General features: G+C 44.2%; 1 protein-coding gene across 1 annotated transcript; it reads left to right on the top strand.

The window, feature by feature from the left end:
• The first annotated feature begins 56,977 nt into the window (after positions 1 to 56,977).
• LOC146805087 (nicotinamide N-methyltransferase-like) lies at positions 56,978 to 227,349 on the top strand. The gene is made up of 3 exons (XM_085622225.1): positions 56,978 to 57,167; positions 192,159 to 192,366; positions 225,979 to 227,349. The coding sequence occupies exons 1-3, from the start codon at positions 57,020 to 57,022 to the stop codon at positions 226,403 to 226,405; spliced, it is 783 nt and encodes a 260-aa protein (XP_085478351.1). The 5' UTR covers positions 56,978 to 57,019; the 3' UTR covers positions 226,406 to 227,349.
• Positions 227,350 to 288,358: the final 61,009 nt, after the last annotated feature.

Below are 288,358 nucleotides of genomic sequence, written 5' to 3'. Positions count from 1 at the left end.
CATCACCACAGCTGCTAAAGATGCATGATTCCTGTGTGCCCGCACAATCTAACAGAATGTAAGAAAAAGTGAAAGTAACTTTCCCTCTTCCTAGTATGCAGCCTGCTACACCCATTGTTTCATTTCCTGGGTGTATCCCACTCGTTTCCGACATTTGCGTCATGTTTTATGACGCATCGCTGCTCAAATGGCCATTGCGTGATGAATGTACTGTGCAGTGGTACTTCTGCTGTCAGTTCCATGCATTGGCATTGATGAGAGGGTTCTGACCCACACAACTGGGCTACTATCTACTGTATAGTACTGTGTAATGCTGGGTCACACACCTTGGGCCTACTTCCACTGGCCCAGGACTGGGGTGACACCACTTGGAAAGTCTGTGTGCCAGAGGGAAGTGTCCAGGTGGTAAATCTGGGTGATTGTAAGTCTTTCATGTACCTGTAATTCATGACAGGTGGGCTGGCAGATTGCCTGTGGAGTCAATCTGGGTTCAAGGAATACATGTGCATTCCTCACCATCCAGCCTGGGGGACAGCAGGCAGCATAGTAGAACAGCAAGGCATGAATGAAGAGCTGTATGATCACCAGTTGTCACAGCCGTGCCCAGGGTACACAGCTGGATGTCCCCCAAAGTCATATGTGCATGTCAAGATTGCTCCTGGGGCCTATGGCCCACTCTCTTCTATTCCCCATTCTGCCCAATCTCTCTATTCATGCAATGTGCCAGAAATCCTTCCTTGTGATGTGTCATGGATGCAACACACACTTAGGGAAGCACAGGGGCAGGCTGACTCCCCCATACTACACTATATGTCCCACCCAGCTTGCAGATTTAATGGACTTTCTAAATCCATCTGGTGTGATACCGATATTCTACATGTTTTTGTCAGGAAGCCATGTATTACACACAAAGCTAGGTAAGGCCCTCCATGTAATGTAGTGGTGAAGACACTTCTGCACTCAGGGGTGTATGTATGAAAAGAGTTGTGTGGTGCTTGCATAATGCAACAAGGTACATGTGCAATGCAAATTTATTATGATATTTGTAGAGCCACCCAAGGCCGCCTTGCTTAGCCCTGAGAAGGGTCATTACTCTTGAGTGACGCAATGTATCATAAATCACTGCATTGCCTTACTCTGCACCTGTGAGAGGTTCCATGACCATTGCGTGGGTGTACCCATGCAAATTCCATGGTTTTAGATGCATTCCCAGACTTACCAAATCAGGTAAACCAGGGATTGCATCAGAAATGCCCCCAGGAGTGCTGTAACAAGGAGTTATACCTATAATTTCCCTTGTTGCTTCATCTTTCAATGTGTGCTGTATTCTGCAGCACATTTAGATGATGGAATATGCCTAACAGGATATTTTACTTTGCAGGAAGACGCATCTTCATGCATAAATACATCCTAGCTTGCGACACAAGCACCCTTGCTCCATGGTGCAAGGGTGCATACGTTGGCCCTAGGCAGCCAAAATGGCACCGGTGCAGGAGAAAAGGCAGGAATAATTTGTATTCTATTAGATACAGCACATTCCTGTCCTTTTATTTTCACACATAGCAGTGCAGTAGGGTGACCTTCTGTGCTGCACTGCATGACCAGGCTTCTAATATGCCTAGCTGTTTACAGTCGCATGACATTCAGGGAGCAATACTGTGATCCACATGTATCGGGCTACCACCATCATCATGACATGCAGTGGGCACACTCAGTCACTGCACACTGTTCAGTTCTACACTCTCTTTGGACTGTACTAGAGTGTGTCAAAGTGAACACACACTAGCGCTACACATCCAATAACCATGTGCACAGTGTTCCACATTTGACCCTATGTGTTGGGTTTGTCTTGCACGGGCACATGCATTCTGCACATGGTTTTATCATGCACACATTTTATGATCAACATGATTTTGGGCAGGGGGGAGTGTAACACACAGAGACAGACATTTTGAAGAGGTGAGTTAGCCAGTAGGACTCACTGCAGTGAACCAGCATCACACTGTCATGGTCACTACTACTGCTCACTGCACAGCAAGCTCCTAACCCCCTTTAGCTCTGTCTTACTCCTGACAAATGCAGTAGCAGTACATCTATTATGAGGGCAGGTCTTTGTGTGGCCCTCCTGGTCCAAGAAGACTGCAATCCATGACACGGGACTATGTAATTGCACACGCTCATATTCCATTTTGCCCTTTGGGATGATACAAGATTTAGTAAGCTCAACAACTATGCAGTAGTACACTCAGGACAGGAGTACACTACTCTAACCACACAGAGTTAATGTCATACCCAACTCCTTCATTGCACCATTTTTAATGAGATTGTGTATGTACGCATACATTTGTGCTTAACTTTTGACATAGATGCTTCACACTTTTCCCATCGCTGTATTCCTGAGGTGATGTCATTGTTGGAAAACTACTCCATTGTCTTACTTCTCTGGGTAGTGCCACAAAATGCAAGGTCATCTGTTCATAGTGTTTTGTTGCAGGCCTTTGAGCCTTATCGCATTGCTGTGCAAAGCATGGAAAATGTGTATTTTATCAACTGTGTCCAGATGTGGTATGTATGACAATCTGCCCAGAAAATGAGTCACATGCATCAAACCAGGGTATAATGACAACTTAAAAACGGAACGCCGCAACCTTGGGGCAGTTGAACGTTCCTGAGATGTTAGGCGCCTCTACTACAAACAAATCAAGAGCGCTAAGGCTAACTACTTCAGACACCAACTGGATCAAGCAGCAAACCATCCCAAGAAACTTTTCAAATTAGTCAAACAGCAATCAGTTGTAGGTCCAAACCTCTCTGAACCTGGAGGCAGCCGACCCTCTTGCGACGAACTTGCTGCTTTCTTCATTGAGAAATCAAGACTCATCTCCATTGACTTCGCCTCTAAGAAGGCTCTACTGCCCTCCTCCAGGGCAGCATCACCCCTTGACCTCTTAGAAAAGCACAACTCTACCACCCGGAACACCACTACGTCACGGGTCACCTTTACACCATTTAGTGAAAAAGACATCAAAAAGATCCTTCAGAATATAAACCTATCCAACCACTTCAGTGACCCGTTACACCCGGCCATCTTCAAAGAAATCAAGAATGCACTCATCCCAACCTGGACAAGGATTGTAAACGCTTCCCTATCACAAGGCACGATCCCCGACTGCCTAAAAGCAGCTCAGGTATCACCTATACAAAACAAAACTAACGCTGACAAAGCTGATCTCAATAACTTCCGACTTATCTCCAACATACCCACCCTAGCGAAACTCCTAGAAAAACGCGTACAATCCCAACTCTGTGCTCACATAGAGAACTACCAACTCCTAGACCTTCATCAATCCGGCTTCCGGAAGGGACACAACACCGAATCGTCTCTCACTCATGTTATGGATGACATTTTAAAAATGCTCGATCAAAACAAATCATGCCTCCTGATCCTTCTTGACCTTTCCTCCGCATTCGACACGGTTAATCATGACAACCTCCTATCTATTCTGCAAAACAAAATGTTTTTTTCTGATCAGGTGCTACAATGCTTCTCGTCCTTCCTCCACCACAGATCTAAAAAAATCAGGGCAAATCATTCTCTCTCCCAGGCCTCTCCAGTACTCATGGGGGCCCCCCAAGGATCTGCCTTATCTCCTATACTCTTCAACCTTTTCTTGAAACCATTAGCTAACCCACAAAACTCCACGGGTACTCTTTTCCATATGTATGCCGACGACACTCAACTCTATTTGAAAATCGCATCCACCGAAAACGTCATCTCACTCAACACTACCCTAACGTCTACTCAAAACTGGTTAACTGAGAACCATCTCCTGCACAACACCTCTAAAACGGAATTCCTGCTCATCTTCCCTCTGAACCACATCCCCAGGCTAGACCTTTGGATGAGTCACCTCACTGCTTTCAACTGCACTCTTCTCATCATAGACTCAGCCAAATCTCTTGGAGTCACCATGGACAAGCACCTGAATATGAAAATTCATATCAGCAATATATGGAAGGGAGCAAACCACTTGATGAGGACACTCAGAAATATCAAACCTTTCCTTCCACTTAATGATTTCAAGCAGGTGGTCCAAGCGCTTGTCCTGCCGAGGCTAGATTACAGCAGCGCTACCCTCTGTGGCCTTCCCAAATATACCCTGGCTCTACTAAGGGTATCATTGAATTCTGCTGCTAGAGGTTACAGGCACCAAACGTAATGAGCACATATCCCCAGTCCTAAAATCTCCTAATTGGCTCCCATACGAAGCACAAATTCAGTTAAATATTGCCGTTATGACACACAAAGCCATCCACTTCAATACTCCCAGGTACCTTGCACTAAAACTTGAACTATCTTGTGGTGTAGGAGCTTCAAGAAGCGCCACTACTTTCCTCTTGAAACCACTCATCCTTAGCAAAAAGAGAACTTGTCACCGAGCTTTCTCTGGTGCTGCCCCAAAGATATGGAACTCTCTACCACCGGAAGTATGCAGAATCTCCTCAACGACGGTGTTCAAACTGGAAGTCAAAAGATTCCTTATGAATAAATTCCTACTGTAAGTGGGCTAAGCTCTCCTGCTCGATAACATTGTCCCCTACTACCATGGTACCATCATTTAATACTACTCTTCTTTACCACATACTGTGCCCCCCTTCGCTGCCTGTGTACAACTGTTTATTATAACCCTCCGTGTTACAATTGTCTTGTAATCTGTGATCATTTCTGTTTTTACTCTTACCTGATGTAGATTTTGCATTAATGTCCTTGCTTCCTTGCTAATGTAAACCGCTCTGATATCCTTCGGGATCTTGTTCTCGCTATATAAAATGTTATAAATAAATAAATAAAATGTGTCGTGTTTTGAGGATTCCCACACATGCATGAGTTGTAGCCTTCATTACAAAATACTGGAAGAAGTGGTTGCATATACCATTTGTGTTATGCTGTGTAAGTGTAAGCCCAATTCATGTGTAAAGGTCAAATCCTGGTACTTAGGTGATACCAATAGTGCAAAGACAAATTATACATATGACTCAGCCATTCGTACAGTCTAGGACCAAACATACACATAGGTATCAACCCACATTGACATATTTCAACAATGTGATAGATGACCATTATTGTGCCACAAGTTGGCAACAATTTCTGCAACCGAGTTCAACAATGTAACACTCACAAAGTCAACCAATATGCGCTTGTAGGAACCTGGGGTCACCAGGCCCTAAGGGCGGTAACGTGGCGCGAGCCGGTCGGTCAACCAGAGGGCTATGTGTTAAGCAACCACACACCACACGCTTCTCATGGACTAGAGTCACACACAATAAGGGACGCCACACCGTTTAAATTATGCAAATACTTCAAGTTTATCCAAGTATAGCTGGTCAGTTGCAGTTCAGGAAATAACAAGGTAATACATGAATCATAATACCATCGTTCAGTACATGCGACACTCTGGGTGATATCTATGCAGTGCCTAACCTCGTTCATGTACCCACGCCCGCTGGTTAAATGCAGGAGATTCTAGCGCGGTGCGCGCTTATGTAAAGTCTGTCCCTGAACAGGCCGTCTAACACAGCGTAATACTGGTAAGGGGGAACATTGGGTTCATCAACATGGCGCCTGTCGAACTGAGTGCTCCTCGTGACCACTGGCCCCTAGTACTGTGAAGCAAGGCATATAAAACACAGCGCTACGCGCAATCAGTTGCATGTGGAAACGTTTGCGTAGAACAGTTATCACAACGCATTACTCGTAATCAGTCGCATAACATTACTTTCGAGCAGAACACATAACACAATGCGCTACTCGCATTCCTAGGCATGTAACTACGGTCGAGCAGAGCATATAACACAGTGCGCTACTCGCATTCCTTGGCAGGTAATTACTTTCGAGCCAAGCATATAACACAGTGCGCTACTCGCAGTCCCGGTCTCTCTGGCTGGGAAAGCAGGGTCGGTGGCATGAAGCGCCACGCGAGGGTAATGTCAGTCAGTTCTTTGGGCGGCTTCCAGCGGGGAGGGTGACCGGACTTGAGGAGCGGGTCCCTATGCTCCGGTGCAGTTCACAGAGCACCGCGCTCAGTATTACAGAAGGGGGGACACGGACAGGATCCCTCGGCGGGGTCTCTCCGTCGCGCAGGCAGGGGCGGGGACTCCCACGGAGGGGACAACCCGGGCCAAGTGCGGTGTGGTTTCCAGACCAGCAGGGGGCGCACCAGGGGGGATCTCGGCCTCCAGGCTTACCTCCGTCTCGGCGTCAGCAGGCGTCCGTCCTCACGACGATGGGGGAACTCGGTCCCGATCTTGCGCACCTCCTCACACGGCTGCGATGGCAGCGACGGGGCCCCGGACTTCGCCTGGGCCTCGCGACACAGCAGGGCACTCCTCCAGGCCTCCAGGCCGCGGCGGTGAGCGCGCTGGCTTCGTCGTCGCAGGGGGGTGCTCAAATTAAGGATGGGGGTAAAGTGCTCAGCGGAGCACGCTGCCGGGGGTCCCAGACCAGGGCAGGGAGCGCGGGGGTCACAGCGCTAGTACCTGGTCGATCCCCGGTGACTTGGCAGTCGGCTTAGTATTTTGTTCAAGAGGGTAGCTTGAACACGCAGTCTCAGCTCTGGCATTCAAGGCTTACAGCTCGCTCTTGTCATGCAGTCTCAGTTCTTAAAGTTAGGTTTCAGTTCTCAGTTGACAGATGAAGTCTTTTGGCGCAGATGTATCTGGCGCCCTTGAGGGGTTCTGTTACAGGGGTAGGGATGGAGAGGGCGACTGGGTCCTTCCTAGTCAGGTTGGCAGAGAGTCTCTGGGTCCTCCTACTACTGGGCAAGATCAGTGGGATTCACAGGGCACCTCACTCACTTAAGAGGCAGTACCTAAATCCTGTCACTCTCAGAGGCATAAGTCCCTGGCTAGGCCCTACCGCCTACACTCCTGGTGGATTCTTCCAGCTCTGCTTCACCCCAATGGCCAACTCACCACAAAAGTTTCCCTCCCACTCTTAAGTAGCCCTAGGTCAGGTGACCTCTAGCCAAGGCGGCAAAAGTAAAACCCCACCTCCCTTCTAGAAGGTTCCAGCTTCTTCCAGGAGCTTCCCCACTCTAACTATGGGACAAAAAGGCGGGCTGGTGTCGCAACATTGTTGTGGGTCCCAGCCAGCTCCTGGCAGCTAGGGTGCTACTATGAAAAACGACCACCCTGCAGTAGCAGGGGTCTGTGGCAGCCATCTTGGGAGAAGGGAGCACCTGCACCTTAACACTGATTGGCAATGAAAAGGCGCCCGGAGACCTAGTCCAACATAAAAATGAGGGTGGAAAAAATGAGGCATGATACAAAAATAGAAGGGGAGACCACCCTAGGGCTGACAGGTCCAACATGCGTCCCCCCCAGCCGAAAGAGGGGAGAGCTACCCAACCTCTAGGGAGTTCTCTTCACTAAGGCGGAAAAACCTGGAGAGACCGTCAGCATTGGCGTGGTCAACTCCGGGCCGATGTTCCACCCGAAAGTCCATCCCCTGTAGGGAAATGGACCACCTCAACAACTTGGGGTTTTCGCCTCTCATCTGCATGAGCCAGCGAAGGGGGCGGTGGTCGGTCTGGATAAGGAAGTGAGTGCCAAAGAGGTATGGCCTCAGCTTCTTCAGAGCCCATACCACCGCGAAGGCTTCTCTCTCAATGGTGCTCCATCGCCGTTCCCGAGGGAGGAGTCTTCGAGATATGAAGGCCACAGGTTGGTCCTGGCCCTCGGTGTTGAGTTGCGAGAGCACCGCACCTATGCCGTGCTCTGAGGCGTCGGTCTGTACAATAAATTCCTTGCTGAAATCGGGTGTTGCTAGTACTGGAGCTGTACACATCGCATTTTTCAGCGTATCAAAGGCTTCTTGGCATGCAGCTGTCCATATGACCTTGCGAGGTTGTTTCTTTGAGGTCAACTCCGTCAAGGGGGTCACGATGGTACCATATCCCTTGACGAACCGGCGGTAATACCCAGTGAGGCCGAGGAAAGCTCGGACCTCTGTTTGGGTCTTGGGGGGCTCCCAAGCCAAGATGGTTTCAATTTTGGCCTGGAGGGGTTGCACCTTACCTCCGCCCACCAGGTGTCCCAGGTACACGACAGATCCCTGTCCAATCTGGCACTTGCTGGCTTTAATGGTTAAGCCAGCGCGTTGCAGCGCCTGCAATACCTCCTGGAGGTGTTGCAGATGGTCCTCCCAGCTGCTACTGAAGACAGCTATGTCATCCAAGTAGGCTGCTGAGAAGGACTCCAGGCCAGATAGTACCTGATTCACTAACCGCTGGAATGTGGCCGGAGCATTTTTGAGCCCAAAGGGCATCACTCGAAATTGGTAGTGGCCCTCTGGGGTGGAGAACGCTGTCTTCTCCCGTGCTCCGTCGGCCATGGCAATCTGCCAATATCCGGATGTCAGGTCAATGGTGCTGAGGTACCGGGCTGCTCCCAGCCGGTCCACCAGCTCATCTGCACGTGGGATGGGGTGAGCATCTGTCTTCGTGACAGAGTTCAACCCCCGGTAGTCCACACAGAACCGAAGTTCTGGCGTCGTACCCGGTGGGGCCGCTTTCGGCACCAACACCACTGGACTAGCCCACGGGCTGCTGGAAGGTTCTATCACCCCCAGCTCCAGCATCTTTGCTACCTCACGCTGGATGCTATCCTTCACTCGGTCAGAAAGCCGGTAAGACTTGTTCTTTACCGGGGGGCTATCCCCTGTGTCCACATCATGGGTACACCAATGAGTGATTCCAGGCGTGAGGGAGAACAACGAGGCGAACTGTCCCAGGACATGGCGACAGTCCCTCTGCTGCTCTGGGGTCAAGGATGGGGAGAGGACTACACCTTCCACCGAACTATCCTTCTCTTGTACCGCAAGAAGGTCAGGAAGAGCTTCACTCTCTTCCTCTTCGCTCCCATCCGTCACCATAAGGAGAGCAAGCTCCGATCGCTCATGGTGCGGCTTCAGGCGGTTGACGTGGAGCACCCTGAGGGGCTGACGGGGGGTTTTTACATCCACAACGTATGTGGTCTGGCCTCGCCGCTCCACAATGTCGAACGGGCCAGTCCACCGGTCCTGGAGGGCACACAGCTCCCCAGGTTCCATAACCCACACCTTCTGTCCAACGTCCAACTCGACCGTCCGAGCGTTGCGGTCATACCACTCCTTCATCACGGTCTGGCTAGCCTCCAGGTTCTCTGTGGCTGCCTTCCACAGCTTGGCCATCTAGCTGCGGAACGCCAGCATGTAGCTGACAATGTCACGGGGAAGCTTCTGCGAAGCCTTCTCCCACCCCTCTTTCACTAAACTGAGGGGACCCCTAACGGGATGGCCATAGAGCAATTCAAACGGGCTGAACCCGACTCCCTTCTGCGGTACCTCCCGATAGGAGAATAACAAGCAGGGGAGGAGGACGTCCCACTTACGCCTCAAGCCTTCGGGAAGGCTTCGGATCATCCCCTTCAATGTCTTATTGAAGCGCTCTACAAGTCCGTTAGTCTGGGGGTGGTAAGGAGTGGAGAACCGGTAGGTCACTCCACACTCCTTCCACATGGCCTGCATGTAGGCCGACATGAAATTGGTGCCTCTGTCCGACACCACGACCTTCGGGAATCCCACTCGGGTAAAAATTCCCAACAGTGCCCGCGCCACCACCGGTGCAGTTATGGTCCTCAGAGGAATAGCCTCTGGGTACCTTGTGGCGTGGTCCACCAAAACCAAGATAAACCGGTGTCCCGCTGCTGTCGGAGGGTCCAATGGCCCAACAATATCGATTCCAACCCTCTCAAAAGGGGTCCCGACCACGGGGAGCGGTTCCAACGGGACTTTCAACTTTGTCCCAGTCTTGCCACTAGCCTGACAAGACTTGCAGGTCTTGCAAAAGGTGTCTGAGGCAATCCTCATCCTGGGCCAATAAAAATGGGGGACTAACCGTGCAAAGGTTTTGTCCTGGCCCAGGTGTCCAGCTAAGGGGATCTCGTGCGCTAACTCCAGCAGGAAGGCCCGGTAACACTGGGGGACCACTATGGCCCTCGAAGATCCATGTACCGGCACCCTGGGCTCACTGTATAGGAGACCATCCTCCCAATACACATGATAACCTCCCAGTTCCTGACTAGCCACTTGAGCTTCGGCCTGCCGCCGCATACCCTCAAGAGTGGGGCACGTCCTTTGTGCTTGACAAAATTCCTCCCGGGTAGGCCCTCCTTCCACTTGCCAGTCAGCAAGGGTCGGCAAGTCCTCCACAGGAATGACATCTACCTCCGCGGACTCCGGGGGCACCTCTGCGGCCTCCCCATCCGACTCACGGGGCATGTCCTCTACCACCTTCTTCTTCCCACGTTTGGGTTTGGGTTGGGCCATGATTCCAGGCTCCAACTCCTGGTGAGTTCCATGCCGGGCAGCCATGGACCGCGTGCTCACGCAAGTCCACCCTGGTAATCCCAGCATCTCAGTGTGAGCGTGAAACTCGACGTCCTTCCATTTGGTGTGCTCCAGGTCGTTCCCTAGCAAACACCCCACAGGCAAGGCAGGGCTCACAGCAACTCGCAGTAGGCCTTTGACTCCTCCCCACTCGAATGGAACACGAGCCACTGGATAGTGACTCAAACTGCCGTCAGCCAATACGGCTGGATGGAACTCCTCGGGGACTACTTGGTCTGGGGACACCAGCCGCCGCACGACAGTGGTCATGCTGGCCCCTGTGTCCCTCAGAGCTTCCACCTCCTCCCCATTAATTCTCACCCTCTGCTGATATTTAGCAGTGTTCGGGGCCAGGGACACTACGGGGACCACCTCTCTATCCCCGAGTGAAACCAGTGTCAGGCCTGTCCACTCCCCTTCCCTATCTAAGGGCAGCTCCACCCCAAGCGCTATACTACTCACCCCGGGACTCTTCACGCCCGATGGGGCTGGTGGTCGCTTGCGACACTTGGGATCTCCTCTGTAGTGTCCAATCTCCCCACACTCGTAGCACCGCACAATCCTTGGCTGCTGACTCCTGTCAGGGTAAGTGGGTCTTGTGGAATTGGACGGGGGTGGGGTTCCTACTCCCTTCCCAAACTTATTTTGGGGACCTTTCGAGAACTCCACCTTTTTATCTCCCCCCTCTTTCTTCTGGGGGAAACCCTGTCCGCCTTTCGAGCCATCTCCCCCGGGGCCCTTGTGAGACACCCGGGTGCTCACCCAAATATCTGCCTCCTCCGCAAGCTCTCGAGGATCCTTCAGCTTGCGGTCCACCAGATGTTGGCGCAGCTCCGGAAAGCTCTTATCCAAGAGGTGCTCCCTTAAAAAAAGATCGTACAACCCTTGGTAGTCCTGTACCTCGCTGCCACGCACCCAACCATCTAGTGCCTTCCTCGCATAATCAAAAAAATCTACCCATGTCTGGGTGGACAGCTTATGGCTGCCACAAAACTTCTGCCTATACTTCTCGGGGTTCAGGCCAAACTTCTTTAACAAGACCTCTTTCATGGGGGCGTACTTAACCTGATCCACCTTGGCCAAATATAACAGGGTGTCCCTAACAGTGGGAGGTATATACCGGTAGAGACCACCTCCCCAGTTACTCTCGGGTACCCCATGGGCCGTTAAGGCTACCTCGTATGCCTCCAACCACTTCATGATGTCATCCCCTAATGTATAATTGGCTATGACTTCTTTGGGTAGGTAGAATTTTGGTTCTTGAGGTTCCCTGGGTATGCTGCCACCATTGTCTTTGTTAGACGCGTGCAATTGGAGGGCGCGTAGCTCCAGCTCTTTTAACTGAAGCTCGTGCGCCAGCTTCTTCTCCTCCATTGCCCATTTCTTATTCTCCCTTTCCCTTTCTCTTTCCTGTTCCAGTTTGGCTAGCTCCCACTTTAACTGCCTCTCTTCCCTTCTGTCCTCATACTCCTGTGGAGACGCGCTCCTACTAGACCCTGTCCTACTACTGGCCCCAGAACGTCTCCCTGGGGGCACATTTTCAGACTCCTCTATGTTTACGATGTCTAGGACTTCTTGGGCGCTCTCCTCCTGAGGTGCATCTGGCGCCCCCTGTCCCTCATCCCCTCTCCCTTCTGGGTGGGCTTCTACCCATGCCCTAATGGCGGTACGGAGTTCCGGCGCTTTGGCCCTCCGCATCCCAGGCACCCCCAACTCCTGCGCGAACTCCCTTAGTTGCTTCACTGTGTACCCCTCGAGGTCAGCTAACCGGGATTCCATTCTGGCAGGTGGGGACCTAGACACTAAGGAGAAAATTCCTAGGGTGTAGGCAACAGTTAGTGGCTAACCAGGTTTCTTGCACTCTTTACCTGGACAGTGGAACTAATGATCCAGCAACAATGGTTTCTGAGCTGTGGAACAAAAAAAATGTAGGATAGGCGTTTAATTGTGGCGCCCTTCGCCTCACGGAAGGGTGCTGTATGGTCACAAGTCCCAAGGATCCCACCGCTGGCCAACAAATGTAGGAACCTGGGGTCACCAGGCCCTAAGGGCGGTAACGTGGCGCGAGCCGGTCGGGCAACCAGAGGGCTATGTGTTAAGCAACCATACACCACACCCTTCTCATGGACTAGAGTCACACACAATAAGGGACGCCACACCGTTTAAATTATGCAAATACTTCAAGTTTATCCAAGTATAGCTGGTCAGTTGCAGTTCAGGAAATAACAAGGTAATACATGAATCATAATACCATCGTTCAGTACATGCGACACTCTGGGTGATATCTATGCAGTGCCTAACCTCGTTCATGTACCCACGCCCGCTGGTTAAATGCAGGAGATTCTAGCGCGGTGCGCGCTTATGTAAAGTCTGTCCCTGAACAGGCCGTCTAACACAGCGTAATACTGGTAAGGGGGAACATTGGGTTCATCAACATGGCGCCTGTCGAACTGAGCGCTCCTCGTGACCACTGGCCCCTAGTACTGTGAAGCAAGGCATATAAAACACAGCGCTACGCGCAATCAGTTGCATGTGGAAACGTTTGCGTAGAACAGTTATCACAACGCATTACTCGTAATCAGTCGCATAACATTACTTTCGAGCAGAGCACATAACACAATGCGCTACTCGCATTCCTAGGCATGTAACTACGGTCGAGCAGAGCATATAACACAGTGCGCTACTCGCATTCCTTGGCAGGTAATTACTTTCGAGCCGAGCATATAACACAGTGCGCTACTCGCAGTCCCGGTCTCTCCGGCTGGGAAAGCAGGGTCGGTGGCGTGAAGCGCCACGCGAGGGTAATGTCAGTCAGTTCTTTGGGCGGCTTCCAGCGGGGAGGGTGACCGGACTTGAGGAGCGGGTCCCTATGCTCCGGTGCAGTTCACAGAGCACCGCGCTCAGTATTACAGAAGGGGGGACACGGACAGGATCCCTCGGCGGGGTCTCTCCGTCGCGCAGGCAGGGGCGGGGACTCCCACGGAGGGGACAACCCGGGCCAAGTGCGGTGTGGTTTCCAGACCAGCAGGGGGCGCACCAGGGGGGATCTCGGCCTCCAGGCTTACCTCCGTCTCGGCGTCAGCAGGCGTCCGTCCTCACGACGATGGGGGAACTCGGTCCCGATCTTGCGCACCTCCTCACACGGCTGCGACGGCAGCGACGGGGCCCCGGACTTCGCCTGGGCCTCGCGACACAGCAGGGCACTCCTCCAGGCCTCCAGGCCGCGGCGGTGAGCGCGCTGGCTTCGTCGTCGCAGGGGGGGGGCTCAAATTAAGGATGGGGGTAAAGTGCTCAGCGGAGCACGCTGCCGGGGGTCCCAGACCAGGGCAGGGAGCGCGGGGGTCACAGCGCTAGTACCTGGTCGATCCCCGGTGACTTGACAGTCGGCTTAGTATTTTGTTCAAGAGGGTAGCTTGAACACGCAGTCTCAGCTCTGGCATTCAAGGCTTACAGCTCGCTCTTGTCATGCAGTCTCAGTTCTTAAAGTTAGGTTTCAGTTCTCAGTTGACAGATGAAGTCTTTTGGCGCAGATGTATCTGGCGCCCTTGAGGGGTTCTGTTACAGGGGTAGGGATGGAGAGGGCGACTAGGTCCTTCCTAGTCAGGTTGGCAGAGAGTCTCTGGGTCCTCCTACTACTGGGCAAGATCAGTGGGATTCACAGGGCACCTCACTCACTTAAGAGGCAGTACCTAAATCCTGTCACTCTCAGAGGCATAAGTCCCTGGCTAGGCCCTACCGCCTACACTCCTGGTGGATTCTTCCAGCTCTGCTTCACCCCAATGGCCAACTCACCACAAAGGTTTCCCTCCCACTCTTAAGTAGCCCTAGGTCAGGTGACCTCTAGCCAAGGCGGCAAAAGTAAAACCCCACCTCCCTTCTAGAAGGTTCCAGCTTCTTGCAGGAGCTTCCCCACTCTAACTATGGGACAAAAAGGCGGGCTGGTGTCGCAACATTGTTGTGGGTCCCAGCCAGCTCCTGGCAGCTAGGGTGCTACTATGAAAAACGACCACCCTGCAGTAGCAGGGGTCTGTGGCAGCCATCTTGGGAGAAGGGAGCCCCTGCACCTTAACACTGATTGGCAATGAAAAGGCGCCCGGAGACCTAGTCCAACATAAAAATGAGGGTGGAAAAAATGAGGCACGATACAAAAATAGAAGGGGAGACCACCCTAGGGCTGACAGGTCCAACAGCGCTCAAACATGTCCCACACCAGTAACGTACATAGGATAAATTGCAACCAGGTTAAGGTCTCAGAGTATACTCAGGATTCCAATATCAACACCCTCTTGCCACATCAATAATGTCATATTTAAGGCAAATAAGTACTAAGGGCTAGATGTAGCAAGCACAATTGCGATCGCAAACGCAGAAATTCACAGAATTTCAGCGTTTGCGATTGCAAAATCGCATTGTGCAATGTAGGGAAGGAAAAACCCATTTGCAAAATAGGAAATCCCTCAAATTGAGACCATCCATATTGCGATTCCTTATTTTGCCAATATGAACTTACCGAGTCCCAAATTGCGACTCTGTATTTGCGAATTCGCTATTAAGGATTCACAAACAAATGTATGAAAAATCGCAAATAGCGATTTCAATTTAAATCGCTATTTGCAACTCACAGATTACCACCAACTCAAAGCAGGTGGTAACCAGGTGCGCAGCATTTAAACAGGCCCAGAATGCCTCACTATTTTTCATAATGGCAGCCCTATATGTCATAGCGAGGAGGATGCGGATAAAAGCAGCAGCACAGAGAATGAGGAGGTGACAGGAACGCATATACAGAGTGGGCATTACCCTGTTCCAACTGACAGGAGAAGAACTACATGATAGGTACAGGTTTGACTCAGCAACCATCCTAGACCTGATACGTGTACGTGCATCCATTCCTGGAGCCACAGACATGCAGGACCCACGCAATTCCAACACATGTGCAGGTCCTGTGTTCACTGCACCTACTTGCATCAGGTACTTACCAGGGGGTGATAGCTGCAGCCGGAGGGGTCTCCCAAAGTTGCCTGTCCCGCTTCCTCAACACCTTCCTGGATGCCATGCTTCAAAGAACGCACAATTACATCCCGTTTCCCATCACGCAACAGGAACTGCAGAAGACTAAAATGTATTTCTACCAGATGGCTCAATTCCCACATCATTGGGTGCATTGATGGAACATATGTCGAAATCTGTCCCCCCTCAGCTACTGAGAATGTGTATCGAAACTGAAAATCCTATCATTCCATGAACGTCCAGGTCATTTGTAATGCCTCATACATCATCACTGATATCGTTGCCAAATTTCCAGGAAGTACGCGTGACTCTTACATCTTCAGGCATAGTGGAATCTATACACGTCTGACTGGGGGAGAATTTGAAGAAGGGTACCTGCTAGGTAAATGCATGTGACACACTCTGTTGTACACCTTGGATGTATTGGAAGTGGGCTGTGATTAATGTTTTTTCCTTTCTCATGTAGGTGACAGCGCATATGCAGTGCGTTCATTCATACTCACCCTATTTCTCAACCCAACTACCCCAAATGAGAGGAGATACAATGCTGCCCATAAGTCGACACGAAATGTGGTGGAGCAGACATTGGGCTACTGAAGAGCAGGTTCTGCTGCCTCCACAGAAGTGGAGGTGCACTGCAGTACCACCCCGAGATATGCTGCAAAATCATTGCTACCTGTGCCATGCTACATAACCTGGCTACAAAGAAGGGAATCCCAGTGGACATCACAGATTCGGATTCAGAGGATGAGGAAGGCCCACGGCCACATCTCAGAGCAGCAGGTGGTGTTGGTGCCTCAGATGGGAGACAAAGACTTGATGAGATCACACACAACTATTTCTAAGTAAGTATTGAGACAAAGCTGAAAATTACTTTTAAATAACTGTGTTTTATTGTCCTTGACATTAGGCAATATGTGTGCACACAGCCTCACAATCCGGCCCTCTATGTGCCTTGAGTTGCACATCATGCCATATTCACACTCCATGCACATTTACAACCCTTTTACTGTTCTCTCATGGGTTAGCTCACCCATTTGCTAGTGTCTGCCACAGCATGAACTTATTTTTTGCGCCCACATGCAGCACTGTTACGGCCATTGTTCACCCTGCCCTCCCTTGTGTGGTAAATAATTTAATTACCGGGACTTAATTTGATGCGGAAAATCTATAACAATAGCTCAGTAAAATAAGAGGCAGAATCCGTGGTATTAGAGGTTCGGAACGGGCTTTATTCCATAATCAATTTAAATTGATGAGCTCCAGATTCCATCACCACGAAGGTTCAGGAAGTGAAGACCATACTTTATTGATAGGTAATCATTTTTATACAATAGGCATTACAGTGAAACAAATGCAGGAGGCGTAACAATTGATAGTAAAGATAAAACATACATGCGTAGCAAAAGTGGGTGTAACTGGGCGTAACTAAAGAACGTCATCAGGTATGATGTCATAATAGGGTGGTTCCATGAAAGAATTTCGCAATGTCAGCAGAAATACTTGGCAGAAATGCGCGCGCAGCAGCATGACGTGTGATTGACGTGCAACTAGGGGGTGAAGGGGACTTGACATTTAGCTCTACATGTGGCGACAGAAGTCTGGAGGGTCAAGTCAACCTAATCCCAAATCATATCTAACATCCTATGTTTAAAGAACTATGTTATCCAAAAGAGAGGTCTCTTAGAGTAGAATCTTATTCTATACTGACTATACTGACTGTTAGTGCGTGTACAAGCGTCTAAGTGTCTACACTAGATGCGAGGGCAGGAATCTTCCATAGTAACAGTGCTATGAATTACTTGCATAATGACAGAGAAGCCGGGCCTTTTGCTCGGTAGCTGGAAGAATGTTTACTTAAACTACTAGACAGGAATGCATTGGGTAGGGAGCGGAGCAGATAATCACAAGGTGAAATACAGTTTTTGGCAGGCAACAGGCTGATGTCAGGCACCGTTAGCTGCGCAGAGAATGAGGACAAAGTTCATGGATACAGATGCGAGCTCAAACTGGAGCTTTCAGAGGCAGAAGGCAGGAAAAGCTTGATGGCAGAATCAGGGCCTACTTGCCTGGACTGTAAAATGGCATAAGTGAACCATATAAAGGCGGTGGCCTTTCATACTTAGGAATGGAGTATCCAGCCCATTCATGGCGGATCTGAAAGAGGACATGTTGGCGGTGGACGCACATGTGTTTGCGTCTTCATAACTGGAACTGGAGGGAACATACATGTACTTGTGATTTATACATGAAACCGTTGGGGTCCAAGATAGGGGACATAACTGACCAGAAAAATCCATATTTCCACATTCCCTCCTTGTCCCCTACTTGCCCGTCAAGAGATATCAATCTTCATTAATCCATCGATCTGTTCATATAGCATCATTTGTTCTTCTTTCTTCTTCCGTGATGAATGAAATCTTGATGGTGGAATACACGATGTGGCACACAGACCACAGATCGCTGGTCCACATTGTAGACATAGACAGCAACTGAATAATATGAGGAAGCCAATACCTAGGAAGGATAGGACCTTCCATCCAAAGGTAGATAATACACTCCAAAACCAACCGGACCAAGTCCAGGTGCCTGGATTCTGGTGTATCTGGCTTACAATCTTATGAAGGCGAGTTATGGCTTTATATACAGATGGCGAATTTTCTGGTATGAAAATGCAACAACTTGATCCGATGACCCTACAAGCTCCGCCCCTATCGGCCAGGATGACGTCAAGGACAAGACGATTTTGAAGCACAACAATCCGCATAGCAGACTGCTCTTCTGTTAAATTGCCTAAGGCGGAAATAGTTTCATTCACTACTGCTTCAAGGGTTCTGGTTAATCTACGTATCAGCTTACTATTGGTAACTGTACCTATATAGGGAAAGAGACCTTTATTAAAATCTGTGTATTTTTCCCATGCGGTCTCAGTGTAATCGACTATTGGGAGATCTCTCCTTTCTCTATTGTGTACTAAATGAGTATTTCTGTGATAATCAGGAGGAGCTAGGAAAACAGGTGGCAAAAGGAATCCGATGCAGCAGGTACCATCCCAATCTAGTGGCAAACGTATGTATGCCGTCTGACCACATATGAAGTAGGAATGGCGGGAAGCTCTAAATGTAGACTTGCCTTGATCACTAAATTCTATTACAGTGGTGCATCTACTATGGCCCATATGTATGGAACCATTCTTTCTTACACATAATTCACCTTTTACTGGAAATACTGACATGGCGGGCAAAATTGGAGTAGCTTCGGATTCGACATTTAAGATCATGAGATTAAGCGTAAAATTACCTAATCCATACACTTCATTTTCTAGATCAGTTCCTGTTCTTTTGGGAAGTCCCTCCTTGTTGGGGTGGCAGGCTTTGAGTAAAACTAAGTTCAGATTTCCCCATACCCAGTTATTCTGGTAAACTGCAGAATTCGAATCTAGGGAATTAATTAAACTAAACCATGCTCCACAGGAGCCATTGTGTGTGAACGGGTATGGAAAGAGAGGTAGAATTCCTTTATAGTTCTGATAGGGAGGGAGTCGGCCACATATCCAACAATTTGTAGCATTGCTAACCTGATGGGAATGATGTAACATACTAATAAAAGTGTTATTGCGCAGCGCAAATCTATAAGACAGTTCATGCGGAGGTAATTCACTAAAAGAATGTTCAGCAGTAACATTATAAACATGTCTAGAAATAGGATAATATGTGTGCAACAATATACTTGCAGTAATTACTAAAAGACTTAAGGAAAACAAAATTAATAACGTCACTGTGCAATGACTACGTAGTGATTTACAGTACGCATGTCGTTTCAGCTTTATCCTTTTGTTTCTTTCTCTATACAGGTCTAAGGGATACATGTCAGAGACAAATTCGACCGCTTCACCTTGGAGAGGACTTAAACAATCAAATTGCCTGACTTGTTAGACCTAAGTTTTAGTTTATATAGTTCATGGCTATTCAGTTCAACCAAAGGAAGTTTTGAGTCAATCGGGGAAGACACACAAGGTGTGTCGTTTACGTCTGATGGTAGTCCATGAAATTTCTTGATATGACTTGAATGTATCCAGCCTTTTCGACCTTCGATCTTTACGGCTGTCCTCGTCGTTAGCAGTACGAGCTGAGGCGACTTCCACCTAGGATCCAGTTGAGACTTCCGATCAAAGTTCCTCACTAAAACCAAATCCCCTGGAATTACGTCATGGGGTTTCAACTCGGTGTTGTCGGGAAAGGCTGCAGCTACCTGTGAACGACAAGATTGGAGTGCAGACATCAAGGAAGCCAAGTAATCTGTCAGCATATTACAGTCAATATCAGTTATTTTGCGTGGTATAGGCGTCCCCCACATATTTGGTGGTCTACCGAAGATCACTTCATAAGGGGATAGCCCTGTTCGAGAGTGTGCTACCATTCTCATGTAAAAGAGTGCAACGGGTAAGGCTACTACCCAGTCGACACCTTTCTCTCTGCATATTTTGGACAATCTAATTTTCAGGGTCTGGTTATGTCTTTCCACGAGACCTGCTGCCTCGGGGTGTCGGACACAGTGAAACTTCCACTGATAGCCTAACAAAAGTGAAACGTGTTTCATTAATTCGGATGAGAACGGCTGGCCGTTATCTGAGTAGACAACACGTGGTAAACCGTACCGTGGGAAGAATTCTCGAACTAACTGTTTGGCAGTAGTCGGGGCAGTGTAATCTGAAACCGGGTATGCCTCTGTCCAACGGGAAAGAGCACAGACAACTACGAGAACATATTTGTATCCTCGACATCGTTCCATCTGGATATAATCCATCTGGAGGACTTCAAAAGGGTGATCAGGAGGCTGAAATCCACCCTGCTCTACGGGAATGCTTTTACCTGGGTTAAACTGACAACAGATCATACAGGTACGGACTTTTTGTTTAGCTGCTGCTCGTAAATGTTTGTTGAACCAAATGTGTTGGATGCTATCTAGCATAGCTTTTTCTCCTAGATGTGCTGGACTATGTACAGTGTTAATAACGACTTGTACCATTGAATCAGGAAGGAACCACACAGATTTTTCCTTCGTCATCCATCCTTGATCCGTTTGGATCCCTCCTAATTCAGTCCATTTCTTTATTTCGTCTGGTGTAGCATGTGTCTGTATGTCGATTACGTCAAGAGCGGGATCCTTAACCATCATGCAATATGTTGATGTCGGGACTATTGTCTTTGTCATGTCGGATGTTTGAGTTTGAGCAGTCTGTTTAGCTGTTCTGTCAGCTAGATCATTGCCTTGAGAAATGATATCGGTAACTTTCGTATGAGCTTTACATTTCATAATTGATATTGCAGTGGGTAGATGTATTGCATCTAATAAGGCATGAATAAGGGGTCCGTGCTGAATGTGGGCACCGTGAGAAGTTAAATAACCTCTCTCTCGCCACAGCACGCCGAAGTCATGTACAACTCCGAATGCATAACGTGAATCAGTGTATATGTTGACTTTTTTATTTGTGGCTTGAATACAGGCTTGTGTCAGAGCGATGAGCTCTGCTGCTTGAGCGGACAAGGTATTTATGCAATTTGTTTCAATGATTTCAGTGTCTGTTGTGACTGCATAAGCTGCCACTAGCTCTCCTGTACCTGTTCTCATACATGAACCATCTACATACAACGTCAGGTCTGGGTCTGACAATGGGACGTCTGTCAAATCTTGTCTGGGTTTCGTCGTGATAGTGATAACTTCAATACAATCATGTGCAAGTGGGTCTGTTCCATTTATAGGTAACAGTGTGGCAGGATTCAATGTACTACAACGTCTGATTTCTATATGTGGCTGAAACAATGTTAATTCATAACCAGTAAGTCGTGCTATAGTCAAGTGTTGTGTTTGTGTGCGGTTCAAGAGAACCTCTACTGCATGTGGTACTTGTACTGTCAATGGATGTCCTAATACTATGGCATCGCTTTGTCTGATTGCTAAAGCTGTTGCTGCCACTGATTTCAGGCACGCAGGCAAAGCCTGAGCTACGGGATCTAATGTACTAGAAAAATAAGCACATGGTTTGTGTGATCCTGCTTGTTCCTGTGTGAGTACTGACAAGGCAGTACCTTCGCGTTCTGTAACGAAGAGTGTAAACTGTTTATTGTAACATGGTGTTGCTAAAACAGGTGCTTGGCATAAGGCTTTCTTTAGGCTTTCAAAAGCTTGTGTATGTTCCTGAGTCCAAGGGAGAACAGTCGATGTGGCTGCCTCCTGTGTTGTCAATTGAATGAGGGGTTTTGCTAGAAATGCATACTGAGGGATCCACTGCCTACAATATGAAGTGAGGCCTATGAAAGCCCGCACCTCCTTTTGTGTCTTGGGTATTGGCATATTTGCAATTAGCTGGATGCGATCTGGTGTAAGCTGCCTTCCCTCCTTGGACAGCGAGTGACCAAGGTAAACAACTCGCTGGACACAGAATTGCAGCTTAGAAGGGGACACCTTGTGCCCCTTTTCGGCCAAAAATTGTAATACCGTCAGTGAGGCTTTCTCACATTCAGGTTCGCTTCTAGCGGTGATCAGCAGATCATCGACATATTGAAGCAGGGCAGTGTTGACTGGCATGTGGATACTGTCGAGTTCTCGCTTCAGTGCTTGGCTATAAATACTGGGGCTTTCTGTAAATCCTTGAGGTGCGCGTGTGAATTTAAAGCTACGTCCATTTAAACTAAATCCGAACAAGTATTGGCTTTCCGGATCTATTGGGACGCTGAAAAAGGCATTCTTGAGATCAATTACAGTAAAGAATGTTGCTTCGGAATCAATGGCTGTCAGTAATGAAGAAATATCTGGGACTACGGGGTATTGTGGTACTATGCATTTATTTAATTCGCGCAGATCAATAACCAATCGATATACTGGCGGGGCTGTTGGATCAGTTCGTTTAAGAATCGGAATTACCGGGGAATTACATACATTGGAGTCAGTTTCCACAACCACTCCTTGGGTAATAAGCTTGTCAATGATTTGTAGTAAAGCCACTACAGCATCTGGAGGTAACTTGTATTGTCGCATTCGTGGAAGTACCACTCCTGCCTTTAGTGTGACTCGATATGGTGTAATGTTCATGCAACCAACATCTGTAGGGCCTTGTGCCCATAAATGTGTCGGTAAAGTCTGTAGTCGGTGATCCATGTCTCGGGACACGTAGTGCCCTTTGAAATCACGTAAAAATAATCTTACTCCTTCCGGAGAACAACATATAATAGCTCCTAGAGCTTTCAAAGTTTTTATGCCTAACAAGTTTTCTGGACATGATTTAGTAAGTAATAAATCTGTAGTTCGTGTCAAGGGACCAATCGTAAGTGGAAGAGGCTGTGTTACTTCGTTAATGATAGGTTTTCCTGAAAAGCCAAGGGAAATATTCTGTGCGCCTGAGAGGGGTGCCCCTGGAACTTCACTACGTTTTATTGTTGTTCGGCTTGCCCCTGTATCAAGTAAGAATTTTCTATCTTGACCTAACAGTTCACTGTGTACATAAGGTCCTTCTTGATCTACAGGGACCTCAATAAGGGGTAAGCCAACTTCCCTCTCTAGGCTGTTTCATGAGTATCGTTGGTAATCAGGATAGTCATACTGTGCGGTCTGATACATCTGTCGGGTCGTTGTTTGTGTGGCAGCAATAGGCTGCGATGGTGGAGCTGGCATAGACTGTTGCGGAGCTGGCATGGACTGTGCATGCTGCGGAGCTCCTTGTTGGTTCTGATCCTGTCTAGGTGGCCGTGGTCTTTCTTTTGCGTTACCTATGGCAATATTATGTTTTAAAACGGGACAATCGTGTACATAATGACCTGGCTGTTTACAATAGTTGCACGTCCCTTTAACAGGACCTGTTGAAACACCGGACTGTGTTATACCCTTCTTATGACCGTCAACTGGCACTGTCTGGGAAACTAGCATTTTCATTTTCGTGTCTTTCATGCGTCTATGTTCATGTTCTTGTTCTTCTCTAATTCTATTGTGATGGTACTGTAGCATTTGTAACATTTGTGACGGAGTGTTACCTTGCCAGGTACTCTCGAACTTCAATACTCTATTCTTAACTTGGGGCAAGGCATTTTCAACTAACTTTGTCACAAACAGATGTGGATACGACTCGCTACTTGCTTTTATTCCACTATTTATACCAAAACATTTCTCAAATCTGGAATAAAAATCACTAGTGTCTTCATCTGATTTTTGTTTACAGGCTGAGATTGCACCCCAGTCTTCCTTTTTCGTAGTTAATAAACGTGGCAGTACCTGTACTAGTAGACCTGGTAGTGCTTTGATCTTGTCCCCGAGCCCTGAACCTGGACCTCGAGCTTTTTCTTCGTTTTCTAATGCTGTCCAATCTATCTTCTGGTCTCCCACCTCCCAATCCTTTTCCTTGAGTTTTTCGTAAATGCCCGCAGGCATTAATACCTTCAATATTGTCATAATGTCGGGGTAGGTATATTCTCCCATGAGTAACATATCTTTAATTTCGCGGTGGAAACCCGCTGGGTCTTTGTCATGACTGGGTACCACCTTCTTCATTTCCAATAGTTCTATTTTAGATATGGGTGTGTATACAAACACACGTTTAAACTCATTGTCATCACCCTTTATCGGGTGCACTTCGCGTAAGGGATTCTGTCTATCCATGTAATACGTCGTTCTTTCCTTGATGGGCAGTGAGACATGTTCAGGACATACAAAAAGAATGTACTGCCTTCTGGATTCTAGTATTTCTCTAATTAACTTAGTACCGGAACCTCTCCATTTATTCGTGAGTAATTCAGTCAATATATCAGGTAAGGGACCAGGATCGGAGTGTTGGCTTTTATATAATATAAGGAGTTGTTGAATCATATAGATACCAGCTAAACGCTGTTCATCTGGGGCGAAGTTTAAAAACGTATGTACTAGTGTATCATCACCATATTTTCCAGGACTATCAACCCAGTGAACGGCTGACCTGGCTAATTCTTGTTCGTCCATAGAATCGAGTATATGATAACCCCTTCGTTCTCGGAGTAATTTGTCAGCGGCTTGGAATGAATGTTCGGGGGACCTTATATTTATTATAGGAGTTTGGAATTTTCTGTTATTATCTGGACGTATCGGACATATCGGATCAGTGAAGCATCTAGTATTATTGCAAGATCTTCCTCTACCTACATAGGCCATAGTTTCTAACTGTCCTGTGGGCAGTTCTAATTCTTCCTCGTCCTCGGTTTGTTCAGGTTCGTCTACTGCTAATCTTTCTTCGTGTATTCGTTCTATTTCTTTGCGGATCTTTTGGCTCATAGCTACTATGCATGATCGTTTATCGTGTCTCCCCTCTGATATATTCTGACTCCATGTGGTAAGAATTTGCATTTCTTCCGTATTTACCCCTGGTTGATCTTGATTTCTGATCACACAGTTTATGAGGAAACGTAACAGTTCCCCCTGTATTTCCACCTTTTGATACTCCATGGCTCTGTTAATACTCTCAGGGTCTCGCCCTGACTGAACAAAATGATATATATTTTCTAAATGTGTAGTCATTCCTGGTAGCTTCCCTAAATATATTGCAGCTCGTCGGATACGTAATGATGCCAGCATCATTTCGTCCCCTTTTCCGGGCACAGGGTCATATCTACAGTCTATTAGAAGTTCCTTGAGCGTGCTGGGAGTTACTAGTTTGGGCGTACGTTGGTGGGCTAATTCTTGAAAGGACAGTTTATTTGTTCTGGGTGGCGTAGAAAAAATGCTTGATGTACCTCCGGTAGCACCACCTGGGGTGCTGGATGTGAAAGGATTCGTTGAACGGGACATAGCAACCATAGGTGTGGATGCAGATGTAGAAACAGATGTGCTTGCCGGAACTTGTGTCGGGGTTTGCTGTTGCAGAGGAGGAGGGTCTTGGCGTTGAACCCCCTCGGCAGGCGGTCTATGTGGCGCAGCATTAGCATACTCGGGAGCTGCGTCGTCTAAATAAGAGGAAAGAAAAACATCTTCTGCGGTTCTGGGATGCCCTTTGGGATGTGCTTTTATCGGAAACAATGGGGGTGGCAAGTCTCTTGGTGTCTCCGGAGTAGCCTTAGGTAGTCCTTCGGCCAAAAGAGGATACATACCATTCACAAGGGCATTTCTTTGTCTGTCTGTTTGTTCTGACTTTACTCGAGTACCTTCTTCAATTAATACACTTTCTCGAACTTTATTTGAATTCTCCTTACTCTTCTCTTCCTGTCTACGTGCTTTTTCTGTACGTCTATATGATTCTTTACGCCATAATTCAATGGCGTCTTTCTGTGATTGTCTAGCTTTCCTTTTCCATAATTCTTCCTCTACTTTCACGATGCAATCTGCATCCCAGGTCCCAGCTGCGGGCCACCTCTGACTTTCTGGTAATTCCTTGGTGTAGTCTACCCATAGATCAAGAAACAATATGGCGTCTAGGCCATGTTTATGATACATGAAGTACCCTGGAGTGTCCCTAGGAGAAATGGGAACAGCTTCTTCGAGTACCCCTTTTCTGGTTGTGATTTGTCATAATTTCGAAAAGAGCGGCATTTTGAGAACTGATCTGATCTGATACCTAATTTTGAACACGTTTAATACCATAAAACACAATAATGAACAGTCATTCACACCACAATATACAGAACGTATTTAAAACATTTTAACATTTAACATTTAATGAATAAACAATGATGGTCATTTAGGGAACTAGTCACTAAGCATAATACTCGATACTAACTCGATACTAACTAGATAAATTCTGAATTATATACTAGACATACTCGATATACTGCTAAACAGTACAGATACACTGCTGAAACAGTGCAGACCGGATTTGTGTACCCAAACCCGTCTTGACCGGCACAACCTATGTGCACGTCAGAACGCCTCCCCGATAATGGTACTCACCGGGTAGCTCGGAACGGAAGGCCTCGGAACTGAACTGAACTTGAACCGGACTGGACTCGACTCGGAACTTCGGAAACTTCGGAAACTGGTGGGCCTCTGTATACCTCGGATCTTGCTCTCTCAGCTAGGCTCTGGTAGGGATACTTCGCACTTCTCACCGCCTCGTCTGGGTGTTGATCGCAGCCTCAGTTACCCCCGCTCGGCAGGAGGGAGATACAGGAAATCCTGTGGGTACGCGTTGTTGTCCGTCCAGCTGTGACAGGAGACCGGGCCTGCAACGCACCGCCGGCGCGTGAGATGAGAAAGTGTCCCTGTTCGGGCGCCATTCATGTGGTAAATAATTTAATTACCGGGACTTAATTTGATGCGGAAAATCTATAACAATAGCTCAGTAAAATAAGAGGCAGAATCCGTGGTATTAGAGGTTCGGAACGGGCTTTATTCCATAATCAATTTAAATTGATGAGCTCCAGATTCCATCACCACGAAGGTTCAGGAAGTGAAGACCATACTTTATTGATAGGTAATCATTTTTATACAATAGGCATTACAGTGAAACAAATGCAGGAGGCGTAACAATTGATAGTAAAGATAAAACATACATGCGTAGCAAAAGTGGGTGTAACTGGGCGTAACTAAAGAACGTCATCAGGTATGATGTCATAATAGGGTGGTTCCATGAAAGAATTTCGCAATGTCAGCAGAAATACTTGGCAGAAATGCGCGCGCAGCAGCATGACGTGTGATTGACGTGCAACTAGGGGGTGAAGGGGACTTGACATTTAGCTCTACATGTGGCGACAGAAGTCTGGAGGGTCAAGTCAACCTAATCCCAAATCATATCTAACATCCTATGTTTAAAGAACTATGTTATCCAAAAGAGAGGTCTCTTAGAGTAGAATCTTATTCTATACTGACTATACTGACTGTTAGTGCGTGTACAAGCGTCTAAGTGTCTACACTAGATGCGAGGGCAGGAATCTTCCATAGTAACAGTGCTATGAATTACTTGCATAATGACAGAGAAGCCGGGCCTTTTGCTCGGTAGCTGGAAGAATGTTTACTTAAACTACTAGACAGGAATGCATTGGGTAGGGAGCGGAGCAGATAATCACAAGGTGAAATACAGTTTTTGGCAGGCAACAGGCTGATGTCAGGCACCGTTAGCTGCGCAGAGAATGAGGACAAAGTTCATGGATACAGATGCGAGCTCAAACTGGAGCTTTCAGAGGCAGAAGGCAGGAAAAGCTTGATGGCAGAATCAGGGCCTACTTGCCTGGACTGTAAAATGGCATAAGTGAACCATATAAAGGCGGTGGCCTTTCATACTTAGGAATGGAGTATCCAGCCCATTCATGGCGGATCTGAAAGAGGACATGTTGGTGGTGGACGCACATGTGTTTGCGTCTTCATAACTGGAACTGGAGGGAACATACATGTACTTGTGATTTATACATGAAACCGTTGGGGTCCAAGATAGGGGGCATAACTGACCAGAAAAATCCATATTTCCACACTTGATGAGGGTTCCGCTGCTGTCCCTTGCCTTGAACTCCGCCATCTGGGCTCAGTGACAGGTGGAATGATGCTGCTGCGGCTTGAGACCTCCTCACTGTCCCCAACATCCACAGCTCTTGTGGCAGCTCGGTTGGCTGTCTGGAGCAGTTTGACAGCACTGGTGACCTGCACCAACCCCCTTGCAACATCCTGGCTGCAGTGGGCCATTTCCACCTGCATGGCAACTGTGCGTCTGCTCAGGACAGCTGTAGCATTGCAAAGGAAGTTGACCGCCTTCGTATACCCATCCATGCGGATGAGTGTGCGTTGTTTTTCACGGTGCCTTGAGCCATGTTCCCTCTGCATGGTGGTGCATAGCTGTTGTATTGTCACAGCCATGTCCTTCATGCTCTCTGTATTGGCCCTTTGACCCTCTGCAACTGTGGAGTTCAGATCAGAAATGCCCTCCTTGATATCCCTCATGTTCTTATTCAGGGACACCATGGTTCCCTCAATTCTCAAAAAGACAGTTGATTCCTCCCCCTGCTCAGCACCACATTGTGGCCAGGGTCTGTATCTGAGACCACTTGTGTGACTACGCTGCACAGGAGACTGTTGATTTGGAGGCTGTGCTAGCTCTTCGGGCATAGACTGTGGATGTTCCTGTGTCTCTTCCAATCCTCCCTCCATCTTCTGTAGTGTTTCCATGGTGTACCTGTTAGGTCTTGGTGCAGGTCTTGTTTCTGTGCCTATGTGAGACTTTTCCTCCCCTGCAAGTTGTTGCTCAGGTGCCGCACCTCTCTGGCTGTCTTCTGCCTGTGGCTCAGGTTTACCTTTGGATACAAGAGGACCATTTACTGTGTGTCCTTATTGCAATTTAATTTCATTAAATGTACATGATTTGGTATTCACACTAAAAGTGCTTAGCTTGGTTATTGACTGGTGTGAGTCTCCTGTGGATGTGTTCACCTGCGTCACTGCTTTGCTATTTAATGTTTGGGACTGCATCTCCCATGATGCATTGCTCGTTGTTAACGAAATGTGGACCGGGGTGGCAATCTAACTTGCTCATGTGTTATTTGGAATTGGGGAGTTGGGAGGGTGAGGGTTCAGGACAAAATGTGCATAAATCTTACCTTGCCTGGTGTTGTCTGTGGCTGAGCTGTCCACTTCTATGCCACTTATGCTCTCAGGCTGGAGGGTGGACTCCACCATGTCCTCCATGGGTGTTGTTGCTGGCTCCGTGGATGGTCCTTCACATGTTTTTTTTGCTTCCTTCAGCCTATTTGCAACCCTGTCTTTCGCCCTGGAGCACAAGTCGTACCAGTGCTTCTTTAGATCATCGATGGAGTGCTGTGTGGCCCCAATAGCATTCACTTTGGCTTTTATTTCCAGCCTCTTCTGCAATTCTGGGACATGCAGAGACTTTGATCTAGAGTCTTCACTACTTCCTCCATGAGGACCTCCAACTCCTTTTTGCTGAATGTGTGTTTTCTTTTCCTTGCTGCAGGCTCCTTTCCCTTCTCCTGTGTGTCCATTCTGTCAGTTTGTGCCTGTCTGAGCACTCCTGTTCAGCTCCTGGAGGTGTGCTCCTGCTCCCTGCCTCTCCCACAGCGTCAGTCTCTCTGGAACAGCATGGGTGGGGTCACTTCCTGCTTGTGATGACATCAGACTGCACCTGAATGGCAGATTCACAAAATTGCAATTCTTTGAAATTGCAAAATCGTAAATACCGATTCAGTAATTGCGATTCAGTATTCAGATTAGAGAATTTTAAGGAATCGCTAACTATTAGCGATTTTTCCCTTACATTGTGGTTTGCGATTCTCAAATAGCGAGTTGGTAAAAATCACTATTTGGAAATCGCAAATTTTGATTTTCATACATCTGGCCCTAAATCACCTAGAAGTCAAGCTCACATACATAAATGTGAAATCCTGAAGTCTGGTGTCCACATCTATCATAGGAAGGTACTTCTATCTACGACAGTTTGTCCCATATAAAAGACCACCTACATTGCCACATCTATGTGTCAATCTAAAATCACCATGACACCTTGCCCTCCAAAAAGCATTATCTGTTAGTTGACCACAGAATATCAATGTCATATTTTGAAATCTAACTAGATTTACTAACCAAATAGGCAAGCTAAATTAAGTGAAGAACCCAAGGCTGTGCTAATGTTATGTAGGCAAGCAACAACATTAACATCAGAGGTCTCAAAAGGACAATTGTATGTGGGAATGACAAACATGTTGGCACTGTTACAACCTACCTAGGGGTGAACATATGCCAGAGAAATTGATCATAAGTGTGAACAGATAGTTAGTGCAAAAAACATAGAGAGGTCAAGAAAAATTCAAAATACCTATCCTACCAATCTACTGCCTAAACTGGCGGTCGGAGAGTACTGGGTTTTGGCAGTCCGAGGTGAATTATTTTCCCCGGGACTTTAAATTGTTAACTGGTCTGCATTTTGGAGGTATTTACTAATTTCATTCTGGTGTGCCCGTGTAGTTTTGTTTACGTGTGGCATGGGAACGATGGGTTCCTGAGATAGTGGAGTTGTGTTGGTCGTGAATTGTCCGAACAGAGGACTGATTTTTGAATTGACATTTGGGAATATCATATGTTACATATAATAAACTACAAATGGAATTTGATGGTTGCTCTCAAATAATGTATCCCAAAGCAAGAGTAGTTCTGGCTAAAGACAGCTGCACAGGTGCTAGTTCCACAAGGTAATAATGGTCTGCACTCAACCTCTAATGATCAAATTACTCCAAAATCATAAATACATTAAACCAGAAAAAAACACAGAAAATGGAGTGAGTCAAGAATCTAACATTTGTATTGTAGAGTTTGTTCTCTGTGTTTCTTCTCTCCTCCTTTCATGAAGTACACATAGTTCATTGGTGTCAATATCAATGTACTCTTCTCCAATATCAAAAAAAAATGGGAGCCGTGGTACGAAGTCTCAAAACAATTCTCTTTATTATTCTTCAATACATCAAAGAAACAGACCGGCCAACACGTTTCATCCTCCTAGAGGACTTCATCAGTGTTAATGTCTTTCTTTACAGCAACGTCACATCAAAGTCTAAGTGTAAAATGGTTAATTCTCCACGATATTCTTGGAACACTAGTACTGCTCCTTTATCATTGTAGGGAAATTCTAGATGATCACATATATATATATATCACTGCTTAATATCCACACCCCATTGGGGTCTGTAAGCTTAGACTGGATAATACCACATTCCACTACTGTCACTGGCCTTCTTCAGTGGTGGTGGTGGCGTGTCATATTATCCGGTCTTCCAGTAATGTTCCATATACTTTAGTCAACATGCAAGGTTACTGGCATGTGGGACACATTTTCTTTAGAACACAAGGTTTATTCATAAACCATTATTTTAGTTTAACTTTATCTAATACTGTGACTAGGTACACCAATGAACATACACTCATCTCATACTTAGCTAATATGTACCCTTTGTACTTATATTGACTACTTGTGTATCACATGATATGCGTATTGATTAGTTGAATACTGCAGATTATATGGTTCTGTCCTTTCACACAGTGCGAGATGACACAATATTTCTCACAGTTGTTTTTTTTATACCAACATTGTATGATAAGTGAGGAAATGACACAATGGAACAACATTGTCTACATGTTGGAGTAAGTAATTCCCAGTATGTGCACATGACATGACCTCTGTAGACACACAAATAGATGGCCACTGTGTCATACATTACACCTTGTTAGATAGTATGATGTATATTTCTATTTTCCTTCACGATGAGTAGACCATTCCCCTACCTCCCATTCTGGAACAGCTATTTTATTATGCTGTGGTGGAATATGTAGGCATTATGTGCACTCTCTGGATATTTGGCCAGCACATGGATAATCATTTCCTGGTGATACATTATGGCCTGGACATTGATTAAATATGTGTGCTTCCAATTTCTGAATAAGTGGGATGTTGTAGCAGGAAGCACCAATTGCACATGTGTGCACTAAATTGCACCAAGGACAGGTGGGAATCCAGCAATGGTGTAACATCCTTGCTTGATGTCCAGATGTTGTTGCTGAGTTTTGGGAAAGAGGAGGAACTGGGGTGTGAGTTTGATGAGAGCATCCAAGAGAGAGGGGAGGAACATAGAAAATGATCCCTGTGAAATTTCTGCCAATCTGGCTGTTGAGATCTGAAAGCAACCAGATGCCAGCATGTGTAGCACAGCCATACATTTTGAATGTGAAGGAATGTTTTGGGGTCTTTCAGTTGATGGATTTAGACTTGGGCCAATCTTATGCCGCAATTGAATTATGGACTCCTTCCTGAGTCTGTAGAATTTTATGACATCATCCTCCATGAAGTCAATGAGGGTTATGCGCTGCCGAAACCTACTCTCCCCCTCATTCGCTGCCTTCGTTGTGGTGGTGGTGATGTTCAACAAGCGACTCTTAGTTGCAGAATGGCGATCTCCATGGCGTACTTGAGCTTCCCAAATTGTATTTTGGAGTTGCTCTTTTTAAGCTACTGTGCAATTTCTTACACCTGCATTGCTGATGAGCAGCAATTCTGGTGCATTTCAGAATTCGCGTTGCGCTTCCCAACGATGTGTGACACATTGGCAAACCCATAAATATGACTGCTCTACATTTATGTCAGATTTTACGGGGGAACGCCTACATTGCATATATTAAAATGTGCTTGGTGCAGCTGGTTTTGGCGCAGCTTTTGCCCCATGCAAGCCTTATAAAACAACGCATTTTGGCAAATTTGTCATTTTATAAATATGACTTACTCTTTGCGCTGCCGCTGCATCACAGTTTGTGGCGCAATGCTGGTGCAAGCCTCTCATAAATTTGGCCCAAAGTCAGCATTTAAGTGGAAATAGTGTACTCCTGTAATATACGTGCATAGTATGGAATAAAGACGTTTAGGTAAGTATGTGAAGGTATAGAAAAGTAGTTTTATTGCTTAATATATATATATATTTTAAATTCTGAAGTGCTGCGCTAGTACCTAGAAAGTGCCATGAAAGTTACAGAAACAAAAAATGAAATATAGTCCTCGAACAGTTGGAAGGTAAAAGGGAGGGACAAGGATGGTTCTGTAATGCAAAGAAGAATATCATCCATGTAAAGCAAATTATTCTCTTCCACTGCGGTCTCCCATGATCCTAAAGCCATGAAACACAGTATGATCATGAACCGCACCTTTCGTGATTCTATAGTGAGTGAATGACCAAACCCAAACTTAACCAGTGTGTGTTCAAACAAAATGGCCAGTGCACTGCCTTTTCTTCATTGATCGCTAGAAAGACGTGGGGTTCTGGCCAATCTCTTATCTCGTTCAGCCAATTATGCATGTGTCTGAGGTTGTATCGTGTTGACCTACCAGGAATAAAGCCTGACTGGTCCCTACGTATCAGGGGAGGGAAGACTTACAGTAGTGTGGTGGCCAATATCATGGCCAAGATTTTCATCTCAGTGTTGAGAAATGAAATCGAGCGTCATGAGTCGCAACGCTCTTTTGGTATTTCATCCTTATGGATTACTATGACTGCCCACCTGAGATCTGGTGGGAGAGTGCCCTGTTTGTCGGCTTCCAAGAACATGTTTAAGAGGAGGGGTCCTAACAGCCCTATGTAGCGTTTATAGAATTCTGCTTGAATCCCATTGAATTTAGCTTTGTTGTGGAGGCCTGAACTTCTGCCAATGTGATTTCCGCCTCTAGCACCACACAAACCTCTACATCTAATACAGGAGTAGTTACAGACCCCAGATAATGTTTGTTTTGGGGCAGTTCCTACAGTGGCCTAGCCCTCTAAAATTCTTCATAATAGCGGGAAAAGGCTCCAGCTATTGCTTTGTCAGAGTCTGCACTGTCTACCCCCCGGTCCAACCAGTAGATGCATCTTTAAGTTTCCTTACATATTTAAAAAAAAGAATTAATCAATCAATCAATCAATGACACTCAATTAAGCTCTTGCCTGCTTCAACAGAAATGCCCCGGCCCTCAAGCAGAACAATACAGGTCAGCTGGAGTAACTCAGAAGCTAATCAGTGTCAAATAACTTGCTTTTAAGTATCTTTTCGTAGGTTGCCAAAGACGCAACCCAATACATCTTGGGTGGAAGACTGTATCATCATTTAGAAGTGAGAACAGTAAAAAGAGCTGCCTCCACTGCAAGACTTCAAGAATTTAGCAATCAGTAGGCGGCGGCTGTTGTTAGATCTGATTACCCTCTCTTGGGTATATGGGAACAATCTGTTTGACAAGCAGTGTAGGGCCTCACCATGGAAAGCTCTGAAAGCCACAGTCAGAGCTTTACATTTAATGCACTGATCAACAGGGAGCCAATGCAGATGTCTCAGATGAGGGTAAATATGATGGTGACGTGGGATTCTCCTAACTAGTCTAGCTGTTGTGTTTTAGATTAACTAAAGTCTGCATATCAAATGTGAAGGAAGACCAAAGTAGAGGCTTCTGCTGAGCCCAGGTGGAAGGTGACTAATCCATGGACTACAATTGTTCTTGTGTCCTCAGGGACCAGATGAAGAAACTTTTTAAAGAATTTCAACTTGATGAAACAGACCGATGATACATACTTAATTTGAGTGGCAAAGGAGGGAGAGGAGTCAAAAATGATGCCCAGATTTCTAGCAGAAGAGGTTGGATTAGGAGGAGCATTTAGTTCATCAGGCCACCAAAGGGAGCGCAAATATGTCATGTTATGTTATTTATACTTATAGAGCGTGCGATTACCCATGGGTGTCCTGGCGCTAAGTACTGGTTACCTGGGAAACTGAGGCCTAATAGTGAGAAAAGAGCCATATCTTCAGGCCCTTACAGAAAGAAAGGAGATGTGGGGCATTTCTAAGGTGAAATGGAAGTTCATTCCATGCTCTCAAAGCACAGTGAACAAAGCTTCTACCGCCCCAGTTTGTTTTTTTAAAAGGGGCAGTTTGCACTTGTTTGGACCCAGTAGAATGTAGTATTCTGTCTGGAACATACCATGAGAGTTTACATTTAAGATACTCTGGTCCTGTTCCATTAACGGCCTTAAAGACAATACACAGTGCCTTAAAGCGTGTTCTTAATAGGCCTGGGCTAAAAATCCGTTCCGCTCGCGGAAATTGCGATAATTTTACATTTTCGCGTTCCGCGGAGAGCGCGAAAATGTCAAAATTTCCGCAATCCGCATTTTACCGCAAATTTTTTGCTTGCTCGCACTGTAAAATAATACATTCTCGCGTGCGCGCGATCGCCTTACCTGAATCCCCGCGTTCGCCGACAAGTTTTCCCGATCCGGTCGCGTTCTCCACGAGATGTTGGATTGTTGGTAGCCATTTGCTCTGTCTCGCAACAGTTTTTTTTTTTTTTTTTTAAAGCTTTATTTAGATTTGCAAAATCAAACGATACACAAATGTTAGCTGTGCAATCATCGATGACAAAGTATAGAGGTACATCAAAACATTTCCAGCTCCCTTGCAATATATGTAAATTATGAGTGGCATCCAACATCAGAACCCCCTTGCTCATTCCCCCATCCGTACTTGTCCAACCTGAAACAGAGGAGATTGACAGCGCCCATTCATGCCCATGGTCCCCATCCACCCCCTCCCTCCACGCACAGTCCACCACCCATGTGCATACCATGCCAACCACCCCCCCACAACAAACGCCCCATGGGACACACCATTCCAGTCCGACCCCGACTTCCCCAGCCTCCCAGCGCCCATGTCATCTCGCCTACCCTACTCCCGTTGGAACTATGCCGGAATGTGTGGGCGACGAGGGGGAGCCAGGGAGGCCTGCAATGTACGATTTGCAAGGGCCCCAGATATCCTTAGGACGCGCCGTCGCGGGGAGGAGACCGGAATAGAGTTCGCTATTTGTGCTGCAAAACGCCATGGCAGTGAGCCACGATTGGACCGTAGGGGCCCGTCTATCCCCCCAGCACCTGGCGATTTCTCGTTTAGCAAGAAGTAGACCCATAGCGGCCAACCTGCGAACATTTTTAGGGAAATTTGCTGTGTAGCCCAACAACGCCACCTCCGGAGTGGGAACAAGTGTAAGCTCTAACATGTCTTCCAAGACCTTGTAGACTTGTGTCCAGAATGTTTGCAGCCTCGGACAGGTCCAGGACAAGTGTGCGAAGTCTGCATGTGGTGCTGCGCACTTCCAACAGAGGTGAGGTCGTGCAGGGTCAATGGAATGGAGTCTGTCTGGGGTCACGTACCAACGGCGGAGGAATTTATAGTGAAGGAGTTTGTGACGACTGTTCAAAGACACCGTAGCAGTAACCTTACAGCAGGCCGTCCATTGCTCATCTGTGATAGGCCTACCCAGGTCCGTCTCCCACTCCGCCCGCGCCCGGTCCTCCGCACAAGGGAGCAAAGCCGCACACGCCTTGTACAGCCTCGAGACTATATGGGCCCCCGTCTCTCTGTCAATAATAATGGTAAGGGGTTCAAAGGAAGCAGGCTCAAGGGGGAAACCCTCAATTGCCTCCCTGGCCGCGCAATAGAGTCGGCGCAGAACGAATCTGTCCATGAATGTAGCCTCGCTAAAGCGCGCCTCTTCCAACGCCGAGAATATGTGCCCTTCCGGGTATAAATCTCCCATCCTGGTGAGGTTAAATTTACTCAACGTTCGCTGCACAATCGCCTCGTCCGTGCCCGGCAGTAGTCCCGGGTTGCGGATAGGAAGCGAAGAGGAATATAGGCGAGGGTGAGCTAAATAGCTCAAAAGTTTCTTCCAGGCCCAGCTAGTGGTGGACACTGTTTGGATGTCTACTGGGTTTCTGGGGATACCCTTGGGCAAAACGGCAGCCAACTGACCTGGGAGCACAAAGTCTGCCTCAGGGCGCAAAAACGGGATTCGAGCGTCCGGATGGTACCAGGCATACGCATGTGCGCACTGCGCGACCAGATAGTATAGGTACAGATCCGGTATGCCGAGGCCTCCCCTATCCTGCGGGAGTGTGAGATTCTTCCAACGAATCCGGGGGTGTTTCCCGCCCCAGACCAGACGGATCAGGAGGGACCTCAAGGTGGAGAAGAAAGACCGAGTGAGGGGAACAGGGATATTGTTAAAAAGATACAAAAATTTGGGGAGCACAATCATTTTTATGATGGCTATTCTGGCCGACATGGAGAGCGGGAGGCGCAGCCAACCCTCCACCTGCGTCTCCAACCGCGCCACCGCGCGTCCATAGTTGAGGCGGATGATTTCGTCTGTGCTCAAATGGATCTGAATGCCTAAGTAGCGTACTGAGTCCGAGCACCACTCCAATGGGAACTCACACTGCCACGGGGAGGTGCCACTAGTCAATGGGAATATAATAGATTTGTGCCAGTTGATGCCCAGTCCCGAGTGGCCACCAAAGCGCAGGATCTCACGAATCAGGGGGGCAAGATTGACCTGTGGTTCCCTTACATACAGGATAGTGTCGTCTGCGTAAAGGGAGGCCAGCAACGGGCCCGTCCTAAACTGGAGACCCCTGTGGAGGTGCCGCTCCTGGAAATGCCGTATCAGGGGGTCCATGGCTAAAATGAACAAGAGCGGGGAAAGCGGACAGCCCTGGCGTGTGCCACGTGTTAGGGAGAAAGGGCGGGATAACGTACCGTTGATACGTAGACGTGCCGTGGGGCGGCTATAGAGGAGACGAACCGTGGCCAGAAAATTCGCCGGCATGCCCATGCGTTCCATAACAGCAAGAAAGAATGGCCATTCTAAGGAATTAAACGCCTTCTCGGTGTCAAGTAGAATCGCAGCCGCAGGTGTGGCGGGGTTGATTCTGTGCAAAACCGTGAATAACGTCCGGAAATTCAGCGACGTCGAGCGACGGGGGACAAAGCCCGACTGCATGGGCGAGATAATGAACTCCATCAGTTGGGAGAGTCTGTTGGCCACTATTTTGGCTAAAATCTTATAGTCGGTGTTTAAGAGGGAGAGGGGCCTATACGACCCACACAGCAATGGGTCCTTGTTCGGCTTCAGGAGCAGGACCACGACCGCCTCTCGTAGAGTAGCCGGGAGCGAACCACGCTCCAACGCCTCCGCATAGACCTCTATGAGCCTAGGCGCTAACAGATCAGAGAAGGCCTTGTAAAAATCTCCGGAGAAGCCGTCAAGACCCGGAGCGGAAGAGCTCCGGAGCACTTTAATCGCTCCCCGTACCTCCGTCACTGTTATGGGCTCCGCCATAAATTCCTGCATGCCCCTATCCAGGAACACAAGCGCGATCTCAGACAGGTAGGCGTCCCGAGCGGCAGAGGATTCACCCAATTTGGAGGTATACAACTCAGTATAATAGGCCAGGAATTCATCCCGAATCTCAGCGGGCTGTGCGCGGAGCGCACCATCTACTCCCCGCACCTCGGTTATCAGGGACTTACTGTACGGTGGTCTCAAGACCTGTGCGAGCGTGCGCCCCGGCCGATCCCCCTCCCCATACCGCCGAGCCACATGATATTTCCCCAGATACAGGATCTCCTTATCCGCAGCCTCCCGAAAGTCTGACAGGAGGCTCAAGCGCTGAGCGAATATCTCGTCGGAGGGCGACCGTCGCGCCTCTACATCAACCGCATCCAGCTGCGCCTCTAAGCGCGTGATTGTCGAGCGTAGCGCCCTCAGGACCCCAGCCTGTTTAGCAATGCAAACCCCTCTGATATAGGCCTTGAACCCCTCCCACAGGACAGCCCATGAGTCCACTGAGCCAGTGTTTAGCGCAAAATAGTCTTCTTTGGCCTCAGTCACCTCATGGACAAAGAGATCATCCAGAAGCGCCTTGCCGGGAAAACGCCACTGCCGCTCAAACCCCTCCGGGCGAGGGACGTCCAAGCCCAGTACCACCGGCGAATGGTCAGAGTAGGTTCTAGGGAGGGTTCCTGATGTGCGATACCAGAGGGACAGGGCGGGGGATAGGAGCCAGTAGTCAATCCTTGTCCAGGTGTTGTGTTGCCCAGAGAAGTGTGTGTAGGCCGTGGTGCCTGGGTTGCGCCTGCGCCATACGTCAGTGAGGGAGAAACGAGTGCAAAGGTCCAGGAGCGCACGTCTAGCCCTAGGCTTGGAGTCAGCGGCCCCTGAGGTGCTATCTAGCCCCACATTCAGTATCAAGTTGAGGTCGCCGCCGAGCAGGATGGCAGCGGGTGCAAGGGAGGCCAACTGGGCAGCAAGCGCGTGGAAAAAATCTGGGGAATCCGTGTTAGGAGCATATACACATACCAGAGCGACCACATGCCCCATCAACATTCCTTTCACAATGCAATAGCGCCCGTCCCTGTCCCCAAGGAATGCCAGGCAGTGGAACGGGATTCTTTTATGAACTAAGATCGCTGTGCCTCTAGCATAGTTGCTGAAGTTGGAAAAATAGCGATGGGCGCCCCAGGAAGCTGCAAAACCGGTATTCCCCGATGCGTGTAAGTGTGTCTCTTGAAGAAAGGCGATGTCAACCCTGTGTCGATTCAAGTAATGTAGTATTTGTTTGCATTTACGCTGATTATTAAGGCCACGGACATTCCAAGACATGAGGGAGAGATGGGCGGGAGTTACATTTAGACCTATCTGAGCCATCGATGCCAAACTGTACATAAGAAGAGCAGGAGCGAAGCAACATCTCTGAGTACCAAAGAGAACAATGCGCACAAAGCCATATCATGAAAATCAAACTTAAACATCCCCCCCCCCTCCCCCCACCCAGCCAAACCACGCAAACGTGAGGCAATCCCCAACCTGGAAGCAAGAAACAGAGCTCTAAATAATAATACCCAATGTACATCACAAAAAAAAGGCAGAGCTTCATAACCCAGAAGTATACCCAACGGTTTCAACCAGAGGGGGGTGACGACGATCCGCATACAACCCAGAGCTGCATGGCAAAAAATATATATAAAGTGTACAAAATAGTCCTCCAATAACAAGAGTCAGCGTTAGCAAAGTTAGAGCCTGGGCGCCATCTCAACTGACACCGGAGGTCGCAAACAGATCCTGGCTGTGCGCGGAGCCACCGCGAGGGGAGGAACGTCCATCCTCATCGTCCCTCGGCGGGCTCCGACGCGGCTTGTAGTTGCGACAGAATTCCTGCACCGCCGTGGGGGTATCAAAGAGCCTAGTGCGGCCCTCGACGTCGACCCGTAGCCGAGCCGGGTAGAGCATTCCATACTTGAGGCCCAGATTTCGCAGCGCAGCCTTTGCACCCGCATATTTCCGCCTGGCCTCTTGGACAGTCGCCGTGAAATCGGGGTAGAAGGAAAGTCTCGAGCCTTGCCAATTGATCTCACCCTTGTCTCTGGCTAGGCGCAGGGCAGTGTCACGGTCCCGAAAGTTCATGATCCGGGCAATGAGCGGGCGCGGTGGTAACCCCGGGTTAGGCCGCGGTCCCAAGGAGCGATGAGCCCTCTCAATCACAAAGCCCGGGGTGAAAGCCTCTCGCCCAAAAATGTCAGCAAGCAACTGTTCCACAAAGACGTCAAGTCTGCCCGTGGCCGTGGATTCCGGAACCCCGGTTATCCGCACATTGTTGCGCCGACTGCGCGATTCCAAATCTTCGTTCTTGATGGCCACTTCTTTCAAGATACGCTCAAGCCTGTCCACCCGCTTAGACTCCTGCACAGCTCTGTCCTCTAGGGTAGAGACCCGGGCCTCCGCCTCTCCAGACGCTGGTCATGAGCCTGGATCTTAGCCCCCATGTTCTCCAACGTCTTGTCCAAGGCATCGAAGCGGCCATCCAAGGCCCTGAAGCCAGCTCGCATTTCCTGAAGCCAGTCCGGGGATGGGGCACCAGACAGAGGGCTGCCAGACGCCCCCTCGGCCGGGCCCGGCATGGCAGGGCGATCCTCCGCCGGCCGCTCCGAAAGTTTCTCGAATGGCAGTGTCTTCTGTTTAGGGTCTTTGCGACCCATGCCACCAGCTGTCCGAGGGCCACCAGCCCGCTGGCTGCAGAGTGAGGGCGGCTCAGCTATGTCGGAGCAGTAGGCCGGCAGGATCGCTCAGCCTGTTGTCAAGCCGCTCAGGCCACCCAGGCGTCGCAGTGTCCACCGAATGCAGCCGCCAACCCGACTACATCGCGCCGCCGGTCCGGGACATCACCAGGTGTAGCAGGCAGGGTCCAGAATGTATTGGGGGGGAGCCGTAGCAAGGCAGACCTCGGCTGAGCATCAGCGACGCCAGGTCTGGCGAGGTAGGACAGTTCGACCAGGCCGCAGCACCCAGGTCGCGTCCAGGGAGGGCCCGCGGAGAGAGGCGGAGACAGCCCGAGCGCCAAACCAGCGCAGCGTCCAACCCGCCCCCCCACGCCACCAGAGGGCCACTCCGCAGCCCCCCCCCGGTCCCCGGATCGCGCGACCAGGGGCCCCGGGGAGCAGAACGCGCGCAAGGAACCGCCCGGCGCGCCCGGCCAGGTCCGGGCGTCCGGCGCCCCCCAGCCCACAGCGGCGCAGGGCGGAGCGCAGACACCCGCCAGTCCGCTCCCCGGCGCTCAACGCCCCCCCCCACGCCCCGTCCCCGGGTACCTGACTCACTGGCAGCCTCCGGTCTCGCAATCCCGTTCGTGCAGCCTGCATCCGTCCGCCATCTTGGGACCCAGGGCGATACCTCCTCAGCCGGTCCCGAGCGTCCCAATCACCGTCACGGCGTGCTCCGGGGGCTCAGGGTCTGCAGCGGTGACGCCAGGGGCACCGCGCCCGCGGCAGGAGGGGAGGAAAGGAGCTTCAGCGCCGGGCTGGCAGCGGAGCTTCAGAGCCGCGCGGCCATCTTAGCTCGCGGCTTGGCCACGCCCCCTCTGTCTCGCGACAGTTCGCGCCCGCAGTAACGTCATTCGTCGCGCGATCACATCTTTCTTCTCGCGATCATGCACTGCGAGACAAGTGAAAACAAGATGGCCGCGCCCGCAAGCAACCGCATGGGTAAGTTGGCGAGCCGCGACCACGCAGAAAATACCGCGAACGGGTGGGAAAAAACTTCTGCATCTTCGCGATATATCCACGTGTTTGCGGAGATTTTTAACATTTTCGCGATAATTTGTCAATGTGAATTTCGCAAATTCCGCCCACCTCTAGTTCTTAACATTACTGGGAGCCAGTGCAATTTCTTAAGTTCTCCCTTGACCGAGACAAACTTAGGAGTACCGGTCAGCATTCTAGCCGCCGCGTTCTGGACCAATTGCAGCCTGTTCATGTGTTGTTTTTGAACATTGAGATATAAATAAGGGTGGGCGTAGTGGGCGTAGTGGGGCTACGTGAAGCAGCACGTAGTGTGCCCAAATCTACGCACACTACGCGCTTCGCGTAGCCCCACTACGTGCCACCCACCTCCCACCCGCCATTCTTTTAAATAATATAAGCAATGAAAAATAAAGTAAAGTACGTCGACTTACCCGTAAGCGCGGCGTCTCCGGGGCTCCCTCTTTCAGTTTCTAATTTCTTCTGGCAAATGCGCATGCGCGGACGCCCGCGCATGCGCATTTCTCGCGAGAAATGCGCATGCGCGGGTGTCCGCGCATGCGCATTTGCCAGAAGAAATTAGAAACAGAAAGAGGGAGCCCCGGAGACGCCGCGCTTACGGGTAAGTCGACTTACTTTACTTTATTTTTCATTGCTCATATTATTTAAAAGAAGGGCGGGCGGGAGGTGGGTGGCGGGTGGCAAGCAGCTACGCTTCGCCCTCGGCGTGTGCGTAGCGCTGCCCTGCTTCGCCTACTTCGGAAAGTGCGAAGCAGGCAGCGCTACGTACACTACGTGGGCGAAGCGTAGTGCTACGCCCGGGGTTAGATATAAACTGTTGCAATAGTACAGACGCGACATTATAAGTGCTGTCACCACTGTCCTAAGATTAATCTCAGTCAGGAAGAACTTAATTTTCTTGATTATTCTAAGGACCATAAAACAAGCTGAGGTCTCCATACTCACTTGGTCCCCCATAGTAAGTTTATTGTCCACCACAATTCCGAGATTCTTAGATTTTTTAAAGATCCACCGGCCACCACTCTGGTGTCCACACCTGAGGAGTGTTGCCAAATTTTAAAACCTCGGTCTTGGCAGAATTAAGTTTTAAGCAGTTGGCGGATATCCAGGCCGATATGGCACTCATGCAGTCATGGAAGCAATCCCCTGCCTCCTTTTCAGCTCCCTCCGTCAGCGACAACACAATTTGTGTGTCGTCAGCGTAAGAGGTGAGCTGAAAGCCAAATGACCTGATGACTCCAGCCAGAGGTGCCACATAAATGTTAAAGAGCGTTGGACTAAGAGCCGAACACTGTGGCACCCCACACGGAAGAGAGAAAGGTTCTGAGGTGTTACCGCCTAGGTCTACAGTTTGTGACCTATCCGACAGGAAAGATTGTAGCAATTTCCAAGCAGAACCTTTTACACCCATTTCAGATAGGCGGTTCATCAATACCTTGTGATGAACCATGTCAAAGGCCGCGGATAGGTCCAGTCGGATTAGTACAGCGTTACAGCAGTGTGGGTCCAATTTGGTCAAAAACCAAGACTTCCATTCAATCAGAATTTAAATTATGCTATTAGTCTCCATCCAAGCCGTGACTCCTCTGAGACATTCTTCAAATTTGTAGAAAGCTGCTTCGGTATTGTCTTGGAAGGAGAAGAGCAATTCAGTGTTATCAGCATATGACACTACCTTAAAATCCCAGGATTCAAAGTGATCCGCCAAGTGGGAGAGGTATACATTAAACAAAAGTGAGCTCAGGGCAAAATCCTGTGGCACACCATATACCAGGGGTTTGGTTGATGAAAAATGCTGGTGTAAATACTCCCATTGGGTTCTGCCCTCCAGAAAGGATTTGACCCACGCAAGAGTCTTCCCCTGAATGCCCACTTTACTAAGTCTGTTCAACAGGATGGAATGTGATACTGTGTAGAAAGCTGCCGACAAATCTAGAAGCAACACCTTAACACGTGTGCTCTTCCCACGATTCTCCCTGACAAACGCAGCCACATCCAGGAGAGCCGTCTCCGTGCTAAAACTTGCATGGAAGCCTGACTGAAAATCATTGGGAATGGAACTGGCTTCCACAAAAGTGGACAGTTGTTGATTAAACAATTTCTACAGACTTTTTGTAGGGGCTGGGAGAAGTGATATGGGTCTATAGTTGCTCAACACACTTGTTTTGGCATTAGGCTTTTTTAGAAGAGGCAGAAGTGATGCCTGTTTCCAACATGAGGGAAAAACTCCAGGTCTTAATGAAGCATTTCAAATGTTATTGAGTGTAGGATTGAAATATTGCTCCATAAGTCTGAAGATATGCTTGGGCAGACATCATCTGGGGCATCACACTTGCTTCATAATATCTTGTTCAAAGAGCATTGCTCTGAGATTGGGGAAAAATCACAAAAGAATGGCTTGAGACCAGAGGAAGCACAGGGGATGGTTTCAGTCTTCCCCATATCGGCTGAGTTAGTGACGAAAGCCTTCCTCGGAATCTCCAAGAAGGAAAGATATGATTTTTAATCTTCTCATCAAAGAAGACCAAACGTTTTTCCCAAAGTTCAGCAGAGGGGATGATAGTAGACTTTTTCCCTTGAAGGCAAACAAAAGAATTTACTATTTTAAACAACTCCTTGGAGGAATTAGCCATCAACTTAAAATGAAGTGCAAAATGTTCTTTCATGACATTGCATGTCTTTTGTGGAAGCTGCTAAGCGCCGCTTTGTAGAGGTTTTTTGGCATTGGAATCATATGATTTCCTCCAGTTACACTCACATTTTTGCATAGTCTTTTCCCTGTTCTTAATTCATGGGAAAAATAGGAATTAAGGAAACAGTCTTTATGACGCATGTTTTTTTAAGGGAGCAAGGTGGTCTAATGATTTAGGTCCCACTATCAAACAACAAAATGTCTGATTCAACTGCTCCTTGCAGAATTAGAGGAGAGTAACTAAGGGACTGATCCAAGGAATCCTCAGACAGATACTCCTACTTCCTTTTCATTTCCAGGGTATGAGTATTCCTAGTCAGTGAGGAGGGGCCCTGAAATGCAAAAGGAATGCTGTAGTGGTCAGATCACATCAATTGCACCGGGTCTTTGACCTGCATGATAGGGATATTAGTAAATATCAGGTCAAGTATATGGCCCGCCCGATGGGTAGGGAGGGGCCTGGACAAGTGGAATTTGGTTAAAACCAGCCAAAGTTTGAATGTACTGTGTGGCTAAGATGGAGGTGAGATCATCAGCATGGACTTTGAAATCTCCCAAAATGGTCCAATTGGCATATTGGAGAGAGTACTGTGCTATACTGTCAAATAAAGCAGGTAAACAGCTGCTAAGACAGTTTGGGTGTCTGTACACCAGCAGGCAAGAAAAATAAAAAGAAGGGGTGGTTTTAAAAATAAAGGCAGGACCCTCAATGTTTCTGCTTTGCGGAGATATGGATGCTTCAAATGAGTGTTTGAAAATGATTGCCACCCCACCCTCTACCCTAGTACCACCTCTGCTTTCTGCCAAGATACAGTAGCATGGTGGGATGGTAAGGCCTGGGTTAGAGCTGGCCTTCAAACATGTTTCTGTTAGAAAAATAAAGTCCCAGGAGTTATCAGCCAGAAGGAGGAAGATTTCAGATTAATGTTTGGGGAGAGACATGCAGTTGATAAGGCAGGCCATATAGCCCACTTTAGTTTTCACTGAGACAGGTTCTCTATTGGGTGGCAGTAAAAGCGCGGCCGCTTCACAAGTGATCCACCCTCTATCAGAAAGAGCATCATTATTTAAGACTAAACCACATGCCTTGCAGGAGTAAGCCTCATTACCCATTCCAGAGGGAAAAACCTTCTGTGGGCAGCAAGGATTGGAGTTCAAAGCCAGAAGTACCTCTGTGAGATAACTCCTGCACTTATCAATTACAATTTGAGGAGAATGACTGGCGCTGGCCATGGAGTGATCAAGGACGGGCGCAGATGGGCTTGCCTTAGGCACGCCTGTGGCTTGCCAGCGGTACACCTGCTGCCTGTCTGTGACATGGTCTCACTTATATAGGGGAGTGCGGAATCTAACAGACAGAGCAGCTAGAGCACTAACACCAAGATGGCAGCTCTGAAACGGCACAGAGAGAGAGGGGAAAAATTGCACTCTTCTCTCGGTCAATGAGTATTAACCAGCCACGCGATGATCTTTTCCCCCCAGTCTTCCCAAAAAGCCCCACAAGTATAAAAAATGTGCTGCTAGTGATAGAAAAACAGAGGCTCTCTCAAGCATTAAGCACTAAAAGTGCAAATCAGAGCAGTAATGTCAGAACAACTATGTAATAATTAAAAAAATACAGAATTAATCCATATACAGATAATCACACAATAAAGTATATCAAGTTCAAATATTGCAGAGTTTTAAAACTATAAAAGAAATTGCCCAGCGCCCTTACTATCAGCTTTTAAGAACCACAATACTTTCTAGGTAGTACTGTGGTACACCGTACATTCAATTTATAATATGTAAAGTAATAAAATGACTTTTCCTTACCTTTATAAACATAACTTAAGTCCCTAAATCCTTCCTATGGCCTGTACCTGTAGAATTCTTTGTTTCTACTTCTAACTGACAACGCAGATTAAGTGTGGGCTAAAGAACATGGCTGCTTTTACTTTTGTAAAGACAGTCTTTAGTAAATCATACCCTGCAGTGCCATTGTCATGTACAGTGGTAAACCGCCGTATACTGCGGTTCAATATATCACTAAGTTTTGTTCCTCATAACATAAAAACAGATTTTCATGAAATGACAAAAAGGATCCCTTCCAGCCCATTATCTATATTTCTGGCAAATTTCATGAAAATGCGTGCAGCCGTTTTGCCACTATGCCAGAGTGAAAAGTTTAAGGAAAATGCATTGGAAGAAAAATGCATTTTGGGATTCTCCTTCTCTTTGCACCTCTTTAACGAATCCCAGTAAACCTTTGCATTGTCCCCCAATGTCGAAAAAGCAATAGGTCTGCAAAATTTCGTGGAGATTTGTCAACAGGTGGCAAAGTTATTGGTGAGAAAAATACTTTAATATAAAGGAATATTTTTGTTGAAAATTGGGATACTGGTTGAAGGGGGGTGAAAACCTACTCAAGCAGAAACCACATTCTATTTCAGGATAACCTGTGCATAACACTCGGGTAGATTGTCAGAAAAGCAGTCGCGCCTAATTTAGAGAAAATGAGTACATAATGTATGCAGCACAACAAACACAAAAATACAACACAAGTAAAATATCACACTAATTTGGAACAATGAGCAAATTGTATTAAATTATTTGAGACCAAAAACAACAAAAATCCAATCAATAGAACCATAAATATGCAACTTTAAAGATTTAAGTGAAAATTGTTCCATAAAGCACAAAGTGCCAACTGTGGTTATCTGATCGTGTCAGACCGTGACAAAGTCACAAGCCCAGGCTGACTGCAATGAAGTGCGCGCCGGATACAGGCACCAAGTTAGGCCTGCTGAACAAGAGTATCTTAAACCCTGGTTGCTGAGCATTGCAAAGTCCCGCGTTGAGGATGCGTCATGCGGCCAAGGCAATGAGTGGTCCTAGAGTGTGGGTGCATCGCGCATTGTTGGCTCCAGGACACTAAAATGCTGCGATCCAAGGTCCTGCATTGTTGTCGAGGAAGCTGTCAACAAGGGGTTTGTGATGCGAAGTCCTGCATTGAAGATGTGTTTCACACCAATTGGTTCCTGAGAAGTTGCGGGGGTTGCGATGCGGAGTCCTGTGTCATCGTCAAGGATGCTGTCAATGAGGGACTTCTGATGCTCCGGCCTGCATCAAAGATGCATTGCACAGCGGCAGTTTCGATGAGTTTATGGGCTGCGATGTGAAGTCTTGCATCAGCTTAGTGTTGCGCAGTGGTTCCCATGCAGAGTTTTGGGAGCGCGATCCATTGCTCTGCATCAGTTCTGCTGAGACCACATCTGGGCAAGCAGGGCACCTTCAGGCCCACTTCCAAGGGCCCAGGACTGGAGTGGCACCACTTAGGCGGGCAGGACTCACAGCTGGTAGAGTGCTGGTGCTGGGTACAAAGTTGTTGAAGCCTTGTCTGTCCCTGATGCTCTGATCAAGAAGCCAGCCAATGAGCCTATGGTGTCACACTGGTGGGCCTGGTTCCAGATGCAGGTCCAGTCCTTCTTACCCAGGCAGGAGGACAGCAGGGTAGCACAGCAGGGAAGCAGGGCAGCATGGCAGCAGAGTCGCAGTCCTTCTTTCAGCAAGACAGCTCAGCAGTTCTACTTCTGAGTCTACCACAGTCCAGATGTGTGTTGAAGAGTTGAGTCTAAAGGTCTGATACTTATATCTGGTGTCCACTTTGAGCTAGGAGAAGATTCTGGAGAATTCCATCACCACAGAAGTCCGGAAGTTCCTGCCTCCCTGCCCTGGCCCTAGCTTGTCTGGGGTCACAAATGGCTAGTGTCAAACCCTTTGTGAGAGTGCTCAAGCAGAGCCTTTGTAATGTGCAAGTTTGGTATGTTCGAAACTCCACCCCCAAATCAATCAGAGTTGGCCCATCCTGCTACAACCTATTCCCTCTTGTCCTACTGTCTGGGAACAATACATAAAGACCAACTGCCAGCTATACGTAGTCCTGTGACCCAGTATACAGGCTGCAGGCACCGAATGGTTAGGACAAGAAAATTCCAACTTCCCAAAAGTGGCATTTTCAGAATTGTGACCTAAAATATGACTTTACCATTAAAGATGGTTCTAAATTACAATTCCATAGACAAAAAACTCAACATTCTTATCTGCTTCCAATTGAAAGTTACCACATATTAAATGTAATAAGGAAGCCCATTGTTTTCCTATGGGAGAGGTAGGCTTCACAGTGGTGAAAATTGAATGTGAGAATCTTTCACTACCAGGACATGTAAAACTTAAAAGAACATGTCCAACATTTCAAATATGCAGCACCCTGCCCTATGAGATGTTTAGGGCCTATCCTGGGGGGTGAAATATGTATTAGAAAGGGATGTTTGGGCCTGGCAAGAGGTATATCTTGCTAGGTCGAAATGGCAGTTTAAAACTGCACGCACAGGCTGTAATTGCAGGATTAAGACATGTTTAAAGGGTGGTGGCACAATCAGTGCTGCAGTCCCACTAGTAGCATTTAATTTACAGGCCCATGTAGTACCCATTTATTAGGGACTTACAAGTAACTTAAATATGGCATTGGGTGAAGCCTATGCTACTATTTTTAAAAGAGAAAGCACACGCAATTGAGCACTGGTTAGCAGTGGTAAAGTGTGCAGAGTCTTATGAAGACGGAAAAAGAAGTCAGCAAAAACAGGAGTCTGTAAGGAAACAATTTGGTAGGAAAACCATGCCAAGGATGTCATGTATACATATTTAAATTAGGGATTAGGAAAGGCTATAGGGTGGCAAGGGTATTTTTAGGGTTTAGGGGTGGGTATTTATTTATTTATTTTATAAGCTTATAAAGCGCGCAGCTACCCCCTACGGGGGTGCCCCAGCGCTGCGGACAATGGTCAGCGGCGAGTGTTTTGGCGTGGCTAAGGGTTGGAGAACGGCTAAGTTTTCAAATTACGCCGAAACAGGCATTCAGATTCAATCATACGAAGAGATAGCGGCAGGCTGTTCCATGCCTTATCAGTAATCACTGCAAAGGCTCTGCCACCCATTTTGTAGCGACGAAATCGGGGAGCGCGCAGGAGGCAAAGATGATTAGATCTAAGTGATCGATTGGACTGGGCAAGCTTGAGTCTGGCTCTGAGATATGCAGGCCCTTGACCTTTTATAGCTCTAAATGTCAGGACCAGGGATTTGAACTGTATGCGGCTAGTCACAGGCAACCAATGTAGCTTTTTTAGATGAGGAGAGATTGAGGGACGGTAGGGGATATTGCATATCAGTCTAGCCGCTGCATTCTGTATAATCTGCAGGCGTTTAATCAAATAGGCTGGTGCTCCCACATACAGACTGTTAGCATAGCCCAGATGTGATGTTATGAAAGCGTGAATGACGGTCCTACGTGAGTCCATGGGCAAAAAAAGGAGAATTTCACGAATCATGTGAAGCTTTCCAAAGCGCGCAGAGGTGACCTTATTTATTTGAGCCTTGCAAGACAATTTGTTGTCAAACTGAAAACCCAGATTCCTAGCTGAGTTCACCGCAACCGGGGGAGGGTTCAACTCAGGAGGCCACCAACGGTAGAGGTGGGTCTTTTTGATTAAAAAACAACACCTCGGTTTTATCTGAATTGAGCCTGAGAGTGTTGAGTGCCATCCAAGATGAGATGTTGCTCAAGCAACGTCTAAAGTTGGAGAAACTAGCGTCAGAATGGTCTCTAAAGGAAAACACAAGTTGAGTGTCGTCGGCGTAAGATATCACTCTGACCCCACATGATTCAACCACCCTAGCCAGCGGAGATAGATAAACATTGAAAAACAGTGGGCTCAGGGCAGAGCCCTGGGGAACACCGCAACATACTGTTTTTTTTTTCTGAGACAAAAGGTTGGAGGTGAACCTGTTGAGTACGACCACTTAGAAAGGATCTAATCCAGGCCAGAGGGGTACCCTGAATCCCGATATTATATAGTCTTTCGATCAATATGGCATGGGACACCGTATCGAAAGCAGCGGACAGGTCGAGGAGCACAAGCATAGCCGCCTCGCCCCCATCCACGCGCTCATGAATAGTCTCTGTCACTTCCAGGAGTGCAGTCTCGGTACTATAACCGGACCTAAATCCGGATTGCGAATCATGTAGCAGTTGTCCAGACTCAAGGTAGCCAGCAAGTTGTTCTTGCACTACTTTCTCTAATATTTTGGTTGGTTTAGGTAAGAGAGAGATGGGCCGGTAGTTGCTGAACACTGAAGGATCTGCTTCAGGTTTTTTCAAAATAGAGATCAGCATAGCCTGTTTCCATGGCGTGGGGAATCGACCAGTTTGTAGTGAGGTGTTCCAGATTAAAATCAATGGGGGAATGATGAGAGGGGCAAGAGAGCTGAATAGTTGAGCAGGACACAGATCCAAAGGGGATCCAGATTTACACAACAGCATTTTTTTCAAGAATGTTTTGGTCGAGATAGTGTTGAAAGACATAAAAGCCTCCTGCATGGGAGTCAGGGGCTGGAATTGACAGAGGTTCATTGAATGCAGCACAAATGTCTAAGATTTTTTCGTGAAAGAAATTAGATAGACCGTCACAAAGGTTTTGGCTAGGGCAGGTCGGACTGGATAGTGCAATAGGTTTAGAAAACACTTTCACTATTTTGAACAGGGTAGAGACATATGGTAGCAGGTAGTTTCTAGGGCATAGGGGTGGGCAACGTTATAGAGTGTAAAGTGTAAGAGTATTTTTAGGATATTGTGTTTGGTAGGGTCCTAGGGTGATAAGGTGATAAGGGTATTTTTAGGGTTTAGAGGTGGGTAACAGCATAGAATGATAAAGGTGTGTTTAAGGTTTAGGGGTGGGTAGGCGCATAGGGTGGTAAGACTTTTTGGGGTTATGGAGTGGGCAATGGCATAGGAAGGTAAAGGAATATTTAGAGTTTGGGGTGGGTGTGTTATAGGGTGGTGAGTGTAATTAAAGGGGGGTTTGGGGGATTTCCCCCTGAATAATATATATTATAATGATTTATGAAAAATAAAGTAGGGGCTTATGGGGGGTTCCCACCAAAAAATAATTAGAAAAGCACAGACCAGACACACACACATATATGTTATGTTATGTTAAGTTATGTTAGGCTGATTTGAACAGTGCACTAATCACCAAAAGGGTATGCATGTGTGTGGACCCTGAGGTGCTTATACAAAGAGCCAGGTCTTCAGCTTCTAGAAGAACTCAAGAAGTGTGGAGGAGACTCTGATGTCTTGGGTGCAATGTAGGAGAATGAGTGTCCTTCAGTTTTGCTTTTGCAGATTCTGGGAATGTTTGCAAAGTTAGAGTGAGGCAGACCGTAGGTGTCTGATGGGTTGGTGAACGTGTTTGCGGCTGTTCAGTTACACTGGTCCTGTGTTGTGTAGGCATTTGTATGTGTGTGTGAGAAGTTTGAATTGGCTGCATTAGTGAATGTGGAGCTAGTGAAGTTTCCTGAAGTGCGGTGTAATGCAGGTGCGATGTGAGAGGTCATGTATGAGTCTTACTGTGGTGTTCTTGATGGGCTGGAGATTGTGTGGGAGTTGGTTGGAGATTCTGGCATAGAGCGTGTTGCCTTAATCCAAACTGCTGGTGATGAGTGTTTGTGTGACAGTCTGTGTGGTGTTCTCAGGCAACCATTTGAAGATTATAATGCAGCATGCATAGGATGTGAAAGCAGGAGCAGCACACTGCGTTGACTTGTTGTCTAGGATGATCCCTAGATTTCCTACATCGTTTGTCGCTGTGGTTGTTGGCCCTAGCTCTGATGGCTACCAGTTGGAGTCATATAGGGAGGTCTTGTTGCCAAAGACCAGTTCTTCAGCTTTGTCAGAGTTGAGCTTCAAGCAGTGGATCCGCATCCAGTCTACTACCATAGTCATGCAGTTAGTGAAGTCAGTTCTGGTGGTGGTTGTCTTGTCAGTCAGGGAAAGGATGAGTCAGGTGTCATCGGAGTAGGAAATGACGGTGATGTCTTGTAATTGGATGATGTTGGCGAATGGTGTAATGTATATGTTGAAAAGGGTGGGGCTGAGGGCCGACCCCATTATATATTTATACAACAAGTCCCATGGTGCCTCCGTCACCAAAGATTGTGATGCGTGTGGGATGTAATATATCCAATCCAAAACTTCGACGATATCAAACTTAAAAATTCGCACTACAGAGTAAGTATTTTCACTAAATTAAAAATGCTGGCAAGCATAATATGCTCACCAGCATATTAAATTTACTGGAAATACTTTCTCTGAAGTGCACATGTTTAACTTTGATATCGGGGAAGCTTGGATTTGATATATATATTTGTGTGTGTGTGTGTGTGTATAACAATGGTTAAAGTAATGTTATAGTTAGATGAAATGTTATTTTTCAAACTCTAAAAACCACTGACATTTTCTCGTTATAGTTATCTGAAGCAACTATAACTTGTGCCTTAAGGTAACTAAAACTCACACTTGGATGGAGTCCCTGAGGGTTGTGTGACCCCCCTTCTTTACATATCTGGCCATGCCCTGAGGGAAGGGGTCCCTGTTGCCGAAATTGGCCCAGGGAGGTGGACCCTATGCCCAGGCCCCTTTCCATATTCTACTGGGCCCTGGGGGATGGGGTCCCCGGGCCAAAAATGGCCTGGGGAGGGGTACACAGCCGTCCCCCAATCTATAAATATGTTTCCCCTAGGACACAGCACTTATTTTATTTTATGGTGCCATGGATTAGGTGTTCCTCTGCGCATTTGCAGCAAAACTTTTTTAACATGAAATGCTGTTTGCCCCAGGCCGGGTCCCTTTGGGACCCCACCACCAGGCCTAGTTGGTCAGGGTATTCCTACCCTGCCCTTTGTTTCTTTTTTGGGGGCTCGGGCCAAGCCCCATGTCCTTAGATGGCTGCCACCACTTCCTGGTTGAGGTGGTGGAGGTCAATCAGCTCTCACTTTGAGATCTGTTGGGATCCATGAAGCCTGACTGTTCCTGTATATACAATGTTTATTTTTCAGTTATTGCTCAAACACTCTGAACAGGTTTACACCCAAACACAAAAAAGTACTCTTTCTGAAGTTCAGCGGTTTAGGCTGTAGCTGTGTCTGATGTTCCTTTTGGAAAATGAATGGGCAAATGTGTTTTGTGACCCCCCTTCCCCTTTTTCTCGGCCCGCTTAACGGATCACCCCAAACTTTCCATGCACAAACTAGGCAAAAAAAGAGCCCTTTTTTGGGAAAGTTTCATGGAGATTTGTCAAACTGCACCAAAGTAAAGGCATGCTTGGTAAAGTCTTTGTGTCATAAAGACTGAGTGGTAAACGATGAGTGGTGGTAAGGACATGCGTTGAAAATACATGTTTCAACATCATAAAACCTTTAAGATAATTTTCACTCCACAGCACGATTATTTTCCTTCTAGTCAAACTAGCCAAGATGAAAATGTGTGCAGAATGTTTCTATTATATTTTCCAGGCTGAGTCAGCAGCGAGAGAGACAGTGCAGCATCTTAGTGGATATGCCACTCTTTTGCTCTCTCACTTTCACCCAACACACTGCAGAAAATGTAGTTGCTGAGCTGCATTGCATGAACTTTTAGTAAATCTGGGCTATTTTCCATCCTGACACACCAGGTTATCTTACCTCCTTGGTATCCAAGAGATGCTACATACAAACTCAGAGACACTGTCCTCTTTATTTCCATTGTAGTTGTAGTGTCACTTTGTGTGCGTTCCTTTGTGTTTAGACAGTCACAAATGTTTAATATCACAACCCTCAATCAAAACTATACAGATAACAAAGAAAACCATGTTGTATAGAGGATTGCAACCAATCATTTTGCTACAGTGTCAGGTTAAAGCTTTGCTAGCATCAGCGGTTCGAGTTCGTGAAACTTGTGTTTTCATAATTGTACTGCACTTTACTGGTTCTTTTTTCTTTCCATTGCACGTGCTTTGCAAACGTTCTTTCAAAATATTTGAGCATTGTGAATATTAGAGCTTCAGAACCATTAAGTAAAATGGTTATCTAGGGGTTTACGTTTCATTGTAAGTGTGTTTAGCATTCGGTATTTTTGTATCATGTTTGTGTTGAATATGAGTACTGTGTTTTGTCTGCTTTCAAATTTCTTTCTGATTACTGTTTATACTAGAAATATGTTTCCAATAAATGAGAAAATATTAAACCTGTTGTTTTGCGTAACACACAGCTGTGGCTTGACAGCCATTCTCTGAGGCAACCTTGAAAATGCTTTATTCTGCACCTAGAGTAGCCCTATGTTCTTCTTTTGGGTTAAGCTAGATTGCTTTCCAATGCCTATCAAGGGAGCCCAAGAGGCTAAGGTGAGGTCCACTTTTTGTTGTTAAATTCGTTTTTGGAGCACTGGTTGCACAGGACTTTCATTTTTTTCCCTTTGAGAGAGCTCAGTCGGCTATGTGTCTGCATTCCTCGGAGAGGCCAACCTGACACGTAGGGCCCGATTATGAGTTTAGCGGTTTTGAAGCAGGCTGCAATGCCACCGCCCGCTTCCATGCCACCAGGCAGGGCCGCCACCTGCCTGCCAGATTATGAGTATTATCGTGTTCTGGTGGGTGGGCGGCTTGGTGCTCCTGCACCCGTGCAGTTTAAAGGCTCATATATGAGCCTTAAACTGCACTGCTGTGGGACCACAAGTGCATGTTCCTTCACGGCATGGACTGTTCAGTCCATGTCATGAAGGAATGGAGTACATGCACACAGGAAGGCACAACATGAGCCCCCCTTCATGCACCCCTGTGCACAGGGCCAAGAGGAGACCCACGGGCCACCTCTCTTTCCTCACCTCCAGCAGCTTCATGGAGTAAGTGTCTCCATGAGAACGCTGGTGGTGATGAAAGTCGTAATATTCTTGGCAGTGCCGCAGGGCACCACTAATTATATTGCGGCCCTCAGACTGCTGCACCACTGCCAGGGACATCTTATCCCTGGCGGTTGCAGCGGTGCCATGGCAGTCCGACCACCCAAGTTGTAATCCGGCAGTCAGATTGCCGGTGCAGTGGAGGCTGGACCGGTCCAGCCACCACTGCATCACCATGAGTTTGGCAGTCCTCGGACCACCAAACCCATAATTAGGCTCTGGTGATAATTCATGGCATACTGTGGGCATCTAAATTATGGTGGTGTCCATTCCTGGTATAAAGAAGACCATGGAAGAATAGTGGCAATTATTGCCATAGGATGGTCCCCACGGTAGGTGATGGAAAGCAGCAGAATCTATTCATATGTGGCAGTAGAATTTGTGAGCCCTTGTTGACAAATTGATGTTTAAGCTTCGCTTCCCTAAAGTAAAAAGCTTGCTTTTAAAGACAGAAACTAGTATTTTATTTTTTTGTTTTGGGGAAGTGAAATTAATTTGTCCCAAAAAAAAAGGTTCATTTAATAGGATGAACTGGAAAGATGCTATTTTGGTAAAAAAATGTGTTATCTCTAACTGTACAGCTAAGGATTATTTGTACGGATCGTAACAACTATACGTCTAAGGCTTATATCTGAGTTACAATAACAACTGATATACATGAATCTAGCCATTAAGAAGGTGAAGTAGCAGCAGCCTGTCCATATGGGCTGAGGGGTCACGCTCCTCACCTTTTTCCCAGCAAAAAGAATGTTTGTCGGGCTTAGCAAAGGTTAGCCTGACAGACACTCCTCTTGTTCAGATCAGGCAGCCTGGAGATAGACATGCGGTAAATGTGCTTGCCCCTGGCTTGCTGAGCTGAACTTTGCCAGGCTGAGGATTTCATAGCCCTGTGGGCGTGAACTGCTCAGTCTGGCAAAAGTTCCTTGAGGCCCTCTCCTTCGCGACTAGGTGGACTGATTACTTAGGACCTGGGCCCTTCTGGTTTAAGCCCCGAAGTTCCCAGGGCCGAGTGTCAGTCAGTGACACCTCCTCACAGAATGGGGTGGGGGTCAGCAGTTTCACTAACCCATCACACTCCGTGACAAGTGGGCAACAGTCCCCACCCTGCTGAGACCTCGGAGGCTTCCCACTCTACAGTGAAGGTAGGTTTTATTGCTTTTTGCATGTTTCAAGCGTGCATGCATTTATGTATGAATGTATCTGTATTTTTTAATGAGTGTTGTTAATGGGTGTGTGCATGCATGTGTGAATGCATGGGTATGATGGAGTGTGTATATGTGTGTGTGGCCCCCTCTTCAAGCCTGGCTGAAGCCCCAGGAGTGATTCCAGGGTGAGAAATGCAAGTAGTAACTACAATTTCGGCACTTCATTAAACTTTAAAGCCCTTAAACCACCCTTACGCAGTCTGTTCACAAAGCACGGGTGAAGAAAGGAAAGACAGTTAACACAATAAACAACAGTGCTTGAAAATTGTATTTGCTGTTGGCATCGAATGAATGTTTTTTTCTGCAGAACTTTTCTCTGTTTATGTGTTTTTTTAAAAAGCGGCAAGCACTGCGGACGCGCGCTAGCGTGCTGCAGCACGCGCCCACTAAGAGTTAATGCTGAGCTGTACCAAGTACAGGGTCGAATTCCCCTCCTGCTGGAAGTCAGAGCGAGCAGTGAGACCACACGGAGGCGTCGAAGAAGCAGCAAAATGGCTGACTGTACAGGGGGAGAATTTTATGCGAAGAATTTTGAACCCAGCGCCTATCTGGAAGACTATTTTAAGTTTGGGAAGAGCGCCGTTGGGGACGAATATCTGAAACTAACTCTTCCGCGTTTCTGCGATGCTTTTGCTTCAGGTACGTGGAGTTCCCGCCCCCGGCGAGTTGCTGTGTCCTCACTAACCTGCTTGGTTGGCCGCGTGCCAAGCGTCAGATACATTGAAACAACGTAACGCTTTTATTAAAAAAAAAAAAATAGCCATGCTGTTCAAGAATCAAGACATGATAGTCTTTAAGCAGATGTCGTTTAATATACAAATGCATAGCGGCTGCCAAGTGTTTAGACTGCTTATGTGTGACATTTCCATGGTTCCAGTGAGGCGTTGCGCCCATTGGGCTGAAAAGGCTTTTGCTTTCCGCCCCGATCGTGTTTCGTAGCCCGGGCTGAACTTGAATGGGTGTGTCTCCCAGGGAAAGGAAGCCTGGGCAAAGTGCAGCTGGAGAAGAGAGCGTCTGAATAAACATTTTCTTTTCTCATAGACACTTTCAGCTTATCCATATTTGCCTTCCTTTTCGGGCAGACAAGTGGGAAAATAAAAAAGATATATATTCAGGAGATTTTGTATTTCCCCCTGCCATATTGAGGGCAATCTGCCTGAATCAGGACTGTTGGTCTGCACGGTGACAGACATTCAACATTTCTTTCTTGGAGACCTGCCACCTGCTTTAAGTCTTCCCCTTCAAGAATTTTGGACAAAGCCTTAACCTTTGCTGGCAGAGGTAATTCTCGGAGGGGGAGATTGGTGCATGCTTGACTGGCAACATCATTTTATTTTTGGCAGTTTTGCAAAACTCCGAATGAGGTTTCTGCGTGCAGGAATCGGGAGGCAGGAGACTAGCCTTGACATAGGTAGTCTCCAGACTGAATCTTGCTTGAGTGTTGGTATGTTTGGCCGATCTAGCTGCTGCAGTGTCCTCAAAGGTGGTGATGGGGGTCACAGGTGATTCACAACCTCTGGGGCAAACCCCCTAAAATGAAGGTTCTAATTGTGCAGGCAAGTAACTGATCACCATTATTTTAGAGGGAGACAATGCTGGCACGTTATTACTAAGAAGGCATCTGCACTTTAAAGACAATCTCTGCCATTTTTCTCTGCTTCCAAGGAAACAAGACAGAAATCACAAATTGTCTTGATATTGCAATGTAGTGCTGACTACTCATGTGAGAGTTACTAAGCGCTAAATAAATGCTAAAAAGCAAAAAAGACTTTTTTTGATTTTATATGCGTGACCATTGTCAGTCCGGACTTTTCTGCCAATGGCATCTTTCATGGGGTTGGGGGTGAAGTAGTGGGGGGTAGGGGTTCTGGTTTTGGTTCTAAAAATGCCAAGTACTGACTAAAACACGAGAACATGCAAAATTACGTTGGAAAAATAGGGGTGGAGGAGGTGGATAGCAAAGATAGTCAGTGTGTAGCAGTTCCAATCCTCTGGTCAAAATGTTCCTGGCTGCCTGTCGTTTTTTTTGTCTGTGCTGTTTTAAATAGAGCAAACCAGGCCCAAAGGCATCAGGATGCCTTACGTGAACACCAGACAACATTACAAAAAATCTGGATTTTCTTTAGGCATGAGGAGATTAGGTGATTTGCCAAGGATCAAAGGATACTGAGTTGACGCTGGGATTCAAACCTTAATGCCCAGTTCCAAAGCTGGCAGCTCAGGCTGTTGGGTCACATCTCTTTAGTTATTATTGACATCTGTGGCAGCTGGCAATCTTTCAAAGTGGTGGGGCTTAATTACGCCCAGGAGTTCATCCCATTTTTTTTAAATTTGCCTCACTCATTCTCATTTCATCTCCCATTTAGACCCATATTAAAATTTTGTGGTGGGTTTGCGTGACAAAAGTGCCTCAAATCTGCACCATTTTTTCCAAAATTTACTTTTCAGTGACTGGAAAGTTGCCTGAAAGTAACACAAAACAGTGCAAAGCACTCTTTTGTGTTACTCTGCCTCAAAGGGGCGTTCCATGGGTAGTACATGGGTGTTCCCATACAATGACCCATGGTACTTGATGCAAACCCTATTTACTAACAATAGTAGACAGTGTTTTGTTCCAAAAAGTAAATGCCACATGAAAGCAAGCATTAAAAAGGAGAAATGCTAATTTCCCCCTTAATATTCCGCAGTCCTGGTTTACTATCCTGACGACACTTGTGAGATGGCTCCGTTGGGCCAATTGACCCCCCATGTTTCCTTTGGCAAATGCGTCGGAGTAACCTGTGATGGAGGACTCTCCATGGTGGACATCACTCTATATTACTGGATATCACACATCCTGATAGTAAATGATTGGCTATAAGGGGCTGGGCGGATCCGGCATACCACGGCGAAATAGCACTAATTGGTCTAGAGAACATAACACATATTTTACACGGGGCACTAGTCCCTGAGCTTCTCCCGGAGCCAACCAGGGAGGTATTTCTGGCCTGGAGAGCAATGTTGTGTTGGACAGGTGGGACCGCAAACTTGCACAGGAGACTCCCCTGTGTGCGGGCCAATGGCTGGTATGAGGGGAGAGCTTCGAAGGGTGCCGTGGGTGGGCCCAGGTTTGCATTTTGCACCTAGGAGATGTAGGGAACAAAGATCATATTCTCTCCTTTGAAAAATTACAGACTGAGTTCTGCATACATAAATACCAGTTCTTCTACAACTCTGGCATGCCTTCTCCACATATCGTGATGCCCTTGAGAATGTCCCCGAGTATAGCCCGCTCGAGGTATGGATTCTGATGAATCCTTCAGGGAGAGGAGGGATATCACAAATATATAAGACCTTGACTGCACACTGCCCTGTTCAGGTGGACACCCTAAGAGCACGGTGGTAGGAGTGGGTGGGTTCCCTCTGTAAGGTGGACTGGCGGGGCACCAGTATGGCTCCCGCAGTTTGGCAATTTCTGAACGGCTCAGGCTCATTCAGTTTAAATATCTCCACTAGGCACATCTCATACCTTATCGCCTCTGGAGGGCCAGGGGTCGCACAGGGAGGGGGTCACACAGGGGGTGTCTTTTACTTTTAAATAATAAAAAAAAGTTAACTTACCTGCGCTGGCCCGGTCCCGCGTCGTCTCTGCTTCTCTGCTCCACACAGGAAGCAGGCAGCCTCCCTCTCCTCCCCTAAGCCAATCACAACCCTGCAATAGCAGCATTGTGATTGGTTGGGACGACGACCACACAGGCGTCTATGGGAGGCCATTTTCTCCATGTAGGTTGCATTCTGCCTACATGGAGAAAAGGGAGAGTGTGTTTGACTGGTGTGGTTGGTCCTTGTGTCGACCAAACAGTCACAGCTCTCAGAGTGGGCAACCCACTACTCCCTGCCATAGAGAAGGACCGCCCACGCCCCCCCCACCCCAACCAAACCATACTTCTTTCTCGCAGTGCAAGAAGCAGAAACATAAAATGGTATTTATAATATTATTTTATGTTTCTGCTTCTCGCACTGCAAGAGAGCAGTGGGGCAACACTCCTCCGGCCACATGGAGGAGCTGCCCCTGGTTAGCATGCCTTCCTTGCTAGTTGCACTGAGGGGATTTCTCGCAGTGCAAGAAGCAGAAACATAAATTGGTATTTATAATACCATTTTATGTTTCTTCTTCTCGCACTGTGAGAGAGCAGTGGGGCGACACACCTCCAGCCACATGGAGGAGCCGCCCCTGGTCAGCATGCCTTCATTGCCAATTGCACTGAGGGGATTTCTTTCACACGGTATTAGCTTGCCCTGTCATACAACAATACCAGTCCTGTATACTCTCCATACTGTCTAGGGTGGTAGGACTGCAAATTGAGGCAAACCCAAGGCTTGAACTATTGGACATTGGGGGCCATGGGAACTGGACACTGGTGGGGATGTATACATTACTGGCCAAGAGTGATATAGTTATACACTGGAGGTCCCCTAGTGCTCCCCTATGGCGGCTTTGCGGAAGGGTATGGAATGGTGTGTGAAGCTGAAAGTTTGACAGAGTCTGAAGCAAATGGTGGGATTTATGTGGTCTGGAGGAAAATGGCTGCGAGGGGTGGAGGTAATAACTCCATATCTTACACCTGGGGGATTACTTGAAAGGGGGTATCTGAGTGAAGTTTTGTATCTGATGTGTTTGTCTTGTGAAAGCGCAAGAAACGAGCGAGAGCAAGGATTAAGAACGGGGTACGTCCGTTTTCCCTAATTGATACTCAAAAACAACGTGGACGGACCCACAGGTGAATTATTGAACAAGGACGATTCTACTGTAAATCTAGGGGTGCCAGGAACCACTAGGGTTTTGAAGAAGAACCCTCGCCCAACAACCTAGTTGGCGGCATGCTTCATCATCTGGGATCTATGAAAGCTACTACGAACCCAGTAGCTTGTGTAAATATGGTTTCAGTTAAATTCGGCGTGAGTGTGGATATACTCTCTCGCCAATACCACACTTTGGCCGCCATTCATTTAGAGGATATACTAATAGTCCGCCACGCCAGGCAACTGAATTCACGCATTAATAATTACGCCACAATCACATAGATATGTGACTATTCAAGCTATTCTAGCCCCAACAATACAAGACATACATGCCTGCACCAAATCACCATGCATGTTTTTCATACACTAGATGTATGTTGCATGCCTTCTGTATCATTGATGGTACATACAAATGAATGTCTCTTGGAGTGCTAATGATAAGACAAATGCACCACAAGCAAAAGTATTATGAACAAAAAAGGAGCAATTTTATCCATCTCTATATATGTTGTGTGCATCCTTTATGTTGTGTTCTTTGTCTTACAGGTTATAAACCAGACGGTGGGTCCGTAAGTACGGTTACACTGGATCACTGACAGAATATCGACAGTCAGAATACCGAGGTACAAAAATATCGACACAAAAATATCGATGTCCAAAATATTGAAGTCCTATCTACATAATGGTAAGTACAAAAATATTGAGAGAAAAAAAATCGTTATCAAAAATATCGTTGTTAAAAAAATCATTTTTTTAATGTTTAAAAAATAATGTAAAATAAAGTAAATAGTACATATAATTAAAAGAAACATAGTTAAAAAACCATTTAAAAATGTTCAGGATTATAACTAATACATAAAGGGGCCAATTCCGATCCGGGTCGGAAGGGCACCGAATGCGATCCGGCCGGAAAAACTACGAGCCGTACATGTGGTTTCCGGCCGACTCGTAGAGCTGTACAAGCGAGCAAGTACGATGCGAGCTACGTGAGATTCACCGACCGAGTCGTTTCCGGGTCCGAACCGCTCCGTACGTCGCGGTCGGAAGCTAACCCTGGCGTGCAATGGATGCATTTACAACCGAGCCAGTACGATGCACGCGTCGGACAGCCTGTGCGAGCCGGAGTGTCCAGCTCACAAAAGCTCCCGGAGTCGGACTTCGGGGGTCCCCCTGACACCCGCAGCCCTACTACTCGGACACAGGGGGAGACCTATGGGTCTCCCCAACACAGGCATGTACGATGCGGATGGCACCAACGCATACCCACTGTAGGGGGCGCACTTGTTCGAGACGTACCCATTCAGTCAATGGGAGCGCATGTATGCGTCGTACAACTGGCTCCCATTGACTTCTATGGGAGTCCGACCGAACCGAGTCCAACAGCATACGTGTGCATCGTACTCTCTTGGTCGGACTGTAGGGGTCCGGCTCGGTCAGGAAACACCCCGGATCCGGCTCGGTCGGAGTGCTTTCTGACCCAGACCGGAATCGGCCCCATAATGTAAAAATAAATTAAACATATTACTGCATAACATATATACTTACTTAATAATATTTATAAATAATTATTTTAATAACTTATAAATTGTTAAACATATTAAAAATTATAAATACATAAGCCGTAAAGGTGAAACGCGTCGTTTTGCACTTGGATATTAAAGAATCTGCATGCAACTTCGGAGTCCGAGTTTATTTTCGTCACGGCGAGAGTAGGTGCTTCTCATATATATATATATATATATATATATATATATATATATATATATATATATATATACATATACCAATAAAAATACAAAATATATATATAACAAATAAAAAAATGAATATTTTTAAACTTTTTAAAATACATTATTAACTAAAACAATAGAGAAAATATTGGATAGCGGAGGGGATAAAATTACTATTCCTACTCCAGAGAGTGCAACAGTAGGGAAAGTGTTGGATAGTGTAGGGGTAAAAATGACTATTCCCGCTCCAGTGAGTGCAACAGTAGGGAAAGTGTTGGAGAGCGTAGGGGTAAAAATTACTATTCCCACTCCAGAGAGTGCAACAGTAAGGAAAGTGTTGGATAGCGTAGGGGTAAAAATTACTATTCCCACTCCAGTGAGAGCAACAGTAGGGAAAGTGTTGGATAGCGTAGGGGTCAAAATTGCTATTCCCACTCCAGAGAGTGCAACAGTAGGGAAAGTGTTGGGTAGCAAAGGGGTAAAAATTACTATTCCCACTCCAGTGAGTGCAACAGTAGGGAAAGTGTTGGAGAGCGTAGGGGTAAAAATTACTATTCCCACTCCAGTGAGTGCAACAGTAGGGAAAGTGCTGGAGAGCGTAGGGGTAAAAATTACTATCCCCACTCCAGTGAATGCAACAGTAGGGAAAGTGTTGGATAGCGTAGGGGTCAAAATTACTATTCCCACTCCAGAGAGTGCAACAGTAGGGAAAGTGAGGGATAGCGAAGGGGTAAAAATTACTATTCCCACTCCAGTGAGTGAAACAGTCGGGAAAGTGTTGGATAGCGATGGGGTGAACATTACAATTCCCACTCCAGAGAGTGCAACAGTAGGGAAAGTGAGGGATAGCGAAGGGGTAAAAATTACTATTCCCACTCCAGTGAGTGCAACAGTAGGGAAAGTGTTGGATAGTGTAGGGGTAAAAATGACTATTCCCACTCCAGTGAGTGCAACAGTAGGGAAAGTGTTGGAGAGCGTAGGGGTAAAAATTACTATTCCCACTCCAGAGAGTGCAACAGTAAGGAAAGTGTTGGATAGCGTAGGGGTAAAAATTACTATTCCCACTCCAGTGAGAGCAACAGTAGGGAAAGTGTTGGATAGCGTAGGGGTCAAAATTGCTATTCCCACTCCAGAGAGTGCAACAGTAGGGAAAGTGTTGGGTAGCAAAGGGGTAAAAATTACTATTCCCACTCCAGTGAGTGCAACAGTAGGGAAAGTGTTGGAGAGCGTAGGGGTAAAAATTACTATTCCCACTCCAGTGAGTGCAACAGTAGGGAAAGTGCTGGAGAGCGTAGGGGTAAAAATTACTATCCCCACTCCAGTGAATGCAACAGTAGGGAAAGTGTTGGATAGCGTAGGGGTCAAAATTACTATTCCCACTCCAGAGAGTGCAACAGTAGGGAAAGTGAGGGATAGCGAAGGGGTAAAAATTACTATTCCCACTCCAGTGAGTGAAACAGTCGGGAAAGTGTTGGATAGCGAAGGGGTGAACATTACAATTCCCACTCCAGAGAGTGCAACAGTAGGGAAAGTGTTGTATAGCGTAGGGGTAAGAATGACTATTCCCACTCCAGAGAGTGCAACAGAAGGGAAAGTGTTGGGTAGCAAAGGGGTAAAAATTACTATTCCCGCTCCAGTGAGTGCAACAGTAGGGAAAGTGTTGGAGAGCGTAGGGGTAAAAATTACTATTCCCACTCCAGTGAGTGCAACAGTAGGGAAAGTGCTGGAGAGCGTAGGGGTAAAAATTACTATTCCCACTCCAGTGAGTGCAACAGTAGGGAAAGTGTTGGATAGCGTAGGGGTCAAAATTACTATTCCCACTCCAGAGAGTGCAACAGTAGGGAAAGTGAGGGATAGCGAAGGGGTAAAAATTACTATTCCCACTCCAGTGAGTGAAACAGTAGGGAAAGTGTTGGATAGCGAAGGGGTGAACATTACAATTCCCACTCCAGAGAGTGCAACAGTAGGGAAAGTGTTGGATAGTGTAGGGGTAAAAATGACTATTCCCGCTCCAGTGAGTGCAACAGTAGGGAAAGGGTTGGATAGCGTAGGGGTCAAAATTGCTATTCCCACTCCAGAGAGTGCAACAGTAGGGAAAGTGTTGGGTAGCAAAGGGGTAAAAATTACTATTCCCACTCCAGTGAGTGCAACAGTAGGGAAAGTGTTGGAGAGCGTAGGGGTAAAAATTACTATTCCCACTCCAGTGAGTGCAACAGTAGGGAAAGTGCTGGAGAGCGTAGGGGTAAAAATTACTATCCCCACTCCAGTGAATGCAACAGTAGGGAAAGTGTTGGATAGCGTAGGGGTCAAAATTACTATTCCCACTCCAGAGAGTGCAACAGTAGGGAAAGTGAGGGATAGCGAAGGGGTAAAAATTACTATTCCCACTCCAGTGAGTGAAACAGTCGGGAAAGTGTTGGATAGCGATGGGGTGAACATTACAATTCCCACTCCAGAGAGTGCAACAGTAGGGAAAGTGAGGGATAGCGAAGGGGTAAAAATTACTATTCCCACTCCAGTGAGTGCAACAGTAGGGAAAGTGTTGGATAGTGTAGGGGTAAAAATGACTATTCCCACTCCAGTGAGTGCAACAGTAGGGAAAGTGTTGGAGAGCGTAGGGGTAAAAATTACTATTCCCACTCCAGAGAGTGCAACAGTAAGGAAAGTGTTGGATAGCGTAGGGGTAAAAATTACTATTCCCACTCCAGTGAGAGCAACAGTAGGGAAAGTGTTGGATAGCGTAGGGGTCAAAATTGCTATTCCCACTCCAGAGAGTGCAACAGTAGGGAAAGTGTTGGGTAGCAAAGGGGTAAAAATTACTATTCCCACTCCAGTGAGTGCAACAGTAGGGAAAGTGTTGGAGAGCGTAGGGGTAAAAATTACTATTCCCACTCCAGTGAGTGCAACAGTAGGGAAAGTGCTGGAGAGCGTAGGGGTAAAAATTACTATCCCCACTCCAGTGAATGCAACAGTAGGGAAAGTGTTGGATAGCGTAGGGGTCAAAATTACTATTCCCACTCCAGAGAGTGCAACAGTAGGGAAAGTGAGGGATAGCGAAGGGGTAAAAATTACTATTCCCACTCCAGTGAGTGAAACAGTCGGGAAAGTGTTGGATAGCGAAGGGGTGAACATTACAATTCCCACTCCAGAGAGTGCAACAGTAGGGAAAGTGTTGTATAGCGTAGGGGTAAGAATGACTATTCCCACTCCAGAGAGTGCAACAGAAGGGAAAGTGTTGGGTAGCAAAGGGGTAAAAATTACTATTCCCGCTCCAGTGAGTGCAACAGTAGGGAAAGTGTTGGAGAGCGTAGGGGTAAAAATTACTATTCCCACTCCAGTGAGTGCAACAGTAGGGAAAGTGCTGGAGAGCGTAGGGGTAAAAATTACTATTCCCACTCCAGTGAGTGCAACAGTAGGGAAAGTGTTGGATAGCGTAGGGGTCAAAATTACTATTCCCACTCCAGAGAGTGCAACAGTAGGGAAAGTGAGGGATAGCGAAGGGGTAAAAATTACTATTCCCACTCCAGTGAGTGAAACAGTAGGGAAAGTGTTGGATAGCGAAGGGGTGAACATTACAATTCCCACTCCAGAGAGTGCAACAGTAGGGAAAGTGTTGGATAGTGTAGGGGTAAAAATGACTATTCCCGCTCCAGTGAGTGCAACAGTAGGGAAAGGGTTGGATAGCGTAGGGGTAAAATTTACTATTCCCACTCTGGAGAGTGCAACAGTAGGGAAAGTGTTGGATAGTGTAGGGATAAAAATTACTGTTCCCACTCCAGAGAGTGCAACAGTAGGGAAAGTGTTGGATAGTGAAGGGGTTAAAATTACTATTCTCACTCTGGAGAGTGCAACAGTAGGGAAAGTGTTGGATAGCGTAGGGGTAAAAATTACTATTCCCACTCCAGAGAGTGCAACAGTAGGGAAAGTGTTGGATAGTGAAGGGGTTAAAATTACTATTCCCACTCCAGAGAGTGCAACTTTAGGGAAAGTGTTGGATGCTGTAAGGGTAAAAATTACTATTCCCTCTCCAGAGAGTATAACTGTAGGGAAAGTGTTGGATAGCAGAGGGTTAAAATCAACATACTTATGCATTAAATATTTTTTTAATTAAATAACGAATTAATAATTAATTAATAATACATTCTTTATAAATAATAACAAATAAAAACTAATAATTACTTCATTATAATTAAATTACTTCCTACTCTATTCCCCTATAAACCCACAACCCACTCCTAAAGACACATAACATAATTAATATAATAATCAATTAATAAATTAATCAAACTAATTACCAATTAATTAACAATACGTTAATTATCAATCACAATAAATGCAACTTTATAATTACTTTGTTAAAATTAAATTACTTCCTACCCTATTCCCCTATAAACCCACAACCCACTCCTAAAAGAAATTAACACAATTAATATAATTATCAATTAATCAATTAATAAAAATGAATTACCAATTCATAATTAACAATAATTTCATTTTCAATACTAATAAATAAAAATTAATAAATACTTTATTATAATTCAATCACTTCCCACCCTATTCCCCTATAAACCCACAACCCGCTACGGTATAAAAACACAAAATGTAATTACAAAAAATTAATAATTTCTAAAAAGTATTATTATATTTACTATAATTAAATTACTTCCCACCCAATTCCCCTATAATCCCACAACAGGGTACAGAACTAAAACGCAAAATTTAATTAAAAATAATGAATCATTTCTTAAAATTATTCTTAAATATACTATAATTAAATTACTTCCCACCCTATTCCCCTATAAACCCACAACCCGCTATGGAACTAAAATGCAAATTTTACTTAAAAATAAAAACAAATAATGATTTCTAAAAATGTAATACATATATTTAAAAAAAATACAATACTTAACAAAAAATATATAACACATACATTTAAAATACATACTAAAATACATACCACTAATATAAACATCGATATTATTAACAACGATATTTTTACAAACGATATTACTGACTTCGATATTAACGAACACACTATTTCTTACCTTCATGTTGATATTCTGGTCACCGCTATTCTTGATGTTGATATTCAGTCCCTTCGATATTTCCAACTTGATATGTTGTTTACTACGAAAATAAAAGCTCGATATTCTGTCTGTGTACCAGTTACACCACTGTATGCACAGCACACCTTAGCGTGTGTGCTGAAAAAAACACACACGTGGCTTAGTTTTGCCACAGCACTTTTTTTCACATTTTATGGTCCTGAAGAAAGCCTTCAAACTATTTTTTGATGCTGAAACATGTCGACCAGCACCTGATGGATAACGAAGACCAAGTGCTGGTCTTCACTTTATCCCCCTGTTTTCTTTTAAACATGTCCTGGCTGCTAAGAATAAAAAATTATCAGCAAGGAGTCCCAGAGGCATTTTTAACTTCACCACTTGTGAGCACCAGTCACACTAAAACAAAACACGCTCCACTGTAATTCAGGCTTCAAAGTACAGCTGGGCTGCATTCGGCTGCCCAGCTGGGAACCCAATGATGACGCATGCCATCAACTAGGTTGGTGGGTGAGGGTTCTTCTTCAAAACGCTAGTAGTTCCTCGCACCCCTAGGTTTATAGTAGAATCGTCCTTGTTCAATGATTCACCTGTGGGTCCGTCCACATTGTTTTTGAGTGTCTTGTGAGAGCAACATCTTTTGAAAATCAAAAAAGGAGAACTGCTTTTATTTCCCCTGTTTTTTCCCATTATGCATGTGTACTGCACTGTACAGCACACATCGGAACCAGGAAAAGTTTTAAGATAGTCACAGCATAGTATTTTGTGCTTGAAGGGCATTCTTCCAGTACACAACCTGTGCTATATGCATGCAGGCACCATTGCACTATGGTTCAAAGGTGTGTGCGTGGCACTCTGCTCTTTAATTGTACACCAGTACTAGAGAGATAGCAGCATAGTACCATATCTTAGTAGATATTATACGTTCCTGCTCTCTCCCTCTCATGCGACGCTGTGTAGTCTGAAAGTTTTGATAATCTCTGCCTTAGTCTTTTCCCCTCACTCACTCTAACTCATATTCTCTCATATGCTCATTGTTAGAAATGGGACGCTCTAGTTGGCAGAGATAGGTACCTTTGTACAAATAGGGACCCTTGTTTCTAGTCAGGGTAATGGGGATACACACTTTAGATAACCTCTGCTCACCCCCTGGGTAGCCTGGCACGAGCAGACAGACTTATCCTAAAGGCAATGTGTAAAGTATTTGTACTCAAAACACACAGTAATACAATGATAATACCACAAATGGACACCACACCAGTTTAGAAAAATAAAGTATTTTATCTAACCTCAGCAAGACCAAAACGACAAACAATCCTACATACAAGTGATGACATACGACTTTAAAACTGTTATTGCAAAAATAAGGCCTGTAAAAAACCATTAGCTCCACCTGGAGCTATTACGACGTCGACCGCTAGGAGCGCGGCGTCAGTCATGGAGTCACACAGACCCCCAAACAAACAGTATCTTTTAAACAAAGTCTATGATGAGGCACGGTGTCATGGAGGTGAGGCGTCGGTGCCAAGGTCGAGGCCGGCTTCCTGGCTGCTACGGGGGTGGCGAGGCGTCATATCCGCAAAGAGGCAAGGTATCGAGTCCAGGACAAGGGAAGACAGTTGCGTCGGCGGTGAGGCGTCGGTTCTGGTGACAATGTGAAATCGGCGTGTTTGTTGAGTCACTCAGCGGTTAACAGCACTGGCGATGATGGAGTCGGTGTGAGCGCTGGCATCGGGTATTTCCGATAACTGCAGGCCTCGACAGGCGTTGTAGGGTGTTGGAGTTGCTATGCAGGCCGGCCAGTGCGCCGTTCACTTCACAAGTGGTGCTCCGGGCCTCGGTGCAGATCACAGAGTCACAGCGGCATCACTGATGGCGTTGGAGACAGGTTTTCTAGCTTTTCTTTGGTTTCTTCCAGCTCCCAACAGCAGGAACAACCTCACGAGGCCTAAAACTGGAATAGGTACCTCCTGGCGGTCAGAAATCTCAGCAAGAGGGTTCAGGGGAGCTGGAGGTGAAGTCTTTGTGTCCCTGAGACTTCAGAACAGGAGGCCAGCACACTTCAGGCCCTTGGAGATCTTCTTCAAGCAGGTTCAAAGCAGCGTTCCAGTCTTGTTCCTCTTGTTGGCAGAAACAGCAAATGCAGGCCAACCCCCCACAGCGCACAGCAAAGGACAGTACTCCTCCTCACAGATCTTCAGCTTTTATATTTGGCAAATGTTCCTCGTGAGTCCAGAAGTAATCTAAAGTTATGGGGTTTTAGGTCTAAAACCTGTACCTTACGGGTGTAGTATGACCACAGGGGGTGGAGACAGCATTGTGCATGGGAGACAGGCCCTATTCAGGTGCAAGTAAATCTCCTACCACTACTCTAAATTCAGCCAAGGTCTATTGAGCTTAGCTCTGAGTCACCCAGGAAGGGCCAGGCACACTTCCCCCTAGTGGCTGTCTGCAGTGAATGCACATCCCCAGACTCTATCACTCCAAAATCAGACAGTCAATACACAAACAGGCAGGGGTCCAGAGAATGGTTAATCAAGAAAATGCCTACTTTCTAAAAGTGGTATTTTCCAACACACAATTTAAAAACCATCTTCTCTAAAAGACGTGTTTTTAAATTCTTAGTTCAGAGCCTAAACTTTATTTCTCCATCTTGTCCCCATGGGAAGTTATACTTGTAAAATGTTACAAAGTATTTACCATTCTATCCTGTGGGACAGATAGCCTTTCTAAAGTGAAAGATGAAATTGGCAGTATTTCACTATCAGGACATGTCACACCCACCCGTGCATGTCCTACCTTTCACATACACTGCACCCTGCCAAGGGGGACCTTGGGCCTACTATAGGGGTGCCTCACATGTATGAAAAGGGAAGGTTAGGGCCTTGGCAAGTGGGCACTCTTGCCTGGTCGACATGGCAGTTAACAAACTGCACACAGATACTGCAGTGGCAAGTCAGATATACCTTTTCAAGGCTACTCATGTGGGTGGCGCAATCAGTGCTGCAGGCCCACTAGTAGCATTTGATTTGCAGGCCCTGGCTCACTCAAGGCACTTTACTAGGGGCTTAGTAGTAAATCAAATAAGCCAATCATGGATAACCAATCATGTTTACAATTTACACAGGGAGCACTTGCACTTTGACACTGATCAGCATCGGCAAAGTGCCCAAAGCATCTAAGCCAGCAAAACCAAAATCCAGCACAGCATAAAAAATACAGAAGGTAGAGGTAAAAAGTCAGGGGAAACCACGCTGAAGATGCCAAGCCTAACACATGTCCCCTCCTGCTGAAAGGTGGGAAGAACTTCCCACCCTATTGAAAGTTCTCATCACTAAGGCAGAAGAATCTGGACAGACCATCAGTATTGGTGTGTTCTGTACCAGACCGGTGTTCCACCGTAAAGTCCATTCCCACCCACCTCTGCATCAATCATCTGAGGGGCCTGTGGTCTGTCTGAACCTGGAAGTGAGTCCTAAACAAGTAGGGTCTTAGCTTCTTCAGTGCCCAGACCACAGCAAAAGCTTCTCTTTCAACTGCACTCCACCTCTGTTTCCTGGGAAGTAGCCTCCTACTAATGAAAGGTCAAGCCCTCATCATTCAATTGTGAGAGTACTGCTCCCACACCATGCTCTGAAGCATCTGTCTGCACAACAAATTTGTGGGAGAAGTTGGGTACCTTGAGCACGGGTGCCGTACACATGGCAGATTTCAGGGAATCAAAAGCGGACTGACAGGCATCGGTCTAGATCACTTTCCTTGTCTGATTCAATGAAGTCAGCTCTGTCAAGGGGGCAACAATGGTGCCATATCCCTTGACAAACCGACTGTAGTACCCGGTAAGTCCTAAAAAGGTTCTCACCTCTGTCTGGGTCTTGAGGGGCTCCCACAGCAGATTGGTGTTGATCTTAGGCTGTAGGGGCGCAATCTGGCCACTTTCTACCTGCTGCCCTAAGTACACCACAGAACCCTGCCCTCTCTGGCACTTACTGGCCTTGATAGTAAGGCCTGCCTTCAGCAGAGCCTTCAAACAATTCACAGAGGTGTTGCAATATTACTCCCAGCTGGAGCTGAACACAGCAATGTCATCTAGGTAGGTGGCACTGAATTCCTCCAGCCCGGACAGTACCTAGTTGACCAGTCTCTGGAATGTGGTAGGGGTGTTCTTCAACCCAAAGGGCTTGACATGAAACAGGTAGTGCCCCTCTGGCATTGAAAACGCAGACCTCTCTCTTGCCCCATCAGTCAAGGTAATCTGCCAGTACCCAGACATTAGATCAAATGTCCTACAGTACCGGGCATCACCTAGCCGATCAATGAGTTCTTCAGCTCTGGGTATGGGGTGCACGTCAGTCCTGGAGACGGCATTGAGCCCACGGTAGTCCACACAGAACTGGGATTCAGCAGCTTTTGGAAGCAAGATCACTGGGCTAGCCCAGTGGCTGCTGTAGGGCTCAATCACTCCTAATGCTTGGAAACCTCTTCCTTGCTGCTGGCCCTGACATTGTCAGTCACTCTGTACATTTTATGTTTTACATATAAACTGTCCCCAGTGTCCACATCATGGACACACCAATTGGTGATTCTTTAAGTCAGGGAGAACAGGGAGGCAAAGTGTCCCAGCACCTGGAGACAGTCCCTCTGCTGCTCTGGCGTCAGGGTGGGAGAGAGGTTCACTCCATCCACTGACCCATCATGCTCCTTGGCTGACAGGAGGTCAGCAAGAGGCTCACTCTGCTCTTCCATTCCATCATCTGTAGCCAGGAGCATTGTTACTTCAGACCTCTCAAAGTGAGGTTTGAGATGGTTCACGTGTAGGGTCCGCAAAGGGTTCCTGGGAGTCTGCAAGTTGACCAAGTAGGTCACATAACTCATGCGCTCCACTACCTCACATGGACCAGTCCACTTGTCCTGGAGTGCAAAAGGCTCCACTGGTGCTATCACACAGACTTTTTGGCCAGGCTGAAACTCAACCTGAGTGTATTCTGGTTGTACCAATGCTTCATCTCCTCCTGGCTGGCTTCCAGGCTCGCCTGAGCGATTTTCCTGAAGGCCAGCATGTAGCTGAACACATCTTGGGGGGGTCTTGCCAAGAGTTTTCTCCCAGCCCATCTTCACCAGACTCAGAGGTCCTCTCACATTGTGCCCATACAGCAATTCAAAGGGACTGAACCCTAAGGATTGCTGTGGTGCCTTCCTGTAGCAAACAACAGACATGGAAGGAAGATGTCCCACTTTTGTCTCATGGGTTCTGCAAGACCTTTTATCATGTCTTTCAGGGTTTGGTTGAATCTCTCAACCAACCCATTCCCTTAGGGATGGTAAAGAGTGGTGAATTTGTACATTACACCACACTCCTCCCACAGTGACTTCATATACCTGGAAATGAAGTTTGTACCATGGTTAGAGACCACCTCTCTGGGGAACCCCACACAGGAAAAGATCCTCAGCGATGCATGGCTCATGACAGGGCCCGACACTGTCCTGAGTGGGACAGCTTCAGGGTACTGGGTGGCATGGTCCACCAAGATCAAGATAAACTTGTTGCCCAAGGCTGTCTTGGGCTCCAGTGGCCCCACAATGTCGATGGCCACCCGCTTGAAAGGGGTGCTTACCACAGGAAAGGGTTGAAGAGGAGCCTTACACTTCCCTCCAGTCTTGCCACTTGCCTGGCAAGTCTGACAAGAGCTACAATGTGTGCCAATGTGCTTCTGCATTTGGGGCCAGTAAAAGTGGGTGACAAGCCTGTGATAAGTCTGTTCACTAACCAAATGTCATGCCAAAGGTGGATCATGAGACACACCCAGTAAGAAGATCCTGTAGCATGCAGGTACCACCAGTACATGGGCTGCGCCAGGCTCACAACCTTAGGCTCACTGTAAAGGAGACCATTCTCTCAATAAATCAAATGTGATCAGGATGGACCACCTGCTGCCTGGTCTGTAGCCTGCTGCCGCAAACCACCAAGAGTAGAGCATACCATCTGCGCCTTGTAGAACTCCTCCCTGGAGGCACCTGCTTTCTTCTGCCAATGAGCCATCACAGGCAGGTCTCCCAGTTCAGCCACTTGGTCCCCTGTAGGTTTCAAGGCATCCCCCTCAGGTTCTTCCTCCTCCTGGACCGTTGGAACTTCAGGGGCTGGTTTCCCACACCGCCTGCCTTTCCTCTTTCTGGCAGGCACCTGGGCCACTCTTTCAGGCTCCAGGTCCTCTTGTTCACCCCTTCCGGCTTCTATTGACCGAGTGATCATACAGGCCCACTCAGGAAGTCCCAACATCTTTAAATGAGCCTGGGGCTCCACCTCCTTCCAAGATGAGCTCTCCAGGTCATTGCCAAGCAGACAGTCAACAGGCATGGATGAACTTAGGACTACCTTGAAGGAACCTGAGACCCCCCAATCAAAGGGAACCTATGCCACTTCACACAGGCGCTCAGAGTTGTCTGCAACAACCACAGGGTGAAGTACACTGGGGATGACCTGCTCTTCAGACACCCATTGACACCTGACAGATGTCACACTGGCTCCTGTATCTTTGAGAGCCTCCACCCTACTCCGATTGATGGTGACCTACTGCAGGTACTTTTTAGTGTTATCCGGCAGGCAGATTTCCTGGACTATCTCTCTATTTTTTAATCAGATAAGGGTCATCACAGATGGCTCCCCAACATCACTAGAAACCAACTCCTCCCCCAGCACTACACTAACTAATCCGGTGACCGTGCACCAATGGGTGCTGGTGGTGCATTGGGGCACTTGGGATCATTCTGCATGTGACCCTCCTGACCACAGGCATAACACTTAAGTGGACCCCGGTTGTCTGGACTACCCTTAGGGGGTCATGGCTTCTTAGAACTGGGCGGCTGGGAAGCTTTACCCTGGGAACTATTTTAAGGCCCTTTAGAGAACTCCTTTTGTTACCCTTGTCCCTTCACTCCAAAGCTGAGGACACTGCCCACCTTTGGCTGGATTTCCCATTTACCCCTTGTGGACCCTGGAGCTCGTCCAGCGGTCCGCCTCCTGAGCAAGCTTCCTGGGGTCACTCAGCTTACTATCCATCAGATGCTGGTGCAGCTCTGGAACACAAAGACTACTCAAGTGCTCCCAACCAATCAAGTTGTAAAGCCCCTGGTAATCAGTCACCTTGCTACCCTTTATCCAAACATCTAGTGCTCTGCAATGAAGATTCACCGACTCAACCCATGTATTGGATTCAAGATTTTGAAGGACCTAAACTTTTCCAGATACTGCTCCGGTGTGAGCCCATACCTGAGGTATAAAGCCTCCTTCATATTGGGGTAGGTCAAAGCAGCAGCCTCCTCCAAAGTTGTCAGGGTGTTCCTTCCATTGGCCTCAAAGTGTCTCCACAGGCCCGCCCCCCAATTCTTCTCAGGACCTCATTCATACACAGTGCTGCCTCATAAGATGCAAACCATGCATAACTATCCTCCCCCTTCTGGAAATTCTGTACTAGGTCCATGGGAATGTAAACCATACCCTCTTGCACTGGCTGCCACCATTTGTACTGGACTCCACCTGTTTGACCTTGATATCCAGCTCTCTCATGCTCAACTCATGTGCCAAAAACAATTTCTTTTCCTCTTAAGGCACGAGCATTCTTGCTCTCCTCTGCCACCCTTTCCTTCTCTATGGCAGCTTTTAGGTTCTCCATTTCCAATTGCTTCATAACCTCCAATTTATGATCTCTGGCCTTTTGCCTGTCCCCAATTCCTCTGGAGAGGGATTTTTATAAGAATGACTGCTGGCAGCCCTAGAGGATGCTATCCCAACAGGCAAATCCTGGGATCTGTAACCACTGTCTGGTGCATCCCCATCTAAATCATCTGTCTGACCTGCTTGTCTGGCCTCCCACCAGGCACCTAAGGCCTTCTGTAGCTCCTCTTTCCTAGAGTTGCTCTTTATGGGACAACCAAATCGTCTGCAGAATAGCTTGAGTTGCTCTACTTTGTAACTACTTAACATTTCAATGTCAAATTCCAATTCTGCAGGCCCACATGCTGATTTACCATTCAGAGACATGGAGAATGGATGCTTCAAGGGTCAATCCAAAATAGAACCAAAAATAAAAGCACAGTATGTGGTTGCGTAGTGGTCTGCACTAAACTAGTGATGTACTCAAATCACTGTGGGTCAAGTACAAATACAAGTTCAAATCCTCACCGCTGACCACCAGTGTTAGAAATGGGGGTCACTAGTTGGCAGAGTACCATCGTCCAAATAGAGACACTTGTTTCTAGTCAGGATAAGTTGGATACACACTTTAGATAACCCCTGCTCACCCCCTGGGTAGCTTGGTACGAACAGACAGACTTATCCCAAAGGCAATCTGTAAAGTATTTGTATTCAAAACACATAGTAATACAGTGATAACTCCACAAATGGACACCACAGCCGTTTAGAAAAATAAAGTATCTTTATCTAAACTCAACAATACCAAAACAACAACAAAATGCAACATATAGGTAATGAAATACGACTTTAAAACATTTACTGCAAAAATAAGGCTTGTAGAAAACCAATAGCTCCACCTGGGGCTATTACGACACCAACCGCGAGGAGCGCGGCATCGGGCACGGAGTCACATGGACCCCCAAACAGTACCTTGGAAATGAAGTCTATGACGAGGCACGGCGTCGTGGAGGTGAGGCGTCGGTGTCGATGTCGAGGCCAGCTTCCTGGCTGCCACGGGGGAGGCGAGGTGTCGTGTCCGCGAGGAGGCGACATGTCGAGTCCAGGACAAGGGAAGATGCTTGCTTCGGTGGTGAGGCATCGGTTCTGGTGACGATGTGAAGTCAGCGAGTTTGTGGAGTCCCTCAGCAGTTATCAGCGCTGGCGATGACGGAGTCGGTGCAAGCGCTGGTGTTGGGCACGGCCAATAACAGCTGGCATCGGCGGGCATCGTAGGGCGTCGGAGCTCCGGTACAGGCCAGGCAGTGTGTCGTTCACTTCACAAGCAGTGCTCTGAGCCTCAGCGCAGGTCACAGTGTCACAGCAGCATCGCTGATGGCTTCAGAGACAGGAATTCTAGCTTCTCTTAGGTTTCTTCCAGCTCCCAACAGCAGGCACAACCTCCAGAGACCCAAAACTGGAATAGGCTCCTCCTGGCAGGTCAGAACTCTCTTAGCTAGAGGGTTCAGGGGAGCTGGGGGTGAAGTGTTTGTGTCACTGAGAATTCAGAACAGGAGGCCAGCACACTTCAGGCCCTTGGAGATCTTCTTCAAGCAGGTTCAAAGCAAAGTTCCAGTCCTTGTCCCCTTGTTGGCAGAAACAGCAAATGCGGACCAACCACACACAGCACACAGCAAAGGGGCAGTAGTCCTCCTCACAGCTCTTCAGCTTTTCTCCTTGCCAAAGGTTCCTCTTGAGTCCAGAAGTAATCTAAAGTTATGGGGTTTTAGTTCTAATACTTATACCCCAAAATATCTTTGTTCTCTTGGTGCAAGGGTCCCTGAGCCCAGTCCAAACCAGGTCTGTCTTCACTGGTGCAGTATGACCACAGGGGGTGGAGACAGCATTGTGCAAGGGAGACAGGCCTATTCAGGTGCAAGGTAATCTTCTCCCACTTCTCTGTATTCAGCCAAGGTATGTTCAGCTGAGTTCCGAGTCATCCAGGAAGGGCCAGGCACACCTCAAACCTCCCCCCAGTGGCTGTCTTCAGTGAATGCACATCCTCAGCCCCTGTCACCCCAAAATCAAACAGTCAATACACAAACAGGCAGAGGCACACAGAATGGTTAAACAAGAACATGCATACTTTCTAAAAGTGACATTTTCCAACTCACAATTTAAAAAAACATCTTCACAAAAACATGTGTTATTATATTCTGATTTCGGAGATCCCAAACTTTATTTCTCTATCTTGTCCCCATGGGAAGTTATACTTGTAAGATGTTACAAAGTATTCCCCATTCTATCCTATGGGACAGATAGCCTTTCAATAGTGAGAAACAAAATTGGCAGTATTTCACTATCAGGACATGTCACACCCACCAGTACACGTCATACCTTTCACATACACTGCACCCTGCCTATTGGGGTATCTTGGGCCTACTATAGAAGTGCCTTACATGTAAGAAAAGGGAAGGTTAGGGCCTGGCAGGAGGGTGCACTTGCCAGGTCGACATGGCAGTTAAAAAACTGCGTACAGACACTGCAGTGGCAGGTCTGAGATACATTTTCAGGGCTACTCATATGGGTGGCACAATCATTGCTGCAGGCCCACCTGTAGCATTTGATTTACAGGCCCTGGCACACTCAGTACACTTTACTAGGGGCTTAGTAGTAAATCAAATAAGCCAATCGTGGATAACCAATCATGATACAAATTTCACCCAGGGTGCACTTGCATATTGACACTGATCAGCATTGGCAAAGTGCCCAAAGCATCTAATCCAGCAAAAATGAAATCCAGCACAGCATCACAAATACAGGAGGTAGAGGTAAAATGTCAGGGGAAAGCACTCCAAATATGCTAAATCTAATATTCAATCTCACGCATACTGTCTTCCACCCACTGTTACTCAATCAATCAACCAATCAATCTGCGTTGTATAATACAGCTAATCACCCGTGAGGGTATCCAGGTGCTGAGAGTACTTCTGCAGAAAGCTCAGTTACTCACACACAAACATTCTCATTGGTTTTCATTCTCATTACTAACGCAATGACACACACTTGCTAACTCTAGTTCCCGGTGCAACTGCACCTGCTGCACCACTGATAGCTACACCCACGAGTCACTTCCAGTCCCTCTCATAACCTACAATCAATCACTAATTCTCATACTCTTTCACTCACTCTCTAATACTCACTTTCACTTATTCATACACACTCATTAACTCTGATTCTCACTTGCACTCTTATTAACACTCTCAAACACACACAGACACAGACACACCTTCAGTGACTCGCAAACACCCTTCAAACATTTACACATACATAGAGAAATAAAGAAATAATATTTTTGTTTTACTTACCTTTCCTACTCAGCTGGCATCTCGGAGGCTCCATGGCAGCAGCAAAGCAGGAATCTGGGGTTTGACATTAGAACCAGCAAGCCATGATTCCCCACGAGGAGCCAGATGGAGCAGCAAGGGCAGGATTGAAAACGAGAAGACTCACCTCAAAACCTCTCCCAGCTTCTTGAGAGGACTGGAAGCACAGGCCTAAAAGAAACTGTGATAGTGCTGGGGATCCTGCCCCTGCTGCACTGTGTGACTTTTCATTGGCTTCAAGAATGCAGTAATTTGCACACTGACAGCCCCATTTTAGCCGACATACTATGCTACCTGAGGCATGCGAAATATGGCTACTAAATAAAATGAATTCTACCTGTGTGAAGAGATCGTAGTTCCAATACACCCTTCACATGCGCATTCCAAACATCCATGTACAGAGTGCTTTATTCTGAAACACCACTCTGTAGCTTGATCAACCCCTCTTCCTCCTTCTGTCATCAAGAGCCTAGACAGGAGGCAGAGAGGGCTGACCCGCGCGCTGGCGGTGTTCATGAAAACATGATGTCTTGTCTTCATGAGCACTGCTAAATTAAGAAAAGCCCAGGGGCCTCACAGGAGGTGAGGGGCTGAGCCCAGAAGCCCCCAATAAGGAGCCACTGCTCATTAGGATCAAGATTGTGGCTTCACAATGATGTCTTGTCACAGTTACTCTTACAGGCCATATGCGTGCAGTGGTGCTGTGCAGCACCTCATTGTGCTAATCTGCCTCAAACTTACTCTTTCCCTCTTTTAGTAGACCTGGACATGTGCTCCACAGAAGGGACATACAATGTCATGCATTTTCCTCACAGCTGAGGGTTGCTGGGTTTTGACCTCTCACAGTCCACCTCCCAGAAGGTCCTTGCGTGCCTCTTACCCTTTGTGTTTGATGAACAAACATATAATAGACTGAAAAGGCGTATCAGAATGACACTGTGGATACACAGCACCTGGCACACCTCCCACTAAAGCTTTCTGCCATACCAACGAGGTGTTCCCCAGTCTGCTTTGCTCTCTTGGGTTTTACCTCTTGATCATCCTTACCATGTCTGCAAGTAGCAGTTAGTGGTTAGAAAACATTAAGCCAAAGGGGGAACTGTGCCTGTTCCAAATCCAAAGCACATTCACATTTTAATGGATCCACACTGGTAAGGGTAGACCAGTGGGTTAACACATTTCAGAGACATGGTACTCCTGACTCCCCTCTATTCAAAGACCACCTGTTTTAAAGTTAAAACTTGATGCTCAGAGAAAAGAGTTAAAAAAATGTTTTTTGTTTAACTTGTCTCTTCTCAGGCCCACATTTTCCTTCTTATGTGCTACAGTACATTTTCACTTTTGTTTCATTGCCCATAGGTAGTCACCAGAACCTTAGCACTGTTCATCTTGCCCCATGTCCCTCTTGTGATCTTGTCACTCTCTCCACATCGCTGCTTTCTCTCCCTTTCCTTGTCATCCTCCCTATTCATTTTCTCAAACTGCCCCTTCCAAACCCATACTTTTTACCGTTGTATTGTTTCATATTCAATATTGTTTCCTTGGCTCAGCTTGATCTTCCATGCTCTTTCTAAATTTCCTCCCTACAAATGTAGACCAAAAGGATATACCAAAATGACATAAAAGCAATGAACATCAAGAAGACGTTCACAATAGAGTCGACTCTGGGAAGTAAGAGTGTGTACCATTGTGAGGGAATAAGAAGATTCGGTAAGCAGAGAACAGCAGTGCAAATGTGGAATAAAGCACCGTGTGTCCAAACTCTTGTAGCACAAAGTAACATTCTAAAGGGTGAAGTCTGCTTGATATCTAGAAGCTCATTTTGGTGCCTATTATATTAAGGATAGCAAGTTGGTTGTTCCTCTGGTGATAGGCTGAACACTTAGAAGGCATAAACAAGTTCTTGCACAGATAAAAGTAGGTTATTGTGTATACAGAGACAGAGGAGCTCTACCACAAACAGACATTATCCTCTTGTAGAGCTGCAGATAGAGGTGAGCTCCAGCCCAGATGCAGCCAAGTTCCTGCATACATATCATGGAACCAATGAACAGATAGAGCAGAGAATGTTTGCCCATAGGTAATTTCTTTCATTAAGCTGAATCTGAGTTCCTACATACATAGCGCCGTAGCCCTGGACAGACAGAGCTGAACTCTTCCAAGTATCTAGCTGAGCTCCAATACAGGCAGTGCTAAGCCCCTTCACAGGCATAGATCAAGATGAACCAGTTCATATACAGAGTTGAGCTCTCTCAGCTTTCATTCTTATAATGTAAAACCCCAGGTTCTGTGGGGACTAAGAAAACAGGGCCAGCTAATATTCTGTGGAAGTATCACAAGTCGCTCACCCCAGTTGATCTAATATATGGCCTGTTTCTGAATGGGAGTGAGGAGGAGAAGGTGGGAGGGAGAAAGGCAGTGAGAGAGAAGGGATTGAGAGAAGCAATTGAAGAGAGAGAGAGAGAGAGAGAGAGAGAGAGAGAGAGAGAGAGAGAGAGAGAGGGGTGAGGTAGATAGTAGGGAAAGAGAATTAAGCCTGTGTGAGAATATGGATAGAAAGGTGAGAAAGAGAGGAGAAAGAAATGAGAGTAGAGTCTGACTGAGATGGAAAGCAACAGAGACAGAGTGTGAAACTGGAGACACCAGAGTGGGAGGCATATGAACAACACTACAACAATGATGCTAAGGCAAACTGTATGTTATCTTAAGGATATTTGTGAAGTGGGCAGCTCACCTCAGAGAGTATCCCATTGCTGAGAAAGCAGGGGTTATGTTGGCTGCGATGGCCTTGTCCAGGTGACAAGCCATTTTTTCAGTTTCTTGCAGAGCTCAAGTACTAAGGAGGCAGCTTTAATGTGTAGGGGCAGGTCATTCCAGGCTCTGGACACAAGGTAGGAAAAAGCGCAACAGCAGACTCTGGTTCTTTTTTTTTCTGTGGGATGCGTGCGAGCAGGAGTCTGGCTGAGCAAAGGTGTCTGGTGGTTGTATTGATGTTGATGCTGCTATTGAGATAGGTGGAGTATAGGTTGTACAGGAATTTGTATCTGTGTGTGAGCAGTTTAAGTGTGTGGGTTAGTGAATGGGGAGCTACTGAAGGTCTTTGAGGGGTGGGGTGATGTGAACGCAGAGAAAAGCTTGAGTGTAAGTCTGACCACTGGGTTTTGTATGGTCTGAAGACTTCTAGCAGTTAGACACAAATTCCGACAGAGTGCGTTGCTGTAGTCCAGCTTGCTGCTGCTGAGGGCCTGGGTGACCATTCTGTATGTGCTGACTAAGAGCCATTTGACTATTTCATTGAGCATTTTGAGGGTGTGGAAGCAATAGGTGCTGACTACATTGACTAAAGCAAACTTTACAGCACATTTCACCCATTCTTGTTGCTCCCTTCATCAGAAGTATGCCTTTTGCTGTCACTGGGCAGTGCTTGTGCTGGATGTGGATGGTGCTGAAACCAATCTCCAAAAAAAAAAGATTTTGGTCATCAGCATACATTTTCTTTTAGCAAGTTAAGCGCTGGGTTGGAATGAAGGTGTTACACATGTGACAGATTCACTTGGCAGCTATGTTTTAAAATTGCAAAAGGTAGTCTAGGTTATTTCGTTATCATATTTCACATGGAACATCAAACGTAAACCCTTCAGATACTGAAGGAGTTTGCGTTTGATATATTCACTTACCTGACTTGGTTGAAGGAGGCAAACCCCAAAGTGAGTGAATGGAGGAGTAAAGCATACAACTTGTAAGGACAACTCAATGTCAAGGGTGCAATAGGAGCTATTTATTGCAGGAGACTCTGTTAGTGCATGTGGTCTAATTGTTAATGTATGGCTTGATGGCACCGCAAACAATGGGAAGGATTACAGTCATGGTGCCCTCAAATTATGCACCTCTCAGTGAACGAACGTTTTGCATACTCCCCTATAATGCTAGCTGCACCTTCTATCTTCCTGCGAGAGAGCACTAAGGGGGTCATTAGTATAGCAGGCGGATCGCCATCGCCCGTATGGCGGTGGCGATCCGCCCGCTTAAAACCATCGCCCGCTGCATATTTCCCCCCACCACATTACCATGGCGGGGGGACCCCGGCGGACGGGAAGACCGTCCGCCGGTTTTCCGCCGGTAGGCAATCCGCCCGATTGCCTACCAGGCGGAAAAGCAGTTAATATGGTGGCGGTGTCTGGTAGACACCGCCATCCATATTAGTATGCAGGCAGACGGTTTTTAGTAGCGGGACCCCAGGGATTCTGGGGAGTGGGGGGTGCACATGGGGGGTACCTATGGTACCCCCCTGAAGTTCCATGCACAACATGGCAGGCACCGCGCGGTGCCTGCCATGTTGTGCATGGACGTGCACGACATGCCTTCTGGGCATTGCGGCGGGCGGTGCTGAGAGCACCGCCCGCTGCAATGTCAGGAATGCAGGATGCGCCCGCCAGTGTGGCGGGCGCATCCTAATTTCACCAACGGGACCCCTGCACCAATGGCGGGCTGTCCCATTCCACGGCAGGATGGCGGGCGGACAAAGTCCTCCCGCCATCCTAATGACCCTCTATGAATCTGCTCATGTGAAGGAACATGAGTTCTGCACTAGCTGAAGGTTTCGGCATTGTGCACTGCCTGGAGCTACAGGAACCCCTTGTGAATTGTGCAGCAGGGTTATAGGTAAGCACACACTTTCCCACCTGCTTTGGCTACTCACAAGCGTCCTTCTTGCTGTCTCAGTACAATCCTGAAGAAGTGTCTCATGCTATTGATGCTCACCATAACATGAATAAATTTATTTTTTACATGGCTCCAGCTCCTTCACTAATATGGCTGCCAGCATTACTTCCTAAATTAATTTCTGGTGCAGCATGCACTCATTCAAATCTGTAAATCTTTGTCCAACCTTCTTTCATATGGAGAGAAAGAAACTGACTGAGTGCAAGTTTGGCTTAGGTGTAAGTGTATTTGTTTATAAAAATGAACCGAGAGCTAACAAAATGGGAACTGGCTGTATGGTTGTAATTTACAATATTGCCTCGTTTTTCACAGAGGAGTGCTTATTCATTTTAAGGAAGTATTGCAGGGCCATAAATCGAAAGAATATTCATCAACCATTTGAGCACTACTTTAGATAACAGAAAATACCACACTAAGAAATATATTTATCCCCACCACGATCGCTGCTCCACACAGATAGGTACAGTGGGGATTATTGAGAAGTCATGACTCCTGCTAGTAAACATATTGTGTTTGACATGTTTTGGTGCTTTTATTGCCCTAAAATCAGTGGTATAAAACCCATGTATCTTTAAGGTATAGTGTAGGTCCTATAGTACCCCTGCAGGACCTGCGCTTTTGGACAACATACACTGTGGGACTGGTGATAGACTGACTCTGTGCACCCCCACTGAGTATGTTAGCCTTGTTTGCATTAGCTAGCTCACAGTGCCACTAGAATATCCTTTTATCAGAGAGATTAGTTTTTTGCAACCTCAGAACACAACAAACCCTGATTCCTCAGACTCGTGGAAACAATGTACTACTTTTCACCAAGTCACTCGTGCTTGCTAATTTTGTCCCAGAGAGATACACAGAAGAAACAGTTGAGCGTGTTTACAATAAGAATTTATTGTACAATTGTTCTTCTAGTGTAAAATATATGCGCTGCACAGTAGCAGAGATATAGGATCAGCAGTACAGTGAATAAAAAGGAATAGTACAGTTCTACCATTTTGCAATAGTCATTAACATATACATGAATATAAAATGCATTTATAAAATAAAGCACATACTCCTACGATGCCTGTCTAGATGTACCTAAGTGTACCTACCATGTGAGTAGGTGTGAAATAGCTAATAAGTCTAGGAGCCAAGAATCCCGCTAGGATTTAGTCGAACCCCATTACCTGAATAATGAGAGTGTGGGACCTCGTCCTGGTCTCGAGTTGGACACCCCGCAAGGGATGTTTAGACCAATGTCAGCTGGAGCGACTGCATGCAGGAGTCTCAGCGTCTCTTGTCAATGTGTCGGCCTTAAAGTCTCGGGTCCCTCCAGCTACTGATAGCAAGAGGTGCTGTATTTATACAGAGTCCCTTTGTCCCTTGTGCATGTGTTAACCATTGTTTAGGATGAGAATGACGTATGGGATTAAACCTTGTGCATAGATAGGAGAGGTGAAGTATACCCCCTGGGTAGTGTCCTCATAAATTATTCATATGTGCTAAGGATGACGTCTTAGCATTATTGATTGGTAAAAACTCTCCCTCTGCATGGAACTAGGTGAAAGGTTTAGTCCATAAAAAGCGTCAATCCTTATAAGACGTTCTGTCCTTATTAGGAGTAGGGGTGGGCGGAATTTGCGGAATTGCGTTACGCAAATCTCCGCGAAACGGTAAAAAATCTCCGCGAACACGCAGAAATTCCGCGAACACGCGGAATTGCTTGTTCGCGATGCTTTTTTCCTGTTCACAATTGCTGTTTGCGTGCTCGGGGAGAAATATCTCGCGAACACGCATTTTGAGATCGCGAACAAGCAAAAATTTTGCGAAATCGCGGAAAGCAGACTTTTTAGCAATTTCGCGTTCTCCGCGGAACGTGAAATTACGCAAATTCCGCAAATTCCGCGAGCGGAACGGAATTTACCGCCCAGGCCTAATTAGGAGTTAGGTCCTTATAAGGCTCATTCATGTGAAATGTAGGGGAGATGATATAGGGAAAGGGTACGATGTTCCCTGGACCTATATTATAATAATAATCCACATTTGTAAAGCGCGAACATTCACCCGTAAGGGTCTCTAGGCACTGGGGGCTGTCGGGAAGATTAAGCAAGCTATTGCCCAGAGTCACATGGTGCTGGGCTAATCTGCCACCGGCAATCGAACCGTGATCCCCAAATTCCGGAGTCTATCGTCCTGGCCGCGGCGCCACACCTCTTCCCTATAGAGTACCTATATGAAACATAACACCCACTCCTCATACACAATTGAGATACACATTTTTATTATGTGTCAGTGCATAAAATTATCAATGAGTCATTTAAAATGTTTCTAAAAACTTTAAAAAATCATTAAAAAAAAAAAACGAGGAGAGAAAAATGTTCTCTTGAAATATGACTTTGTGTTAAAGTTCCGCAATTCACAGTCCTAAATGAGTTCGATCATACATGTTGAACTACTGCAAGCGTACTTAGAAGGCCATGCTTTGTTATGGAAAGTGTCAATTTGAGGAATTTTATTCAATGAAAGGGGAAAAAAATCCGAATTCGTTCCCAGCTCACGATGAGTCAGATTTAGATTAAATGTCCTGGCTGGGAGACGCAACATTATCTCTGCCTGCTGCGGCAGGAGACAAACATTGTAATACCTCGCATAGCATGTCAAGGGTGCATAGATGAAATACAGTGCTGCCAACAGCTGGTGGAGAGGCAGCCGGTGCTGTAGTCAATACCTCGGTGCTCACGGTGGAGCCGAAGTTCAACTCAGTTGTAAAAGGCACCTGCGGATCCTCGAGGAATGCATGTATCAAGATGGGAATACGCTGAGGACATAGTCGAGCATGAGACCGCAGTGGTTCCACCCTGGAGTCTAAGTCCGCTGGCGTCTCCATTAGAGGTGTCAGACAGATGTCCAACTCGCATTCTCCTCCGCAAAACAGGCATTGGAAAACAGGTACAAAGCAGTCTTCAAAGACTGGTCTGAATGATAGGAACCAAGAAGCACTTAGTTCCCGGAGGCGAGGTGCACCCAGATGTTGTACCATGTGCTCACTGTAATATCTCTCCAGGAGAGCTTTTGCCATCTCGCTGGTGATTGGTCCGTCCATTGCGTAGCAGGTAAACGACAATCAGGATTCCAGCTATTGCGAGCAGGTTCAGAGGTAGACCCCCGAAAATGCTTCCAAATACGGAGTGTATAAAGTTAGGAATAACTCTGAGGATTGTTTGAAAGGTGCTAAGGAATCCTGACCCTATGGTCTTAAATAGGTGTACAATACCACTCGTATCTGACATTTTAAAGATATGACCCACCATTTCTACAAAATGTAGGGGGCACTTTGTATGAATAAGCGGCTGTATCCAAGTCGAGGTCCTTGCGATTTGAAGTTCGAAGGTTTCTCGAGTGGACGTTAAGGGTACGGTCTGCTGTAAAAGCATGGCCTTTATTCTGCTAAAAGCATCAAACTGTATAAAAGAAACATTCAGTGAAGGCCATAGCGGCGCCACCCTGACTGCATTTGTCAGAGCAAACAATACTTGCATACAGCAAGTAACCCTGGTGTTCACGGTGACCAGATAGGCGATGCCCGGAAGCATGCCACAGCAACCTTGATCCTTCAGCATCAAGTAACTCCCATTCGAAAGTAACTCGAACACTGGCGTGATCACGACAGCTGAAGTTCCTTTCATGTGGCAAGACAGATTCGCTATTGAACCATTACACGCTCCGTGCAAAACAATATCCTGGCACATGAGAGAACCGCTTAAAGCAGTCTTGCAGTTTGTACCACCAAGAAACACTTCTTGATCCCCACTCTGGCAAAATCCCAGGATTTCTTAATGTATTCTTTACCCAATTTTTCATAGTTGCCTGCCTGCCTTTGCTCAATGCAATAGTGAAACTGAAACGTCGTGACCGGAAGAGTGATTTGGCCGTGAAGTAGCCATTCTGTTGATGGTAATTTCGCCACTGTGAATGGTAGCCTGTCCAGTTTTTGAATTTGCAGCATTGTATATTTAGCTCTCCTTTGTGCCATTACTATCTGTGTATCAGTTAGATTGTGTTCTGAAAACAGAGGTGTACTGTTTATAAAACGCCAAGGCACAAAGCCTGCACACAGAGATTGCAGCGTCCCACTTAATAACATTATAGAACGTAACTGAGATTGGCCGTGTTGTAATATGGCTAAATCCTGTTCCAGTATGTCAATAGTAGAAGATACAATGTTGCCCAATGAATATATTCTGGGGGTCAAAGTTTTTAACCCATTATCTACCACAGCTAAAGCTTTTTCTAAGTTTATATGGTCTATTTCCCGTATTCTCTCTGCGGCTTCCTGCTGGGAAATCTTTTAGTTTTCATTATAGGCAGCATAGATGCCTGCATATATGAAACGTTTTTGACGTTGTTTCCTGGGTCCTGATAAAAAGTCCCTAAGATCCATGTCATGTGAGAGTAAAGATAAGTGTTGTTTCACTTCTGCAAGTGTTGAGGTTTCTAGCCAATCGAGGCACAACTTCCCAACACTATAGGATGTCACTACCCCTGGATGTTCTCTCTGTACATAATGTGGGTCTGGCCTATTGATACTGAGTCCCTCAGTGATGTTCAGGAATCGCTTATGACATATGTTCGTGTCTAAGGGCCAAACCACCCACTCCTTCCAATTTGAGTCTATTGTACTTTAGGATGTCATCTACTGTTGATCCTTCTTTTGTAGTTGAATTCTGCCACCTCTGTGTTGGTGTTGGAAACCTAGGAGTGTTCAGGTCCTTGTTCTTGGCTAGTCCAAGACAAGATGTCTGTTGCACAGTATCATTTAAAAAAATTATCTGCTGTGGAATGAGGCATGCTCTAAATAGTGCCTCTGAACCCAGGACTTGCCAGTCCCTCGAACCCCAAATTGATTTTGAGTCATTTTCGTCTTTCCATAGGTTGAAACGCTGTTCAGAAAATTGGGCCAAAAAGGAAGCAGAGTAAATCTGTTTAGTGTTTTGTCAACATAATTTTCAGTGCTGATGTTGGTGCAACCTTATCGTAATATGAGGCTGGATCTGTGGTGTTAAACCCTGAAAAGTATGAACATTTCTGTGCAAAGGCTTGCAAACTACTTTTCGGTGGTGTTGGGCAATGTTCCCACTGATGGTATTCGAAAACATTCCTAGGTGAAATGGATTTATGCAGGAAGTGATGACCATAATGTTGATAACAGTACAATGTGTCATAATCTGAAGAACCCTCTAACATTTCATTATTAGAAAACGCAGCAGTTTTCTCTAAATCAGACAACATGTTATTGATTGTTTCAGTTTCCCAATCATCAGAAAATGTACTTGATGTAATGATATCACTTAATGAAATTTTAAATACATGATTATTTTTTTAAAGTTTGGTCGCGCCAAATATGTTAAAATCAACCTTGTCCCATACTATACCATCCGGTATAGGAATTGCTGTAATGTTCGCTGATGACAAGTCTCTTTGCTCACAATGTGATGATGGATGTGGCTTCAGTAGGATGTTGACTTTTTGGGCTGTGGAACTTTGTTGAAGATAGTGTCCACTAATAAGTATACTAAAAGATAGTACTAAGTCTAGCCAGAAAAGAAAAAAACACAACATCCCAGAAATTACCCAGAGTTCAATCCAAGGTGATACCAGGTATGTCTTTTGTAGAAAGTGAAAAAAGTTCTTTAATTGTTGCTTGAATGGTGGCTGCCGTGTTTTCCAGCTCGCTTGATCCATAGAAAACGTATCAAAGTTAATGAAATAGCCAGAAGCAGTTAGATCAATTGTAGGAATTGCATCGGGATAAGTTGAAATTGTATTTTCCTCTCAACGAGGCATGTTGATGTAGACTTCTGTTTTAGGTCTAATTGCAACTTGTGAATTATTCTGATTTTAATTTTGAATTTGAATGTCTGGTTCAAGTGGAAAAAGTGCCCTAGCATTGTTGCTTATTCCTTCATTCCTTACAGGTGTCTCTTCAAACATGATTAGTCTTTCTGTTTGAACTTCTTGGATTGTAGCTAGTGGAGGGCGTCTGCTACCGTGGAGTCCATGAGGCCTACTGTTTAGTATCGGCCACATAGTGTGGTTTGATTAAGTCAATTGAGACAAATCTTTTCTCCTTTTTTCAGGCAAAAGGCGGGAGCAGTACTGTTCTTGTTCCGTGTACTGCAAGGACTGGTACAGGTTTTGTGTATGAAGGTCCAAATTCCTTTTTTTCTGCAATTTGCTCTCTGACCAGACCCCCGACTTTTGGGATCCAGCCAGGTCTTGATGTGACTACCTTGACTTCCTCAGTGGTGGTCTGCTTTAGATGGACATTGCTTTGTTTTGTCCTGGATTCATTTAGATCCTGTAAAACAGCCAAACGATCATGGATATCAAATGGTTTTTCATCCGCCACTGCGCCTTCACAATCAAGATCAGGGACCCACATTTGTGTCCCAAAGAGGACTTCATATGAAGTGACACCCCCTAGAGAGTTTCTTGGCTGGTTATTTAACGCCCGCTGTACCCCATAAAGGTGTCTGACCCAACTACCGCCCTAGCCTAATACCCTAGCTGTTAAAGATTGCTTTAAGTTCCGTTTTTTCCTCTCTACAACCTAATTTCCCTCAGGATGGTACATAGAGGAGTACCGCAATGCTACGCCCATTCCTTCCATGGCCTTTTTGTAAGCCCGAGAGCTAAAAGCAGGGCCGCGGTCAGAATGTGCTGATAAAGACTCGCAAATCCTTGATAACAGTTCAAGCATCAGCTGAGCACTGAGGCCATACCCATAGGAATCTCAAGCATGAATCCACTGTAACCATGATATATTTGTAAGCCCCGTCCGTTTGTAAGGGGCCGCATGGTCCAAGTACACACATGCGAGAGGTTTGTCTGATTTTAATAATGGCGTCTGCGCTGGTTTTGCAACCTTGGAGCCTTTCATCTGCTGGCAGATGTCACAATTCAAGACATAGTCTTTAGTTTGCTTAGTTAACCCTGGCCACTAATATCGCTGTTTCAGTAAAGAAATAGTCGCTGTAACGCCTGTGTGCGCAGAGCCCAAATTCTCGTGTGCAGCTAGTATTAAACCTTGCCTACAATCCATATTTGACATTACTCTATCCCCCACTCCAGGAATCTGAGCATATGGAATGTTTTGTGCATCTAACTTGTAGGAGTATTTGAGTCGAAAATGTTTACGTACTGCTGTGCTGCCTTTGCGTGATGCGATGACAGCTACTATAATATCTCCGTCTGTTCTCGTTTTTGAACAAGTGAGTGCAACTATGGAAGCCGTGCGAACAGCCCCCTTTTCGGCTTCATCAGCCAATGAATTCCCTGCAACGTGAATGCCATCATGTTGATGACTCAGTGTATGGATCATGTGAGTCCTTGGTAGCTCGGTTTTCAAATCTGCTATCTGTTCCCATAGCATTTTATGCTTAATTGTGCCACCTTTTGCATCTTTGAACCCGTTTTGTTCCCAATGTTGTAAGTACTCATTGTACGATTGTACACAGTAAAAGGAATCACACATGATTAGTGTGGGGAGTTCGTGATCCGTATTTACAAGTGCCAGTATTAGTGCTTTTAATTCTGCCAACTGTGCCGTGCAGTCTCCTAGAGATTGATTTTTTGTGCAACTAGGATGGAACTTGCCATCACGCATGCAACCTTTAACGATAGCACACGCAGAACTGTATTGCTGCTTACTTCCTATGGCCGATTGCGCAGATCCGTCAGTATATATAATATATTCATACTGATCGAGAGGCAAGATTTCATTTGGTAGAGAATATTCTTGTTCGTATTGCAGGAATGCTTGTGTTTTTAAGCTTGGATCAAATCTGTATTCAACGTCTCTTGCAGTAAGAGAATTAGGCCATTGTATCCATCTAGCATGTAACGCTTTCGCATTTGGAATGCTGGCCTTTGTAACAGCTTCTAAAGCCGGTACCGGGGTTACAACAATAATGTGTTTCCCCTGAGCCAGTGCTCTTTCTATTGCTACGGCAGTCTGAACAGCCATCAGGATTTTTTCTGTTGAAGTGAAACGCATTTCTGCATTTGTGTACAAGTGTGATTTGTATGCGATTGGTACTGTTTCTCCTTCATTGAAGGTCAAGTAAGCATTGACCCGCAATTATATGGATCACCACGTGGTGTACGTTTACTCGAGTTTGGAAGTGTTTTGAAGGTATCATGTCCTCCTAGAGTGAACAAAGAATATTAGTATGTTCTTGTGTCCAATTGCTGGCTGAAAAGTCAGGTTTTATAAAGTCGTAGAAAGGTTTTAGCCTTTGTGCGTAATCTAAAATGTATGTTCTGCAGAAATTTAGGAATCCTGATATTGATTGTGATTTTGTTTATGATTTTGGAGGCTGGTGCAGCGTACACTTTTATAAAAAGTTTGCTACCAGACGTTTCCCTTCACTTAACAGCTCATATCCCAAAAACAGGACATTGAGGTGGGCTATTTCTGACTTTTTGACTTTTTAAAGTTAAATTTGTAGCCCTCCGTGGCAAATCTCATAATAATTGTGCTTACCCTGGTCAAGTGCCTTTCTAAGTCATCGTCCGTTAGATAAATATCATCCACATAGGACAACGCTTCTTCATCAAATTTTTGAAGTAACTCTGTTACTCTTGCTGAAAATACCCCGGGGCTATTCTTATACCCTTGGGCGAGTCGACAAAATTGTTGCTGGGACCCTAACGCACTGAATGCGGTCAGATACCTGCTTTCAGGCGCTATATATTTGGCAGAAAAATCAATTTGAGATATCAAGTGTTGATTTGTATTTTTTGTGCACAATGTTAATTATTAATGCGGCACTATGTGCATTTTGGACAGCAAATGTCTTTGTGCATGAGTTTAAATATCTGTAATCTAAAACTAGACGATATGTATTGTCGGGTTTAGAGACGGGGAACAAAGGATAGTTTATTGGAAAGGTACATTTTTCAATGACCCCCTGGTATTCCAGTTGATCCAAGATCCCCCTGACCTGTTTTTTAGCTTCTTGCTTTATTGGATATTGCCTCTGAGCAGTAGGTGAAACTTTTAACGAGATCAAGTGGTAGGTTGAGTCCTCATCCCACTCAACGTGATTTTTGTACAATGCTGGAGCTTGGGCTACTGCCCACGCCTGTGCATATGTATGTTTAAGGTGAATGGGAACGTGTTCGGAAAATGCAGGAAAAATGATACTTTCTCCCCTGGGGCACTCCATTACGAATGCTGGCGGACAATCTTGTTCTGCTAACAGGATGTCATAAACAGATGATAAATTCTTTCAAAAAAGACCTTTCACTTTACAGGGCTTGTCCCCCTCCATCCGGAGTGTTAATTCATATAACCTATGTGGTACGCTCACCCTGGTGTCTGGTGTTTCCACCGTGATGTAATCATTCAAATCCGCTGTCACCAGAAATTCCTTCAGGTTCTGGCGAGCTATTGTTACTTCTGCCACACTGTCTAGCATCGTCAGAGCCCATTCCCCGTTCAGAAGTTGTGTCCTCAGAATTCTGGGCATGTATGATTTTCTGACCAGCAACTTTCTTTTTCTTAAATTGAGGTTTTGAGTTATGCTTATTTTCTTTTTTAGAAGTAAAGTCTTGAGCGCGCTGCTTGTCTCTGGACTGTGTGCGTGCCTCTCTGTGTTCTGACCGTCCTTCTCTTTTGGAGCTTTTCTTTGAGTCCTGAAAGGAACGAGAGGAACGTGTATCATTATCTTGATACCTGTCAGGTTTCCTAATATCCCTACTTGTACTTTTTTTCAGAGGGCTCCTGTGGAGGAGATCTACCTCGGGACTGAGATCTCTTGTCTTTAGAGTTTTGTTTTTTATTATCCCACTTCTTTTTATAAGAAGTAGGTGTCTGCTTAGAAGTGTCCTTTTCGGGACTGCCCAGTAGTTGAGGTTTTAAAGCTTTTCCCCCCAAACTATCCCTGCATAATTCTGCATACGCAGTTTTGATTATTTTTTGTAGTTTATTCACCTGTTCTAATGGAGAAAATTCCCGTAGGCGTTGGCGGATTGGCACTGATGCTGCTTTCCCTTTAATGTTAGCTAGTATTATGGCTGATACCTGGTCGTAGTTATTTAATAACTTCATCCCTAAGTTTAGGGCAGGCTCTGCTCCGTACTCATTTTGTATTTGTCTTAATACATCTGGTATTACTGCTAATGAAGGAGTACCATCAGTTCTGGTATATATGGCAGCAAAGACTGTACCCCAAGAGGTACAATCCTCTAACTGTGGTGTAATCCCCATGGGCAAGCAGATTGTTAACATTCTGTATTTTTCCAATGGTGTTGTTTTTGGGAATACCGCTTCTAACTGGGTTATTTTCTGAGCTACCCAGAAAGATATATGTTCACGTTTTGTGGGTAATTTACCCATTACCGCGTGTAATGTTTGTGGAGTAACTTTAGTAGCTGTGCTCTGTGTAGGAGCTGCATTTGCTGTATTTACTGTAGGTTGAACCGCTAGTGTCCTCATGACGGATTGTGTCAAGTTTTCGTAAAGTTTTATCAACTCTTTGTGTTGAACAAGCAATTCATCACATGGCATTGTGTCAATGTCAGGATGTGGTGCATAGGTCGCTCATATCGGCCATGTTGCTTCTGGTCTTCCTAAAGAACCAAGTCTTGTTCTTGTTCTTGTGTGGCGTAGGATGCCATTAAACCAGAAAATATGTTCCTGGTAGGTAAGCAGAATTTCAATCTCCTCAAGCGGAGTGTAGACTGCTGGGATCTCTTCATGTGTGTAATAATAAAAAGTGTTTGTTACAGCATTTGCTGGTGGGAATTTAACCCAGGAATAGACTACCACTGTTTGGAAATCTTCGTGTGCCTCTATCACGAATATTAATACACTTCCTCTGGGTGGTAACCCATGTTTGAGGAGTTTAACTGTCAATTTCGTTCTTACATTGGGTGCAATCTGTTTTGTATTGGCATCTTCCTCCTCTTCTGAGCGATTAAGTGCCTGGTCTAAAGCTCCTGTTTCTGTAGTTATTGTGTTTAAGACACCGAATGACTGTCCAAGGAAATTAAGATAAGGTGTTTTGCACAATTTTGGGAAAAATGTCCTTCAAGCTTGATTAACCAACAGCCAATAAATAGGATATTTTGCCTACTCAGCTGTGGCGGAGTTTTTGCCCACTGACTCCAGACGTCTCTGGTTTTTGTGAGTAGGGGTCTCTGAGAATAAACATGACTGAGCTACTCAGATTCTACTCATAAATAAGTACCAAACCAAACGTTGGTGGCGCCATGTAGTGTAGTTCCTATAGTACCCCTGAAGGACCTGCGCTTTTGGACAACATACACTGTGGGTCTTGTGGTAGACTGACTCTGTGCACCCCCACTGAGTATGTTAGCCTTGTTTGCATTAGCTAGCTCACAGTGCCACTAGACTCTCCTTTTATGAGAGAGATTAGTTTTTGGCAACCTCAGAACACAACAAACCCTGATTCCTCAGACTCTTGAAAACAATATACTACTTTTCACCCAGTCACTCGTGCTTGCCCATTTTGTCTCAGAGAGATATATAGAAGAATTTATTCTACTGTTGTTCTTCTAGTGTAAAATATATGCGCTGCTACAACTGTTACACAGTAGCAGAGGTATAGGATCAGCAGTACAGTGAATAAAAAGGAAAAGTACAGTTCTACCATTTTGCAATAGTCATGAACATATATATGAATATAAAATACATTTATAAAATAAAGCACATACTCCTATGGTGACTGTCTAGATATACCTAAGTGTATCTAGCATGTGAGTAGGTGTGAAAGAGCTAATAAGTCTAGGAGCCAAGAATCCCACTAGGATTTAGTCGAACCCCATTACCTGAAAAATGCGAGTGTGGGACCTTGTCCTGGTCTCGAGTTGGACACCCTACAAGGGATGTTTAGACCACTGCCAGCAGGAGCGACTGCATGCAGGAGCCTCAGTGTCTCTGGTCAGTGTGTTGGCCTTGAAGTCTCGGTTCCCTCCAACTACTGATAGCAAGAGGTGCTTTATACAGAGTCCCTTTGCCCCTTGTGCGTGTGTTAGCCATTGTTTATATGAGGATGGCGTATGGGATTAAACCTTGTGCGTAGATAGCAGAGGAGAAGTATACCCCCTGGGTAGTGTCCTCATAAATTATTCATAAGTGCTAAGGATGACGTCTTAGCATTATTGATTGGGAAAAACCCTCCCTCTGCATGGAACTGGGTGAAAGGTTTAGTCCATAAAAGGCGTCAATCCTTATAAGGCGTTCTGTCCCTATAATGCGTTCTGTCCTTATTTGGAGTTATGTCCTTATAAGGATCGTTCATGGGAAATGTAGGGGAGATGATATAGGGAAAGGGTACAATGTTCCCTGGACCTATATTAGAGTACCTATATGAAATATAACAAAGGAACCATTAAAAATATTTCATGGTTACATTTAAAATACAGATATAGTTGACATAATGGTATTCCCCAAACTACTGTGCAGAGGGGGTTTAATATTTACATTGTCCAGGCTACTAGCATTATGCAGCTTGAAGGACCAAGGTTATCTTTATATTATGCAGCAAAAAAATGCTAATCATGTGGTGTTTTGATGGTGGTAATAGTTTCATCCGTTTCATGTAGAATTAACCATTTTGGTGAGGTCTGCATATTTTGGAAATTATGTGGAAAAATCAGTAAATCCATAATTATGTTCTAAAGTCAGAAGCCACAGATTCACATACATCCAGTGATCTCCCATTGCCTATTGTTTATATAAGAATTTATTTGTGACAGGTAAACAAAATATCAACATTTTAATTCCAGTCAATGCCTATTGTTAGCTGCACTTTGAATAAAACAGCTTGTAATATAAACAATAAGTAATGGTTACCTTGTCAGTGCCATCTTGGGCTTCTGGTGACATTTACAAACTACAGGGCCAAAGATATCACCAGAACCCTTCAATGATAATGTTGGACCTGTTTACACAGCTAATCTTTGTGCATGCTCTGTATGTACTTCACATTAAACCATTGTCTATGCAAATAGATAAACCTCAACCTTAAAAAAGAGACAACTCAATTAGGTGCTACCCATGTATAACCCATCCATACCAAAATAATTTGCATTCAGTCTACTCACTAGGCAGCATGAATAATGCGGCTATTTAACACATTAACAGAACATGATCATTAACAAAGAGTGCTGAAATCAAATGTTTGAAGCTTTCTTTTAAAGTTGTATTACATCAACTAAGGGAGGAGATGTGGACTCGTGGCCAAGTTCTGATCTGAGAAACTTGGTTTGAAACCAGCTAGGTATTGACTGAAAATTGTCCAGTTTGGAAAATCACTTAATTACAATGTGCCTAAAATGAAAATATGTGAGATACTAGTGTAAGTGCGTGTAACGTAAAGAGCACTTGATGAATACAGTCTTGCACCATTTTCCATCACCTCCCATAATGTGCAACGCTCTGTTGCTCTCGGGATTGGTCGATGCTATAGACATACCAACACATGCATGCTTGTACATTATGAACTGCTATCCAGCATAGTATTCTCTGTGGATACCCCTTCCTTTTGAGCTGTTGTTGAGCCCCCCTCATTTTGTCAACGTCAGATATGTGCTCCATGATTTTCTTTGTCCCGGTTTATTCTTTAAACCTCAAGTCTACTTCTCAATGTCTGTGGGCACACTTTCTTTGGCTCACTGGGAAATTCGTTCCACTAGCAACTTCTTGATCCCTGGGAGCATTTTACCATTATGCAGTTCATTCTACTTTTAATCAGAAAATAAACTTTTCCAGTAAGCCTTCAGTGTTTTCTTTTCTGTGCATCTGAAATGCATGGGTCGTGCTTGGTACCATTCATCTTGCAGACATATGAAGCTTGCAGATCTGGAGGACGTGGTCTGAGCTCCAGCAGTGTTGGTGTCTCAATGGAATGCATGGGAGAAGACAAAAGATGTGGCTTTAATGTGCTAAGGCATGGAAGAACAGGCAGGCATATATGCCTTTTCCATGCCTTAGCACTTAAACTCCAGACTTATTGGCCTTCCAATTGTGTATTCTAATACTGTCTCCGCCCTCAGTGTGAGAAATTGTAGCCCCACCACTACTGCTTAGTACTAGCCCCCCACCCGAAGTTCGGTGCTGGTTGCACCCCTAGTTCCAGTGTATGTATGAGTGGCATTCTTCTGCCTAATATGTAAAACTTCAAGTGACACATTCTCATGAGTAAAAGAAAGTAGTAAAGTCCATGTAAAGCGATAAATATCAGAAAATTCCACCTTGAACAGTGAGGTGCTCTGAAGCAGCATTCAAACTGCTGCAAACCGCATGATAAAGAATATAAATTGACAGTAAACTATCTGAAGGTCATTGCACTTGCTGGAGACATCTCTGTGCAGTCTAGTCACAGATCTGACACATCATATAGCATGGAATATTATTTATGCCTTCTGCAAAGCGCAATGGTAACACGCAGGTCACAGATTTGAATTTTGTGTAGACACCTCGGTTGGTTACTGATTATGCTTGAGAGATCTTTTTGTTACCCACAGGTCTCAATTTGTACTTCCTGAATTATAGTGCAGTGAGTTATGAACTGGCACCAAAAACATGCATGTAGACTGCAATGTAATGAAATGAAGACACTCCGTGAAACTTCGAGATAGGTTTAATGTACAACCACCAGATAATCCATGCCAGCAGCCGGACGCTACAGCTGACTCTCAACTACTGAGGTCAACGCGTTCCGATGCTGATATGGTTAGCATTCTTAACAAGAGAACATTTCTGTTAAAGGGCAAGTAACAACACATTTTTATAAAACAGAAGAAAAGAAGAAAAAGAACAGAAAAAAGGAAGATGTGAGAGCGGGTTGGAAGCAGAGGGAGCAGCATATAAAAAAGGAACCAAGCAGAAGGAGAACAAAAGAACAATAAAGCATCTGGCAACATTTCTATTGAAGAGCATAATTTTGAAGGTGTGTAGGCGGTCTTCTGGGTCTAGCAGAGCGTCCAGAGAGATCAGAATAAACACCCTGGAAATGTCTAGGACCACAATGAGGTTGTCTGACCTGGGTTTGAAAACCCACACCATCCCCACTATGAGGTTGTCTGACCTGGGTTTGAAAACCCATGCCATCATCCAAACTCCCACATTTAGAAAGGCGGGGCATACTCCAAATATCACCACCAGTGAGCATAACATCGTTTTTCATAACATTGATGATGCGTTTAGGACCAAAAAACTTGGATTCACCTTTGGGAGACCACACAGCCTTTTTTACAAAAAGTAGGTCACCCACCTTCCAGTCATACATGCGCACACCCATTTTGGCATCAAACCTTTGTTTGTAATCATCCTGATACTTCCTGACTCTCCAATCATCTACAGTCTTATTCCTGTCTTTGACACTCAACCATACAGGATTAAGTTTTGAACCAGCAACCCTGCCTCTAAGTTTCCCGAAGGGAGAGCAACCTGTGATATTGTTGGGAGTGTTCCTGTGTGCCAAATGTTTTCTCTAAGGACTCCCTTGAGAGGGAAACCAGTCTCGACAGCAGTCTGGGCACAGGCTCTCACAAGCCGGTTCCTGCTCTCTACTAAACCATTAGCCTGTGGCGAGTAGAGAGCTGTGCGATGGTGAGTGATGGAAAAATCTTTTAGGAAATCACTCATCTCTTGAGAAGTAAATTGCACACTATTGTCAGAAACCAGAACATCAGGTATCCCTTCAGAGACGAAAACATCCTTCAGACATTCAATAATGTTTTTGCTAACAACAGAACTCATAAAGCATGCAAAAATCCATTTAGAAGTGTAGTCAACCAAAATAACCACAATCATTACTGTGGAAGCCAACACCTCAAAAAAAGACCAACGATGTCGATGGCTAGTTTGGACCAGGGTCGTTCAGGAAGAGCCACAGGGGAAAGCGTTGAAGTGTTGACCTTCCTGGACTTGTCATTGGCAGCACAAATGGTGGAATCCCTGACAACGTCCTCAACCTGTTTATCAACTTCTGGCCACCAGTAGGACTCCCTGACTCTCGCAACATCCCAGATGACCCTCGTGTGCTAAGTTAATAATTTTTTCTCTGAGAGAGTGTGGAGGAAGTAATCTATCACCTCTGTAAAGCTCAGCATTGATAATGTTTATCTCCTCACGAACATTCCAATAAGGTTTGACAATACTGGGAACATCAGACAGAGTAGGCCAACCATTAACAACAAATTCCATTAGTGGCTCCCTGGCTTCATCGCAAGCAACACCAGACTCCCATTCTTGTTTATTGAGAGCACATTCCTGTACCCAAGACACAGCATGGTCAGGGGAGAAAAGTAGGTTTTTTCCAACCGACATTCTGGAAAGAAAATCTGATGGGACATTCCTAAGACCAGGCAAATATTCAATTGTAAAGTTATATTCTCAGAGTCCTTCAATCCACCTTTTAATTCTGGGAGTAGTGCTCTTGCTATTCCTGCACGCAAACATGTGAACTAAGGGCTTATGATCAGTGCGAACTAAGAAAGGTAAGCCCCATAAGTAAAACCTGAAATGGTTGATGGCCCAAGAACAAGCCAACGCCTCGCATTCAATCACTGAATAGCGTTCTTCTGCTCCCTTCAGTGAGCATGAGGCAAATCCAATGACCATCTCATTACCATCAACCAATTACCATCAACCATTTGGGACAGAACAGCACCCAAACCCCGTAAACTTGCATCGGTAGTGAGAATGGTTTTTCTTCGTACATCAAAGTGGCCCAGGGTAGGCATGCTAGCGATCTCACCTTTGACAATCTTGAAAGCAATTTCACATTCATTGGACCAATTAAAATCAGCCCCCCTTTTTAGTAATAAGCTCAGAGGTTGTACAACACATGCAAAATTGTAAACAAACTTTGAATAAAACTCGGCCAGGCCAAGAAAGGATTTGACTTGATCCTTGTTCGAAGGAGCTGGGGCCTGCAAAATCGCCTCAGCAAGGTCAATTTTGGGACTAATGCCCTCACCAGAAATAGAATGTCCCAGATACGATACAGAACTGACCCTGAATTTACATTTTTAGGTCTCGCCTGAGCCAGCGCTTTAGCGCTGCACTGGCGAGAGTTTTAGTAAGCGGGTTTTGGATGTGCTAACTAGTGGCTTTTTCCCGGCCTCCAGCTACAGTGCATGTGCGCCGGGCGCGCGCGCCACTTGTCAGCCTGCGTGATCACTTTCGCGGCTGCTTTGATGTTCTCAGTGAGACGTGCGGCCACTGAGAACATCAAAGCGGCCGCGAAAGTGCACACCATTTGCCAGCCTGCGTGCCTCTCTCCACCTTAGTGCGCACGACGTGCCCTACCCCCTCCCTTATCCCACTTCCTGCTTGTTTAACTTTCACTTTACCTCAACACTGAAGTGCACCGCCACCAATGGCGCCCCTACCCCCCTCCCTTATCCCACTTCCCGCTTGTTTAACTTTCACTTTACCTCAACACTGAAGCGCACCGCCAACAATGGCGCCCCTATGCCTCTCCCTTATCCCACTTCCTGCTTGTTTAACTTTCACTTTACCTCAGCACTGAAGCGCACCGCCACCAATGGTGCCCGCCGCCTGCTTTTACCTCAACACGGCGCATACAGTCACCAATGGTGCCCGCCGCCCACTTTTTACCTCAACACCAGCATGCAACGTCACCAATAGTGCCCGGCGCTCGCCACACACTTTTACCTTAATACGGGTACGCACCGTCACCAAAGGCACCTGCCGCCCGCTTTTATCTCAACACGGCTGTTCACCATCACCCTATGGCGCCCGCTGCCTGATGAGAAGAGAGACTTGGTGCAACTGTTAGCATAATTTTTTAATATATTTAAATTGCCTACAGACCTTTGCAAAATCACCCGCTTCTAGATTAACATGGCCGCACAGTTTCACCAATGGCGTCCGCCGCCCATTTTTACCTCAACACGGCGCACACAGTCACCAATGGTGCCCGCCGCCCACTTTTTACCTCAACACTGAAGCGCACCGCCACCAATGGTGCCCGCCGCCTGCTTTTACCTCGACACGGCGCACACAGTCACCAATGGTACCCGCCGCCCACTTTTTACCTCAACACCAGCATGCAACGTCACCAATAGTGCCCGGCGCCCGCCACACACTTTTACCTTAATACGGGTGCGCACCGTCACCAAAGGCACCCGCCGCCCGCTTTCAACACGGACACACACCATCACCCTATGGCGTACGCCGCCTGATGAGAAGAGATATTTGGAAAAGCACACACTTTCGCGAGGCAGATTAGGTAGGTGTAACGGAAGGACAGAGAAGAAAGCTCCAGAGAGATCGCAGCACACGCTGCACAATAGAGAGAGGCGAGGGGTGAAGATATAGGGCTTTAAGGTCGTGATACCCTGCATGTGAGTGCGACCAGCTCGTCAATTACTTTGTCCCTCATTTGCTCTCCTCAATTTACCGGTTGATAATGTTATAAACAAGCATTGGCATAGCCAATAGGTCTCGCCTTTGGGACCTTATAAGTGTTTAGCCATGCAGCAGTTGATGTTGCACCAAGGAAATTGTACAGCATAACTAAACACTTATAAGGTCCCAAAGGCGGGACCTATTGGCTATGCCAATGCTTGTTCTCTCTTGAGAGTGAGAACCTGTTCCTGTAACCTGGACAACACTTGAACAGTATTTCATCATGCTTGTCTCTATTCTGTCCAAAAACAAGAATGTCATCTTGGAAGAATTGAACTGAATCTATTCCTGAAAGGACATCCTTCATAATTCTTTGAAAGCATGCAGCAGCACTCTCTAACCCAAAAGGCATTCTAACAAACCTATAAGCACCCAACGGTGTCACAAATGAAGTTAGGGCCTTAGAGTCCTCATGCAGCATGACCTGATTGTAGGCCGACGAAAGTCCATTACGCGGAAAATGCGGGCACCACCTAACTTTGTCAGTGCTTCGTTGATGTTAGGTAAAGGTTGTCTGTCGACCCAGATGCAGTTATTAAGACTTCTCAAGTCCGCACACATGCAAATTTTAGTGCCTTTGTCCTTTTGGGCCAAAACAATGGAGGTCAACCACTCTGAGGATTCAATCTCCTCTATAACCCCAAACGGAGCAATCTATCCAGTTCCTCCTGTAGTGGCTTAACCATAAGTTTAGGGACCTTCCTGACTTTCTGTACAACAGGAGTTGCACTGTCTTTTAAGATTATCTTATGTTGGAAACCTCTAAGGAGTCCTAAATGTTCACTGAAAACTTCCAGGTATCTTTCTGTAATATCTTGATGATCATTGTGGGATGTTAACAACATTACTTGGTTGGGAGCATTGGGATTGAGAATGATCCCTAAATCTCGTTGGTGATGCCAGCCTAAAAGATTGTCACCACACTTAGCAATGTAGATCTTGCCGATAGTCTCTCTGTCTTTGAACAAGATGGTTTGAATTGAAAATCCTACGAGCTCAATACTCTGCCCTCCATAACCCACCGGGTTGATGTCGGGAGGTAAGAGCTTAATATCCTTGTAGGCAGGTGTGGCATTTCAAACATTGTCGCTAATTAAAGTGTAAGGCGAACCAGAATCTGCAAGTACAGGAACAAACACATTCCCAACAAGTATGTCGCATTTTGGCATGGAAAGACTGTCAGTGTCAACACCTTTAACATTGTGAATTGCTCCGTCAAAGCTGACAGTTCTTCATTATCAATCATGCTAACCTTTGTGTTCCTGCACATGCAGGCGTAATGACCTTTTTCCCCACAGTTTTTGCAGTTGGGTCCATGATTGAGACTTCCACATCTGGGGCATTTTGTCTTACCATCTCTGTACCAGGATGAAACAAATTTTTGTTTGTCAGTTTTGCTGGTTCCTTTTTCAATTTTCACTTTAGATTTGGACACTGTGGCAACTGCCGCCTCTAAATAGGGATTATCTGATTCACCTCTAATAGAGTTGGTGCTGGTATCTGTGGTCACATTACTGTTACGTTTTTCTTTAACCCAGTGGGAAGTATGTTCTATACTTTTCATGATGGTGATTGCCTCTTTAAGATTTGGATTCTTGGACAACAGCTTCTCCTGGATCTTCGGGCTGTTCGTGCATCGCATGAGTTGATCTTGGACGAGAGAGTCAGTTAACTGTTCAAATTCACAAGTCTGAGCAAGTGATTTTAGTGCAGCCACATAGTTGCCAAATCTTTCACCCTTAGCTTGGGTGCGCATTAAATGTTTGTGTCGTTCCATCACGGCATTGAGTCGTGGTCCAAAGTGTGTTTGTAGAAGTAAAACAACCATTTCATATTCATCATTGGGTTCCCCTGCTTCTCTACCTATCGGTATGGGGTCTAGTCTATCATAAATGTTTCTGCCTTCAATGCCAAGGTTGTGGATTAACACAGCTTGTTTCCTTGCTGCTGAGAATCTTTCACCATCAATGGCTATGAGGTAGGAGTCGAAAAGAGGTTTCCATTTTTTCTATGCAGGATTGGCTCGCCACGTTCAGATAAAAGCTGAGATGGCTAACTCACACCCCTTGAGGTTGACATCCTAAAAGAAAAACAACGTAACAAGCCAACAAAATAGACTAATATAACAACCTAAATTAAGAATTTAAAATAACAAAATAATAAGCTAGCTAAAATTCAGGTGCTTGCTTATTTCTTCTTAAAAATTAGACTGAAAAACAACATTGCCGCTGCTGGTAGGGAGTAAAATAATATTAGTAATGTGAAATCATGACATCTCACAGAACAGTCCACCAGTGGAACAGCATGGGGAAAACTGTCCAAATTTGGTGAAAAACAGTGTGGAGTACAGCTTGTTCAACCACACGCTGTTAAGAAAATACTCGTAATCCAAAGATAAAGTCAATACTCAGCGCTGGCGAGCAAATGTGGAAGCGATCGTTGTGCAATCGATGCTCTAGTCTATCTGTGATGCGGTGCAGCTGCGAGAACACGTCAGTGTGTCAACTCTGTTGAATCTGTTACGTCACAGAACTAGCACAAAGGAGCACGCTTGTGGTCGGCAGGAGGTAGTTATAGTTAGGACCTAGTTTCCATAGGAATAGTGTTTTATGTTTTGCCAATAACTTTAGTGCTGTTTGATGAAACTTCCCTAAATGTAAAATATGTGTATGACCTCAGTTCACCTGCTGAGTTTAAAGTTTTGGGATGATTTATCAAGAGGCTTCCGAAAAACATTTTCTCTATGCAATTTTTCATGGGGATTTTGAACATGCCTACAGTCCGAAGCGCCTGACGGAATTACCCCAGATTTGGCAAAAAGACAGCTCTTGGTCCAGAAAGCTTTCTTTTTGTAATTTGATGTAAATCAGTTCAGTATTTTTTGAGGTATTAACTGAAAAGCAAATGTGTACATCTAGGGACATAGATTCTCCGTGGATCCAGCACAGTGAATCAGCGGCTGCATGTGCCAAAGCAGGGTCCTGATTGGCTGGCTGCACCTTGACAGAAAAGTTGCACCTGCAATTTTATATCTCGGGAAACGGTCCCCAGGGCTTAAAATTTTTATGCAAAGTGAATAAAGCGGTCAGGGTAGAGGTACCCTCACCCCATGGGTGTGTTATAGGGGTCCCAGATGTACCCATAAAGGCCAATAAATTGCATTATAACTTTTTTCCCGAAGCACAGGAATCTACGGATCAGCATGATTCAGTGCAGGTCCTCTGTGGAAACCCGAATCCTGTTGCAGCTCATCAGAATCCCCGTCCCGTTTCTCAACCACTCAGCAAACACACCTCGTGGCATGCTACTTCTTTGGGGATAAAGTCCCCTTGGATGCTGAGGGTTGGTGTGGGGTAGGAACTTGTACCCTTTGTCCACCACGCTGCAAAAACACTCCTGGTGTACTACTCATTGAAGCCCCCTCCCTTTGTCCACCACACTGCAGATGAGCCTTCTTGTGCTCTACTCATTGGGGAATGAAGTCACCTTGGATGCTGAGGGTCCATGCAGGCTAAGGACCCCTCCTGTTACCATCAGTAAGTCCCACATAGCGGAATTGCTGAGAGCTCATCAGAGACTCCACCCTCTTTCTCAACCACTCTGCAAACGTGTCTCCTGGCACACTACTCGTTGGGTGATGCAGTCCCCTTAGAGGCTGAGGGTCATTGGGGTCCAATAACCCCATCTGTTACCACCAGTAAGTCCCACACAATGAGATTTCTGAGAGTTTGTCTGAGGCTCGCTCCCTTTATCCACCACACTGCAAACGTGCCTCCTGGTGCACTACTCGTTGGGCGAAGAAATCCTCTTGGATGTTGAGGTGCCTTGGGGGCCAATAAACCCTCCTGTTACCAATGTCATGTGTTCCATGCAGGCCCATGGTTGTTTTCCATATGTTAGCCTGAGCAAGTTGCAGGCTGCACTCTTCTTTGTGCATGTTACTATACAAACATATTTTTCTTGTGCCATGCTGTACTTTCACACAGAACCTGCCATTGTTTTTGCATTCTGTTCTTTCCTGGGATCTAGTCTGAACACCGTAGACAAGGTCAAACAGCAATGCCCCTTGTTATTCTGTTCTGACACACAAAAGCATCTGTTGTTTGGGAACAAGTACTCTTTGTCAAATAGGTATGCACAGAGGCGGTACAAGGAAGGAGCACGGATATTCTACGGCTCCAGACATCACCATTGGGCCCTTATCAAGGAGGCACTCTTTGTCCTCAGACCCGCCATTTGACACATGACTGCTACTACAGCGACATTGGGTACTTCCTAATAGGATTTTTCACCAAAACGAACTTTTTGGAGTCAATATTCATTATCACACATGCCCTGACGAAGTTCATTCTGCTGAACGAAACGCGTTGGCTGAGATTCTTTTCACAATTTTGTTGGAATATCACAATAAAGAAAAAAATTTCACTGAAGGAAATTGACTACTTGGTGTTACTTAAACAGAAGACCAGGGTAGTGCACCGCTCCATTCTATCTCAGGTATGTACAGACATGCAAAACACACACTTGGAGAGAGAAGAGAGGAGATCGCAGCTACACCTGAAATGTAGAACTTTCATCTGTGCATGATAAGGTTTGGGGGCCACTGCAAACACCCAGAGATCTTCTGATATATAATCACTTTGCTTCTGTAGAAGGGGAGGCTGGTTCGGCTACCTTGTCTAATATCATGACAGCTCCTTTTTTTGATTCATGGATTACTTACTATGCTGACCGTATTTGTGTTAGGCATCTTCTTACTTATTGTGGCACGTATACTGCATACCAGAGCACAATACTTAAAATAAACATTTTAAATTTTACTCGTGTCTCTGTCAGATCTTATTGTGGACGAGTATGAGTATGAATGCGAAAAGGTGTGTCCTGTCACCACGATTTCTGAGAGGGTCGGCAGTGTTGTGTTCAGGGTTTCTAATCACTTGTTCCACAGTGAGTGCGAAGAAGGGCAAGTGAGACACTATAGGTAGTCGGTCCCGGGCTCATGGGTACTAAGGTGGTAGGATGGCTCAGTCCCTGCCTACTAAGGTTCTATAGTAGCAAGCATAGTTCTGTGGCTCTGCAGAATCCCTGCAACACATACAGTAGGTCCCAAACAGCAAGATTGTTGAGAGCTCCTTGGAGGCCCTGCTCCTTTATTCCACGTACTCCATAGACCCATTCAGCCACTCACACACCCACTCACAAATCCATACAGCTGCTCAAACCCACTCAATCACCCACACACCTACTCACACACCCACTCACAGACCCATACGGCCACTCACACACCCACTCACAAACCCATACAGCCAGTCACAAACCCACTCACACACCAACACAGCTACTCAAGCACCCACTCACACACCCACATGACCACTAACACACCCAGTCACATACCCATATAGCCATTCACACACCCACTCACTGACCTATACAGCCACTCACATACCCATTCTGAAAGGTTACAGGTAATAATTAACTAAATATTTTTTTTTTTAACTTTTAAATTCACTAAAAAAACAAAGGTTACAGAGCCATTATAGTTAGAAAATAGATTTTTTTTATACTTAGAAATTTACTGAAGCAAACCAAAGGTTACAGGGATATTGTAGTTAGGCTCAGATTTCACTCGTACAAAACCATCTAAATTCAGTAGTTATAGTTGCCTGAGCTAACTAAAACTTACGCCCCTGCAATGCACTTCTTATGACCTCACATATTACATCACTCTTGACATGGTCAGTGACATCATTGATGACATCTCAAATGTGATGACATCAGATATCATCCACAGAACCACTCACACACCACTCACCCCTATACAATATGTCATACACCCACTCACCCATACAATCACTCACATACCCATTCACACATACATGTACTGATACACAGCCACTCGCTCACTCATACAGCTCCTCAAACAACCACTCACTCACCCATACAGCCACACACATAGCCACTCACCCACCCATACATCTACTAACAGAGCTACACAGTCACCCATACATCCACTCACACATACATTCACTTTTTCACAAATCCACTTGCACACCCATTTACACTTCAAAACAAGCAGTACCACGCCAAGTCAGTCACTTACACGGCCACCCGTAAAGACACTGACAATACAGCTACTCACACATCAGCTCACTTACCCATACACCCATTCAAACAGCCACTCACTCACCCATAGAGCTACTCACACAGCCACTCAGTCACTGATACAACCACTCACAGAACCATTCACCCACCTAAACAGCCACTTATTCACCAATACAGCCACTCACAGTCACTCACTCACCTATACAGCTACTCACACACCCACATATTCACCCATACAGCCCCTTACACACCCACTCACATACCTATACAGCCACTCACAAGCCACACTCACACTGATACAGTCACACAGCCACTCGGATGGCATTTGTTAGAAACGGTATCACTCATTAGTAGTACAAAAATAATGTATTTGATTTTATTTATTTGAAAGGTTTTATATAGTGCAAACATGACCCGTAATAGTATCAGAGCACTGTACATAGAAGCACAGAAGATAAGCAGGTAAAAGGGTAAATACTAAACATATAAGCAGTTAAACATACAAAATACGAAAATAGAGCAGCCAGCCACATAGTAGATATAAAGTAACACTAATTGCATAGTAGAATGGGAGACCAGTGCTGTAAACAAGAAATAAAAGTTAGTTTGGGTGACATTGGGTCTATTATTGCAGGTAGCTATTTAGGAGCAACCATCTTACTTATTTTTTAAATGAGGTTGAAGAGTTAGATATGATTTCGGGAGGAAGCGCATTCCATATTCTCGAAGCAAGACTGCAGAAGGCGTGGTTGTAAGTGCTCTTTTTGAATTTATGAGGTTTTTAGTAGAAGAGTGTTAGAGCTTCTTAGGGCTTGATTCATACCAAATCGTTATTTGGCAGGCAAATAGGAGTGTTATAATGAAGCACTTTGTGTGTCAAGCCAGCTATCTTGAAATGAATCTTTGCTTCAAGAGAGAGACAATTGAGTTGAATTCGATCTGGCGTGATGTGATCATGTTTTCTTGATCCCGTGATGAGTCTGGTAGCAGATTTCAGAGAAGCCCCTAAAGCATCTGTCTTGCTTTGGGTAGCCCTGCCAGGGTCACAATTCCGTATTCTAAATGAGAGATACCTAGGGATTTGACTGCTTACTGCATGTCATCAGGAGGCAGCAACAGTTTGATTTTCCTTAATGTTTGTATTGTAGAGTTTGTTCTCTTTGTCTGTTTTCTCCTCTTTTCATGAAATACACATAGTTCAATGGTGTGAATATCAATGTACTCTTCTCCAATATCAAAATAACATAGAACCTGCAGTATGAAGTCTCAAAAAAATTATCTTTATTATCCTTCAATACATCAAAGAAACAGGTCAGTGACGGTGGTGGCGTGTCGTATTATCCGGTCTGAGATTACAGAACCCAATGGGGTGTGGATATAAAGCTTTGATATTTATATATGGTCATCTGGTATTTCACTACAACAATAAAGGAGCAGTGCTAGTGTTCCAAGAATTTATTGGAGAACTGATCCATTTTACACATACATTTTGATGTGACATTGCTGCAAAGAAATACATTAACTTTGATAAAGTCCTCTTGGAGGACGAAACGCGTTGGCCCAGCTGTTTCTTTGATGTATTGAAGAATAATAAAGAGGATTGTTTTGAGACTTCATGCCATGGCTTCCATGTTATTTTAATATTGGCGAAGAGTACATTGAGTACAGTGATATTGACACCATTGAATTATATGTATTTCCTGAATGAAGGAGAGAAGAAACAAAGAAAACAAACTCTACAATACAACTGTTGGTTTCTTGAGTCACTCCCTTTGTGTGTTTTTTCTGGTTTAATGTATTTATGGTTTTGGAGTAGTTTGACCATTAGAGGGTGAGTGCGGACCGCTATTACCTTGTGGAACTAGCACCTGTGAAGCTGTCTTTAGCCAGAACGACTCTTGCTTTGGGATTGTTTTCCTTTATGTGTTGAGTTGGAGATTGGCTCCTCTAGTTGTTGCACTGATGTGGTATTGTGTACTCAGGTATTTGTCAAGAGTTATGCCTAAAGATCTAGTGGAGTCAACAACATGTGGAGCACAGTTGTGAGCAGTTAGGTGTGTGAGCCAATCTTGAATGGGGGCAGAATTATTGTATGAATTTAACTTATGCAGTAGCTTAGTGCATTACTTTAAGTCTCCAAAACATTTTTAAAACACTTACACTCACTGGATGATGTCATCAGTAATGTCATCAGTAATGTCATCAGTGATGTCATTTGAGATTTCGTCAGTGATGTCATTAGTGATGTCACTGTCCATGTAATGTCATTTGTGAGGTTATAAGGAGAGCATTGCAGGGGTGTAAGTTATAGTTAGCTCAGGTAACTATAATTGCTAAATTTCAATAGTTTTGTATGAGTTAAATCTGAGCCTAACTATAACGTCCTTATACCCGTTGTCTTTTTTTCAGCGAATGCATATATCCTAGTCCAGGTAAAGTATCACGTATGCTCTCAGTAGACACAGGCAGAACAACCAAGTAAATGGGTCCAAGTGTTTATTTCACACAACGCGTTTCGGCGACAAGCCTTGATCATGTGTGAGTGTGCACGTAGAAGCAGACACTAAATAAAGTATTCAAACGTTTCCATGACAACAGCCACAATAGACATAGGACTAACTTCAAAGTGCCACAGCCCTATACAAAGCGGCCATCTTGGAATGGTATTAACAACAAATAAAGAACAAATGTTCAATAACATTAGTTAGTTGGCCGCTCATATTAGTATACATAGGTTAATAGCATATATACAAACTGATGGTTGCCAAAGAATGTAACGTGTCCAGTATGGGTAATACAAACAATATCATCGTGTGTGAAAGATATTTACACACTAAATGGTCTGTCATTATTGCTGATACCAACAGTTTGCAAGAAGTATGTTGCCGCCTGACATTCCAATGATTGTCAGTGTCAGTAGTCAAACAGATTCGAGATAAAACACTGACTCTATAGCTGGCAAGTGCGCACATTAAACGTGAAATACAGCTAAAGGAAACCCGTAATGAGCCTCTATGTGAGCTCCCCGTATAGAAGCAAGGTGCTGTATAAGAGTATAACCCTATGCTGCGCCTGAGGCAATGTGTCAACATGTCAGTGGTTATCGGCGGGAGTAATTAGCCATCACTATCGCCAAAACTAAAGTCCATTATGAGGCTACTAAACAATGTATGCGTAAAATATGCTTGATACTCAAATATAACACCCCTAATGTCAAACATCAAAATTAATGTACGGACACAGCATGGAAAACTTCCCGGGCAAGTGCACCGAAGCCTAATACAGTAATGTTATAACAAAAGGGCAGGTCATAGGAATTATACTCAAGGATCAAGATCTGATGTGTCCTATGTAGGGAATTAAGCGCACTAGCCAGTATTAAGTGTCATATGTGCTGACTGCTGGCAAACATATCTTATCTAAGACAATAAATAATAACAAATAACATGGCTGTAGTACTTAAGTAGGACTGCTGGTGAGAAGATGCTGAAGTGATGAACATGTGAAGAAGTGCAGAAAATAACAGAGAAAAAGGGTAGGATGCCCGTGCCAGTGAATACAAGTGAGGGGCTCCTTCCTTCTCTCCTGTAAAAAATCTAAAACATAAAAAGATAACATTAAAACCGTGAAATACTAAATCTAATTGTATATGCACAGATATTACAATGCTACTTCAAAGGACAAAAAGCAGAAAGTCCTACAACGGTTAAAATCTGCGAGTTAATGATACAGCCGTATCAGTAAACCCGTACAAAAATGCAGCAACAAAACAATACAGTAATACACTTCTAATCAACTTTTCAGCCTAGGATGCCACTTTCAGATGGATTGCCATTTCCTCATCCATGTTTAATCCTCCTGGGCTTTTTGTTTGGAAATCTATGATGTACCCAGACTCACGTTGTCTAAGAGTGAGTATCCTGTCCCCTCCTCTAGGATTTCTAGGGATATGTTCGAGAATCAGATAACTCATGTCAGAAACATTGGAGAAATGTCTTTCATAGAAATGACGAGTGACAGGATATTTCAGGTCGTTATTAGTTATGGCTCTCAGATGTTCCCACAATTGTACTCTGTGAGGGGTGTGACTACCGACCATAGTGTGTGGCTACAAGTCATGAGTAGCATGAGAGTGCTTCTGGTAGTTTGTGCATGCAACTCCGATGGATGTGAGAGTTCTGTCTGTAGTGCAAAGGAGGCAGTGTAAGAATGCTTCCGGTTGTGTGACTGCTTTTCCGTGATGTGTCTGAAAGTGATTTTAGTAGTGTGTGACAGATACATTGTGAGATGTTTTACTTTTCCTCCTTCAGGCTTTTAATAGTGCCCCTCGTGTGTTTGTTGAAACTATCACCAAAGACTCAATGTATATTTTTTTTAATAATGGTTGGTCTTACTCTTGAAACAGCATTGCAACAATCATCCCTAGTGCAAACTCATCATCCTCTGCCTATGAGGTACGATGTTCAGCTTTTCCCTATGAGTCTGCCTAAGACTGGGCGTGGTATTAAGGACCCATCCTATCCATTTAAATACTTTAGAGATGCCTTGCACAGTGGCTGCTGGCAGGCTGATCTCCCACCAAGACTCTAGCACAGATCACTGAACCCAACTTTACATGCACAACTGCTTACTGTTGTCATCAAGCTGAAATTACACCAGTGAATAGAGACTCAGCCCATGCACACTCTCAAGTGTTTTGCAGATACCTGCCCTCTGCTCTGTGCCTGTACATGTGGCCTCAGATGAACAGCTCCATAGCAATTTATAGAAAATGCTCCCCCTGTCTGACACCAGAACCAAGCACCATCCCTAAACCCACTCTAGCTCCGCGCCATGTGGACACATATAGCAAGCATGTTTATGTGTGGTACAGTGAACTTGACAGCAGCAGCTGGTTTGATATCATGCAGGATCACTTGACTGTGCGCGTTCTGAAGAGCATTCAGCACCAAACAAGTACACCACATAATCCGACCTAGCAAAGCATAGACCCCATCCACTGCTTTCATTGTCCGCAGGATGGAGGGTGACAGTTCTGTGAAAGGCATGACAATGGTCAAAACAATACATATCATTATGGCCATTGTGCGTTTGACACGAAACACATCAAAGCATCTCAACTGCCTGTTCGTTTACTGTACCCACAAGCCCACTTTGTCATCATGTTTGACAGCAGCAGATTTTCATTAGAGGAGGAAATCTACAGAGCATGATGTGTTGTTGCTGCTAAAGTATACAAACATTGATTGACAGAGTGGTTAAATTAATCGCAGCCACTGGTAATTACTCGGACCACATCCCAGCCCTTCGTTACTTTGCATACAATGCCACCTCAGTTTGGACCCAGCCATAAGGAAATCAGTCTTGACCCTGCTCCATTGTAAACAGTCAAGCCTGAACTGCCAGGCCACGTCCTCCCTGAACCGGAAGACAAGCAACCCAGGACCGGTTTCTCCCTAGTTGTAGCTCATCACCCAGGTACTTCAGAAGACTGCTTTGCTGCACCTGGGAGGACTGCTTTACTTCCTGAAGTCTGTCTTGAACCCTCAGGGGCCTTCCCTGCTCTATTGTTCAACCCAGGACTACCAAAGTGTAGTGAGGTGGAAATAATGGTCAGGTCCACGTAGGTTCTTGAAGAATAAGTATTTATTTAGTAGATGGTACAAGGTATCAGGATGTTAAATAGTATGGAATAAAAACCCCACCAGGAGCTGTCTCCTCACAGCTCAGCCCCAAGCTCCCAACTGAATTCACAGAGCTAGGAACCCAACATTCTAATGTGTCATCATGAGAACCAACATTCCACATGGTGACAGCAGAAGATGAGCTATAGAGGATGAGTAGCAATCACTACACATCTTCCCCTTTATACCTTTTATAAAAACAACTAAAAAGTACAACGTACACATAGCATCAGAAAGAGGATACACAGAGTACGATAGGGACATCACGAAAAAAGAGAAATTACAAGGCAGGAAGGAATATGGAAAAGGGAACACAAATATAATTAAAGAAAAGAAGATACTCTAAAATAATAGAAGAATAGAAGATAAGCGAAGAAGAAAGAACATGAAGAAGGAGATAAGAGATGGAACATATAGGAGATAGAAAGAGATAGAACACATCTTCTCCCTAAAAATGACACAAAAAGAAGAGGACATCACACAGTAAAAAGGATAAAAGATACCAAAATAAGAAAACGACGCAAAGTTGAGAGTTACATCCACAACACAACTGTTGGCCATACAGGAGTGGAGATGAAAACCAACGAACTTCAGAAACAACAGCAGAAAAAACAACTATAATAATGGAAGAAAAAGTACTCCTAACAGAAGAATAAATGAAGCTCAGGAATAACACTGGAGTACGAACTTAATTAGAATAAAATCTCAATTGCCAGGAAAATTCATGAAGTAAAACCTTTGCGCAAAGTAGAAAACTGGCATACGAATAGGATAAAATCATAGAGCTCTTAAAAATCAGAAAAGGTTTTGTGCACTAAAACTGAGAACTGACGTCAGCAATAAACCTTAAAAACATGTACGTACTGTCATTAGAAATACAGAAATATGAAGAATTTCATTATAACATGCACAGCAGAACTGCGAAATGAATCATAAACTTGAAATTAGAACCAAACATTAAAGCTTGAGATTACATTCTTAAAAATATGAACCTGTCATTCACAAAATAGGAATAGAAAGTGAAGGTTCGCTCAAACATTTTGAATGGATCAAAGAACTAACATCACCGGTACTCGACCTAGTACCCGAGTGTGCACTAGAATGTGAAAAACTTGTTAAGAAATGAACATAAGCAATTTCAATCAAAACGCAAAAGATGACACACTGTACTCAGATAAAAGAATAATGTTCACTAAGCCAAGAAAAAACATTCTTGTAAACAAAACGACAAAGCAGAATATTTAGGAACATGACCAAATTTCAATTAAATAGAAGTCGTGAAATCAATGCAGCAATTATAGGCTCAGAGATGAAATGACTTGCAGTTGTTGTGAAGAAAATGCCATGGAAAATGACACATTCGCAGAGTCACAAATCCTTCTTAGACATCCTGGGTGAGACGATAGTCCTGACGAACTCGCAGCGTGACAGAACGTGAATAATGTACCTTCGGTGCTCATAATGACGATGAAACTGCCTGACCTCCATTGAAAATAAAACACGGTTGGCAATTGAAGGAAATACCGGAAGAATTGTAATATGATGTGTCAGGTAATAAGTATGGTAGTAGGTGTCAACCACAAGATGGCGGCACGTACAGCACGCCGTGCAGGATGGCTTCAGGCAGTCAAATGCACCAAGCGTTGCTCCACTGACACGGAGGCAGCATCCAAAGCGGAGAAAAAGGTACGTCATTGAAGGAAGAATTGTTGCGGCTGAGTCTTGAGCTACGAAGGTAAGAGCGCGCGCTAAGCTTGGCGCATGCTGTTTTTCAAAAATAAAGAGGGCGGTTGAACTGCTTACAGAAAATGATTAAACCAAGGCCCATATTTAATATTATTAAAAATACCGAAAATGTTTCAAAAACTGCCGCACAATCAGATAAAGAGTCTAAGCGTGTACCCAAGGTCATGAAACAGGATCCCAACAAAAATAGTTCTTTTGAATGGCGCTTGTTAGAAGGATAGAAGGAAAATGTAATCACCATCACAGCCCCCACCTGCAGGCCTCTAATAAACTCACACTGCGCTCGCTGAATGAAGAGCCAAACCTGCTACCAAAGTCCAGAAAAAACACAGCAGGGTGATCAGGCCCACTGCATCTCTTTGAAAATTATATTTGGAGGTGTTGAATTTGGAATGGCAGGTAGAAAGTTGCTCAAGGCACACAGGTAAAATAGGGACGTCAGTGATGGAGAGATGTTAGGGAACTGGAAGTCAGGAACTTAGACTTGAACTAGCGTCTAAAATTAGCAGGAAGTTACAGCAGGACTGTGCAGCAGGGACTGGCTTGTTGGGATGAGGGCGACTGATTGAATGGTCACTGGTGGGGTTCTGTAGTTGGGTTGCCAGTATGCTAGGAAGTCACTTGAAGAAATTAAAACTTAAATGTTTACCTTGTTGAAGAAAGTCCAATTGTTGCTGCTTGAAATTTGAAGTAAGAATAAAGTTGAAATGCCCAGAACGTCGCCAAAATTGTAGTGAGGTGGAAATAATGGTCAGGTCCACGTAGGTTCTTGAAAAATAAGTATTTATTTAGTAGATGGTACAAGGTATCAGGATGTTAAATAGTATGGAATAAAAACCCCACCAGGAGCTGTCTCCTCACAGCTCAGCCCCAAGCTCCCAACTGAATTCACAGAGCTAGGAACCCAACATTCTAATGTGTCATCATGACAACCAACATTCCACATGGTGACAGCAGAAGATGAGCTATACAGGATGAGTAGCAATCACTACACAAAGTGACTCCAAGAGCTAGTTGGCTGGCCTCGAGATCAGAGCCTCGGGGAAAGAAAAGGCTCCAACCATCTTGATCCTGCATCTGGACCCAGCCTGTGTGATTTCTAACCCATCAAATTGGTACTGTTCGAGTCTTGGACCCTGGGTGACCCGACAGCCAAAACCTTTAACTTGGGACTTCGAAAATGTTTGGCAAAAAACTATTCTGAGAAGCGAGAGGAGACTGGAACCAGCCCGTTAGTCTGTTCGCCCAAGGTTCATCACTAGTCAGCCTGAGTTTGCAGCATCTCCCGCTACGTCATTCCTCTCAGTAGCAAATCTTGTTTAGCGGTCCTCGTCAAATGGGTATCCCTCCTGGTGGAACTCTCATTGGCTACAGCCTGCAGCCTCGTCCAGCTCAAGATTTTCAACTTCCAAAAAAGTGACTGGGTCCGAACATGGAAATCTTAAATGCAACTTCATCCTGCAGCTCCCCAGTGATGATGCTCCCTCCTTCGACATCGCCTGCATTCTTGCCCTGCTGAACTTTACCTTCTCAGAACATCTTTCTTCAAATTTCCAAAAGTAAGGGCCAACCGGGCCCAGTCCACTTCTTGTATCCCACACATGCTCCATCGTGGCCATCCCTATTTTTCGACCTTGACCCAGTCTCGCAATACTTGATGTCCGCGGTTTGTCCCTTGATCTTTTAGATACTAATTTGTACCTTCGAATTTAAATTCATAACTCTGGTTCTACCAATTGGATTTTTGTCGTTTTGCTGTAAAATAATTTATAAAAAATTACTCTATCTAAATTGATGTATGATTTTTCTTGTATTGTGTTATCAATTTATTACTGTTTGCATACTGCATGAATTGTTTACACATTGCCTCTAAGTTTAGCCTGGCTACTTTTATGACAAGCTACCAGATGGTTAAGCGCAGGTTAATTTAGTGACTTTGTGGTCCACTCAACTAACAACTCAATTTCTTACAGTTATGTTATATTATGTTATGTTATCTTATAATACACAGACCTGTAGAGCGCACTATCACCTGGGAGAGTATACTGGAATTGAACAAATGTTAGTCTATCTGAACCTAGGGCCTATTGAGACTACTGAAAAAGTCAGGTCTTCTTCTTGTGGAATTCAAGACGTGAGGAGGTGGCTCTTATGTGTAATGTCAGGTCGTTCCATGCTTTAGAAGTGATGCAGGAGAAAATTTGACCACCTGATCTGGTTTTCCATTTACGTGGGATGTACTCAAGTCAGAAACCGGACTCGAGGAGGTGTCTGAAAGGTTTGTGAAAGCAGATGTGATAGTTAAGGTATGCTGAGCCAGTGCTTTGTAGTGCCTTGAAACTGTCAATGAGGAGTTTGAATTGTGCTTGTTTGTGTATGGGGAGCCAGTGAAGCCTTTTCAGATGTTGTGTGATGTGAGTGTGGCATTGGAGGGTGAGAATGATTCCCCCCGGCTTCTAAGTGGTCGTCAGCCTCCTAGTGAGTTGCCGTTCATGACCTTCATGTTGTCAAGCGGCAACGGGTTTGGGGTTAACAAGGTAATCAACATTTTCTTGGTTCCAATTAGGAGAAATTGAATCTTTTATCTCTGATGTCCTGAGGCCGCTAACTATTCAACTCAAATTGAATGCCAAGAACACCCCTTGACTCGCAGGATAGTTAGTTTACCATACCAGGTTTTACCTTTTTTATCAGGATAACCTGCATGTGTTAATACAATTGCCTCCATTACAACAATTGTATGTCAAGACTTGTGACCGGAAACTTCCTGCCCTATACAGGGCACCTTATGAATCACCAAGCCAACAATGTATATTAACTAAATGCTCTGCCAGGCCTCAGACGTATGAATTTGATTTCCCACCAATAAACACTGTGAGTGTCCAACTAACATTCTTGTGACAGTTATTTAAAAAGAAATCTTCAGACTTATTATTGATCAATGTAAAGAATAAATGAAGAATCCACCTGCTGTTCAGGAACTCTAAACCAGTGACCACTGGCATCAGGGACAAAGGTTTGTTTCTGTACCTGCTAAACATTTGCCTCTGGGACAATGTATCAAGGCCCAAAGTTCTAAAATGGGCAACATATGTGACTGAAATGCAAGTGCTAAAGCATTATCACTGCCTCTCACATAGCATGTTAAGAAAGTAAAAATGATACTAGCATTACCTGCACTATGCAACTCTGTTCTGCTGTTACCATGCGCAATTAAGGACATGCCTTTCACCCAAATCTTGTTTTTTGTGACTGGCAAAGTAATTACTCATGGATTTCTGGTTCTACTAGGGAAAGTCCTACATCCACAGTGCTATAAAATTTAAATCAGATGCCTAGGCTCCATATGAATGACTTAAATGTCTGAGACCAAGAACAACAGTAGGACCGTGAAACATTTCTAGTGCTTTTGCTGAATCTACTGCGTAGACTTAGGGGCTTATTATAAGTCTGGTGATCCGCAGACCACCAGACATGTGTGAGCGCAGTGGTGGCAGTCTTCCAACCGCACTATGACCAAGGAGATCGGGCCATCCTGGGACTATCACAACTTCAGAGAACCCTGTTGGTGGCATGGTGGTCTTAAGGCTGCAATATCCTATCTCTTTTCAGTGATCCTACCTCCATTACTCCCACATGTAGACACCAGATTAAAAGAGAGCTACTGGATAAATTTGAAGCACAAAGAGCAAGCACTGACTCCTTAAAGAAATCAGTTATAGCACACCACCGAGTGAGTAATGGAGCAGGAATGGAGCTCTATTTATATCTAATGCATAATCACCAGGACAGATTTTTAATGTGCCATTTTAGGCTCAACCTGTTACACCACATTTTAGCTTATCCTCCAGGTTTCACAGTAACGGTTGAGCAGAAGGGTGCCTGCGGCTGCGACAATAGGTCTCCGCAGGACACCCTTCATTTTGTACTTCTGTGTTCTTTTTATCAAATCCCTCGTCGCAAATTTCTTGTTCATATCCTAAAGGAGGCTAAAATACGTGAAGCCAAGAGTGCCCTGAGTTTCTTACAAATGGCCGTGGACACCCGCACTTTGTGCTCGATTGTACATTTCTTGAGAGTGTTGGTAAGATTGAGGAATACCCGTGATTGATTAATGATGAATTAATAATGCAATGTGCCCTTTGTAAAGTGCCTTTTTAAAGTTTCGTTTTTAACCTGTTTTTAATGTCCGTCGGTTCAGATCTAATGTAAATATACTGTACACTGTATATTGTATTTGTATTTTGTACTTTTTATGTTGATTTTTAATCAGCGAAATAAAGATTTACTGGACTGAACAGAACAGTGGTGGCAGTCTTCCAACCGCACTATAATGACCAAGGAGATCGGGCCATCCTGGGACTATCACAACTTCAGAGAACCCTGTTGGTGGCATGGTGGTCTTAAGGCTGCAATATGCCTGGCTGGCCGCTGCGGCCACCAAGTATATTATGAGTTTCCTCACTCCACACTTTTCACAGCGGTGGGACCGCCATGAAAACTGTGGCGGTTTCTGCCTCAGGCCCATTGGGTGCATGCAGGGGGGCTCATGTTGTGCCCCCCTGTGTGCACGCACCTCAGAACCTGCAAAACATGGCGCGAAGCAGTCCATGCCATGCAGGTACTGAATTTGACATTCCCATGGCGGTCTCTATTTCATAGACACCACTGTTGAAATGCCAAAGAACTGCCCGCCAGACAGGAGAAATCTCATCTGGCAGGTGGTTTGAACACGGGTTTGGCAGTCCGGCAGGGGACAGGGGCACTCCGGCACCTGCACCGGCAAACTCATAACAAGGCCCTTAGGCATCCTAGAACGGGACATGCTGAAGCGCCCAACTCAGCTATGAATCACTGTTGTAGAAGGTGAAAATACTCATATTTAGTAGTGTCTACACCTAATATATAGATAATATAGATTGTGGTGTGGCATTAGAGTTAGATGATTTAATCGCTACTTAATAAGCCCTCCTGACCTTTATACTCTTATCCCAGCCATGCTCCTTCCCATTGATGTGTACAGGAATGGAACCTTGAAGAAAGAACTAGGAAGTGGGAAGGTATCTCTTCACTGGAGGAAGTAAATATATTTCCCCTCCAGATGACTGCAAAAGTGTTTGTTAGTTCGCGTTGGAGAGTGATACTTGGGATTACACTATTGGCATGTGCAGGAGCATAACTTCAGTTTAAGAGCCATTCGTCTTTGATGTGATTATTTTTCATATTAAATGTTTTATATTACATATGGCTAACATTTGGGAGACATCTTTTTTCATGTCATGTGTGTACTCATGTCTAGGAGAAGCTGAACTTTCAATTAACCAATGTAATGTCTTTTCTTACTCTCTCCTGAAATGTTTTAGTAATAACTGAAGAATGTTTTAGTGAGTAGCTGCAGTGCACCTGCAAAGTACAGGCCCTGCTAATCTTGTTTGTTACAGATTACTGTAAATTTGAAGGATGCCCAGAGAAGCTTCATTGTGTGCGACCTTGGGAAACTAATTAATTTGGATTTCATCTGTGTGCTTTAACCTGATTGGAGCATTTTAGGGGAAATAGGCATAGGTGTAATAAAAGTTACAAGTGAGTGATTTAATCTAGTGCAAGCAGAACTTTTTCAGAAAGTTTGTAGAGATATGCTTTTGTTTCATTTTGAGATAACGTAGAGCAGAGTAGGATGCTCTCTTTATGGGAGAACTGATTTACTGTACCATTTACTTTTAGACAGCTCTATATTAATGTATCCTTTTTCTTGTATGACTGTGATTGATTTGCACTTCATAATTACTAAATCCATTCAAGTAGTTCTTATTGATTGATACAAATTCGATGATTTTAAACCTGTAAACCTTGTTAACCTTTAATACACCTTTATGGCTTGAAAAGGTAATCACTCTCTCTACTTTGTGGAGCCTAAAGTCCTTCCCCTATTTAAAAGTATTGGTTTGATTACGAGTCTCTGTTGTTGATCTCGGTTAGTCAGATTGCACTTAATCGGCCCTGAATTTGCAAGAAGAAAAGCGCTAAACCAAAACTGGTAGCAGAAGATGGTTCCCACTGAGGCTGGGAGTATTTGAAATGTTCTCCTAAGAGTCACAATTGCCACGATTCAGTCTGGGTTTTCGAATTTCCGTGGTCCCATTCCAATTAGTAACAGCGCTCCAACATTCCTGAAAGCGGTCGCAGCAGTGATTATAAGTAAGGGTTACGCAATTATGTTTGTGAGTGGGTGAGAGTTGCGGTGTTTGAGGTTTTAGGTGATTTGCCACGTTTTGAGTTCAGGTGCCAAATTTGGGTCTGAGAGTGATCTGTGGCGAAGTTGTGAATTTAAGTCTTTTTTCTCATATATTGCTTGTGCTTGTGAAGATAAGACGCTTGCTGCAAAAGTCTGAAGTTTAGGCATCAGATTTGTTGTAATCCAAGATTCTGGGATAGATAAAGAGATATATTTGACTTGTCTTTTAAGGTTGAAGAATTGGAGTGTGAAGCGATATGTGGCACATCAAGATAGGGACTTATTAAATTTATGTTGGAGATTGTATAACTGAGGCGTGTGTTAGGTTGAAATTTTGCCCAAGGGGACAGGCCACACTAGTCTGTGTGAGTTCCGGCTGGTTGAGAACTTACTCCATGTGTTTCATAGTACCAGAGGTTATTAGTCCTAATTTTTGTAAAGAGATTGTCGGGTTTATCTTTTGTTTAGGTAAACAGACAAGAGTTATTGTTTTATCTTGTATATTTTTGCTTATGCAAGACTGATCAAAGTCAAGTGAGAGTTGCTGTGTGGTCCTGCTAGTTATGTCCTTAGGTGTTGCTTTGTGTTAAGGGCAATGATGACAATCTTTAGGAAATAAGATCTACGTTGCGAAATGATGTGCGAATACCTATTTGTGAGAGTGAGAAGGCTATTCCGGAGGGCATGCCCTCATACTATATTACTATCAGTGTCAGGTTACACACTTGTATTTGGCTTAACCAGTGGAATAAGATCACGTTGAACGAAGGGTGCTTGCAATGTCTCCCATATGGCACAATTAATGTGAGAAAAACTGAGAACCAAAGGCGAGTCTTGTATGAAATGAAGCCACCTCCAAGACCTTCCCAATATGAAGCTCTGGATATGTTGAATAAGATCACGGTGAACGAAGGGTGCTTGTAATGTCTCCCATATGGCACAATTAATTTGAGAAAAACTGAGAACCAAAGGCGAGTCTTGTATGAAATGAAGCCCCCTCCAAGACCTGCTCAATATGAAGCTGTGGATTTGTTAAAACATGCTTTACATGTAAAGGAGAAATATAAAAACCAAGCAAGAAATATGGTCTGTTGTTGGATGGAAACGAGTTGGAATGAGAAGCAGCAGGAATGGAGAGAGGATGTGATTGAGGACATATGGCTGTATCCTATTATTCTATGGCATGCTATGCGGTGTTCTAAAGTGCGTGGCTATCCAAGGACTTCCCAGCACTGAATGAATCAGGACGCATCATTTATGATTACATGGGTTAGGCATGACATGATTAGTGGGGGTAGAGCCAAGCTTTGATCTGTTTCCCAAACTTTGCCTCACTGTTTTGGTTTTTTAATTTTACAGGGCATTGTGTTCCTCAACTTAGGCACAAGATGGGAGAAGGATCTCCTGTCCAACGTAGTCCTTTGGATTTGAAGCACCTTCAGGAGTCAGGCATTGGAGGATCTTAATGTTCTATTGGGGGTATAAGGTGTCAAAAGCGCCCTAGTCAAGAAGAGACCTTTTGAGTTTAGCCCTCTGTATGCTATACAGAGTGTTATGAATTTTATTCTTTCCTCAATGGGAAGCCAGTGGAGTGAGGCCAAGGTATTTATGGACCTTAAGTAGCGTCCTTGCTGCTGCATTTTGGACTACCTGTAGTCTTCTGATAACGTATTTAGGTGAGCCCATGTATAGGGAGTTCTTGTAGTCCAGTCGGGAGATAACTAAAGATTGAACCACAATTTTTCTGGAAGGCGTGGGTAAACATTCTAGGATTTTGTGAAGAGTTTTGAGGATGCCAAAGCATGTGGCTGCAAGTTTTTTTGCTTAAGCATCCGTAGACAGGGAGCTGTCCAGCCACATCCTTAGACTTTTTATGGGGAGGGCAGGGGTTGGGGGATTGCCTAAATTCTCTGGCAACTCTAAATAGGATTAGGGATCTGATCCATTCCCCAGAATCATAAGTTCTGTATTTTCCCCATTCAATGCAAGACAGCAGTTTGCTATCCAGGTGGCAGCTTTTAATACAGACAGTGAGTACGTTGGTGGTATTTTGAGCCTTTCCCGAAGGAAAGGGAGACAACCAGTAGTTCTGTGCCATTGGCATATGAGGCGCTCAACAGCCTGTATTCCTCATCAATGTCAGCTAGCAGATGCACATATATGTTAAAAAGTCTGGGACTGAGGGCGTAGCCCTGCATTAACCCACACTTCAGGGGGAAGAGTCCGAGTAGAATGAATTTTATTCGCAGATCTGAAATTACCTACAATTTTAGAAAAGAAGTAAGCCAATTAAGAGCAACATTCTTCATTCCGACTTTACTCAGTATTTGTATGAGTATCTCATGTTTAACAGTATCAAACGCCACACTCAGGCCCAGGAGCATAATGGCAAGGGCTCCTCCCTGGTCCAGCAGCATTTTGAACGCCTCTGTAACTGTTAGGAGGGTGGTCTCTCTCTGTACTATGTCATGGGTGGAATCCTGTCCGTGTGGGATTGAGAAGAGAATTTTCTTTCTGAAATAGGGAAAGGCTTGAGCAACATGTTTTTCCAAAATCTACCCTATAGCTGAAGGTATGAATATTGGACTGTAGTTCCCGAGGCAAGAGGGCTCAAGATTACTTTTTTTTTAGCAAAGGTTTAACCATTGCATTTTTCCATGTTGTAGGGACCAGTTCCATCATAAGAGAAAGAGTAAGGAGTTCCAGTAGTGTAGGAGTATGAGGGGCGGCGCTGGGCCTAAATGGGAGCCTGATTTCACCTTGCTGAATAGTTCTGGGAGGGCTTCTCTTGAAACTGGGGGAAATTCAACAGGCAATTAGACAGCAAGTTAGGCACATGTTTCTCGAGCAGGGATTCATTGCTGCATTTTTAATCTGTTGTAGTGTTTCGTATATGGTGTTCAGTCAGAATATCAAGATGAAAATGTCAATTTACACTAATGTCGGGTTTAAATATTGTGACAAAGAAATATAGACAGCAAGAATATTTTAGTCAAGAATATTGACTTTAAGGTAAGAAATTTTGATTTTAAAAATATAGAAGTCATTAATATTTGCAAAAATATACTTGTTTAAAATATCGATTTTTTAATTAGTGATATGTATTTTAGTATATATTTTAAATGTATATGATGTATTTTTTTATAGAAGTATAGCTTATGTTTTAGGTCGAGCCTAGACAGCGCAGCTGTCAGGTGACCTATTTTGTGTACTTTGTGGGGTCTGACCCATCCCACCAGTTTGGATTGGCTTATGTCTATGTCCTTCCAAAGTCATAGTCTGCAATTGGCTAATGGTTGCTGCATGCTTCAGCTTCTCTTGAAAATTAACTCCCATGGAGTATTGGCTCGAAAACGAGCAGTGCCTTAATGTACTTTTGGTGCGCTGTCACCAATAAACTCCCTTCAGACGCACAGCGCCTGCACCCGCCCCATGGAGTATTAACACGGCGGCAAGCACAGACGCGCACGCTGCGTGTGTCTTTATCTTTTTGTCCTTGTGCTCAGGGTTTTAGCTGTCATGCATTAAACAGACGTGTGTGCCATTTTGACAGTGAGAAGGAAACCCAAGTCTGTTAGTACCGGGGTCTCTAGTTGGCAGGGGTATGCACCCTAGTCCAAGTAGAAACCACCGCTTCCGACAGGGTAGCTTGGTGCAGAGCAGGTCGGCTAGACTCAGGAGGCAATGTGTAAAGTACCTGTGCAACACAGACCACCAGTGACAAAGTAAAGACACTCACAAAAGGACGCTACACCAGTTTTATATAAAAATAAAGTTATCTTTATCTAAAAATTATGCAAGATCCAAAAACATGACCAGGATCTGTTGTAGGTCGTCCAAGGTCTCCAGTAAATAATGTCTGTGAGGAGATTGTTGCAAAGGTAACTTGGCAAAGTTAAAAACTTAACAGGAGTCCATTACACACGTAGAGGTTCTCAATAGATATGTCCTCGATTGGCAGCGGTTGAGCAATTACCAGGACATGTCCCTCTGATGCAGTCAGTGGTTCCCAGGGTTAGAGCAAGTCACTGGTAGGAGCCGTGTCTCCCTTTTATTAAAAATGGTGTTAATTAATAGCACCCTTCACGCGCTACCAATGCGCGGTGCTCCTCATGAAATGGCAGAATCCCTGATGCTGACTTCGCAGCCCGTGATGATAAAAATCTGCCCCCAATGCGTTCCAGCCCGTCAATAAAGCCCTGATGTCCCAGAGGGAAGTGAGCAAGTTCTATTGGACCGGCCCGGTCCCAAAGGGGAGGCTTTTCTCAGTCCCGTTGGCAGGCGCGCTATTGACATATAGTCACCCAGTTCCGTTGTAAGGAAAATAACTCAGTCCCCGTCAGCCTGTTCTCAGAGGAAATGCCCCCAAAACAAAGTAAGTTCTTACGGGCCTGCCCGGTCCCAGCGTATAGGCTTGCAGCCACCCGGCCGCCCCGCAACTCGCCCAGTCGCAGCAACTTGGTGGGAGCGGAGGTGTCACCTGCGGAAGCGGTTGTGGTCGCTGGTGCGAGGCTCCTCTCACTTGGTTTCAGCTGGTGCTGCATGGGTGAGGAGCGAGGCAGCCCCTCCCACCCTCAGACGCAGCTCTTCGGCTCAGAGGAGTCTTCTGTTGCCAGGCAGTGCCGGAGTGCACCTGGCTTCCTCATTACCACTTGGAACCAGCCGCAGGGAACGCACACAGCGCTCTCGGATCACTCACCATCGCAATCAGAGGCGATCCCGAGGAAGGCACCCCACGTAGATCCCGGGCTGGCGGCGGTGATTTCAAAGGCAGAAGCTGGCCTCGTTTGGCTCGGGTCTGCAGTGGTGACTCGGGGTCAGATTTCAATCTGTTTTTCATTGGAGTGCAAGCACCCACGCACAGTGCTGTGGGGGTGTTCTCAGTACGTGCTCAGCCCCGGCCAGCAGCGATAATGTTGGGAACAATTCTGGAAGCGCTTGAGCACGGCCAGCAGCGATGAACTCCGGGGCCAATTTGTAAAGTGTTTACATGCCCTCTGTGTTGCAGAGACAGTTCAATCAAGACAGACAATGTGGTGATCTTTATGAGTCCTTACGGTCCTTGTGAACCCCCAACAATCAAGGGGCCTGTGAGAAAGTGGTGGAGACACTCTGGAGGTGTTTCTTCAGGTCTCCCTAGCAGGGTAGAATCAGCAGGGCAGCTCAGCAGGGCGCGGCAGCAGTTCCTTAGAGCAATCAGCCTCCTCACAAGTGGCAATCCTACTGGCAGCAGTCCACACTCCAACAGAGATTCCTCCCAGTCCAGTAGTGTAACAAAGATGTGAGGCCCGAACCCTCCCTTATATACCCTGCAGTATAGTTAATAGAAGGGTGTAGAAGTCTCTGGAAGGGTCTAGGGGGCAGGGGTTTCTGGAAGAGTCCAGGGAGTTCTGGGATGTTCCCTGCCTTCCCTGACCTGGCTGTCATAGTGACAAAAGGCAGGACCGTTAAGGCTACAGTGGGCAGCCAGTCACAGCCCATTCAAGATGAGAAGGTGTGAATCACCCCTCCCACCTCACAGCCCAGGCAGGCTATCAGTATGCAGATGTGAGGGGGGAATATGCAGTGCCCAGACTAAGTGTAGGCAGAGAAATAGCTACTTTCTAAAAGGGAGAATTCTATAGTAGTAGTGCCTAAACCCCATATATCATTGGAAAGGGTTCCCCGCCCCGATTCTAACAAGACCAAACACGATAGACTTATTAGGTTCCAGTCAGAAATTATCCCAGAAGGGGGGTTCCCAATGGTAGCCTATGGAGGGTCAAGCCACACTGCAGTCGCAGGGGCTTGTGGCAGATATGCCAGTGTCACAATGTTTTACGGGAGAGCACCTGCACCTCAGCACTGTTTAGCAGTGGTGAGGCGCCCAGAGGCCTAAGTCCAACAAAACGGTATGGTAAAAAATGGAAGGCAACAGGGCAAAAATGTAGGGGGAGACCACCCTAAGGCTGACAGGTCCAACAAAGTCAAATTACAAACATTAACGTTGTTAGCGCATAATACAATTTGCAGGTCTTATATGAAAGATGCACTTATAAACCTCAAACCACTAGAATAAGGCAAAAAAGTACAAGAAAGATGTCAGCCCCCCAAAAATGCTAATTAAGCAATCTGCCCTACCTCTGCTCCTTCTCGGTTGAGTTTCTGGAGCTTCCGGCCCTGTCCCAGAATCTGCTGAGGTAACACTGTGATTCACGGTGAGTGCATACATAGCTTTCACAGCACAGGAGACATGGCCGTACCCGAGGCCCTCCAGCTGCCCACCTGCGTGAGTCTGAGTGCTCACCCCACACATAGCCTGAGCTGCCTCTCACTCCAGCTGTGTGAAAGTTTATCCCCGTGTGTGCTTATTTCTTCAAGTAAGATTGACAGCTGAAACACCATGCTTGAAAAGAAAGAAGCATATAGCATATCGAAAATTTAACTACATGCACGTATGTTTGAATCAAAGAAAAAACCCATACAATTCCAAAAACATACACTAGAATGCAAAAAAACTTAAACCAGTGTGGGTGCACTGTCTGGGCACTGTTATCATCACAGCCAAGGCAGCAGCTGACACCCACAGAACATGCTGTCTCACCCTACGATAGCAGTGTCTCCCTGGGTGGGATTATGCAGCAGGCAGTTCCTAGGTCACAACACCTGCTGTGGTAGGTTTATCCTGAACGTGCTTTTTAATATCATATGCAGAATTGTTTTAAGTTGATGTTTTTTGTGTTGCAATGGTTTTTATTAACTATGCAAATAAACTTACTTACTTACTGACTTACTTACCTGTATGGTGTGTGCTGCCATGCCCCGGCTGCAAGGGTGCTTAAATGCAGGCCGTGAACTCTGTAATGGGTGTGTTTGTGAGCAGGCGTCATCTGACATGGCCTAGCAACTGGGCGAGGCCAGAATGCAGATGGCCAACACCAGAGCCTGCTATCAGCGCAGTACATCACTGCGGGGGCACTTCACACTGCAACCCCTCTGCTTTCTTGGATATACTACTACACCTGCACTGAAAATATTAAATGATTCTTATTACCTCTGCTTGCACTTAATGAAGAAGTGTGAATTTTTCCTCTTTAACCAACAACCCAGAGGGTACTGCTTACACTTCTGCTGAATTATGCTAGGAGCAGGGTTTAACACGGGCGCTACATTACAAAACTCATCGGGTGATGCAATACCAGCCCTTCCAACCACCTGTAACATCAAAGCAGTCACTCTTCTCCAATGAATTCTAATTTAATTTACTAACTTACAGTGCGTCATCATGTAAAGTCTTTTTAAAAATTACATCGGGCAGTAGGTTAGGGCCCTTCCATTTCTGCCACTCTGCAGTAGTTTAATTTCTGATTTTTGTATGGTACGATCGTCTTCATTGCTTGATTTTGCTCGGGAGAAAGTGTTATTCACAGTCATTGAATTTCACTCATAATTACACATAAATTATGAAAATGTCACATATGGCAATCTTAAACCTTGGCAACTATGGGCAGGGCAAACCATGAAGAGTGACACTGACTTACTCAAGTGGTCATGTGAAGTCAGTGAATCAACCTGAATGCGGTGCTGTGGGAGGTGTTACATTGTAGCCCCTAAAGCCAGCCCAGAGCGAGCTGAACGAACCTCAAACCTGCTTCAAGCAGCGCAGACGCACGCTGCGAGTACAGTCAGTGGTGCAAATCAGTGGCGCTAATTAGCAACAAGCGCTCCAGCTTGACAGATGTGGAGGCGCTATAAATGTGTGACTTGGCATTTCAGTGAGATCTCACAGCGAACCAGAACCAGGCCCGAGCCTTGCATGGAGGCTTTTCTCCCTCTGTCAGCCAGAGAGGCTGAGCTGTCTGCTTTGCAGGAGAACATACCGGCACCCACAAGGGTGCTGAAGTGAGCTGGGGAAATCAGGACTGATTCAGAAAGGTACAGGCCCGGACTGGCCATAGTGGACACCGGGAGTTTCCCCGGTAGGCCGTCACGGGGGGGCCAGTTTTAGGCCCGGGGGGCCATTTCTGTTACTGGGGGCTGGCAGTATCGGCCCCCTGTAACAAAATCGGCTGAAATTGGCCGTTTCAAACAGCTCTGCCTCATCCCCCTCCTCACCCCGGGGGGGGGGGGGGTGTCCGGGCAGTTTGCCAGGGCACGTTTCCGTTCCCAGTCCGGCCCTGGGAAGGTACACCTACCCCATCACTGGCAAACGGCATTGTTCAGCAGAAAAGGAGACCTCACAAACCTAGCTTCCTGAAGTGAGGCTTCACAGCTCAGGATGCGCCCCCGTGGACTCCTGGACGGATTGTATGATCATAGCCCAAAGAATGTCCACACCGGCTTTCTAGCCACAGAGTCCTTTCTCTCACTTCAGAGCCTAGCGTGGGGTAACAATGGTACCTGAGATTCCTGGCAGCCTCCTACTCCCATCCTCCACAGACACAGTCTGTACATCTGTGCCCATAGGACTCCCCACCTTTGCCATACAGGATTCAGACAGCTTTGCAGAATCGGTGCTTTTTTATTTCAACCATATGTATCAAGTTTCCTAAGGATTCTAAGGAATCAAGCGAAAATTTACTTTGCCTTTTTTTTAACCCCTTCCATGCGCATGACGGAACCACGCCGTCGTGAGCACAGCTCGCCCGTGACTCATGATGGCGTGGTTCCGTCATGAGCATGGCGGCGCTGCGCTCACCCCGCACCCCCACAGCGCTGCGGCGGAATGAGCGCCTCGGCGAAGGAGTTAATTGAAGTATTTCGCACCATATTTCATTTTCAACATTTCAGCATCTGTGGATTTGTTGGCAGCATAAGATCTAAGGGCATATCAACAAGTGGCAGCGATAATTATCGTTGGCCGCCCTTAGCGTGAGGAATTTTATCGCTAGCTATCGCAGATAATTATCGCCATGTGTAATGGCTGGATTTTCTGTTTAGATGGGATCAGCCCCCAGGGGCCCCTGTGACCCAGCCAAAACGTACTCACCTTCCCTTCTTAGATCGTATTTACAATGGGTAGATATAAAGATGAATATACAGGTCGCACCTAAGAATGGGGAATGACAATATACATATATGGATTTTCTACAATATCTTATTCACATCAGTTGGCCTCGCGGTCGCCCTGACCCAGACCGTTCTACCCTAGGGCAGATCTGACACGCAATCCGGCGTGTCTACACACGGGCCTGCAGAACCCAATGCTCCCTTTTCCAAATCGTTCGCGATCCTGCGAAACTTACACGGCGGTATCCCTCCCGCCGCTCTCATTTACACACGGGCTGCAATCCGGCAGCCCTACACGCTGGTAATCCTCCCCAGCACTCTCATTAACGCCGCATATCAACGACGACCACATTCCTATGAAACATTATTAGGATGATATCTTAGCAATCTACTTAGGATAAAACTAAAATAATAACTTTGGATATGGATTCAGATTATATAGTGTACTCCGTGCTTACGACATCAAAGGTCCACTCACTCCCTCTTTATTTGATAACTATTCGTCTGATCGGGATTTCTCATCCGTTCGTCTAAACAGTGCTCAACTAGGAGCATCATTTACCAAGATTGGACACAAGAACCAGGTACACGATAATTCTATATGAATTAGGGCATTTATTAACCATAAACATAAATCACATTACTATGCAGCATTACATTTGCACAAGAAATAAAAGAGAAAGATTAGGGTGCACGCACTATAAGAATCGGTCGGACTTCACCTGGTTAATGGGAAATCGGGACTCGGCAGTCATCTAGGCTCCTGTCTCGTCTCTGGGTCCTGGCTCGCCTTGCAGTCACCCTCAGCCGTCACAAGTACACGTCTGCACTGATAGGCTCAAACTCGTCTGCTCTCCCTCAGGACCTCGGAACCTTGCTGTTAATTAGCTACCGTCTCTCTCTCTCTCTGGGTTAGTGCGCTCCGCGCCACTTCTCGTTCAGTCTATCTTCAGAGAGTTTCGGTCTTAAATCTTTCTCCGACTTCAAAGATGGCGACTTGTCCACCATGAAAATGAATAATGGCAGAGATGCTAACGGCTAGATGCCGCCTACGGACTGACTGACTGAAAGACTAACACCTTTGCTAATATCAAAAGCCCGTTCCTTCATGGAAATTCACGGCCAGTAACCTGCCGCCCACCAAATTCTTGTACCTCCCCGTACCAAGGACACTTTCCCAGCTGGCCAGCCTGAAGTTGTGTCTTCGGAGTGGAGAAAAATACATTCCTTCGATAAGGGTCAGCCTGAACCGGTTCTCTCCAAGCGAACAACAGCTTAAAACTAAAACATCACTTTTAACCTAGAAAGCCTTCTCGAGCTACCAGGCAGAAAGCAAAATGGAGTCTGTCTCGCTTAAGGCCTACGGAGCCCATAATATGCATAGCTCCATGAGAAACAGATCGGCATGTTAGCAAATGAGTAAATCATGACTAATACTTATATATCTAACCCCTCACTTAAATTCATAAGCCTTACTCTAAGAGAAATGGCACGAAAATGCCCTTATATCTGTAAGACAAGGTCCCTGTTTATCGGCCTAATCCCTATGCTATGGGGGTGATAGGCTGGAGTCACTCTCCATCATTCTCCTTCTCCAGAGAGCTGGCAAAAAGACAGCCATAACATTACACCCCTTGACTCCAGTCTATTAACCAATAACTAAATGGAGCTAACGTCAGTAGATGAATAATATGAAACAAAACTAACTGATCTACGACTCTTCGTAAGTTTAAAAAATTGTAGCAGGGAAGGGACACACTGAATAAAGCAGCAAATCGCTATAAGGATGCAGACAATAATAATAACCCCTCCCAAAATTTGTCGTAAAAAATGCATGTCAGGGAGCCAGTTAAAAAGCCAGTCAAAGAAACCCTGATCTATGTGTTCTCTAATTTCTGCAGTCAAGTCGTGGAGTTTATTAATATGGGACTGGATATCTTTAGAATGGTCAGACAAATTAAAACAGCATAGACCTTCAAATTCAGAGCATTCATGCCCGTATTTTAACAGCAAATAATCGATGGCCGCACGATTTTGCAAAATAGCTCTACGTTCACCTTGGGAATCTAACAATAAATCTGACAAAACAGTAGAAGTTTGGTTGATCGACTTGACCATCCAGCAGGCCATCTTGCCTATTGTTTTAGCATTATAAACGGCTAATGCAGGAACACCAATAATAGAAAAAGACAAACCAAGATATTCTGATCTGGAAAAAAGATGAACAGAGGAATCACAGTCGTCATGTAAGGACATTGAGTCACGAACAATACGGGAATGTGAAGGAGGATGTGAAGAAAACATTAGCAAACTTAATCTAGTGATGGCACACGGGCCACCAGAAATATTCGCAGGAATATAGGGCCAAGATGAATTCCCGCATGAAAAGAGCCATCCAGCTGGTAACAACATTGAACGATAATGGCTAGTGGCTACAACTAAACTGTTGCAAGTCATATTGTTCTTCACTGAAAAACATGAATTAGGAAGTCTTTTTGTACAAAGCAAACGTTGATGAAATGAAAAAGTAGTAGCGGCTTGGAGTTTCAACCGCAGACATTCAGAGATGGCCTTAGGATTGCAGGTCATCATAAAGCAAAGGTCACCAGGGGTAATATTAAAAGTAGTAATTCTGGAATTAATAAGGACATCCTGGTCTGGAAGAAGAGTACATGAGGGACAAAATTCATGGGCCAAGAAGTCGCCCAAAATGACATTAGGTCGGGCATAGGACACATTAAATACATGATGAAGGGTTTCAGTAGATGCAGGGACAGCAACCAAACAGGTCGATAAGATGTCAGTAACCGATTTCATGGGGGTAAGGCAAAAATGCGGAGAGTTCGTCACTCGCTTCGCGAGTGTGATCCAAAAATTGGAGGACTTCTGCCACGCGGATCGCGTGGCTCTTGTTATCCCATCACTCGGCGTCGGTAGATGCTCTCCTCTCCCGGCGTAGCAAGCCAAAAGGAGTCCAACGACGACACATCCTGCAGCAGCAGTCCAAAGAATGATCTAAAAGAATACAAACACAGGCCTTAATCATTCTCGTAAATAACATTTGTCAGCTGGGACAGCTTCCCAGCCATCTTTCCCTGGCTTCATCACCAGAACGGTGTTGTCATGACCGGTCGCAATAATATCAGCCTGTTCAGGAGGATTTTTAGGCGATTGCACCCATATTTTAGCTCCAGGAAGATCAGACGATCCGAAGCCTTTTTTTCCACGCACAGTTAGCAACGTTGGGGCAGAGCCTTTTTTGATCTCACCACTGAAGACAGGCATAATCAATAGTTGAGCAACACGGTCAGACTTCTTGATAAACAAATCCATCTCACTGCTATTAAGCAAGAGAACCTTAATCTCTCCCTGATAATCACTGTCGATCACACCACCAAGGACTTGAACACCTTTCAGGGCCAGGCCAGATCTAGGGGCAATTAATCCAAAACTACCGGCAGGTATAGAGACACCTATGCCAGTTTCAACAATTATTCGATCTTTTCCTGGGAAGTGTACATCATTTAAAGCATGCAGGTCGAGGCCTGCGGAACCTGAGGTTGCTCTACATGGAGCCAAAGCACCGGGGGTAATTTCCCAATATGTGACAGTGGTAGCAACAGAATTAGGTTTCGCATCAACATGTGGAGGAAACAAACGCATCAAAGGAGATTCAGCATGCAACAAAGGACGGTTATTCAGAATTAATAAAGCTTGAAGTAGGACATCTCTCCACTGGCTGTAACGGTCATCAGTCAACTTGCGCAACTGTTCTTTCAACAAGCCATTCATTCTCTCAATCAGTCCTGAAGCTTGTGGATAGTATGGAATGTGAAATACCCAGTCGATATTGTTTTCCATACAGAATTCCTGCACCAATCTTCCACGAAAGTGGGATGCATTGTCTGATTGAATTTGGAATGGGACACCATAATATAGAATAATCAGCTCCAGGGTTTTAATCGTATTCACTTGGGTAGCATTCTCGCAAGGAAAAGCGACCAAAAGGCCACTATAAGTATCAACTACTGTACAAATGTATTGACAATTTCTGCTCATGGGGAGCGGACCAATATAATCAATCTGCCAAATTTGGGCGGGCAATTTACCTCGATATAAGTGACCTCGAACAATTTGAGGCACCTCCTTCTTTCTAGAGTGTTGGCAAATGGGACAATGTAGAATGGCATCTTTAATTAAAGAAAAGGGAATATGAATTCCTCTATCAACAGCCCACCTGTTAGTGGCTTTCTCTCCAAAATGTCCTGCCTTCTGATGGGCCCATTTCGCCAATCCCGCCAAATCAGAATCTTGCATGTCAACCACTGCCTCAGAAATTTTAGACTGTCCATCTGCAATGTTATGGAAAAATTTGTCAAGGGAATCGATTGGAGTATGAGCATCCACGTGAAAGATTGTTACAGTACTGTGCGGAAGCAGTTCCCAAATTTCTTGCCACAATTCTTTACCCCATAATTCCTTGGAGTGCAATTCCCAATTGTGCGAGTGCCATGTAGGCAACCACACCGCTAGTCCATTTGCAGTGGACCAAGAATCAGTGAAAATATGACATGTACCTGGTAACTCCTGTTTCAAAACTTGGTAAACCGCATAGAGTTCAGCATATTGACTACTCTTACCGTCTCCAGTTGTGCTCAATAATTTCTGTGTAATCGGATTGTAGGACACTGCTTTCCAATGTCTCTTGTCACCAATGAATTTCGCAGAACCATCCGTAAACCACACATGTTTTCTATCCTCCACGGACAGATCATCAAATGATTTACCCCACTTCACGGGAGACTCCTGCACTACGGGAACCGAACACTCACTTTCAGCCTCATTGGAGGGCGCCTGCGCCACTCGCTCATGTAAAACCGCCACACCTTTCGGACCCACACGTGCCCTGTCCTGAATGTACCATTTCCATTTAATCACACTAGCCTCCTGAGCATGTCCAATTCGATGGGACTTCGGTGAACTCAAAACCCATTGCATGATGGGAATTTCAGGCCTCAAAATCACAGCATGGCCTAAAGTCAATTGCTCGGTATCCACCAGAGCCCAGTAACAAGCAAGCAACTGTTTTTCAAAAGGTGAGTAACGCTCACCAGCCTCTGGCAATTTTTTGGTCCAAAAACCTAATGGCACTTTTTGTCTGCCCTGCTTTTGCCATAAACTCCAATTGGCATACAGACCTTCCACGGACACATTCAAATCAACATCACCGTCACTCACAGGCCACAAATCCAAAGCATACTGAATAGCTTCTTTAGCCAAATTAAAAGCAGTCTGTTGAGGTTCACCCCACTCAAACGCATTCTTTTTACGAGTGACTCGGTACAGTGGAGCCAAGATTTGACTCAAATGGGGAATATGTTGGCGCCAGAATCCAAACAACCCAATGAAGGACTGCGCCTCTTTCCTATTTCTGGGAACAGCAAAATCAAGGATTTTACGTTTAACTTGTGGGATCACCTCTCTGTGACCCTCATGCCAATTGATTCCTAAAAATTTTACAGCTTGAGATGGAGTTTGTAATTTGTCAGGATTTATTTCCCAACCCTTTGCTCGCAAACAGTCAATAATCTGATCCAAATGAGACTGTACCTGGTCTTGCGTATCACCTTGAATCAAAATGTCGTCAATATAATGACAAATTTGAACTTGTGTATTCGTGGGCACTTCAGACAAATGTTCCGCCACCAGCCGGTGACAGATCGTAGGACTATGTACATAGCCTTGAGGAAGACTCCGGAACGTCATTTGACGTCCATTCCATGTAAAACTGAATTGTTCCTGGCATTCGGGGGCAATTGGAATCGAAAAGAATGCATTAGCAATATCGATAGAAGCATACCATGTACCTGGATGCTTTTGAATTCTCTCAATCAATGTAACAATGTCAGGCACTGCCACAGTCAATTTAGGAGTATGTTTGTTCAATTCTCGATAATCAACAGTCATGCGCCAAGAGTTGTCACTTTTGCGCACGGGCCAAACAGGATTATTCCAAGCAGATGTGACCGGAGTAATGACTCCTGCGTCAACCAAATCCTGAATCGTAGCTGTAATTTCTTCATGACCACCTGGGATGCGATATTGTTTTTGAGAAATCACTTTCGTCGCTAAAGGGATCTTAATAGGTGGCATGCGTAAACGGCCAACCCGTACGGGTCTGGTCGAAATGTACTGTCTAGTACCAAACTGATAGTAACCATCATCCAAATGCAAAGTCATACCTTTCAAAATGTCAATTCCAATAATATATTCCAAAAGTGGCACAACCAACACAGAGTATTCTCTACGAGGAATCCTACCAATTGTAATCTCAAGTGCAGTTTGAACTGCGGGTGTTTCTTTGCCACCCAGGCCGGTAATTGTGAAAGACTGTCCATGAAATTTCCTTGACTTACCATGAATTAAAGTGGCCTCCGCCCCAGTATCAACTAACGCTCGGGCCCTTTGGATATTACGATGTTTCCAAAAAATCTCAATATCTACATATGGTCTGTAATCTCTGTGGGCCCACCTGCGTACCGGAGCTTGACCTATTTCCTAGTCATTTTTCCTGCGTTCCGTCAACCAAGACAGATCAGGGTAGATGTTTTCAGTTTTCTTCGGTATCAGGATTTGTTGTTCATATCCGTCTCCAGTACGAAACGGATTAGTATCATGTTCAAAAAGTTGTAAATTACGGTCAGAGAGTCTATTACGATCCTCCCTCCTTCGTATATCAGGGGAATAACGCCTTGCATCTCTATGTCTGCTAGAACCACGATCATCCCTTCCCCTTCCACGATCATCCTCTCTCCCCCTCCCATCACTACGACGGGGGGAACCACCACGTTCTTGGCGCCGGTCATCACGGCGATCAGAATCCACACGTCGTCTCTCATCACCACTGTCATCCGAACCACGATCATAATCATTCTTTCGCACACGACGGGCACCTTCCTTCCGATCCAAACCACGCTTACGAAACATATCCCATAGGATATTATTAGGTTCACCATCGATCTCTTCCCTTTTGACACCATCAGCAATGAGAGCAAGAAACATGTCACGTCTAGAGAACTTATAGTCCCCTCCAGTACGACCCTCAGGTCGGGATTGTCTTTCAGGTTTAAACCATTCACCCAGCTCACCAAGCTGACGAACAGACTCAAGCACAGCAGACAAAGGATTGCCAGTTTGATTAATCAACAATGTCATCATGACCTGCTTGTAAGCAACAGGAGAAGTACGTATAATGCGGTTACGCACAGAAGATGTTAACAAACCATCCAATAACCTGTCAGCAGTACTAAGGAAGATACAAGTTTTCATGACTTCTTCCTTTAAACGTTGCGACGCATCGCGCAGAGTGTACCACGGCTTGTCGTCAGAGGGCCAATCAGACTCTATTGGATATTTATGATTACAGCCATCAGACGCAAGCTGGAGCAAAGAAGTTTGGACATTACCATTAAAATTCCGAAAATGGTCCTGAATAGTAGAATCAGAACTCAAAGAGCAAAATCGTAAGCAATCAACAGCATCGAGCAGAATACCGGAAGCGCCAAGCTCATAAAGACGCACCATCCAGGTAAGCAAGGCCTCACCAGGCCGTTGTTTAAATCGTTGCAGGATGTCACTAATCTCCTGCTGAGTAAAATCTTCAATACAGTCAAGAGGGATACCACCCGGATTACCAGGGGCTTGTTGTAATTTCCGTCGAAAGATCGGATGAGCAGAAACTGCGGGAAGAGCTTCCGAGGAAGCCCGCATCTTAGATTTAACAGAACAATCAGGGCAAGCTACGTCATCCGCACGGGAAGAACGAGCACGGTCAGAATCGGGAGTCAAATCAATGCATGAAGCAGATTTACAATCACGTCCGGAGCGAGAAGACTCGCGCTTGTCACCCTCCTCTGCCGAGGAGTCAGAAGTATGAGAATCCCAGATATTACCGTCCCACTCATCGGGGTTCCAATCCATTCCAGCTTTCGCTACAAGCATACGCACTTTGCGGGACGACACGCGCCCACGACGATGTTTGTATTTAGATCGTGCAATACGGACCGCAGCTCTTTCGGCAATGGTCTGATATGTTTCAAGTTTGTCGGCAAGCAGTTTATTTTGACAACGTAAAAGAGTATGCGCATTTTGCAACTCAACACACCGTCCTTCCGTATCTTTAAATTGTTTCTGTAGTTGAACAAACTTCTCATGCAAAATTCTGTATGCATTAGGAATAATCCATCCTCTGCGTCCTAAAATAGGAAGCTCATCGCCTTTCACTATTGGCGCTTTCTGTAGGCATGAAATCACATCGGCAGGCTCCGCCTGCTCCAAGCATGAAGACCAATTTTCACTCAAACCAGTAGAATCAGCCCACTCACGGGCTAAAGCCTCATAAGGCGTAGACTCCCAGCCGGGAATCTGAATCGGTAATTTGAAAACCGACGGAGATTTTTTCGGAAACATATTAACACGCAAAAAATTATATACACAATTATAAACAAAATTTTATACGTACAAGCCGAGCGCAAACCAACGAGATCAAAACAAAACAATGCACACAGGCTTCGTAAACAGTTCGTGACGCCAGATGTAATGGCTGGATTTTCTGTTTAGATGGGATCAGCCCCCAGGGGCCCCTGTGACCCAGCCAAAACGTACTCACCTTCCCTTCTTAGATCGTATTTACAATGGGTAGATATAAAGATGAATATACAGGTCGCACCTAAGAATGGGGAATGACAATATACATATATGGATTTTCTACAATATCTTATTCACATCAGTTGGCCTCGCGGTCGCCCTGACCCAGACCGTTCTACCCTAGGGCAGATCTGACACGCAATCCGGCGTGTCTACACACGGGCCTGCAGAACCCAATGCTCCCTTTTCCAAATCGTTCGCGATCCTGCGAAACTTACACGGCGGTATCCCTCCCGCCGCTCTCATTTACACACGGGCTGCAATCCGGCAGCCCTACACGCTGGTAATCCTCCCCAGCACTCTCATTAACGCCGCATATCAACGACGACCACATTCCTATGAAACATTATTAGGATGATATCTTAGCAATCTACTTAGGATAAAACTAAAATAATAACTTTGGATATGGATTCAGATTATATAGTGTACTCCGTGCTTACGACATCAAAGGTCCACTCACTCCCTCTTTATTTGATAACTATTCGTCTGATCGGGATTTCTCATCCGTTCGTCTAAACAGTGCTCAACTAGGAGCATCATTTACCAAGATTGGACACAAGAACCAGGTACACGATAATTCTATATGAATTAGGGCATTTATTAACCATAAACATAAATCACATTACTATGCAGCATTACATTTGCACAAGAAATAAAAGAGAAAGATTAGGGTGCACGCACTATAAGAATCGGTCGGACTTCACCTGGTTAATGGGAAATCGGGACTCGGCAGTCATCTAGGCTCCTGTCTCGTCTCTGGGTCCTGGCTCGCCTTGCAGTCACCCTCAGCCGTCACAAGTACACGTCTGCACTGATAGGCTCAAACTCGTCTGCTCTCCCTCAGGACCTCGGAACCTTGCTGTTAATTAGCTACCGTCTCTCTCTCTCTCTGGGTTAGTGCGCTCCGCGCCACTTCTCGTTCAGTCTATCTTCAGAGAGTTTCGGTCTTAAATCTTTCTCCGACTTCAAAGATGGCGACTTGTCCACCATGAAAATGAATAATGGCAGAGATGCTAACGGCTAGATGCCGCCTACGGACTGACTGACTGAAAGACTAACACCTTTGCTAATATCAAAAGCCCGTTCCTTCATGGAAATTCACGGCCAGTAACCTGCCGCCCACCAAATTCTTGTACCTCCCCGTACCAAGGACACTTTCCCAGCTGGCCAGCCTGAAGTTGTGTCTTCGGAGTGGAGAAAAATACATTCCTTCGATAAGGGTCAGCCTGAACCGGTTCTCTCCAAGCGAACAACAGCTTAAAACTAAAACATCACTTTTAACCTAGAAAGCCTTCTCGAGCTACCAGGCAGAAAGCAAAATGGAGTCTGTCTCGCTTAAGGCCTACGGAGCCCATAATATGCATAGCTCCATGAGAAACAGATCGGCATGTTAGCAAATGAGTAAATCATGACTAATACTTATATATCTAACCCCTCACTTAAATTCATAAGCCTTACTCTAAGAGAAATGGCACGAAAATGCCCTTATATCTGTAAGACAAGGTCCCTGTTTATCGGCCTAATCCCTATGCTATGGGGGTGATAGGCTGGAGTCACTCTCCATCATTCTCCTTCTCCAGAGAGCTGGCAAAAAGACAGCCATAACACCATGCTAGCACTGTATTACCAACGCATAGCGCAATGGCGATAATTATTCCTGTGATAGCGATGTTTTCCATGGAACATCGCTGGTTTTCCAGCGATGTTCCATGGAAAACGGCGATATGCTTGTTGATAGGGCTGGGTGGTCTCAGCCCTATAATCCACCACCCATTGACTAACATTGTTTAGTCAAAGGAAAAGCAGGCCTAAGGAAAGTAGCGATAACCAAGGTTAGCGCTACTTTTTTTATCGCTATGCTTGTTAGCATGCCCATTGATAATTGGAGAAATGTCAGTTAGCGACATTTCTCCAGTTATTTTGGGACGGAATGCCCACTTTGCATCTCATTAAAGATGCAAATGTGGGCGTTACGGGAAAGGGCGCTAAGGCAAGAATTCACACGATAGTGTGACTTTGCTGATAAAGCAATAACATTATCGCCGCTTTTCGTCCGAAAACAGACGAAAAAGCGGCGATAATTTTTTATCGCCACCTTGTTGATATGCCCCTAAGTGCCTCCGAGGCATGCACACCCATCTTCATATCATATGTGTATTTTTGGGATATGTGCCCCTGTTTTAAATGGTGAATAGATGCCTAGTGCTCAAAACCAAAAGCGAGCTCGGATTATACATGATCACAACTAAAGTCATCTTTGTCGAGTGGAAACCAGGAAGCTTTACATGCCTTCCTCAAGTGTATTTCACTGTTGAGTTATTTTTGGAGAGAAAAAGTAAATTATCTGGGTCCAGACCTCGGTTGCGATTTATACTGAAGGAACGCAAGAGCCGCGTGAAGATTTTTCCAACTCTTCTGCTTTCCAAAAATGAAGGCTTCCCTGAACACTTACACTCTTTCCCCATTGTTGGCTGTTTTTATTTTTTTTGTTAATGGATGCACTTGGACTTTTATGTTGCTGAATGATATACGGGTCAGTTAGTAGTGAATAACTTTATTCTGTTAAATACCATTAAAGTACACACAACAAATAAAAACAAACTCAAACAGACAATCGATTCACAGGAAAACAAACTGGGACCTATATACACCAATACAGCCTCACTACAATTATCAAAAAACATTTCAGTCAGTTCATTGAGATATTCATAATAACAATAATGTACATATTTCCAACATTTCCCTCCAGGCAGATTAAATACATTAAAAAAAACACAATAGAAACATCCCATAAAAAGTACAACAAACTAGGGGGCATATCACCAAGGGCTGGTGACATAATTATCGCCTCTTTTGCGGCCATTTTCGGCCGAAAATCGGCAATAATTATATATTGCATTATTTGCAAGGACACACTAGTGCGTGTTTCCTTGTTTCAGCTCCTGTTTTGTTCACGCCACGCTTTGCATCTCTAATGAGATGGAAAGGAGGCGTGCCTGACAAAACACCATGGGAAAATATCGCTACCCCAGCTTCGTGATATCATCAACAAGGAGTAGCGATATATTAAATCCCGTTAACTATGCCTTAGCGCAGGAATTTAACGTCTGTTAAATTCCTGACTAAGGCATAGCTAACATGGGAGGTGGAGTATGGTGATACGGCCACAGGGTCGTATCACCAAGACTATCTCCGTTTTGGGTGCAACATCGCTGGTTTTCCAGCGATGTTGGCCCATTTCCCTGGAATATTATTGCCCTGGAGTAACGCGTTGTTAATAACGCGTTACCAGGGCCATAAATTCCTGCGATAGACGGCGATAAATAAACAAGCGCTAAGCACAGTTTGCGTTTATTTATTGCCGTCCTAGTAAATATGTCCCTTAGGGGCATATTAACAACGGCCAGCGCTAATTATTGCTGGCCGTGCTTAGCGATAATTATATTATCGCAGGCTATCTCTGGTATTTATCGCCCTGGTAGCGCATTATTAACAACGCGTTACTCAAGGGCGATAAAATTTCCAGAGATAGCGAAGTTATCGCTGGTTTTCCAGCGATGTTCCCTGCAAAAGGGCGATAACCTTGGTGATACGACCCACAGGGTCGTATCAGCATAAGCTTAAGTTTGTCTTAAGTCTGTCTTAAGTCTGTCTTAAGTCTGTCTTAAGTTTGTCTTAAGACAAACTTAAGACAAAATCCTAACTTCTGTGAATACCAAAAGTAGTAAGTTTAGGATTTTTTCTTAAGTTAGTTCTGTGAATCGGCCCCTAAGTTAGCCTGAACACCCATGTTTATCAGGGCTTGCCAAAGGGCCGATCGTGGTATAAGATTAAACGCTGCTCTAAGATCAATAAATACCACATAAAGTTGTTGTTGCTGAAGTAAAACATATTTACAATATAAAACAGGACTGTGCAGAAGAGAGGAAGATAAATATTGGTTCTGTTATAAGAGCTATTTTGTTTCATCCACCAAGGTAAACAGAGGGAGCGAGGAATTCTAATTCATTATTTTAAACGCCAATTTGTAATCTTTTCTCCTGTAGTGTATTGTGAAATTAACTTAGTCAAGTGTTTCTAAACACACATTGTCAAGTCTGGTATTAAGGTTAGTTTTCATTTATTAAATTTGGCTCCTTGCTACAATTTCTCCAAGTGTACTGTACATAGCTATTTTCCTAGTGCATAGAAGTGCACCAAAGGTAACGTGTACTTTTGCAGAATTTATAGATGTATTCTCCCGTCAAATGTCAGAATGGTCTTGTGTGAATCTGCAATAAATTCAATTTGAAGATTCTGTGGCCAGCACGCCCATGTTCATTCCCTTTGGTTTTCCGCACCTCCAGGGAAATCCTGCCCTCTAGCTTCCCTATATGCATCTGTTAGAAAGGAAAGCTGATAGTGCAGCACCACCTCAGCATCAGTACAGCACCACCTCAGCACCAGCCTAGCACCACCTCAGCATCAGCACAGCACCACCTCAGGATCAGAGAAGCACAGCACCACCTTAGCATCAGTGCAGCACAGCACCACCTTAACATCAGCACTGCACCACCTTAGCATCAGCGCAGCACTACCTTAGCATTAGTGCAGCGCCACCTTAGCATTAGTGCATCACCACATCAGCACCAACACAGCACCATCTCAGCATCAGCAAAGCACCCCCTCCGCATCAGCACAGCACCTTCTCCGCATCAGTGCACCACCACAGCTAAGCCCCACCTCAGCACCAGCGCAGTCCTCCCTAGGCAGCAATTCAGCACCAACGCAGAACCACTTCCGCATCAGCCCAGCACATCACCACCTCAGAATCAATGCATCATTACCTCAGCACAGCACCAACTCAGCATCATTCAGCACCACCTGAGCACCAGCTTGGTACCACCTAAGCACCACTGCAGCACCACCTCCTCAGAATGACTCAGCACCACCTCAGGATCACTCAGCTCCACCTAAGCATCACCTCCACACCGGCACGCCACCACCTCAGTAACAGCGAAGCCCCACGTCAGTAACAGCGCAGCCCACCTCAGCACCAGCACAGCACCCCCTCAGCATCAGTGCAGCATCACCTCAGGACTGCACCAACTCAGGATCACTCAGCACCACCTGAGCATCAGTGCAGCACCACTACCTCAGCATCACCTCTGGACCAGCACTCCACCACCTCAGCATCAATCAGCGGCACCTCTGCACTAGCACACCACCATCTCATATCCACTCAGCACCACCTCAGTCTGCCCTCTGAATCTAGCATCTGTTGATTCTCCCCTAGTGTCCGTCTGCTGCTTGTGTTGTAATTCAGGTACTATTTCGCAACCTTCACTCTCTTGTTATCTTCTTAGTTATATATAAGGTAACAAAAATAACACTTTTTTATTATAACTTTTCAACATGCTGCACAGCAGCCACACTGTTCTACAACATAGCTTAAACACATTGGCAAAGCCAATAGCTCTGGCTAAACACTTATAAGGTCCCAAAGGTGAGACATATTGGCTATGGCAATACTTGCTTGATATATGTGTTGAATTTTTAGTAGTTAGTAATTTGATTTTATTTATATTCAGCGTTTTTTTAGTTCCATAGCGGGTTGTGAATTTATAGGGGAATAGAGTGGGAAGTAATTTAATTATGATAAATTAATGAATATTATTTATTTATTAATATTTAGTTAGTTCAAATTTTATAATGTTAATAGTGTTTTCAATTAATTTTTGGCAAATTTGAGGTGTGGGTTGTGGGGTTTATAGGGGTAATGGGGGGAATAATTTTTAATTAATTAATAATTAGTTGTTAATTAGTATTAATGAATTAATTGACAAATAAATAGGGTAATTGTTTAATTTTTTTGTTGTTTTTGGGTTTATAGGGGTGAATGGTGGGAAGTACATTATTTGACTTACTTTACAGTTAGTTGTTAAATACTATTAGTTATTAAATGTAATATTTTTTTTAATTGTTTCATTATTTATTTTTACATTTTAATTTGAGGTGTGGGTTGCCGGGATTATAAAGGTGGGAACTTAATTACATTACTGTGTTTTAATTTGTTTTTTAATTAATAATATTTGTTTAATTTATAATTAGTTATGTTCATTATGTAATACTTTTTTTCCCTACTGTTGCACTCATTGGAGTGGGAATAGTAATTTTTACCCCTCCGCTATCCAACACTTTCCCTAATGTTGCACTGACTGGAGTGGGAATAGTAAATTTTATCTGTTTGTTATCCAACACTTTCTCTACTGTTGCACTCACTGGAGTGGGAATAGTAATTTTTACCCCTCCACCATCCAAAACTTTCCCTACTGTTGCACTCACTGGAGTGGGAATAGTCATTTTTACCCCTCCACTATCCAAAACTTTCCCTAATGTTGCACTCAGTTCATTGGAGTGGGAATAGTAATGTGTACCCCTCCGCTATCCAACAATTCCCCAACTGTTGCACAGACTTGAGTGGGAAATTTAAGTTTATAGATTTTTAAAATAGTTTAATGTTTTAATTTATAGTAGAAGGTTTTCTTCAAAATAGATTTTATGTTATTGGTATATGTGTATATATATATATATTCACTGAAAAAACCATAGGTTTCACACGTTATAGTTAGCTGGACATTTCACTCGTAAAAAACCAATGAAATTCCCCCGTTATAGTTAGTTCAGCTAATGACATCTCATGACATGGTCAGTGGCATCACTGATGACATCACTGATGACATCTCAAATGACATCACTGATGACATCATCCATGTGATAATTTCATGCATCTTCTCACACCCTAATATAACTCCAGATACACCCATTCTAAATTACAGACTGCCATTCTCAAAACCAAAGACACTCCAACAGCAATAACTACATACCCACTCACTGATCTTAGGTCTACACACACATCCACTCACTCACCCGTACAATCACTCATACTTATGGTCACTCAGTACAGGACTATCATATGCACTCATACACCTATATAGACACTCACACACCACCACTCATCCATAGAGGTACTCACACACCTAGTCAGTCATGCAAATATGTATTCACACTCCCATTTACTCACCTATACAGTTATACACACACCAGCTCACTTACTCATGCAAATACTAGCACATTCTTACGTTATTATATAATCACTGATACAAGCAAACACTCATCCATGCAGCCAATCTCACAATCACACACTCTCACTTATAGTCATATATATACTCTTACACACATATATACTGCCTTTCACTCACTAAGGGGCATATTAACAAGGGCCAGCGATAATTAACACTGGCCCCACATAGCGGTAGAAATATTATCGCCGGCTATCGCTGAAAATTATCACCATGATAACGTTATATTAACAATACATAGCGCTATGGCGATAATATTTCAGTGATAGCGGTGTTTACCATGGAATATCGCTGGTTTTCCAATGGTGTTCCATGGAAAACAACGATAACATTGCTGATATGACCCTGTGGTCGTATCAGCATAATCCACCTACGATTATTAGTATGCCTTAGTCTGGAATTTAACAGACGTTAAATTCCAGCGTTAAGGCCGAGGTAGCGCGATTTTGTTATCGTTGAACCTCCTTGTTAATATTGCGAAGCTGCCTTTGCAATATTTTCATGTGTTGTTTTCACAGCCACGCCTCGTTTGCATCTCATTAGCGATGCGAGGCGAGGCTGTGAAAAGACGAGCTCAACATCAAAGAAACATCTTGATGATATTGCGATATAATTATCGCTGCTTATCGCCCAAAAACAGACGCTCAAGCGGCGATAATTATTTCGCCAGCCTTGCTAATATGCCCCCAACACACCCATACACACACTCACCCACCCATACATTCCATCACAGATGCACACTTCAAACTATGCACCCAGTGATTCATCCACTCACACATCTATGCACAGAGTCACACACACCCCACCCACACAAACACTCAGGCACCCATACAGATACTCAGACAACCAATCAATAACTCATATAGACACTTATGTAGTTATTCACAAACCCATGCAGTAGCTTACCCACCAACAGACAGACGGATATAGAGATTCACAGAGTTTAGTCACTAACCCATGCATTCAGTAAGATAAGTTAATTCACTCACTTATAGAGTCAGTCACGCACCTACTAAAACAGGGGTCTCCAACGAGTAGCTCGGGAGCTACTGGTAGCTCTCCAGCACCCTCAAAGTAGCTCTCAAAGGTTAAGCGAAGCCTAGTATCTCAATTAGAGTGTCTGTGCATATTAACAAAGGCAGAACTTCTCATCTCGCAACCCTTAGTGTTGCAACCAGCCAATTTAATGGCAGGGACTCATGGTACCACTCAATCACACATTGTTTCAGCCTACAATGACTGCAAATGACCATCTATCTCCACTCTCAATATAGTTGAGTCGCATGGAGGTTGGCCATGGTGTAGGCCCTGCCCTATCAGTCACACCATGTGTGTGTGTAGTGGGCCATGAAAGAAGAGATGCAGCAGTAGCCTGAGCAATAACCAGTGCTGCTGCTGCCACCCACAAAATATGAGACCGCAGAAGCCGGAGTGAAAATGTTCCAGTTGGGTGCATGATCAGCCTGAGAGCTGAGGAGACCAGAGTATGGGTTCAAAGCTGAATCAAGTAAGAGCCTCATGTGTATTCATCTGTGTGCGTGTATGCATTTGCGCATATTTATGTGTGTGACTGTGTGTGTAAGACATTGTATTCCTCTCTAATAAACAGTGTCACTCTCTGGAAACTATGCGTGGTGTGAAAGACCCCCCAAAAGGATATGCCAGCCCCCATCATATGGTGTTTATCTCTGACAAAATTGTGTCCATTCATTGCCTAGTGATAGCAATGGCAAATTAATGACCATTTTAGACATATTTTGGGCATTCTTGATATACTTGGTGCCATTGACATACTAAGAGCATGACTGGCCTACTTTCAGCCATCCCTGACATAATGATGGTTGCCACTTACATTACATTATAGTGGCAGTGAATGCTATATAGTGGACATGCTGGCCATGATGGTGTTCAACCTTGGTACAATTGTTCTCTGATATATCTGTGGGCATTATTCACATGCGACAAGCATCTTTGGTGTTATGGTAAGCATTCATGACCAATGATGGTAATACCTGGGCATTTGAAACTGAATAGGTCCAGGTCAGTCAAAACATGTTTTTTTCAGAAAAGGGCTTTCATCTTTAAAATGGAATTTGTTTGCTCAAGTGGAAATGGTATTTGATGAAAAAAATGTGTACTTTTAAAAACTGACATGCTGATGAAGATGAAAGGTTGCAGTTCAAAAATACATTTAATGTTGATAGTTGAGTGATAATTGAAGCTGAGTTCGCAAGACTTATTGCTGTAGTTATGTCCTTTGTGCCGGAGAGCAGGCAATGCTTTGCTGTTATTTCATTAGTCAAGTGGAGGCATTTAATATTTATAAGCTTTTCCCTGGCATTACAGCTTGGAACCTCACCTGAAATGTTTGGATGGCCGCTACTGATAATCCTGTTTAGTGTTGTCAGATTGTCAATTTATTATGTGGTCACTACTGTAGAGAGATAACATTTTCTAGTAGCTTGGTGGACTTTCCATGAGCAGAAGTAGATCTCACTACAGAAAAGGTTGAAGACAACTGTACTAAAACCTCCATTCAGACACTTACATACCCATTCATTCTTCAGTACGCCTTTCCCTATATATATTAAACATATTTAAACTTTACAGAAACATACAGTCACTGGATGATGTCATCAGTGATGTCATTTGAGATGTCATCAGTGATGTCATCAGTGATGTCACAGACCATGTAATGAGTGATGTAATATGTGACATCATCAGCAGTGCATTGCGGGGGCACGAGTTAGTGTTAGCTGAACTAACTATAACGGGGAAATTTCACTGGTTTTGTACGAGTGCAATGTCCAACTATCTATAACTTTCCCTAAAACCTATGGTTTTTTCAGTGAATTTCTAAGGTTTTTTAAATTCTAATTTCTAACTATAACGTGCCTGAAACCTATGGTTTTTTCAGTGAATTTCAAAGGTTTTTTAAATGCTAGTTTCTAACTATGCCTACAGAGATAGGACATGTGATGAAAGAAGAAACAACGCACAGAAAGAAAAAAAAGAAATGCATAAAGAAGCAACAGAAGTCCACAAAGACAGAGAAAAGATCAAGAAGAAGCAAGACATGTGCAGAAAGAACCAACAGAGGAGCAGAAAGACGCCTTGTTACAAAATAATCCTGTGCCCACAATTTTTTCAGACGGGTACTGGTGGTAACTGACTCTGACTAACCCGGCCTAGAGCCAGTGGTATGCCAAAAGACATTTAGAATATAGTGAAAACACCTACATACACTAGGGAACACTAGGCGTTGGGTTACCCCTGTGGTTATCATGACCTCCTCTGTAAGCCCCTAGTACATAATAGGGCAGGGAGATTAAAAATACCTCTTAAAACGCACCACGAGGCATGTTTGCACACTGGTGAAGGGAGGAGTGGGCCTGAGGTGACATGTGTGCAAACACGCCCTGTGGCATGTTTTAAATTGAGGGATTAAGTCCCCTCCAATTCTGAGGGTCCCTAGGGTCCAACTAGCCCACCAGGTACCTCCAGTAAGAGCCACAGAGCTGCATTGCAGAGAGGTGTAAAAAGGGGCTTTGCCTGGACCACCTCTCTGCAACGCAGGTCTGTGGCCCTTACTGGAGGTACCTGGTGGGCTAGTTGGCCCCAGGGGCCCTCAGGATTGAAGGGGAATTAATTCCCCAACTGAAAACGCGCCACAGGGTGTGTTTGCACACGTCACCTCAGGCCCCGACCCCTCCCTACACCACTGTGTAAACACACCCCATGGCACGTTTTAAGTTGGGGGATAAAGTTCCCTCGAATCCTGAGGGTCCCTGGGGTCCAACTAGCCCACCAGGGACCTCCAGTAAGTGCCACAGAGCTGCATTGCAGAGAGGTGTAAAAAGGGGCTTTGCCTGGACCACCTCTCTGCAACAAGATGGCTGTCAACACTTCCTGGTTTGGAGTGTTGACAGCAAATTAGTATGAAGCTCGTGGTCGGGAGGCTGCGCGGATCCACTGCGGCATAGATATCACTATCTTTATTTCTTAATTTCTCAAAAACTACTGAACGGATTTACACCACTTTTCAAAACGGACGCTTTCTGAGCCAAACAGTACCCTTTTGCCAAATTTGGTGTAATTCCGTTCAGCAGTTTTTGCTATAACTGTGTCTAAAGTTTCCTGTGGGAAATTGATTTTTTGACCTCTATTTTTTGATTTAGATTTTTTGATTTTCTCAGGAAGCACTGAATGGATTTACACCATTTAAAAAAAAGGTCTCTTTCTGAACCAAGGGCTACCTTTTGCAATATTTGGGGGCATATCAGCAAGGCGAAGCGATAAAATTATCGCCGCTTTATCGCCCTATCAGCATGGACACGCTAACGCGTGAATCCATGCCTTAGCGCCTGTTTACTGAACGCCCAGCTTTGCATCTCTAATGAGATGCAAAGTGGGCGTTCTTTCCCGAAATAACTGGAGAAATGTCGCTAACCGACATTTCTCAAATTATCAAGGGAATCGCTAAGAAGCATAGCGATAACAAAAGTAGCGCTAACCATGGTTATCGCTACTTTCCTTACACCTGCTTTAATTCTGATTTAGCCATGTAATCCAATGGGAGGTGGATTACGTGGCTAAGACCACCATGCCTTATCAGCAAGGTACCACCGGTCACAATGCCATTATCGCTGGATTTCCAGCGATAATCACACTGTTTTCCAGCTAACACTTGCATTCCTATCACTTTGGAGATAAGCATTGCTGATAGCACGGTATCTCCACGATAGAAAGCAGCAATAGCCAGCGATAATTATCCTAGCGCTAAGTGCGCTTAGCGATAATTATCGCCGGCCCTTGCTGATGTGCCCCTTGGTGTAACTCCGTTCAGCAGTTCACGCTGTAGCCTGTTCCAAAATTTCCTATGGGAAACAACATGGAGAAAACGTGTTTTGGGATCCTCCTTTTTTCTTGGCCCCCGCTTGACGAATCACTCCCAAACTTTCAGGATAGGAGCTGACTGGAGCGCCCAACCTGTTTTGAAAATTTCACGAAGATTCGTCAACAGGCGCCAAAGGTATTGGGAAAAGAATGTTATGATTTTCCTATGGTAACTAGGTCCTAAATATAACTAGCTACTGGCAACCGCCAGTAGGTAATATATATATATATATATATATATATATATATATATATTACCTACTGGCGGTCGCCAGTAGGTAGTTATAGTTAGGACCACGTTTCCATAGGAAATCCGCAACATTCTATTTTGAATAACTTTTGCGCCGGTCGACGAATCCTCGCGAATTTTTCAAAATAGGTGGGGCGCTATGCTCCGCTCCTTCCCTGAAAGTCTCGGGGGGATTCGTCAAGCGGGGGCTGAGATAAAAGGGGGGTCCCAAAACGCGTTTTTCCCATGCATTTTTCCATAGGACCTTTAGACAGGGCTACAGCCCGAACGGCTGAACAGAATTACTAGAAATTTGGCAGAGAGGTAGTCCTCAGGTCAAGGAAGTGCCTTTTGTAGGTTTGGTGTAAATCTGTTCAGTAGATTCTGAGAAAATAGCCTTTAAATCAATATATATATCTGAGGCAGCTTACGGTGCGCTTACGGTATGCTTACCGTACGCGTACGGTGGCGTGCGCGAGCGCGATTCTGATTGGCTCTTAGATCTTAGTAAACATTCGAATCGGTCGAAACCAGGAAGCGCCGGCCGCCATTTCGTGTGTTTCACTCAGAAAAAAAAGAGTGATAACAAGAAAACGGGGCAAGGAGGAGAGTTACAGACCCCCTAACATTTGTAAGGGGGTCAAAGAAGGACAGAAAAGTACAAAGAAAACATTTATTGATTTTAAAAAAAATCACGGGGTACGCGTACGGTAAGCTCAACGTACGCGTACGGTAGAAAAAAAAAGAAAAAAAGAAATGAAAATCAGATTTAAGTGTTTAGATATTAGGGGGCTCTAAAAAGAGCCGTTGTGTTTATGAAGTGATTTTTTTGTGGTACCTACAAGTAAGTACCGATGCAGAGTCTAAGGTTCAAGAGGAAGACTCTGTTCCCTTCATCATTGAAGTGTACACCATCTCCTCTATAAATGTCTTGCATGTCATAACGCAAGTTGTTGTGGTAAATGGAACCCATACCATAGTCACGGAGGAAAGCAGAAACAGATTTGTTGACGTGCTTTCTTGCTTTGTCAATCTGCGGACAGAAATGATTGGACCAGTTCCATTTTTGCCTTTGGCATATGTTAGAAAACACAAAGGCAGTTTTAGGGAAAAGTGAAAACAGTTGTGCAAAGGTCTCCTTCATAAGCATTTCCAGACCTACCCCAGTCAAAGTGCCTAGGTCATTGCCACCACAGTGCACTATTATGAGGTCAGGGTGTTGGATGTGCATGAAGGATTTCACCAATGGCATCAATTGGTGCCACTTTAACCCTCTCTGACCAATCCATTTAATGTCTACATTTGGCAAAGCAAGGTCTCTCACCATACCTGTTTTCTCTGCAAACTTTTCACTCCAGAAGACATAGCTGTGCCCTACAATCCACACTGTGAACATCTTCAAAGGAAAACTGGATGCACTCAGGAGGTGTCTTTCAGTAGAATGGCAATATGAAAAGAAAGACAGTTTGGAAATGGAGGCATACATATTTTTTTCAAAAAAAAAAGAACTGATTGGCTGTTTCATACCATTCTAGAATAAAAACTAGGCTGTATGTGTAAATTAATAGAAGCATGTTTTGTATTGGTACAGAAAAATGTGTTACCAAAGAACAGTACTATGGATTTGCTGTTAGGTTTGAAAAGTCAAGCACTCTTGCTCTGTGGAATTGAAACATTGTTTGGCGAACTTCTGACCTGACTCCACACAGCAGTGTTCCATGAGCTGTTGCTATGGTAGCAGGCAGAAGTCAAGTTGGGGGAAGGGTACTAGGCAGAAGTCAAGTTGGGGGAAGGGTAATTTTGGAAAAGGGTTGGTTTTCAACCAATAGAAATGTGTGATTACATTTGAAAAAAAGTGGCAAGCACTGAGATTTGAAACTAACATGTATATGTGTGGAAAAAGAGAGGGAAAGTTTGCCATTATCTGGTTCTGCTGAGAGGAGAGAGGTGTAGAGAACAGAGATCCTGGCTCTGATAATCTGCTGTTTGAGTGCCACATTTCTTTCACAACTAACTAATTTTAAAGGTGAGTTTAGAGTCTGAGAGGGGATGTATATGGTAAATTAAGAAATGAATAATAGAAATGCAATTCTTTTTGTTGAAGTTGTGTTTATTATTTTCTGTTTTGGGAGAAATTTAAATGTGAGGAACATGTAAAATAATATGGACTATGTTTTCACAATAAATTAAGGTGTACCGGTATAATAAAAGAATAGTTTAAGGGTTTGAGGTTGGACTCAGTAATGCAAATACATTCAGCATCACTAAGGCTGGTTGCCCTTGCTGGAGTGTAGGCAGACACCCAGGTTACAAATGATGCTGGTCTGAAAAAGCAGTTTGGACATGTGCTTTGTAAAAAATCTGAAAAGTGGATTCATAATGTGTCAGTCTGTAAAAGTGTTTATTACTTGCCAAAAAAAAGAGCAGTAAGTGTGCTTTCAAATTGGCAAAGAAATTTCGTTTTGTGACTAATGTGAAAACATGACTCTGTGTGCAAATAGGAATTACAGGCAGAGATTTATTGCGAATTGCTCTGGTGATTTCACAGTTGCATTAGATGGAAAGGGGGAGACATTTTTTGGTGCAGAAGCAGACTCTTAGCACACAGGTAGCTGCTTACCATGTGGAATCATGCACAGTATTCACAAGCGAGTGGGGTTTGAGGTTTCAGTCAGTAATGCAAATACATTCAGCATCACTAAGGCTGGTTGCCCTTGCTGGAGTGTAGGCAGACACCCAGGTTACAAATGATGCTGGTCTGAAAAAGCAGTTTGGACATGTGCTTTGTAAAAAATCTGAAAAGTGGATTCATAATGTGTCAGTCTGTAAAAGTGTTTATTACTTGCCAAAAAAAAGAGCAGTAAGTGTGCTTTCAAATTGGCAAAGAAATTTCGTTTTGTGACTAATGTGAAAACATGACTCTGTGTGCAAATAGGAATTACAGGCAGAGATTTATTGCGTATTGCTCTGGTGATTTCACAGTTGCATTAGAAGGAAAGGGGGAGCCTTTTTTTGGTGCAGAAGCTGACTCTTAGCACACAGGTAGCTGCTTACCATGTGGAATCATGCACAGTATTCACAAGCGAGTGGGGTTTGAGGTTTCAGTCAGTCATGCAAATACATTCAGCATCACTAAGGCTGGTTGCCCTTGCTGGAGTGTAGGCAGACACCCAGGTTACAAATGATGCAGGTCTGAAAAAGCAGTTTGGACATGTGCTTTGTAAAAAATCTGAAAAGTGGATTCATAATGTGTCAGTCTGTAAAAGTGTTTATCACTTGCCAAAAAAAAGAGTAGTAAGTGTGCTTTCAAATTGGCAAAGAAATTTCGTTTTGTGACTAATGTGAAAACATGACTCTGTGTGCAAATAGGAATTACAGGCAGAGATTTATTGCGTATTGCTCTGGAGATTTCACAGTTGCATTAGATGGAAAGGGGGAGACATTTTTTGGTGCAGAAGCAGACTCTTAGCACACAGGTAGCTGCTTACCATGTGGAATCATGCACAGTATTCACAAGCGAGTGGGGTTTGAGGTTTCAGTCAGTAATGCAAATACATTCAGCATCACTAAGGCTGGTTGCCCTTGCTGGAGTGTAGGCAGACACCCAGGTTACAAATGATGCTGGTCTGAAAAAGCAGTTTGGACATGTGCTTTGTAAAAAATCTGAAAAGTGGATTCATAATGTGTCAGTCTGTAACAGTGTTTATTACTTGCTAAAAAAAAGAGCAGTAAGTGTGCTTTCAAATTGGCAAAGAAATTTGGTTTTGCGACTAATGTGAAAACATGACTCTGTGTCCAAATAGGAATTACAGGCAGAGATTTATTGCGTATTGCTCTGGTGATTTCACAGTTGCATTAGATGGAAAGGGGGAGACATTTTTTGGTGCAGAAGCAGACTCTTAGCACACAGGTAGCTGCTTACCATGTGGAATCATGCACAGTATTCACAAGCGAGTGGGGTTTGAGGTTTCAGTCAGTAATGCAAATACATTCAGCATCACTAAGGCTGGTTGCCCTTGCTGGAGTGTAGGCAGACACCCAGGTTACAAATGATGCTGGTCTGAAAAAGCAGTTTGGACATGTGCTTTGTAAAAAATCTGAAAAGTGGATTCATAATGTGTCAGTCTGTAAAAGTGTTTATTACTTGCCAAAAAAAAGAGCAGTAAGTGTGCTTTCAAATTGGCAAAGAAATTTCGTTTTGTGACTAATGTGAAAACATGACTCTGTGTGCAAATAGGAATTACAGGCAGAGATTTATTGCGTATTGCTCTGGTGATTTCACAGTTGCATTAGAAGGAAAGGGGGAGCCTTTTTTTGGTGCAGAAGCTGACTCTTAGCACACAGGTTGCTGCTTACCATGTGGAATCATGCACAGTATTCACAAGCGAGTGGGGTTTGAGGTTTCAGTCAGTAATGCAAATACATTCAGCATCACTATGGCTGGTTGCCCTTGCTGGAGTGTAGGCAGACACCCAGGTTACAAATGATGCAGGTCTGAAAAAGCAGTTTGGACATGTGCTTTGTAAAAAATCTGAAAAGTGGATTCATAATGTGTCAGTCTGTAAAAGTGTTGATCACTTGCCAAAAAAAAGAGTAGTAAATGTGCTTTCAAATTGGCAAAGAAATTTCGTTTTGTGACTAATGTGAAAACATGACTCTGTGTCCAAATAGGAATTACAGGCAGAGATTTATTGCGTATTGCTCTGGTGATTTCACAGTTGCATTAGATGGAAAGGGGGAGCCATTTTTTGGTGCAGAAGCAGACTCTTAGCACACAGCCAGCTACTTACCATGTGGAATCATGCACAGTATTCACAAGCGAGTGGGGTTTGAGGTTTCAGTCAGTAATGCAAATACATTCAGCATCACTAAGGCTGGTTGCCCTTGCTGGAGTGTAGGCAGACACCCAGGTGACAAATGATGCTGGTCTGAAAAAGCAGTTTGGACATGTGCTTTGTAAAAAATCTGAAAAGTGGATTCATAATGTGTCAGTCTGTAAAAGTATTTATTACTTGCCAAAAAAAAGAGCAGTAAGTGTGCTTTCAAATTGGCAAAGAAATTTGGTTTTGTGACTAATGTGAAAACATGACTCTGTGTCCAAATAGGAATTACAGGCAGAGATTTATTGCGTATTGCTCTGGTGATTTCACAGTTGCATTAGATGGAAAGGGGGAGACATTTTTTGGTGCAGAAGCAGACTCTTAGCACACAGGTAGCTGCTTACCATGTGGAATCATGCACAGTATTCACAAGCGAGTGGGGTTTGAGGTTTCAGTCAGTAATGCAAACACATTCAGCATCACTAAGGCTGGTTGCCCTTGCTGGAGTGTAGGCAGACACCCAGGTTACAAATGATGCTGGTCTGAAAAAGCAGTTTGGACATGTGCTTTGTAAAAAATCTGAAAAGTGGATTCATAATGTGTCAGTCTGTAAAAGTGTTTATTACTTGCCAAAAAAAAGAGCAGTAAGTGTGCTTTCAAATTGGCAAAGAAATTTCGTTTTGTGACTAATGTGAAAACATGACTCTGTGTCCAAATAGGAATTACAGGCAGAGATTTATTGCGTATTGCTCTGGTGATTTCACAGTTGCATTAGATGGAAAGGGGGAGCCATTTTTTGGTGCAGAAGCAGACTCTTAGCACACAGCCAGCTACTTACCATGTGGAATCATGCACAGTATTCACAAGCGAGTGGGGTTTGAGGTTTCAGTCAGTAATGCAAATACATTCAGCATCACTAAGGCTGGTTGCCCTTGCTGGAGTGTAGGCAGACACCCAGGTTACAAATGATGCTGGTCTGAAAAAGCAGTTTGGACATGTGCTTTGTAAAAAATCTGAAAAGTGGATTCATAATGTGTCAGTCTGTAAAAGTGTTTATTACTTGCCAAAAAAAAGAGCAGTAAGTGTGCTTTCAAATTGGCAAAGAAATTTGGTTTTGTGACTAATGTGAAAACATGACTCTGTGTCCAAATAGGAATTACAGGCAGAGATTTATTGCGTATTGCTCTGGTGATTTCACAGTTGCATTAGATGGAAAGGGGGAACCATTTTTTGGTGCAGAAGCAGACTCTTAGCACACAGCCAGCTACTTACCATGTGGAATCATGCACAGTATTCACAAGCGAGTGGGGTTTGAGGTTTCAGTCAGTAATGCAAATACATTCAGCATCACTAAGGCTGGTTGCCCTTGCTGGAGTGTAGGCAGACACCCAGGTTACAAATGATGCTGGTCTGAAAAAGTAGTTTGGACATGTGCTTTTTAAAAAATCTGAAAAGTGGATTCATAATGTGTCAGTCTGTAAAAGTGTTTATCACTTGCCAAAAAAAAGAGTAGTAAGTGTGCTTTCAAATTGGCAAAGAAATTTCGTTTTGTGACTAATGTGAAAACAAATGTAGTAATATATTTAAATAAAATAAAGGATTTTTTTTTTAGTTTTTTTCAGGTATTGCTGAAGAGCAGTGAACAAAATTTAAGATGCCTACAAAATCCAGAGTAAAAAAAGAGCAGAAAAAAAACCTATATTTGAAGACAACTGGAGGACCTAAGTTAGTTGAAGATGCTCATGTTGGGAAGAAGAAAAAATCTTCTGGTAAGCAAACAAAAGATTTTCTAAGGAACATATTCAAAAAAAGGAAAAATGTACAAAATGTCTGTACTGGAAAGAATGATTTCAATCGAAAAGGACAGGAAAAAATTGAGAATTTAGTTAATGCAAATATACCTTCTGCAACTAAAAAGATAAACTTAAACAGAAAAACAGCGTTTAAAGAGATACGTAGAAAAATGTTTCAGAGGAGAGTTATGTCCAATTTGATAAAGGATGTGAAGAAATATAAGCAAAAGGCAAAGTTTTATAAGAGAAAAAAAGAAATTGAAGCCATTGCAGCAAAGGCATTAGAATTAAAAAGGAAACTATTCATTTTAATTTTGAATAGGATGCGTACATTAGACAAAATGGTTAATGTACTGAAAACACATAGCAAAAGGAAAAGAGTAGTGAACAGAACAAACTTTTGTAAAGTGTTTTTAGGAAAATGGATGCATAGTTCAAGTAGTGAACCTTTTTTTAATGAAGAGAGTTATTTTCAAAGTAATAGTTTGCTGCATGCAGTTGACACCAGAGGTCGTGCTTATGAAGTGAAAAATGGTTGCATAATGGAGAAGGAGATAATGGTTCCAAGAGATGAGGTACAAGTGATGGCGGATGAGGCTATGGGGAGACGTCCTAAAGCCCCAGTGTACACTTGGAATTGTAGTAGTATTTGCACTGTGCGTCAGGAATCTATTGATAAATTTCGTGAGTTTCTAAGAGAATATAGCAAAAAAAGTGTGAAACAGAAGATTAAGGTGCTTCAAAGTCTAGATCCATGCAGAGTGAGAGAGAATACTGGTTTGCAGGGTCATTCTCTGGCTTGTCTATCTAGAAAAGTGTGTAATAGTGTTTTCCATCATTTTAGGATGCTGGCTGTTCATCATACTGAAATGAGAAAGTTTGTGAGACGGTTGTATTTTGCTAAAAGTCCAGCAATAAAGTTAGATGAATTGAATAGGGCTCTGTTCCGTGGAACGGTATCAGATGTAGAGAAGGTTGTTGATGAAATTCAGTTTTGTTACTTTGGTCCTGAACAAAACAGTGCAGAGAAGGACACAGTAAATGAGGAAGAAGTGGAAGAAAATGTAGAACCCTCTGTAAGTAAGACATTTAATGATCACATAACAAAATTTGCAATAATCTCTAATGAAAGACCAAATATTACTTGTATTTGTTGCCGCAGAACTCATTATAGAAAACAAACCAGGTATGTTGATCTCTACAGAAAGAGTGAAAATGAAGATAATTATAAGTGGAAGGATTTTGCCACCTATATATTTCTTGAAAATTGTTTTGAATTGGGTGAAGTTCAGCGTATTTGTAAATACTGTTACAACAAGTTAGAGGAAAATAGAATGCCGACCAGAGCAGTACATAATAATTTAGAATTGGATGCTATTCCTGCAGAACTTTCTGAATTAAATACATATGAGTCTATACTCATTCAATGTGTTCATCCGTTCCAGACCATAGTACGTATGGAGCCCAAAACTGGTAAATTACCTCCTTTAGATTTACTGAGAGGTTTAAAAGGTAGAGTGGTGTATTTGCCCTTGGATTTGAAAAAAAATATGGAAACTATTGATGCGGATACTTTGGAAACTGAACCATTAATTATTCTGGTTAATGGTGTACCTACAAAGAATAAGAAGATTTGGCAGGAGCTGGTAGATGTACGGAAAGTACAAAGAGCAAATTTGTATTTGAAAAGGAATAACAAATGGTATGAATCAATTTATATAGAAGAAGAAGAAGAAGAAGATTTACAAGAAGACACAGAAACACCAACTGGACAAATTGAAAAAGTGGACAAGTCAAAGGAAGAAGAAATTTATGAACATTTTAGCATACATCCTCTTCATTCAAAAGAAGTTATGGGAGACAATATTGATCTATTTCAGATGAAGAAAGCAAAAGGAACTCCCGTGAGTGTATGGGAGGAGAGCTTGGAAGCTCGATGTTTTCCCCAGCTGTTTCCTAAAGGAAAAGGAGGACGATACGATGAACGTCCGGAACAGATTCCAGCTTCTGAGTATCGGACTACAAGACTATATGCTGAAGATCCCAGATTTCGACAAAGTATTCCTTATTTGTTCCATCTTTTATTTGAAAGCGACTTGTCTGCACTGTCTTATGCAGTAAATCACATTTTAAAAAGTGGAGTACATTTACAAAATGTGTCTGCTAAGGATTTTATGGAGAAAGTGCAGCACCGAGATGATCATTTGGAAACACAACTGATCAATCTGATGGCTTGTCAGCGTGGGACAAATGAATATTGGTACCGATGCCATGGTGAATTAAAATGCATGTTACGGAATTTAGGAACTCCAACATGGTTCCTTACCCTAAGCTGTGCCGAGTACGCTTGGGATGATTTACTGGATTTTCTACGAGAGGCAAATTCAAACATTAAAAACATCGAATACAAGACAGCAGGAGAACTGTGCTCATTGGATCCGGTTAATGTTTGCAGATATTTCAATCATAGATTTGAGGCTATGATGTCCTTCATCTGCAATAAAAAAAATCCACCTCTAGGAGAAGTAGTGGATTTCTTTTGGAGAAAAGAGTACCAGGCAAGAGGTGCTCCTCATATTCATATGCTGTTGTGGATCAAGGATGCCCCAAAGTTTGGAACAGATACTGATGAAGCAGTGTTATCTTACATTGAAGAATATGCAACATGTGCTATACCAAAAAGCAAAGAAGAGAAAAAGTTAAAGGAGCAAGTTTTACGTTTCCAAAGTCATCGGTGTGGAAAATACTGTCGACGGAAATACAAGAGCAAAGATAAATACTACACTAAATGTCGATTTGGATTTCCTAGACCTGTTCTTTCAAATGGAAGAGTTAACAGTTTTATGTCAGCTGTAAAACATACAATCAGAAGAAAATCACCTAAGAATACCTACAACCTTAAAAGAAAAGAAGAATCAAAAAATATAAATGACTACAACCCAGTGATTTTATCCATGTGGAACGCTAACATGGATATATAGTATGTAGCTGACAATTCCATTGCAGTTGCTCGATATGTAACGTCTTACATTACGAAATCAGAAAAAACGGAATTGAAGGAAATGTGGGAAGAGATTTCTCACGAGAAAACTGTCAGTAAGAAGCTGTACAGTTTCAGTTTGAAGATGTTATCGCATCGAGAAATTGGATCCTACGAATGTTCAGATAGGTTATCTTCTGCAAGTCTCTACTCGAAATCAAGAAGAATAATTTGGGCAAGTTTAGGCCTTGCAGCAATGAGAAATCGGGTACTGAAATCTGTTGGAGAAATTGAATATTTGGCCGAGAATGACCCAGAAAGTACATATATTTTGAAATCAAACATGTTGGATACATTTTACCCAAAGAGAAGTCATCATCTGGAGAACATGTGTCTCTATGAAGTGCTGCAGAACTACATTTATTCACGGAAAGCCGCAGAAGACATCAACAATGGAAAATATAAAGTCATTGGTGAGGAAGGATGTTTGGTGAAGCAAACAAAAGGAAGTTTGATAAATCACCGGAAGCTGAGTTGCGACACTACTGACAAAAAGGAATTTTACTACTTGGCTCTTTTACAGCTGTTTAAACCATGGCGTACAGAGGATGAACTACTGGGAGAATTTCAAAGCTATGAAGATTCATTTAATGCTTGCAAAGACAGCATGATGCAGAACATTCACAACTTATCTGCAAATGTTAAATGAAGAAATTGAACAGGAAACTACAATTGCAGCAGAAATAGCTAGAGACAGTTCTCAGGACAGCCAAAGTTCAGGAACACTCAGTCAAGATCCCCTAGGACAACCAATCGTTGAAAATGAAGCATCAATAGCCATGAATGAAGTGGAAACAGCTATGAATCAAGCTCAAGAAGAATTTATAGACTTACAAAATTTGGAAAGACAACTGAATCAAGAGCAGCAACAAATTTATGAAGAGATCAGAAACAAAATTGATCACGGATTTCTACATGAAAAAAAAGAGTGCTCATGCACATCATTTCATCCAATCAGGATGTATGTAAGCGGACAAGCTGGAACTGGAAAAAGTTTCCTAATAAAAGTAATCAGAAGCTACCTACAGCAAAAAACGGATTCTACTTTGTCTTGTGTGGTTACTGCTCCAACTGGGTTAGCAGCATATAACATAAAAGGAATCACTTTACATCGTTTGCTAATGTTACCAGTGGAGCATGAGAACAAAATACAATACAACAAGCTAACTGGAGAAGCATGCTTGGAAGTTTTAAGAGTATTGAAGAAGATGCAAGTTCTCATTATTGATGAGGTGAGCATGGTATCGAACTTAATGCTTGCCTTTGTGCATTTAAGAATGCAGCAAATTCTGAAGTCAGACTATGACGTGTTATTTGGAGGAAAACACGTCATAGTTTTTGGAGATCTTTTGCAACTTACTCCAGTTAAAGGACAACCAGTGTTTAATACTGTGACACATGAAGACACGAAGAAGTCATTGGGAAGCATAGGTAATACAAATATTTGGTCCTTCTTTGAGTACAAGGAACTTACAACTAATATGAGGCAAGCAAACGATGAAGAATATGGAAGTATTCTGAAAGATATCAGGATTGGACTACTCACAGAAGCTGGCAAAAAAGCATTACAGACTCGGCTGCTACATAATTTATTTCCAAAGGAAGAAATAGTTGCAGAGAAGATATACAAGAACATTGCAGAAAACAAAAGTGTCATCTGCTTAATGCCAACTCTACGTGAATGCTCAATATTCAATGAGGAGCTTTTGAAATTGGAAAAGGAAGATATCAGGAAATTGGAAGCAGTGGACAAAATTGAGGATGGAAGAATTACTGTCACATTAACAGGCACTCTGAAAAATAAATTGGATTCACTAGAGAAGAAGATTTCCAAAACAGCTGGATTAGAAAAAAATCTATATGTTTGCATGAACTGTAGAGTATTTTTAAGGAGAAATTTGGATGTTGAAAAAGGTTTAGTTAATGGAGCTATGGGAAGAGTTGTGGGTTTTATTAATTATCAGAAAAAAGATGGAATTGAATGTTTAAAAATAAAATTTGATCAGATAGAAGAAGTTAAAGATATTTGTCGTTGTACAGTTCGTTTCATGCTTGTGAAAGACTTATATGTACGTAGGAAGCAGTTTCCGTTTTCTCTAGCATATGCTGTAACTATTCACAAGTCTCAAGGATTGACTGTAGATTGTGCATTTGTGAACATTGGTTCAACTGTGTTCAAAGAAGGTATGGCATATGTTGCTTTGTCACGAGTGAAAACATTATCAGGTTTATTCATGATAGACTTTGATGATTCAAAAGTTAGTGCTGATACAAACTGTGTAAAGGAGTATAATAGATTAAGAAGAAGCTATGCTCCTCATTTAGGTCAGTATCCTGTGTTGGAGAAACGTGTAGTTTCTCGTAAAAGGAGAAATGAGAATATCTGTAATGAAGATGTAGAGAGGAGGAAAAAAAAGAGGAGTGATGTAATTGCAAGCAAAAAGAATAAGGAAAATGAAGAACAGGTTGTAGGATGTTATTTTGAAAATAGCTCTGGTGTCAACTGCTACGCTAATGTAGTGCTGAATGTTGCATTTTATCTGGAAAGTTTGCAAGAGCAGATAATAGTAAATCAGGGAAAAAGATTCTGTACTGTGCTGAGTCTCCTTTTTGAAAAGCTGAGTAATGATAAAACTCAAATAGAAAGTGCTACTGAAATTAGAAAAGTTTTAGATGTATGTTCAGGACGAACACAGTTTTCTCAAAATGTACAGCAAGACGCACAGGAATTCTTGATTTATTTTCTTCAGGTACTGGAAGAAGAAGGGGTTAATATTGAAAATGTATTTGGTCTCTCTTATAAATGGGAACATAGTTGTGAAAACTGTTATAATATATGTGGCTCTAATGTTGATTCTGAAAGGTTCATTTATTTAACATTGCCAGAGAGTAAAACAGTCACTTTTGCTAAATTAGTTAAAGATGCTAATCATAGCATGCAATGCAGTGAGTGTAAATCTGACATGTTTTCAACATTAATTTTAAAGGAATACAGACAGTATGTAATTTTAATGATGCAACGATGTAGGGCTGATGGTTCAAAATTGGATACTTTAATAAAGAAGTTTACAGGACAGCAATTATCAATTTCAGGAAAAACTTTTGTAACAGTTGCAATAATTTTCCATGATGGACCTACTGTAACTTCTGGTCATTACACAGTTTATCTTAAATGTGAAAAAGGCTGGACACTGTGTAATGATTCCCAATTGATTTTTAAGCAACGTTTGCCTTTTGATTTAGCAAATTCCTATCTAATCTTCCTGAAACCTAAATTTTAGAGAGATTTGACAACATCTGGAGAAAACAATTTTACCATTTTATTGGATTACCATTTGGAATTTACAAATAAAAAGATTTAACAAATTATCATTTGGCCTAATGGAAAGGTAACCAATTGTAATGTGGAATTTTTCCATTTTTTAAGGAAACTTTGGAAAACCAAAAATTTAGAAAAAATCGGTAACATCTGCACAATTTAAATTTTGGAATGTTATTGGATTGCCATTGGAAATTTTTTCAAAAAAGATTTTTAAAATTACTATTTGGCAATGCGGAAAAGTAAACAATTCTATTGTGGACTTATTTAATTATTAATTAATCTTTCGGAAACCAAAATGTTACAGAGAAACGGTGACATCTGTACAATTTAAACTTTTGTTTTTTATTGGATTACCATTGGAAATTAAACAAAAAAAGAATTTTAAAATTACTATTTGGCCTAAAGGAAATGGAACCAGATGTATTGTGGAGTTATTTGACATATATTATTGTGATTATACTTCTGAAACAAAAATATCAGACGGTATTTTAAAGAAATAAGTATAGATATTAGATGATATTTTTTTAGAATATTATGCATTTCTTTAAAGTTATGTTTATGAAAAAAGAGATTCTGGGCTTTTTTAAAAACAATCTTTGAGATTGTTAATTTTTTTTTGCCTGCTGTTAAATGATGAATGCAATTGCTTTCACAGTTTATAGTGAAATGCAATATTTTCTGAAAACAGCAAAAAAAAGGCAAAAATATTTTTTGAAAAATATGTAAATATGTGTACTGTATTATTAAATGTTTTATTAAATATTAATACTTTTTTCTTTTTTTTCAGATTGAGATAGAAAATTTTCGAAAACTATAACCATTTTAAAAGCAATTAAAAATAAATTAAATGAATAAATCTTTTTTTGAGTGGGTATGGTAAGTCAATAATGTCATGGTCCCTTTTTTCCACTTCTCTACAATCACATTTGCAGTTTTTAATTGTAGTCTCTCAAGGACCTTGTAATGTGATAATTGATTTTTAGTGTTTTTAAAAAAAAAAAAAAAAAAATTACGCGTACGGTAAAAAAAAAAAAAAAAAAGTTTTTAAAAAAATATATAAAAAATAGATGAAAGGTAAGGTTGGCTCTTAAAAGAGCCGTTGTGTTCATGCAGGGACAGAGGAAAGAAAGATTGGGAATATTAGACGGTACGACAAGTGTGCTGATCTATTTTACTGTTCACTAGGGAAACACTGGTCTCCCTATAAGTAATTAGATCGTGACAATGGGCGCACCGTACTTCAACCCTCGCAAACCGAGGGTTAATTTCCAGAGGACCAGAAAAAGGAGATGCTCCCCCCACAGATGAAGGGCTCACCTGACCTGCAGAAGAAGGAGTCGGCTCTGCAGATGATGGTCCAGGCTGAGCTGCTGTGGATGTGCTTGGTTGATTTACTGAAGGGTTACCTTCAGTAAGTCGAGCATGTGTCCTTCTGTGTACCTCCTTAAGGTGTCTCATCATGGTGTGATTCCCAAAGGAATACTTCCTGTCAGGATTACCTCTTGAAAGTACACGCTTACACAGCTTGCAAGTCACTAAGGGTGCATTTACCTTTTGCTGGCCTTCTGGAAAAGTAAAATAATCCCATATGTAAGAGGTCTTTTGTTTCCTCGCTCTCTGCCTCAAGGTAGTGCTGCTAGCCTCACTCTCAGAAGAGCTCTGCTGTTCTGCCATCGTATCACAAAGACAACCCAGCTCCTTCTCCTAAGGGATCACAAGCAGAAATGAGGGGAATGGGTGTGGTGTAGGAGAGTTCTAGAACTGAAAGTAGTTTCAACCAATCAAAAGTTGTGTTTCATGATCACATGACCTACTGTACGCTTACGGTACGCTTACGGTGCGCTTACGGCAAAAGTACGCATGCGCGTAAATAAGACACGCGCTTGCGCGCATGCGCATAACAGTCACTCCCCGACACTTCCGCGTAACGTGCGCGTGTAGCGTACACGCGTACGCGCCCCACGCGGAGTACGCGCGGCTACGCAAATTGCGTAACTATACGCAAACAGCGTAGATAAATTACGGACATTGCGTAAACCGTACGCTTACCGTAAGCTTACGGTACGCGTACTAAAAAAAAAAGGAAAAAATGTATTGCTAATAAATTTTACCTGTTTATTTTATAAAATATATTAAAAAAACATATTATAGAATTTTAAAAATTTAACCATAGTCTTTAAAAAAGGATAGAAAATTAAAATAAAAATATGTAAAAAAAAAGCATTTAAAAAACCTTGCAAATTCACTGAAAAAACCATGGGTTTCACACACGTTATAGTTAGGAATTAGCATTTAAAAAACCTTTGAAATTCACTGAAAAAACCATGGGTTTCACACACGTTATAGTTAGGAATTAGCATTTAAAAAACCTTGGAAATTCAATGAAAAAACCAAAGGTTTCACACATGTTATAGTTAGCTGGACATTTCACTCGTAAAAAACCAATGAAATTCCCCCGTTATAGTGAGTTCAGCTAACTATAACTCGCGCGCCCGCAATGCACTACTGATGACGTCACATATTACATCACTCATGACATGGTCAGTGACATCACTCATGACATTACCCTGAAAGTCTCGGGGGGATTCGTCAAGCGGGGGCCAAGAAAAAAGGGGGGTCCCAAAACGCATTTTCCCCATGCATTTTCCCATAGGACCTTTAGTCGAAGGTACAGCCCGAACGGCTGAACAGAATTACTTGAAATTTGGCAGAGAGGTAGTCCTCAGGTCAGGGATGTGCCTTTTGCATATATGGAGTCAATATGTTCAGTAGTTCCTGAGAAAATTGCAGTTAAAAGCACATACATATCTATAGCCGCTCACGGTGCGAGCACCCTAACGTGCGCGAGCGTAATTCTGATTGGTGGTTACAAGTTAGTCAACGTTCGAATCGGTCGAAATCAGGAAGTGTCGGACGCCATTTTGTTTGTTTTCAGTGCGAGAGTGAAAAAGGAAGGTGGCGAACGTGAAAAGGGGGCAGGGTAGAGAGTTCCTGACCCCCTAGCCTTTGTCAGGGGGTCCCTGAAGGACCCCGAAGGCAGAAAAAAAACATTTTTTTTTTTTTTTTTTAAATCGCCACCGTGCGCGCACGGTGAAAAACCAAAAAAAATAAAATAATTTTACTACGTAGTTTATTGTAAAATAAATATATAAAAAGATAATAATACATACATAACTTAGCATTTAAAAAACCGTACAAATTCACTGAAAAAACCATAGGTTTCACACACGTTATAGTTAGGAATTAGCATTTAAAAAACCTTGCAAATTCACTTAAAAAACCATAGGTTTCACACATGTTATAGTTAGGTGGATATTTCACTCGTAAAAAACCTATGAAATTCCCCCGTTATAGTTAGTTCAGATAACTATAACTCGCGCGACCGCCACTCTATCACAAGGATGATGTCATCGGTGATGTCATGAGTGATGTAATATGTGACGTCATGAGCAGTGGATTGCGGGCGCGCGAGTTATAGTTATCTGAACTAACTATAACGGGGGAATTTCATTGTTTTTTTACGAGTGAAATATCCACCTAACTATAACATGTGTGAAAACTATGGTTTTTTAAGTGAATATATATATATATCTCCAAAAATCCAAATTGCGGTAATGCTGGCGTGCTGCCAGATCACTGGTGGTGCTTTGAAAATAGCGCTACCGCTAGCGCCATGAATGTACAAGAAATAATCCCCAACCAAATCTGATTAAGGAGAAAGCACTCGTCTCATGGGGGTACCCAATCGCTGCGCAATGTAGTGCATCTTCTGTTTTAGTGAATATTTGTTTTAAATAGAAACACCAATATGGTGCATTTCAGGTTGAGAAAGGCAGCTTGTCTGCTGAAACGCGTTCCTGTTTGTCCTTAGCCCGATGTAACCTGCGCAATAAACGAGAAAACCCCCATGAGACGAGTGCTTTCTCCTTAATCAGATTTGGTTGGGGATTATTTCATATATATATATATATATATATATATATATATATATATATATAGAGTCCAAATCCCCACTTCTGAACAAAAGAAGGGTCTGACACAGCCAGGATGCATACGAGAGGATTTATTCCAAGGTGAGTTTACAGCGCAAAACTCGGTAACAAACGGCAGACGCGTTTCAGCAGTTCAGCTTTCATCAGTGCCTGTTACGATGTTTGGAGCCTCGCACCTGGTGGCCATTTAGGTGTTCTCTTGGCCACTCCTGAAATTTTGCTCGAGGCTCCTCCTCTGTCTTTAAAGAGATACTGCATTTCGTGCTGTAAATCCAGACCGCTGCATGCTGGTAATTGCAGTCTCTATGTAGATCTCCCTTAAGTAAGTGGAAAATCTAAACACCCAGTGGCGTCCCAACAATGTGGCCTGCGAACTGCACCCAACACACAGCTTCCTGCTGAGTTGAAAATCTTCACTGGAAACCCCTTGTTGCTCCCTGCAGTCAATGCTGCTCCTCTCTCCTCTCTGTATATATACATACATACATACATAGGATTTACCAAGACACACAACGTAACAGGACAAATAACAACAAAGTCATGAGTAAAATTAAAGAACGCCTGGATGTTGTAGTAAGATGATCAGACAAAGGGGGTAATGTGGTCCTGTGGCCCCTGGAGGACTACAATGTGGAGGCAATGAAACAACTTAGCGACAAAGATTGCTATTGCCGGATAGCTCCTACTGTCATTGTAGGTATAAAGGAGAAATATCACAAATCATTATATTAATGGAGAAGTGCTAATTTGATCACCAAATCAGAATTTGAATATTTAAAAACGGATTATCCAGTGACACCGCAGCTATATCTAATCCCAAAAATCCATAAAAATGCCAGAAATCCACCTGGGAGGCACATCATTGCATCTATTGGAAAATACATCATGTTTTATTGACTTCTTCCTACAGCCATTGGTCTGTGAACTTCCATCTCACATTAAGGATACTGGCGATTTTCTAACTAAGATTTATGATGTTAATTGGAATGATGATTATGTTTTGATGACCCTTGATGTCAACTCATTATATACGAGTATAAGACACAGGGATGGTCTCAATGCCCTAAAACACTACTTGAACAAGAGACCAATCAACTTGAAAGAACACTCTCAAATGTTGTTGTGTATGGCTAAATGGTGCCTTGAGAACAATGTGTTTATTTTTGACAAGTTGTTTTATAAACAGTTACAGGGCACAGCAATGGGTACTTGCTTCGCCCCCAGCTATGCGAATTTGCATATGGGCTGGTGGGAGGAGCAAGTACTCATGACGGGACAAAAAACGTCAATGACTGAAAATGTGGACATTTATGTCTGCTACATAGATGATATATTCATCTTATGGCATGGAACTTTTGAGAGTGCCGAAACATTTGCCGAAGAACTTAACAATAACAATCTCAATTTGTCATTCACTAGTCACACCAGTAAAACCAGTATTCAGTTTCTAGATATAGAAATGCATATTGAAAATAGTTGTGTACAGACCAGAACATACAGAAAAGACACAGCAGGAAACGCAATACTACACGCTTACAGTTTCCACCATAACAGTGTCAAGGAAGGCATTCCATACGCAGAGTGTCTCAGAATGAGACGCAATTGCAGTACAGAAGAAGGTCTCAAGAAATCTACTAAAGAGCTTTTTGGCAGACTACAGAGAAGAGGGTACAAAACAGAAACACTAGACAAAGCTAAAAACAGAAGCGAGTTGAAAACAAGGGAAGACCTATTGTTCAAGAACAAAGAACAAATCAAAAGTAATGTAGCTGGCACACCTAGATTGATTACAGGGCTTAATGTATACCACACTACGCTAAGAAAAATACTTTACAGGCATTGGAACACAGTTCGTAGTGACCCGGTTTTGGGACTCCCCTGCCCTAAAACCCCAGCTATTAGTTTCAGAAGAGCAAAATCAATGCGCCAGGAATTGGTATGCAACTCACCCTCAGTAGCTAAAAGCCAGAATTGGCTACAATCACCGAAAGGCTTTACCAAGTGCAGTAGATGTAAGGCCTGTAGACACGGTACTAACATGAAGTCTGTCATCATGCCCTTCAGACATACACCTTCAGACATACACCATACCTTATCCGTGGCAGTTTCAATTGCAAAACAGATTTTGCTGTATATGTGTTGCACTGTACATGCCCTAAGATCTACGTAGGCAGTACTATTCATCAGGTTCACGTTCGCATCCTACAACATCTCAGGACTATTGCGAATGATGACCCAACATACCCTGTGGCACGCCACATAAATTCGTGCCATGGTGGTAAGTCTCAGGACCTCTCCTACTTTGTCATTGACAATGTCCCTAAAAATCCTAGGGGAGGAAACCGACAACTGGCATTGCGGAGATAGTTCTCAAGGTTAGGTGGAAAGCAGCTCCTGTATAGAGCACTCTCAACACCAGCGACACTCTAGATCTGCTCACCTCAAATGTCTGCTTTTCTATCAGAGGGTCATATGATCAAGCACGCATGTTAAAATTATCGCCGCTTTAGCGGCAGAAAACTGCCGCTAAAGCCGCGATAAAGGGTTTGATAATATGCCCGTGAGAACTCCAATAGAAGCCCATGTTGACACCAGAACCTGGGCTTCTATTGGAATTCTCAAGGGCATATTATCAAGCCCATTATCATCGCTTTAGCGGCAGTTTTCTGCCGCCAAAGCGGTGATAATTTTAATGCTGTTTCTTGATAATATGCCCCTCTGATAGAAAAGCAGACATTTGAGGTGAGCAGATCTAGAGTGTCGCTGGTGTTGAGAGTGCTCTATACAGGAGCTGCTTTCCACCTAAACTTGAGAACTACCCAGAGTTCTCTGCTTCTTTTTCGCATAATTTATTCATCACTCTATGCCTGAAAGGGTTTTTTGTTATATATATACATATATTTATATATTACCTACTGTCACCAGTAGGTAGTTATAGTTAGAACCTAGTTTCCATAGGAAAAGCATTTTTGATTTGCTAATAACTTTGGCGTCGTTTGACCAATCTTCACAAACCCCCCCCCCCCCCCCCCCAAAAAAGTCTATTCAGGTCAGCTCCTATCCTGAAAGTTTGGGGGTGATTCGTCCAGTGTGTTAATTTCCATAGGAAATTTGGAGACAGGATACAGCCCGAACTGCTGAACGGAATTACCCCAAATTTGGCAAAAAGGTAGTGATTGGTTCAGTTAGTGACCTTTTCTTTTTAAATGGCGTAAATCCGTTCAGTAGTTGCTGAGAAATTCAAAAATTAAGAGTCAAAAAATCAATTTCCCATAGAAAACTTTAGGCAAGGCTACAGCCCGCACTGCTGAACGGAATTACCTCAAATTAGGCAAAAAGATAGTGCTTGATTCAGAAAGCGACCCTATATTTTAAATGGTGTAAATCCGTTCAGTAGTTGCTCAGAAATTCATAAAATAAAAGTTTCAATATCTATGTCCGAGGTGGATTTGCAAACCCACCCTACCACAAGCTTTATTCTAATTGGCTGTCAACACTACAAACCAGGAATTTTTGGCAGCCATCTTTTGACTCGGTAGAACCGAGTCACAAGAAAACAGTAACATAAATGTCTAAAACCAAGAAAAGGGGTCAGGGTAGAAACACCTTGACCCCCTAGGCCTGCTCAGGGGATCCCACAAGGACCCCCAGGGCCAAAAAAGCATTTTTTTTTATTTCAGCAAAATTCGCGCTGGGGTTGCAAATCCCGCTGCAATTTAAAAACAAAATGAAGTGTGGGCTCCCGCTCTTCATTTAATTAAGGCCCACGGTTGGGCCAGGTCCCGGGGGCATTGCCAAGAAATATATGCAGGGGCCCGTGGGGGCCCCTGCAGCCCCAGGGATCACCACACCCTGGGGCTTGATTAAAATTATGTGCGGGAGGGCACTCGACCCTCCCATAGCCCCGGGGACTGCCACCTCCCGAGGCTTCCTTTTTAATGTGTGGGGGGGCCTCCAAGGCCCTCCAAGCCCTGGGGACCGCCACCCCCGGGACTTTTATTAATTATTTGTGGGGGACACGGCCCCCCAACTGCCCTGAGGACTGCCACCCTGGGTCTTTTTTAATAAAATAAATAAACCTGTGGGGGGCTCGAGTCCCCCACACGCCCTGGGGCTGGAATTGGCCACGGGAGGGGGGCCCAGATTTTTTAAAAAAGGGGTCAGGCCCAGGGGGATAGGGTCCCCAGGGCCCATAAAAAGCAAAAAGAAGGGGGGCCACACAGCCCCCCTCCGAAAAAAAAAAAGAAATAAAAAAAAAAAGACCTGCATCGTGCCGGAGGCCCCGCCCCCTCCCAGCAACACTCTGCAAACACACCCTGTGGCGCGTTTTAAGTTGGGGAATTAATTCCCTTTCAATACTGGGGGTCCCTGGGGGCCAAGTAGCACTAGCCCACCAGGTACCTCCAGTATGCGCTGCAGGGCTGCCTTGCAGAGAGGTAGTCCGAGACCATGCCCCTTTTTACACCTCTCTGCAACGCAGCTCTGTGGCACTTACTGGAGGTTCCTGGTGGGCTAGTTGGACCCCAGAGACCCTCAGGACTCAAGGGGATTTAATCCCCCAATTTACAATGCACCAGGGGGCGCGTTTGCACAGTGGTGCTGGGAGGAGGCGTGACCTGAATTGCCAAGAGTGCAAACGCACCCTGTGGCGTGTTTTAAGTTGGAGGGTGAAATTCCCTTCAATCCTAAGGGTCCTTGGAGGCCAACTAGCCCCCAAGATACCTCCAATAAGTGCCAGGGAGCTGTGTTGCAGAGTGGTGGTCCAAGGCCACGCCCCCTTTTTACACCACTCTGCAACACAGCTCTGTGGCGCTTACTTGAGGTAGCTGGTGGGCTAGTTGGCCCTCAGGGACCATCAGGATTCAAGGAGACTTACTCACCCAACTTAAAACGCGCCACAGGGTGTGTTTGGACACTTATCTCATCAGGCCCCACCCCCCTCCCTGCACCATAGTGCAAACTTGCCCTGTGGCGCATTTTAAGCTGCGCGATTAATTTGTAAACGCCACAGGGGTGCGTTGCAGAGAGGTGCTCTGAGGCCACGCCTATTTTTACACCACTCTTCAAAGGCGGCTTCTGTTGCTCTGCTGGTAGGGTGATGAGGTCCTCTTGTGTCCTGAGGACCTCAAGGCACAAGTGGCCTTCATCCTCTGAGCAGCAGTGTGTCAGAAGACGTGTTTGAAGCGTGGTGTAAAAAGGGGCGTGGCCTCAGAACACCTCTCTGTGGCGCTTAATGAATGTACCTGGTGGGCTACTTGGCCACCAGGGACCTTCAAGATTCAAGGGGACTTAATTGGGATGTCCTAGTTAGAAATTAGCATTTAAAAAGCCATTAAAATTCACTAAAAAAACCATTGGTTTCAGGTACGTTATAATTAGAAATTAGCATTTAAAAAACCTTAGAAATTCAATGAAAAAAGCATAGGTTTCAGGGACGTTATAGTTAGCTGGACATTTCACTCTTACAAAACCATAGAAATTCCACTGTTATAGTTAATTCAGCTAACTATAACTTGCGCCCCCACAATGCACTGCTCATGACGTCACATATTACATCATTCATGACATGGTCAGTGACATCACTCAAATAAAACATCACTCAAATAAAACCCATGTAAAATAGTGAAGCTGCGTGCAAAGGAAATTTATATACATTGTGAAATCACGTCTGTACCAGACTCTAGTAATTCCCAGGTGCTATCTTTTAAACCATAGATATACAGTAGTATGTTATATGGCCTGAGTGCATTAACCGGGATTTGTTGGAGAAAACTCCATCATCATGGCAAGTGCCAGACTCAAAGCGAACCCCGGTGTCATAGGGACATATTAACAAGGGCCAGCGATAATTATCGCTGGCCCCATATAGCGGCAGAAATATTATCGCCGGCTATCGCTGAAAATTAGCGCCATGATAACCCTATATTAACAATACATAGCGCTATGACGATAATATTTCAGCGATAGCGGTGTTTAACATGGAACATCGCTGGTTTTCCAGCAATGTTCCATGGAAAACAGCGATAACATTGCTGATACGGCCCTGTGGTGGAAGTGTTGTTCAAAAAGCAGCATTTTTACTTGCAGCCTTCTGGTGCAGCACCTGTCTCATCTGTCTCATTATAGCAAAAGAAGGTACAGAAGGCAAGAGTCTGTGCATGCTTATTATGAGAGATTGGTGCAAGATTTCAGACAGCACCGTAGTGTTGAAAATCCCGAAAGGGAAAGTCTTAGTGGGTTCTTCTGTCAGTTTATTTGTGGGTTGCGTCCACAAATTAGTTCTCATGTACAGACGGATGTGACAACCGAAGTCTTTGGATTAGATTTTGTGTTATGCAAAATACTGTAGTGACAACTTGGAGGCAAAGCAGAGGAGGATTAAGGAGAAATGCATGTTGGCACGGACTAACTAGGCACAGAGAGGATGTCAGAATGGTCTGTATGTGGCAGATTTAGGTTATAACTGTTCTTGCTTTTGGTGGAGGAATGGGTGGAGTTGGTTTCTAAGGCAGAGGTCAGGTGGTATAGATAGAGTATATTGATCCGCAAGGCAGAGGCTGACGAATTGCTGGTAATCAGAATGCAGGATTGTACATAAACATATTGATGACATATTTGTAATAAGGTGAGCCAGTTGAAATGAAAATGTAGATTGAAGGCAAATAAAATGCAAACTCATGTTCAAATGCCAAACATCCAAACATGGGTGTGATGCTGATGCATAATATGCAAGTACAAACATCATTTAAGGCCAATATGGCCCAATCCATAATGATGCAGCAAAACATGGCTAACTGAAGGTACACGATTCCCAAGTCGAAGGTTCAATAGAACCCTTTTGGGGCATATTAGCAAGGGCTGGCGATATAATTATCGCTGCTTTAGCGTCCGTTTTCGGGTGATGAGCAGCGATAATTATATCGCTATATCATCAAGGACACGCTAGCGCGTGTTTCTTTGATGTAGAGCCTGTTTTTTCACAGCCTCGCATCGCTAAAGAGATGCAAAGAAGGTGTGGTTGTGAAAACAACACATGAAAATATCGCAAAGGCAGCTTCGCGATATTAACAAGGTGGTGCAGCGATAGAAAAAATCGCGCTACCTCGGCTTTAACACTGGAATTTAATGTCTGTTAAATTCCAGACTAAGGCATACTAATAATGGTAGGTGGATTATGCTGATACGACCACAGGGTCGTGTCAGCAATGTTATCGCTGTTTTCCATGGAACATCGCTGGAAAACCAGCGATGTTCCATGGTAAACACCGCTATCACTGAAATATTATCGCCATAGCGCTCTGTATTGTTAATATAGCGTTATCATGGTGATAATTTTCAGCGATAATATTTCTACTGCTATGTGGGGCCAGCAATAATTATCGCTGGCCCTTGTTAATATGCCCCTTCATGAGTAACGATAATCTCCAACAGTTCCTGTTTTTTGGCCAATCACAATAATACTGCTTGAGAGGGGAGAAGGGTTGTGTGCTTGAGCAAGAGATGGACAGAGTGGGCCATATGTAGACGGAGAGGTGAATGGCCACCTGCATCATTTTTTGATATTGGAGATACTCTCTCTACTGTTAGAATGGTAGAGGTCCCAAACCCAACCCTCTCAGAAAAACAAGTCCAAGTTGAAGGTTTTTCAAATCAGCAGAATAGCTAATGTCCCTGTGAAAATAGGGCACCTCGAAGAGGACCATCAATTTGTAATATGTGATTCAAATCCAGTCAAGTTGTTGGGCAGAGATTTACACTGAAAGTTAAACTGTGTGATCTATTATACACCTGATGTTGCAGAACTCCAAACAGACAATGAAGATATATTTTTTTAATTAAAATCACAATATGCAGCAGTTGTTTTTCTTTCAGCTCTGACAAGAGAAGACTTGCCCCTTAATATTAGACAATCGGCAAAAGAGGAAGTCTGGGATTTTACATCGGTCCTCTGCAGCTTGAATCCATCGTTGGGTTTGTCAATGGCGAACCCAACGTCACTAACAAACACATGTGATGTGGAATCTATTGTACACTTGATGGTGTGGTACTCCAGACACACAATGAAGTTTGGTTGTGCTCAATCCTCAGAAGACACATCTTGCCTCTTGATACATGAAATTTGGTGAAAGAAGAAGTCTGGGATTTTACAGGCATTCTCTGCAGCTTGAATCCAATATTGGTTTTGCCTGTGGCAGATAGACGAAGTTCAGCAGTCCTGTTTGGAACCTAGATTCTTGACGGGAGTTTGAGGCTCATAGAATATCTTTAGTTAGTTGTTAGGTAGCTTTGCACTTATGTCAAGATCCAGGGCTCTCCACCAGTCTGCTGGACTTCTGCTGTTGGCCGCCATCTAACCCAATACTGGATCCAAGATGCAAGACCCCACCAATAAGTCTGTTGATAAGAAAAAGAACTAGAAAGGTTTCTAAGTGCGAAGTTAAAGATTTGACTGGGATCATCCCGCCCCTGCATCTGATCTGCTCTCCTTTGCTGTCAGCCTAAAACTTTGACTGTGGCTCAGACCTTCACTATTGCGGATCATAGGCTACAAGTGAAATGAAGTGATTTACAAAACAATTTGGGTGAATTGCAGTAATTTATGAAACTCTTGCTAAAGTCTATTTAAAAGTCCTGATTCATATTGCGCAAGCACCACTTAGACAAAGGCAAGAGACAGCCAAGTGTACTCCAAACTGTCAAAGGCCTAGTAGCTTTATTATATGGGCATGCATGAATGCATGCTGTTCACGCTCTGTCATACTAGATCCTCCTTCCCATGTAGGCATCGAGATGTAGGCCTACATCCTTCTGTCCAAGTGTGTGGGAAGCAGACAGTTCTCAAAACATTGGGGTATATTAGCAAGACCGGCGATAAAATTATCCAAATTCCAAATTCCAATAAAAGCCCAGGTTAGATATCCTGTACATCTAACCTGGGCTTCTATTGGAATTCTATAACGCATATTAGCAAGCCCATTGTCGCCATTTTAGCGGCAGTTTCCTGCCCCTAAAACGGCGATAATTTTATCGCCGGTCTTGCTAATATGCCCCATTGACCTCCAATTCTCTGGTATTGGTAAGGGTAGGTTTTCCTTTATTCTACTCCTTAGCACTCTAGAGCCTTCCTTTCACTTGTAGTGGGGTCTACTAACGTAGGGGCATATTATCAAGAGACATATCGCCGCTTTTCCGGCACATAGCTCCAAAAAAGCGGCAATTTTTTTAACTCACTATTTACAAGGACTCGCTAACAAGCTTTAGCGCTAGTTTCCTTGAGTTAGCTGCCTTTTTCTTTCTACTTTGCATGTCAGCGATATTTATCGCTAATGACATGCAAAGTAGGCGTTCCTCACCTTATCCTCATGGAATCCGTCGCCAACACAACATCGCCCAATCATCAATGCGGGTCAAGCGATAAAAAAAGCCACGCTAACCGCGGTTATCGCCGGAATTTAACACCTGCTTCAAACTTGACTAAGCTATATTCACAATGGGAGGTGGATTGACATGTTAAGTCCACACTCCCCTATCAGCAAGGTTTTCAATAGCGCACTAACATTATCGCTGCTTTTCTCACTCAAATGTCGATTATCGCCGTCTATCGCTAAAGCGTACATCGCCATTGTGCAAAACGTTGCTAATACGCCGCTAACACGGCAATGTACTCCAGCGATAGACTGCGATAATGTGAATCGCGCTAAGCCCGATTTGCGATAATTATCGCATGTCCTTGGTAATATGCCCCGTACGTTCTACAGGCCTTTCTAAACTCCAAATACATTCTTCTGAAACATTGTAACGGTAGGAGTGTGTGAAATCTTGAATCTTTTTTTCCCATGCAACAGACAAGTAAATCTCACAAGAATTATGTGTAGTATGCAAAATTGCTCGTGTGAAAATCAGGGTCCTCCAATGCTTTTCATCATGAGATCCTGATTTCTCATAATGTTTGCATATATGTGTTTCTCATATGTCAATCACCTGCCCGTTCATTCTTGTGACAAATGTTTGAGAGGCAATCATGCGTGTACAGAAGTCTCCCAAGGTCGCCATTTCATTATGCAACACATGAGTCAGTTACTTTACAACTTGAGACTGGCACGGAATGTTTCCAGAATTCTTTCCTGCTCCTGTCTTACAGACGAGTCAAGCCTATTATTGCACTGTTTCAGACTTTTTTCCCCCCCATGATGACTTCTGCCTGCTGCTGACTTCTTTATTTTGTATTCCTTTTCTTATATTTTTGTCATTGTTTTATGTCTGGGTTTTTTCCCTCCCTTTGTTCAAGTTTTTATTTTTGAAAATGGCAGACGTACATTATCACTGCGTTGTTAAGTTGTGCAATATTTTTTTCAGAGAGGACATGGGTACACGTACTTTATATGTTCATGAATACCTCACTTGCATGTTGCTAGCAGATATCACGCTGGCAAGAGCTATCACTTGTAAGATAGGCATGACCTCTCTGGGCTTGTGTGGCACTGTGTGTTCTGTAGAAATGGCATGGCGATCTGCAAGCAACAGGACACTTCTGGGTGAATGTGATGGGCTGAGAGGAAAAGCTCTCGTTAAGGTGGAGGTGCTGACTGGTAAGCAATGTTTAATAACATTCATTTTTTGCTATCATTCGTTGATATAATTTTTACAGTGTGAATACTGGATTGAAAATCAAGTTATTAACTGCTTTTCCTTCACAGTGAAAAACAAAAAAGATATTGTTCACTATTGTGATGTTGGTATTATACCCCCGCCTTTCCCAGGTCTACAAAGACAAGTAACCATTGGTAGGATTACGGGGGCATGGCCAGGCGGCGATGTAGGACACGGAACGCGGAGCTCCCACCCCACGATCCCACGCTCACCGACATCCTTAGGCCCAGCACCCCCATAATGACTGTGGGTGTCATGGGGAAAGCCCTATGAACATTCAAGGGCTGTGGCAGGTACACAAACTGTGATGGAAGAGCCCTGCATGAAATAATCGGCATTGCGGAGGATCACCTAAGATGGTGGCCATTGCTGAGTCCAAGTGAAAAGACGGATGTGACAAAGGAAAGAGAAGTGATTCAAGGCCTGCGAAAATCAGGAGGGACGCAGGCCATGTCGCGTTGAGGTGATATCAAGGCGTCGACTGCCCTGGAGAACCCAGGAGGCTTGCTCCCACGAGAAATACATGGGGATTGACTAACTTGCTGCTGAGGTTGCCTACACAAAATCCCTAGACAACAGAGCCCTGCGGTGGCGCACACACGGCTGAAACAGCCTAATGAGTCCTGGTGAGAGACTCTCCCACCTGCTACTGATTGGCAGCGGCAGAGCCGTCCATGCCATGCTGTCCCAGTGGGGAGCCCTGTCTGAGCCTTCGACGCAGGTTCTTGGGAGAGCAAGGCCCACAGGAAGAGCAGAGCGCCCCTCACGCTGCAGGGCACTCACTGCGAAGCTCCACCACTCCTGTGGGAGTGTATCCTGGAAGCAACGGGTGGCCCCGCCACATATGGAAGGCGGTGCTCTGAGCCCCTAGGTGAGTGCACATACTGAGTAGAATGAATGTCCTGACTGGGAGGCTGAAAAATAGCTAAGGCAACCCAAAACCGGTTGCACTGGTGCCGTGACTCAGCCCTCACCAAGTGACTGAACCACCGCATCTTGCGAGGTACTGGAGGCAAAAATAGATGCCATAGCACTGATCTGAACTTACTAAAAGATTAACACCGCCACCTAGCAGAAAGGGTAACATCCACGGAACATACTTTGACAGACATATCCCCAGAGATTACAGCACTGCAGCAATCACTTTCCTTCATGGAACGCAAAGTTTGGACCCTGGAGATGTGTGCAGAGGACAGAGAAACAGGTCTTGCAGGAATACCATCCAAATCATTGGTATCCCTGAGCACGTGGAGGGAGATGATATGGTGGCCTATTTGGAGGCCTGGCTGCACAGAGAGGTGGCACGGGAGGGGCTCTCCTCATTCTATGCCCTGGAAAGAGCACATACAATCCCAGCTCGCTCACCCAAGCCTGGGGTCCCTCCATGCTCGATTGTGGCTAGACTCCTCCATTTAAGTGACTGGAATCACATACTGGCAGGTGCCCGACAACGAGGCGATCTTCAAATTGATAACAGTAGGGTCATGCTATTTTCGGACTTCACCAGTGAAGTGCAGAGACAACGGGCCAACTTCCTAATGGCCAAGAAACATCTTTGACAACTGAATGTGCCCTATGCATTGATATTCTCTGCCTGATTGTGGGTGATCACATCGAAGAGGGACCAGTTCTTCCAAACCCCGCAGGACTCTAAGGCCTGGATTGAATCTAACCTGGATGTCGCATCAAGAGGGGAATCGCTGAACTCCGCTCCACAAGGCAGGAAAGTAGACACAGACAAAAGAAGGGCACCTTCGGTGACAGAGGTCCAAGATGAACGTCATAAAGTAATGGCAGTGTAAGCAACACCAGCACAAGCCCGCGATCACTAGCTCTGCAGAGGACTCTGATGTCGACCTGCCTAAAGTTACCCCTAAATCAGCAGATGAGATCATATGAAAGTGGACACTGAGAGACATTGAACAAGGAGCATGAAGGACTGATGAATCATCTTGGACAGTATGTATGTATGCCACTCTCTCTCTGCTCTCCTCATATCTAAGGGGGGGACCTGGCACTTTTTACACCCTACACTAGATGGGGAGGTGCCCGTTTGGGATGCTCCACATGGTATATGACCGCTCTTCTCCAACCCTTTTTCTGTTTGAAAAGTTTCACGGGTACTCTTTCTAGCAGATACGGATGGGATCTGGACCTTTAACTGTCCTGTGGAGTGGGAATTTGGGTTTTCATTGCTTGTTGAATTTCCAGTTGTGGTCTGGGCATGCCTGGCGAGCAGAATTTCACCTAGTCATATTACTGGAAGCATATGGTCATAGACCAAGACGAGTTACTGAGAAACGGGGGTGGATGACATAATTGAACACATGGCGCCCAATGTAGAATTTAGGTGTCTCTCATGGAATGTTCGAGGGGCGAACTGTATGACCAAACGTCACAAGGTAAATGCCTATTTGGGTAGGAGGGGGGTGCACATTGCCCTGTTGCAGGAAACACATATAAATGACAAAGAGGGGGCCGCAGTACAGCGTAGATGGAGGGGACAGGCCTTTTACACATACTTTTCAGCCTTTGCCAGATGGATACTGGTGTTGATCAAAGCAGGGTTTCCCTATCGGTATAACAGCCATCTGGTGGACCCTGAAGGAGGGTTTGTGGTGGTAACTGGTAAGTTAGATGGCAGAGATGTGACAATTGGGAGTGTCTATGGTTCGAATGTTGACCAAATATAATGTTTAGCAACCATTTCCAGAGCATTAGCGCCAGACCTTGTGTGGTCAGTGATTCTGGGGGGAGATTATAATTGTGTGGCAGATGTGGTATTAGATCGCTCTCACCCCCCTGCAGGAATCCCCCAGTGTCAGAACTGCTGAGGCTTTGTGTGATTGGCAACACCGATGGGGTCTGATTGACTCATGGGAAATGCTCTACCCTGGAGAAAGGGACTACTAGTTTTTCTCACACTTACATGATTTACACATCCGGTTAGATGCTATCCTTTGCACACCTGATGTCCATGATCACATTATTACTAGTGAGTACTTAGCTGGGACAATCTCGGACCATAATCTTCTCCTGCTGGGATTCTGTTGGGCATGAGCTAGGCCATGTACCCCCACTCGGCGATTAAAGCTAGAATTTCTAGAAGATCCAGTGTTCCAGTTAGTAATATGAACAGCCATAGAGCAATACTTTGCAGAGAACAATGAGACAGCATCAAGCGCATCGATGGTATGAGATGCTTTCAAAGTGGTGATTATGGGTAGATGTATCTCCGAGGCAGAGGGCATCTGAGGGACCCTACTAAGGGAGACACTGACTGCGGAAGAAAAACTAAGAGAGATTGAGAAAGATAGACCAGAGCATCGCAAATTGCAAGAGAAATTACTGGGGGCTAAGGAAAAGGTGGCAGAGCAAGTGAAAAGATTGTGCTGCTTTGATTACAGAAATTATATGATCAGATCGCATGTAGAAAGAGACAATTCTGGAGCTCTTCTAGTGTGGCTAGCAAATCCCGCTAAGAGGGGGTCGGTAGTCCTGGAACTCAGAGAAGGACACATGCCAGCACTCTTCCGACAGCAGGATATTAACAAAACATTTTGCAATTATTTTGTCGATCTGTATCAGAGCAAGGTGTCAAGCAGGGAGGAAGATATTGAGTCCTTTCTGTAGCCCATGAGGCTACCAACCATAACTGAGGAAGAAGCAGAGCCCCTGGGAAGGGATATAAAGATTCAGGAAGTTAGGGCCGCTATTAAGACTATGGGCAGGCATAAAATGCCTGGCACCGATGGCCTACCAGTTGAATTCTTCACTACGTACGTTGAGGTGCTTGGGCCCCACCTGGTGGAGCTCTATAAATTAGTGACACAGTAGGAGTCTGCCTGTGTCCGTGAGGGAGGCCCTGATTATCCCGTTGTTAAAGCCTGGAAAGCCAGCCTTCAATAAAACTGCCTAGAGACCCCTATCAATGCTCAATCTGGATTATAAGATCCTAAGCAAAGTTCTAGACACACAAGTCCTCCCACATATGACGACCCTTGTTCGTCAGGACCAAGCAGGGTTTATACCAGCCCTTAATGTTCAGAGGCTGCTGCGAGTGTTGGCTGCTGATTCCTACTGTAAAGAATAGATCGCCGTATTTGCAGTAGATATATAAAAAGCCTTTGACAGCCTGAAATGACTGTATCTCTTTAGGGTGATGCAGCGGTTTGACTGGGGTCAGGCTTTGTGAGCTGGACGACTCTAATGTATACAGACTCCAGGGCAAGGGTGCGGATTGAGGAATGATCTCGAGCTGCTACCAAGTGGGCAGAGGAACTAGTCAGGGATGCCCTTTATCCCCTCTTCTATTAACCCTGGCTATGGAGCCTTTAGGTGCTCGGACTGGAACAGGGATCCCACACCAGGGCCTGGAGGTAATGGGTAGACATCACCATATTGCACTATATGCTGATGACCTCTTACTTTTCCTTCGGCTTGTAAGGGAGGACTTTGAAGAGGCAAAAGAGCTAACAGCACAGCTTTGATGGGTATTGGGCCTTGTAGTTAATTGGGGAAAAACGTGCCTATTCCCTACAAAGGCTGATAGAGAACCTGGACTCTGGTGTACCGGGCCTGAGCCTTCTGTCCTGCATCATGCTACGGTTGCCTGCCATGGGGTGGAAGACGGCATTGAATTGAGAGTGCTCCGCAAGTGTTGGGGTAGGAGTTTTCAAAAGCTGGAAATAAGACGCCCATGCGCCCAACATTCAACTGGAATTTCTTATGGAACTGCCACATGGGGGGACTCGTGAGGTTTGAGGGAATGGACAGCAGCCGGAGCGTCCACTATCGGTGCACTCTATGAAGAAGGCTCACTATTGCCCTCCGAAGATTTCTGAGAATGCTATGATTTACCACAGGGCTACTTCTTGTTACACAGAGCCCTCACTGCAGCAATACACAAGCGCTGGGGAAAAGGGCTCTCTGAACCATTATTGTCGGGTGGGGGCAAAAAAGTAGTGTAGTCCTCTGGGAAATACAAAGCAGTCACTTGCTTCTACCGCCAGCTTCAGAACGAGATATCAACCGCACTTAACAATTTGTGATTATGTTGGGAGGAGGATCTGGGGGTTCCTATCAAAGAGAAAATCTGGGATGATTTAGTGGAACGTTTCCCTAGAGTATCTAGGAATACCCGGTTCCAGTTGATAAACTTTTATGCACTTCACAGAGCATACCTCACACCTGCACAAATAAATAGATCATTCCTGATAGAAACCGCTAAATACCCGCATTGCGGGGAAATAGGCGCTACATTTTTGCATATATTTTGGATCTGCTGAGAACTGGGGAGCAGTAGCAGACACTATAGCCGAAGTGACTGAGAGTGAGGTTTATTGTACACTTTGGCACTGTTTGTTACATTGGTTCTCGCACACTTCCAAAACTTAAGTGGCCAGTACATTTCAGGACTTGGCACTACTTTTGGCCAAAAGAGAGATTGCCAGACAGTGGAAATCCCAGAGAGGGACCTCTGTCGAGGGATAGAAAAGAGAGGTTTACGATGGGCAGTTTATGAAGGGGCCTATGACTCGCCAGAGGGGGCAGGGGTTCCTTGGAAGCAGTCAGGGCTTGGGAGGCGCTGGTGACATCATTGAGGCACCCGGACTCCCCCTCCCAAGAGGAGGCTCTAAACACTACGTGATAGAGCATGACACACAGCTACTTCCTAGCTTGAACCATACTCTACACCCAAATAGTTGGAGAAAATTAGGTTAGAACAGAGCACAGAGGATTAGCAAATGTAAGTCAGCATGGGTCACCCCCCACACCATTAATATGTTGCAATTTACACAGACACACTAGCTAGGCTCAGCCAGGACATGCCCAGAGGGATGGTGGAGGTGAAGGGAGGGGGGTTAGTTGGACCATTGTTGATAGATTTACAAGGTGCGTCACATAAAATATTTACCTAGATCTGGCTAGAAAGATACTCACATTTGTAGGAATATGTTGTTGTAAAGAATATACATTAAATAATAGATTGACACCTTCTTATATCCAGCCTAACTTAAAGAAGGCAGCTTTGTCAATTGGAAGATTGAAGGTCCATGTATATTATCGATTGCTTATCTGCTGATGAATTTGTGACCTGCTTTTGCTATATAATCAATAAAATTTGTTTACAACAAAAACCATTGGTAGGATTACCATGAAAGATGAGACAGCTTTAGAATGGGTGGAGTTTGGTTTCTGATTTAGAAATAGCAAAATATTGCGACTATATCTTTACAAGTGTTTACTGCAGTCAGTCCAACTTTTTAATGCCTTCTTTCTTCCTTCCTTTTAGGATAACCATAGACTGCTCAGAAGAGAGAGCAATGAGTTTTAAGAGAACCAAAACAACATCCTAATGGTAGTTACCATTACCTACTCACTCCAGATTGTTATGGACACTATCTTCTGTCCTGCAAACTGTTCATTTTTGGTGTGTTGGTCTAATTAGTCCAGAGGAAGCAAAACATGACTACAATGCCCAGACTGCAATTGGCTAATACACAAAAGTTCAGAACTGGAAACAGTACAATGTTTATTCTTCGTTTTTAGAATCATTAATTGCCTGTCTGCTCCTTTTATAGCATGGTTCTCCTACTAAAGTTACATAGCCACACGCTTTTTATCTTTACACGATTTTTAAATATATGGCAGATTTGTACAGTTGCAGAGTTGGCATATTTAGAAAAGAATTTAAGGCACCAAAATAAATTACGCTACCAATTAGCGCGGTAAGACTGCTGCTCGGCAGCCGCAGTTCACAATTAACCAATGTGTGGTCTGGCCCAACGATGAGCAGCATACTTTCCCATTCACCTGCTGCCCGCGGAATTCAGGGAATAGGGCCTGCAATGGGCACGAATTGTGCTATTCATCATGCACAAACAAGACAATAGCACACCTTAGGTAAAGCCACAAAAAACAATCTCGTCTGTCCCCAATATCCTGCTGCTGGTCCTCCATCTGCAAGGAAATGGGTCAGACTTTGTGCTCTGAAATATAGCTGCGGGGGTAGTAGTCAAGAGAGTTATAGAAGTTCAATGTTAAGGCTCTGCAAAGTGTGTAATGTAATAAATCAATTGTATAATGGTGAATGGGAGGATTGGTATTCATAAGATAAGGATACAATTCTTCTTAAGTTAAGAAGCTTAGGGTGTAGGACAGGTACTCTTGGCTAAACTTTAGCATGTGTTTACTAATTTTGATACCAGTAATCTGTCCCTTTTTCTCTCAGAGCAACACAGAAACATATTACAGAGTTGGGGACGACTGGAAGAGGCTGCAGGGGCAAAATGTAAATAAATATGGATCAACCTTTAACCTCACCACTTCATACAGGTTCAGGTCCTGTTCCTGCGGATCTTTGCTGCCGTATATTGAATCAGGAGCTATTTCATCAAGACATGTCGAATCACATTAACAGATTTAAGTTCAGTCAATGATGAGAGTTTGAAACAGACCTGTGGTATTTGTACGCTATACAAGTGTTATTAACATTAACATTAAAAGCTTTATTTCTCATAAAGAGATTAGTACGATTCTTTTATTCTCTTAATTCAGATACTCAATAAATCAAGTAAGTTTACAGAAATATTTTCAAAATGAATGGTTAGAACAAATAATCAATTAGTGCATTTAGCACTTTCTATAAAGGACCAAAATCCCTATTCAAAAGGTCAGGATTAGAATTTAAAGTTAGTGGAACTCATGAAGAGTTTGAGTTCAAAGGAAAAGAGGGAGATATGAGAGCATAAAGCTCAAAATCCAATTAAGCATCAGAACTTCCTATGAAGAGTAGTTCATGACACTCAGCCGAGTCTCATCAATACGAGCAAACATTTGCATTGGCAATCTGTAAAACAATTAAGCATCAAAAGTAAAGTAAGAAGGGCTGGACAGCAGCAGCAGTAGTCACAGTTGTCAAAGGAATGGGTCTGAGATGTTGGAGAATCAGGGCTCAGAGTCAGAGGCATTTGGAGCATTGAAACTAACTGGGAACACATACTAGTATAAAAAGGCAAAATAATAAGGTGCAAATTGTGTAGCAGGCTTCTCCTTCCTCGTATCCAATCCAGTGATAGCCTTCGTCTGAGAGCAGGTTCATCCTTTCCCATGAAATGACATGCAGTTCGCAAAGGTTTATCACAAAGTTTGTTACAGACATCTAACATTTTAGTCTTCTTGATTCATACTTCTCCATTCCCATACGCTTCGAATACAGTTAACCCTCTACTTTTAAATGTTTTATTGTGTACACAATGAGCTACACTAAAGAAGAGTAATATCAACTTGCAAAATACTGTTTAGTAATATATTTCATTAACACAAACAGGAAGTACTGTGTTAAACTGTACAATATTCTATTCAAGCATTATGTGAAACATGGTGAAAAAATAGGAAGTTGTGTCATTAAAACTAATATATGTCTTACTGCAGTTATGATGAACATTTCTAAGCATGTCACATTTAGGTCAAGTTTCTAAATTGCATTGTGCATATTTCAGCAACATGGATTTTACTTCTAATCAAAAGTAAACTTGTATTTAAGCATTTCTTGAGGTCTATACTAATAACTATAGCTGCCTAGTGCAGCTTGCACGTTTAAAATGCATGTAATTTCTTTAAACTGCGTGCTAATCATTGCACATATGGCTGTTGATTTCTGAAACTTTTGCCTTAATTAATTATCTTTTTCAATAGTAAGTCATCATCCTTTCTACATTAAAATTATTAATCAATGTATAATTTAACTTTGCTGGTACATCGTCACCCTTTGTTTTTTATGGCACGCCTCTGACATTAAAATTAAAATGCACATTTTCAAACTGAGCAGATTAACACAGTTGTAGAAGTGTTGGTGAATTGAAAAATGTATTGTCATTGCAACCTAGGGCTGCTACTACACTACTTGTCAGTCACTGCAGAACTTCAGACTATATTTCTTATTGCCTATTTTCTTATTTAATATGTTCTTCAAGTGCTGTTCTAGACACAAGAGCAGTATAGTAAGTGAGTTGTAGGAGCTAGAAGGTGTGATCAGGATTAGGAAGTGAATGGACGGGCCAGGAGTGGCTTGGCTGGTTGTTTCTCTTCCCATGCATGTTTGTTCATCGAGTGAATTCTGCATCAACCGTGACAACTCTTGCCTCAACCCTGCCCCAAGTCTGCCCCAACCTTTTTTTCTCCTACACCTTGTTGTATCTCTGCCTTTTCTGGGTGGAGCATGTAACACATGTATTACTTCTCAATCAACCCTGCTTTCACACCTTCTCCCAAAGGTTCTTTCACCATCATTATCATCTTCCATTATTGTACCCCATCATTAAACACAACTAAACTCCAGGAACCCTACTCCAAACCTAAACATGTTCATCTACTTCTTTAACCCTAAACCCAATCCAACCCCCAACCCTAAAATATTTGTTGGACTATTTATAGACTAATAAATTCAGGGGAAGGGACAGAGGGTGGCTAGGGTAAGGATAACGAACAGTCAGCATTGTGTAGCTATATAAAGACGGGGCTTACTATAGTGACTAATACTAATCAAGCCTTTCATTCTTTCATCTTTTGGAGCACCAGAGTCATCTGCCATGGAGAGCAGGGATACCTCAGCTGTTGTACAGCAGCAGGACCAGAGCAAGATACCAGCACAGCTGGGGCTGAAAAAATAGAGTCCATTGCTACAGTCTAATGCCAGTTGATAGAGTTGGAAGAGAAAAGAAAAAGGCTACAGCTTTGGAATCTCCAGTCTGCATCATCAGTGACCTGCGCTCACCAATAGCTGGGAAGTGATCTAAGAAACAGCCACCACACCCATCGAAATATTGCTCAACAAACACCTCGGCAGATAGGATGGTGACCAACCTGGTAGACATTGAGAAGAGACTCAAAAAGTTGAATAGCATTTTTTTTTAAACTGCCAAGACTTTTTGAATTCGTTTTTTTTATTGTTGTGGGAACGATTATTGGAGGGGTGGGTATTTTGATATGGATGAGATATGCAGGTGTAGGCTTTTTAATGAGGAGTAAGTGTGTTATTCTAGGTGGCACTGGTTAAATATTTTATGTGTAGGGAATGGGTGTCTGTTTTTGTTGTTGGTGTGTATTGCTGGGTTTAGAGATTGGGGGTTATTGTATCTGGTGTGGGTTTCAAGCAATGGGTATGTGTCTTTTTTTGTTGTTTGTGTGCATTGTTGGTTTTACAGAATGGGTAGGTGTATTTATGTGGATGCTGGGGTGGGCTTTCCCTTTTCTCAGGTACTTTTTTTTGCAATAAATACATATACATATTAAGTGCTTTTCTCATCTATAATTTGTGTTGAATTAATGCTTTATTGGGTGATACTATTAAGTATTCAAGGTACACAAAAAAGCTCACCTAGATTTGATAAATGTACAAATGTAACTCAGTCAAAAAAGAAGTTTTATCATGCACTACAACAATATACATGAGCATTATTTCAAGCTGCCCCCAATCAGGACTTCTGCAGAATGAATGTGGGAGTGCCAAACAAATCCACATCCCATCATCGATTCTTGCACCTTGGACTTTCTGAAATCTGTGCTTGCCTTGATGATGCAAGGATCAGTAATTATGGTGCACTGGTAGAAATTGCCCCCACATACCCAAATGTAGACAAGATTGCCAAATGTTAAGTCCAAGATGATTTACAAAAGTACTAGCAGTAGCTAATATATGTATACTCAGTCTTTGGAAGACTACACGCAGCCTAGACTTAGAGACATGGATGCATGAAATGTATAAAACGGCATTTTACAAAATGGTAATCCATCAATTAAATTACCAGGTGGATAAGTTGGAAGGTTGGATTTCTACCATCCACCACCTCATCAGATTCTGCAGAATAGCCATAACCTGGCCCAGAAAGCCGAGGTGGGGTGTGTGGGATACACAAAATGCAAGGAGACAGAAACATGAGGGCTCTGTTAAGGCATGCTAGAAAACATATAGTGAGGCTAGTAGAGGAAGATATACAGGGCTCAAAAGACAGGAGGCAAGGAGATATGCTTGTTCTGTGGTTGGGATGGAGGAATTGATCTACAGTTAATGGGATAGAAAGTGGATGAAACACATAAACTTGGGGAAATGCGTTTGTACATTATAATAACAAGGGTTATGGCTCATATCATTGAGAAAAGGGGATTGATTATTTAAGAGTGATATCTGTTTCATGCTATTTTATGCAAAAATTAGGTAGGCCAAGACTAGACCTAGTTGTGATAGCTAATTAAATTAATACAATAGCTAGGAGGGAGTGAGGGAGAGGAAAGGTAAAATTAGAGAGTTGGGGATACCAGTAAACAGAGCTTAGTTTGCTATAGATATTTATCTTTGTATACAGTTAGAAGCAAAGTGGGAAAAGGTAAGATGTTAATAACGAATTGTTATAAGAAAAGTATTGCCAAATTTGCACACCCCGCACCCAACCTCACCTGTTCATCACACGAGTACGACAATACACTAATCCAATAGCCCTGGACTCCAAAAGCCCTGGTCAGTAGCTAATGATGCATGCTTTATACTGAGTCATAGTGCATCTGCTGCCTTGTTCTGAGCTTGATGGGAGTTTTGATGAGAACCATATGCAGCATAAAACAGGGGCAGGCAGCTTGGAGTTGCTCTCTTTTGTGGGTAGCCTCGGCTCGTGAGATATCAACCGAATAAGATGTGCTACAATAAGAGTTGCAGAATTATACCTAACAGGTTCACTGTTGAAGGACCACACAGGAGCTGGTAACCAACTGAGAACTCCTCTGTGGTAGGAGTGCTTCACTTCCTCCAGGTTATGACTGACTTGCAAATGAGGGGGAGACAGCAATACCCAAACTATCTTATAAATTGGTTGAAGATCAGCTTGCATGTTCATTTCGTAACTGCCACAAATGAACATCCAATTCTTTGGAGTTTACCACTCATCAGCTGGTCAACTGCATTGTTACTACTGGCTACATTTCCTGCAATCAGGAGTAGAGAGTCACAGAAAAGGTACTATGGGGACCACGCAGGAGAGAATATGATGTGAGCCTCAGATATGGTTTCTATTAATGCAGCCACAGTCAATAGTAGGCATTGTGAACTTCTGTTGTTATTGGACACTTTCTGCTAGCTCTCTAGCTCTATGTTGTATCTACAGCTTACTGTAGCTACAGGATTGAGACAAGTGATTCCTCATTCTAAAGCAGATGTACTTGGAGTGCCACAGTTCAACAAGCACTTGAGATGCACACTTAACACAGAGGCACAAAGATAGATTCTTACAATTTTATTTCCAATTCTTTGTGAACGCTTTTTCAATACTTCAAAGTTATCTGGGAATCCTCCGCCACAAACAAGCAATGCTTTGGTTGCAGGAGCATACTTGATAAATATTTAAGTTGTTTTAGGATCCTACATTTTCAAAACATTGCTAATATATGTATAAGCATTGGACTTCAAATGTGTGGATTCAATATGAATTACTTGGATGCAGTGGAAAGTCATTTATCTCTATCTTCTGATTTGTGTTTTTGTCTGCAAGGTGGAGTAAAAGGGGACACACTGATAGATATTGGCACTGGCCCAACTATTTATCAGCTGCTCTCAGCTTGTGAATCTTTTAAGGAGATCACTGCCACAGACTATGCTGAAAGTAACCGCAACGAGCTAAGTAAATGGCTAAAAAATGAGCCTGGGGCTTTCGACTGGAGTCCAGTTGTCAAGTTTGTTTGTGAGCTTGAGGGAAAAAGGTAAATTCTGATCTGATTTTTTTTCAATTAAAAACATTTCTTGTTAGCATGTGAACCATATTTCATAATTGCTAATTCATTCAAAAATAACATGTGCATGTATCAAGTAGTTGATTGTGCAGTCTCCTCCTATAACTATCTCTTCAAATTTCACTGATATTTCTAACAATGTTGTCATGCCATTTTGATGGCTATTCAGCTGAAATGTATACTTTTTAAATTGTTCATCTTTTCGAAAATTGGAGAGATGTCATGCACTGTTAGAGATGTTTTACTTTACCTTGGAGGCAGGTTTTGATTAAAATATGAATGGACATTTGCCAGTTAAAGAGCTCTTTTTCTTTCCAGTTTGATTTGTGCAATACAAATAATGATACATATATACACAAAACCCCTGGTCTTTGGATAGAGTTTGTAAGCCCATCAAGCTGACTACTGCACGCTGGTGCAGGGCATCTGCAGGATTATTAAGTTATCTTTTGGTATGCACGTAGTAGGTATTTTTGCTTGATGATGATATGAGTGACAATCTCTATTCCATTAATGACTGTTGTTTGTATATGCTTTATTATGTTATCGGCTATTTGTATAGCACTACTGTATGGAAAGAAATATTTTTGCAGGTTCCCTTTATATGTCTGAACGTTACAATGGGTTTTTTGACTCCAGCAGTTGCTCTGGCCTGCTAAAGAGTTTTTAGTAACACATGATCTGTTTAAACTTTTTTGATTTTTTTTAAATAATTGGGTTTCTGGTTGGCATAGGTATGCACCTTGTCCAAGCAGGAACCACAATCCTAGTCATGGCACGTGTAGTACACACTAAAAGTTTACTTGTGCTCAACCTCTGGTAGCTTGACACAGGGCGGTTAGACTAACTAAAGAGGTAATGTGTAAAGTTTTTGTGCACACATACACACAGTAACATAGTGAAAACACCACAAACGCAATCCACACCACTTTAGAACAATAGCCAATATTTACAAGACCAAAACGATAAATATCCAACATACACAAGTCAAAATATGAATTTTGCAAGATTAAATGAAAATGCAGTTCTTAGAAATCAATAGCTCCAACAGGGGCTATCTGGTCATGCTTGACCAGGGCAAATCTAAACATCAGTCTAACCATGATGGAGTGCTGGCCAGATGCAGGAGTCACGCAGAGCAGCTGACAGTACCTTGGATGCATCAAAGCTCAGGACAATGCGTTGAGCAAATGAGGTGATGCTTCGCAGTCAAAGGAGATGCCTCATTTCCGAAGTCAGGCAACGATGTTGATGCATCGAGGTCAAGAGAGCTGTGCGTTGGGCAGAGGCATCGATGTTGAACCACTGGGCTCTAGGCACTGCGTTGGCGGAAAGCCAAGGGAATGCATTGAAGTCAGGGACAGTGTGTCTCAGACATCAATCATGCGGTGTCTGAGTCTCAAGCAGCAGCGGTGATTCAGAGGCACTGCATTTGCAAAGTTGCGGCTGGTTTGTAATTTGAGGTCATTTCGTTGCGCGGTTGGTGAGTGGTGTACACAACTTCGGTGCAGACAGCAGCGATGCGTTGATATAGCAGAGTGATGCACTGCTTCCTATTGACGCTTCAGTGTTGATGCATTAGTTTCTTGGGTTGCAGCACCACACTCTCACTTCCAAGGGCCCAAGACTGGATATGGCACCACTTGGCAGAGAAGGACTAACAGCAGAGGAGCCCAGGTGCTAGTAGCACGATGCAGGTGAAACCTTTGATATTCTTGAGACTTCAGAAACGGTAGGCAAGCCCAACAAGCCATTGAAGAACCTTTAGAGATGCAGGATGTGAAGCGTCAAGTCCAGTCTTCTCACTCCCAGGCAAGGAGCAGCAGGCCAATGCAACAAAGCAAGCAGCAAAGTTGCTCTTCCTGGTAGTGGCAGTTGCTCTTCCTGGTAGAATGTCCTCAGTTCCAGAAGTGTTCTGAGTATATGGTGTCAGAGGTCCAGTACTTTTTCCCATTTTAGCCTTTGAAATAGGGTGACATCAAAGAAAGGTATTTTTAGTGCTCCAGGCACACTACAGTTAGGTATGCAGTTCCTTGTGTATGGACAGGCAAGTGTCAGCTCCTCCCTCTCACTCTAGCTCAGGAAGACCCATCAGCCTGGTGATAGGCCATCAGGATATGCAGGGCACACCTCAGCTCCCTTTGTGTGTGATTGTTTAGAGGAAATGCACAAAACCCAGTTGTCATCCAACCCAGACGTGCATGCCAGAGACAGGTAGAAGCACAGAATGGATAAAGTAAGAAAATGCCAGCTTTCTAAAAGTGGCTCTTTTAGATCTGCAATTTAAAAACCGACTTCACTAAAAGATGGTTTTTTAAATTGTGAGCCCAGAGGCACCAAACGTACCCTTCTTTTATTTTCCCAATTGGAAGATACACTTGTAAAGTGTTACAAGGCAGATCCAATGCTAACCAAGGGTAGAGATAGGCCTGGCTGTAGTGAAATACGAGTTTGAGGGTATTTCACTATCAGGACATGTAAAACTGAAAAGTACATGTCCTACCTTTTAGATACACTGCACCCTGCCCATGGGGCTACCTAGAGCCTGTCTTAGGGGTGACTTATATGTAGTAAAAGGGAAGGTTTGGGCCTGACAAGTAGGTGAACTTGCAGGGTCGAAATGGCAGTTCAAAACTGCACACACAGGCTCTGCAGTGGCAGGCCTGAGACATGCTTGAAGGGCTCCTCATGAGGGTGGCACAATCAGTGTTGCAAGCCCACTAGTAGCATTTCATTTACAGGCCCTGGACACATATAGTGTACTCTACTAGGGACTTATTAGTAAATCAAATATGCCAATCACTGAGAAACCAAATGGCATTACATTTTAGACACAGAGCACATGCACTTTAGCAGTAGTCAGCAGTAAAAAATGCAGAGTCCTAAAGCCAGCAAAAACGAAGTTCATAACACAGTGTCATGACCGTCACTCTGATAAACCAACTGCCTGTACTCAGTATCCATGCGTAATAGCTCTGAGTAGAGGAAAGGAATGTTAGAGAGAATTCAATACTTTTTCTACAAGATGTAAAATGATTTGATGGATGCGCGAAGCAACAGGACACGCTCTGCTGTTCATATCCAGGTTTTCATTCACTGCCCTGTGATCAGACGATTAAGCAATGCTGAAGGAATTAAGATGGATTAATCTTGCCACCGCTCCCTAATGCAAATTTTGCCCTTCGCAGTGTTGCTTCATTCCTTACACACTGCGCCGGCCCTGTCTGGAGCCAATTCAGTTTGCTCACCTATTGTATGTCCTGAAGATGATCTTGAGTAGTTGAGATCGAAACCCCGTCGACCCCCTACAACAGGAACTCCTTACATTCTGTGAACTCTTGAGGAGTTCCCATTATTGTTGTCAATGCAAAGTTTTTATTTTAATAGCACACTCACTTTTCACGTCACGCTTGTTGTCACTTACCTGTGTGAGCACCTGAATACTATTATCTTTTGAAAATAAATAACAGTCATAAGTTGACCTACATGTCCCTTTGTATATTACTTACCGCTCCTGTAAGTATTAATTATCGTTTCCAATCCTAGCATAGTGTCCCCCATGGGGTCACTTTCTTTTGGACCATTTGGCCACACCAGAACCATTGTTTTCCTAAAACATTACACCACCCCAGGTTCACATATCGGGGTACCCTTGTTTCCCTTACTAGATGTGCTAAGAAGGTCCTGAGACACTGGTAGCTGTGGTATGCCTAGGGGAGCACCAGTGGACTAATTACAGCTTGGCATTTCTTCATCTTGTGCATGTAGAGCTTTCCTTCTAAAACTGAATGGTGCAGATCATGAGAAAAGTGGAAGCTGTTGCCTTGCTAGAAGAATGTTCTTGTTGACCTGAAATCAGAGCTGTGGAAATCTTCTTGCAGCAAAGAAGAATGGACTGCTTTGAAATAAAAAAATGTTCTTCTTTTGCATTGAATACATTTTGACATTTTATTCTTACCTTACTTTATTACCCATAGTACAACGCCATGTGTGTGCATTTTTTCTCATTACATTTTTTGTCTTTTTAACTAACTTGGTTTTGACCTTCTAGGTTCTTTATTCTTTAACTGTATTTTGATGTTGGCTGGTTGTTGGACGTATACCACATAACGTTTCAAGGAGGAAGACCTTTCTGCTTGTACAAGGCTACCACGGATGAGCCAGCGATTCCTCACAGAAACCTATTTACCTGTGTGAGATGATTGTTTGAGCCTTGATGGAACTGAAATAGTGACAGTTTGTATGAGAGCAAAAGAAAACTTAGCAAAGCCCTACTGAGGGAGGGGCTTTGATCTTGCTCACAAGCTGATCGTCCACCCTACTGGATTTTTTTGTACAAATGTTGTGCGCTAATGCTGACAAAGAATGCTAACATAGCACACATTATGCTTGATCTGGTAGACCTGAGTTAATTATGACAGTAAGCCATTGATCAAGGATGCAGGTCTGATTGATTCATTAGGAAAGGTTGTGTCGATTGCCATAGGTCAGAATGGTTATTATGGAAAGTTATGACTAAGGGCAGTAGGCCTGAATTATTTATTGTTAAAAGCATGTGTTAAATTCCCTAGGTCTTCATGGAAATGCTTTCCCCCAAAAAATACAAATGGGCATTACATTGTGACCTCTCTGATGAATACAAAATGAAGGGGTGTCAAGCAAGGCGGCCAAGATGGTGGTTGCAGTGTGAGACTGCTCCCAACCTCCTCCACCATCTTTCAACATCCTGGCCAGCCCATACATGGTTGAGCAGACCCACTGTACTTCTTTGTCAGCCTGCATGGGTATTGCAACTTCTGGGGTCTCCAGGAACGCCGTGGCGGTCAGGAAATCGCGGCTCCATGACGCACAAGATGATGGCCCAGGACTCATCGCTGCTGGCGACGGACTGCTGAAGGCCCAAGGGTCTTGTCATGAGTGACAGTGCTGAATCACAGACAACCCTGCAGGAGAAGCAGACCCAGCCACCGGTCAAGATGGACCCACTGCAGCGCAGGGAGGCCTTGAAGATAGTCAATTGGAACTGGCTCACAAGTCACGACACCTCGCATGGGAGGCCCTAGAGGTTGGGACTGGATGATTTCTTCCCCCTGCCCACTCAACACCACACACTCACCCTACCCAGGTGGGCAGGCTGGTCCTAGACTGAGGGGCTCTGGGCTGTCGGGGCCAGATGGGTCGTGGCTAGATGGCGAGGAGGTGCCCCGGGTGAAAGACATACCTTTGCTGTCTCTTCTGAGAAGGTCAGTAGAAAAAACCTACACACCACCAGGGCCTGAACCAACAGTGGCAAAACAAGGGCGAAGCCAGGGCCAGAATCAGCAATAGAAACAGGGCCAAAACCCAGGTCTTCATCAGCAGAAAAATAGGACCAAAACCACATCCAAAGCCAGCAATACCCGGTTAGAACCAGGGGCCCGATTCACAAAAGCAATCTGAGACAAAATCCGAACTTTACGACTTTCAGTGTTCACAAAGGGCATTTAGGAGTAGTAAAATTAGGATTTTGTCTTAGTTAAACTTAAGTTTTGGTCTTAAGTTAAACTTAAGAACAAAACTTAAAGTTTAACTGAGACAAAATCCTAACTTTTTGACTTTCGGTATTCACAAAGGGCATTTAGGAGCAGTAAAGTTAGGATTTTGTCTTAGTTAAACTTACGTTTTGGTCTTAAGTTAAACTTAAGAACAAAACTTAAAGTTTAACTGAGACAAAATCCCTACTTTTTGACTTTCGGTATTCACAAAGGGCATTTAGGAGCAGTAAAGTTAGGATTTTGTCTTAGTTAAACTTAAGACCAAAACTTGAGTTTAACTGAGACAAAATCCTAACTTTACTACTCCTAAATGTTCTTTGTGAATACCCAAAGTCGTAAAGTTAGGATTTTGTCTCAGATTACTTTTGTGAATCGGGCCAAGGAGCCCATTCAGACCCAGATTCTGTGGCAGGCCTGACGTTCAATGGAAACAAGCTCAGACTCACCAACCAATAACTTATGAAAATTGAACAACCCTCAACACCAGGCCATTTTAAAAAGTCACTCCAGTTGTTTCTAGGTTTACCAGCCCATCAGCAGCAGATAAACATAGAGTGCGATGGCACTGTGGAAGAAGGGTGGCAGCTGGAGATGGCAGAGGAGGAGAAACCTATGGAAAGGGGCAGTTAGACAGGGGCAACCACAAAGACCCCCCCCCTTCCAAACTGGAGATCTCAGGAAAGACCCCTGACTCTGCCAGAGAGACACTGTGGAAATATTGCCTGGGGAGGGGGACTGCATTGTTGCTGCACTGGTGTTAGAGGGCGCCCGAATTTGGGCACTGGGGTGAGCTCCCTGCTTTTCACAGTAGCCATGGACCTGGACAGATCTTATGTATCTATAGACAATCTCTGCTTTCTCTTCATCCACTATATCTGGACCCTAAAGGCCCAGGCTTGAAGACCACAAGGGCTGGTATGAGGGAGACGCCGTCTGTTCCCCGGCTGCTAGTGCTTTCCAAGGGTAAGGAGGCTGGGGTCCTCCTCATTCCTTCCGACTCTCCTTCAAACTAGACCCATCCCCTCTCCCCTGGCTGACCCTGCTTATCTTGCCATGAACTCAGGGCCAGAGATTGGTGGCATGCCACGAGACCCGCTCTGCCAGGGAGACCTGGCTGCTTGTGCTGCCTGAGGGTAAGAGGGCCATGGCTCACATATATCCCCTTGACTCACCCACGGGTCTGGGTCTGCTGTGGTCGAGATGGGTAAGTATAAGCCAGCACCGCCTGCACAAGCCCAAACCAAAATAGACCAATACACAACAGTGGCCTTGAGCTCAGGAGGCCCCTCCTACTCCTGAACAGCACCACATCGGATGCATGAACAATCCGACCGTACTACCATTCTCCAAGCAATCCAGGACTCAAAGACTGCGCTGAAGACGAAAGTGGGCGAAGCGCAGGTTAAAGTATTGCTCCTCTGCCAAGACCTCAGGAACGTTGTTGCCTGCATCACTGAAGCCAAACGCTGGGTATTTTCAGTGGAGGATGATGTGGTTGATCTAGAGCGTAAGGTCTCCAATCTGCTTTCCTGCTTGACAGCCCTTGAAGAACGTGCTGAGGATGCAGCGAATTGATCATATACAAATACCCTTCAGTTTGTTAGGTTCCTGCAAGGTTCTGAAACCTCAGATACCGACAGATGTTGCGATCAGGGCTTCCTGAAGGTGCGCTCTCACCATGGTTTGTGATGGAGCAGGCCCAGAGATCACTGCACCCCCCCCACAGAGCATCGGTGCATATACTTAATTGCTCAAATACATAATTTACAGGACAGAAACACCATTCTCCGAGAGGCTTGTTAACACACTGAACTCCCATTATCGAAACTCTTGCATCATGAGTTTTCCTGATTGTACTAGAGCGGACGATCCTTTGATGAGGTCAAATAACACTGTATACTCTCAATCTTCCTTACATGCTTTTTTTCTCTGTGAATTTGAAGGTTTTTTTAACTCAAAAACCTACTTTTTTGAGACACCTAAGCAAGTTTGGGAGTGGGCGGGTGAGAGGAGAGAGCCGCAAGGTTCCAAGGAATGACTGTGATTTGGCCCCATCTGACCCAACTCGAAGCAGCCTAGGAAGAGGAGCACATGATCTTGTAAACACCAAACCTGTGTCTGTAGTCGCCCGGTTTCCTCAGACTTGTAGTCAGACCACGCCATCACTGGAGGCAACTTGGGAGACTATCAAAGTTCCTGCACTACAGATTTCATTGGCCCTGGGTTGAAATCCCTGCGAGCCACCTGGGATAAGCTGTCTAGATGCTGATTCTCTGACATGGAGGGGTCCGGGCCCGGTGTAGGAGCAGGGTTCGCCATATACGACACTGAGACACTATTAAACATCTAGCAAGGTATCATGCAATGGAGGAGGTCCCCATCTTATGCCTACATGTTTGTTTGTTTTTCCATGGTTTTTCTAGTGCTCTGTTTTTGGCAACACACGCTTTGGGGTTAGAAGTATGGGGTGGGGTGAGTTGTTTGTTGAAACAAGTTTTATTGCAATATGCCCTGACCACAGGTACTGTAATCAGATCCAGTGCTCACCACATACCCACTCCTTAACAGAGACCATCACCACCTCTAAACTCACTGGTCCCTACTTGCCGACATTGTTGCTCACTCACTGCCATACTCATGACCCACATGACAAACTTTAAGCTATTGTCCTGGAACATGAATGGCCTTCTAGATCACATTAAGCGTTCCGCCGACTTGCAATATGCCAAGAGCTCTCGTTTTGCAAGAGGCCCACTTCATTGGAGATCATTGTCCTTTTCTCAGAAGGTTCAGTTACAACAGAATATATCACTCCAGGCTCGTCCTGGGTCCTGAGGCGTGGCCAACCTGCTACACAGGAGCTTCCCTCTGAGAGTCACCAAAACACACACACACCCCGAAAGAGGGTACATTGGGATGGAGGGCTTCTTTGAACTTAGTATCAGTGTATATAACTAATAACACGCCCTTCTCCATGCTGACTTCCCTGACCACTATGCTTTCAGGCCTGCCACTGGGTACCATCAAAGCAGGGCTCTTCAATGGAGTGCCTAATCCATTCACGCCCTACCCGCTATGCCCAGAATACCTAGAGTCTGAACTCCACTCCTATTATGAGACCAACCAGGTTACAGGGAACTCAGCAGGAATTTTCTCGGCGGCCAGTAAACCAGTAATTAGAAGACTAGCAAAGAGATTTATTCGGGGAAGAGAAAAGGAGAAATTGGTGCAAGTTATTGCCGTTGAGGTCCAAATCAGCTTCCTGGATTGCCAAGCCCAAGCACTGCCCTCACCTGAATTTACCCATTGTTTAGAGTTGACCACAACCTCATTGCAACAAATCTTATTAGAGGAAGCCAGACAATGCTGAGAGGGAAACAATGAGGTTTATGAAAACAGAGATAAATCTAGGAAGCTCCTGTACTGGATGGCCACCAGGGAGGTTGCTTCCAGAATTGTATCTCAGATCTTGGATGTGGGAGGTCATCTACAGACGTGCACTCCCGACATATTGCAAGCATTCACTTAATTCTACCAAGAATGATATGCCAATAGATCATGACCCCCTACAAGAATTGGCACACCCACCATTGGCTGATAGTCTGCTGCCCTTGATTCCTTCCTCGCTGGCCTGTGTCCTCGACTAAGCAATTGCCGTGGACAAGATAGATGCAGCTTTGTCTAAAACGACAGCGGGTAAAGCGCCTGGACCTGACAGATTCCCTATGGAATAGTCCTTGAAATTCTGAGCTAAAATGACCACTTACTTGCTTGCTCTCTACACAGAAGCAGCCACTAATTGTACCTTCACCCCAGGGTTTGACGTGGCCTCAATAGTGTTCATCCCAAATCCTTACCCTCCTACAGATATGTGTGCCTTTTACAGGTCAGTCTTCCTAATTAAATCTGATATTTGCCGATATCCTAGCTAATCATTTAAATCACACCCTACCTGACTTGATCCATAGAGACCAATGCAGTTTTATGTCCAGCCTTTTCACCCGGCATTACATCCAGAGGGTCCAAATGATCTTTGTCAAACGTCCAAGCTCCGGAGCCCGGCTGCTCGACTCCTAATAGACTTTGAGAAAGCCTTTGATACAGTTTACTAGTCCTTCTTAAACAGCATCCTGGAGCTCACTGGGCTAGGTGCTTACCATTGTAAACGTATTAAGATCCTATACTGCCAGCCATCTTCGCAAGTCCAAATAAATGGGTTCTTTTCAGCCCCTTTCCCCATACATGAAGGCACTCATCAGGATTGTTGTCTCTCACCTCTGTTATTCACCCTTGTAATTGAACCCCTCGCCAGACTCATACGGTGTGATGCACCGCTTCATAGGTGGTCCTGGGGCACCGGGCTCGAGAGGAGAATCCCGCTATAGGCAGACGATGTTCTTCTTTTCCTTACTGACTCACAAACTTTGGGCCCTTGATGTCTGACCCTGCTCAACCTGTATGAGGAGGCTATAGAATCCGAATGAACAGATCTACATCATTGATGGTCCCAATAAGGGGCAACCTAAGTATTTACTCCTGGCAATCCAATATCCCAATATGCTGTCTATCATTCAAATACCTGGAGATCCATATTTATTTACTTCCAGAGCTCACAAAGTGCCTTAACTTGGTACACATAGTGACTGTTATGAAAAGGAACCTCCAGAAGTAGAAGTGTCTTCCGCTCCATGTTTTGGGACTCAAACCCCTTTTCAAGATGATGATACTGCCCCACTTCTTATACATGTTTCAAAACTTCCTATTCCCTATCTCTAAACAATGGTTCCAAAATCTCAATACCCCAATTCATTCTTTTCTCTAGTCGTGCCTGTATCAAATTTGCTGACTGTTGACAATCCCCATACAATGGAGGCCTGGGGGTGGTAGACCTTCACTGTGACTATAGGGCCTTAAGTTGATCATTATTAACCATAGGCTTTAGTGACAGGTAGGACAACCAAGCCTATTGTGGAGAACTAACCCTGTTGGGCCTAGATAACAAAATGGGTATGTACTGTGCACCAGTCCCATAATCTCTCTCAGAAATTACCTGGTTGGTCTTCCAGAAATGGAGATTTTTTTTTTGCAAACATTAAAGCTCGTATCTAAAAATAAAAGAAGGGATTTCACTGTATGAAATACATTGCTAATCAACGTAGGCAGTGTTTTTGCATTGTGAACCCTCTAACAAATAAAATAGGGAGGTGTTTTACCTTGTAAATGCTCTGACAGACGTAAAAGCGAGGAGTTTTACATTGTGAACTCTGTCAAATATAATAGAAAAGGGTTTTTCAATGTAGACACCATGACTAATGCTATCAGAAGGGGCTTTATATGTTGAAGTATGTGACAAATGTAATAGTAAGGAGGCTTACACTGTTAATTCTCTGACGAATACAACAGGAAAGGGATTAGTACAGAGGTCCCTTATTAGGTCTATCCACAGGAAATGTTTGGTATATTCAAAGGAATACTTTATGTTTATATCAATGTGCATTTGATGGGTCTTCAAACTCATAGTAATGTTTGTGTTCATGTTAAAGACAATTCCCTTATGCAAGTTTACTTAGGATTTTAAATGAGAATAAGACAATAGGCCTCTTGTTCTACATTGTGAATGACTTGACAAAGCCTTTAGGCCTAACTTTGCTGCTCGTGAAAATCTTTACATGGACCCCGCGGACTTTTCGCCAACTCCATCACGGACATCATCTCCCCGCATGCCATCGTGTCCACCAACTACACCCTACTGGGAGACCTCAACTTCCACCTCGACAACCAACTGGACCCCAGCACCACATCCCTCCTGGACATCCTCCACAACATTGGACTCCGCCAGATTGTGACTGAACCCACGCACTCAGCAGGTCACACCCTCGACCCCCTCTTCACAACAGGAAACTCAATCACCTTCAGCCACACCACCAAACTCTCATGGACTGACCATCGATGCGTCCACTTCATCTTCAGAACACCCACCATCCACAGACACCAGCACCTGCTCCCACGAAGAAACTGGACCAGAATCACCGATGACCAGCTAACCTTATCACTCAGCAACTCCACCCCAACCATCACGGAAAACGACGACACCAACACCTCAGCCCGAACCCTGCACAGATGGCTCTACGACAGCGCCAACACCATAGCCCCCCTCAAGAAAAACAACAACACCCACACCAAGAAAGCTAGATATTCACCACCGAACTTCGAGAGTCCAGACGCACTTGCCGCCGCCTCAAAAAGGCCTGGAGGAACACCAAATCCACAGAAGCCCACAACAACTTCAGAGCCGCCACCAACGCCCACCACCAACTCATCAGAAAAATGAGGAAAAAAGCGATTGAAGAAAGAATTTCCACTCATGCACACTACAGCAAAGAACTCTTCAACATCATCAAGGAGTTCGCCCAACCCACTAGCGAGTCCACCGACATCCCTCCCTCACAAGACCTCTGCGACAAACTCAGCACTTTTTTCCACCACAAAATCAAGAGCATCTACGACAACTTCGACGAAGACAACCAACACACTGAACCCTCACCAACCACCCCCGACACCCTGAAGCCAGCGATCGACAACTGGACAGCCCTCACCACCGAAGACACACTGAAGACGATTAAGTCAATCCACTCCGGGGCCCCCACGGACCCCTGCCCCCACCACATTTTCAACAGAGCCGCCGACACCATCGCACCCATGCTCTGCCACACCCTCAACCGCTCACTGGCAACCGCCTCGTTCCCTGACGACTGGAAACATGCTGAGATCAACCCCCTCCTGAAAAAACCCTCGGCGGACCACACCGACCACAAAAACTACAGACCCATCGCTCTGCTCCCATTCCCAGCGAAAGTAATCGAGAAAGCCATCAACAGCCAACTCACCACATTCATCGAAGAGCACAACATCCTCGACTCCTCCCAATCCGGCTTCAGAAAAAACCACAGTACGGAAACCGCCCTCCTCGCCAGAACAGACAACATCCTTACCTTACTGGACAAAGGAGAAACAGCAGCCCTCATCCTCCTCGACCTCTCAGCGGCATTCGACACAGTCTCTCAACGCACCATAATATGCAGACTCCACGACACAGGGATCCAAGACAAGGCCCTCGACTGGATCCGCTCCTTCCTCTCCGACAGAACGCTGCGGGCCAGACTCCCCCCTTTCCTCTCAGACCCTACACCTACCACCTGCGGAGTCCCCCAGGGGTCCTCCCTCAGCCCTACGCTCTTCAACATCTACATGGCTCCGCTCGCCCCCATCGTCAGAACCTACGGACTCAACATTGTGTCATACGAAGACGACACCCAACTCATCCTCTTCCTATCCAACGAACCCAACACCGCCAGACACAACTTTCGAGAAGGCATGGTAGCCGTCGCCAAATGGATGAAAAACAGCTGCCTACAACTAAACACCAACAAAACAGAAGTACTCATCATGGGCCCAAACCCAGACGCCTGGAAGGACAACTGGTGGCCCCCCGCCCTTGGAAGCCCGCCTACCCCCACGGACCACGCACGCAACCTTGGATTCATCCTGGACTCAGAGCTCAAACTGGACCGCCAGATCAACTCCGTCTCGTCCTCCTGCTTCCACACCCTCCGCCTCTTACGTAAGACCTTCAAATGGATCCCCCTTCGAACACAGAAAGACCACCACTCACGCCCTGGTCACCAGCAGGCTCGACTACGGCAATGCACTCTATGCCGGAATAAACAAAAACCTCACCCGCAAGCTACAGAACATCCAAAACGCCGCCGCAAGACTGGTCCTCAACCTGCCAAGACACTGCCGCATCTACCAGCACCTGCAAACACTCCACTGGCTCCACATCGAATCTAGAGTCACCTTCAAGATGCTAACCCACGCTTACAAGGCCCTTCACGACACCGGACCAGCATACCTGAACAGCCGACTCAAATTCCACGCACCCCAAAGGACCCTACGATCAGCCCAGCTCTCCTACGCAGTGGTGCCCCGCACCAGAAAGACCAAATCGGGAGGCCGCTCATTCTCCTTTCTCGCGGCCAGAGCCTAGAACGACCTTCCGCTCCACCTCAGACAGACAACATCGCTCCCCATCTTCGCAAGAAACCTCAAAACCTGGCTCTTTGACAGACCCCCTCCTTGATGGACTGGAACCTGCGAACCCCCCCCACACCCCCAGCGCCTTGAGACCCTTACGGGCGAGTAGTCGCGCTTAACAAACACCTGATTTGATTTGATTTGATTTGATTTGATTTACTTGTTGGTATTAGACCAATGTAGGGTTATTGCTGGTTTTTAGTGTTAGAACCTGTGTTGTGAAAATTATCACCTGGTAGCACACAGATAATAGGAAGAGAATAGATGTAGTGAATGGTTGTCCCCTCTGATAATTTTTTGCAGTTCATGATTTGCACCCTCCAATTCTGTGATGCCCCTTTAGGAGGGGTTCCAATTTGGTACTCCACTTAAGATAATTGCAAAAATGTTTGTGCATAGTATTTAGTTGACTGTTCATTACAGCACTTTTCCTTTTTTACGAAGCATGGGCTGGGCATTTATTTATTGTTTTACTGTTATTTTTGGGCATGCTGAGTTTAGATTTTCTATCCCTCCTCACCTCCCAGAGTAAGCCTGGGATTTCTTTGCCTCATTACCCTGATGTTCAAGTGTTTAAAGGGGCATGTGGTCCTCAGTTTGAGGGACTAAGGTACATAAGCTCCAGGGGCCCCATTATGTATAGGGCGCACTGTCCCTGTTTGCGCCCGGTGCACCTTAAAACAGGTGCACCGGGTGCAAACAGGGATTGTGAGCCGTATTATATAGAATGAGCTGCCCCTAGGGCAGCTGTGAACTCGTGCTGACCTGGGGGAAGCACATTCAAGGGAAAAAAGGAGCGGCTTTGAAGCAGCTGCTCCTTGTTTCCCAGTGCAGGCGGCAACATTTAAGGGGGATTAGAGATCCCCTTGTAGGTGGGTGCAGTGAGTGACTGTACCCACCAGTGCGCCCCTGACAGCTTCTTTGCTTCTGTGCCCGCGTCTGTAATATGGCATGGGTGCACAGGGATTTCCTAATTTGCATGGGGCCACAATCATTGCCAATGATTGTGATATAAAGCCAAATACACTCCTTTAGACAGTTCTGTGGTGTAAAAAAAAAATATTCTGTCTCTGTCAACTTTATTCTCAGTGTTTCAAATCCTTGCTTAGTTTGGGGACATCATTTGGACAGGGGAATTGATGGCAGAACATTACCAGGCAGTAATGTATGGGGACCCTGAAGCCAGCATGGTTCTGTAGAAGAAGAGTATAATTGTCTCTGTTTAGTAATGTCATCAGTGTAAGACACCTAATATTTAGCAGATAAATGTGGCATATGGGTATAAACCCATATAGCATTCAGTTTGATTGTAATTAGGGATTGCAATGTTGCTAATAATATAGCAGGGCACTTGACTTGCTAACTGACTGATGTGAGTCTAGGAAAGCTTGAGAAGCCAAATGGATTAGATTAAAGAGTTTCCAGAATGGTAACTCAATTACTATGTCAGCAAGAATCGATTATGCTGGGGCCTGGTGGGGCATGATTGTGTCTGTCCTCTGCTCATCAGAGGCCAGAAACTAGGAAACAAGGCACACCAAATTCTTCAAGGAGAAGGCACACAATGGTCCAGAAGATAACAACCTGAACTTTCCACTTTTATCTGGAAGTCTACAGTAGGGTCCTGTGTTCGACCTTATGGTCACAGGTACAAATCCCTGCAGGTCCACTCAGCCTTTCATCCTTCTGAGGTTGATAAAATGAGTACCATTGAGTTGGGTAACAATAAACATCTATTATTTAGCGCCAAGAGACCCTTCTGGGTGAATGTGCACTTTACAAATACACGTTAAGTTATGTTATGCAAGTCTAGACTCATATATTCAAAATATGCATCATGCTAATTCTTAAACCTTAAGCTAATAAATACATTTAAAATAGGTCTCTAGTTGAGTTCTCGCCAGGTGCAGCACCATACGATATTGTATTAAATAATGTGATGTGATTTCCATAATTAACTCATTTTTAAAGTGATTTTAAATTCTTCACCAGTCTGCCGTTTTTGGTTGAATAGGTGCACTTAAATAAAAAATGACCTACCAAATCAAACTGTGTTTGTTTTTGTGAATTGTTTTTATGGGTTTGTATTGTAAATTTTTAACTAAGCTAGTTTTAGAGACTGTCCACTTTGACTGTTCATTTTCCCGTGCGCTCTGCTGAGCCACCAATTGCACTTCTGTCAGAAAGCTTACCCACCCAAGTTGGCAGCAAAGATGAAAGTCATGACACTGCAGATGAATTCCAGGAAAGCCAAAAGAGAATTACATCCTTGTAATTGGCCAGAGTGAATGCAGCTTTGGACAAGGCAGAAAAGAGGATTCTTTGGAAAATAGGAAATCACTTTTGATGATGGAAGTAGATGGCTGAAACTGACCCGAGGAAATTCGGGGACAGTTCCAAATCTCAACAGACCTGGGATGAGGGGGTGGATGCTTCTTTGAAAGCATTTACATAGCTTGGAGTGAGGCAATATGGTGGTTTCTTATGATGGAGTTTGTAATCTTATCAAAGGGGAGCACATTCTGATCCACAATTTTGCAGACTTGTCCTGCTCCACCAGCCTCTAGTAGACTATAAGTTCACTGGCCCCAGAGTGCTTTGGAGCAGAGCTGACCTTTGGGTGAGGAGAGGGCTTCCTGAAGAATCCCATTAGAATTAATAAAAGGGGGTCATGCTTCCAAACGGCCATCCAAAACAGAGATGAAAAGAAAAGAAACAAGGTTCTTAAGGGTCCCCAAAGAGAGTCTCATTGCACTTCAGAGGATAAAGGGGTGGTTATTGAATGGAAGAATAATCTAGCCGCTCAAAATCAAAATTCACCTATCCACCAACTGATACACAACAAAATTCTATGTGAAGTTCCTTGACTCACCTTGGTAGCAGAGGCCGAGCTTGAGTCTTAACTCTACCAAAGGTACTAGAGGATGAAGGAGTTAACAAGAGCAATGTAATGCTGTTAAGAGATGAGCAAAATATTTAAGCAAAGGTTATCACAAACCATAAGAACACAGGATTCATCTTGGTTACCTGAAGTGCACATGTTTGGCAAGTGCCCTCTATAAGGTTGTTGTTATAATAAAGACCAATGCAGGTAAAACAGTACTCTTCTTTAATGGTCCTTACACCACCACAGGATCCAGCATAACCAGAGGAAGGGTGCAATGGAATGTTGGTGACAGGGAAAGGGAAGAACCAAGGGAGGAGGAAGTAGGGGGGGGGAAAAGGAACGTACCAAGTAGGCGATTACAACACACCTCCCTGCATAGGGCAAAGAGAGACATAGCAGTATCAACAAGCAGCGACGAGGTCACTGCAGAACAATGTAAGCAGTAGAACAGCAAAGCTAGAGACGGAACCACAAGGAACATTATACAATAATTCTCATTTAACACAGTAGTCTCTGGTCCAGACAGGTGAGCTCCTTGCTCTCATAGACCTTCTGTGACTGATAGTTTGCAACTCTGTCTCTGGGTCACTATTGTTGTCCAAGTCACCCCCTTGTCCATGAGGAATGATTCTGTCCATGCTCCATGTTTGGCCATTGTCGAGATGGACTACATTCCTACCCACACTAGTTATTTTGTAAGGATCCGAATATCTTGACGCTTCTTTCCTGCGTGCTTTAGGTAAATCCACCCGGACCCAATCACCTTCTTTGAACATTTGTGTTTTTACATGTTTGGTCTGGTCATAGCTGACTTTGTATTTAGCTTGGTGTTCCTCCACTTTTCTTGAGATTTCACCTCTGCTTACTACACCCGCGTCCTTTCTTGGCCCTACCGGTGGAGTTAATTTAGTCTTCGGGATCCTTCCTTTGAGAGAGGTGAACGGAGAAACCCCAGTAACACTGTTTGGAGAAGTGCAATAGGCCCATACTGTTTCCACTAGCGTTGAATTTGCTGGTGTCCCCATTACTTCTGCTCTCTGCAAACACTCTTTGAACAACCGGTTGATCCTTTCCACTAACCCATTTGCACGGGGACAGTACAAAGCAGATTTGAGGTGAGTGATGCCCCGGTGATACAGAAATTCTTTCATCTTGTCCGAAGTGAACTGTACTCCATTGTCTGTTATAAGGGTATCAGGTAACCCCTCCTCAAAGAACACATTTTCTAAGAATTGTATGAGGACTCTTGTGTCTATTTGCTGGACACATTTGTAGACCAACCACCTTGAGTGATAGTCCACTAGCACCAGGATGAAACGTTCCTTTAATGTTCTTAGGTTGAGGGGACCCATGATGTCCAAGGCTAGCTTTGACCATGGTCGATCAGGCACTTCGACAGGCGACAGGGGGGGCTTGCGGGTCTGGTGAGTTTTGTCACTCCGGCTACAGTCTACACAATTTCTCACCACCTGTTCCGTCATGGCGTCCATACCTGGCCACCAATATTCCAGTCTGATTTTATTCTTGGTTAGGCTTCGCCCTAAGTGTCCTACATGTGCAAGCCCCACAATCTTTTCTCTCAGGTTCTCCGGTGGAATCACTTTCTCCCCTCTGCAACCCACATTACCTTGTATATTGAGTTCTACTCTGACATCCCAGAATTTACTTAAACTGATGGGAATATCATTCTTGTTTTCCGGCCAACCATTCTTGATGAACTCTTTAATTGAACACATCTCTGCATCATTTTGCATACTGTCGTTCCATTCTTCCTTTTTTAGGCATGTAAGTTGCAAAATCACATCATCACATTCACAGCTAACAGGAGCACTTTCTCCCTCTGAGGGAGACCGTGACAGAAAGTCAGCAACCGTGTTTTGATGACCTGGCATATATCTCACACAAAAATTGTAACCTTCCAGTCCCAAAATCCATCTAGCGATTCTGGGGGTGGTTTTGTTAGCCCCTTTGGTGGTGAAAGCAAACATCAGTGGTTTGTGGTCCGTCTTTACAGTAAAAGGGATACCCCACAGAAAGAAGCGGAAGTGTTTGATCGCCCAGAAACAAGCTAGTGCTTCTTTCTCCACCACTGTGTAGTTGATTTCTGCCCCCTTAAGAGCTCGAGAAGCAAAGGCCACAATGTGTTCCTTGCCTTCCCCCATTTGGGTGAGGCTGGCCCCCAACCCTTTATTGCTTGCATCAGTGCAAAGGATAGTGGTTTTGTTCGGGTCGAACCTACCCAGGGATGGTGCAGAAGTTATGCTTTCTTTGACCAGATCAAAGGCCTTCTGACAGGCATCGGACCACACATACGAGGTCCTGGATTTGAGTAAGTTACGTAAAGGTTCCACTATTGAGGAATAGTTCCTCACAAATTTTGAATAATATTCGGAAAGGCCCAAAAATGATTTAAGGTCTTGAACACCTTTAGGGGCCTCAGTGTCCCTAATCGCCTTAACTAGGTCTATTTTGGGTTTGATCCCATCTTGAGAGATGGTGTGTCCTAGATACTCAACCGATCCCACCCCAATACGACATTTCTCCTTTTTTAGAGTGAGCCCGGATTTTTCCAAGTTGGACAAGACCATCCTGAGGGTGACGTTATGCTCGTTTAAGTCCTTCCCGTAGATTAATATGTCATCTTGAAAACAGAGTGTTCTGGGAAGGTCTTTCAAGACATGCTGCATGATCCTCTGGAAGGCAGCCGCAGCAGAAGCCAAGCCGAAAGGCATGCAACGGAATTGGAAGGCTCCCAGGGGTGTCACAAAGGAGGTGAGATGCCGTGAGTTGGGATGAAGCTCCACCTGGTGATAGGCGGAGAATAAGTCGAGAACGCTGAAACAACTCGCACCATTAATGAGGGTAAGCACCTCATGAATACGTGGAAGGGGGTGCCTGTCTACCCATATGTTCTGATTAAGGTCCCTGAGGTCCACACAGAGCCTGATGTCCTTACTGGTAGCCTTGGTGGTAAGAACAATGGGGGCCAACCATTGTGAACACTCTATGGGTTCGATCACCCCCAAAGACAGCAATCTGTCTAGCTCATTTTGAAGAGGCACGTGCATTAAATGTGGTATGGGTCTGGCTTTGTGTGCTACCGGTTTGGCATTGAATTTCAATTTGATGGAATGCTGATAATTCTTGAGTAAGCCTAGGTCATCAGAAAACACTTTGGGGAAATCATTACAAACATCCATCCCTCCCACCGAGGGATCCACTAAGAGGACTTGGTCGGGACTGTTGGGGTCTAACTTAATCCCGAGTTCCCTCTGGTGTTTCCATCCCAACAAGTTGGACCCCTTCTGGGTAATGTATATCTTGCCCACTGTGTTCCTTCCTTTGAACCCTATTTCCTTAGTGGTCATGCCTAATAGGGGTATGGGGTCCCCATTGTAGCCTCCTGGTTGTATGTCCGGAGGTTGTACCGTTTCTTTCCATGAAGGAAACAGTTGAGAAAATATGGTGGCATCAACCAGGGTGTAAGGGGAACATGAATCAGCAAAGACCGTTAGGGTTTTGTTATCCAGGGTAATGTTGCAAGATGGGAATTTGTCTGTTTGTTTTTGTCTTTAAGTTGAAAAATTAACTTGGGATCCGGAAATAATTGTGGCTCAATCTCCAACACCGCTTTAGAGCGCTGATCATGACAAACCCTGGCCAAATGTCCTTTTTTCCCACATTTGTGGCAGACAACAGAACGTGCTTGGCAAATCGGGTTATTGGCTAAGTGTGTTGGGCTCCCACACCTATAACACTTGAATTTATTTCCCTGAAGTGGGGTGTTAGCTATCTTACTTTTGTGATCTTTGCTTATGGCATTGACCTCCATGGTTTTGCCCCCTTCACCTTTCATTTCAACCATACAATCTGCCGTGTGCTCAATCCCTACCGCTATATCTATGGCTTCCTTGAGGGTAGGATTGGCCACAAGCAGCCTCTCCTGAATCTTATGATTGTTGGTGCACCTGACCAACTGGTCTCTAATCAGGGAATCCTGAAGGGACTCAAACTCACATGTGTTCGCTAGACCCTTTAAGGCTGCAATAAAAGGTTTAACCTTCTCATTTTTTCCCTGTGTTCTTGAGAAGAATTTATGTCTCTCTAACACTACGTTTATCCTCTTACTGAAATGCTTTTCTAGTTTATTTACTGCCACAATATACACATTTTCATCATCATCACTATCACTTCCCCCTTCTGCATTAGTCGAAATATCATCATAAACCTTGCGTCCCTCAACGCCCAAATTGTGTAGCAGGGTGTGTAACTTGCGTAAATGAGAAAACTTCTCCCCCCCAATAGCAATAAGATAGGACTCCAGTAACCCAAACCATTGTTTCCAAGGCAGAATAGGTTCTCCTGCCTCGTTAAGGAACGGTGGGGGCTGCGACATATTAGCAGCTGCCATACTTTGACAATAACTGGAAGGAAAGAGGTTGAAATACAGCAATCCAAGACAATGGAAACAAGGTATGAAAGAGGTGAGCAAAAACAATATCCTCACACTTGTTATACACCCCACCCAATGTCAAACCCCATGTACAATTCAATCTGGGATGTAGACATGCAGAAAATAGCAAAGATACCAGGCAGACAGAATTAAAAAATCACCCACAATGCACTTCAATGCTGTAGCGAAGGTAACCGCGCAAGAAAGAACCAAGAGCATGTGACTGCACAATGAAAGTCAATTGGAAGCTGTGCTTGTCAGCGTGAGTAGACAAGCGCGATAACAGTGATGATAACTGTGCCCATCAGTGACACAAACATGTGAAGCTGTGCCCATCAGCGAGAGGTGACAGGCAGAAAAAACTCCAATAGCTGTGCCTATCAGCGAAAAAGAAGGAACAGAATGATGACTGAGTTATCCAGAAGAACGGTGGCAAATTACACTGGAGCCCCAGAGGTGAAGAAATGGTTGAGTTCCATAAATCTCCTCACAATCGGGCTTAGAATGAAGCCACGCAGCCACCCGGTGGACTAAAACAGAAGCGCACTCCCTCGCCTCAGCTGAGAAGAGTAATTGACTGAAAGGCGCGCGGGAAGGAATGCCCGGCTCGTGACAGGAATCCAGTCAGAAAGTCTGAAGTGCCTCACTGAGGAACTCTCCAAAGATTGCCGCCACAGCTTCCCTAAGCGAGGAGGTAGGCAACGCTGAAAAGACAACGCCAGACACTGAGGACAACCCAACGCAAAGACAAACAGCTTATCATTCCCAGGCAGCTGACCCAGCCGTGGTGGAGACCGGAGCGGCAGCGCTGGGGGCCACAGCAGTGAAATTCACCATGAGGAGCGAAGAAGCTTGATGCGCCAGGATGCACCTCTCAACAGCAGTGAAAAGCAGAACGGCTGATTACTCCGGATTAATCGGAACAAAGGAGGATACCGGCTCCCCTCCTCCTCACAACGCAGCAGATGTAAGCGAGGCAAACCCAGTGCTACTTGACCTTTCAAAGGCAGCAGATCCCCACAGGTTAAGAACAGCGAGGGAAACCGCGGTAGAACACGGAATATCCCTTGGAATAGGCAACGCTGAGAGGCCACTTGGAGAGAAAAGTCAGTAGTCCATGGGAGCGCTAGAACTTGAAACGAAAAATGCTCCTCTCAACAGCCCAAAGCAAGCAGGGGCATATAAAAGCAACTGGCACAGTCTTACTTGAATTAGCGACAGGAGAGCCACCACAGGTACTGCACAGCGAAGTACTTCCAACCGCCAACACACCGGAGAACTGGATTTGAAGAAGAAAATGGGGGTGGTGGTGAGCCGTCCCCACACAGCGAATCGTCGCCAGTGTTATAATAAAGACCAATGCAGGTAAAACAGTAACTCTTCTTTAATGGTCCTTACACCACCACAGGATCCAGCATAACCAGAGGAAGGGTGCAATTGAATGTTGGTGACAGGGAAAGGGAAGAACCAAGGGAGGAGGAAGGAGGGGGGGGGAAAGGAACGTACCAAGTAGGCGATTACAACAGTTGTGTTGTTATTTTATTAAAAAACGTGAACATTTTTAAACAATTTTTCAACCTTGTCCTCTTTCTGGGCTTTTTTCCTTTTTTCTTTGTCTCTAATTGTGTTGTTATTTTTTATGTGTAACATTTTCGGGAACTAGAGCTTGCTCATAAATTAATTTGTGTTGTTACATGTGAGATGTAGTGTTCTGTCATTTATGTGATTGTTGATTTGTTTTTCATATATTTGTCAGATTTCATGTGGCTCATGTGAGATCGTTTTGAATTGTTCATTAGAATACTAACATGAACAGTTAAAGTTTCGATAACATTGAATTCTAAAAAATTAAAATGTATTTTTTCCAGTCACTATGAGTGTCATGTGTGATTGGGCAAAATAATTAGTCTAGCAAGTATCAGTATTGGCAGTTGTGTTGTTGTTTGAGTATTTAAACTTGGCCTAGCCTTACTAATTATGGGCCAGAACCCTCTATTGTTCTTACTGCTTACAGTTTTAGACACTTTATGTTAGAAGAAATATATTTCTTCATTTGGGCAAGCGTAGATTTTTTTGTATTTGGGCAAAATATAGGGACTCTCTCGCTGTAGAAATTGGGGAATTGAATCTTTAATGATATTTAAGAAAAGTCCTAAACTTTCCTATTTAATTAATAATTATGTTCTGTGAGGCGGATATAACTACATTTACAACACAGTTAGATTGAGTAATTAACATTCTCCAAACTATGCACCAGGACCAAGGTTTTGTAGTTCAGCAAAGTGGCTGAAACGAGGCCGGACATTTGGGTGGAAAGCCCAAAGGGTGAATCCTAGAACCCAAACACATATACGCAGCCCCTTCTGTTGGATGTTCCACAGGGCACATTTTTCTGCTCTTTGTAGAGAATGTCTTGAATAGGAAGAAATAAAGTTATGGTAGGAATATAAGTTCAAGCTGATTTGTTGAATTTGATGATTGCTGAGTTGAATCTGAACCTTTATAAATTTCACAAAATTTGACAGTTTATAATGGGAATGGAGCTGTATTTCCCCATGGGGTAGTTAGTGGCTACATAAACTGTTCTGCTAGAGCAACCTTTAAGTATTTGCATGCTAGACTAAACTTGTGGATGACTATTAATTGATTCAAATTCAGTACCTACTTCTATTGAGCAATGTGGCATTATGCTGCAGAGTTGCCTAATTCAGCAGATGCTTGATCACAAAAAATATGGCTCCAATATTGTATTGTTGGTGCATTAGTAGCTCTTGGAGCATGACTTTTGGATTACTCAATTCATAAAGTTGGACTCTGGAAGTCCAACCTCTTCAGTTGATGCATCATCAAGGGACTCCTGCAACAGGGTGAATCAAGACTTCTGCACAAAACATGGGACCCCAGGAGACATCCTTTTTTTATATTTATCTGTATCACTATTTTGAGGATAGATTTGTTGGCACAGATTGCAGCTGGGACTAACAACTAGGGGCCCGATTCACAAAGGTAAAGTTAGACAAAAGTCTAAGTTTACGACTTTCAGTATTCACAAAGGGCATTTATGACTTTCGGTATTCATAAAGGGCATTTACGAGTAGTAAATGCCCTTTGTGAATACCGAAAGTCGTAAAGTCAGACTTTCGTCTAACTTTACCTTTGTGAATCGGGCCCTAGGTGTCGGGATTGTTGGTTTTTTGAAGGGAATGCATATAGAATATTTCAGTGAAGCACTTTTTCAAGCTCACACTCATATGGGTACTGTCAATTACCACTGTTATGCCAGGGCACTGAAGTACCACTGAAATGCAACTAAATAACTTGCTTATTTCTGCTACATACTCAGCTTTCCAAGTGTAGTAAAGGCAAACAGCCAACCTTTTCAATACGGCACACCATGGCACAAGGATTGACTGATGCGTCAGAAATTCTAATGCATCTGTTGGCCCAAAAGCACGACGCAACTCCAGTAATGCATGTTGTGGCCTATACTAATTGTACTGCGTCACTCTTTACGCCTGATTCAAGCAGGTGTGAGGTTTTGATGAAGTGGTGTCCTCGAAGTGGCGCAGTGAAATCTTGTAGATTTCACTGCGTCACTTTTATGAGGCTTTCCTGCGTGGGAACGCCCACCCTCATACATTATACCTGATGCAGGTATAATGTGATGCAGGGCTTTACAACGTGAGGCAACTCCCTAGATGCTTCATGTTGTAAATTGGCTGCATTGTTTATGCCGCCAAAAAAGGGATGCAACGGCAGCGCAAAAGTGTTGCAAGGGGCTTGCCCCTAAGTACTTTGAATAAAAAGTACAAAATCATGATGGTACAACACCCTACACAATAATTGTTCTGTATTTACTGGACTAAAGGGAAGATGCTCAGGCTCTTTCTAAAATTGAAACAAGCTGATTTCACAATTAGTCTAATTTGTGGAGGAAAGGATAGACTCTTAATCAGCATGCAGACCAGAAGACTGAACTTTTTTACCGGCATAATGACATTACACAAAGAGAAGAAATGTGAAGGTCTTCTCATGGGCTGAGTTGAAAAGAAAATCTAATGCACTTGATTAGGGCATGGTTAGTCGTGGGGTACCTGTGCTTGTCCTCAAGTGATGCACTTTGTAAACCTCATTTCCCTGTTATTCTGTGGAAATCTCATGAGGTCTAAATATCAACAGAATACTTTGGGCAGAGAACTATGCACCTACAATTACCTAGTATAGGCAATTTGAATAAGTGAGCGAATATGTGTATGAAATATACACACTCTAATAATGCTAAATCTACTATCCCTTCCTCATGCCCTAATACATGTGAAGAACGTAGTCAGTTTTAATGGTCACATAACAGCCTTATTCACACCTTGGCTAAGTCAGTCATACGGGTCTCATGTTTTTGTAAAACCTGATTCTGTCTGCCCTAAAAGTTTAAAATGGTTGGCAGGGAGGTGTTACTTCCATCAAGCTATTGAAGCCTAAGAATTAAGGTACCTGGTCTCATCTCCCACTATCATTCTTGGCTATCTCACCTGCAATTTTATTATGACTATTGCTAGCCTAAATGCTTGTCAGTTTGACTTGGGGCTTTCCTCCCAGGCTGTGCTCTCTGCTTGATGTTCTCTTACACATCCTGAAGACATGCATCAGTGACCTTGAATAATAGCAGTGCTTCTTATCATTCATCAGCAAGGCCCTAGTACAGCTGCATTCTTTCCTTCAGGAACCGAGGCTTGTATCCTTAACTTCCTTCTCTGTGGGCACCTATTCTCCCTGGCCATAGATAGTCCACTGACCAAGAGTGGGCCAGTCTTCACCTTGGAAGATCATCAACCCTTTGTGATGTGATGGTTGTCTTCCACCTTATTCCTGGACATGCACACGTATCCCAGGTACTGAAGATGGGGTATGTTGGTGTTCAGTATCGAACTGAAATTGTTCAAAATGCAGCCACCATGTGTTCAACGGGTCTCTGCCCTGAGGGGCATATTATCAAGAACGGCGTTAAAAATTATCGCCGGTTTAGCGGCAGAAAACTGCCGCTAAAGCGGTGATAATGGGCTTGATAATATGCCCTTGAGAATTCCAATAGAAGTCCATGTTCTGGTGATAATTTTTAATGCCGTTCTTGATAATATGCCCCCAAGTTCCTTCTCGCACTGTGCTGTCTGCCCTTTAATTTATGAGCTCTGCTACTCCTGTGTGCACTTCTCTTCTTGCTACCTTCAAGGGGTCCAAGGCTGCATGTAGCCTTGCAAAATGTTTGTCTCACCCACTACCAGCTTGCATCATGGCAACTACAGCAGTGCCTGCTTTCTGTCCATTATCACTGTCTGATTAACCTGCAAAGCTGTCCCCAGATATCTACAGCAATCAGCATTCAAAACAAATGTTGCTGCTTGCTACCAACATTGATATAATTAAGATTTCTGGGCAGTCTGCATGCTACGCCACAGAGGAAGGGCCTTGTAATGCTTAAACAGTTTGCTGCAATGTAAAGCTGCTTCTACTTTCAAAATGGCTGCTCCAACAGTTCCCTTTACCATAAAAGACTAGACCTAATCTCTCACTGTGGGGCAGATTTACAAGAAAGTGATGCATCTGTACAGATGCGTCACTTTCCCTGCGCCACCCTTAGAAAACCTTGCGCCACCATAGATGTGCCGTATTTACAATACGGCGCACTATGGCGCAAGGATTGACAGATGCGTCAGAAATTCTGACGCATCTGTTGGCGTAAAAGTCACGCATTGCTGGAGTTGTGTCGCAAGCACGACGCAACTCCAGCAATGCGTGTTGAGGCCTATTCCCACTACACTGCGTCACTACTTACGCCTGCTTGAAGCAGGCGTAAGGTTTTGACGCAGTGGCGTCCTAAAAGTGGCGCAGTGAAATCTTGTAGATTTCACGGAGTCACTTTTACGAGGCCTTCCTGCGTAGGAACGCCCACCCTGTATACATTATACCTGACGCAGGTATAATGTGACGCAGGGCTTTACAACGTGACGCATCTCCCTAGATGCGTCACGTTGTAAATAGGCCGCATTGTTGCGCCGCTGTTGCGTCAAAAAAGTGACGCAACTGCAGCGCAAAAGTCACGCAAGGGGCTTGTAAATCTGCCCCTTAATGTCTCGCTCTCAAGCTTTGTCAGTGGCTATATAGGAATCATTCAATACTGGAATTGCCTGTTACAACTCAAATGGACCCTCTCTCTTCCAGGTATCCAAATATAATGTGGAAACCTGCTCTATTTATCTTTTTGGGAAGAAAATCAAGCTTTTAATCACATTCTTTCTAAATGTCTCTGATGGCCATTACACTAATTACACGATCCTTTTTAGCTAGTAACTCATCCATATTATGAGCACCACCCTTTCCACAGAAATATGAAACCACATGTTTAGTTTCTCAACTCTAAAGCCCTGCTACTTTCTCGCATCCAAATCAGGTCTCTTTCTACTTTCATTGTTGTGAGTATTTTAAGACTCTACAAAACTCTTTCACTGCAAAAATTGTCGTCCTGAAATTAGTGTGATCTGCACACTGACTGCACAGTCTAATGTAGCTTTCCCCTTCAATTAAACCTTAATTGTATTGAGCCATTTCCTATAAATGCTTGGAAGAACCTGAAAAGGAACAAGCCTGAAAAGGAAGATGAAACCTACTGGAAAGTTATATAGTATTGTATAGTTGGAACCTAACCTCTCTAAATTCATTAGAGTGGTTCTTTTTATTGTACTCAACTTGTTCAATATTTAGGACAGGTAAAACCTTCTGCAGCACCCGTGAACTCTAGCTGCTTTTAAACCCTTTTAAACACTATACTTACCTTCTACTCCCTGAACTTTTAAATAATCTGTAACTTCCTATCATAAATTATCCCAGTCTTGTCAATACTTTTATAGTTTCAAATGACTGTGCTAATATCTTCAAAATTCATTTTCAATATTGTCGAACCATCACTTATACGCTGGACCTCATCCCCTCAATTTGGTTCTTAGAATACACCTTCAAAATGTGTCTAAGTTCACTGGGTCCCCTTTTCCTATCCTCAGTTACACATCCCATTACAATCATAAACAAATAAAGCAATGGTAATATTTATACTGATAACCAAATCATTACCAACCTTCCACTATCTCTGAATAAATATGTGCCTATGAAATTCCGTACCTCTTTATCTGATATGACAACAATGATGTGCTTTTCATCATGGAGACTTGATTCACTCCGTCCTCCCGACCAGCATTTAATATTTTACTGCCAAACGATAACACCCTCCTCCTCAGGGGCTGACCACATTCAATATCAGAGTTCTAGCAATATTTGTACAAATCAGCTAGAACGGCAGCACTCAGGGCTGGCTCTAGGGCCGTGCGACTCTCCCCTCCCAGTAATCCGGGACGTTAAATTAGTGAGCCTCAATGTTCGAGGCCTTAATAACTCAACGAAGCCGTCCTCTCCCAGCTTGAAAATTCAAAAGGAGACATATGTCTATTGCAAGAAACACAACTGCTCCCCAGAGACTTACACACGATACAAACCAAGCGATTCTCCCAACAATATTGGTCATCTGGGGTTAGGAAAAAAGGTGGGGTGGCAATTATTTTCTCTAAACGCTTCTCATGTACAGTACTGGGCATGGTAGCGGAACTCAAGGGGCCCGATTCACAGAACTAACTTAAGACAAAATCCTAAACTTACTACTTTTGGTATTTACAGAAGGTATTTAGTAGTAGTAAAGTTAGGATTTTGTCTTAAGTTTGACTTAAGACAAACTTAAGACAGACTTAAGACAAACTTAAGACAGACTTAAGACAGACTTAAGACAGACTTAAGTTAGGATTTTGTCTTAAGATTGTCTTAAGTCTGTCTTAAGTCTGTCTTAAGTTTGTCTTAAGTCTGTCTTAAGTCTGTCTTAAGTCTGTCTTAAGTCTGTCTTAAGTCTGTCTTAAGTTTGTCTTAAGTCAAACTTAAGACAAAATCCTAACTTTACTACTACTAAATGCTTTCTGTGAATACCAAAAGTAGTAAGTTTAGGATTTTGCCTTAAGTTAGTTCTGTGAATCGCCCCAAGGACATCTCTTAGCTCTCCACCTGCAGATAAGACCATTTCACTTTATACTTGCATCAATATATGCTCCTGACAAATGCCAAGAACACTTCCTAACTAACTCCCTGGCCAGGGTGCTTCAGTCCCCAGATGCAGCTGTAATCATAGGGGTTGATTTTAATATTGTGATGAATGTAGAACTTGAACACTCGGCATAGATCTGGACAAACCGTGGCACTCTCACCTGGAGGCCTTGCATGGCTCACTGAGTGTGACCTCCATGATGTGTGGCACTCTCAACACCCTTCTTCTGCGGTCCACAAGTCATATGCCCAACTCAATCACTTCTTGGTGTCCCCCTTGGCATGGGATTGAGTGAAGACTACTACCATTGAGCCCCACACACTCTCTCACCATGCACCCATCACTCTTATCCCACACACACCCCCACTTCCTCATTGACTCTGCGCTAGAGTCTTCATGAAACTATGCTACACTCTCCGGCAACAGTCCATGCACTCCAGAAATCCCTTCAGGAATACTAGGCACTTAATGGCACGGGCTTGACTGTACTCTCGTCAGTTTGGAAAGCCCTGTCGCACCGGCTGCACAGCAAGCAATACGTGAATCCAGTAAAGGCCATCATGACGGATGATGGGATGCAGGTGAAAAAACCAAAAGCATTGCTGGAGTCTCTCAGGTGTACTATGAAAAGATTTTTTCAGCAGAAAACGGTGCTCCAGCTGACCATTGGAACTATCTTTAATAGCGCGGCGGTTACTCCTCTCCCGCCTACAGAAGCCCAGGGTTTAGACAAGCCCATCTTCATTGAGTAAATGATCTCTGTGATAGCCTGGCTGAAACAGCTAAAATCCCCCGGACCTGATGATTTCAACGCAGCATTTTATAAGACCTTCTGCCCTGAACTAGCCATCCTACTAACAGAAACTTTCATTCTTTTTCCGATATGGGCTCCCTATCGGAATCTGTGCTGGAGGCCTCCATCTCAGTCATACCTAAACAAGGAAAAGACCCAAAGCTATGCGGCTCCTACTGGCACATCTCGCTATTAAATATGGAGGCAACACTATTTGCAAGCATCTTGACCCATCGTCTCAATCCCCTTATGCCAGGGCTTATTGACCCTGACCAAGCCAGGATTACTCCCTCCCTCCCGCCAGTGCAGTGACAACACGAAAAGCATCTGCCATCTCCTCGACAAAGTGCACCTATCATGAACGGAAGCCTTGCTGTTATTTATTGATGCAGAAAAGGCATTCGACCGAGTGCACTGGACTTACCTGTTTGAGACCCTGCGACGGTTCGGCATTGGTGAGTGTTATGGGCAATGGATACAGAGCATTTGCAGTGCTCCCCGTGCATTGGTTAGAGTAAATGGCTTTCGTTCTAGTGGGTTTTCAATTCACTGGGACACACGTCAGGGCTGCCCACTCTTCCCACATCTTTTTGCACTCTACATGGAGCCTCTGGCACAGAGACTGTGGGACAACCCTAAGGGGATGGGCATTCTATTTGGTGCTGACCATCACTTGATGAGTTTATATGCAGATTATGTCATCCTTTCAGTAACTTAACACCTGGCCTCCCTCCCAGTTATCATTACAGAGTTGCAGGATTTGGGGGCGATCTCGGGTTTTAGTGTGAACGTGCAAAAATCCCACAATTTAAACCTCACCATGGCCCGATACTGAACGCGCATTGAAGATACCGTTTGACTTCCAATGGGTCACAGAGGGCCTCCCATATCTTGGCCTCGCCCTGGCATGGAGCCTCCCCAAAATCGCAGTTGCAGACTACTCATCGCTGATCCCCCAGACTCGCAAGGACTTGGCACACTGCCTCTCTACATATTTCAGACACTCCCCCTGTCCCCACCACCCGGGTTGATCTGCACACTTCAAAGAGACTTTGAACACTTCATTTGGGGAGTCAAGAAACCCAGACTACAGAGACAACTTCTGCATTGAACTAAACAGAACAAGGGCCTGGCGGTTCCCATACTTTTAAACTACTGCTAAGCGGTCCAACTTTAGTACCTCGTGGAGTGGAACCCCGCTCACTGAGAAACACTGAGTATTTATGGACCAGACAGTAGCGGGCTCTTATATATGGAGCACCTTGTGGCTCCCTCGCCGCCACAGGGCCTGAGACCTTTACTCCTGACTCCTGACATGCCCAACTCTTAAAGTATCAGATTCAGTAATGATTACTGTGGGCTTTACTATGTTCCCATCTCCCTTGACCCCTCTATTTTCTGGCCCAGACACCCCCCTGGCTTGACCTAAAGTACCGTTCGACACTGGGCAGAGGGTGGTTGTAAACACACGGGCTGTCTCTTTGATCAAGAAGGCCCGATCGCATCAAACTCTTACATTTCACCATCATTTTATGCACAGGAACAAATCATCACTTAATAGTCACCATTCCACAGCTAGACTTTCAGTCTATAATCAAAATTATATCTTCCACCCGTCTAGCCTCATGAGCCCAAAAACCTATGCCTATGCTCTAAACAATTGTGCAAATTATGTCACTTCAATAGCCATTGAAATCATAAACTCTTTATTAGTTGAAGGCATATTCTCTTCACCACTAAAGTCGGAACAAATCCCCTCATTCTTTCAAAGCAGACCCTGATTCTAAAAGGGCGAAGCTTACAGCATTTACCAAGCTCCCAATCGTAGGAAATTATAAAATAAACTGTCTCAATACAGCTCCCTTTGTTGAAGTAATGTGAATCTGGATTCCTTTCTAAATGTAGCACAACACAGTGAGTGTAACATTTTAAATCCTGCACACCACCCTAAGAGTTCTGGGTGATGTGTGAATACTAGTTCTACTTGATTTTGTTGTAGTGTTCGCGATCATTGACTTTCTCCACCAGGATGACGGTAGAAGGGATGATTCTGACTAACTACGAAAAAATCTCTTGCAAGAGTTCATTGACTAGACAAGTTAATTATTTCTAAAACAGAAACATATTAAAATAGCATTCTTACGCCTCTGATCTGACTACCCACTCTCAGTAGAACAATGGATCGATGTTCTATCCTCTCCAGGTATCCAGGTTTACTGTTGATCCAAGCCTCAATATGATGTATCACATCACCAAACTTACAAAGGCTGCACCTATCTACTCTAAATGCAGAGGAAGCTCAAGCCCTCCATTGGATCTTGTACTTCAGAATAGCAGTGCAAGCTTTACTGCTCCCTCATTCCATCAAAAGCAATGGACAACATGCTTGCGTGCAGGGAAAACACTGCAGCTGGCCCCAGGTAACCAAAATGCCTCCCAGGGGTCCAAAACTGGCTCCCACCCTGGCAGCCCACTGGGGAAACGCCCGGTGCCCGCTATGGCCAGTCCAGCCCTCGATGTTCCGAATTAAAGTACGGATATTTCACAATGCCCCTCTCAAAGCCCTACGGCATGCAGCCTAACATGACTTATCAGTTAGAACTTAAAGACCTAACTCTTAAGAATCCCCCTCCCAAGCTAACATGCTACTATCTTACTCTTGCCATTTCTTCTAAGTCAAATTTCTACAACTGATGTGCTTAGTTATTTGTAAACTTCGGGGCAGATTTATAACAAAGTAACGCAGCATGGTGCAGCAAGTCATTTTGCTGCGCCGTGCTGCGTTAGTTTGGAAAGCACAGAGATGCGACATATTTACAAGAATATGTCGCATCTCTGTGCTTCCCCTGCGCTGGCGCACAAACTGCAGCCATGCGCCGGCGCCGGCACCCTTGCACCATGGTGCAAGGATGCCTGCGTCGTGGGGAGATTGTTTTTGTGCAGGAAGGAACACCTTCCTGCACAAAAACAATCACAAGAGGCTTTTTCCTCTTTCAATGCATGCTGTAGAATGCAGCATGCAATGAAAGAGGAAAAAACGAGGAGAAAGGAAAACATTTCTCCTCGTTGCGCCTCGCTACGCCACCTCGAGAGTGGCGTAGCATTCACACGCATCTCCAGATTTACGATTCTCGTAAATCTGGAGATGTGTCTTGTTCCATGGGTGTTGCGTGGGAACACCCACAGCAACACCCATGGAACGCCCCTTCAACGCAAAGTGCTGCGTGTGAAGGGGCAGTATTTACGAGGAGAGGAAAAGTCACGCAGGGTGACTTTTCCTCTCCTTGTAAATATGGAGAGCCATGAAAAATGACGTAGTGGTGGCGCAGGGGGCTTGTAAATCTGCCCCTTCTTTGTTACCCATGTTACCCGGTTTCTGCTAGAACAATGCATAAATCATATTTTAAGAGTGCACTTATTTATGTACGCACATTTCAAAATGGAGATGGCTAGATAATACAATGTTTGTGCTCACTTGTTTTTTGGAATCATTGAAAATAGTTTTGCACATTCAGTATCCTAAATGGAAACACATAAATCTTTGTTGTTAAGAGAATGAACGGATGATAACCCCTTCCTCCGTGTTTTTTTTCATACTGAAAAGATTTGACAGCTGTAATAGAATACGAACTGCAGTGTTGCTGGCAATGTATTTCATATTATAATTTGATTTATAATTTATTCTAGAATGACCGTTCCAGAAAAGGAAACGAAATTGAGAAGAGCAGTCAAGCAAATTCTGCACTGTGATATCCTGAAAAGAAACCCATTGGAGCCTCTAGAGGGGCAACAATATGACTGTGTGCTCAGTTCTTTATGTTTAGAAGGAGCTTGCAAAACCAAGGATGAGGTTTGCTGTGCCTTGAAAAATATCAGTACCTTATCAAAGCCTGGGGGATACCTTGTGCTGTGTGGGGACATAAGCTGTAATTATTACCACGTTGGCAAAGTGAAGTTTGCCTCAATGAGTTTTGATGAGGAATTTCTGAGAGCAGCAGTTAGTGGTGCAGGGTATACTGTTGATAAACTTGAGATTTCTTCCATTGCTGGCAAGGAAGCAGATAAAGAAGTGTCAGACTATAGTGGGGTATATTTCCTTGTTGCCCACAAGTAACGGCGTTGCAGAAACTGAGAATCATAAAGGTAAATTAGAAACACCATCATTGAAATATTAACAATCAAAATGTATTATAGCCTTATAGCCCGCCGTAGCGGGCTATACCGGCTATTAAAGGCCCGCTGCAGCGTTAAAGGCCCGAGCCGAAGGCGAGGGACTTTAACAAAAGCAGCGGGACTTTAATAGCGGTATAGCCCTGCTACGAAGGGCTATAAGGCTATTAGAACATTCTGCCACTAGAGGGCAGAATGTTCTAACAAAACGAAGCCTTCAGGGAGCGCGAGGGGATTCAAATCCCCTCGAACTTCGAGAGGCTTTTGTAAAACATTGGAATGTTGCTCTGCGGGCCTTTACCGGCCCGTAGAAGCATGGAGCACTCCATTGTCTACAATGGAGTGCTCCACATTCCAATGTTCTAATAAGTGTTATTCTCTGCTTGAGCTACCTGTTAGCTATTTTTTCCCAAAAATAATTCACTTAGTGGTAGCTAGGGGTCTTACTTTAGGCATAGCAATATTTGGGGTGATACAGGATCTGCCTCCATCAGAGGAGCTGTGGTCTGGCTGCCAGGTTTAGACTTTACCACTGAACTGGTATTTCTTAAATCAAATCTGGTTTGGGTACCATGGTGGGACTCATTTGGGTGAAAGAAAACCGTGCCATTTGGACACTCATGCCATAGCAACATGGAAGTCCATTCAGCATTTTTTGTTTTGTTTTCTGAAACAAAATCCCCAAAGTGGGGGTATGTGTGAAAGGGCAATGTCCAATATATAATGTAAGTTGTCTCCCAGTGCAAAGGAGATAATTTACCATTCTTTCTGTCTGGAACCACCACACTGTACAATGGGCCAGATCAGTAATAAAATAGCTGGCATGGCTTAACTACTTCTGCCCTGTATTTTCGTTTAGTCATATCCAATAAATTGAAGTATTGACAGAAAAGGTGTCTCTTTATTAAACCTATGGCTTTAGGTAAACGCTTTCACTCCTGTACACAGAAAGGACATTGTTTAAATGATGCTGAAGGTTTCATTGGTGGATGTTTTTTGATTGCTGCTTACAAAGGAAGCAAAACGTTGTGCACATCATTCAGGAAATTGTTATTACATCTTTAGGATAGTGGTTCTGGATCTCCTTATTTCAGTGGTTGTTTAATTAATCTTGTTTCATGAAGAAGTCCATCCATTTAGAGAGACCTATCTCTCTTGCTGTCCACAGTCCATCCAGCATGCCCAAAACCAAGGGTTGGGGCCATGCTGTGGAGGAGTCTACGTCACTTCCTGATAATGCCATTTTGTAGGAGTCCTGACCTTTTATAATAGCATTTTGATAAGAGTTCATGTCCTGATCCTTTTTGTGGGACTGTGTTGTTGAAGGGAAAGAATATCACACCCTAACTTTCGAGGGGGCATATTATCAAGAAACAACGTTAAAATTATTGCCGCTTTAGCGGCAGAAAACTGCCGCTAAAGCCGCGAAAATGGGCTTGATAATATGCCCTTGAGAATTCCCATAGAAGCCCATGTTCTGGTGTCAACATGGGCTTCTATTGGAATTCTCTGCGGCATATTATCAAGCCCATTATTGCCGCTTTAGCGGCAGTTTTCAACCGCTAAAGCGGGGATAATTTTAGCACCGTGCTTGATAATATGCCCCGAGATTTGTTGTGCTGTAGATGCAATTGAGAAAAGAACTTGCAGGGCACCAACCCTTCTCAAACAAACCTGTAATTAGATAGAATAGGCAGACATATGTAGTCAAATGCCCAAAGGCCCAAGTCCGACAACCATGAAATTAGCTAGACATGGTATGGATGCAAGGGTTATTACTTGACTAGCTGGATAGCTCACAGTTCTGTCACCATTGTAAGGCTATGACTTAGTGCCGGAAGGGTGCTCTGTCTATTCTGCACCCCCCCCCCCCCAAGCCAACAATCCAGTGCCGTACAAGCAGTGTAATGGTACTAAAGGTGAGTGCTGTATTCCATAAAGGTAGCAGTGAACCGTAGTTCTTCATGCAGAAGGATTCCAGGAATTTGTCCAATTGTTATTTGAGTGAATAAATGGGAAATTTGTAGATCGCGCAGCCACACTGAGGAGTTCCCGAGCACTAACGGGCAAAGCCCATGGTGCATGTCAACCCCAAAACCTTACTGCTCCACACAAGAAAGACAGGTTTTAAGTTTTTTGCAAGATGAGCTCTCAGAAGGGATCAGGCACAGTTTGTATGGAGGCTAATTCCATGCCTTAGCAGCACAGAAAGAAATAGCTTTGCCACCACTTCAGACCCGCTTGAAGGCCATGATAGAAAGACGTGGAGCAGAAGGGAGGGGAGGAACTGACCAAATCTCTTCGCCAGATATCCAGAGCTAGAGAGATACATTGCCATCTGAACTAGGAGTAAGACCTTGAATAGAATCCATTTCTTGAACAAAAAATCAGTTTTTAGATCTGAAGAGCAACGTGTTGCAGGCTTTGAAGGCAAACAAAGAGAAGGTGTCCAACTCGTTATAAAGTTCTCATGTTAGAGCTCTGAAAAGACTGACATGAAGAGCCCACTGAATAAACATCCCTCTTTATGAGATGAGTTTTGACTTGTTTTCAAGCTGAAACGCCTGCTAATCATTAGCTCTTATCAGTGATGAGCTCTGCTTTGTCAAGAGAAGCCAAATGGCAGAAATTCTAAAGCCCAAACAGCATTGAGGCTTCAAGGGTGTGAAGGCTTACTGACTCATGCTTGCCCAGGTCTATACAAGCAAGCGTACGATTAGAGATTTCCAAAAACCTGTTTGGCAAATAGTACGGATTACGGATTGATCAAATTATCTCATTTTACGCTTGTCTGAAATATTTGGATACACAGGTTTACATACATGTCTACATCACGTAAAACATAGTCATATACAAAATACAATATGTAAGCCATAATGGGAGCTTGAATGTAGAAAACATTTGATCAAAATAAGCAGTTAACTCATGTAAACCAGAATAAAAATAAAGTGTTATTGCTCCTTGTAGGAAATTACTACACTTGGTATGACTTGACCTCAAATGTTGCCCTATTTGTTTTGCTATAACAAAAAATACACTGGTCACTTGTAGCAATACTTTTGATGCAAACAACCAAATGGTGAATAACATTTATTCAATGGAGTTCATGAAATACAATTTCAAGACAGATAGCGTTGCAGTGTATATTGGTGCAAAACAAACATGCTTGGTGCTCTCTTTAGAGGTGATACACTCAAGTGATAAATCGTGATCAACAAGTGTATCAACAAACACAAGAACAGCATAGCCCTTTAGAGCAAATTCTCAACAATCATCTAGGGTCTATATTTTTAAAGTCAACAGCATTTTGATCCCAATAGAAGTGGCAGGATCATCATCAGGTCGTGGAGATTCAACGAGCCGAAGAGAGAGCTGAAACAATAATAAAGAAAAGGGTGATAAGAGTGAGACTAAGAAAAAGAGAAACGAGCATGTACAAGACGTAGGCAATACTCATGAAGCCATACATACATTATGAAAGGTAATAGACTTGCTATAGTAGCGGGTCCCTGGTGACAAGCCTCAGGAACAGCGTGGCAGGGAAGGGCCTACATAATACGAAATGTTAAGAGGAGCTGCTTAAAACCCTCAAAAAGGGTTATACTGGTAAAAGAGAGAGTGTGCAGTAGTATGGGAGGCATTGCCCTCAGCTGATAATATGCTGGATACCTATAGGGGGCTCCAATCTGCTCGCAATGGAAGCATGTGTGGGGTCTGGGTCTCAAGAAGGTTGAGAGAAAAATTCCTTCACTGGGCTCGAATCAACCCAAAAATGGAGATGCGCCAGTAGCATGGGGTCTGAGAGGTCAGCATGCTGGTTAATGTAGGTGAGAGGAAGACAGGAAGGACCAGAAACTGAAATGAAGAAACTGAAGACTAACTAGGCCTAGGGACAGAAAAGGGAGGAGTAGAGGGCTCCATTTTGGAAAAGTTTAAAAGACATTGACAAACCTCAAAATAAAACAGCATAAGTACACTTGCACCAAAATAACCTTGATAGTACAATTAAAAATGCACAATGTAATGTAATATGTTCTTATATAGTGTTCTGTCACCCTACGGGTATCCTGGCGCTGAGAGAGTTACCTTGGTGTTAACTACATACTAGTCATGCAAGGATAGATACTAGGCAGGGGAAGACAAGATAGAACCTGCATGTTACTCCTCTTCCAGGAACAGCTAAATTTTCAGTTTTTTCCTTAAATGCGTGAGATTGTCAGACTGTCTGATATCCATCAGGAGGTTGTTCCATAACTGGGAGGACACCGTACTGAAGGCTCTCCCTCCTGTTCAAGATCTTTCTAATTTTGTGGTATTTACTAGATAGGCTGAGGAGGAAAGGAGATTTCTCGCGGGCAAGTACAACGAGTTTTTTCTCTGTAATGGTTTAGGGCCCAATTCATGAGCAGTTTTAAAAACAATGCAGAGAGACTTAAATTGTATTCTTTGCTGCATAGGCAGCCAATGTAAGTCTCTCAGTGCCAAAGATGTATAAGACCTGCGTTGTCGATTTAACGCCAGTTTGGCAGCTATGGTTTGGATTCTTTGCAACTTCCCTATCAAGGAGTTTGGAGCTTCGAGGTACATGGAGTTACAATAGTCCAACCTGCTCATGATGACACTCCTCACTATTTTTATTCTAGCCGAATTGGGAAGTAGTGGGAGGATCTTTCTTAGTGCTCTAATTACGGAGAAGCAGGTACACACGGTTTTATTCACCTGCAAGTCCAGCTTAAGATTGTTGTCCATCATTACCCCTAGGTTAAGTACAGATTTAGTTGGAATTAATAGTGTGCCTGTGGGGGTCAGCTGGAATTCTGTAGGGAGTGGGCAGGCTATCTTATTTGAGGTAGAATAGACAACCTCTGTCTTGTTTCCATTAAATTGAAGGTAGTTCTTCCTAAGCCAATTGGTAGTGTATTGCATGCACTTGTGGAATTTATCCATAGACTCTGATTGGTTCCCTTCCACTGAGAACACTAGCTGTGTGTCATCAGCATAGTTGATCACTTCCACTCCAAAGATCTAATAAGGGGAATAAGTGGTTTCAAATAGATATTAAATAGGATCGGGCTGATGGCAGACCCCTGCGGGACGCCATGTTGAACGGCTGTCTTTATAGATGAAAAAGGCCGGATGCTCACTGCCTGTGTCATATCTGTCAGATATGACTGAAGCCATTTGAGCGCCCGACCCTTAACTCCGATACTCCTAAGTCTTTCAAGCGGTATGCCATGGTGCACCGTGTCGAATGCTGCTGACATGTCCAGCAGTACTGAAATAACTGACTGGCCATTGTCAGACCGCATTCTCATATCATCCAGTACTGTTACCAGGGCCACCTCCGTACCGTGTTTGGGGCGGAAACCGAACTGCAGATCATCCATTAGATGATGTTCCTCCAAGTACTGGGATAGAGACTTGCTAACCACAACAGTGCAATAAAATCATTTGTACATTGTAAAACGAACCAAAATGGCAAGAGCAGCAATATTTGAGAGTCCATATAGTTTCTGTATGAGGAGAGGTACATTTAAATAAAAAATATCCAAAACTTCCTCACAAATTAGACCTGTGCATATAGTGTCCAAACTAAGAAACCAATGCTATTTCTCCTTGTTTAATAGGAATTCAATAACACCTCCTCTCTCAGGGTGGAAATAGTGCTGATCTTTTGCCACCGTAAGTTATCCTCGCAATGTCCAAACTCTAAGAAATGTGACACGAGACGGGCAGTGAGGACCTTGCATCTAATGTGACTCCTATGCTGGCATATGTGAATCCTTATTTTTTGTGTGGCCAATGTACAGTAGGCTACAGGGACATAGAATGGCATATGTTACATTGGCAGTGTTGCAATTTGAGAAACATCTCAAAGATATAATGAAATGCTGTTGTGCAAATCTCTTTGTCTGAATGCAAAAAGAACACACACCCCATTGCTGTCATTTGTAGTGCCCTTTAACGGGGGAAAGGCCCCAACACTCAGTAATGGTGGGAGGTGGTCTGGGAGATGGCGTAGCTGTGAGGACAAGATGGTCTTTTAAGTTCCTTACTTGCTTGCAAGCAGACATAGGTGTCTAAAACGCAAGGTCCCCAGATGCTTAAATATGCCAGTGTTTTCTAATGCTTTTTGAGTTGAAGTTCGAACTTAAGATAAAGTAGTGACATAGACAAGACTCTTGGATTCTCGTATTGTATGACGGGCTAGTAGAGTCTCACGTGGGCAGTACCATGCTCTCTTAGCAAAGCATCTAATCAAGCATTTGGGATAACCACATTAAAGTAACTTGTGAGTGAGGATCTACCTCTCTGAAGAAATCACTTTTGTGGTTGCAGTGATGTCTTAATCTTAAGAAATCACTATGTGCTAGTGAGTCCCTTTGTGAAAGCGGATATTGATAGTTGTGTGCAAGGAGTGTGTTCTTTTCCATGGGCTTCCTATAAAAGGTGGTGTAGAGATGCTCATTTTCAGCACAAAACAAAAAGGTCCAGGAAAGAGATTTCTGATTGATGGGATTACATAGTGAATCTAAGGGCATCACACTTTTGGTTTAACCATGCCTGATATAATGGCAGTGTCTGAGAGTCACTCTCTCAAATCATAAATACGTCATCTATACATTACTTCCAGAGAACAATATGTACTAGTGTCGGAGAGAATGACTCTCTTTTCCAGGTCATCCATGTAAAATACTGCAAAGTCAGGTGCAAAAACTGCCCCCATGGAAGTCCTTTTATCTGTAAATTGAAATTGTCAAATTTAAAAGAAATTACATGTGAGGGCCAGTTCCATTAATGATGTAATGAATTATGTTGAAAACTATTGTGACCTGGGTCTAAGGTTAGGGAAGTTATGTGTGACATTGATGCCTTCTAACTGAAGTATGTTCGTATTGAAGGATTCAATGTCCAGAGTAACGAATAAGGATCCTGGGGCCATATAATGTATAGGACACACTTGCCCTGTTTGCACCATGGCACACCTTCAAACATGAGTGCATCACACAAACAGGGAAAGTGTGCCCTATTAGGTTGAATGTGCCGCCATCAGTCCAGCTGGAAATTTGTGTTGTGCATTCAAGTGAAATTTGGAGCCGCTGATTCAAAGCGGCTCACTGTGCAGGCAGCGTCCACCTGCACTTTAAAAAAGGGGAGTGAGATCCCCTTGCCGGCGGTTGCAGTGAGTGACTGCCCACACCTGTAGGGGGATGTTTGGGGGGGTCCATGGGACACCTTGACCCCCTCCATTTGGCTGCCATAAGGGTCCATTCTAACAGTGCCACACCTTTTTGTGAGTCTCCTGACATCTTCTTTACATCTGCGCCCGCATCCATAAACTCCATGTTTCACTGTGCAGGCAGCATCTTCCTGCACTTTAAAAAGGGGAGAGACTTACTCTTGCAGGCAGGTGCAATGAGTGACTTCACACAATTGTAGGGGGATGCCTTGAGGGGGCATGGGACCCCTTGACCCCCTCCAGTTGGCTTCCATCAGGTGCCGCACTGACAGTCCCCCACCTTTTTGTGGCACGCTCAGTGCACCTCCTGACAGCTTCTTTACCTCTGCAACTGCATCCATAATATGCTCTGTGCACAAAGGTAAAGAGGTTCCCTCATTTGCAAGGAACCAAGCCCCCATGCAAATGAGGGAACACCTTCTTGAGATAGCGCTGGGGCAATATGTGCCCCAGCACTATCTGTATTACAGAAGGGGTCGCAAAAGCGTCTGCGGCCCCTTCTGTAATACCAAAGTGACCGAGGGGTGCACAAAGCAGGTGCAAACGCTTGTTGCGTCCCCGAGAACTTCTGTAACACAACCGGTGGTGTGGGTAGATGAAAGTCTTCAAATTCCATGCTTTCACATATATAGCATTCGGTGAGGGTCACAAAGGGCTTGATGAAGAACTCAATGTATTGACCAATCGGATCCTGGAATGAGTCATACTTTGAAACAATGTCAGGGGGGAAGGAACACAAGAAAGATTTTTGTGAACTTTTGGAAGAGTATAAATAACTGGAGTTTATGGGTTGTGCAAATTGAGGTATGATAAATCATGTTTGCTGAGAAAACCCATCTCTGTGCCTCCATTTGTAAGTCTGAGTAATTCAATTTGTATCTGACTTGTTGTATATTTACAAAATTTTGCATATTAGTCAGGGTTGTTTAGTTGGCGTAGGACCTTTGTCTGAAGGTTTCAAAATAATAATACTATTCATTTTTAGGTCTTGTGTAAATAGCTCTGTCTCTTCGAGACATTTTGTTTACTGTTACTGGGTTTGGAGCCCTCCCATTACTTACTATTGGTGGTCTTCAAAGCCACTCTCAATTGCTTGCTTCCGGCTGGTCAGTTCTGCAGTTGCAACTTCCCTCTTCTTTTATTTGACCCTCCCCTAGAGAATTGCCAAAGTACTTGCATTCTTACACTGCTCACACTTTTGGGACCTATTTTTTTTCTTTTTGTTGAGCCAATCTACAGAGTGCATATTTACTTGCTGGCACTGTTGTTTGCTTGTTATTTTAGGCTGTCCAGCTTGACTTCCTCTCTCCCGTGAGTACTTGCTATCTGTAAACAGGCCTTTAAATCTTGTTCTTTTCTTTTCTCATTTGCTGTGCATTCAAAGGCAGTGGCCAAATGTCAGGCTTTGTATTCCAAGGGTATTTGGTGTTTAATTTTCTTTCGCTGACTTCAAAGTGAGGGAATTTATGTGACAGTCCATCCTGCTGAGTACCCATGTAAGAGGACAGGCTATAGGATGTTATCTTTTCTAGCACACACCATAAATGAACTGTGCTGATATTTCAGAAAACATCAGAATGACAACACACGAATGTTTTTTAATTTTTATTCTGAAGTGTGGTGGAAACAAATATTTTAATACAATCAAAATAAATCAATACACTGGGTGATTACATTTCCACACATTATCATTTGTGCGCAGTAAAACGGTATGTCTGTGCAAATGTAATGGCCATTCTCAATTAGAAATGTGTTGTCTGTAATGGCAGTGCGCTATCACGCTATGCATACTTCACACTACACCACACCACATTACGCTTCTCCTCTCTACAACACACTACACCACATCACTCTACAATACTCTGCTCCACTCTATGCCATGCCACTCAACTCAGTGCCACTCCACTCCACTGTAAGACACTCTACGACACAGCTCGCCACTCCTCTCCACACTCCCTGTTCTACACCCCTCCACTTAATTCTACCCCACTCCACTCCAATCTACCCTAACCCAATCTACCTCACTCCACTCCAATTGACCCCACTCCACTTCACTACAATCTACCCCACTCCAATCTACCATACTCTAATCAAACGAATCTGCTCCACTCCAATGTACCCCACTCCACCCTAATCTTCCCCTACTTTACTCCTCTCCAATCTACCACACTCTACTCCACTCCAATCTACCCACTCTACTCTACTCCACTCCAATCTACCCTACTCCACTCTACCCTAATCTCCCCCACTCTACTCTACCATACTTCAATCAACCCAATCTACCCCACTGCACTCTACCCTTCTCCAGTCTAACCATTTTACTTCACTCCAATCTAGCCCACTCCACCCTAGCCCGATCTACTACGCTCCTCTCTATCCTAATCTACTCCACTACACTACACTCCAATGTATCCCACTCCAATCTACCATACTCCACTCCAATCCAACCCACTCCACTACAATCTACCCCACTCTGGTCTAGCCAAATCTACTCACTTCAATGTACTACACTCCACTGTACCCCACTACATTCCACCCCACTCTAACCTACCCTACTTCACTCCATGCCTATCTACCCCACTTCAATCTACCCCACACCTATCTACCCCACTCAATTCTAATCTACCCTACTCCAATCCACCCAATGAACCCAACTCCAAGTACCCCGCTCCACTCCAGTCTACACACTCCACTCCAACCTACCTAGCTCTAAACCAATCAATCTACCACACTGCAAGTACCTCACTCCACTCCAATCTGTCTCACTCCACCCCACCCCAATCTACCCCACCCCTCCACTCTTCCCTAATCTACCCCATCCCAATCTACCCCAATATACCTTACTCCACTCTAATCTACTATCCACCCCAAGCCACCCAAATCTGCCCCACTCCACTCTATTACAATATACCCTCCCCATTCCACTCTAATCTATCCCCACTCCATTATAATCTACCCCACTCTGCTGCAATCTATCCCACCCCACTCCAATCTATGCCACTGTACTCCAGTCTACCCCACTCTTTTCCATTCAGTCCACCCCACTCTACACCAGTACAATCTACCCCACTCCAGTCTACCTCATTCTACCCAATATACCCCACTTCAATCTTCCTCACTCTACCCCACTCCACTGTAAACCAATCTACCCCACTCCATACTGCCCCAATTGACCCCACTCCATGCTACTTTAAACCAACCTACATCATTCCACGCTACCCCAGTCTGCCACACTCCACGCTATTTCAATCTACCCAATTCCACTCTACACTAGTCTACCCCATTTCAATCTCCCCCACACCACACCACTAACGTTTAGCCAAGCTGAACAACAGCCACACTGGCGATAGACTCACAATTCTGTCCTCTACTGAACCATAATTGCCAGGGGTTCTATAAATGTACAAACGAAAGAAGCTATAGTGGGCACCTGCCTGGTGCCTCTGAATATGTTTAGCAACATTGATCTAGCACCATTAACGTCAAGAGTAGCAAAAGCTTCCAGTCCACCAGATGAAAAACGTTTTGTTCATCAAAAACAGCATGGCCATCAGAATATTATTGGTGTTACCTATGTCTAATGCCTCTTTAAAATAATTTGTATATGCTGCTAAAACTTTCTTTAGGGTAGTCCCGACTAGCTCACCTTAATACCCTTTCACGCTTTTTCTCAATATTTTAATCAGTAATTTATGAGCACTGTTTAGGAGTGAGCTTAGGTAATACTATAGACAGCCAAGAATGTCTTTCCCAGCCGTTAAAAATATTGTCAGATCCTGTTTTGAAGGAAGAGGGACCCTCTACCCCTCTGAGTAGAAAGGTAAATAGTTACATGAGGGATAAAACATTTCATGAATCTAACCCTTATGCTACTCTGCTGCTAGCCAGTCCTCCCAGGCACTTTCCCGGTATGTCTATTATGTGGATTTTGTATAACACATTTCACTTTGCTTTCTGTTATATCCTGTAAAGCATAAGCTTGTGTAGGAGACAGTTTTGGGGGTGGTAATTCCTCCAAAAATGTCATTCTTATCTCGCCTATGACATTCCCATATCTTTGTATACCTGATAAAATATACACAAGACATGTTCAATTTATATCTATTTAGTACTGCTTGTTGGGTATCTGGATGACGGATTTTATTGATCTCATTTAACCACACCATAATCATAATGTGTCAGCCATTTAGCAAATTATTATTATTTTCTCCACAGCATCTTTGTTTTTACAACTATTCTTTAATCTAGCTTCAAGCTTAGCAAATGTCTAGTCAGGATTCTGTTTCAATTTCTCACTTTCCTGGAGAAGCAAGGGGCATATCAACAAGGGCCTGCGATAATTATCGCTCAGCGCTTTTAGCGCGAGGATAATTATCGCAGGCTAACGCTAGATTCTATTACGGAGATAGCGTGCTATCAGCAACGCTTATCTCCCAAGCGATAGGAATCCATGCGTTAGCTGGAAAACAGTGTGATTATCGCTGGAAATCCAGTGATAATCGTACTGCGACCAGCGATACCTTGCTGATAGGGCAGGGTGGTCTTAGCCATGTAATCCACCTCCCATTGGATTACATGGCTAAATCAGATTACAAGCAGGTGTAAGGAAAGTAGCGATAACTGTGGTTAGCGCTACTTTTCTTATCGCTCTGCTTGTTTGCGTGCAGCTTGATAATAGGAGAAATGTCGGTTAGCGACATTTCTCCAGTTATTTTGGCATGGAACGCCCACTTTGCATCTCATTAGAAGCTGGGCATTGTTGTAAGGGGCGCTAAATCAGCAAAACACGCAATAGCGCGTCTTTGCTGATAAGGCGATGAAATTATCGCCGCTTTTCGCCCGAAAACGGACGCAAAAGCGGAAATAATTCCATAGCGCCGCCTTGCTGATATGCCCCCAAGTTAGTCTGTATGGAGTTTGGGTTTAAGCATAGCTGATCTATGCTCAGTTTCTTTCCTGTGTGTATGATCAATCAAGAGGTGGCTGTAAAAGCTTCTCAGAGTAATGCATTTACATGATTTATCTGGACCAAGGTTCTTGGGGCATATTATCAAGCACGCCGTTAAAATTATCCCCGCTTTAGCGGCAGAAAACTGCCGCTAAAGCGGCGATAATGGGCTTGATAATATGCCCGTGAGAATTCCAATAGAAGCCCATGTTGACACCAGAACGTGGGCTTCTATTGGAATTCTCAAGGACATATTATCAAGCCCATTATCGCCGGTTTAGCTCAGAATTTCGAATTTCAAGTGCCTGTAAACATTGTTTAGACTTCTACCAGCACTTCCTCAACCTTATTTTGCATGTAGGTTCCGTCTTTCTTAAGACCTGCACCATATTGTTCTCTATCTTTCTCCGGTGGAGCCGAATTAAATACACTCTCTATATATAAGGGCTCGGGAAACATAATAAAGCTAAGGCCAGATCTTGGGAAGGGCTGAAATCAGCGAAAAAAGGGGGCAACGAAAGTGGTTACCATAATTATTTCCCCGTTCAAAAGAATTAAACCCTAATGTCCAACATCCCTGCTTATCCCTTTCCTTTAATTTCCAGTATTGGTCGAATCAACATTTATTAATACAACCTTAGGTTTTTTAGTTTAGAATTCAGAATATGCTCCCACTAAGTGGCTCTTTATACCCAATACCCCTCTACTCCCTCAACCCGCATCAAACTCTGCACGGTTTACTGCTCGCAAATTAATTCCGTAAACCAATTTTACCACTGACGAATTAAAAAAAACTGCAAACAAACTATTTTATGTAATATGATCAACACTGCGGACAAATTCCAATAGTGCATACACAAAACTGTTTGCGCTCTGTGGGCCCTCACCCCAAATCCTGTCAAACTAGTCAGAGGCATCAGCCAAGAATGAAAGAATGTTTTCAACACAGTACTGTTTATTTTGGTGCTAAAGTCACTCTTAGAAATATTCAAGCATATTCAAGCATGCCGAGGATGAAGTCTACCGGTTTTTATTGCAGGAAGTTCCCCATTGCCAGGGAGATTATTGATCGGTGCCGGAGGGGGACTGCATTAATGCCAGATGTTTGAGCTATCCAAATGAGATAAAATGACATAAAATGAATCCAATTGGAACATAGTTACAAAGTAACTGATTATTTAGAAAATCTTGCAAGGATCCAAATGCCAAATCCATTTATGAGGTACCTGGGCCAAGAGTTATCAAGATGCACTGCAGTATCCCAGTAATTTAGGAAATAGGAAAGATATGGAAGTCTTATTTGAAGAGCCTTAAGTATGAAAACTGGCTCAGCAGTAGAGGTAGATAGTTCCATAGCTGTGGTTGTCTACACTAGATGGTTTCACGACCCAAAAACTTTCTTTTGTCCAAAAACCTCAATAACAAGGCATGCCAGGTATGAAATTATAAAATATCAGGCCTATCAGCTTTGTGAAAAAGCGATCAAAAGCTATTCATTATTTTCTAAGAGTGAAATATGGATCTTTCAATATATATACAAATTTCAGTGCCTAACCACGAGTATGTTTACATTTTCTTTTAACTACTAAATAGCCGGCTGTACTGGATTTTTCCCAAACAAATGTTTTCCTATAACTTACTCCATCAAGTGCCCATATTTTACACAAGATTGCCTAGCAATCACTCAGAACGCTAAACACAAAGGGGCAGATTTACAAGGACTGGCGCATCCCTGCATATCAGCAGGGATGCACCAGGTAAGATGCGTCACGCAAGTTTACCCTTGCGCCACCACAGATGCGCCACATTTACAATGCAGCGCAAGGATAAACAGATGCATGACGCATCCGATGGCTCAAGGGCGGCGCATTGCTGGAGCCGTGTCGCAAGCGCGACGCAACTCCAGCAATGCTCAGGGGCTGCCCATGCCTAACATGCTGCGTCACGCCTTACGCCTGCTTCAAGCAGGCGCAGGGTTTTGACGCAGCTGCGTCGGAAAAGTGACTCAGTGAAATCTTGTAGATTTCATTGCGTCACTTTTCCGAGGCTTTTTCCGATGGAACGCTCACCCTGCATACATTAAACCTGACGGAGGTTTAATGTGGCGCAGAGCTTTACAACGTGACGCATCTCCCTAGATGTGTCACGTTGTAAATAAGGCGCAACATGGCACATGGTTTACCCCGCCGCTGCGTCACAGAAGTGACGCAACGGCGGCGTAAATGTGTGGCAAGGGGCTTGTAAATCTGCCCCAAACGGTGCAACAACATTTCCAAAAACACAAAAGCTTAGCTTCACAACACTTTAAAAGGAACCCTGCCTATACCCGGGGGACACTAACGTTTTTGTATGGTAGTAATTTTGTTCCTGCTCAGGAGTCTTGAGAGGGGATGGTCACAACAGGGGTCACAACAGGTTCTGGGTAGCCGCCCAACGCATTTCAGAACTTTAGTGCTGCTGTTGCCCTTCTTGGTCACCACAACAAAAATATGCACATTTGAAAATCTACCCGTCAGCTTAGAGGGCACTCCTTCACTCTGAGGGCTTTTCTTTGGAAATCATTTGATGCAGGCTGTGAAATCTTGATATTTAAATGGCTGATCATAAACTTTGTTGCACCTGCCGGTGCACATGCTAATGAAGAACTGACTATGGTGCACCAACCCCATTGTGGGTCACACAAGAATATTGTTTCCTGGATCAAACAGTGGTCTCAAAGTCACACCGTCCTGCGGTTCTGCCCTTCCCCTTACACTGAATCAGACAAGCCCAGGCAGGATAGACCAACTTCCCCTTCCCATGTGCACACTTGAGGGTGGGGAAGGAAGCACAGTTTGACTAGTGAACCCCTTTCTTCACAGGACCTCCATGGTCAGGCCTGTGCAGTCCCCAAGTGGGTGAAATGATTAAGAATTCCTCACCTCTAACCACAGAAATATTTATGAAATAGATCAGCTGTTCTCCTGGTCTCCCAGAGGAGGAAGGCACAGCCTCATGGTCTCCCAAAGAACAACTATTGGGGCTGTTTCAAAATGATGTAATGTTACTTTATTCTCTCTACTTATGGTGGCACACTCTTGTGAGGCCTCCTGCCCCATAACTTATCCTATTGTCAGATAGTGCCTTTCTACAGTCTATGGTACTACTGCTTCCTTCCTATTAGCAGAAAGGCTGTGGAGGCCTCAACCTGCCCTCCCGTTGTTACCTGGTGGCCTTCTAACCTTGCATTTTCATGTCAGTGCACACCAAGATACACAGGTAGACCACTCTGTCTGCACATACTTATGCCTTCAGCATATTTCAGAATACATGTGTATTCAGCAGGACCCTTTGATACCCACTTTAAGGCCCCCACAATAATGGGTTCTTCACACTCCAAACAGAAGTCAATCAGCATTGCAAATTCTCCCCTTGATTCTCTTGCTCCCATTCTTTTTAGATCTTTTTTACTGCTCATAGTTTTATAAATGGAGGAGGAGAGGTATCAAATCTGGGAGTCCATATCCATTCCAATGACACCACACTACCTCTCCATACGTAACTGGGACTTCTAGGGATACACCCACCAGCTGTCCAACCTTTGTCCAGTATTCTGTGAAGAAACCAAGAAGGAGGCTGAGTGAACTTGCAGCATACCTCCCCTTTGAGCCAGAGTCATCTCCCTGTTTTCTTCCCTCCAAGACTTCAAAGAAACCCCCTGTGGTAGCTAGACACAGAGGTCTGTTTGTTCTTCCTTGTTCATTGTAAGATTATCCTGCAGTTATTAACAGGAAGATGCAGCCTCATATCTCTGCTAGGAGAAATATAATCTCTCAGGATGCGTCTGTTGCTCCAGAGAAGATTTTATCTGCACGCTGCGCAGCAGGATAATTACATTTCCAAGGGTGCCAGTCTAGACATTAATTTAATTAAGGCTGATATAGCAAGGACATGGATCTCTTGAGAATAAGTTATTTTTTGTGTCATGAAGTCAGCAAATCATCACCCACTTGAATACCTGTCAACAACATGGTTCATCCCTCACTCTATTCCATATTGTCGGCTTAAGATGTGAGTCTTGTCAGGGTAGGGTGAAATCAAGGGCCAGGCCTTCAGGGAGAAAGAAGAGAGGATTGCACACAAGGGGAAATAATCTAAAGAATTGTACAAAATGAGGCATACTACAACACATCTCCCACTATATTAACTTGAGTGGAAGCAAAAGTGTAAGTTGAAAAATGAACTACACTTACATGAAGGTAACTGTTACATCAGATAATGAGCTTATTTCCTAGGCACATCCCTTGTAATGTTTTATTACTTTTTGGATTGCACTGCACAGGTTCTATTGCACTGCTTGGGTGTGTAACAATGCAGGATGAACTTGCTCAGGTTTGGATGCCACCCCGTAATCCGATCTGGGTCTTCCTCTGTCTGATGTATTCGCAACAGGTTCTGGAAGCCACAATGTCACAACACACTGGAATACGTGGAAGTCAAGGACCCTTTAAAAGCTTTCCACCTTTAAAGAAGGAAAAAGCCAAAGGTGTAAAATAAATATCCTTGCTGGATGAAGACTTCGAAGGATTGGAGAAAATCAGGAATAATATTTCAAGAGTGAGGAGTCAGGATCAGCAAGTGGAGGGAGTGTGGAAAAAAGGTAAGAAGCACTGCTGTGTTGAGATGCACCCTTCAACCAGAATAAAGCCTTTATACATGAAAAGAAAGAGAGAAGGAATTACATCAAATGTCACATCATCACACGGCATGTTGGTCGAATCAACATTTATTAATACAACCTTAGGTTTTTTAGTTTAGAATTCAGAATATGCTCCCACTAAGTGGCTCTTTATACCCAATACCCCTCTACTCCCTCAACCCGCATCAAACTCTGCACGGTTTACTGCTCGCAAATTAATTCCGTAAACCAATTTTACCACTGACGAATTAAAAAAAACTGCAAACAAACTATTTTATGTAATATGATCAACACTGCGGACAAATTCCAATAGTGCATACACAAAACTGTTTGCGCTCTGTGGGCCCTCACCCCAAATCCTGTCAAACTAGTCAGAGGCATCAGCCAAGAATGAAAGAATGTTTTCAACACAGTACTGTTTATTTTGGTGCTAAAGTCACTCTTAGAAATATTCAAGCATATTCAAGCATGCCGAGGATGAAGTCTACCGGTTTTTATTGCAGGAAGTTCCCCATTGCCAGGGAGATTATTGATCGGTGCCGGAGGGGGACTGCATTAATGCCAGATGTTTGAGCTATCCAAATGAGATAAAATGACATAAAATGAATCCAATTGGAACATAGTTACAAAGTAACTGATTATTTAGAAAATCTTGCAAGGATCCAAATGCCAAATCCATTTATGAGGTACCTGGGCCAAGAGTTATCAAGATGCACTGCAGTATCCCAGTAATTTAGGAAATAGGAAAGATATGGAAGTCTTATTTGAAGAGCCTTAAGTATGAAAACTGGCTCAGCAGTAGAGGTAGATAGTTCCATAGCTGTGGTTGTCTACACTAGATGGTTTCACGACCCAAAAACTTTCTTTTGTCCAAAAACCTCAATAACAAGGCATGCCAGGTATGAAATTATAAAATATCAGGCCTATCAGCTTTGTGAAAAAGCGATCAAAAGCTATTCATTATTTTCTAAGAGTGAAATATGGATCTTTCAATATATATACAAATTTCAGTGCCTAACCACGAGTATGTTTACATTTTCTTTTAACTACTAAATAGCCGGCTGTACTGGATTTTTCCCAAACAAATGTTTTCCTATAACTTACTCCATCAAGTGCCCATATTTTACACAAGATTGCCTAGCAATCACTCAGAACGCTAAACACAAAGGGGCAGATTTACAAGGACTGGCGCATCCCTGCATATCAGCAGGGATGCACCAGGTAAGATGCGTCACGCAAGTTTACCCTTGCGCCACCACAGATGCGCCACATTTACAATGCAGCGCAAGGATAAACAGATGCATGACGCATCCGATGGCTCAAGGGCGGCGCATTGCTGGAGCCGTGTCGCAAGCGCGACGCAACTCCAGCAATGCTCAGGGGCTGCCCATGCCTAACATGCTGCGTCACGCCTTACGCCTGCTTCAAGCAGGCGCAGGGTTTTGACGCAGCTGCGTCGGAAAAGTGACTCAGTGAAATCTTGTAGATTTCATTGCGTCACTTTTCCGAGGCTTTTTCCGATGGAACGCTCACCCTGCATACATTAAACCTGACGGAGGTTTAATGTGGCGCAGAGCTTTACAACGTGACGCATCTCCCTAGATGTGTCACGTTGTAAATAAGGCGCAACATGGCACATGGTTTACCCCGCCGCTGCGTCACAGAAGTGACGCAACGGCGGCGTAAATGTGTGGCAAGGGGCTTGTAAATCTGCCCCAAACGGTGCAACAACATTTCCAAAAACACAAAAGCTTAGCTTCACAACACTTTAAAAGGAACCCTGCCTATACCCGGGGGACACTAACGTTTTTGTATGGTAGTAATTTTGTTCCTGCTCAGGAGTCTTGAGAGGGGATGGTCACAACAGGGGTCACAACAGGTTCTGGGTAGCCGCCCAACGCATTTCAGAACTTTAGTGCTGCTGTTGCCCTTCTTGGTCACCACAACAAAAATATGCACATTTGAAAATCTACCCGTCAGCTTAGAGGGCACTCCTTCACTCTGAGGGCTTTTCTTTGGAAATCATTTGATGCAGGCTGTGAAATCTTGATATTTAAATGGCTGATCATAAACTTTGTTGCACCTGCCGGTGCACATGCTAATGAAGAACTGACTATGGTGCACCAACCCCATTGTGGGTCACACAAGAATATTGTTTCCTGGATCAAACAGTGGTCTCAAAGTCACACCGTCCTGCGGTTCTGCCCTTCCCCTTACACTGAATCAGACAAGCCCAGGCAGGATAGACCAACTTCCCCTTCCCATGTGCACACTTGAGGGTGGGGAAGGAAGCACAGTTTGACTAGTGAACCCCTTTCTTCACAGGACCTCCATGGTCAGGCCTGTGCAGTCCCCAAGTGGGTGAAATGATTAAGAATTCCTCACCTCTAACCACAGAAATATTTATGAAATAGATCAGCTGTTCTCCTGGTCTCCCAGAGGAGGAAGGCACAGCCTCATGGTCTCCCAAAGAACAACTATTGGGGCTGTTTCAAAATGATGTAATGTTACTTTATTCTCTCTACTTATGGTGGCACACTCTTGTGAGGCCTCCTGCCCCATAACTTATCCTATTGTCAGATAGTGCCTTTCTACAGTCTATGGTACTACTGCTTCCTTCCTATTAGCAGAAAGGCTGTGGAGGCCTCAACCTGCCCTCCCGTTGTTACCTGGTGGCCTTCTAACCTTGCATTTTCATGTCAGTGCACACCAAGATACACAGGTAGACCACTCTGTCTGCACATACTTATGCCTTCAGCATATTTCAGAATACATGTGTATTCAGCAGGACCCTTTGATACCCACTTTAAGGCCCCCACAATAATGGGTTCTTCACACTCCAAACAGAAGTCAATCAGCATTGCAAATTCTCCCCTTGATTCTCTTGCTCCCATTCTTTTTAGATCTTTTTTACTGCTCATAGTTTTATAAATGGAGGAGGAGAGGTATCAAATCTGGGAGTCCATATCCATTCCAATGACACCACACTACCTCTCCATACGTAACTGGGACTTCTAGGGATACACCCACCAGCTGTCCAACCTTTGTCCAGTATTCTGTGAAGAAACCAAGAAGGAGGCTGAGTGAACTTGCAGCATACCTCCCCTTTGAGCCAGAGTCATCTCCCTGTTTTCTTCCCTCCAAGACTTCAAAGAAACCCCCTGTGGTAGCTAGACACAGAGGTCTGTTTGTTCTTCCTTGTTCATTGTAAGATTATCCTGCAGTTATTAACAGGAAGATGCAGCCTCATATCTCTGCTAGGAGAAATATAATCTCTCAGGATGCGTCTGTTGCTCCAGAGAAGATTTTATCTGCACGCTGCGCAGCAGGATAATTACATTTCCAAGGGTGCCAGTCTAGACATTAATTTAATTAAGGCTGATATAGCAAGGACATGGATCTCTTGAGAATAAGTTATTTTTTGTGTCATGAAGTCAGCAAATCATCACCCACTTGAATACCTGTCAACAACATGGTTCATCCCTCACTCTATTCCATATTGTCGGCTTAAGATGTGAGTCTTGTCAGGGTAGGGTGAAATCAAGGGCCAGGCCTTCAGGGAGAAAGAAGAGAGGATTGCACACAAGGGGAAATAATCTAAAGAATTGTACAAAATGAGGCATACTACAACACATCTCCCACTATATTAACTTGAGTGGAAGCAAAAGTGTAAGTTGAAAAATGAACTACACTTACATGAAGGTAACTGTTACATCAGATAATGAGCTTATTTCCTAGGCACATCCCTTGTAATGTTTTATTACTTTTTGGATTGCACTGCACAGGTTCTATTGCACTGCTTGGGTGTGTAACAATGCAGGATGAACTTGCTCAGGTTTGGATGCCACCCCGTAATCCGATCTGGGTCTTCCTCTGTCTGATGTATTCGCAACAGGTTCTGGAAGCCACAATGTCACAACACACTGGAATACGTGGAAGTCAAGGACCCTTTAAAAGCTTTCCACCTTTAAAGAAGGAAAAAGCCAAAGGTGTAAAATAAATATCCTTGCTGGATGAAGACTTCGAAGGATTGGAGAAAATCAGGAATAATATTTCAAGAGTGAGGAGTCAGGATCAGCAAGTGGAGGGAGTGTGGAAAAAAGGTAAGAAGCACTGCTGTGTTGAGATGCACCCTTCAACCAGAATAAAGCCTTTATACATGAAAAGAAAGAGAGAAGGAATTACATCAAATGTCACATCATCACACGGCAGGAAACACAAATGATTGGGAAAATCAGAAAGGAATCAAGGAAGAAACAACCATGATGGAAAAGGGAAAGAAACATGGACAAAAACCTGATCTGGCCTAGCTGTGGAGCACCTTTAAAAGGCAGCTACAGACCCTTAGGTAGATGATTGCTACTTTGGAGCTGGAGGAGCTAGGATAACATCTAGGAGCATGAGGGAAGGCAGCCCTAGGTGACTGAATCACATAGCTGCAGCTGCGGGCTTCATGTGGTATTTCCTGAGACCAGGGAACCCCAGAATCAAGCAAAGTACAGTGGTTCTGGGATGCCCAGGTGGTTGAGAAGATATAAATAAATTACGGTTGTGGTTTGGAATGAACTATGAATGTGATTTTTTTGAAAAATAAATGTGAACTTGATGGGATTAGGACCCTATGCACAAGAGTAAATAAATGCACTCTGGTATAATTACTTCTGATATCCGTTTCTCCCCCTCAGGCATAAAAGGCTTCATTTGGGAGACATGAAAAGTTGGGTGAATAATTGCAAAGGGTTAGGAAGATGGAGCTTAAAGGCAATGGAATTCATTTGCTTGGTTATTACAAAGGGACAAAAAATCGAGGACTAAACCGGACTGATGATTTTTGAGTAGGCAAGCACATGGAAGACATTCAAACCTTCTCTCTCACGTTTTGGTTTGTGACCAGTCTTCTTATTCTGTTGGTTTTAGCCTTCAAAGCAGTTTTTGAATCTTGAAAATTCCGGGCAACGCTTTTCTTTCAGAGCGAAGTCAGGAAATAATCTGTCAGTAGGGACAAGAGGAGTGGACAACGGTGAGGATTAAAAGGAACCTGGATGAAAACTTGTATTAATAGAATGGAGAAACCTTGGTAGCAAAGTGAGCAGAGTTGTTATACAAGAACTCTGCTAAGGTTAAAAATGCAGGAATAGGGACAGGCATAAAACTTTTGTAGCCTTGCAAATTGTAGGCCAAGAAGGATATTAGCATTAGTTCTAAGGCTGACTTAAACCCACGATGACTTGCTACGACATTGTTGTGACACATTTCAAGAACCTTAGTTTAACGACTTTACTAGGGATCAACAAGGCCTTCAGGAACAAATATAGATTCTAGAGGTAGGCCAAGGGTACTTGACTCAAAAGAGCATCAAGGCCTTCGGGGAGATTTCAGCAAGGACATCTCTCACATGCTGTAAAAAGGACATTGCCAGACAGACAACTTTGTCATGCAGCAAAAGGACAGGAGTCTTAGAATCCTCAACCGAAATGTCTTGTCTAGACAAGACATCAAAAAAAATGTTCGGTGCAACAGGTATGGGAGTAAAAGACAAATCCTATTGAGAAGAGAAGTTGGCCCAGCAAGCTTGTCTGCTGTTTCTACATTGCATGCTCTGCATAAACAGGATGTGTTAATGGTCTTTCTAACCTCAAAACATTTAACTGCCACCCTTAAAAGATGCTGCCTCTACATACAAACATGCTTGAGGGCCAAGAGCTCACATGCCAAAACTGAATTTTATTGCTCACATGATTCCAGGACATAAGAGAGAAAAAAAATGGGATGCTCCACACTGTCCTTCTCCTGGACCAGAAGTAGCACCTCTCCTACAGCAAAATTTGAAGCCTCAGTAACAACAATAAACTTTTTGGAGGGCGGAGTGTCTGAAAATAGAAGCCTAGGTAAATGCCTTTTTGAGATTGACAAAGGCCTATTTGGATTTAAAGTCAAAGAAAAACCATTAGTGAGGTTCGCCTTCTGTAAAGTGGTGGATATATCACTACAGCAAAGTTCTTTATGAACTATCCATGAAAGTTAGTCAGTCCTAAGAAACTCTGAGCCTCCTTGATGGACATAAGCATTGGCCAGTGCAAGATGGAAGAGATATTAGGAGGGTCCATAGATAATTCACTCTCACAGACAATACTTCAAATACTCCACTTATGTTCTTTCAAACTTGCATTTCCCCACTTTACAGGATAGATGGTTTTTACTTAGACATATAAGAGTGGAACAAACATAGATGTAATGTTAAGAAAGATATGAAGAGAAGATCAGGATTGTTGTCCACGTACACCACAAGAAACTGCTTCAGGACGTCAGAGAATGTGCTATTAATGAATGTCTGGAAAACTGTTGGACCATTGGCAGCCCAAAAGGCATGACCAGATATTCTGTCTTCCATTTATCACACATCTTTATCCAGATCAGATAGTAATCACCACAAAGGTTTAACTTTGTGAAATATTTAGCACCCTGAATGGATTGAATGATGTCCTTGATGATGAAGCTGCTAGCAGTCCTTAATGGTGACCTTATTCAATTCATGATAATCAGTGCAAGGTCTTAGCTTTTTGTACTTCTTTTGGACAAGGAAGAGAGGAGCATCAGAGGGTGAATGTTGACTGGGCAATCAGGCCATTCTGAAGGTTTTTCACCAAATATTGCATCACAACCTGCTTCTCCTGCTGGGAAAAAGAGTACATTTTTCTATATGGAATTATGGTTTTCAATACAATCAGGATGGCACAATTGAAATCCCTATATGGAGCGAGTGACACAGAAGTAGGAATCTGAAAGACATCAAGAAACTGTTGATGAGTCAGAGGAATGGACCAGGTCTGGGCTATATTAGAATGAGACTGGTCTTCAAAAAATGTTGTACTACTGGATCCCAATATGTCCTATCCAAATAATAAATGTCCCTACAAAACTGAGAAGAAAAATAGATGACCCTGGTCTCCCAATTGACATAGGAATTGCGTAGTTAAAGCCAGGGGATACCAAGCAAAATGGCATAATTTGAAGACATGATTAGATCAAAGGCAACTATCGCTATGATTACCTAAAGACACAGAGGACTGATTTATAAGGCAACTTACACTTTGGAGTAAATTCACACTTTTGAAAGTATACTACTTTTCGGTATTGACAAACTCTGAATGTAAGATGCTACCAAACCAAAAAAAACATGACTAAATCCAGCACTACACATGGCAACCACTGGTACTGCAAGACTCTCCAACATAAAAAAAATGGAGTTAGAGAATTTAAATAAAACTTCATAGGAAATGTTAAATTAAATTATTTCAAATAGAAATATAAATTAATATAAATTAATGTTATAAATAATTAAGAAAAATAGTACATGATTATTATTTAATTATAAAATAATTTAATAGCCTATTTTAAATTGAAAAAATAATGTAACAGAATTAAAAAAATAATTGACAAAACATTTTTTTCAAAGAAATTAATTTAAATAAATTCTATGCAACAGAACTTTACTCAGTCTGTTCATGCTCCACATTTGCCTATTTTCTAATTAAATTTCATGAAACGGGGTTCTATTCTGGTAAAACTCATGAGAGAGGGATCAATATACTAAAAAACAGAAGAGAAAGACACCCCAATTGCCATAAATCAATCATTAATTAATATAATGCACAAGGAAGCAAAGCAATGTGCTTTCATAAGTTACTTTGTGTTATTTCAGAAAACAATTAGCTATTAAGCATTCCAGGAACAATAAACATGAATATGCATAAATATATGACATACAAAATTAAGACTCAAAATGAATTACACAAATATCAAAGCCAGTACAAACATAGGATCATGACTTTCCATTAGTTAGCAGAGAGTGTTATTCGGTACTTATTAAGGTCTTCCTTCTTTTCAATTAATGACGTTCCAGAGAGGGGTGTTTGTAATCCAATGGGCACCAGGAGAGTTCATAAAAGTAATGTACCTTTGCTTTAAGTATTGGGGAAATTACCTGTATTAAGCACATACTCACCTAATCTCCATCTCTTACACCAACACTTTTGACCTCCTTCACATGGGACATAATCATTTTATTGAAATCATCTTCAGGACCTTACCCTTTGTAAATATGGACACCAGCACAGTTAAATGAGTGCGCCGCCATGTAACACTTATACAGTACTCTCATTACAGCAGTCACAATGAAGGAGTCATAGTGAGTCTCAGCTTTCCTGCTGGGCTTTACAGTTTAGCAGAATGCCATTCAGGTGATTCATCAGTTTCTCAATTTTTAATTAAACCACATTCCTTTTTAACTTTGCTGTTCTTGTGACTTTGGAGTATTTCCATGCCTTACTTGTGGAAGCACCATTTCTTTTTATAAACACCAAAGGACCAGTAAAATTTTGTTCTGGGTTTGTATCATAAAAGTGAGACAAACTAGTACAGAAGATAGAATTGGAATTTTCTTTCCAGTCCAATTTGTTTTGCTGAAGTGTAAACTTAAAGTAAAGCAGAGTAGCATTATGTACTGCTTTGTGCTACATTGTGCCGAAGGGGGATACCATGGGTGGTGCGTGGGCATTCCCACGCAACCATGTATGGTTTTTGGATGAAAGTCTTATCTACTAAATGTGTAGACAGGACTTTGCACCAGTTTTTAACTCTCTACTCACGTGTAAATGTGGGGGGAAGCTTTCCTTTCTCCAAACCTTTGATACTTTGCACCACTGTACTGTACAACACACACACAAAGTGGGGGAAGCTTCAAAATATTTCTAAGTATAGTATTTTGTACTAGAAGGCTACGCTTCCAGTAAAAAATACTCTGTTGGACATTATAAACACACCCTTGCACTATGTGGCAAGGATTTATGTGTGGTTAAAGGCAGCATTAAGTGTGCCTGTGCAGGGAGAGAGAGAAGCAGTGCCATATATTGTAGACATGGCACTGTTCTGTTCTCTATCTTTAACACAACACAATAAAACACACCAGCTTTCATTGCTGAGCTGAATTGCATCAACAATTAGTAAATCTGCCTCCAGTCTCCAATTTTCCAGTTAATTATTTTCACACACCTTATATTGAATTATTTAGTTTTATATTTCTTCTGGTGAACATCAATTCTATTTTTTAGTGCACTCCTATCTACATGTATTTGACATCCTAGACCAAAACTTGAAGGAACCAGTTTGGTTCCTGGACTTCTTTCATTGATTGGATTGAATGGTGAAACCCCTGAGTTTGGCATGCTAGGCCCACAGATTTCATGGAGTACTTTCTTCTTGGGTATCCTTTATATCTTTTACATGTTATGTTTTTTCTTTCATTAATCTGTTTATTCTTTCAGCTAGCCTATTGGCGCTAGGACAGCAAAGTGCAGTCTTGAGGTTGGTTATGAAGATTTCTCTGATAAAATTCTTCACTTTCTGTGAGGTAAACTGAACCCCATTGTTTGTCCGTAGGCTTTCTGTGATACTTTTATTGTAGAAGATCTCTCTTAAAAGGTCAAATAGGAATGAGGTAGTGCTGTTATATACTGATTTGGTTTCAACCCAAAGGGAAAGATGAAATACAAATACTATACAAATCTACCTTCTCTGTGAAAATCCTGAGCAGAATCAATAAGATTAAGGCTACCATTTTCCATGGAACAGGCGGAGCATGAACTGGGAGGGGTTTATTTATAACTCTGGATTTAACAGTGGCAGCGCACTGAGGCAGTTTTTAAAAAACATTTTCTTCAAATATGCTAGTAAATCCAGACCACCAATATTGCTGTTAGACTCTAGACATGGTTGAATATCTTCCTAAATGCCCTTTGTGCCTTCCTTTCAGGGTAAATGCTAAGACCATGTCTTCTGGGATTTCCTCTAGTTCTTTATGCTTGTCAATGGGGAAGAATTATAAGCAACCCACTGCTGTGTTACTGACACCAAGGGGCATATTATCAAGAACGGCGTTAAAAGTATCGCCGCTTTAGCGGCAGGAAACTTCCGCTAAAGCAGCGATAATGGGCTTGATAATAAGCCCTTGAGAATTCCAATAGAAGCCAAGGTTCACACCAGAACATGGGCTTCTATTGAAATTCCCAAGGGCATATTATCAAGCCCATTATCGCCGCTTTTGCGGCAGTTTCCTACTGCTAAAGCAGCGATAATTTAAACGCCGTTCTTGATAATATGCCCCCTAGAATATATTCTATTCGGAAGTTACAAACCTCCAGCCCAGGAAGCCATCTAGTGATACTTGGTGTTATTTTGTGACTGCCTTTGCTAGTTTAGGCAAAATTCAAACAAGGGGAGAACACAGTATTAGATTGAACGGGCTGCCCCCTGGGCAGCCACAAGCTCATGGTGCCCTGGAGGCTTTGAAGCAGTCGCTCCTTGTTTCACTGTGCAGGCCGCAACCAGACTGTACTTTTAAGAGGGGTAAGGGATCCCCTTGCAGGTGGGTGCAGTGAGTGACTGCACCTGCCTGCAAAGGGATGTCCATAGGACCCTCTTTCCCAATCCTGAAGGCTGCCATCAGAAGGCAAACTGACAGTGCAACACTTTTTAGGTGGCACACTCTCAGCGTGCCTACTGACATCTGCTTTGCCTCTGCACCTGCATCTATATTATGACAAGGGTGCAGAGGCAACTGGATTCCTCGTTTGTATGGGGCCACGCCCCCATGCAAATGAGGGAAGGCCATATAATAATAGCGCTAATGCTGTACATGTGCCTGGGCTATCTGTGTTAAAGAAGGGGCTTCTCAAGCATCTGTAGCCCCTTCTGTAATACCAAAATGCCACAGGGCCACGCAAAGCGGGTGCAAATGCCCGTTTCACCCCAGAGCACTTTGTATGATTCGGCCCCAGTTATGTGACTCTGTCAACCCCAATTTGGATTTCTTATTGTGTTCTATAGTTAACTCTTCCTCCTTTAAGCTTTTCAGCACTTCTTTCAGAGCTGCATCAGGGCAGAATATAAGGATATCAAAACAAGACATTGGGAAGGTTGTTCAAGATCTGGTGCATATGCGTTGCAATATCCATGAAGCCGAAGCTTACATAATCTAAAGCTCCTTCTAGAATTATAAAAGATGTGAGTGACCTGGATTCTAGTGTCGTAAATAAAGTATTACGCACTCATAATTTCTATATGTATCAATATGATCATGCATAAAGCAAGAGGCTGAGTCTGTGGTATCAGGTTCAAAAGGGCTTTATTCCAATAACTCGAGTTATAGGGAGAATAGTTCCATCACCACAAGGGATCAGGAAGGGTCTTCTACTCAAAATTCTCAATATATATTCTCAAACTTTATTCACAGAGTACAGTATATATACATTCAATATTATACGTAAGCAGGAGCGCTTCAGGCAGAGCAAGAGAAAATGAGATAAGAGCATGTGGGCGTGTAAGTAGGCGTGAAGGTGGGCGTCCATGTGGGCGTCCATGTGGGCGTACATGTGATGATCATTGGTGAATGTCATAGGTGGGTGGATACCTGGAGGGGGTTGCGTGATCAGCTGGAACTTTACTGGAACTTTGCCTTACTTGTGCTCAACTAGAGCATGACGTGTAATTGACGTGTGACTGGGGGAAGGCTGCTTGTGCAGTCGGGGAGTCTAGAAGAGAGGCCTTCAGTGTCAGGACGACCAGTACATCTTGTATTATCTGATATCTAAAGTCCAGAGCAGGGACAGGTCTGTGACATAGGTTGCCCATCACCAAGAGCCGATGTGGCGTCTATTTCTTCATTCACTGTGTGGGCCTTGCATGGGGGCTATGGGCTTTTCACTGACGTGAGCTTTGCAATCACACAAAAGGAGACAGAAATGCTAGGCTCTATCCTTTGCAGACGGGTTGTGTTTATTCCTCCTTTTCCATGCAGGAATGTGTTTCAGTAGGAGTAAGCAGATAACCGTGCTCAACACTGTCTCGGCACCTCGGACTGGGCCCCCTTGGCTGAGGCCCAAATGTGCGAGGCCAAGGATACGCAGCTGCAGCTCTCAGAGCGTCTGAGGCCGGAAACCTCTTTTCGGCTCTGGCTGAGCCACAAAAATGGGCTTTCATGAACATGACACGAGTGCAGGAAAACATGATGCAAAACGTGTAGGCCTCAATGCAGATTTGTCGTTTCTCTCATGGGAGACTTGATGATGGCAGGCCACGTTATAGCATAAGCATCATGGTAGACAGGCCATGGAGGGAAAATGCATGGCATAAATGCATGTAAACAAAAACGTTGGGGAACAAATAGGGGACACATAGGCCAACGCATAGGGGACACATAGGCCTTATAATTTTTATTTCCTCATTCCCTCCTTGTCCCCTAGTGGACCCTTCATGTCACATCTATTCTCATAAGACAGTCGATCTGTTCTTGCAGCATTATTTTTCCATTTTCAATACTTAGTATATGGGGATGTGGAACACATGCAGTAGCACACAGGCCGCAAATGGCCTGGCCACACTGCAGACATAGACAACAACTGAATATCATTAGTAGTATTAACCCACAGACGGTCAACACTTTCCATCCCTATACCGATATCACTCGCCAGAGCCAACTGGACCAAGTCCACGTGCCTGGGTCTTGGTGTATGCTTTGGGCAATCTTGTGGAGCCTTGTTATTGCTTTGTATACAGATGGTGCGTTATTAGGAATAAAAGAAATGATATGTAGCACGTCCCACCCCAGTCTAAGGGCAGCTGTACATAGGCTGTCTGGCCACAAATAAAGTAGGTGTGTCGTGATGCTCTGAAATAGGACTTTCCTTTGTCTTTAAACTCTATTATAGTATTACACTCGCTGTGCCCCAAATGTACTGAGCCTTCTTTTCTGACACACAAGTTCCCTTTTACTGGCAGGACTGTAATTGACGATGGACCTACATTGTGTATGGGCTTGACATTCAACATTATAAAGTCGAGGGTCGCATTTCCTTGCTGATACTCTTCATTTTCTAGATCTGTACCTTTTCTTTGGGGAAGACCTTCTTCGTCTGGGAAACATGCTTCATTCATGACTTTATTCAAGTTACCCCATACCCAGTCACCCCTACACTCCTTATCTTGACATTCTTTGGCATCACCGTTGATGGATGTCATTAAGGCAAACCATGCTCCGCAAAAACCATTATGGGAGAACAGAAAAGGGAAAAGAGGCAACACTCCCTTCACCTTCTGATACGGGGGAAGTCGGCCACAGACCCAGCAGTCTGTAGCATTGCTAGTCTGATGTGAATGGTGCAGCATCTGAATAAAGGTATTGTTGCGCAGGGCAAGTCGATAGGATAGCTCATAGGATGGCAGATCACTAAATGTGTGCTTTATGGTATCATTAGTGGAGGAGTGTAAGAGTGAGGCAATAGGAGGAAAAATAGCATGTAGTATTAAGCTGATACATATTATCGTGATGCACAGAAGAGATAGAAAAATCAAAGTCACTATACATCTACTACGTAATATTTTACAGTATTTGTTTTTCATCTTGCTCTTTTTATCATTATCATTGTCCAAGATCTTATGCAAGCCAGAATACATGTTCAACCGCTTCACCACCTAGTGGACTTAATTGATCAAACGGGTTCTGACTTTTTAGATCTAAGTTTAGCTTTGTACTCCTGCTGAGGAGTCTCCTCTAGTAAAGGGGGCTCAAAGTCTGAAAAGTTTGTGTCCTTTTTAAAAGAATCGTTATTCCCGAAGTAGCGTTTACAATGATGAAGATGAACCCATCCTTTCCGTCCTTCGACTTTAACGGCTGTCCTTGTGGTCAATAGCACTAACTTCGGCGCCTTCCACCTCGGCTCAAGAGGGCTCGTCCTGTCAAAGTTCCTTATTAAAATATAATCCCCAGGAGCGATGGAGTGTTCCTTGACCTGGGTGTTGTCAGGAAAGGCGGCGGCAACCTGCGAACGACAAGAGAGTAGTGCAGACATCAAGGAAGCCAGATAATCTGTCAGCATGTTACTATCAACATCAGTAATCTTTTTAGGCATCGGAGTGCCCCACATATTCGGTGGTCTACCGAAGACCACTTCGTAAGGAGATAAGCCTGTTCTAGAATGGGCTACCATTCGCATGTAAAAGAGGGCAACCGGCAGGGCTACCATCCAATCTACACCTTTTTCTGCACAAATCTTTGCTATTTTTGTCTTTAAGGTCTGATTGTGCCTTTCTACAAGGCCTGCTGCTTCAGGATGTCGCACACAATGGAACTTCCAGGTATACCCTAACAGAAGGGACACCTGCTTCATGAGTTCAGAGGAGAAAGGCTGACCGTTGTCGGAATATACGACACGCGGTAATCCATAGCGTGGGAAAAACTCTCGCACCAGTTGTCTGGCGGTAGTTACAGCAGTATAATCTGGGACTGGAAAAGCTTCTGTCCATCTTGTGAGTGAACATACTACTACCAGGATATATTTGTAACCTCTACATCTGTTCATTTGGATATAATCCATTTGGAGGACTTCAAAAGGATGGTCAGGTGGATGGAATCCACCTTGTTCCACCGGAATGCCTTTACCTGGATTGAATTGGCAACAGATCATACATGTTCTGACTTTTTGTTTCGCTGCTGCACGCAGGTGATTGTTGAACCAGATATTCTGTAAGCTGTCTATCATTGCTTTCTCTCCTAAGTGTGCAGGACTATGTGCGGTATTTATGATCACTTGTACCATCGAATCAGGAAGAAACCATGTTGCTTTGCCCTTAGTCATCCAACCCTGATCAGTCAGTACCCCTCCTTGTTCTGACCATTTCTTTAATTCATCTAGAGTAGCATGTGTCTGTATGTCTTGTACATCCCTGGAAGGATCCCTGATTGTCATGGCTTTGGGCGTTGATGATATCTGTGAGTTCGTCATGTCTAGTGGGGTCTGAGCTGTCTGTTTAGCAGTTGGGTCTGCCAGATCATTGCCTTGAGAAATGGTATCTGTGGCTTTAGTATGTGCTTTGCATTTCAGGATAGCTATGGCTGTCGGTAAATGTATTGCTTCCAGAAGGGCTTGTATAAGGGGGCCATGCTGTATCTTGGCCCCGTGAGAGGTCAAGAAACCTCTTTCTCTCCATAGTACTCCGAAATCGTGAACTACCCCAAATGCGTATTGTGAATCGGTGTAAATGTTTACTCTCAAGTGCTTAGCTCTTATGCATGCTTGTGTCAGAGCGATGAGCTCTGCTGCTTGTGCTGACAGTATGTCTATTCTTTTAGTCTCTATGATTTCAGTAGCAGTGGTCACTGCATATGCTGCCACTAATTCTTCCGCCCCCGTCCTCATGCATGAGCCGTCAACATAGAGTGTTAGGTCAGGGTCTGGGAGTGCAACATCTGTCAAGTCTTGTCTTGGTTTAGTCACGGTATGTATTACTTCAACACAGTCATGTGGTGGAACGTTTTCTGTACTGGAGGGCAAAAGAGTAGCAGGATTCAGTATGTTTCATCGTCTGATCTCTATGTGTGGTTGAAATAACGTCAGCTCGTAACCTGTCAGTCTCGCTACAGTCAGGTGTTGGGTTTGTGTCCGGTTCAAGAGAACCTCCACTGCGTGCGGTACTTGTACTGTCAGGGGGTGGCCCAGCACTATCGAGTCACTTTGTCTTATGGCTAAGGCCGTTGCTGCAACATATTTTAGGCACGCAGGCAAAGCCTGTGCTACTGGGTCCAATGTACTAGAAAAATAAGCACAGGGCTTGTGTTTTCCTGCATGATCTTGTGTGAGGACAGATAACGCTGTTCCATCCCGCTCTGTCACAAAAAGCATAAAAGATTTGTTGTAATCAGGGGTCGCTAAAACTGGTGCTTGACATAAAGCTCTTTTTAATTCTTCAAATGCCACAGTGTGTTCTAGTGTCCAAGGGAGGACATTAGTAGAAGCTGCCTCCTGTGTCGTCAACTGTATTAGGGGCTTGGCTATGTAAGCATACTGGGGAATCCACTGCCTGCAATATGAAGTGAGGCCAATGAATGCACGTACCTCCTTTTGTGTCTTGGGCTGTGAAAGGCCAGAAATCAATTGAATACGTTCCGGTGCCCACAACTAATTCCCCCGAAAGATCACAATAAAACATGAGAAAAGGGAAGAGCAACATACCTATTTCCTCGGCTTAATTTCTAAGGGGGCTAATTTCTAAGGGGCTAGCGGGAAGCGAACCTCCTCAGGGGCCAGCAGGAAGCCAATATTCTCCTCAGGAAGCCAATATTCTCCTCCTTCCCCCCTTTTTGACAGGAGGAAATCTGAAACAGATTTCACTGCTGTCAAACACTATCAAACCCTACGTCTTGTCAACACTATTAGCCCTGTGTGTAGCAACTGGGCGTAAGCAAAATTATAGGAGATGCACAGCGCATTTGAAATGGCGAGAAATCCTTCTAGCAAATGTACAAACCTCATTGTGTGAGCTCATAGGCTGGCCAAATGACATCTCATATGCAAATGTCCCTATTATGTGAACCTACACCAACCTGAAGTCAATATTAATGCTAGGAGGCCCTAATAGGAATGCTAAGCCTCCTAAATATTTGGAAAACCAAGTTTAAGAACATTTATTAATGTTGATAATTTCATAATTAATAATTTGTCTGCTAAAGAAATCAGTCATTTTGCAATAATTTCCACCTATACAATAAGCTGCATCCCTCGCCTTTCATATTCAAACGTCTCCCTTCAGAAGCCCAAACCCAATAGCCTAATTTAAAAACATGTCAACTTTTGGCGCCACCATTTACAAGAATGAGCTTACTAAAGCAAACTTGAAAAAGGAAATCCTGTCACATATTTTCTCATTACCCTAAATACTGAGCCTCATTTGTGGAAACCCGTTTACAACATTCTAAAAGGCAGAGTTGTCACTCTGGGGTGGCAGTCCTTATTTAAAACAGGCATTTCAAGAGTTAAGATGCGAGTGTACAGATCATAATGGTTCCTTAATGTCCAATCTGGAAACATATGACCGAGGCTGCCTGTCTATAAGAGAAGGGCAGTCATGTGATACATATTTCAGTCTTGCATAGCCATTTTTTTGTTTTTTTTTGTTTTATTCATCTCCAATACCAATTAGACATACACTGATAACGTGTTGTCTGCGATTTCCCCATGTGGGGGTCTTTACGCCTTTGGGATCTCGCCCAACTTTCCAATTGAATGTATTTAAAACTAGAAAGCCCAGGGCCAACCTGATCCTGTAACACCAAGTTATTAGTGATCCTTCTTTAAATAGCTGACCCCATCTTATAATACCAGCTTGTTGTATTATGAAAGACAGACTATCCCTCAGACATGGTGGAAGACCAGGTGAGTCCCAGATGGGAGAAAAATTGGAGTAGTAGGACAGCCCCAATCGTTTTCTAATACTAAGCCAAGTTGTAGTCCATGACTGCAAAATTTTTAGTTTAATTTTTTTGAAGAATTTCTGACTCCCAAATTTGGACATGAATCCATCCGCAGTTAAATTCGCCCCCATTAACATAGCTTTATACATTGATCCTGTAGGGAGATTAGATGGTATTTTTAAAAGCATCCTAGAGTGTGACAACAAGAATGCCCAAGCATAATATTATAAATCTGGCAGAGCAAGCCCACCCTTCTCCCTTCTTCTCCTTAACTTTTTCCAAGCTATTCTAGTAGATTTGTAATTCCATATGAAGGAGTTGATTTCTTGTTGACATTTTTCAATTATTTTATAATCAAGTGCCAAGGGGATTGCGTTAAAAATAAACGTAAACTTAGGCAGAATGGACATTTTTACCAAATTTACCCTACCCGTTATGGAGAGTGGCAGATGCGACCAAGATTTTAAAAGTTTTTTAGTCTCCATATATACTCTGTTCAAATTGGATTGTCCGATGCTGCCCACGTCTTGGGTAACTCTTATTCCTAGATAGCGCATGGATGTCGAAGTATTTACTCCCAGTTGTATATCAGGAAGGTTCCAAACCATTATCTCGGTCTTACTCGAATTGATATCGTAGCCCGAGATATGGCCAAACTCTTCTGCCCGTTTAATAACCGCAGGAAATGCTTTTGATGGGTCAGATGTAAAGATCACAATATCATCCGCATAAAGTGCGACCCGCCTTTCCCATTCTAGAAAGCTAAAAGGTGGAATGTTAGCATCCTCTCGCAATAGCTGGGCAAATGGTTCGATGTATAAGTTGAAAAGGAGAGGGGAAAGCGGGCAACCCTGCCTTGTGCCTCTGGTTATATTGAAGGCATCTGTCAGAACGCCGTCAGCTATCTGGCCACAAGGGCAGCATAAAGCTGTTTTATAGTTCTACAGAAACCATCCCCACAATTGAATTTTTTAAGTACATCACTCAGGTAGAGCCAATTGACCCTATCGAAAGCCTTAGTTGCATCTAAGGTAAGAGTGGCTAAGGGTATGGAAAAGGCTGTAGCGATGTCTTCATCATTAGCTGAAACATGCATTTACCTAAGTTCTCTTCTATATTTTCTACATGTGTACATTTACTGTTCTCCTTGCATACCTTAGGGATCTCTTATCCCACAGATTTTACATGTAGAACATTGCTGTACTGCATTGCGTGAAAGTAGAATACTGCCAGTTCTACTATAGTGCTGCTGCTTTCTCTCCTGCTCAGGCTCTTTCTAAGCTGCCTTGCATCAAGCACACACCCTTGCACCATAATGCACAGGTGTGCGTGATGTCCAACATAGGTTTTTTAATGGTTTTAATGGAAGGAAACCCTTCTAGTATAAAATACTATTTTTTGACGTAGTTTAGCATTTTTCTACTCTGTATGTGTGCTGTACAGTACAGCACACAGGCAAAACTGGAATCGTTTGGAGAAAAGAAAACTCTTCTGCAACTTCTCACCTGCCTCGAGGAGGCATAAATGTTTGGTGCAAAGCCCTGTCTACCATTTTTAGTAGCCAGGGCTTTGAATAAAAAACCATGGATGGTTCCAAGGGAAAGCCATGTACCCCCATGAGACAACCCCTTCACGCAAAGCGGCTCAAAGAAGGGCATAACTCAACCTTGCATTACTTTAAAGCTACTTTCCAGCATGATATAGAGCAAGGGTTTGTGCGTGCTGTCTAGCATAGGTTTTGTATGGGAAGGTTAGTCTTCCAATTATCAGTTTTTATACAGAATATTTGGGTCTGTTGCTGATGCTTTAGTAACCCTGCTTGAGTGTTTTGGAGACTACACCTTCTAGAATTGATTTTCAATGCCTTTCCTGAAGTTGAGGATGAAGGTTGTTAAGTATTAATTTATGTATGTTGTATTACAAGGTTGTTCAGTCAGTGTGGACATTTCGATCTTCAATTTCTTTACCACCTCCTTTGCAGTGGCTTTAAGGCTGCATGTGGCACTTGTAGGTTTCCTTGACAAATAGTTAGAGGATTGAATGGTGTTGACACTGGTAGATTATTTTTGTTTTTTTACCTTCAAAGCATAACATGAGGTGGTTGCATATCACACACATGCACACGTGGGGGCATATTTACAAGGGAAGTTGCTGAGTGAGGCGTTGGCCTTCCTGGCTTAACGCCTCACTCTGCCACTTCAGAAACTTAGGGCTGCATATTATTTACAAGAATATGGTGCAGCCCTGCATTTTCCCCTGCGCTGGCGCTACACTTAGCAGCCTTGCACCAATGCAGGCACCCTTCCACCATAGTGCAAGGGTGTCTGCGTGCAGGGGAAGATTGTTTATGTGCAGCTTTGGAAACTTTTTGAATGTGCAAGAGTTCTCTATTCTTTGTTTTGGTGAATCTAATAAATCCCTTAAAATTTGCTTTTTTTCAATTTTTATGCTTAGCAACATCCTCTTCTATGAATTCTGGAATATACTATTTCTTAACTACTTAGGACCAGATTATTAGTCTGACACTCCTCGGACCGCCAACTCGTGGAGACACGGCAGATGTAGCCACAACACCAACAACGGTTCGACCACCCGATTGCGGCTTGGGCAGTTGGACCAGCGGCTTTGTCCGGGAAACCACCATTCCTTGGCTTAGGAACGGCGGCAAGAGGCCACAATATGCTTGGCTGGACCGGTACAGTCCCCGCAAGCATATTACGAGTTTCCTCTCAGCCTGGCTTTTCATGGTGGTTCCACTGCCATGAAAGCCTGGTGGAGAGGAAACAAAGGGGGCTCTGCAGGGCCCCCTGTGCCTCAGACATATGTGGATGTGCACGGGGGGCATAACATGTGCCCCCCTGTGTCCATGTACATAGGTTCCTACACTGCATGGACTTACGAGTCCAACCCGTGTGGGAACCTTGTGAAGCGTTCCCATTGAGGTGCCTTTCCATAATGCACCACCACCTTTTAAAGGGCACCACAGGGGGGAACTGCTGCGTCGCCGCCAGACCACTAAAAAGTAGTAATCTGGCAGACGGATTTATGGTGGGTGAGCGGCGGCGACCTTTGGCAGAGTGGTGGCGTAGCAGTTTGCACCACCACGCCACCGCTCTGCTGCAAGTTTGTCAATTGGCCCTTAGGGTCTAATTCATAAAGGTAATATACATTTGCAGAATTACTTACAGGTAAATGTAGTCTTGAACTTTGGTGTAAGTCTACGCTTTTTTGCATTTCACTATTTCCAAGCGTAGATTTACATCAAAGGGCAGACTTCCATGTCTCCACCCCCTCAATTCAGGAGGCGGAGGCACCAAGACAGAATTTCCAAGTGCAAATTTACTAACAGTAAATTTGCACACGCAAGTAGAGATCTCCACAAGGTGGCAATCTCCCTATGGTAGTGTTTTGGGAAAAATAACCAGGTTTAAGAATTAATAAAAATATATTTTTAATATTTTTTTCTAAAATAAAAATGTAAGGTAATTGAAAATCATTTTTTTTAACATGGAGCTAATCAAATAAAACGCTGCAACTCATTACCTCATCAAAGTAAAGGTTTAATAAATAGTTAAACTAGGCTAAATGAATAGAAGAAAGAGGTTTGGGTAAATAGCCATAGAATAAGATGCCTGTCATTGATTGCTTAGAGGATAAACTAATAATTTTCATCCACTGCTGAGTGCGAGTTTTTGGACTTGAAATGCTGATCTGATTAGTCAAGTTAGTTATGGAAAAGTACATTATATTATTACATCATGCCAGTCGGATGGCGGGTAAAAGTAAAGGGATTACCGTCAGGAGTTAGGACGGACGAAGATCAGATAAAAGCTCCAATGAACTCCGACTTTCCCTGTCTCAGTGGTCTTTCAGGCTTTTATCTAAATTGACGGCTCTGTAAAGCGAAGATGTATACCCATGTAGCAATTCATTGCTTGCAGTAACATAGAATGACTAACTCTTTAAAAGCAATACTGAAATCCAATAAAACGAGAATTTATTGGGCGTTGGATGCCAAATGCCGAAGGGCGGTCCTCCAGGGCATCAAACAAGCAGACTGGTTAGTGTGAAGGGGCACACATTCTGAGTTCATGTTAGAATGCTGTGTAAAGAATGAGAGTGACATTGAGCAGGAGAACTCCTGGACAGGTAGCCATGTAATATGGTTTAATATCACCATTGACGGGTTCATAAACCATGAGCCCGAAGTCCAACTGACTGATGAATATCACCAAAACCCTGAGATGGCAACTTATAACTATATTGCACATATACCCGTTTTGTTTTCTTATACTGCATGTTTATTTTGGGATAGTTAGTATGAAGAAAATGGGGGCATATCAACAAGGGATTTATCTCTGTTGTTTTGGCTTTAAAAGCCAAAAAAGCAGAGATAAAACTAGCGCCCTATCAGCAACAGGGTGCTAACACGCAAATTTGCATGTTAGCACACTTTTACTCTACGCTTCCCCTTGCATCTCTAATGAGATGCAAACGGGGCGTTCCAGAGTAAAATAATAGGAGAAATGTCGCTAAGCGACATTTCTCCTATTATCAAGGATAACGCTAACCCTGTTAGAGATAAAAAAAAGCAGTGCTAAACGTGGTTAACACTGCTTTTTTACGTCTGGTATTTTTCTGACTTAGCCATGATATCCTAAGTAAGGTGGATATCATGACTAAGTATGTCTATCCCTATCAGCAAGCTATCGCCAAACCTTGTGGGATTATCGCTGTATTTCCAGCGATAATCTCACAATTGGCAGCTTGCGCTCTGAATTTTATCGCTTTGGAGATAAGCGTTGTTGATAGCACGCTATCTCCGCGATAAAATTCAGAGTTGGCTGGCGATAATTATCCTCACGCTAAGAGCGCTGAGCGATAATTATCGCCGGCCCTTGCTGATATGCCCCCTCATTTCTTAAACAATGCGCACTGATTGAAATTAGAATCTTTAGGTGTATTTCCCCTCCATGAATCAATTGTTAATAAAACAATGGAGCAATGGTGATGGCCAGTGCACTTATGCAGCTCTGGGACTGCAGCTTTTACTGCATAATTATGGATTAACCACATTTGCCATATCATTTGCCACACAATTTGAATAATTTGCAGATTTTACAAAATTGTTATTTGGAGCTCAAATGAATGAAAATAATATTGCCGGGAAACGTACTGCATAATTTGGGTTTTTGCAACATCCTTTTGATAATTTTGCTGCATAAATTAGTCCTCCGTGCTGCATATACTTAGTAGGCTTCACAGTGGTAAAGCTCTGCAATATGGGTTCGGGAATGTCATTATGATGTTGAATTCAGTATTTCATCAGCATCCGTGAAACATGGGTTTTTATTACCACTGCATTTTGTGATGAGGCTACACAAGATGTTTGCTGGGGGGCAGGTGTTTGGGCTTTAACTTCCTCTCCCATAGCTGTCCCCCTGGCTTTACATTCGGTCTGCAGCGCAAACATAATTCAAGAAGAACTACACCCTTTCTTCTATTTCCATTATGGTTTGAGGAAATAGAAGAATGGCTACCAGTTCAACGCATTGTACTATATAATTGTATTGGATGTCCCATTGCTGTGGTCTTCCAGTACTCTGCCTATTCAAGCAGTTGCAGAAGGGGATTAGGATAGAGTGGGAAGTGGCAGAGAGTCCCACTACCCTGACATAAGTGCCAGGGGTGCCCATATGAACCACTAGAACAACTTAACTACTAGCCGTGTGTGAGGTTTCTTGAAAAGGGAAATTTCATGAAATTCTTTCCAAAAGTGGAGACCGATCAGTGTTAAGAAATGGTGGTAGTAGATACTATTAGGGAAAAGTGTTAAGGGGATGTTAGATTGGGCAGCTACTAGAATTAAGAGAGCTAGAGGAGCCTGCTCAGATTATCCCCTGACTTTTAGTGATGGGTGAGATTACAGCCTACACATATCCCATGTTGTTGGGTGGTGTACTGGGGCAGCAAGGTAAAATAGAGGTTAACACTGCAGATCAATGTTCCCTCTAATTTCTTTAGTCTGTGTGTGACAGTGCCAGATCCTGGTGCACTGCCGCCAAGGCTATGTGCACCAAGCATGCGAGTGCAGCACGTGAGCATATACATCTGTGGCAATTACCACTCAAAACTTTTGTTTACAATCAGAACGAACACAAGTGCATTTTACACATTGAGCTCTATTTAATAGTCTGAAGACGGTCTTGCAATGTGGATACATACTATCATTACATGAACTGTTTATTTGCACCTCTACCCCAATCAAATATTGGTTGGGTGGACTGGGGAATAGGGGAGACAGAGAGAGAGACAGAGAGAGAGACAGAGAGAGAGAGAAAGAGAGAGAGAGAGAAAGAGAGTGTACATGACCTGAAAGTGTGTTCATGTGGAAGACTGTAGAAAAAGTGAGAGAGTGTGTGAGAGAACGTTTGTCAGTGTTTCTATATTCAATAGGAAAATAGTAATGGTTCATTGTGCACTGTAGAAAAGCTGAACACAATACCCAGGGCCACTGGAATTATGAAGCAGGGGAAAGCACCAAATTATGCAGCAGGGTTGACTAAATCATGAAGCAAGAACGGGCAAATTATGGGACATAATACTTTACATATTTTCATAGTATTACTTAATTATTTCATAATTTTGTATACATGGTAATACTGCCTTGGCAATGATCTCACCTCATTAGTGTCAGTACACCAACTAAATACAGAAATAAGCAACTGAAAGATGTCCCGCTAACCTTTGTGAACGGCCTTCCGTGTTCGTAAACATATGTTTTTAGTAACTTTTGGTTCTTTTTATCTAGAACTAATTTCTTTCAGTTTAAATCTGCAGATTATATGGCAGATGATAGATTATGTGGCAATTCCATAACTATGCACAAAAAAAAGCAGTGGCCGCTGCATCACATAATTCCCGTGGTTCTAGCAATATCTTATACTGGTGATGCTGCATTGTGCCATGTGCTTGTGCAAGCCCACCCTGAACAGTTTTAGCCTAGTGTTTCTTGTGTAACCTAATAGTGTGTTAAAGGAAGAGAAGGAAGCCCACAGATGTAGAGCAGTAGAAGTCTATGCTCAGAGTCTTACAGTACAGGCTAAGCCTGGGCAAAGCACTACGCTACGCTCATGTAGTTTGCAAAGTTTGCACTACTGCGCACTACGCAAATTGCACGTAGCACAGTGCAAACACGCGTAGCGTAGGTCATCGGTCAGTTTTTGCTTGCTCGCGGTCCTCAACGTCAAGTTGGCGACCGCAAGCAAGCAAAATGACATCCCGACAAGACTTTTTCATCGTTCGCGATCAGCAACATCAAGTTGCCGATCGCGAGCGTGGAAAATAAACCTCCCGGCGAGCTTCTCAACGCGGGAAAGTCAGATTTCTCATTGTGAGTGGCCGCGTATGCTCGCGACCGCTCACGATGAGAAACTACCAGTCTGTGTTGAGAAAGCTGCAGCTCGAGTAGAAATCTACTCGAGCGGCAGAAAATGACCGCTTGCACTGTGCAAGATGCAGTTTGCACTGATTCCACAGTGCGGACAAGCATCCGGCAATGTGCAATCAGTGCGAACAGCATCTTGCACAGTGCACTACGCAGTTTGCGAAGCTATGCGTAGCTACGCGTAGCACTACTTCGCAAACTACGCCCAGGGTTAGTACAGCCACATATTTCATAGCTTCTGTGGAAAAGTAGAATGCCCGATTGAGATGGTGATGGGACAGAAGTGATAGCGAAAACTTGGAAATCTATGCCACCCCTCTTCCACATTTACTTGGCAAACATTATAGGCTATTAAATGCACAACGTTTTTTGTACAGCACACATTCTGAATGCAAGTATTTGAAAAACCTTTCATCTGTGATAAAGAACAAACAGGATGCTCAGTGAAAATGTATTTGCACAGTATCACACAATTTGGTCAAACATGGACTGATCCTAGATTTTCCAGTTGCACATTGTGCAATTCAGCCACCAGATTTATTTTTGGGCACTTTTGCATACCACAAACCTAGAGCAGATTTAACCAGAGCTTACACTTAGGCTAACATTGATGTGTTTATGTGCTCTCCTTTTCTCACAAAAAGGGATTTATAGCAAAGTACATCAGTGTAGTACATGTAACTAGATAAGATTCCCGTTAAAGACCGGTTTTAAAAAGGCCCAATAAACATTTTCATTGATAGCCCTTGGATATCTCAGTAGTGGCCCACTGAATGCATGGAGTCAAGATGTCATTCTTGGAGACTGCAATCAGGTACTTACTGAGTGCTTCAGAACTAGCAGACCTACTAGTTTGGGATCACAACATGATTTTCCATTAAAAGAATGTAGGGGTATGTGAAAATATGTAAACTGCCCTGAAAACATGGTAAGGACTACTCTCTATGCTGCGAATGGTGCTGGGTTACGTACAGCAGGAACTAGTGGACGAGGTTAAAAAACACGGACCTCCTTCTCCATGAATTCCCTCCCTATGACCCTCCAACAGTGTCCCTCATATCTCCAAAGCCCCTCTCTGACATACATTTCATTTTTTTATAGATCTACTCATTGTTGGCACACACTCAGTTCTGTGATTTCCATGTTACATGTCCGACTCACATTCTTTGTAGCAGGCACATTAACCCTTTGTGATTCTTGAGGATGAATAGAAACTGCCACTAGGAAAACCTCCACTCTCTCTCCAGCAGAAGCAATAATCATCAGAGTAATCTTGACATTTTTTTTGTTGCCTGAAGACTGGTGAACACACAAGGAAATTTGCAGCTCTTGCTTTTAAACCCAAACGTTATTTTTTACACAGTGCCCCTTCAACCCGCAAGGTTAGTGCAAAGAGCGACCCCACGAATGCATTAAAGCCGGCCCGAATGAACACGCACGCAACGGATCATCGCCATAAAAAACAATGATTGGCATAGCCAACAGGACTCGCCTTTTAGACCTTATAAGTGTTTAGCCATGCAGCACATTATCCTGGGTGCTGTGCTGCCAGGGATTGAAGAACTGGCACTAGCAAATGTGAATATTTTATTTACTTAATTAGTTATTTTTACAAATGCGTAATAACCATTAAACCTTTACAGACAATAAAAATGATTGCCATCTGAGGGTTCCCCAATATATTTGTTTGGGAAGCATTAACAAGAAAACACTTAACCAAAGCTTGAGCAATGTTCTTTTGCAGGGGCATCAATATTGAATGCACTGAAATGACAGTACTTATTGCACCTACATAGAACTGACCCATATCTAGCAGGTAATGCGTTTGATATTTTGGAGTATGTGTTTTGAGCGATAATCTCAGTTCAGCTGCTCAAATCTCAGTGATTCCAGCCATGTTCTTTCATCTGTCTGAGCTCTGTAAAAGAAACACCTCTTATATGGTATAATAACAAGTCTTCAGGACATTACTGAGAAAGTACCCTCTAAGTAGACATCACAGACTGTATCTTCCTTAACTCATCCTCTGTACATACACAGGTATTCAATAGACGCTGCCCAGGCCCCACTTAAAAAAGTAGAGTAACTGTGATTGAAAGCTGAGTGAGTTGTTGAAACCAGAATATAATTCAGATTCCTCTCAGGTCAACAGCAGCACACGTGAAACAAGTACAAGAGTACAATAGCTACACACTAACAGCAAAAAGAGATTTCCAAACTCTAAAACTGACTGCAAATAACTAGTGGAAGTATTTCTAGAAACATTTCCAACAAACGTCCAGATAGATGGCGATCTTTACCAGAACCCACATGCTCTGAGTAGAGCGAGTCAGCGCTTGTTTGCTCTGAAACCTCTAAAATGCATTGATCCACTTTTTTTCTGCCCACAGCCGTTGACTTTATGTGCGACTTTAAAATGGCTACAGCAGAAAACGTGCAAAGTGAGAAAATAAATACAGACTTTAAAGGCATCTTTGCTGTTTGGACTTTCGCTTCTCGGGTCACGAAGTTTAGGAAACACTGAGGGGCATATTATCAAGGAACGGCGTTAGAATTTTCGCCGCTTTAGCGGCAGAGAACTGCTGCTAAAGCGGCGATAATGGGCTTGATAATATGCCGCAGAGAATTCCAATAGAAGCCCATGTTCCGGTGTGAACATGGGCTTCTATTGGAATTCTCAAGAGCATATTATCAAGCCCATTATCACCGCTTTAGCGGCAGTTTTCTGCCGCTAAAGCGGCGATAACTTTAACATTGTTCCTTGATAATATGCCCCTAAACTACTGGAATGTGTACCTTTTGAGAACAGGGTGGAGAAGGGACTGCAGGGATGTCTAAAACCCTAGAGCAGTGTGGGAGAGAGTGTAGGAGTGTGTTTAACAGCAGGGTCGGGAGCGAATTACTGAGGAATGTATGTGACTTGTGCACAGCGGTGGTGGGTTGAAAGTGCAGAAATGTGTGTAGCTCCTCAGACCAGTGAGGGTGTGTGCAAGAGTATGAGCTGCTCTAGAAGGCAGTGTGGTGGACAGTGCAGGAATATGTGTGACCTGATCAATGCGGTGGGGTGAGTTTACAGGAGTGCGTGTAGCTCGACGGAATGTGTTTAACTGGATACCAGTGCGATATGGATTACATTCATGTGTGTTTGGTTTGTGTGTCTGGTTGTGTGTTTGAGAGCGAGAGAGAGAAAGAAAGAGAGTCCTCTTAACATTTAGGGGCCGATTCCGATCCTGTACTTTTTTTTTCCGTATGACTCGTATCCGTAATTATTTCCGTACGAATCGTACAAGTCCCGTCCGACCCGTGAAGTACGATTCGTACGGAAAAAATAAATACGGATTGGCCCGATCCGTACGAATCGGATCGGGAAAAGTTGTACGAGACGGACCCGGACACTTTTCCGTACGAATCGTAAAAATACAGTCCGACCGTACAAGTACGATCCGGACCAGCTTTCCGATTTATGAATCGGACGGAAAACGTCCCGTACACAGGGAATGACTTTACCCGCTACGAAGTGAACTTTGTACGACTCGTATCCCGGGAAAAGTGGTTCCCGGGGTGCGAGTCGTATAGGGGTACGAGTTGTACAGGCCCCCCCATGCATATGTAGGCACCTTACAACAACATTGCGTATGTACGCACCGTACATACGCAATGTTGGGGTACGCACCGTACATACACAACGCATGCTCTGCTTTTACGGCTGTTTTTGGCTCCCATAAGAAAAGAGCCGTACTTGCTGGGCCAGAAACCGCTGCTTAAATACGTCCGGACGTCGCGTACAGGCTGTTCTGGATCCGAATCGTTGTTTTTTTTTACCCGTACAGTCTTTTGTACGATTCGTACAGAAAGAGGCTTTCTGTACGAATCGTACTTCCTAGTTTGTAAGGAAAGTTTACCGGGTACGAGTCGTATGGAGAAAACGCTCCGTACAACGATTCGTACAGCCTTTTTCCAGGATTGGAATCAGCCCCTTAGTATTGGGTCTGCAGGGGTGTGTGGGTTGGAGAGCAGTGGGTGACATATACTCCACTCTTCACCATCCCCAAGTAGATAACACGAGTTCTACTGCCATGGTTAATATCAATATACTTTTTATTTAAAAGCCAATTTTGTGGTTTGGTGTTTTTGTCTAAATAATATATAAAATGCCTGCCCGCCCCTCCAACTGGGTGCTGGACTCATGCAGCCTTGGGTGTATAAATAAAGGAGACTGTTATTTTAAATCTGTGGGACACACAGAGTAAACATTTATGAAATTAGCCAGAGGCCGAGTTGACTTTCCAAAGTTAAAATAAGTATGGTTACGGGAATTAATCAGTAACCTGGGGGGCATGCAGCAAGGACCTTGTCTGGCTGATGAGTCAAGAGTTCTTCCCACTGCATGTCTGCTTAGGTACAGCACTTGTTGAATGAAGCTGCAAACATTTGAAGTTACTATCACTCCATTCAGTGGTACTCCATTTTATCAACCTTAACAGGAACTACTGCTTAAACATAAAAGGTTGCGATACATAAACCTTTGCTGCTTGCATCACAGGAAAGTTTTCTCCAATGTATATTTCAGAATGTTGTTTGCTGCAAAACATGGAGGAAACTGCAATTAGTTTATCTTTGCTTTTTTACCTAATGATAAATTAAACAAATGTGTAAAAACACTAGCTACTTCAGTGGGAGGAGGGTGATTGGGGGATGGGACAAGAAACCAGATAAGTGAATGATTTACTGCCAGCGGCTGATCGCTTTTTGTTCACAACAAGCCTCGAAGCACCAGATGTTTTGGTCAACTCAGAAATGGCCGGGCTGGACTGTTCCCATGAGGCACAGGGTCAAGACTGATTTGCATATAGCTGGGTCTGAACTGAGGTGGCGAAGTGAGCTAAAGAACGATGATGGATTCACCCAGATCTGTGACTGGAGGTGAGTGTTTGAAAAGTTTCAGCACTCCATCCATCATCTCTTTGTGTTTGCTTTGTTCGCCTTAAGTTGGCAGAGTATGCCCAGACATGGGTCCCTTGCTCACTTTGCTACTGGATTCAAGCTAGCCTTGCTGAAGAGGGGTGTTACCCCAAATCAGGTCCCAGGATGCTTGTTTCCGGTTCAGATTCAAGCTAGCCTTGCTGAAGAGGGGTGTTAGTCCAAATCAGGTCCCAGGATGCTTATTTCTGGTTCAGGGAAGGCCTGGCTTGGCAGTTCAGGCTGGACTGATCCCATGAGACAAATGGTCAAGACTGATTTGCATATAGCTAGGTCTGAACTGAGGTGGCAAAGTGAGTTAAAGAACGATGATGGATTCACCTAGATCTGTGACTGGGGGTGAGTGTTTGAAAAGTTTCTGTGGCTGGGGGTGAGTGTTTGAAAAGTTTGCACTCCTTCCATCATCTCTTTGTGTTTGCTTTGTTCAACCCAGGAATGTTCCAGCTTCATGTGAACTTTTTCACATCAGGTTATCACACAGCCCAGCAAAGGGAAGTTGTGAAAGTTAAATTTGAAGTACCCTAGTTGTGGGTTGGAAAACCCCACTGGCACTGTGTGGCGCTTGTGATCTCTGTGTAATTAGCAGCCAGAGGCTGTACACTGTGGGCTGTATGCAGCCAGCAATATATCTGTGCCGCATTATGTGGTGTTTCGCCTTAATTTAAATACATGCACTATCATTTCCAACAGCAAAACCAGCTAAAAAAAAGCACCTTCAACACAGAGAAGCCATCAGAAGCAGACAAAGCACAAACCCTGTGAACACAAAAAAGCCTTCCTAAACAAATGAAGCACATTGAAAAAAAAACACACTACAAACGGATCTCCAACAAGCTTTAGCAACACGGCATACCCAAAAACATACTCTGTCAAAACAGCACCGCTTTACTAAACAAATTATGTACATTGAATTTAAGCAAGAACATAAATGACAGAAACTCTGTACATTTGGGAAAGCCTTGCTAGATAAATATAACATAGTATAAAAACAAAAGCTCAGAAAGCATCAAGCGCAAGCTTTAACAAAACAACGTACTAAAAACGGAACCTTCAGAAAACACAAGCACACTGCAACAAGAAAAAGAGTACGCAAACACAAAAATAAATGTACACAGGAGAAAAAAGACACGAAAGGGCAAATCACCATGGCTTGAATGAAAACATAAAAGGCAGAACAAATGGGATGGATACCCCTCTCCAAAGCACAAGATTGATTTATAAAGATAGACAAAGACAGGAATTAAAAGAGAGGGTCGTGGCAAACCACTATAGTGTTGAAACAGCATGTCTCGAAAGAGACAGTGCATATGCATCCTAGGTGAGACCTAAAAAATCACAGGATCCATCCTATGTTATCAAATCATTAACAAACAATAAATCACTGTTTCCTGTAGCATGATAGAGCGCATGCACTTTCCAAACCATGCAGATTCACTGAAATGTAAAATAAACATTTCTGGTGAATCCGTGCAGGCCCTCCACCCTTCCAACATGAAAAGTGAAAACGGCACGTATACCTGCCGTCGGCTCCGGGAGCTGTTGTGGTATTCCACAGGCCTATGATATGACTAACAAGCAAGTCGTACCTGTGCCATAACTGCCGCTCCATCCTGTGTTGCTCCTGCGCAAAGCAATGTGGGCCTTTTTCTGGATTTAAAATCTGGCAGAGACCTGGGATTCTCTTAAGGAAAGAACATCTTGTAGAATGCAGTAAACCTGCTCCCTGTAGGTCTTTTGCCATATGGACCTAAAAAGGCTTCTTCTTTATTACACCTGAGGGCCCGATGCCTTGCCTCACTGGGCTTGACAGCTGAATATCTATGCTCTGTCAGGAACAAAAGTCCAAAACCATGGTTGTTGTGTGGCTCCTATGCAAATGGTTCTGAACATTGTGCAACTCATGGGGAGTCAGCAAATATAGGGGAATATCAGCAAGGCGAGGAAATAGAATTATCGCCGCTTTTGCGGCCGTTTTCGGCCGAAAAGCGGCGATAATTGTATCGCCTAATTAGCAAGCTTACGCGTGAAAACTTGCGTTAGTGTAGGAATTCCTAACGCCCAGCTTTGCATCTCTAATGAGATGCAAAGTGGGCATTCCTGACATGACAGGAGAAATGTCGCTAAGCGACATTTCTCCTATCATCAAGCCCCACGCTATGTAGCATAGCGGCAAGAAAAGTAGCGATAGCCCCTGTTATCGCTACTTTCCTTACGCCTGCTTCAGGACTGATTTAGCCATGATATCCTATGGAAGGTGGATATCATGGCTAAGTTTGTGGGGCCCTATCAACAAACTAACGCCACATTGCGTGAGATTATCGCTGGGTTTCTAGCGATAATTTCATGTTAGGCAGTTAGTATGAGGATTTTTATCGCTTTTGAGCTAAGCGTTGCTAATAGCACGCTATCTCAGCGATAAAAATTCACGCTAGCCAGCGATAATTATCCTAGCGCTAAGTGCCCTTAGCGATAATTATCGCCGGTTGTTGCTGATATGCCCCCACGTCAATAATTTGGGGGCATATCATCAAGCAGCAGTGATATTTATCGCTGGCCGCAGTTAGCGTGTAAAATTTTAACGTCGACTATCGCCGAAATCTATCGCCCGGTTAGCGCACTATTATCAACGCGCATCACCGAGGCGATAGAAATCCAGGCAAAAGCGGCGGAAAGAGTCAAAATCGCTGTAATTCCAGCGATAGAAAACCGCGTTAGGGAAAACATTGTAGATAGGGAGACGTGGACTCAGCATAACAATCCACCTCTTATTATAGATATGGCTTAGTAAGAAAAATAGCAGGCCTTACAGACCGGCAAAATACCTGGTTAGCGCTGATTTTAATATCGCTATGCGTGTTAGCGATGCACTTGTAAATAGAGAGAAGCTGGGTAAGCGATAATATCCCATGTTGTTTCACGGGACACGCCTCCCTTGCATCTCATTAGTGATGCAAGGTGATGCGATGTTGATGCCAGCGCTAATCCCATTAAACACACGTTAGCGTGCTCTTGTAAATAAAGCGATATTTTTATCGTCGCATATCGTCCGAAAACGGACGCAAGCGCGGCGTTAAAAATATCGCTAGCCCTTGATAAGACGTCCCTTAGTACGCTAACAAGTCTATCATCTAGGAATGGATCAGGTCTCTCTCAGGTCCGAGCAGGAAAGGTAGCCTGAGTGAGACCACTTGGGTGACAGTAGCAGGTGCCAGTATTTATGAACCGGTCATACACAAAGCACAGGTCCTGAATGTGCTGAAGGAGTGCCCAGCTATAGTATAATAGATGGGTTACACACTGACCAAAGGCAAGAAAGGGGGGTAAATTACAGTAGGAGAGGTAATATTATGATTTTCAGCAATTTTCTGAAGTAAACACTGTTATGTATAATTAAATGTCATAGGACATGTTGTTCCAGGGTTCAGAAATATAGGGCTGTGAAGCACCTATTTTTCCTCAAATTCATTAGGGTTATGTTATGTTTTATGTTATGAGTATTTGTAAAGGGCACTATCACCCACAAGTATATACTGGCACTGAGCAGGTGTGTGTGCCTAGCCCTGCCTACAATAGGTTGGTTTATTTAAAAGTCAGGTCTTCAGCATGAGGAATTCATGAAGAGAGTCTGGGGGGTTGGCGAAAGGAGATGTGGCTGTTTAGGTAGGTGATGTTTATGTTGTATAGTGCTTTGATTGTGTTTGTGAGGATTTTAAAATAAATATATTTGTGCATCGGGAACCAGTGACACTTCCTGAGGTGTGGTTTAATTTGAGTTATGTGACGGAGATTGAGGATGGGTCTGGTTGCCGAGTTCTAAATGGTTTGTAGTCTTCTGATGAGTTACTTGGTGATCCCAGCAGAGGGGGTGTTCTCATAGTCCAAAAAGTGACTAGGGCATGAGTGATGCTTTTTTTAATGTTGCTTAGTAGCCATTTGAAAATCTTCCTCATCATCTTCAGAGTGTGCAAACAGTATGCAGTGACGGCATTGACTTGCACGATCATGTCCAGTTTACTGTTGATGATGATTCCGAGGTTCCTGTTGTGGGTGCTCGATGTGGTTGGCGGGTCTAAATTCAAATGGCCACAAGCTGTAGACACCTGGTGACATACTCTTGCTGAAGATCACTACTTCTGTTTTGTCATTGTTGAGCTTGAAACAGTTGGCTTTCATCCAGTTAGAGACTTGGTTCATGCAGGTGGTGGACTTGTTTCTTGTGTTGGGGTCTTCTCTGAGAGGGAGAGTATAAATTGCGTGTCATCAGTGTAGGAGAGGATGTTGATGTTGTGTGAGCGCATGACGTTGGCCTGAGGGATCATGTATGCGATGAAGAGGGTGGGACAGAGTGATGAGCCTTGACACACTCTGGAATTGAGTTTGTTTAAAAAGAGTCAGGTGACAGGATGACACCTTGTATTTTATGCATTAAGGAGCAGATCCTGTGGGGAGCAGGTCTTTGGATGGCAATCTCATACAGAAGATTGATGAGGATGGAATGTGAGACTGGATAATGAGGGATGCCATGTATCCTCTGTCAAGGATCATACAGGTGTCATCTGTGACTGCCATCAGTGATGTTTCTGTACTTTGGTTGGGCCTGAATCCGGACTGTGTGATGTGAAGGAGCTGGTGGATGCTGAGGTGGTCAGTGAGGTGTTGGATGACTAGTTTCTCTAAGACCTTTCCAGGGTATGATAGGAGAGAGATGAGTGTAATTGGAAATCATGCCTGTGTCCGTAGATTGTTTCTTGAGCAGGGGTGTGATAGTGGCATGTTTCCAGGTGTCCTGATAAAGCATATCAGACTATTACATTTGTTGGAGGTGATCTTTCCAATCAGGTAGATCTGAGCACACCCTTCTGGCAGCTGAATATCGGAACAGATTCTTGTCTGTCCACCATAGTCATGGCATTCCAGAAAATTATTAGCTGTGAATTGGGGATACAAGAATAGATCATTAATTTGTTCTACATTCTGGGTGATGTAGTGTCTCCATGAGATGATAGATAGCTCTCCACTTTACATCACCAATGTGCGCACTCATTTCAAAGGATGGTGTTAAAGTAGATTACAATGTTTTTGGTTGAAGGAGTAAAGTTGAGGATATGGCTAAAGAAGGTGAAGGTGAGTGATCGTTTGGGGAGGTGGCCATGTCATTTAGTCCAAGTGTTAGAAATTGGGTTTCTGGTTGGCAGAGGTATGCATCCTGTCCAAGCAGGGACCACAATCCTATTCAGGGTAAGTTAGATACACACCATACATTAACCTGTGCTCACCCTCTCTTAGCTTGGCAAAGGGCAGGCAGTCTTAACATAAGAGGCTATGTGTAAAGTATTTGTTCAACACTACAAACAGTAACACAGTGAAAACACCATAAAAAGACTCCACATCAGTTTATAAAAATAGATTATGGTTTTATGAATAAAACAATTCTAAAACAACAAAAATCCAATAAGTAGAAGTGAGGATATTATTTTTTAAAGAATAAAAATAGTGCTTAGATTCAACAAGTGCTTATGGGGGTGATCTGGTTACTCTAGACTGGGACAAAGTCAAGACTTCAGGCCAACGGCAATGGAGCGCAGGCCGCAGACAGGAGCCACGCAAGGCCCGCTGAATTTTCTGTTGTGGCTGTGATCTCACTTGACAAGATGAAGTTGGAGCTGGCCAACCTACACTGTGGCCCAGCTCCAGGGATTCTGCCAGGAAAAGGGGTTGTTACCAAAGGGAGTGCTAAGAGAAGGGAGCTCTAAACAGCTTTAAGAGCATGAGCAGAAGCCCACCAGACCCACCCGAGAATGATGAGGAAGGGTCAGGATCTGAAGAAGATTTGGAACATGACCTGTCTGAGAGTCCTGACATGCGACCTGGTTGGGCAGAAGGTAACATCCTCCCAGGACTGGAAGTCCATCCACGTGCAGGGAGCAGGGTGTCATCCACAAACCTGTCCCCCAAGGAGCTGGAGAACAGGATGGAGGAGAGAAATTTGAGCCTGCCAAATTAAAAATGGAGAAAGAACAAGCTCTGGAGGAAAAGAGGATAGCCATGGAGAAGAGAATGGCCCATGAACTTAGCCTTAGAGAGCTGAACATTAAAGCCATGCAAGTTGAGTCCAGCCATAGTGGTGGCAGCGTACCTGCGTTGTCTGCTGGAGAAGGGAGAGTTTGCATCTGAAAGGATTTGATACCTAGTTTTGTTTTGGGGATGACATGGACAAGTGGTTGTCTACCTATGAGGTGGGAACACTCCTGACACTAGTGGTAAAGAATCGAACGCAGTACATCCCCATGAAGGCCATACTTGTTAGTACATTTGGGCTGACCCCTGAGAAGTGTAGACAGAGGTTCAGGGGCAGCCACAAACTCTCCACACAAACTTCGGTGGACTTCCTTGACTATGCCAGCAAGGCACTGAAGGGGTGGGTGCGGGGGAACAAGATTGATGAGTATTCTGGTCTGTACAACTTGATTTTGTAGGGGCACATTCTAGATATTTGTTTGTTCAGAGCTGCACCAACACCTGGTTGATAGCAACTTGACTGACCCCAGGACACTTGCTGAGGAGGCGGGCACCAGAGTGTCCAAGAAGGCATCTGGAGGGACTCCCAACTGGGTGGCCAGGGTTCCCATTAGAAGAAGAGAGGGGAGAAAGAGAAGGAGTTCTCTCAAGGCCCCCTAAGTAGTTCACAGGGAAAGGGTCTCATTCTCAATCCGGCCACCAGAAAAAGAGCTTCTCTGGCAAGAGTCTGTCAAAGAATTCCAAATGCTATGAGTGCTTTGGGTATGGGAATTACAAGGGGGATCCCAAGTGCCCAAAGAGAGCAAAGCCTTCATCTGGAGGTATGACTGACATGCAACCTGTTGGGGAAGAAGGTAACATTCTCTCAGGACTGGAAGTTCATCCACGTGCAGGGAGCAGGGTGTCCTCCACAAACCTGGCCCCAGAGGAGCTGGAGAACCGGAGGAAGGAGAGAAATTTGTAATTAGAGCTTGCCAAATTAAAAATGGAGAAAGAACAAGCTCTGGAGAAAAAGAGGCTAGCCATGGAGAAGAGAATGGCCCATGAACTTAGCCTTAGAGAGCTGAACATTAGAGCCATGCAAGTCGTGTCCAGCAGTAGTGGTGGCAGCGTACCTGCAGTGTTTGCTGGAGAGGGGAGAGTTTGCATCCGAAAGGATTTGATACCTAGTTCTGTTTTGGGGATGACTTTGATAAGTGGTTGTCTACCTATGAGGTGGGACACACTCCTGACACTAGTGGTAAAGAATCAAACACAGTACATCCCCATGGAGGCCATATTTGTTAATAAATTTGGGCTGACCCCTGAGAGGTGTAGACAGATGTTCAGGGACAACCTCAAACTCTCTACACAAACTTCGGTGGACTTGCTTGAATATGCCAGCAAGGCACTGAAGGGGTGGGTGCAGGGAAACAAGATTGATGACTCTTCTGGTCTGTAAAACTTGATTTTGTAGGAGCAAATATTAGATATTTGTTTTTCAGAGCTGCACCAACACCTGGTTGATAGCAACTTGACTGATCCCAGGAAACTTGCTGAGGAGGTGGGCACCAGAGTGTCCAAGAAGGCATCTGGAGGGACTCCCAACTGGGTGGCCAGGGTACCCATCAGAAGAAGAGAGGGGAGAAAGAGAAGGAGTTCTCTCAAGGCCCCCAAAGTAGTTCACAGGGAAATGGTCTCATTCTCAATACGGCCCTCAGAAAAAGAGCTTCTCTGACAAGAGTCAGTCAAAGAATTTCAAAAGCTATGAGTGCTTTGGGTATGGGAATTACAAGGGGGATCTCAAGCGCCCAAAGAGAGCACAGCCTCTTACTGGAGGTATGACACCAGGGGTGGCAAGGATAGTGCTTGAGGAGGAGTTTGTCCCAGTAAGTGGTGGGAGCTCAGTAAGGTTACTCTTGTGTCCCTGGGTGACATTGAGATAGTTTCCAAAACCTATGTGCTCTTCAATACTGCAAAGTATAAGAGTGGTTTACCATCAATGGGCAAGGTGTTGAGGCTCTGAGGGTCACTGGAGCCAGCATAACTATGGTAAGGAGTCAGCCGGTGGACCCAGAGAAAATGATGCTCAATGCATTCCACCAGCTTATGGTGACTGATAACGGTAAGGGTCCCTATCCAGTGGCCCTTTTTCCATTAGAGTGGGGAGCGGAGGGAGAGTCTCAGGTCTTTTGAAAGTTGCTGTGAGCCACACCAAAGCAAAGTGGAATGTTTAATAGGAAATGATCTTGATCACACTACCTGAAAGAACGTGGAGCTCAAGTTACACCTGGAAATGTTGGGGTTGCCTGAGTGGATAAGTGCTACCACCAGGTCCATGGCTGCCCAGGAAGGAAGTCAAGGAGGCCTGGAGCCTAGCAAGATGGCCTAGACAGCTGTTAAAGGAGGGAAGGGTGGAACCCTGCAAGGCACAGAGAGAGTACCCAACCCTGGTGGGCATGAGGCAACAGGCAGCAGCCTAAGCAGCAGGTGAGGCCATCGTGAATCACCGCATTTACTAGGAGGGAAACCTCCTGTACACTGAGTTTAAGGCACCTGTGCATTGGGCAGGCAAAGCACTGGTTGTTCCCCAATGCTATAGGGCCTTCCTATGGGAGCTGGCTCATGAGATACCCCTAATATTTTCCTCGGATACATTCTGTAGGACTTGCTTGACCTGGCAGATGCTGAAAGCCCCCCTTAATCCCTAGCCTGTCATTGGCACCCCTTTTGAAAGGGTGGGCATCAACATAGTAGCGTCCATGGATCCCAAGACCGCTTCTGGCAACAGGTCCATTTTGGTACTGGTGGACTATGCCGCAAGATATCCAGAGGCCATAACTCTGAGGACTGCAACTGCATCTGCAGTGGGTTAAGCCGTAATTTACCGGAGTGGGTTCCCCCAAGGAAATGGTGTCTGAATGGGGCACCAACTTCATGTCTCCTTGTATGCAGTCAATGTGAAAGGACATCTTCTTGCCTTCACTTTGCTTACTAGGAGGTACCATAGGAGGGGTTGGATTTAGCTCCTTTGAGCTTCTATATGGTCTTTCTAATAGGCGACCTCTCAGTCTGGTGAAGAAAGGGGGGGAGCAAGCTCCCTGCCAACCTCCCCAGGTTGTAGTTAACTATGTGCTGGCCTTCAGGAACCAGATGGCCAAGTCATGGACGCAAGCATCTGACAACTTAGCGGCCAGCCAGAAAGTGAAGAAACAGTGGTATGACCAGACGGCTCCCCTGTGGAATTGCAACCTGGGCAGAAAGTGTGGATGATGAAGCTTGTGTTCAGGCTAGGGCTCTCTATGACCATTGGACTGGGCCCTATGAAATAGAAGAAAGGAAATGGAAGCTCATCAACCTGGTGGACCTCAAGACCCCAAGGTACCCCCAAAAGATGCTCCATATCAACTGTCTAAAATCACACTTTGAGAGGTCAGCGGTCACCATTTTGCTGGTGACAGATGGAGGGGAGAAAGAGGAGAGTGAACATCTCCCTGATCTCCTAGCCTCCAAAGGGAAGGATGGGTCAGCATAAGGTGTGAACCTCTCCCCTACCCTGACTTCAGAACAGCAGATGGACTGTTGCCAGTTGCTGGGGTATTTCTCCCCTCTGTTTTCCCTCACTCATGGGACTACCTACCTGTGTAGCCAGGCTGTGGACACAGGAGACAGCCTCCCTGTCAAGAATAAAACTTACAGCCTGTCTGATGATAAAGTGAGAGCCAGCATCGAAGATGAAGTTTTGGAAAGATGTTGAAGTTGAGGGTGATTGAACCCTTCAGTAGCCCCTCGTCTAACCCTGTGGTACTAGTACCAAAACTGTCTCATAACAAGGTTGGAAATACTATCCTCTTAAGGTACCAATTAATTTGATCTTTGAGGCCACTGTGTCTTCTGAGTACAGCTCCTAAAAGAACTCAGTTAATGCTCTCAATCTCTGAGTCTTCTGAACTGGGATTCTGGTCCTCAACTTGAAAAGCCAAGATCTTATTTTGGTTTTGTTCTGTTTTGAGCTTCCTAGCTATCAGTGTACTACATCTCTCCCCATATTCGTAATATGAAAACTTGCTCACCGCCCATTTGTTTCTAACTATAAGTTTTAACACATTAGTCAGTTCTACGTTTTTCTCTTTTACTTCCTTTCCTATTTTACCTAACTCTTGAGGGTTTTTAACTCGTTTGCTACCCAGCTTAAGTGTTGTAGTTCACTTTTTAGTTGGTTAATTTTGTTTCTAGAATTTTTGTTCTTAAAGGCTTCTAAACTAATCAGCCTCCCCTAATGACAGAATTATATGCTTCCCAGGTAACCTGGATTGGGGTTCCAATTTTGTTTAGCTAAAAGTATTCTTTTGCCTGCATTTTCAATTTTTCCACGACCTGCTGGTCTAAAAAGTTTGATCCAGCATCCGTCTTGAGGTAGAGTAAGTCTTTTCTGTTAATAATTCCATTAAAACTGCTGAGTGGTCAGACAAATGTGCAGGTAGATGTTCCATCTTTCTTACCTATCCTTGAAGCATGTCCATATTTTGTATTTCTAAAAGTACATTTATGCTTTCTAACCCCTTTGGCTTTCCAAACATCTAGCAACCCCAGGCCTTCCATAAAACGTTGCAACCATTCCCTCATTTTGGGTAGATTAGATATTTTCCTAATGGGTGGTCTATCTTCCTTTGTGTCTATTAACAAGTTGAAATCTCCACCCTCAATTATAGAGGCTGAGAAGTCTAGAAGATGACTATACAGAGCCTGCAAAGGGGTAGGATCATCTGCATTTTGGCCATAGTACACTGCCGAAACATATATTGTGCAAAACTTTTAAACTTTCATAGAGACCCATTTCCCCTTAGGGTCAGTGGTCAATCCTTCCACTGTCACTTTAGCTGACTTCTTGAATAAAATAGCCACCCCCTTAACACAACATGCCTGGTAAGTACAAGCAAAAGTATCCACCCATCTCTGCTGCTTCATTATCTCTCCCCATTCCACCTTCAGTAAGTCCGTTTCTTGCAGAATTATGATCTCACTATCCACCGATTTTAAGTATTCCAGGATCTTTTGCCTTCTACTTCTAACTCTAAGACCAGTCACATTCCATGTTTAAATGTTAACTGACATCCAGCTTGTTTGTATAGACCCTGATGAATCTCTGAGTCTTGGATTTCTCAAAATCCCACAAATTGGACAAATCTTTTTTTTCTCCCAAATGCTCCACACCCAGTGAAAATATATGAAAAAAACATCCTGTGAGTGCCATCGACCCCTCTCCCTCCCCTGGAGAACCCTCCTTTTCTTCCTAGGGTGAATCAATTCACCCGTTTGGAGACCCCTACTCTCTAGGCATTTTAAAAGAGCTTTAATCTGTTCTATAAAAGTTTCCACCTCCTTGGCATCTCTAATGTTATGCATTTGATTTTTCCACAATATTTTTAGAGTGGCTGGAAACTGCATTCCAGCTGTCACCTGCCCAGGGACCTTCATTCTTGAATATTCTGCCCTAGTTTCCACTGCATGTCCTGCGTAGCCTTTGAAATATCTGATTGAATTCGAAAAGACCATTCACCTTTGGTATGAGTGACAAATTTAAGTGCTTCATTTAGAATTTTCTCTTTTAAAACATAAAGTTTAAAACTGATTACAATTCTTTACACATTTTTTCTCAACTTTCTTTTTTTATGGGTCCTGATGCACCCTCTGTATATTCTCCTCAAGGATTGTCGTCTCCGCCCAAGGAGGTCAATCACAAAGCTCTTAATAGTCTCCCCATCCATCTCCTCTGGAACATTCAAGATCCTAAGGTTATTCCTCCTTGCATGATTTTTGAGTGCTTCAATTTTATCCCTGAGGTCTTTCCCATTTGTTCTCAAGGTCTGTATCCCTTCCTGCCTCCCCTCTGCTTCCCTACCCAGTCCATCTAGGGAAGCTTCCACTACTGATACTCGCTCCATCAGGATATTGATTTTTGCTTAAAGGGCCTCGCATATCTCTTGTATTTTCTTTTGAATTCTCTCTGATGTAGCAAAATTCACCCTCATTTCTGAAATTGGGGACTCGATCAGCTTTTCCATGCCTGAATGCTCTATTTGACCTTGGGGGTGTTGCATCTCTTTTTACATTTCAGCTCATGGCTCTGCTTGAATTTGCTGGCCCAGGGGTGAATCTAGATCGTCTAATTCTTCTACCACCTAGGCTTGATATCTGTTACTGACTGTGACTTCTCCCCCTGTCAAATTCGCCCTAATCATGGTTAAGCCTGCTTTTATGTCAAGTGCTTCTCCTTTCTGCTGCTCTCCTGTAACTAAACTTGGGAAATCCTGTTTAGCTCGAACTTTAAAAAAGGAACTTAGGGAGGGAGTCATTTTTATCTTGGTGCGTGTAGGTCTACTGTGTGATGGTAAAGAGGATGACTCCAGGCTCTGGGTTGCTACACCTTGTTTCCCCCTCTGATTGTTGATTATAGGCACTAAAACATGGCTTTTTCGCAAAGTGCCAGTAGCAGTGTTAATGGCTAGATTCCTGTTCCTTAAACAATAACTGACCCCCTTTTCTGGCTGCAGTCTTGGTCCTGCACCTTTGAGGGTGTGTAACTTTTGCCCCTTTTCACTTTTCCTGCCGTTTCTGTGGCTCTGGGGTCCTGGACTTGTTTTTTCCCCCCTCCTCGGCCACTTACCTATTTCATATGTGCGTTATCCAGCCTCAACTCCTTTTCCTGCAGCCTGCTATCTGACCGTGGTAGAGGCGAACAAGGCACCGCACTGCAAACACAGCTTTCCACTGTGCCTAGGAAAGAGACCTGAGCCGCGGCTCTCCGACTACAGCGGAGCACCCGATGCTGCTTCCTCCCACACAGTGTTGATGGGGTTGCAAAGATTTGGTGGTCCCTTGCAGCGTTCTCAGTATCGTTCCACTGGCCTTTGTTTTTCATGCATGAGTTACCACAGTGCAATTGTTATTAATTTTCAGATTTCATAATTTGAGCTGCCTAGAGAGCTCGGGAACTAGTCATTAAAAGGGGCACCCAGCAAGGATGGCCACTCTCCCCACTGCTGTTGAACCTTTATATTGAACCATTAGTCAGATTAATCAGATCCAACCAAAATATCACCCCTTTTAAGTATCAGGGTTGCGAGAAAAACGTTGCCGTTTACGCAGACGACCTAATGGTTTTTGCAAATCATATCAGATGTCTTGGGTCAGTTTGAGAAAATCTCATGTTACCAAGTTAACCAGCAAAATACTGAAATTATGGAGTGGAGCTCCCAAAGCAATAACCCTCTCAACCCTCCACGCAACAGTGGCAATGCACCGGTAGTGAAGATGAAACGCCAGTTCCTAGAGGCGTTGGTTCCGAGTGCGATGCACTGGGTTTGTCCACGCAGTCAAGGGGATGCCTCGATCATCTCTCCTGTAGCAGCAATGAAGTGGTTCCGAGGCATCGGTTCCGATGGGGATGCACTGGTTCCGAATGCGATACACCGGTTCTGTTCCTGTAACAGCGTTGATGCGTCGGTTCTGCCTCACGCAGTAGAGGATGCTTCTTTCCACTGGAGCAAGCACCTGGATCTGCTTCCAATGGACTAGGCACAGGAGCAGTGGGTAAGACTGATATCCATGAGTCTTAGACTAGGATGCAAGCCAGCATGCACTTGAAGATCACTCTGAGTTCAAGCAAGAGTCCAGTTCTTCCTCAAAAGAGCAGTTTATAGCAAGCTGCAGAAAAGCAGTTTTTCAAAAGCAGCAGTCCAGAAGAAAGCCAGTCCTTGTAGCAGCACAGTAGTCCTTCCTCCTGGCAGAGTTTCTAGACAGGTCCAGTAGTACCTGATTTGGTAGAATCAGAGACCCAGTACTTATACCCAGTTGTGCCTTTGAAGTGCAGGTGACTTCAAAGAGGGGCTTTTAACTGCACAGAGGTCCTTCCTCCCAGCTCTGGTTCCAGACTTACTACAAAGGGGAGGCCTGGGCGAAAATTTCGTTCCGTTCGCGGAAATTGCGATAATTTGACATTTTCGCGTTCCGCGGAGAGCGCGAAAATGTCAAAATTTCCGGTTTCCGCAGCTTGGCGATAATTTGTTTCTTGCTCGCGCTGTAAAATAATACATTCTCGCGCGCGCGCGATCGCCTTACCTGAATCCCTGCGTTCGCCGACAAGTTTTCTTGATCCGGTCGCGTTCTCCATGAGATTTTGTATTGTTTTTAGCCATTTGCGCTGTCTCGCGACAATTCGCACCCGCAGTGACGTCATGCGCCGCGCGATCATGTCTTTCTTCTCGCGATCATGTGATCCAGATCAGGGTATACAAATCCTCCTTACTCCCACGGATAGAGTAAATTCACAGTTACACGCACATACACTCACCATACACTTGGGCCCATTTCACTAACATACACTCAATTACTCTATTACCACTAAACCTGTAGAAAGAAACCCTTCTAAACACCCTGCATCTGCATCAAGGTCGATAAGACCTAATTGGTACTGTCTTGAGTCATGATTTAAACAACAATCTAAACAACAATAATCAAAATAGAGTACTCAATAATTGACAATAAATAACCACCAACACTGTATTTTAAAATTATGGTACTTTATCTAAAAATTAGTTCAAATGGAAAATCAATCAAAAATAAATCATTATTCTCATAATTACCTATTCTAGCTAAATGTCAAAATGGGTCAGGACAGGTCTCTCGATAGAAGTCTCTCAAGTTGCCGTCCTCACAGTATCGATCCTCACCAACGCAGGTTTGGGAAGAAGTGGCATCAAATTCAAAACGCAATGACACAGACCCTCTCTAGTCTAGCATATTTATAATAAATCTAACAAAAGAAGGCAACATAAAATGTTTAAAACGTCCGCTGAACCGCTGATCAGAGCGAGAAGGAAAGGATGTAGCATCGCTACATTTGAAAAATCTCCGCTCAGAAAATCACAAAAATAAAAAGACGGAAGAAGAGGACTCAGATTTGCAAATGTTTCTTTTTACATCCGCATTTCCTCGGAACCAGCATTGTGATCACAAAGTTCATTGTGGCTCCCTTGTCCTCCAAGGACACTCAGATGCACTTGGATGTTCGCCCAGAGCTGCTGTCCTCACGGAAAATTTCTAAACCAGGCGAAAACTGTGGTCAGATGACTCTCGACCAGATTCAGCAAGGCCTTCTCATCAAAATTTCATCACTCGAATGTAGGCTTTAAACGGCAGCCATTTTCCGATAGGCCAAAACAGACCATCTTAATTAAAAGAGACAAAAACAACATTACCACAGCATAGTGATTAAACAGTGTTAACCCCACTAATACCCTTAT

This window comes from Triturus cristatus, chromosome 8 (assembly GCF_964204655.1).
Source record: "Triturus cristatus chromosome 8, aTriCri1.1, whole genome shotgun sequence".
In the NCBI taxonomy this organism is placed as follows: Eukaryota; Metazoa; Chordata; class Amphibia; order Caudata; family Salamandridae; genus Triturus; species Triturus cristatus.
The sequence above is the reverse complement of the archived record's forward strand: the minus strand, read 5'-3'. Positions and strand labels throughout refer to the sequence as shown.

Bases quoted from the DNA above. Each gene is read 5' to 3' on its own strand.
- LOC146805087 (XM_085622225.1), top strand. From the start codon at position 57,020: ATGGCTGACTGTACAGGGGGAGAATTTTATGCGAAGAATTTTGAACCC. The intron at 57,168-192,158 runs GTACGTGGAGTT...TTTGTCTGCAAG, and splicing joins CTGCGATGCTTTTGCTTCAG to GTGGAGTAAAAGGGGACACA. The intron at 192,367-225,978 runs GTAAATTCTGAT...AATTTATTCTAG, and splicing joins TGTGAGCTTGAGGGAAAAAG to AATGACCGTTCCAGAAAAGG.